General features: G+C 37.6%; 3 protein-coding genes and 1 long non-coding RNA gene across 4 annotated transcripts in view; 1 reads left to right on the top strand and 3 right to left on the bottom strand.

Moving 5' to 3' along the window:
- Positions 1-4536: 4536 nt before the first annotated feature.
- On the bottom strand, positions 4537-206419 carry LOC100888627. The gene is made up of 123 exons (XM_030997330.1): positions 206140-206419; positions 184114-184368; positions 181793-182974; positions 179253-181058; positions 178273-178407; positions 177678-177800; positions 176939-177067; positions 175731-175850; positions 174901-175020; positions 174273-174410; positions 173443-173688; positions 172492-172629; positions 170915-171040; positions 170328-170450; positions 169544-169659; positions 168442-168676; positions 167279-167410; positions 166215-166343; positions 165424-165551; positions 164638-164881; positions 164268-164346; positions 162982-163124; positions 158636-158761; positions 158133-158252; positions 156016-157263; positions 155024-155158; positions 154429-154551; positions 153013-153141; positions 151803-151922; positions 149494-149613; positions 148796-148933; positions 147959-148204; positions 137966-138103; positions 136429-136554; positions 135842-135964; positions 135058-135173; positions 133951-134185; positions 132788-132919; positions 131724-131852; positions 130933-131060; positions 130147-130390; positions 129777-129855; positions 128090-128232; positions 123745-123870; positions 123242-123361; positions 117470-117604; positions 116876-116998; positions 116137-116265; positions 114982-115107; positions 114478-114597; positions 111127-113608; positions 106925-107601; positions 105937-106071; positions 105342-105464; positions 104616-104744; positions 102839-102964; positions 102336-102455; positions 100216-101466; positions 99256-99390; positions 98661-98783; positions 97937-98065; positions 96781-96906; positions 96274-96393; positions 95705-95824; positions 95097-95216; positions 91789-91926; positions 90963-91208; positions 90025-90162; positions 88448-88573; positions 87861-87983; positions 87077-87192; positions 85974-86208; positions 84811-84942; positions 83747-83875; positions 82956-83083; positions 82170-82413; positions 81800-81878; positions 80514-80656; positions 73545-74795; positions 72557-72691; positions 71962-72084; positions 71238-71366; positions 70104-70229; positions 69632-69751; positions 69062-69181; positions 68231-68350; positions 67532-67669; positions 66699-66944; positions 64983-65120; positions 64363-64488; positions 63777-63899; positions 62993-63108; positions 61885-62119; positions 60722-60853; positions 59657-59785; positions 58866-58993; positions 58080-58323; positions 57710-57788; positions 56267-56409; positions 53705-54955; positions 52745-52879; positions 52150-52272; positions 51411-51539; positions 32270-32395; positions 31767-31886; positions 23566-23685; positions 22728-22847; positions 22040-22177; positions 21317-21562; positions 20366-20503; positions 18793-18918; positions 18205-18327; positions 17421-17536; positions 16318-16552; positions 11578-11709; positions 10527-10655; positions 9751-9878; positions 8964-9207; positions 8594-8672; positions 7148-7290; positions 5926-6293; positions 5311-5430; positions 4537-4799 (listed from the first exon to the last, which is right to left on the bottom strand). The coding sequence occupies exons 1-123, from the start codon at positions 206225-206227 to the stop codon at positions 4731-4733; spliced, it is 27564 nt and encodes a 9187-aa protein (XP_030853190.1). The 5' UTR covers positions 206228-206419; the 3' UTR covers positions 4537-4730.
- Positions 32807-33975, top strand: LOC115929126. The gene is made up of 2 exons (XR_004066318.1): positions 32807-33114; positions 33540-33975. It is a non-coding gene; the product is annotated as an uncharacterized LOC115929126 (long non-coding RNA).
- Positions 139983-141758, bottom strand: LOC115929125. The gene is made up of 2 exons (XM_030997350.1): positions 141227-141758; positions 139983-140974 (listed from the first exon to the last, which is right to left on the bottom strand). The coding sequence occupies exons 1-2, from the start codon at positions 141461-141463 to the stop codon at positions 140783-140785; spliced, it is 429 nt and encodes a 142-aa protein (XP_030853210.1). The 5' UTR covers positions 141464-141758; the 3' UTR covers positions 139983-140782.
- Positions 206420-229818: 23399 nt separating the features above from the next.
- LOC575757 (heme-binding protein 2) overlaps positions 229819-229918 on the bottom strand; it is a 4517-nt gene continuing 4417 nt past the window's right edge. The window contains exon 5 of the mRNA XM_776134.5: positions 229819-229918. This exon is cut by the window's right edge and continues 854 nt beyond it. The gene's annotated coding sequence lies outside the window, so the exon portion shown is untranslated.

The following is a 229918-nucleotide window of genomic DNA, read 5'->3' as shown; positions in this document are numbered from 1 at the left end:
ACCAATGTTTACTTATAATAGTAGACCATGACTGCAATGGTCTATAGTCATGATAGTAATTCCATACTGCTCAATAAGTACCAAGTCAACCAGGTTTCAATTCAAAGATACAGTAACATGTTTATTTTGTCAATCCAATGTTTCTACAGATATGTTGTTATGAAACTTAAAACGTTTATACAAAAGTTGTTTTAACTACAAGTCTTGTTTTCTAATACTAACTCTTGTTTTCTAATACTAACTCTTGTTAACTATAAACACTAACTCCTGTTACCTATTAAACTCTGTTACTTGGAAATGAAAGAAAATGTTCATTCCAGACAAATTTCAGGTTTGCGTTGTTAGATTTTGACATTGTGTTCATTAAAACTACACTATAAAAATAATGAAGTTGCACAAGTGCACATTTCTTTTTATACAGGCAGTACTGTCACATTATTTTTGTAGTGTAGATAAACCAAGCTAAAACTCATTTTTGGTCTGGTTTATAAAATGTTAGCTTATCAAATTTCCTATTCACAATAGCTTGGTTACACCTCATTTGTTGTAGTTGAATTCAAGAAACTTTTGGCCGGGTATTGTACGACCACCTGATGATGGACCACACAATTCAGCCTTGCCCATAACACACTAATTATAATTGGTCCGAAACTATTCAAGCAAAGCAAACCAAAAAAGAAGTTAACTCTTCATTACCTGAGAATTTATGAAATGAGAGCATTAATTATAGAGAGTAATATGCATGATCAAAGTGTACTCAATGCTTTGCTTACTTAGTCGTGGTCACTACTATGAATAAAACTTGATGGGGAAATTGTCCAGAAACAGTCAATAAGTCAACATACCAACATAATACAAAGTATAGAACTTTCCAGCTATCAAACACATTGTATGCATTTTTAAGACCATGTATACTTGACTGGCAAGCATCTCTCATTTCATATTTTAACTATGACATTGACAACACCTGAACAATTTCCCGATCAATTCATTCAATAGTGAACCTGTTGCATGCTATAAACTACATAAATCCAAGTCAAGACCTTCCAGAGTGGATGTCGTTACTGTGAGTTCAGCCAATAGGCGATCGTCGGAGGACTACATACATTAATCAGATGAAAAAACATGGATGGAATACACAGCTTAGAGGACTGCATTTGTATACAATACAGGATTCCGGCATTCTAGCATGAAGTTGGCCAGGTATACATGTAAGGCTTTTGGAATGAAAGCACCATAAACTGTCTAGCACACTCACATAAATAATATCCTGATAGAAAATGCAAAAAAACACAAAATTATTTTTTCGACTTCAGACTCATTTCGCTTGATCGCATATATGTGCTGCATAAAAAATCAGACACATTTGAAATAACATGTGCATTAAACTTTGACCTTATTCTGTTGTCACCGCAGGATCAATGGGATGATGTGAACACATTATGTGTCGGGTACGCCAGTCCCGACTTCTTATTCAGGGAGTACTTTATAATTATTACACAGTATAAATAATAATGTTTAGTATACTACTATATAAAATAGAATAATCGGGTATAAATAATCATATAAAATAACTGTCTAGCACACACACACTATATATGTGGTGTGATCAAGCAAAATCAGTCTGAAGTCGGTCATATTCAATTTTCAGTTTCTTATTGGATTGTAACAAGCATTTGCAAAGCTACATTTTGCAGAAAATCCCATTGAAATTGAACAACCAGTTCAAAAGATATCAGCAAATAAAGAGTTTCCAAAACAAAAGGAAACAAAAGGAAATACTTCCTTTGTTTGGCTATATCTCAAAATCAATATTTCAGACTTCCGACTGATTTTGCTTGATCACATCACATAAGCATACATATGTATAGGCATATAGGCAATTTCAATGGGATCAACCGGACATGGTGGCTCAATGGTTAGAGCGTCCGCCTCATGAACGGGAGGTCGTGGGTTCGATCCCCGGCCGAGTCATACCAAAGACTTATAACAATGGAACCTTCTGCCTTCTAGCTAGGCGCTCAGCATATTAGATTGGAGAAGGGTAATAGTAACATGTTATGTTATGCAGGGCCCGCTGGGAGAGCAGTTTTATAACTGAAGTGGCTACCCTGGGTAAATAAAACGTTATTATTATTATTATTATTATTATTATAAGCACCAATATAGTTACAAACAGCCAACTCTGAACATGCTAAATGCATTCATGAGGTTTACAGGAACTGACCACAAGGTTGAACTTTTACTTTTGTAGTGCAGTACATACATCATCTAGCTAGTACTGGTAGGACCAGGTATGACTCTGACCAAGTTTGGTCGAGATGTAAAAAACAAAAAACAATATCACAATTTTATTTTTAATAATTATGAAAGTCTAAAAGACGATTTAATAAAATAAAAATTGTACCCTCCACGCAAGTTCCAAAGATGTTTAAATTTGTGGAGGCCTACGCCGCTACGGCCTACGCAGATACGGCCTACTAGAAATAAATATGAACACCAATTATATTAATTGGGGGGGGGGGATGGAAGTTTTACTATAAAAAAAAAAAAAATGACCCACCTGATGGGTAAAAAATAAAATTGACCTACCTGAGTAAAAAAAAGAAAAATATGCCCAGCTGATGAGGACAATTACAACAGAACATTGTTGTAATGTCAATGAACCTAGTAAAATAGCCCTGTTGTTACTGTTGACTTGTTGTTGTTGTGAATTAGAACACAGTATAGTAATTCCACTGGATTATTATTATGAATGAATAATAATCAATATTACTACAGTCAACAATGTCAATTTAATTGGTTTGATCAGAGAAGATGCTTCTCTGGTTTGATACATACTCTATACTACTGTACTAAACTACACTACAGCCTACAGGTAAACAAAACATCAACAATATACACACAAAAAAGCTTGCGATATTGTTGTGTACAATTAAAATAATACATCATCCAATGTTTATTATTATTTTACCATGATGGATTGATGAAGATGTTTACAACAAACAATACACGACTAACACAAACCATCACAAACGTACACAGTATACAGTGCATATCCGCAGAATTCGTAAGGCTTCGACTCGAGCGCACGGCACTGCTGTGGCGTAATACCTTTGTGGAATACGTCAACATTGAAATCTCGCGAAAATATAGGCTAAGTTTAATGCACAGATTTCGTTAATAATCAATCGTAAAACAGGGTCGGAGTAGTACCGTCTCAAAATGATCGGAAAACTCTGAACTTTCTATTTTTTTTCAACTCACCTCGCAAAAACTTGGGGCCAAAACTTGGCACGATCTGCGCTGCGCATGCTGGGTACAATACCGACAGCTCGTAGGCTACTAGTCTCGTTTCCAGACTTGAGGCTGGCCTTTCAGGCACGTATACTGCGAATACTCACAAAACTAGTTATGTGTAGGAGACTAGTAGACTACTCGAAAACGATCTCGTGAAATCTCGAAATCAGTTTCGCTGGAGAAAAGTTCGGTGACCTCAGGACGATCACTCTGCGAGTGCATGAGTGACCGGAATAAAAATTAAATAGTTGTTTTGAAACGCACGATTTCGACATGATTTCGACATATTTTCGACGCGACCGGTAGTGGCTTCGATGTCACATCACCTGAACAAACAAGGCGACCGATTGGATTCGATGTCACATCACCAGAAAAAACAAATTACTCGTCAAAGCTTCACACATTTCATCAATTTGTATAGTAAAGCTTCACCCAATGAAGAAAAACGAACGTTAGGACTTCACTACAACAACAAATAGGTCAGGGTCAGGCTTAGGCGTCGAGTCGACGTCGATATTTGGCGACCTCTGAGGAGGGTGGGTCCAGGCCACAGAGTGACCCTTGCATAAGTTTGAAGTTTTTACATCTCCAGTGGTTCTTGAGATATGATAACAATCTCAATGTATGGAATTTCATAAGTTGACCTCTATGACCCTTGACCTTTGACCTACGTGCTCCAAAATGTAATCAGATTGTTTTCCTATAGTGATACACACTATCACTAAGTTTGAAGTTTAAATCTCCAGTGGTTCTTGAGATATCATGATAACAATCTCAATGTATGGAATTTCATAAGTTGACCTCTGTGACCGTTGACCTTTGACATACGTGCTCCAAAATCTAATCAGATCGTCTTCCTATGGTGATACTTACTATCCTTAAGTTTGAAGTTTAAATCTCAAATGGTTCTTGAGATATCGCGCTAACAAACTCAATACAAGGAATTTCATAAGTTGACCTCTGTGACCTGTGACCTTTGACCTACGTACTCCAAAATCTAATCAGATCGTCTTCCTATGGTGATAAATACTATTCCCGAGTCTTAAGTTTAAATCTTAAATGGTTCTTGAGATATTGTGATAACGGTCAAACGGGACGGACGTACGGACGTACCAACGGACAACCCGAAAACATGATGCCTCCGGCACCACCTTCGGTGGCGGAGGCATAAAAATTGATACATTATTCATTTGACTTACATTTTAAATATTCTCTGTATACTTTCTTGACGTCCCCCATGATCCTCTTTTTCTTATGTTAGTTGAGAGCTAAGTTGATGAGATAACCACCTGTCAGTGACCTGGCTGGGTGGTGTAATCTCTTCTGACCCAGCAGTATTGACGGTCTTTAATAAGTACTTATGAGAATATCTAAAAGTAAACACATGAATCATTTGCATTAGAGTTTTATGTGTGGCTTTCTCGAAGACCCTATGGAACTTGAGCTCTTGGTATCTGGAACCTTCTGGTTGGACTGATAATGTCTCCTGATTCGCTAGCCTGTAGAGTGACAGAAAGCAGAGGTCAGAGGTCATTGCTTGGGTCAAAGGTCATTGTTTGAGTCAAATGGTATTTTACATTCCTCATTGAAAGAGAAAGCATATAAATTGTTTTATTCACAGAAATGTTGAAATGGGAAAGGATAATGTATATATATATATATATATGAAAGAAACAATTTTACTTGCAAATAGATATAATTGCATAATACTAATGTGTATGACATGAAATAGAAGAAGAATCATGAACCATCTAGTTTCTAAACAATTTGTACAAGTATGTAAATGAACTTTCAAAATATTGATTGCTGGACTGGACATAAATTATCTTCAATGGGCATGAACGGTACAATGTAGGTACTTATTTCTGTTTTGGGGAAGCCATTTGTAGTCTCAAACTTTAATTTCTTGGGAGGGATTTGCTGCCCAAATATAGTTAGGGAAATTAAGAAAAATAGATCTACATGAACACCCATTTTCCTCATAAACAGTACATGCTTGTGAGTACTTACAGTTGATAAGAATTCTGCTTCTCGACCGGACGCCACATAGGGCCGCACAAATTCAGACTGTTGGGGCGGCCTGTGACCAGACCTGCCAGCAATATCCGTAATCTGGGATCGCATCCGTTCCTGTTGTTTGCAAGAAGTATAACAATAAAAAGAATTTAATTTGATGAATTTGATTTTTGAATTTACACTTATCCATGTACATATACAAAACAAGAAATAAGCAAGTACAAGACAATGTTTAAAGTAACATGGATGCCACAAACAGAAAAAGATTAACTAAACACTTTGTACATACATTACAACATGATGGTTTCTTTTACAATCCTTATGAATTTACAATTTTACAGACATGAAGTGACATTTTTCAGACCTTGGCAGATATAAAATGGAAAGCAGTGAATTTGATCAAAGCCAAGTCCAGTTGCAACTTTTAAGCAAAAGAGCCTTGCACATTTTCAATATCAAAACAAATTAAACAATGTTATTCTACTGGTTATAGGATCAAGCTACATCTACCGGTATGTTAAATTGCAGCTATAAAGCAAAAAATCCTTAAAAATATTGAATTTCAAAATAAGCCAAGTTCTGCTGATTTCAATCAAAGTCTGAACTCACATTGAGGTAGGGGGATTGTGTGATGACTTCTGCCAATTGCTGCATGTGACGATCCTCCTCCGTGATATCGCTTGTCCTGTCGCTGGAGTCAGTCTCTGAATCAAAGAGATAGGATGGCAGCCTGTACTGCTCGGAGCCATCATTGTGGCGGAAGTCAGAGCGTCCGGTACGTTGAGCACGAGGAACATTGTACAGGACACGTTGACGATCATCGGCAATGTCGTAGGACTGGGGCTTGGAGTAGAGCAACATATTGCGCTGGCGGTGGCGGATGACGGCGCAGAAGCAAACGATGAATAGGAACACGACAACGATGAAACCCAGGATGCCAAAGACGATGCCGATGATTTGAGCATCAGAAAGGCCAGCTATCAAATTTAACAAAGAGTAGCAGAATGAACTCGAGCGACAACTACTAATGAAAGCAGGACAATGAGTATTGATTAACCTAGGGGTTAATTGTTAGGCATGACCTCCATTGGGCTTGTTTTGGAGTTCCAGCAGGACATTTTACAGACACAAATTCACCACATTCATTGGAATCCTATATAATATAATGAAGCATATTTCAGGGATTTAGATCCTGGTAAGAATTTCTGATTTAGTCATGATTCTGATTCAAAACATCTGATGGAGTCTTGGGACCATCAAAATTACCAAGGTGAATGCTAAGCTCAGACTGGAGTCTCTGGAACATGCATGGTATATCAAGTTAAGAGCCACTGATCTAAGATGTTGCTTTATAGCACCATGAGATAAATCCTACTGTGAATAAAATAATGTGACTGATAAGTCCAATGTAAATCAAAGTGTATGGGGTTTTGATTTCATATCATTCAAATATTGAAGTTAAAGGACAAAAATAAAGACAAAAAATGCATAAACGGTTCCTATCAAGATTGGTTGGTTGGTTGGTTGGTTGGTTGGTAAGTTGGTTTGTTTCACCTGACCAAAAACAAAGCATGTGTATGCTTGTAAGTAAATGTCCAGGGGGTTAACAGCTTTAAGTTCTCTTTGAGGGACTTGGTAATAAAGATTAATGCCTAACCAAAGGGCACTAACGCATCAACTGGGCTTTGAACTCAGGACCTCCCAGTTACAAGACCACTGCTCTACCATTGAGCCATCGTGTCTCCTTTGAATAAATCCAGTAGTGTGTCATTCTTAATTCCTCTAATCCCCCCCACAAGCTCAATGATTATGCGCTCCCCTCATAACTTACTTGTCTGGGATGATGTTGTGGTGTTGGTCATCTCAGTGATGTTTTCCGTTGCCATGGTACTCCCCTCCAGAGTAGTAGCTATAGTAGGAGGCAGAGTGCTAGGAGCAATCTCACAAGTATCTCCCTCATAACCACTAGGGCACCTTCATGAACAAAGCATTATACAAGGTTTTAGTCATGATTGTGTGACCTGTAGTATCACTTGTGCATGAAACACATATCTATAATTGTTGTTTAGATGCAAGTAGGCAGTAGCTGAATGTAGTATAGGATCATGAAGTGCCCTTATAGCTCTCAGCAAACAATATTCAATGAGTCTTTAATCAGTATATCACCTGCATCATCTGCTCAGAGCCAGAAAGGCATCCTAGCATTAACTCTACAGTTGAGCATGTATGTCAATGAACATGTATCAATTGGGAATCAGTGCCCTACTGACCCTTAGTTGATAATATGATTCTGATGAAGTTTTTTTCTGAACTATCTGGACATCAGAGAAGCTGCTAAACTATGTGTAGCTCATTAGTCTTTGGATCATAAGCACAAGGACAATAAGTCTGTATGGCTACTTGGTTTAAAGCAACACTGCACTACTTGTAGCTACTTGCGCCCTCTATATAACAAATAATGCCTAATCGGTGACCATCGGTACCCCGTGATCTATGTACTTGGTTTAAAGGTAATACAAAGTTTTGGGAAATTTTGAAAATTGGCTGGATAGTGATTCTTTACAATTTTGAAATATTTGGATTCCCCTGTGGATGTATTATGAGCACTAGAAAATTCAGCCCCTAAAACAATTTTCAAATAGCGCCTACGCGGCCATACAATGGTAGCTGCGACCATGAAAATCTCAGAATATGTAGTTGTGAAATATAATTTCCAAACGGGAATAGCTAATCGGTCGATTTTAGTCAAGAAACATTGTTTTATAGGTTGGTTGGTTGGTTCTTCGTTTAGATGGCGCTCTTCAATCTCAAAGATTATTTGCGCCAGTCAATTTCGTGTATAGCTTTGGCGTGGGCTTCGGAAATCAAGCCCACGAGCGACTTTCTTTGGTGAAATGAAATTAATAGTGATATGGTTTTATATTAAAAAAAAAAAAAAAAAAAAAAAAAAAAAAAAAAGCTGCAATATTAAAATTGCATAAAATGCACATAAAAGGCGAGATGGGAGTTAGTTGCATTATAGCTTTATTAATATCTTGACCTTGAGAGGGAGCTATACAACATAACGAGATTATGATTTACAATTTCATAACTTTAGACTCGATTTCAACCGCGACAATGATCACTGAACATTTGAACCAAATTCATGACCCCATACCAAAACTTTGTCTTATACCTTTAAGTCCACTGTGCACTTTAAAATCTGAATACAAGTAGGGCGAGATGGGTAAACACATGTAACTTTATATGAAAAGAATAAAAATGAGCTTATACTCACTGGCAGACTTTCAATCCATTCTGCAAAGAACATATTCCTCCATTGAAACAGAAAGTGATTGTGCACTCTTGGGTAATTTCTGAAAAAGTCAAACAATATCATCAAATTACAGTATTTCTTTGACAAGAATAACGGATGCACTTCCAGGTTTTCAAAACAATTGGCTTTGTCTGATTTTAACTTTAGGTTAAATACAGGTATGTATGAAAGCCAAACAATGCAATTGAATTCTAATGTTTCCTAACTGAGTAAAATTCAAATATTTCTGCCTGAAGTATTGAATTAAATACCAACTATTTACATGTACACTGTAAATGCAGTACTGGTAGTACAATACTCGGAAGAATTTAACAGTGAAATGTCTACTTACTGGTGAATTCCACAGAGTTAATATCTACATTGATATTCCCTTGAGAGGCAATGCCTGTAGTAAGAATGACACCAGTCTCAAGGGTGTTCACAACGAGAGCTGTGAGGGAGCTCTTTGAAGTATTGACCGACTGGGTGAAGGAAACATAGTATGTCGCCACCACACTGCCGTTGGTGAAACCAGACACCGTGCAAGACTGGAAGAAGTCTTGCAGGTTTGGCTCCAGTAGGAAGAGATATCGTATCTGAAATGGTTACATAAAAACACATTCTTTTATCTCTCTTTTTTTTCTATACCATGCACATGAACATCTATTTATCCACAAACCTCTATACGGCAAGCCAAAATTTAAGATACATGCCAGCAATGGGTGATTTAGTTCTTAAACAGCATTGGTAAACTAACAGTGAGGTATAAACATAAACAAATTGCCACAAATTGCCACAAATTATTTTTTACTATCGAATATCCAAAAAGAGCCATCATAAAAATGAGAGAAAAAAAGAGAGTACTTCTGACACTATCATGCAAGATTATTTACATGCATACAAAGAGCAATCTGAATATTAATCCACTACTGAATTTCCTCATTGCCACAGGCTTAATACAGGAGTCTCCTGGTTCAAGTAAGTAACAGGTTAAACATACTTTCCTGCAAGATTTATTTGTACAAAAACAATTGGAAAACAAAACCACAAAAATGTATATTAATGAGCTGACTAACTCGAAAGATACATTGCAGAAATCATCAAATGATACACTGTACATATTCTGTACATAAACTTACCGCATTGCTGACTAAGAAAGCTAGACTCGAGTAAGCCTGGCTAGAGGAGTCAGTGAGGTCTGAAGTGAAAATAGCTGGGAGACCGCTGATAAAATTGACAGTGAGCTGGCCACGGTATACTTCATATACTGTGTTGGGAATAAAAGAGGTTGATAGACTTAATATCTACCTTAGATAAGTAATTCTGCAAAGGTATATGGTCATTTGGTCCAATGTCATTTGGTGTGTTTGTTTTACCCGACTGCTAAGAAAGCATGGGTGTGCTTGTCAGTAAGCAACCAGGGGACCAACGGCGTTAAGTCCTCTCCGAGGGACTGAGTAATGAGGATTAATGCCTTACCAAAGGGCACTAGCACATCGACTTGGTTTCGAACAAGGGGATATCCAAGTTATGCAACCACTGCTACATGTATCTACCACTGAGCAATCACGCCTCCTTTGTCCCACCCAACTTCTATAAATCACCGAGATCATTAATCTCCATATCTTATTTTCCCTTTGCCAACCAGTCAGTTACTCTAATTTGGGCTGTTAACTTTTAGTCTAAACTTCTTTAAGGTGTGCTTCAGTTACCATGGAACTGAATTTTAGACAAAATATGCACTCAACAAATCGTAGCAGCTTATTGCTCATTACATCTTCTGATAGACTATTTGGAAATTTTACAGGGGTGGTAGTTTTGTGAGCAAAATTATAATGCACCTGTTTCACACAGACTGTATTTTGACTACCTGGGACTACAGATAAGATCAGCCTACAAACTACTAGAGACTTACATGTGCATACTCCATCGTTAGCAATGTAACCTCTATCTATCATGCAGTCACAAGAATAGCTTCCGGCAGTGTTAACACACCTCTCTCCTTCATTTGTGCATGACGTGTCATTCAGGCATTCATTGATGTCTGTGTAGAAGAAAGTAATGTTGATAAATACAATACATCTCAAACAGATGTGGATATGATCAGAAAAGCAGAAAAATATCATAAGGAAAATTGAAGCAGGAAAGTTTATTGGATTACCAAACATTGGGGAAGAAAGTAACTTCAAATTATTTTAAGACTAAATAGTCATATTGCAGTTTCTCAAGTGTGGGCATATAGAGGGCATGGGAGTGTTATGCCCATTATCTCAGTGTTATGTAGTGATCACCAAGTTGCCTACTTCTTGACGACTATATACCCACGCATGAACAACTTTTAAACATATGACACATCTTTATGCCTAAAAAATGTATAGATTATTAAAGAAGACCTTGACTGCCAAGTGATTACTGTAATACCCAAAGTCAGGTTTTTATTTATCTTATCTTTACTTTTCCTCAGAGTATGCCATCCATCATCTTTCATATGAATATAAACAAGTTTTGCCCAAAACTGAGTAATTCTTTCTTTGCAAATGAAGGTCTTAGCTACTTAAAAAGCTAAAACTTGAATTTCTCTTTTCAAGAATATTGATAAAATGTGAACACTGATATGAAGGAACAATGTTTTCACTGAAAATCTTTTCATCAAAATAAAATAAAAATTGATTAAAAATCTGTCTCTAGCAATTAAATTTGAGATACATGTTCTTAAACTTGGTGTCATTTTAAAAGTTAACATCTCATGTACATGCTCCACAATGTACTGCCATATAGTATACCAGGGCCCTGACTGATAGAGACTTGCCATTGATCTGTTTGGATCTCTAGTCCTCAATCAATTGCAAGTTTACAATCTCCCATATCTTAAGTAAACTATGGCACTGTTGCGATTGATTTGAATCAATCATAACTCGTGAGTAGTTTGCCCCTGGTGTATTAAAAATCAATTGTTCATCCAGTACCTGTACAGGTTGTGAATCCATCTCCCATGAATCCATCTTGACATTGACAAGTATAGTTTCCAGAGGTACCAAGGAAGATACAGTCTGAGTTTGTTGTGCAGTTGTCTGTCTCCTCCACACATGGATTAATCACTGTATTCAAGAAAAGAAGAAAGAAAAAAAGTCTTCAAATTTATCAGGTTTCATCAAATCTTTTAGAATCCATAACTTTCTGAAGTCACCAAATCTGTCAGAATCCATCATTTTCAGAAGTCACAAAATATCTGTGAAAATCCATCACTTAGAAAAGCCTTCAACTTTGTACAAATTCATCAATATTTCACTCTTGTAATTTATTAATGGATAATGGGGACAACAGACCATGTAGCATTGTACAATTTTTAAGATGAATCATATTTCCCCATAAATTTCATTCTTCTTATTCAACCAAGCCTCAATTTGCCTACACATACACACATACATACATACATACATACATACATACATACATGTGTACATGTGTACTTCTTTGATGCTGATGAAAATACATCTATAACATGTTGCATCTGCTCTGGTGTATGAGAAACAAGAGCACTGTCATCTGCAAAGAGGAGTTCCCTCACGAGAATCTGTGTAGACTTCGTCTTAGCTTTGAAGTGTGCGACATTGAATAGGTCGGCGTCTTGACGTGATTGTATGTAAACGCCTTCCTCAAAGTCCGCAAAGGCCTCCTCCAGCATCGCCGAGAGAAAGATGGAGAACAGCGTAGGGGCCAACACACATCCTTGTTTTACACCGTTACTTACAGGGAAGCTATGGGATGTTTCGCCTGCTTCCTTGACTTTAGCCATCATACCCGTATGTAAGGACTCTACCATTCCGGTGAACTTCTCGGGACATCCGTACTTTCGTAGTAGTTCCCAAAGACCTGTCCTACCAACAGTGTCAAAGGCTTTCGTGAAATCGACAAAAACCACATAGAGGGATCGGTTGTGCTCAATGCACTTCTCCTGTAGTTGTCTGAGGCAGAAGATCATATCTACTGTGCTGCGGTTGTTCCTAAATCCGCATTGCGTCTCCGGCAATATATCTGGTGCTATGTGGGCATTCAATCTGTTCAGAAGGATCCTGGCAAAAACTTTCCCTGCTATTGACAATAGCGATATTCCTCTGTAGTTTCCACATTGAGTTCTATCTCCTTTTTTGAAGATGGCGACAATATTAGCATCCTTCCATTCCTGAGGTACGGAGCCTTCTGCCCATGCTTGTTGTATCAGCATTAGTAAACTGTTGGTTAGTGTGGCTCCTCCGTGCTTCCATATCTCGCTTGGTATCCCATCCACTCCGGGTGCCTTGCCATCACCCAAGGAGGCAATTGCCAGGTTTAGCTCTTTTCGTGTTGGAATATCATCGAGTGCAGTAACTACAGGTCGCTGGTTGATCCTATCACGCGCTGCAGGCTCGATATCTCCTGGCTGGTTGAGTAGTGTCTCAAAATGCTGCGACCATCGTTCAAGCACCCTTTTGTTGTCTGAAAAGGTTGTGTTACCGTCCAGGGACTTGAGATGAACTGTACTCCTAGTCTGGGGGCCCCAGACTTCTTTCAGTCCAGTGTAGAAGGACTTCATGTCATTATTGTCTGCGGAGCGCTGCAGGTCCTCTGCCTTTTTCTCCCACCAGGTGGTTTTCATTTTCCGTGTGTACCTCTGCAAGTGTCTGCAGGCTTCCTTGTACGCGGTGGTGGTTGACCTGGTGCTTCTAGTCTGTAATACACGTTGGTGTGTTTCATTCCTTTTCTTCATGAGTATCAGAAGCTCGGAGTCTTCTGGGTCAAACCAGTCCTGGTGTTTTCGCTCTGGTTTACCGAGGGTGTTGCTCGCTGTGTCATATACTACTTTGCTGAGTGATGCCCAGGTCTGATCAACTGTCATTCCCTCTTGCACTCCCCAAGTCGCCAGAGCTTTCTCCATATCTTGCACTAGCTTTAGCCGTTGTGTGTTGACGTGTAGCCGGTCTGTGTTCAGCTTTGCAAGTTTAGTAGCTCCTTGCTTCCTACGCTTTGAACGTAAAGCAAATGCAATCTTTGATCTTAGTAGCTGGTGATCGGTCAAGCAGTTAGCTCCACGCATAGTTCTTGTGCTGTGAACATCCATTCTGTCTCGTTGTCTTGTTATGATGTAATCAATCAGGTGCCAATGCTTAGAGCGAGGGTGCATCCAGGTGGTTTTGTGTTCTTCCCTCTGCTTGAACACGGTGTTTGTCAGTAGGAGTTCGAACTCAGAGCACAGCGCTAGAAGTAGCTCACCATTGGTGTTGCATTTACCGATTCCGTGCCTGCCTAACACCGACTGCCATTTCTCATAGTCTCGTCCTACCCGGGCATTGAAGTCTCCCATCAATATCAGCTTGTCAGTCCGGGGGGTGTCCCGCAACGTTCGTCTAAGCTGATTGTAGAAGTTCTCCTTTGTTTCATCCGGACTCGTCATGGTTGGTGCGTATACACTGATGAGAGTAGCATTTCCCTTCTTCATCAGTGGTACTGTCATTGTCATAATTCTATCATTCACCGCTTTAGGCATTTCTGTGAGCTTCGCTCAGATCTCTTTTCTGATGGCGAATCCCACTCCAGCCTCTCGTCGTACCCCGTCCGGCTTGCCGCTCCAGAAGAATGTGTAGCCCATGTCATCGAGCCTACCTGACTCGGAGAAACGTGTTTCACTCAAAGCAGCAATGTCAATTTTGTACTTCTCCAGCTCCATGGCTACAAGGGCAGTCCTTCTCTCTGGCCTGCCAGTTCCTTCCCGATCGAGGAGTGTCCTGACATTCCACTGTCCAAACGTCATTGTAGTAATTCCGCTGGTGTCATCTTTTTGTTGTTGTTGTTTGCTTCCTAGCATACTTGGCACTGTCGACGGAAGTCCTGATCTAACAGCGCGGTCCTTGTTAACCCGGAAGACGACCGAACCGGTATGAAGTTTCATACTGTTGCGCATAATGAAGGCTGCTTGCAAAGGTGGATAAGTACCGGTAGCTCTTGCAAGTTACTACCGGCACTCTCTCGGGGAACTGGTGGCAGTTTCACACCGGCGAGGACAAACCAGGACGGGTGTGAACCACTAGACCCTGCAGTGACTGGTCGAAGGATGTCGGGAGTTCCGTATCGTCAATCGCGCCCTCAATGCTGTCACGGTGGCATGGTTTTCTGTTAGGGTTTGCTCCCTTAGCCTTAGTTAGATTCTAAAGAGAACCTGAACCACAGGGCAGTGGTTACAACTAAGCATGGCAAAAACCAATTAACAATTATTAAAAGAATGAGGCGATTACAATTACTCTTATGAGTAAAGACTGAAGTACTATTCCAACCAGGTACAGACCACCGAGAGGAGGAGGAGATCCTAGTGGATGGGACAGCCCTAAACCAGGTAGATGACTTCACTTATCTCGGCAGCACTATATCCAAAGACGGACGCATCGACTCTGAGCTGGTGAAAAGAATGTCAAAGGCCAGCAGTGCCTTTGGAAGACTGCGAACCAGGCTATGGAACAACCATCATGTCTCAACAAGAGTGAAGTGCAAAATCTACAGGGCTATCGTCCTATCCACTCTCTTATACGGTGCGGAAAGCTGGACTCTCTACAAAAGTCAAGTAAAGAAACTTCACGCGTTCATGATGAGACACCTTCGAGCAATCATGAGAATCAGTTGGAAGGACAAGGTGACCAACAAAGAGGTACTAGAGCGAGCAAACCTTCCTTCTATGGAGGACCTGCTCATCAGGAAGAACCTACGATGGACAGGCCATGTCATCAGGATGCCCTCTGAGAGGTTACCAAAGCAAGTACTATTCTCGCAACTACCCGCTGGCGAAAGAGGGATTGGTCGTCCACGGCTTCGCTACAAGGGCACGATCAAGAGGAACCTTAAGCGGAGGCAAATTGAAACCAAGACTTGGACAACTGCTGCAGGCCAGCGAGCTGTATGGAGAACAGCTGTAAAGTGAAAATGAAGGCGGTCATTGTCGCTTCGCGACAGACAGCTACTACTACTACATGTGCAGTATTTAAATGAATTAACTTAAGAAAAGAGAGTATGTGAAATACACCAACTAAGATTTGTATCTGTGTAAAAAAAATGATATAACTTCATTGAAATAATTTCCATTTCAAAGTTCAATGGTAATGTTCAAAAGTACTGTCAATTTATTGACCTAATAATGCTTATCTCTATAAATTGACCAAAAGTTACCATCATGATTTCCAAGGAGGAAAAAATAGAGTTTTCATATAATATCTGGGGGGTGTTTCACAAAGATCCTAAGTTGAACTTAACTCTAAGTTGGACTTAAAAATTATGGAGAGCCATTTGTAGCCTTAAAATAAAATATATTCAAAAGCGAAAATTCAAGTATTTTAGACTTTTTATAAATTCCACATCAAGAACATGAAATCTCCTAGATAATGGAAAATATGAATGAACAAAATCAACTTTTCATGCCTTTTAAAATAACTTTTACAAAATATTTTTAAAGATGCTAATGGCTTTCCATAAATGTTAAGTCCAACTTAGAGATAAGTTCAACTTGGGATCTTTGTGAAACACCCCCCTGGATGTATTGTTAAAGTTTCATAGATTAATTTACTACGGTAATGTTGCTCAACATCAAAATCCTGATTACTCCAAAAGTCTATTGTTTGCAAAAATGGCCTTTGCAGCCTGAAAAAAAATCCGGTACCAAATAACAAATTCTGTTATGGACTAACCTGGCTGTCCAACAAACACAGTACTCCTGATAATGACATTATCTGGCAGGATAATATCATCTCTCCCTTGAAGCCCTGCCAGGAAAGCCACTAGAATCTCATCTTTCGTGGTCGTAGATGTCGCAAGGAAGTCCAGGATGAACTCGACCTCAACTCCCAATGTCTGGAGACGAGAGGTAGAGACGGAGACAGCCGTGTAGTTGGTCAGACCGGCGCTTTGGAGGAGGGTGTCCACCTAGAGGACAAAGTATTTTCAGAGGAAATTAGTGACAGTCAGGATCATTACAGAAACAAACATTGTATTACAGGACAGGAAACATCTGTTGAGGGCAGGAAGAACATCTACTAGTACTCTGAGGTAAAGGATGTAAGTTAATACCCTTCTGGCTCTCATCAGGGACCCGTTTCACAAAGCCTTGTTTCAATGACAAATGACAAAAATCAGTGACAAATCTGTTGATAACCAATCAGAAGCAAGGATTTCAGTAGCTCATAACAAAAACTGTCATTTGTCACTGATGTAAAGTTTTGTGAAACGCCTCCCAGGAGATATACAATTTACATGAATGGAGAGTATTAACATTTGTCTTACAAGAAGGATAATCAAAACACAAAATCAGTGTGCTATTCACCTTGTGGATTCCAAATGACTATATCCAAGAAAATTGTAGACATTTCACTATATTTTTATCTTCCTTCCTTTTTTGAAACAAGACATTTTAGTCAGAAAAGTGAGATGAAAAAAAATTGACGAAAAAAATGGGGGGGGGGAGGGGAATTAGGGAGAAAAAAAAGATGGGGGGGGGAGAATTGAGAGAAAAAAATTATCAAAAAAACTTTTCGAGAAAATAAAATTAGAGAAAAACAAATTTCTCAAAAAAAAAACATTTTGAGGGAGAAAAAAAAATTCAAGGGAGAAAAGAAAATAGATCCTCGCAATCGATATCATGTGACGAGCTCTGAAACAATCACATCTCGATATCTGTCTAAGCTATCTAATATCTATATATAATATCACCCCCCCCCCTCCCCTGCCAGTCAATATCTGTATAATATTACATCTTTGTTAATGATCAGACTTAAAAACATATAATTATACTCACATCTATTTCAAGCTGGGGTATGTACAAAGCAAAATCATTGTAAACAAAGTACTGTCCGAGCACCTCCAATCCAGCAATATCAGTGAAGGTCGCAGAGAGAAGCATTGACATGGCAGCTGTGATCAAAATATACATAATATATAATAGGGAAAGTTCTCATCAAAAGGATTCCATTAGTTGTCTATGAGGTGAACCGATCGGTGGTTTGTTTTGACAGATGAATAGTTAGATGGATTGATGGATGGATAAACCAAAGATAGAAGATGGATGAAGAAAGGACTAAATTAATTGATGAAGCGGATAAATAGATTGGTGAGCAGATTGGTGAACAGATAGGTGGAACATGGATGGATGGATTGGGGGTAAAATGGAAGAAATGAATTACCACACTTAAACGAGCAGTAAAGTATGACATCGTTTTAAACACAATTTACTAAAAGGCAGTCAATGTACATTTGCATCATATTCCATCATAATTTGTAATAGGCTCTTGTATCTAGCACGAATGTTTAACAATTACAATCCTCTTTCACTATGTTGGTTATCACAATTGTCCTGTCTAAGAATCAGATACATGCATGAGTACAGTTCAAATGAATGCAGTACAGTACATGTATATAAAGCTCTCATAGATAGAAAATAAAACTTATTTGGTCATATGACCAAATTTAATCATTCCTATTTCAGGATGTGTTATATTCATGATTTGTGGGGGAATAGAAATACTAATAGGAAATAAATACTAATCAAAAACTTTTTGAATGATATCTATGCATATACTTACGCAAGCATTGAGAGTTGACGACATAGTAACCTGTCCTGCAGACGCACTGGTATGATCCAGGTAGGTTCTCACATCGGGTGTTCACCTGGCTATCACAAGGGTCATCAAGACATTCATTAACATCTATCAAAGAAATGAAAATAAGGAATGAATAAATACAGTAATGAATCACTGAGGAAGTATTATTCTTTGATTGGTCTCGTAGCATTATCATAATCAAGAATACTTGATGTTCTGAAACACTTTTGGCACCTGCATGTAAACAAGTGGCCTTCTGTAAAAAATATTGCTTCAAAAGTATGATTCTTTCAACTTTGAGGATTCTCTAGGTTCATTCTGAGTTGAGCATTGTGTTGCTGTACCTTTAGTAAGGGAGGTATTAAATGTGTTTGAAATCATGTTAAACAAAACTTTGTACTTATGTATTCAAGATGACTATACATAGCAGATATATATAATCTGAAGGCTCTCTCAAAGATTCATCTGTTCTTCATATACCCTGTTTCAATGAAAATAAGTTCTCATCACTCAAATCATATGTTCATAATTCAGCCTAATGGGGAAGTAGAGAGCAATACCAATGTATACCTTGGCATTGTCCACTGCTGAGTGCATAGCCATCAGCACAGCTACATGTGAAGGCTCCGTAGGTGTTAAAACAATCTTCCATCACTGCATCACAAGTACTGATACCTAGTGAACACTCATCAAGATCTGATGTACAATATTAAAGAACAAAAAATAATTGTGATGATGCTGATGGTTATTGCTGATTTGAAACAAAACATAAAGCTTTGTGATATAAAGCTGTTGTCTATTATTTATGTACTTCAACGTGGTCTTTTATGGAAAGACATTTCTCATAGCTTCTGCATCTCTTGTACAATAGCTAGGAACCCTTAAATAATCTTTGATATACACAAACTTTCATAGACAAGCGAAAGACCAGTGCAAATTGACAACACTTCAGACAATCAGAGAATTAATCACTTTTTGGTTCACAGAAGCCTTTTCTGGATTTTCTCAGTAAAAAGCAATAATTTGTTTTCTTCTTCTTCAGAGCTCTTGATAGTTTCTAGACCAGGGGCCTGTTTCATAAAACTTTTTATCTATAACAAATGCTAAATTTCTATGACAAATTTGCTCTCAGCCAATCAGATGCCATGATTTCAGTAGCCTATAACAGTAGCTTGTAACTTGTTATTGATATCAAGTCTTATGAAACAGGGCCCAGAACCATGTACTCTCCATTCTAGTGCTGTGACTAAACTACCATGTTCAGTTTGGTTGGTATATTTTATAGTATTAATGACTGCTTTGAGAGAAATAGTTGTTTTATTACGCTCAAGGGAAGGTTAGAATTGTGCTATTCCCCGAGGCTTGCCGAGGGGAATAGCCCAATTGTAACCTTCCCGAGAGCGTATGAAAACAACTATTTCTCGAATATTAAAGCAGTCATTAATACTTTTATATGCCGAAAAAAAATAGACTAAAAAATGACAAATTAAAAATATTTATCATTTTTGTCGAAGACGGGATTCGAACTCTTGCGTACAACAAGAGGTGTACCGAAAACCAACGCTTAGACCACTCGGCTATGGCCCGCCGTTAACATGCTTGGCAGTTTTCTCCAATATATACATTAAAATGGATTGAAACCGGCTTCGCGTGTGATGAATGCTTCGCAAAAGCTCCATATACGGACTCTTCTTTTACTTTTGCAATGCATATTGGCACGAACTTAGATCAAGATCTATCGGCAGATGTTGTTTTTTTGTTTTTGGAAGTTTATTTTCGTCTTCATGTCAACAATGCAAGATAAAATTGTCGGTAAGATCGATCGAGATTCAATTGTATTGAAATTACCGACCAATCCTTCGCACACATACGGCATCCTCCATCGCTCAAACCATTTTTTAACATGTAAACCTATGGGGTAACCATGGAGGCTGACCAACTATTTTTAATAACCATGGTTATTAAAAATATTGAAATGTTTTAAGCATGGTTACCGAGAATTTTACAGGAACAGTTGAAGTTTATGAATGCAATTCGACCAATCAGATGGCTGGATTTCTTAAGTGAGGTATATAATATCTTTTGTTGCCTGTTATACATGAATTCATTTTTATTTTCCTTGAATTGTTATTGAAATACACACCATTACATGATCTGCCTCTGGCTCCTTCAGGGGAGATGAATCCAGTCTGACAGGTACAGATGTAGCTTCCTATGGTGTCTGTGCAGGTAGCCAGGGGATGACAGTCATTCAGGGTATCCTCTACACATTCATCAACATCTGGAAGGCAACAAGAGATATCATTACTGTGTTAAACACATGGCTACAAAGGCCTCACTATCTCCAGTGGAACTTTTATTCATCCGGAAACCGAAAGAATGACTTTTTGTTTTGTCACCCTTTGCCAATGAGAATGGGATCTACGGTACTGAGATGATGCAGCAGTCAAAGGATCAATTGTTGTCCATCTTGCACAGGGTAAAAATGTCTAACAAGCGTTCATTTCAGATATGTTAAATCTATAAGGCCCTTTCTGGGGAGAAGATAATGCAACATTACAAATACATATTTGATAAGGTAAAGGATTGCAATAATTGTAAAATGATGATTAGATATCAGGGGTTCTGTGAGAGTTTGGGATCTTGAAAATAAGGTAGGGAGAAAAAACAGGTTATAATTCATTATCAGGAGTACAGTTCAAGCTCGAAACAATAAAAACCAAGGTTCTGTCTGACTGTATTAAAAGGATGAAATTGATATTATTCTAAAATATGTATGTCAAAAGATAAAAGGAAATATTTATTTGTTTTTTATTTACTCATTTATTTCTGGTAAAGGTTTGTGACTGATTCGGGGACTTAATTGCTATTAATTTGGATCATAAGCAACTCTTTTCAACATATTGGCTGGCTGGAATGCTCCCCAGGGAGTGGAGATTATGCATACACTGTGTGCGGGCATGCACTGTATCCAATGACCGGGGTAATAGTATATTTATAAAGCGCTTAGAGACATTTGTATTAAGCGCTATATAAAAGCTAAATATTATTATTATTATTTAGTTGAGAGACTAGTTCTGGGATTTGTACTTACTCGTGCATGCAGTTCCATTAGATGTGAATCCATCATTACATGTGCAGGTGTAGCTACCAACCATGTTGTTACAGCTGGCGTTCTCATCACAGATGATACGATTCTCATCACACTCGTTGATATCATTGCACTGGATGCGACCATCACCACGGTAACCAGCATCACATGTGCACATGTAGGACCCGTTCATGTTAGTACACTGGGAGTTGGTGACGCATGCATCTGGTGTGTTACACTCGTTGATATCTGAAAGTGGAGAAATTTGATGCAAAATATAAAGACAAACCCAGGTCAATAAAGAGACAGTACTTTTTAACACAACCATTTAACTTTGAAACAGTGCATGCAGCAAATTAAGCGGGCCTTGTGTAACGTCTATGGGAAGAAATAAGTACCCAGTAGTAAATTTTCAATCCATGGTCATTAGTTGTTGGTGATGTTGGATTATCTAAACACATAAAGCCCGTCTGATTTCCAGATTTGGTATTATTTAAATTAATCAAGGTACATGTATTAGAGGTATGTATATGCAAGCTCCACAGCTAAATTATAGCTCTGTCTCTTTGCAACAGATCTCATGCATTTTTGTATGCCGAACACATCTTAATGTATCACTACACTGAGCTATGTACGCTACTTAACAGACAATAATGCTGTGTACAATAATCAACTATCACTGCAACTTCTGATAAATCAGTGGTCTCACAACTTCCATTCACTCACCTTCACACTGGAGTCCGTTGCCTTGGTAACCAGCTAAGCAGGAGCAGTTATAACTCCCAGGGAGATCTATACAAGCAGCATTGGAGTCACACTCATGACGACGAGTGTCATTCTGAGACAGGGTGCACTCGTTGATGTCTGGGTAGAAAGAAATTAGAGAATTAAATAATTACTGTAATCTTATTCTAATGTACACAAGGAAAACTAGTGATAGATATCAGTTTAAAGTTACAAGAAATTGTGGCCTTTGTATTGAAATTTGTAGAAGAATAATCAGAAAATGATTGAAAAGATTAAACATTGTTTGTACAAGTATGTTTATTGAATATTAACTGTGACAAAAATATTTAATTTCAATATATACATGTAAATAAAGCTACATTTACAAGTAATGTGAACAAGAAATGTGAGAAAATATCTTATCAGCCATCCTAAAACAAATTCTCTGAAACAGCTGTGACCCCATGACGGCTTGTTTGATTTGTTTTCCATGTAATGATTGAGTAATGAAATACCCAATTATCTAACAAATTCATTTAAATTCTATGGAGGATTGCATCAAAGGGTATAGAGGCACTGAACAAGATCTGCAGCTCTGGATGTAATACTGAATGCCAGATGGGGCCTTGGGGGGGGGGGGGGGGGGGGGTATGAGGAGTAAATAGTCTGAACCATATTCCTAACTTACTGATACAGCTGGTTCCAGTAGGGTCATATCCACTGGGGCATTCACAGATGAAACTTCCAGAGGTGTCAACACAGACCGCTGGTGATATGCAGGTGGTGTCGTTTACACATTCATCGATGTCTGTTAGGGAAATAAGTTTGATCCAAGTAAATCACAATTGCATGCCCCTTTTCAGGATAACAAAAGTAATGAGCAAATATATAAAATATCAGGAAGTTAACTTAAACAACAAAATAAGATTATTCCTGACGACGGATAGTCAACCTGTTCGATACGTCAAGCCACTCCTACCACCCATCCTCTCCAAGCGCTATAGTTCTCCTTAGAACTATAAGCTAAGAAAGATAACCAACAGGCTTTTTCAAGACTACACCAATAGTCCTTTTCAGGACTACACACCCTCAAGAAAGATTACCAAAAGTCCTTTTTAGGACTCCTCAATCCTCCCTCTCTCTCTCACATGGTGCATCCGGAAGCCTGCTAAAAAATAAGATTACTTGCACAATGAAAAAAATGCTTTGAAAATAAATCATACTGAGTGCAACGACATAATAAAGTAACATATGCAATAGTATGAGTATATTTACAGTGATACATCCAATTCAATTTAACATAATAGTGGTCCTATTCAACCAAAAGAAACGATTTTCATCTTTAATCAAATAAGATACATAGTAATGTAAAGGAAGTTTGATAACACTTTTATTACACTATCACCTATGACGTACAGATAATGATGGTAGCCTACATAAGACAATGATTCTGATGCCAAAAGTATGTTTATTTATGCATGACAAAAATTGTCACTGAATTAATTCCTTAAAAATGAAATACTCACTTTCACAGAATGTTCCATTTCCGGTGTAACCATTCAAACAAGAACAGTTATAGGGTCCCTCTGTATTGACACACTGTGCAAACTCATGACAATCATTCCCATTTGAACACTCATCAACATCTGAAAGAGAAGAACAGTTAATAGCTTACATGAATCAACTACAGATCAAGGTATGGAAGTGAAGAAAAGAAGATTCATTACATTATGCACTACACATGATGAGCTAAGGAAAGAATTGTATAGGTTTTTACAACAATTAAATAGATTCTTTAAAAAAAACTGCCCCAAAATCTGACGTTAATAACAATGTTGTACCTTTTTGTTATTTTAAAACACAATTCATCTGAAAAAGAATTATTCAGAAAATAGGATAATGAACCTTTGAACATGGCGTGATTTTATAGAACAGATTTCCAGCCAGAAAATCACATTTTGGGTCTTTCCAGGACAACTTTGAAAAATCAAGAATTTTCAAGGATTTCCAAGGACCCAAGGAATGCTGTTAATGCTAGTTTTGTTCTTCATAGATAATTATCAGATCATAATGGGTAAGTAAATGACTTGAATTCCATATCAAACTCACCAAGACAGGTGATCCCATCTCCATCATAACCACTCACACAACTACACATGTAGCTGCCCAAAGAATTGATACACTCGGCATTTGTTCCACATAAACTGCTGTCAGCACACTCATCGATGTCTAAAAGGAAACAAAAACATGTATAAGTTCTCCCATAATTATTAAAGAATAATGAGGAAAATTTCTTCTTAATTGGTTAGTCAAGTAAAACACCTATAAACATTTCTAAAAACATCTTGAATGCTCAAGCACAGTGTAATAAAAAAGCGTTTCACTGGATTGTGAATTTCTTTATTTATTAGGAAAACAAGGAGTATATAAAAATAGAAAAAAGGACAGAGTGAATAACAAACAAACTCAAATTTTTTGAAAGAAGGATATGTTCAGAGATTGAGCAAAATAGTTTGAAACTATCCTAAAAAGAAAAATCTTCTATTATTGTATTGAGGAAACTGCACAACAAAATACTCTTGCAATAAATAATAGAAATAAAACACATGTATGTTACCTTGACAAATTGATCCATTTTGTACGAATCCGGTCATGCATTGACACATGAAACCTCCCACTGTATTAATGCATATCTGAGATGCTGTATCACATGTGTTACTTCCATCTTGGCATTCATTGATATCTGATTAAAAAAGAAAGGAATTTAAACAAAAAAATATAATTAAATAAATAACGTGTACCTCACAATGTTTAGGCACAACCATACACTTATGAGAATCCCTTACAGAAGATTTTTCAATTGCATTCTTAAAAAGAAATATTGCTTGTGAACTTAATCATTCAGTATTTCATAAACATACGACAATAACATTTACTTCATGGGACTGATTTTTACCTAATTTTCAATGATAAAAATCAGTAAGAAAAGGTAAAATTTAGTGTGAATTTTTATACAAAATGCAGTCAAGAAATAAAGGAATATCAACGTGCATGCAGGTAGGAAATCTATTCTGTTTGATGACTCAAACTTTAAAGGTACACACTTCTGTTTATCTTCAAAATCTTTAACTCAGAGCTTATATCAACCCATTGATTCCTGATTTCTTTTCTTCCCATAGGCATTAGTACAGGGCCCCATTTCACAAAACTTGTCATCAGTGAAAAAATGACAGTTTTGTTATAAGCTAGTGAAATCCTTTCATCTGATTGGTTATCAGCAGATTTGTCATTGAATTTAGTCATTTGTCATTGGAAAAAGGCTTTGTGAAGCGGGTCCCAGGAGTCATCCTGTTCCTGCTCAGTGTTATATGCTCTGGCTCAAAACTTTATGAACCAGAGCAATATAACACAGTTTCCTATAGGAAATCTATTCATTCAGATGGTGATATCTCAGCCAATACTTAACCTTTTTAACTGGTTTTCGACATTTGGACATTATTTATTATGCTCTTTCGGAAAATGAAAAAATTGAGAAATTCTAAGAATAGATTTTTATGATGTCACAGCTTCGGTACTTCATGGAAATGGATTAAGGGTATGATACAGAACCTCAATGATGTACGTGACATGAATGTACAAGGTATACAAAAAACTGTATTCTTTATTACGCATCTCTTTACGCATAGTTCTTACGAATGTATGCCTGTCATAGTTTACAAGGTCAAAGGTCAATGATTTGCAAATCTTACCATTGCATGTGCGGCCATCAGTCATAAGGGAATACCCCTCAAAACAAGAGCAGTTGTACCCTCCGATGGTATTGGAACAGTCCTGATTGCACATGTTGCTGTATTCTACATCAGTGCACTCATCAATATCTAGAAAGGAAGGAGAATGGTAATTTAGTTGAATTGAGATTTTAAAGGGAATTGGCTCAATTAGTAAAGTGTCTTCATGTCAATCCACAGATCATGATTAGAAATCAGGGGGATATTTCACAAAACTTGTCATCAGTGATAAATGACAGCTTTGTTATAAGCTACTGAAATGCTTGATTCTGATTGGTTATCAGCAGATTTGTCACTGACTTCTGTCATTTTTCATTGAAAAAAGGCTTTGTGAAACACCTCCCAGCTTGGATTGATGACTCCGAGCTAGTGTTGTCTGTGAAATGAGCCCTCTCCCTGATTCATACATGTAGATGCACACTAGGAAACAATGTAAAACAATGTGATTGATGTCTCTCATACACGATGTCAAAAAGAGATCTCAAGTGTAGGAAAGTAATCCTGATGCACGTTCAGAACCCACTGCACTCCTCGCCAAGAGTAGAGTGACCCATGTATAGGGCTTCACCTGTACATCCCCATCAGTTATACTGGGGGGAGGGACCCAAGGGTCAAGGGTCAGAGTGATTAAGTTCAATTATCTCTATCCAAGGCACAGGCAATACAAAGTAACGAATAGTAATAACAGAATAGTGCTTACCTATACAAGATGTGATGTCGGAGCTGTTGAATTTGTAGCCATTGTAGCAAACACACATCTCCATTCCATTGAGATTAACACAGTCTGCATTGCTACATACAGTACTTATGCAGCTTGTTTCCGCTGAAAATGAAACGGGAGACCAATCTTATTATACATTATCACCTAATTAGCCTGAAAGACGGGTGACTGAGCTTGAAGAGGGGTCATGAGAAGGAGCACCCCTGAAAACAAGATTTTTCTAGAATTAAATATTGTAAAAACAAGGATAAATGAACTGCACATCCTTACTTGGTTGGCAATCATTCATTTTCTATCGAAATTGTTGGAGTGCTATTATTTATTTTGTCTGCTGGATATTCTGTGTTCCAGTCCATTTTCTTCTTCTATTCTGTTAGAATTAAGTTTGTGTCATTAACATAAATCAAGATTATTATGATGCCTGACTGGTTCAAAGTAATGTGACTAGTAATCCATTGTGATTCTTTGTGCAACATATGGCCAGAAGTTTAGCGAACTCTTTGGTACTTGTATCAATATGATTTTTAATCGAGAATGAAATAAATGCGAATTGAATTGAATTGAATTGACTTACGGACACAGTTGCCTTGCAGGTCAGCGATGAAGCCTTCATAGCAGTAGCAACTGAAACCATCTGGGTTCTGAGCTGGGGTGGTATTGTTACACCCCTGGGGGCAATCACTAATACCAAGGGCACACTCATCCTCATCTCGTATAAACACATAGAAAAGATGATAATTAAATGCAAGAGATTTAACCTGTTAACTACTGAATTGTCTCAGTCCCATAAGCTTATTACACAAAACAACTAGTTCCATAAGCTATGGGCTAAAATTACAACATCTTGAAACAATTCAGAACCTTAACCACCATCAAGGTTTTGGAGCAGGGGTGGTGTTGTTACCCTCCTGGAAGCAACTAATGATACCAATGCACACTCATTTTCATCTGGTATAAACGCAAAGTTAGATAACTGAAAAAAGTATATTCATTTCAAATGGAAAATTTTCTTGATACTACTTAATATGACAAAACATCTAGATTCTTAAAATATATCAAAGACAACATGGATATATAAAAAGCATTGAATCCCACATTATTTTTTTGTTAATCTAGAGAAGATGTTGACTTATTCTTAATTCTCTGTAAATCAATACTAATGCCCATAAACACTGATTATGAATACTTTGTATTGTTGTTAACATCAATATTATAATTATCATAATTTTTATCAATTCATAATTACTTCAAAGTGTTCAATATTTTTTTGTTTTTATTCTACTGAATGTGATATTGATATCTTTAGCAGATGCTAACTTACTCTCAAACCAATTGAACCTCAAGTCAACAATATACACACTCAAAAACAACCCAACTGATTACTTCAATTTTGTCAATCATGCCATACTTTTCTATAAATGGGAAACAAATACTCCTATCTAAAGTAGATATCAACTTTTGACCTGTACTGATCATGATTTCTTTACAAATTTCTGCTCTTATATATAAGAGTACAAAATCGCTATGTTTGCGAGATTGTTGTTTCCCCTCCGTAGTCATACCATTGGTAATGATATCTGATGTTGGTAGAGCGGTAGATGTCATATCTGAGGTTATTCCCTCAGTCCTCTCCTCCTCAGTAGTCAGACGATTAGTAGTGATATCTGATGTTGACGACAGAGTTGATGTAAAATCTGAGGTGAAATCTTCTGTTGTTCCTGATTCAGATGTCTCCTCCTCATTAGATAGACCATTGGTTGTGATATCTGATGTTGGTAGAGCAGTAGATGTAACATCTGAGGTGAATTCTTCTGTTGTTCCCGAGTTAGTTGTCTCCTCCTCAGTAGTTAGACTATTGGTGGTGATATCTGATGTTGACGGCCCAGTTGATGTAACATCTGAAGTGAATCTTTCAGTTGTTCCCGATTCAGTTGTGTGCTTCTCAGTAGTTAGACCATTAGTGGTGATATATGATGTTGACGGCCCAGTTGAGGGAATGTCTGTGGTGATATCTGATGTTAAGGAAGCAGTAGATGTAACATCTGAGGTGAATCTCTCAGTTGTTTGTGATTCAGTTGTTTCCCCCTCAGTAGTCAGAACATTGGTGGTGATATCTGAAATTGACGGCCCAGTTGATGTAACATCTGAAGTGAATCTTTCAGTTGTTCCCGATTCAGTTGTGTGCTTCTCAGTAGTTAGACCATTGGTGGTGATATATGATGTTGACGGCCCAGTTGAGGGAATGTCTGTGGTGATATCTGATGTTAAGGAAGCAGTAGATGTAACATCTGAGGTGAATCTCTCAGTTGTTTGTGATTCAGTTGTGTGCTTCTCAGTAGTTAGACCATTGGTGGTGATATCTGAAGTTGACGGCCCAGTAGATGTAACATCTGAAGTGAATCCTTCAGTTGTTCCCGATTCAGTTGTGTGCTTCTCAGTAGTCAGAACATTGGTGGTGATATATGATGTTGACGGCCCAGTTGAGGGAATGTCTGTGGTGATATCTGATGTTAAGGAAGCAGTAGATGTAACATCTGAGGTGAATCTCTCAGTTGTTTGTGATTCAGTTGTTTCCCCCTCAGTAGTCAGAACATTGGTGGTGATATCTGAAATTGACGGCCCAGTTGATGTAACATCTGAAGTGAATCTTTCAGTTGTTCCCGATTCAGTTGTGTGCTTCTCAGTAGTTAGACCATTGGTGGTGATATATGATGTTGACGGCCCAGTTGAGGGAATGTCTGTGGTGATATCTGATGTTAAGGAAGCAGTAGATGTAACATCTGAGGTGAATCTCTCAGTTGTTTGTGATTCAGTTGTGTGCTTCTCAGTAGTTAGACTATTGGTGGTGATATCTGATGTTGACGGCCCAGTTGATGTAACATCTGAAGTGAATCTTTCAGTTGTTCCCGATTCAGTTGTGTGCTTCTCAGTAGTTAGACCATTGGTGGTGATATATGATGTTGACGGCCCAGTTGAGGGAATGTCTGTGGTGATATCTGATGTTAAGGAAGCAGTAGATGTAACATCTGAGGTGAATCTCTCAGTTGTTTGTGATTCAGTTGTTTCCCCCTCAGTAGTCAGAACATTGGTGGTGATATCTGAAGTTGACGGCCCAGTAGATGTAACATCTGAAGTGAATCCTTCAGTTGCTCCTGATTCAATTGTTTCCCCCTCAGTAGTCAGAACATTGGTGGTGATATCTGAAGTTGACGGCCCAGTAGATGTAACATCTGAAGTGAATCCTTCAGTTGTTCCTGATTCAGTTGTCTCCTCCTCATTAGATAGACCATTGGTTGTGATATCTGATGTTGGTAGAGCAGTAGATGTAACATCTGAGGTGAATTCTTCTGTTGTTCCCGAGTTAGTTGTCTCCGCCTCAGTAGTTAGACTATTGGTGGTGATATCTGATGTTGACGGCCCAGTTGATGTAACATCTGAAGTGAATCTTTCAGTTGTTCCCGATTCAGTTGTGTGCTTCTCAGTAGTTAGACCATTGGTGGTGATATATGATGTTGACGGCCCAGTTGAGGGAATGTCTGTGGTGATATCTGATGTTAAGGAAGCAGTAGATGTAACATCTGAGGTGAATCTCTCAGTTGTTTGTGATTCAGTTGTTTCCCCCTCAGTAGTCAGAACATTGGTGGTGATATCTGAAGTTGACGGCCCAGTAGATGTAACATCTGAAGTGAATCCTTCAGTTGTTCCTGATTCAGTTGTCTCCTCCTCGGTAGTCAGACCATTGGTGGTGATCACTGATGTTGGTAAAGCAGTAGATGTTACATCTGAGGTGAATCCTTCAGTTGTTCCTGCTTTAGTTGATTCCTCCTCAGTAGTCCTTGTCCCTGGCTCTGTTGATTCTGCACCAGTTCTCAAACCTGAGGTTGTGAATCCTGAAGTAGTAGGAGATTGTGATGTTACATCAGAAGTCGATATCTCTGTCGTATCTGCACCAGTACTCATTTCCATAGAAGACTGAGTGGTTGTTGCAGTTGCTGAGATACCTCCTGTACCAACTGTTGTGGTTGAACCTTGAACACTTGTGGTAGTATCCTCAGTAAATTGGACAGTTGATTCAGGGTCAGTTACAGAATTCTCAGAAGTTACATCAATCGTGGTAGACGAAAGAATAACAGTCCCAGTTGAGAGCTCTGTGGAAGTACTCATCTGTGAGGTATATTCCCCAGGGGTTGATGTTACAAATGGTAAGTTATTGGTGGTTTGAATTTGTGAGGTGACTGACTTATCTGTAGTCAAGACCTGACTTGCCATAGAAAATGTAGAAGTTTCTAGAGGAACAGCTGTAGTTACACTGCTTAATGATGAGCCAGCACCATCTGAAGTGTAGAGATCTCGAATAGAACAGAATGAAAAGGGCAAAACAACATTACAATTTGTTGCAAGATTCATTATGCAAACATGACAAAAGTATTAATCTATCAATGGGTAAGCTAGAATGTAATAAGAAAGTGGGGATCAATTGAAAAACTAATCTTGAATAAGCAATATAAGTACTGAAATGAAAATGTTGTGGTCGAGTGCATATGTCACCGGACTGCGGATCACAAGGTCTGTGGTTCGAGTCCCGCCGCGGCACTAATGTCCTTTGGCAAGACATTAATCTACATTTGCCACACTCAGACCAGGTGTGGTAAATAGGTACCGAGTAGAAATATTCCTTGACATGCACTGTGCGCTGATAACAGGTGACGGAGCTAAAGCTAGGGTAATAATTTCCAGAGCACTTTGGAAGTGCATAGGGACGTGATAATGTGATATGTTCTATACAAGAAAGGAATGTTATTATTATTATCTTTATTTTCTCTAGATACAAATGGATCACCTTTTTATGACTGAAGTAATAAAGGAATCATCCATTAAAATGTGTACATTTGAGAAATATGATTTCTTTATCAAATCACCACTGGTGTTTGTTAGAGGGGTGGAAACATAAAATCAAAGCCATACTAAATAATAGTTTATTGTTATAAGTGTCTACTATTGATTTTGACTGCTACCTCAATAATAACAGCTACTTTATAAAACAGGTTTCCAGCCATAAAATCACATTTGGGTTTTTCCAGGACAACTTTGAAAAATCAAGAATTTCCAAGGATTTCCAAGGACCCAAGGAATCCTGTTCATGTTAGTTTTGTTCTTCATAGATTATTATCATATCATAATGAGAAAGTAAATGACTTGAATTCCATATCAAACTCACCAAGACAGGTGATCCCATCTCCATCATAACCACTCACACAACTACACATGTAGCTGCCAAAAGAATTGATACACATTGCATTTGTTCCACATAAACTGCTGTCAGCACACTCATCGATGTCTAAAAGGAAACAAAAACATGTAGAAGTTATTAAGTTCTCCCATAATTATTAAAGAATAATGAGGAAAATTTCTTCTTAATTGGTTAGTCAAGTAAAACACCTATAAACATTTCTAAAAACATCTTGAATGCTCAAGCACAGTGTAATAAAAAAGCGTTTCACTGGATGGTGAATTTCTTTATTTATTAGGAAAACAAGGAGTATATAAAAATAGAAAAAAGACAAACAAACTCAAATTTTTTGAAAGAAGGATATGTGCAGAGATTGAGCAAAATAGTTTAAAACTATCCTAAAAAGAAAAATCTTCTATTATTGTATTGAGGAAACTGCACAACAAAATACTCTTGCAATAAATAATAGAAATAAAACACATGTATGTTACCTTGACAAATTGATCCATTTTGTACGAATCCGGTCATGCATTGACACATGAAACCTCCCACTGTATTAATGCATATCTGAGATGCTGTATCACATGTGTTACTTCCATCTTGGCATTCATTGATATCTGATTCAAAAAGAAAGGAGTAAAACAAAATGACATACAATTAAATAAATAATATGTACCTCACAATGTTTAGGCACAACCATACACTTACGAGAATCCCTTACAGAAGATTATGCAATTGCATTCTAAAAAAGAAATATTGCTATGAACTAAATAATTCAGTATCTCATCAACATACTGTACGCTAATGGCATTTACATCATGAGACTCAATGACACCTAGGTTTCAATGATAAAAGGTAATAAGAAAATATAAAATTTAGTGTGATATGTACAATTTTTCTACAAAATGCATGTCTGGTCAAGAAATAAAGGAACATATGCAAAGTATATGCAGGTAGGTGTTAGGATTCAACCTTTCCCCTCAATGCTACCCGCTTAATTGTTATGTAGATTACAGCATTGGGTTGAATGCATTGCGTAGTTAGGCTCCACTGCACTCTACATACATTGTAGCTCAAACAGGTGATGCATAGCTATAGTGGGTGGGTTGCCTTACGTTGCAGTGTAGTGTCACTATCTGCACACAAGTCATACAGGCAGGACCTATGGGTTGGAGGTGGATGAAAGTTGTTTCATAGGACCTATGGGTTGGAGGTAAATGAAAGTTGTTTCATAGCATTTTGCGCTGCAAGTCCAATTTCCATAGAGAGTCACGATCACCAGAACCGACATTGAGGCCTGCCCCGATTTTCTGCATTTCAGTCAACCAGTCAAACTGTAAGTTTAATCCAAGTTTAATCCATATTTGTATTCCTTTTTATAATGATACATTGGGTGTGTTCATTTGTCATTGAGACAGTCAAGGTCACAAGTGAACCTTTGCATTAGGGATGAATAATGAAGACTGCAAATCATTTCTCTAAAGTAATAATGTAACTCTTTATACATTATATTGTTCATTTCTGAATAATAACTGAAAGTACATGTTCGCAGGATTTGCACTCAGTAATTCAGGCTCTTTTGGATGTTGAAAGGATATTTGTAATGCAATGTAAATCATTATGATAGAAGCCTTTTCTGTAATGCATGTTATTGTATTGCCTGATGATGGTTATAGTCTTGTTAAAAGATATTAAGTAGATGATGAATAATTTAGTATTATTCCGTAGACTATTAATAGCCTGGGTTAATGTTAATTTTAGATGGTGTTCCGGCTAGGACGTACAGAGCAAGTCCGGTATCCAAGTTCATGCCACAATGGGTGGATCTCTACCTGTAACGACTAAGGAGAGATGAAGGTGCCATTACAGATGGAGCAACCCCTTCGTTACACGGGACAAGTTCCAGCAACAGTAACAACTATGGTTTCTTTGTTCCCATGAACAATATTTTATTATCACATCTTGAGTGATTGCATCACTAAAGTGGGTTATTTTATTTATATTTCCAGACGTACGATAAACTTACGACCATTTTCAGTGACGATACTCTGTACAAAGGTGTGATTTTGTGACAGCTTAGAATACAACCTCAGGGTTGGGTTCAATATATATTTTATATCTTTATATGCATTTCTATTGTGATAAGAAGTAATGTAATAAAGATAAGAAGAAGATGATATCCTTTGATACACTTTAACAGAATTTGAATTCGTTGTTTATTGTGTAAATTTCCCTGTGAGACGATAAGAGAGTTAACTAGATCACGAATTAAAGTCACCTGAGTTTACCCAGTTGTGACATTTTGGGGGCTCTTCCGGGAGTCGAACCCGGGACCTCTCGCAGGAATATTAGGTTTTCTTTTAGTGTTTTGAACTGATTGTATATTATAAAACATGTAAAAGGAAACCGCATACATTTTAGAGCGTTAACTATCTCATGTACATTATTGACCTTTTCACTTTTGTGTCTCATTGTTATCTTTATATGAACTAGGAATATTTTGCGATTCTGTAATACAGAACAGGAGTCGGTGGCAAGTATTCAAATCGGCAGAACGTGTTCTTGATTCTCTCTGGTAAGTGACAATTTAGCAATTTGCGCATTTAGAGCGAATTTGGGAAGGGGTTAGTTACCCAGATAGGTTCACCACCTATCAATACCATAGTCCCGCTTTATTGTTAGGTTGGGTTATCAGTATGGAGGTCATTGATGAAAAGTTGATTAACTTAGGTAAGGAACTAGGTTTAGTTGGTGAGACCTTGTTGGAGTTCATTAAAGAAAGAGAACAACAGGCACGTGATGAAAGAGCAGCTGTAAGGGAAGATAAGAAACAAGAATTTGCTTTGAAGCAACTAGAGGGGAATATTTTAGATAAACAGATATCCTTAGAACAGGCCAAAAGGGGAAATGAATCTCAGTCAGGAGATACCAGTCGCGAACACCATAGTTTGACAAGAATCCCAAAGTTACCTCACTTTGATGAAAGTAGAGACAACATGGATGCGTATTTAGAGCGTTTCGAGAGATACGCTAGTAGTCAGAGATGGCAAACAGATTGTTGGGCCATTAATTTAGGTGCACTTCTACAGAAAGGCGTTGGAAGTCTACAGTAGGTTGGCACCAGATGAAGCTGAGAATTACTCCAAGCTTAAGGACGCCCTCCTTCGCAGATACCAGATGTCAGCAGATGACTTCCGGAAGAAGTTCTACAAAGCAACGCCAGAGACGGGAGAGTATGCTGGTCAATTTGTTGCTAGGTTAGAACACTACTTCGAAAGATGGTTGGATCTTACGGAGACAGACAAATCTTATCAAGGGTTGAAAGATTTGATTATTAGACAGCAGTTTCTTGAACAGATGAGTCCAGGGCTTGCTATCTATTTGAGAGAGCGTACGCTCAAGACTACTAGGGAGATGACTGACGCTGCTCAGATTTATATCTCAGCACATGGTGGTCATTTCAAGGGTCCAAGACAGGACAACAAAGTAATGACATCCAACAGGTCAGAGAAAAAGAGTGAAGCTTTTCACAGAGAAAAGCCCTTTCACAGTGAGAAGCCCACCAATCGGAAGGCGATTGGGCCGTGTTATTTGTGTGACCAAATGGGTCATCTTGCAAGAAATTGTACAGTAACTTCTAAGTCAAAACCTCAAAAGGTTGGAAGTTTTGTAGCTATGGGATTAAAATCCCATAATCCTAAGAAGTCATCAGGTAAGGACAAGTCTCAAACAAATCATGAAAAAGTTGATGAGGTGAACAGACTCTTATCTTTTGAATGTCCAACATGTTCTTCTTCCCAAGATTCAGGGGTTGACAAAGATACAACACAGGTCGAGAGTGTTGGGATGTTTGTCACGATGTCTGCCGCCGGGATGGAGCGGACTAGACCGTCAAGGAAACAGAGGAGGAAGAAAGTACTGGAAATGTGTGCGGCTTGTACAGGTAAGTTGCGTGCACTCATGCCAGTTAAGGATGGAATTGTTAATTCTCAAACAGTTTCAGTTCTTAGAGACACAGGTTGTTCTTGTGTAGTGATTCGTAGGAGCCTAGCCGCCAAGGATCAGATGACAGGAAAACACAGGCAGTGTATTCTCATCGATGGCAGTGTGCGTTGGTATCCTACTGCTAAGGTACATGTTGACAGTCCTTTTTATGTAGGCTGTGTTGTAGCTTTGTGTATGAAATCACCAGTGTTTGATGTGATTCTAGGGAACATCCAAAATGTTCTCCCACCCAATGCTCCGAATCTGAACTGGGGGTCGTCTACTTCAGGCCATGATGATCAAGGTAAGAATTTATCTGAGGTAGGGATGGCAGTTGAGACGAGATCCCAGGTTAAGGTTAGTAAACGGAAACAGACTCCACTGAAGGTAATGTCTCCTATCCCAGAAGTTTCTCCTGATGATATTAGGAAAGCGCAGTTAGCAGACCCTACGCTGAAGAAGGCGAGAGAGCTCGCGGAGTCTGAAGTTAAACGGCAAAAATAAAGACAAAAAATGCATAAACGGTTCCTATCAAGATTGATTGGTTGGTTGGTTGGTAAGTTGGTTTGTTTCACCTGACCAAAAACAAAGCATGTGTATGCTTGTAAGTAAATGTCCAGGAGGTTAACAGCTTTAAGTTCTCTTTGAGGGACTTGGTAATAAAGATTAATGCCTAACCAAAGGGCACTAACGCATCAACTGGGCTTTGAACTCAGGACCTCCCAGTTACAAGACCACTGCTCTACCATTGAGCCATCGTGTCTCCTTTGAATAAATCCAGTAGTGTGTCATTCTTAATTCCTCTAATCCCCCCACAAGCTCAATGATTATGCGCTCCCCTCATAACTTACTTGTCTGGGATGATGTTGTGGTGTTGGTCATCTCAGTGATGTTTTCCGTTGCCATGGTACTCCCCTCCAGAGTAGTAGCTATAGTAGGAGGCCGAGTGCTAGGAGCCCTCTCACAAGTATCTCCCTCATAACCACTAGGGCACCTTCATGAACAAAGCATTATACAAGGTTTTAGTCATGATTGTGTGACCTGTAGTATCACTTGTGCATGAAACACATATCTATAATTGTTGTTTAGATGCAAGTAGGCAGTAGCTGAATGTAGTATAGGATCATGAAGTGCCCTTATAGCTCTCAGCAAACAATATTCAATGAGTCTTTAATCAGTATATCACCTGCATCATCTGCTCAGAGCCAGAAAGGCATCCTAGCATTAACTCTACAGTTGAGCATGTATGTCAACAAACATGTATCAATTGGGAATCAGTGCCCTACTGACCCTTAGTTGATAATATGATTCTGGTGAAGTTTTTTTCTGAACTATCTGGACATCAGAGAAGCTGCTAAACTATGTGTAGCTCATTAGTCTTTGGTTCATAAGCACAAGGACAATAAGTCTGTGGGATCTATGTACTTGGTTTAAAGGTAATACAAAGTTTTGGGAAATTTTGAAAATTAGCTGGATAGTGATTCTAAGCACTAGAAAATTCAGCCCCTAAAACAATTTTCAAATACACCAGTTTACAGTTGTGTGCGCCATTTTAAACAAAGCCAATGACCTAGAGGTCATGTATTTATGCGTAAATTAAGATTGCGCCCATGCAAATTTTGATGATATCACTGCCTACGCGCTGCGTTGTGCGCGCACATCATTATTTGCATGGGCGCAATCTTAATTTACGCATAAATACCAGAGGTCAGAGGTTATTGGCCCTGAATTCAGGGCCAATGACCCGAGGTCAACTGTCTGCGCATGCGCACTGATACAACTGTAAACTGGTGTATAGCGCCTATGGCCATACAATGGTAGCTGCGACCATGAAAATCCAAACGGGAATAGCTAATCGGTCGATTTTAGTCAAGAAACATTGTTTTATAGCTTTATTAATATCTTGACCTTGAGAGGGAGCTATACAACATAACGAGATTATTATTTACAATTTCATAACTTTAGACTCGATTTCAACCGCGACAATGATCACTGAACATTTGAACCAAATTCATGACCCCATACCAAAACTTTGTATTATACCTTTAAGTCCACTGTGCACTTTAAAATCTGAATACAAGTAGGGAGATGGGTAAACACATGTAACTTTATATGAAAAGAATAAAAATGAGCTTATACTCACTGGCAGACTTTCAATCCATTCTGCAAAGAACATATTCCTCCATTGAAACAGAAAGTGTTTGTGCACTCTTGGGTAATTTCTGAAAAAGTCAAACAATATCATCAAATTACAGTATTTCTTTGACAAGAATAACGGATGCACTTCCAGGTTTTCAAAACAATTGGCTTTGTCTGATTTTAACTTTAGGTTAAATACAGGTATGTATGAAAGCCAAACAATGCAATTGAATTCTAATGTTTCCTAACTGAGTAAAATTCAAATATTTCTGCCTGAAGTATTGAATTAAATACCAACTATTTACATGTACACTGTAAATGCAGTACCGGTAGTACAATACTCGGAAGAATTTAACAGTGAAATGTCTACTTACTGGTGAATTCCACAGAGTTAATATCTACATTGATATTCCCTTGAGAGGCAATGCCTGTAGTAAGAATGACACCAGTCTCAAGGGTGTTCACAAGGAGAGCTGTGAGGGAGCTGCTTGAAATATTGACCGACTGGGTGAAGGAAACATAGTATGTCGCCACCACACTGCCGTTGGTGAAACCAGACACCGTGCAAGACTGGAAGAAGTCTTGCAGGTTTGGCTCCAGTAGGAAGAGATATCGTATCTGAAATGGTTACATAAAAACACATTCTTTTATCTCTCTTTTTTTTCTATACCATGCACATGAACATCTATTTATCCACAAACCTCTATACGGCAAGCCAAAATTTAAGATACATGCCAGCAATGGGTGATTTAGTTCTTAAACAGCATTGGTAAACTAACAGTGAGGTATAAACATAAACAAATTGCCACAAAGTAATCTAATTATTTTTTACTATCGAATATCCAAAAAGAGCCGTCATAAAAATGAGAGAAAAAAAGAGAGTACTTCTGACACTATCATGCAAGATTATTTACATGCATACAAAGAGCAATCTGAATATTAATCCACTACTGAATTTCCTCATTGCCACAGGCTTAATACAGGAGTCTCCTGGTTCAAGTAAGTAACAGGTTAAACATACTTTCCTGCAAGATTTATTTGTACAAAAACAATTGGAAAACAAAACCACAAAAATGTATATTAATGAGCTGACTAACTCGAAAGATACATTGCAGAAATCATCAAATGATACACTGTACATATTCTGTACATAAACTTACCGCATTGCTGACTAAGAAAGCTAGACTCGAGTAAGCCTGGCTAGAGGAGTCAGTGAGGTCTGAAGTGAAAATAGCTGGGAGACCGCTGATAAAATTGACAGTGAGCTGGCCACGGTATACTTCATATACTGTGTTGGGAATAAAAGAGGTTGATAGACTTAATATCTACCTTAGATAAGTAATTCTGCAAAGGTAAATGGTCATTTGGTCCAATGTCATTTGGTGTGTTTGTTTTACCAGACTGCTAAGAAAGCATGGGTGTGCTTGTCAGTAAGCAACCAGGGGACCAACGGCGTTAAGTCCTCTCCGAGGGACTGAGTAATGAGGATTAATGCCTTACCAAAGGGCACTAGCACATCGACTTGGTTTCGAACAAGGGGACATCCAAGTTATGCAACCACTGCTACATGTATCTACCACTGAGCTATCACGCCTCCTTTGTCCCACCCAACTTCTATAAATCATTGTTTACTTGTCTTCACTGAGATCATCAATCTCCATATCTTATTTTCCCTTTGCCAACCAGTCAGTTTCTAATTTGGGCTGTTAACTTTTAGTCTAAACTTCTTTAAGGTGTGCTTCAGTTACCATGGAACTGAATTTTAGACAAAATATGCACTCAACAAATCGTAGCAGCTTATTGCTCATTACATCTTCTGATAGACTATTTGGAAATTTTACAGGGGTGGTAGTTTTGTGAGCAAAATTATAATGCACCTGTTTCACACAGACTGTATTTTGACTACCTGGGACTACAGACAGGATCAGCCTACAAACTACTAGAGACTTACATGTGCATACTCCATCATTAGCAATGTAACCTCTATCTATCATGCAGTCACAAGAATAGCTTCCGGCAGTGTTAACACACCTCTCTCCTTCATTTGTGCATGACGTGTCATTCAGGCATTCATTGATGTCTGTGTAGAAGAAAGTAATGTTGATAAATACGATACATCTCAAACAGATGTGGATATGATCAGAAAAGCAGAAAAATAACATAAGGAAAATTGAAGCAGGAAAGTTTATTGGATTACCAAACATCGGGGAAGAAAGTACTGTAACTTCAAATTATTTTAATAGTCATATTACAGTTACTCAAGTGTGGGCATATAGAAGGCGGCACACGGACGTACGCACAGGAGTGTTATACCCATTATCTCAGTGTTATGTAGTGATCGGCAAGTTGTCTACTTCTTGGACGACTATATACCCACGCATGAACATCTTTCAAATATATGACATCTTTTTGCCTAAAAAATGATTGGATTATTAAAGAAGACCTTGACTGCCAAGTGATTACTGTAATACCCAAAGTCAGGTTTTTATTTATCTTATTTTTACTTTTCCTCAGAGTATGCCATCCATCATCTTTCATATGAATATAAACAAGTTTTGCCCAAAACTGAGTAATTCTTTCTTTGCAAATGAAGGTCTTAGCTACTTAAAAAGCTAAAACTTGAATTTCTCCTTCAAGAATATTGATAAAATGTGAACACTGATATGAAGGAACAATGTTTTCATTGAAACTCTTTTCATTAAAATAAAATAAAAATTGATTAAAAATCTGTCTCTAGCAATGAAATTCGAGATATATATTCTTAAACTTGGTGTCATTTTAAAAGTTAACATCTCATGTACATGCTCCACAATGTACTGCCATATAGTATACCAGGGCTCTGACTCATAGAGACTTGCCATTGATCTGTTTGGATCTCTAGTCCTCAATCAATTGCAAGTTTACAATCTCCCATATCTTAAGTAAACTATGGCACTGTTGCGATTGATTTGAATCAATCATAACTCGTGAGTAGTTTGCCCCTGGTGTATTAAAAATCAATTGTTCATCCAGTACCTGTACAGGTTGTGAATCCATCTCCCATGAATCCATCTTGACATTGACAAGTATAGTTTCCAGAGGTACCAAGGAAGATACAGTCTGAGTTTGTTGTGCAGTTGTCTGTCTCCTCCACACATGGATTAATCACTGTATTCAAGAAAAGAAGAAAGAAAAAAAGTCTTCAAATTTATCAGGTTTCATCAAATCTTTTAGAATCCATAACTTTCTGAAGTCACCAAATCTGTCAGAATCCATCATTTTCAGAAGTCACAAAATATCTGTGAAAATCCATCACTTAGAAAAGCCTTCAACTTTGTACAAATTCATCAATATTTCACTCTTGTAATTTATTAATGGATAATGGGGACAACAGACCATGTAGCATTGTACAATTTTTAAGATGAATCATATTTCCCCATAAATTTCATTCTTCTTATTCAACCAAGCCTCAATTTGCCTACACATACATGTGCAGTATTTAAATGAATTAACTTAAGAAAAGAGAGTATGTGAAATACACCAACTAAGATTTGTATCTGTGTAAAAAAAATGATATAACTTCATTGAAATAATTTCCATTTCAAAGTTCAATGGTAATGTTCAAAAGTACTGTCAATTTATTGACCTAATAATGCTTATCTCTATAAATTGACCAAAAGTTACCATCATGATTTCCAAGGAGGAAAAAATAGAGTTTTCATATAATATCTGGGGGGTGTTTCACAAAGATCCTAAGTTGAACTTAACTCTAAGTTGGACTTAAAAATTATGGAGAGCCATTTGTAGCCTTAAAATAAAATATATTCAAAAGCGAAAATTCAAGTATTTTAGACTTTTTATAAATTCCACATCAAGAACATGAAATCTCCTAGATAATGGAAAATATGAATGAACAAAATCAACTTTTCATGCCTTTTAAAATAACTTTTACAAAATATTTTTAAAGATGCTAATGGCTTTCCATAAATGTTAAGTCCAACTTAGAGATAAGTTCAACTTGGGATCTTTGTGAAACACCCCCCTGGATGTATTGTTAAAGTTTCATAGATTAATTTACTACGGTAATGTTGCTCAACATCAAAATCCTGATTACTCCAAAAGTCTATTGTTTGCAAAAATGGCCTTTGCAGCCTGAAAAAAAATCCGGTACCAAATAACAAATTCTGTTATGGACTAACCTGGCTGTCCAACAAACGCAGTACTCCTGATAATGACATTATCTGGCAGGATAATATCATCTCTCCCTTGAAGCCCTGCCAGGAAAGCCACTAGAATCTCATCTTTCGTGGTCGTAGATGTCGCAAGGAAGTCCAGGATGAACTCGACCTCAACTCCCAATGTCTGGAGACGAGAGGTGGAGACGGAGACAGCCGTGTAGTTGGTCAGACCGGCGCTTTGGAGGAGGGTGTCCACCTAGAGGACAAAGTATTTTCAGAGGAAATTAGTGACAGTCAGGATCATTACAGAAACAAACATTGTATTACAGGACAGGAAACATCTGTTGAGGGCAGGAAGAACATCTACTAGTACTCTGAGGTAAAGGATGTAAGTTAATACCCTTCTGGCTCTCATCAGGGACCCGTTTCACAAAGCCTTGTTTCAATGACAAATGACAAAAATCAGTGACAAATCTGTTGATAACCAATCAGAAGCAAGGATTTCAGTAGCTCATAACAAAAACTGTCATTTGTCACTGATGTAAAGTTTTGTGAAACGCCTCCCAGGAGATATACAATTTACATGAATGGAGAGTATTAACATTTGTCTTACAAGAAGGATAATCAAAACACAAAATCAGTGTGCTATTCACCTTGTGGATTCCAAATGACTATATCCAAGAAAATTGTAGACATTTCACTATATTTTTATCTTCCTTCCTTTTTTGAAACAAGACATTTTAGTCAGAAAAGTGAGATGAAAAAAAATTGACGAAAAAAATGGGGGGGGGGAGGGGAATTAGGGAGAAAAAAAAGATGGGGGGGGAGAATTGAGAGAAAAAAATTATCAAAAAAACTTTTCGAGAAAATAAAATTAGAGAAAAACAAATTTCTCAAAAAAAAAACATTTTGAGGGAGAAAAAAAAATTCAAGGGAGAAAAGAAAATAGATCCTCGCAATCGATATCATGTGACGAGCTCTGAAACAATCACATCTCGATATCTGTCTAAGCTATCTAATATCTATATATAATATCACCCCCCCCCCCCTCCCCTGCCAGTCAATATCTGTATAATATTACATCTTTGTTAATGATCAGACTTAAAAACATATAATTATACTCACATCTATTTCAAGCTGGGGTATGTACAAAGCAAAATCATTGTAAACAAAGTACTGTCCGAGCACCTCCAATCCAGCAATATCAGTGAAGGTCGCAGAGAGAAGCATTGACATGGCAGCTGTGATCAAAATATACATAATATATAATAGGGAAAGTTCTCATCAAAAGGATTCCATTAGTTGTCTATGAGGTGAACCGATCGGTGGTTTGTTTTGACAGATGAATAGTTAGATGGATTGATGGATGGATAAACCAAAGATAGAAGATGGATGAAGAAAGGACTAAATTAATTGATGAAGCGGATAAATAGATTGGTGAGCAGATTGGTGAACAGATAGGTGGAACATGGATGGATGGATTGGGGGTAAAATGGAAGAAATGAATTACCACACTTAAACGAGCAGTAAAGTATGACATCGTTTTAAACACAATTTACTAAAAGGCAGTCAATGTACATTTGCATCATATTCCATCATAATTTGTAATAGGCTCTTGTATCTAGCACGAATGTTTAACAATTACAATCCTCTTTCACTATGTTGGTTATCACAATTGTCCTGTCTAAGAATCAGATACATGCATGAGTACAGTTCAAATGAATGCAGTACAGTACATGTATATAAAGCTCTCATAGATAGAAAATAAAACTTATTTGGTCATATGACCAAATTTAATCATTCCTATTTCAGGATGTGTTATATTCATGATTTGTGGGGGAATAGAAATACTAATAGGAAATAAATACTAATCAAAAACTTTTTGAATGATATCTATGCATATACTTACGCAAGCATTGAGAGTTGACGACATAGTAACCTGTCCTGCAGACGCACTGGTATGATCCAGGTAGGTTCTCACATCGGGTGTTCACCTGGCTATCACAAGGGTCATCAAGACATTCATTAACATCTATCAAAGAAATGAAAATAAGGAATGAATAAATACAGTAATGAATCACTGAGGAAGTATTATTCTTTGATTGGTCTCGTAGCATTATCATAATCAAGAATACTTGATGTTCTGAAACACTTTGGCACCTGCATGTAAACAAGTGGCCTTCTGTAAAAAATATTGCTTCAAAAGTATGATTCTTTCAACTTTGAGGATTCTCTAGGTTCATTCTGAGTTGAGCATTGTGTTGCTGTACCTTTAGTAAGGGAGGTATTAAATGTGTTTGAAATCATGTTAAACAAAACTTTGTACTTATGTATTCAAGATGACTATACATAGCAGATATATATAATCTGAAGGCTCTCTCAAAGATTCATCTGTTCTTCATATACCCTGTTTCAATGAAAATAAGTTCTCATCACTCAAATCATATGTTCATAATTCAGCCTAATGGGGAAGTAGAGAGCAATACCAATGTATACCTTGGCATTGTCCACTGCTGAGTGCATAGCCATCAGCACAGCTACATGTGAAGGCTCCGTAGGTGTTAAAACAATCTTCCATCACTGCATCACAAGTACTGATACCTAGTGAACACTCATCAAGATCTGATGTACAATATTAAAGAACAAAAAATAATTGTGATGATGCTGATGGTTATTGCTGATTTGAAACAAAACATAAAGCTTTGTGATATAAAGCTGTTGTCTATTATTTATGTACTTCAACGTGGTCTTTTATGGAAAGACATTTCTCATAGCTTCTGCATCTCTTGTACAATAGCTAGGAACCCTTAAATAATCTTTGATATACACAAACTTTCATAGACAAGCGAAAGACCAGTGCAAATTGACAACACTTCAGACAATCAGAGAATTAATCACTTTTTGGTTCACAGAAGCCTTTTCTGGATTTTCTCAGTAAAAAGCAATAATTTGTTTTCTTCTTCTTCAGAGCTCTTGATAGTTTCTAGACCAGGGGCCTGCATGTTTCATAAAACTTTTTATCTATAACAAATGCTAAATTTCTATGACAAATTTGCTCTCAGCCAATCAGATGCCATGATTTCAGTAGCCTATAACAGTAGCTTGTAACTTGTTATTGATATCAAGTCTTATGAAACAGGGCCCAGAACCATGTACTCTCCATTCTAGTGCTGTGACTAAACTACCATGTTCAGTTTGGTTGGTATATTTTATAGTATTAATGACTGCTTTGAGAGAAATAGTTGTTTTATTACGCTCAAGGGAAGGTTAGAATTGTGCTATAGCCCAATTGTAACCTTCCCGAGAGCGTATAAAAAACAACTATTTCTCGAATATTAAAGCAGTCATTAATACTTTTATATGCCGAAAAAAAATAGACTAAAAAATGACAAATTAAAAATATTTATCATTTTTGTCGAAGACGGGATTCGAACTCTTGCGTACAACAAGAGGTGTACCGAAAACCAACACTTAGACCACTCGGCTATGGCCCGCCGTTAACATGCTTGGCAGTTTTCTCCAATATATACATTAAAATGGATTGAAACCGGCTTCGCGTGTGATGAATGCTTCGCAAAAGCTCCATATACGGACTCTTCTTTTACTTTTGCAATGCATATTGGCACGAACTTAGATCAAGATCTATCGGCAGATGTTGTTTTTTTGTTTTTGGAAGTTTATTTTCGTCTTCATGTCAACAATGCAAGATAAAATTGTCGGTAAGATCGATCGAGATTCAATTGTATTGAAATTACCGACCAATCCTTCGCACACATACGGCATCCTCCATCGCTCAAACCATTTTTTAACATGTAAACCTATGGGGTAACCATGGAGGCTGACCAACTATTTTTAATAACCATGGTTATTAAAAATATTGAAATGTTTTAAGCATGGTTACCGAGAATTTTACAGGAACAGTTGAAGTTTATGAATGCAATTCGACCAATCAGATGGCTGGATTTCTTAAGTGAGGTATATAATATCTTTTGTTGCCTGTTATACATGAATTCATTTTCATTTTCCTTGAATTGTTATTGAAATACACACCATCACATGATCTGCCTCTGGCTCCTTCAGGGGAGATGAATCCAGTCTGACAGGTACAGATGTAGCTTCCTATGGTGTCTGTGCAGGTAGCCAGGGGATGACAGTCATTCAGGGTATCCTCTACACACTCATCAACATCTGGAAGGCAACAAGAGATATCATTACTGTGTTAAACGCATGGCTACAAAGGCCTCACTATCTCCAGTGGAACTTTTATTCATCCGGAAACCGAAAGAATGACTTTTTGTTTTGTCACCCTTTGCCAATGAGAATGGGATCTACGGTACTGAGATGATGCAGCAGTCAAAGGATCAATTGTTGTCCATCTTGCAGAGGGTAAAAATGTCTAACAAGCATTCATTTCAGATATGTTAAATCTATAAGGCCCTTTCTGGGGAGAAGATAATGCAACATTACAAATACATATTTGATAAGGTAAAGGATTACAATAATTGTAAAATGACGATTATAGATATCAGGGGTTCTGTGAGAGTTTGGGATCTTGAAAATAAGGTAGGGAGAAAAAACAGGTTATAATTCATTATCAGGAGTACAGTTCAAGCTCAAGACAAGAAAAACCAAGGTTCTGTCTGACTGTATTAAAAGGATGAAATTGATATTATTCTAAAATATGTATGTCAAAAGATAAAAGGAAATATTTATTTGTTTTTTATTCACTCATTTATGTCTGGTAAAGGTTTGTGACTGATTCGGGGACTTGCTATTGATTTGGATCATAAGCAACTCTTTTCAACATTGGCTGGCTGGAATGCTCCCCAGCGAGTGGAGATTATGCATACATTGTGTGCGGGCATGCACTGTATCCAATGACCGGGGTAATAGTATATTTATAAAGCGCTTAGAGACATTTGTATTAAGCGCTATATAAAAGCTAAATTATTATTATTATTTAGTTGAGAGACTAGTTCTGGGATTTGTACTTACTCGTGCACGCAGTTCCATTAGATGTGAATCCATCATTACATGTGCAGGTGTAGCTACCAACCGTGTTGTTACAGCTGGCGTTCTCATCACAGATGATACGATTCTCATCACACTCGTTGATATCATTGCACTGGATGCGAGCATCACCACGGTAACCAGCATCACATGTGCACATGTAGGACCCGTTCATGTTAGTACACTGGGAGTTGGTGACGCATGCATCTGGTGTGTTACACTCGTTGATATCTGGAAGTGGAGAAATTTGATGCAAAATATAAAGACAAACCCAGGTCAATAAAGAGACAGTACTTTTTAACACAACCATTTAACTTTGAAACAGTGCATGCAGCAAATTAAGCGGGCCTTGTGTAACGTCTATGGGAAGAAATAAGTACCCAGTAGTAAATTTTCAATCCATGGTCATTAGTTGTTGGTGATGTTGGATTATCTAAACACATAAAGCCCGTCTGATTTCCAGATTTGGTATTATTTAAATTAATCAAGGTACATGTATTAGAGGTATGTATATGCAAGCTCCACAGCTAAATTATAGCTCTGTCTCTTTGCAACAGATCTCATGCATTTTTGTATGCCGAACACATCTTAATGTATCACTACACTGAGCTACGTACGCTACTTAATAGACAATAATGCTGTGTACAATAATCAAATATCATAGGCAGATTGTATGCCATTTTTATGCCAAACACATCTTAATGTATCACTACACTGAGCTATGTACGCTACTTAACAGACAATAATGCTGTGTACAATAATCAAATATCACTGCAACTTCTGCTACATCAGTGGTCTCACAACTTCCATTCACTCACCTTCACACTGGAGTCCGTTGCCTTGGTAACCAGCTAAGCAGGAGCAGTTATAACTCCCAGGGAGATCCACACAAGCAGCATTGGATTCACACTCATGACGGCGAGTGTCATTCTGAGACAGGGTGCACTCGTTGATGTCTGGGTAGAAAGAAATTAGAGAATTAAATAATTACTGTAATCTTATTCTAATGTACACAAGGAAAACTAGTGATAGATATACAAGTTTAAAGTTACAAGAAATTGTGGCCTTTATATTGGAATTTGTAGAAGAATAATCAGAAAATGTTTGAAAGATTAAACATCGTTTGTACAAGTATGTTTATTGAATATTAACTGTGACAAAAATATTTAATTTCAATATATACATGTAAATAAAGCTACATTTACAAGAAATGTGAACAAGAAATGTGAGAAATATCTTATCAGCCATCCTAAAACAAATTCTGTGAAACAGCTGTGACCCCATGACGGCTTATTTGATTTTTTTTCCTGTAATGATCGATTGGGTAATGAAATACCCAATTATCTAACAAATTCATTTAAATTCTATGGACAATATGCATCAAAGGGTATAGAGGCACTGAACAAGATCTGCAGCTCTGGATGTAATACTGAATGCCAGATGGGGCCTTGGGGGGGGGGGGGTATGAGGAGTAAATAGTCTGAACCATATTCCTAACTTACTGATACAGCTGGTTCCAGTAGGGTCATATCCACTGGGGCATTCACAGATGAAACTTCCAGAGGTGTCAACACAGACCGCTGGTGATATGCAGGTGGTGTCGTTCACACATTCATCGATGTCTGTTGGAAGAAAGAATTTTGATCCAAGTAAATCACATTTGCCCCTTTTCAGGATATCAAAAATAATGAGCAAATGCAAAATAAAATAAGATTACTTGCACAATGAAATCAATTCTTAATGCTTTCAAAATGGATGATACTGAGTGCAATGACATAATAAAGTGACATATGCAATAGTATGAGTATATTTACAGTAATACATCCAATTCAATTTAACATAATAGTGGTCCTATTCAAATAAAAGAAACAATTTTCATCTTTAATCAAATAAGATACATAGTAATGTAAAGGAATTTTGATAACACTTTAACAACAATTATCACCTAAATATAATAATGAGATATTAGAGGATGATTCTTTTACATTTCACTGAATTGAATTTCTTAAAGTTAAAATACTCACTTTCACAGAATGTTCCATTTCCGGTGTAACCATTGTTATTTTTTTACATTTCACTGAATTGAATTTCTTAAAGATAAAATACTCACTTTCACAGAATGTTCCATTTCCGGTGTAACCACTCAAGCAAAAACAGTTATAGGATCCCTCTGTATTGACACACTGTGCAAACTCATGACGATCATTCCCATTTGAACACTCATCAACATCTGGAAGAGAAGAACAGTTAATAGCTTACATGAATTAACTACAGATCAAGGTATGGAAGTGAAAAAAAGAATATTCGTTACATTATGCACTACACATGACGAGCTAAGGAAAGAAATGTATAGGTTTTTACAACAATTAAATAGATTCTTTAACAAAAAATGCCCCAAAATCTGATGTTAATAACAATGTTGTACCTTTTTGTTATTTTAAAACACTATTCATCTGAAGAAGAATTATGCAGAAAATAAGAATTACGCCTTGATTTTATAAAACAGGTTTCCAGCCATAAAATCACATTTGGGTTTTTCCAGGACAACTTTGAAAAATCAAGAATTTCAAAGGATTTCCAAGGACCCAAGGAATCCTGTTCATGTTAGTTTTGTTCTTCATAGATTATTATCATATCATAATGAGAAAGTAAATGACTTGAATTCCATATCAAACTCACCAAGACAGGTGATCCCATCTCCATCATAACCACTCACACAACTACACATGTAGCTGCCAAAAGAATTGATACACATTGCATTTGTTCCACATAAACTGCTGTCAGCACACTCATCGATGTCTAAAAGAAAACAAAAACATGTATAAGTTCTCCCATAATTATTAAAGAATAATGAGGAAAATTTCTTCTTAATTCGTTAGTCAAGTAAAACACCTATAAACATTTCTAAAAACATCTTGAATGCTCAAGCACAATGTAATAAAAAGCATTTCACTGGATTGTGAATTTCTTTATTTATTAGGAAAACAAGGAGTATATAAAAATAGAAAAAAGGACAGAGTGAATAACAAACAAACTCAAATTTTTTGAAAGAAGGATATGTGCAGAGATTGAGCAAAATAGTTTGAAACTATCCTAAAAAGAAAAATCTTCTATTATTGTATTGAGGAAACTGCACAACAAAATACTCTTGCAATAAATAATAGAAATAAAACACATGTATGTTACCTTGACAAATTGATCCATTTTGTACGAATCCGGTCATGCATTGACACATGAAACCTCCCACTGTATTAATGCATATCTGAGATGCTGTATCACATGTGTTACTTCCTTCTAGGCATTCATTGATATCTGATTAAAAAAAGAAAGGAGTAAAACAAAATGACATACAATTAAATAAATAATATGTACCTCACAATGTTTAGGCACAACCATACACTTACGAGAATCTCTTACAGAAGATTATGCAATTGCATTCTAAAAAAGAAATATTGCTATGAACTAAATAATTCAGTATCTCATCAACATACTGTACGCTAATGGCATTTACATCATGAGACTCAATGACACCTAGGTTTCAATGATAAAAGGTAATAAGAAAATATAAAATTTAGTGTGATATGTACAATTTTTCTACAAAATGCATGTCTGGTCAAGAAATAAAGGAACATATACAAAGTATATGCAGGTAGGAAAATCTATTCTGTTTGATGACTCAAACTTTAAAGGTACACACTTCTGTTTATCTTCAAAATCTTGAACTCAGAGCTTATATTAACCCATTGATTCCTGATTTCTTTTCTTCCCATAGGCTTTAGTACAGGGCCCCATTTCACAAAACTTGGCATCAGTGAAAAATTACAGTTTTGATTATAAGCTAGTAAAATCCTTTCATCTGATTGGTTATCAGCAGATTTGTCATTGAATTTAGTCATTTGTCATTGGAAAAAGGCTTTGTGAAGCGGGTCCCAGGAGTCATCCTGTTCCTGCTCAGTGTTATATGCTCTGGCTCAAAACTTTATGAACCAGAGCAATATAACACAGTTTCCTATAGGAAATCTATTCATTCAGATGGTGATATCTCAGCCAATACTTAACCTTTTTAACTGGTTTTCAACATTTGGACATTATTTATTATGCTCTTTCGGAAAATGAAAAAATTGAGAAATTCTAAGAATAGATTTTTATGATGTCACAGCTTCGGTACTTCATGGAAATGGAATAAGGGTATGATACAGAACCTCAATGATGTACGTGACATGAATGTACAAGGTATACAAAAAACTGTATTCTTTATTACGCATCTCTTTACGCATAATTCTTACGAATGTATGCCTGTCATAGTTTACAAGGTCAAAGGTCAATGATTTGCAAATCTTACCATTGCATGTGCGGCCATCAGTCATAAGGGAATACCCCTCAAAACAAGAGCAGTTGTACCCTCCGATGGTATTGGTACAGTCCTGATTGCACATGTTGCTGTATTCTACATCAGTGCACTCATCAATATCTAGAAAGGAAGGAGAATGGTAATTTAGTTGAATTGAGATTTTAAAGGGAATTGGCTCAATTAGTAAAGTGTCTTCATGTCAATCCACAGATCATGATTAGAAATCAGGGGGATGTTTCACAAAACTTGTCATCAGTGATAAATGACAGCTTTGTTATAAGCTACTGAAATGCTTGATTCTGATTGGTTATCAGCAGATTTGTCACTGACTTCTGTCATTTTTCATTGAAAAAAGGCTTTGTGAAACACCTCCCAGCTTGGATTGATGACTCCGAGCTAGTGTTGTCTGTGAAATGAGCCCTTTCCCTGATTCATACATGTAGATGCACACTAGGAAACAGTGAAAAACAATGTGATTGATGTCTCTCATACACGATGTCAAAAAGAGATCTCAAGTGTAGGAAAGTAATCCTGATGCACGTTCAGAACCCACTGCACTCCTCGCCAAGAGTAGAGTGACCCATGTATAGGGCTTCACCTGTACATCCCCATCAGTTATACTGGGGGGAGAGACCCAAGGGTCAAGGGTCAGAGTGATTAAGTTCAATTATCTCTATCCAAGGCACAGGCAATACAAAGTAACGAATAGTAATAACGGAATAGTGCTTACCTATACAAGATGTGATGTCGGAGCTGTTGAATTTGTAGCCATTGTAGCAAACACACATCTCCATTCCATTGAGATTAACACAGTCTGCATTGCTACATACAGTACTTATGCAGCTTGTTTCCGCTGAAAATGAAACGGGAGACCAATCTTATTATACATTATCACCTAATTAGCCTGAAAGACGGGTGACTGAGCTTGAAGAGGGGTCATGAGAAGGAGCACCCCTGAAAACAAGATTTTTCTAGAATTAAATATTGTAAAAATAAGGATAAATGAACTGCACATCCTTACTTGGTTGGCAATCATTCATTTTCTATCGAAATTGTTGGAGTGCTATTATTTATTTTGTCTGCTGGATATTCTGTGTTCCAGTCCATTTTCTTCTTCTATTCTGTTAGAATTAAGTTTGTGTCATTAACATAAATCAAGATTATTATGATGCCTGACTGGTTCAAAGTAATGTGACTAGTAATCAATTGTGATTCTTTGTGCAACATATGGCCAGAAGTTTAGCGAACTCTTTGGTACTTGTATCAATATGATTTTTAATCGAGAATGAAATAAATGCGAATTGAATTGAATTGAATTGACTTACGGACACAGTTGCCTTGCAGGTCAGCGATGAAGCCTTCATAGCAGTAGCAACTGAAACCATCTGGGTTCTGAGCTGGGGTGGTATTGTTACACCCCTGGGGGCAATCACTAATACCAAGGGCACACTCATCCTCATCTGGTATAAACACATAGAAAAGATGATAATTAAATGCAAGAGATTTAACCTGTTAACTACTGAATTGTCTCAGTCCCATAAGCTTATTACACAAAACAACTAGTTCCATAAGCTATGGGCTAAAATTACAACATCTTGAAACAATTCAGAACCTTAACCACCATCAAGGTTTTGGAGCAGGGGTGGTGTTGTTACCCTCCTGGAAGCAACTAATGACACCAATGCACACTCATTTTCATCTGGTATAAACGCAAAGTTAGATAACTGATTTTCTTGATACTACTTAATATGACAAAACATCTAGATTCTTAAAATATATCAAAGACAACATGGATATATAAAAAGCATTGAATCCCACATTATTTTTTTGTTAATCTAGAGAAGATGTTGACTTATTCTTAATTCTCTGTAAATCAATACTAATGCCCATAAACACTGATTATGAATACTTTGTATTGTTGTTAACATCAATATTATAATTATCATAATTTTTATCAATTCATAATTACTTCAAAGTGTTCAATATTTTTTTGTTTTTATTCTACTGAATGTGATATTGATATCTTTAGCAGATGCTAACTTACTCTCAAACCAATTGAACCTCAAGTCAACAATATACACACTCAAAAACAACCCCACTGATTACTTCAATTTTGTCAATCATGCCATACTTTTCTATAAATGGGAAACAAATACTCCTATCTAAAGTAGATATCAACTTTTGACCTGTACTGATCATGATTTCTTTACAAATTTCTGCTCTTATATATAAGAGTACAAAATCGCTATGTTTGCGAGATTGTTGTTTCCCCTCCGTAGTCATACCATTGGTAATGATATCTGATGTTGGTAGAGCGGTAGATGTCATATCTGAGGTTATTCCCTCAGTCCTCTCCTCCTCAGTAGTCAGACGATTAGTAGTGATATCTGATGTTGACGACAGAGTTGATGTAAAATCTGAGGTGAAATCTTCTGTTGTTCCTGATTCAGATGTCTCCTCCTCATTAGATAGACCATTGGTTGTGATATCTGATGTTGGTAGAGCAGTAGATGTAACATCTGAGGTGAATTCTTCTGTTGTTCCCGAGTTAGTTGTCTCCTCCTCAGTAGTTAGACTATTGGTGGTGATATCTGATGTTGACGGCCCAGTTGATGTAACATCTGAAGTGAATCTTTCAGTTGTTCCCGATTCAGTTGTGTGCTTCTCAGTAGTTAGACCATTGGTGGTGATATATGATGTTGACGGCCCAGTTGAGGGAATGTCTGTGGTGATATCTGATGTTAAGGAAGCAGTAGATGTAACATCTGAGGTGAATCTCTCAGTTGTTTGTGATTCAGTTGTTTCCCCCTCAGTAGTCAGAACATTGGTGGTGATATCTGAAGTTGACGGCCCAGTAGATGTAACATCTGAAGTGAATCCTTCAGTTGTTCCTGATTCAGTTGTCTCCTCCTCGGTAGTCAGACCATTGGTGGTGATATCTGATGTTGGTAAAGCAGTAGATGTTACATCTGAGGTGAATCCTTCAGTTGTTCCTGCTTTAGTTGATTCCTCCTCAGTAGTCCTTGTCCCTGGCTCTGTTGATTCTGCACCAGTTCTCAAACCTGAGGTTGTGAATCCTGAAGTAGTAGGAGATTGTGATGTTACATCAGAAGTCGATATCTCTGTCGTATCTGCACCAGTACTCATTTCCATAGAAGACTGAGTGGTTGTTGCAGTTGCTGAGATACCTCCTGTACCAACTGTTGTGGTTGAACCTTGAACACTTGTGGTAGTATCCTCAGTAAATTGGACAGTTGATTCAGGGTCAGTTACAGAATTCTCAGAAGTTACATCAATCGTGGTAGACGAAAGAATAACAGTCCCAGTTGAGAGCTCTGTGGAAGTACTCATCTGTGAGGTATATTCCCCAGGGGTTGATGTTACAAGTGGTAAGTTATTGGTGGTTTGAATTTGTGAGGTGACTGACTTATCTGTAGTCAAGACCTGACTTGCCATAGAAAATGTAGAAGTTTCTAGAGGAACAGCTGTAGTTACACTGCTTAATGATGAGCCAGCACCATCTGAAGTGTAGAGATCTCGAATAGAACAGAATGAAAAGGGCAAAACAACATTACAATTTGTTGCAAGATTCATTATGCAAACATGACAAAAGTATTAATCTATCAATGGGTAAGCTAGAATGTAATAAGAAAGTGGGGATCAATTGAAAAACTAATCTTGAATAAGCAATATAAGTACTGAAATGAAAATGTTGTGGTCGAGTGCATATGTCACCGGACTGCGGATCACAAGGTCTGTGGTTCGAGTCCCGCCGCGGCACTAATGTCCTTTGGCAAGACATTAATCTACATTTGCCACACTCAGACCAGGTGTGGTAAATAGGTACCGAGTAGAAATATTCCTTGACATGCACTGTGCGCTGATAACAGGTGACGGAGCTAAAGCTAGGGTAATAATTTCCAGAGCACTTTGGAAGTGCATAGGGACGTGATAATGTGATATGTTCTATACAAGAAAGGAATGTTATTATTATTATCAAATTTAACAAAGAGTAGCAGAATGAACTCGAGCGACAACTACTAATGAAAGCAGGACAATGAGTATTGATTAACCTAGAGGTTAATTGTTAGGCATGACCTCCATTGGGCTTGTTTTGGAGTTCCAGCAGGACATTTTACAGACACAAATTCACCACATTCATTGGAATCCTATATAATATAATGAAGCATATTTCAGGGATTTAGATCCTGGTAAGAATTTCTGATTTAGTCATGATTCTGATTCAAAACATCTGATGGAGTCTTGGGACCATCAAAATTACCAAGGTGAATGCTAAGCTCAGACTGGAGTCTCTGGAACATGCATGGTATATCAAGTTAAGAGCCACTGCTCTAAGATGTTGCTTTATAGCACCATGAGATAAATCCTACTGTGAATAAAATAATGTGACTGATAAGTCCAATGTAAATCAACAGCGTATGGGGTTTTGATTTCAAATCATTCAAATATTGAAGTTAAAGGGCAAAAATAAAGACAAAAAATGCATAAACGGTTCCTATCAAGATTGGTTGGTTGGTTGGTTGGTTGGTTGGTAAGTTGGTTTGTTTCACCTGACCAAAAACAAAGCATGTGTATGCTTGTAAGTAAATGTCCAGGGGGTTAACAGCTTTAAGTTCTCTTTGAGGGACTTGGTAATAAAGATTAATGCCTAACCAAAGGGCACTAACGCATCAACTGGGCTTTGAACTCAGGACCTCCCAGTTACAAGACCACTGCTCTACCATTGAGCCATCGTGTTTCCTTTGAATAAATCCAGTAGTGTGTCATTCTTAATTCCTCTAATCCCCCCACAAGCTCAATGATTATGCGCTCCCCTCATAACTTACTTGTCTGGGATGATGTTGTGGTGTTGGTCATCTCAGTGATGTTTTCCGTTGCCATGGTACTCCCCTCCAGAGTAGTAGCTATAGTAGGAGGCAGAGTGCTAGGAGCAATCTCACAAGTATCTCCCTCATAACCACTAGGGCACCTTCATGGAACAAACATTATACAAGGTTTTAGTCATGATGGTGTGACCTGTAGTATCACTTGTGCATGAAACACATATCTATAATTGTTGTTTAGATGCAAGTAGGCAGTAGCTGAATGTTGTAAGATATGATGAAGTGCCCTTATGGCTCTCAGCAAACAATATTCAATGAGTCTTTAATCAGTTTATCACCTGCATTCTGTTCAGCGCCAGAAAGGCATCCTAGCATTAACTCTACAGTTGAGCATGTATGTCAACGAACATGTGTCAATTGGGAATCAGTGCCCTACTGACCCTTAGTTGATAATATGATTCTGGTGAAGTTTTTTTCTGAACTATCTGGACATCAGAGAAGCTGCTAAACTATGTGTAGCTCATTAGTCTTTGGATCATAAGCACAAGGACAATAAGTCTGTATGGCTACTTGGTTTAAAGCAACACTGCACTACTTGTAGCTACTTGCGCCCTCTATATAACAAATAATGCCTAATCGGTGACCATTGGTTCCCCGTGATCTATGTACTTGGTTTAAAGGTAATACAAAGTTTTGGGAAATTTTGAAAATTGGCTGGATAGTGATTCTTTACAATTTTGAAATATTTGGATTCCCCTGTGGATGTATTATGAGCACTAGAAAATTCAGCCCCTAAAACAATTTTCAAATAGCGCCTACGGCCATACAATGGTAGCTGCGACCATGAAAATCTCAGAATATGTAGTTGTGAAATATAATTTCCAAACGGGAATAGCTAATCGGTCGATTTTAGTCAAGAAACATTGTTTTATAGGTTGGTTGGTTGGTTCTTCGTTTAGATGGCGCTCTTCAATCTCAAAGATTATTTGCGCCAGTCAATTTCGTGTATAGCTTTGGCGTGGGCTTCGGAAATCAAGCCCACGAGCGACTTTCTTTGGTGAAATGAAATTAATAGTGATATGGTTTTATATTAAAAAAAAAAAAAAAAAAAAAAAAAAAAAAAAAAAAAGCTGCAATATTAAAATTGCATAAAATGCACATAAAAGGCGAGATGGGAGTTAGTTGCATTATAGCTTTATTAATATCTTGACCTTGAGAGGGAGCTATACAACATAACGAGATTATGATTTACAATTTCATAACTTTAGACTCGATTTCAACCGCGACAATGATCACTGAACATTTGAACCAAATTCATGACCCCATACCAAAACTTTGTCTTATACCTTTAAGTCCACTGTGCACTTTAAAATCTGAATACAAGTAGGGAGATGGGTAAACACATGTAACTTTATATGAAAAGAATAAAAATGAGCTTATACTCACTGGCAGACTTTCAATCCATTCTGCAAAGAACATATTCCTCCATTGAAACAGAAAGTGATTGTGCACTCTTGGGTAATTTCTGAAAAAGTCAAACAATATCATCAAATTACAGTATTTCTTTGACAAGAATAACGGATGCACTTCCAGGTTTTCAAAACAATTGGCTTTGTCTGATTTTAACTTTAGGTTAAATACAGGTATGTATGAAAGCCAAACAATGCAATTGAATTCTAATGTTTCCTAACTGAGTAAAATTCAAATATTTCTGCCTGAAGTATTGAATTAAATACCAACTATTTACATGTACACTGTAAATGCAGTACCGGTAGTACAATACTCGGAAGAATTTAACAGTGAAATGTCTACTTACTGGTGAATTCCACAGAGTTAATATCTACATTGATATTCCCTTGAGAGGCAATGCCTGTAGTAAGAATGACACCAGTCTCAAGGGTGTTCACAAGGAGAGCTGTGAGGGAGCTGCTTGAAATATTGACCGACTGGGTGAAGGAAACATAGTATGTCGCCACCACACTGCCGTTGGTGAAACCAGACACCGTGCAAGACTGGAAGAAGTCTTGCAGGTTTGGCTCCAGTAGGAAGAGATATCGTATCTGAAATGGTTACATAAAAACACATTCTTTTATCTCTCTTTTTTTTCTATACCATGCACATGAACATCTATTTATCCACAAACCTCTATACGGCAAGCCAAAATTTAAGATACATGCCAGCAATGGGTGATTTAGTTCTTAAACAGCATTGGTAAACTAACAGTGAGGTATAAACATAAACAAATTGCCACAAAGTAATCTAATTATTTTTTACTATCGAATATCCAAAAAGAGCCGTCATAAAAATGAGAGAAAAAAAGAGAGTACTTCTGACACTATCATGCAAGATTATTTACATGCATACAAAGAGCAATCTGAATATTAATCCACTACTGAATTTCCTCATTGCCACAGGCTTAATACAGGAGTCTCCTGGTTCAAGTAAGTAACAGGTTAAACATACTTTCCTGCAAGATTTATTTGTACAAAAACAATTGGAAAACAAAACCACAAAAATGTATATTAATGAGCTGACTAACTCGAAAGATACATTGCAGAAATCATCAAATGATACACTGTACATATTCTGTACATAAACTTACCGCATTGCTGACTAAGAAAGCTAGACTCGAGTAAGCCTGGCTAGAGGAGTCAGTGAGGTCTGAAGTGAAAATAGCTGGGAGACCGCTGATAAAATTGACAGTGAGCTGGCCACGGTATACTTCATATACTGTGTTGGGAATAAAAGAGGTTGATAGACTTAATATCTACCTTAGATAAGTAATTCTGCAAAGGTAAATGGTCATTTGGTCCAATGTCATTTGGTGTGTTTGTTTTACCCGACTGCTAAGAAAGCATGGGTGTGCTTGTCAGTAAGCAACCAGGGGACCAACGGCGTTAAGTCCTCTCCGAGGGACTGAGTAATGAGGATTAATGCCTTACCAAAGGGCACTAGCACATCGACTTGGTTTCGAACAAGGGGACATCCAAGTTATGCAACCACTGCTACATGTATCTACCACTGAGCTATCACGCCTCCTTTGTCCCACCCAACTTCTATAAATCATTGTTTACTTGTCTTCACTGAGATCATCAATCTCCATATCTTATTTTCCCTTTGCAAACCAGTCAGTTTCTAATTTGGGCTGTTAACTTTTAGTCTAAACTTCTTTAAGGTGTGCTTCAGTTACCATGGAACTGAATTTTAGACAAAATATGCACTCAACAAATCGTAGCAGCTTATTGCTCATTACATCTTCTGATAGACTATTTGGAAATTTTACAGGGGTGGTAGTTTTGTGAGCAAAATTATAATGCACCTGTTTCACACAGACTGTATTTTGACTACCTGGGACTACAGACAAGATCAGCCTACAAACTACTAGAGACTTACATGTGCATACTCCATCATTAGCAATGTAACCTCTATCTATCATGCAGTCACAAGAATAGCTTCCGGCAGTGTTAACACACCTCTCTCCTTCATTTGTGCATGACGTGTCATTCAGGCATTCATTGATGTCTGTGTAGAAGAAAGTAATGTTGATAAATACGATACATCTCAAACAGATGTGGATATGATCAGAAAAGCAGAAAAATAACATAAGGAAAATTGAAGCAGGAAAGTTTATTGGATTACCAAACATCGGGGAAGAAAGTACTGTAACTTCAAATTATTTTAATAGTCATATTACAGTTACTCAAGTGTGGGCATATAGAAGGCGGCACACGGACGTACGCACAGGAGTGTTATACCCATTATCTCAGTGTTATGTAGTGATCGGCAAGTTGTCTACTTCTTGGACGACTATATACCCACGCATGAACATCTTTCAAATATATGACATCTTTTTGCCTAAAAAATGATTGGATTATTAAAGAAGACCTTGACTGCCAAGTGATTACTGTAATACCCAAAGTCAGGTTTTTATTTATCTTATCTTTACTTTTCCTCAGAGTATGCCATCCATCATCTTTCATATGAATATAAACAAGTTTTGCCCAAAACTGAGTAATTCTTTCTTTGCAAATGAAGGTCTTAGCTACTTAAAAAGCTAAAACTTGAATTTCTCTTTTCAAGAATATTGATAAAATGTGAACACTGATATGAAGGAACAATGTTTTCACTGAAAATCTTTTCATCAAAATAAAATAAAAATTGATTAAAAATCTGTCTCTAGCAATTAAATTTGAGATACATGTTCTTAAACTTGGTGTCATTTTAAAAGTTAACATCTCATGTACATGCTCCACAATGTACTGCCATATAGTATACCAGGGCCCTGACTGATAGAGACTTGCCATTGATCTGTTTGGATCTCTAGTCCTCAATCAATTGCAAGTTTACAATCTCCCATATCTTAAGTAAACTATGGCACTGTTGCGATTGATTTGAATCAATCATAACTCGTGAGTAGTTTGCCCCTGGTGTATTAAAAATCAATTGTTCATCCAGTACCTGTACAGGTTGTGAATCCATCTCCCATGAATCCATCTTGACATTGACAAGTATAGTTTCCAGAGGTACCAAGGAAGATACAGTCTGAGTTTGTTGTGCAGTTGTCTGTCTCCTCCACACATGGATTAATCACTGTATTCAAGAAAAGAAGAAAGAAAAAAAGTCTTCAAATTTATCAGGTTTCATCAAATCTTTTAGAATCCATAACTTTCTGAAGTCACCAAATCTGTCAGAATCCATCATTTTCAGAAGTCACAAAATATCTGTGAAAATCCATCACTTAGAAAAGCCTTCAACTTTGTACAAATTCATCAATATTTCACTCTTGTAATTTATTAATGGATAATGGGGACAACAGACCATGTAGCATTGTACAATTTTTAAGATGAATCATATTTCCCCATAAATTTCATTCTTCTTATTCAACCAAGCCTCAATTTGCCTACACATACATGTGCAGTATTTAAATGAATTAACTTAAGAAAAGAGAGTATGTGAAATACACCAACTAAGATTTGTATCTGTGTAAAAAAAATGATATAACTTCATTGAAATAATTTCCATTTCAAAGTTCAATGGTAATGTTCAAAAGTACTGTCAATTTATTGACCTAATAATGCTTATCTCTATAAATTGACCAAAAGTTACCATCATGATTTCCAAGGAGGAAAAAATAGAGTTTTCATATAATATCTGGGGGGTGTTTCACAAAGATCCTAAGTTGAACTTAACTCTAAGTTGGACTTAAAAATTATGGAGAGCCATTTGTAGCCTTAAAATAAAATATATTCAAAAGCGAAAATTCAAGTATTTTAGACTTTTTATAAATTCCACATCAAGAACATGAAATCTCCTAGATAATGGAAAATATGAATGAACAAAATCAACTTTTCATGCCTTTTAAAATAACTTTTACAAAATATTTTTAAAGATGCTAATGGCTTTCCATAAATGTTAAGTCCAACTTAGAGATAAGTTCAACTTGGGATCTTTGTGAAACACCCCCCTGGATGTATTGTTAAAGTTTCATAGATTAATTTACTACGGTAATGTTGCTCAACATCAAAATCCTGATTACTCCAAAAGTCTATTGTTTGCAAAAATGGCCTTTGCAGCCTGAAAAAAAATCCGGTACCAAATAACAAATTCTGTTATGGACTAACCTGGCTGTCCAACAAACACAGTACTCCTGATAATGACATTATCTGGCAGGATAATATCATCTCTCCCTTGAAGCCCTGCCAGGAAAGCCACTAGAATCTCATCTTTCGTGGTCGTAGATGTCGCAAGGAAGTCCAGGATGAACTCGACCTCAACTCCCAATGTCTGGAGACGAGAGGTGGAGACGGAGACAGCCGTGTAGTTGGTCAGACCGGCGCTTTGGAGGAGGGTGTCCACCTAGAGGACAAAGTATTTTCAGAGGAAATTAGTGACAGTCAGGATCATTACAGAAACAAACATTGTATTACAGGACAGGAAACATCTGTTGAGGGCAGGAAGAACATCTACTAGTACTCTGAGGTAAAGGATGTAAGTTAATACCCTTCTGGCTCTCATCAGGGACCCGTTTCACAAAGCCTTGTTTCAATGACAAATGACAAAAATCAGTGACAAATCTGTTGATAACCAATCAGAAGCAAGGATTTCAGTAGCTCATAACAAAAACTGTCATTTGTCACTGATGTAAAGTTTTGTGAAACGCCTCCCAGGAGATATACAATTTACATGAATGGAGAGTATTAACATTTGTCTTACAAGAAGGATAATCAAAACACAAAATCAGTGTGCTATTCACCTTGTGGATTCCAAATGACTATATCCAAGAAAATTGTAGACATTTCACTATATTTTTATCTTCCTTCCTTTTTTGAAACAAGACATTTTAGTCAGAAAAGTGAGATGAAAAAAAATTGACGAAAAAAATGGGGGGGGGGAGGGGAATTAGGGAGAAAAAAAAGATGGGGGGGGGGGAGAATTGAGAGAAAAAAATTATCAAAAAAACTTTTCGAGAAAATAAAATTAGAGAAAAACAAATTTCTCAAAAAAAAAACATTTTGAGGGAGAAAAAAAAATTCAAGGGAGAAAAGAAAATAGATCCTCGCAATCGATATCATGTGACGAGCTCTGAACCAATCACATCTCGATATCTGTCTAAGCTATCTAATATCTATATATAATATCACCCCCCCCCCCCCTCCCCTGCCAGTCAATATCTGTATAATATTACATCTTTGTTAATGATCAGACTTAAAAACATATAATTATACTCACATCTATTTCAAGCTGGGGTATGTACAAAGCAAAATCATTGTAAACAAAGTACTGTCCGAGCACCTCCAATCCAGCAATATCAGTGAAGGTCGCAGAGAGAAGCATTGACATGGCAGCTGTGATCAAAATATACATAATATATAATAGGGAAAGTTCTCATCAAAAGGATTCCATTAGTTGTCTATGAGGTGAACCGATCGGTGGTTTTTTTTGACAGATGAATAGTTAGATGGATTGATGGATGGATAAACCAAAGATAGAAGATGGATGAAGAAAGGACTAAATTAATTGATGAAGCGGATAAATAGATTGGTGAGCAGATTGGTGAACAGATATGTGGAACATGGATGGATGGATTGGGGGTAAAATGGAAGAAATGAATTACCACACTTAAACGAGCAGTAAAGTATGACATCGTTTTAAACACAATTTACTAAAAGGCAGTCAATGTACATTTGCATCATATTCCATCATAATTTGTAATAGGCTCTTGTATCTAGCACGAATGTTTAACAATTACAATCCTCTTTCACTATGTTGGTTATCACAATTGTCCTGTCTAAGAATCAGATACATGCATGAGTACAGTTCAAATGAATGCAGTACAGTACATGTATATAAAGCTCTCATAGATAGAAAATAAAACTTATTTGGTCATATGACCAAATTTAATCATTCCTATTTCAGGATGTGTTATATTCATGATTTGTGGGGGAATAGAAATACTAATAGGAAATAAATACTAATCAAAAACTTTTTGAATGATATCTATGCATATACTTACGCAAGCATTGAGAGTTGACGACATAGTAACCTGTCCTGCAGACGCACTGGTATGATCCAGGTAGGTTCTCACATCGGGTGTTCACCTGGCTATCACAAGGGTCATCAAGACATTCATTAACATCTATCAAAGAAATGAAAATAAGGAATGAATAAATACAGTAATGAATCACTGAGGAAGTATTATTCTTTGATTGGTCTCGTAGCATTATCATAATCAAGAATACTTGATGTTCTGAAACACTTTGGCACCTGCATGTAAACAAGTGGCCTTCTGTAAAAAATATTGCTTCAAAAGTATGATTCTTTCAACTTTGAGGATTCTCTAGGTTCATTCTGAGTTGAGCATTGTGTTGCTGTACCTTAGTAAGGGAGGTATTAAATGTGTTTGAAATCATGTTAAACAAAACTTTGTACTTATGTATTCAAGATGACTATACATAGCACACAAATGTAATCTGAAGGCTCTTTCAAAGATTCATCTGTTCTTCATATACCCTGTTTCAATGAAAATAAGTTCTCATCACTCAAACCATATGTTCATAATTCAGTTTAATGGGGAAGTAGACAGCAATACCAATGTATACCTTGGCATTGTCCACTGCTGAGTCCATAGCCATCAGCACAGCTGCACGTGAAGGCTCCGTAGGTGTTAAAACAATCTTCCATCACTGCATCACAAGTACTGATACCTAGTGAACACTCATCAAGATCTGATGTAAAAGGATAAGAACAAAAAATAATTGTGATGATGCTGATGGTTATTGCTGATTTAAAACAAAACATAAAGCTTTGTGATATAGAGCTGTTTTCTATTATTTATGTACTTCAATGTTGTCTTTTACGGACAGACATTTCTCATAGCTTCTGCATCTCCTGTCCAATAAGAACCCTTAAATAATCTTTGATATAAACAAACTTTCATAGACAAGCGAAAGACCAGTGCAAATTGACAACACTTCAGACAATCAGAGAATTAATTACTTTTTGGTTCACAGAAGCCTTCTCTGGATTTTCTCAGTAAAAAGCAATAATTGTGCTTTCTTCTTCAGAGCTCTTGATAGCTTCTAGACCAGAACCATGCACTCTCCATTCTAGTGCTGTGACTAAACTACCATGTTCAGTTTGGTTGGTATATTTTATCTTTTGTTGCCTGTTATACATGAATTCATTTTTATTTTCCTTGAATTGTTATTGAAATACACACCATTACATGATCTGCCTCTGGCTCCTTCAGGGGAGATGAGTCCAGTCTGACAGGTACAGATGTAGCTTCCTATGGTGTCTGTGCAGGTAGCCAGGGGATGACAGTCATTCAGGGTATCCTCTACACACTCATCAACATCTGGAAGGCAACATGAGATATCATTACTGTGTTAAACGCATGGCTAGAAAGGCCTCAATATCTCCAGTGGAACTTTCATTCATCCGGAAACCGAAAGAATGACTTTTTGTTTTGTCACCCATTGCCAATGAGAACGGGATCTACTGAGATAATGCAGCAGTCAAAGGATCAATTGTTGTCCATCTTGCAGAGGGTAAAAATGTCTAACAAGCATTCATTTCAGATATGTTAAATCTATAAGGCCCTTTCTGGGGAGAAGATAATGCAACATTACAAATACATATTTGATAAGGTAAAGGATTACAATAATTGTAAAATGACGATTAGATATCAGGGGTTCTGTGAGAGTTTGGGATCTTGAAAATAAGGTAGGGAGAAAAAACAGGTTATAATTCATTATCAGGAGTACAGTTCAAGCTCAAGACAAGAAAAACCAAGGTTCTGTCTGACTGTATTAACCCTATTTAGCCCGGGGGGGGGCTTGAGAAGCCCCCCCCCTCGACATTTTTCGCGATAATTTTTTAACGCAAGAAAATCTTGCACTGAAATTTTGTGACTTTTTTCTTTCGAGTCTTGCGCAACTTTTGAAAGAAATTTTTCGAAAATCGGACCTACCATTACAAAGTCAGGTGTCCTTTTGTCTTCGCATGTCAGCCCGAAAATCGCTCATTTTTGTGATTTGTGTACAAAACATATGGAAATCTCATTTTTCAAATAAAGAGGTAAAACATTGGTTATTTGGTCTTGTTTAGATTTTAGGTGTTTATTTTGGGTCAAAATAGTTGAATTATAGTTGGAAATGAAATAAAACAACAAAAACAATAAAATACATAAGTTAAAAAAACAAAGAAATTACATAAGAAATTATCAAAACAATAGATAACATAAGGAATAACCCTGGTTTTTCAAATTTTTGTGTTGTATTATTATTCCAAATGGTCTAACAAATATATGTAGTGAGAAAGAATGCTTAAATATGAATAATGTCTGATTTAGAGGCAAAAATGTGAATTTAATGACCTTATTTGCATAAATTACCATAAATATGCAAATGAGTGAATTTTTCAAAAAAATTGAAATTACCATAGTATTCTATACACTTCACTTGACATGTATGCAAATTTTCGCGGCGATCGGGCGTTTCACGGCCGAGATCATAGGGGGGGGCCTGAGAAGCCCCCCCCCCCCGGGCTATGCAGTTTCAAAATAGCCCGGGCTAAATAGGGTTAAAAGGATGAAATTGATATTATTCTAAAATATGTATGTCAAAAGATAAAAGGAAATATTTATTTGTTTTTTATTCACTCATTTATGTCTGGTAAAGGTTTGTGACTGATCATGATTCGGGGACTTGCTATTGATTTGGATCATAAGCAACTCTTTTCAACATTGGCTGGCTGGAATGCTCCCCAGGGAGTGGAGATTATGCATACATTGTGTGCGGGCATGCACTGTATCCAATGACCGGGGTAATAGTATATTTATAAAGCGCTTAGAGACATTTGTATTAAGCGCTATATAAAAGCTAAATTATTATTATTATTTAGTTGAGAGACTAGTTCTGGGATTTGTACTTACTCGTGCACCCAGTTCCATTAGACGTGAATCCATCATTACATGTGCAGGTGTAGCTACCAACCATGTTGTTACAGCTGGCGTTCTCATCACAGATGATACGATTCTCATCACACTCGTTGATATCATTGCACTGGATGCGACCATCACCACGGTAACCAGCATCACATGTGCACATGTAGGACCCGTTCATGTTAGTACACTGGGAGTTGGTGACGCATGCATCTGGTGTGTTACACTCGTTGATATCTGAAAGTGGAGAAATTTGATGCAAAATATAAAGACAAACCCAGGTCAATAAAGAGACAGTACTTTTTAACACAACCATTTAACTTTGAAACAGTGCATGCAGCAAATTAAGCGGGCCTTGTGTAACGTCTATGGGAAGAAATAAGTACCCAGTAGTAAATTTTCAATCCATGGTCATTAGTTGTTGGTGATGTTGGATTATCTAAACACATAAAGCCCGTCTGATTTCCAGATTTGGTATTATTTAAATTAATCAAGGTACATGTATTAGAGGTATGTATATGCAAGCTCCACAGCTAAATTATAGCTCTGTCTCTTTGCAACAGATCTCATGCATTTTTGTATGCCGAACACATCTTAATGTATCACTACACTGAGCTACGTACGCTACTTAATAGACAATAATGCTGTGTACAATAATCAAATATCATAGGTAGATTGTATGCCATTTTTATGCCAAACACATCTTAATGTATCACTACACTGAGCTATGTACGCTACTTAACAGACAATAATGCTGTGTACAATAATCAAATATCACCGCAACTTCTGCTACATCAGTGGTCTCACAACTTCCATTCACTCACCTTCACACTGGAGTCCGTTGCCTTGGTAACCAGCTAAGCAGGAGCAGTTATAACTCCCAGGGAGATCTATACAAGCAGCATTGGTATCACACTCATGACGACGAGTGTCATTCTGAGACAGGGTGCACTCGTTGATGTCTGGGTAGAAAGAAATTAGAGAATTAAATAATTACTGTAATCTTATTCTAATGTACACAAGGAAAACTAGTGATAGATATACAAGTTTAAAGTTACAAGAAATTGTGGCCTTTATATTGAAATTTGTAGAAGAATAATCAGAAAATGTTTGAAAAGATTAAACATTGTTTGTACAAGTATGTTTCTTGAATATTAACTGTGACAAAAATATTTAATTTCAATATATACATGTAAATAAAGCTACATTTACAAGAAATGTGAACAAGAAATGTGAACAAGAAATTTGAGAAAATATCTTATCAGCCATCCTAAAACAAATTCTCTGAAACAGCTGTGACCCTATGACAGCTTGTTTGATTTGTTTTCCATGTAATGATTGAGTAATGAAATATACCCAATTATCTAACAAATTCATTTAAATTCTATGGACAATATGCATCAAAGGGTATAGAGGCACTGAACAAGATCTGCAGCTCTGGATGTAATACTGAATGCCAGATGGGGCCTTGGGGGGGGGGGGGGTATGAGGAGTAAATAGTCTGAACCATATTCCTAACTTACTGATACAGCTGGTTCCAGTAGGGTCATATCCACTGGGGCATTCACAGATGAAACTTCCAGAGGTGTCAACACAGACCGCTGGTGATATGCAGGTGGTGTCATTTACACATTCATCGATGTCTGTTGGGGAAATAAGTTTGATAGAAGTAAATCACAATTGCCCCTTTTCAGGATAACAAAATTAATGAGCAAATATTTAAAATATCAGGAAGTTAACTTGAACAACAAAATAAGATTATTCCTGACGACGGATAGTCAACCTGTTCGAAACGTCAAGCCACTCCTACCACCCATCCTCTCCAAGCGCTATAGTTCTCCTTAGAACTATAAGCTAAGAAAGATAACCAACAGGCTTTTTCAAGACTACACCAACAGTCCTTTTCAGGATTACACACCCTCAAGAAAGATTACCAAAAGTCCTTTTTAGGACTCCTCAATCCTCCCTCTCTCTCTCTCACATGGTGCATCCGGAAGCCTGCTAAAAAATAAGATTACTTGCACAATGAAAAAAATGCTTTGAAAATAAATCATACTGAGTGCAACGACATAATAAAGTAACATATGCAATAGTATGAGTATATTTACAGTGATACATCTAATTTCATTTAACATAATAGTGGTCCTATTCAACCAAAAGAAACGATTTTCATCTTTAATCAGATAAGATACATAGTAATGTAAAGGAATTTTGATAACACTTTTATTACACTATCACCTATGACGTACAGATAATGATGGTACATAAGACAATGATTCTAATGCCAAAAGTATGTTTATTTATGCATGACAAAAATTGTCACTGAATTAATTCCTTAAAAATGAAATACTCACTTTCACAGAATGTTCCATTTCCGGTGTAACCATTCAAACAAGAACAGTTATAGGATCCCTCTGTATTGACACACTGTGCAAACTCATGACAATCATTCCCATTTGAACACTCATCAACATCTGGAAGAGAAGAACAGTTAATAGCTTACATGAATCAACTACAGATCAAGGTATGGAAGTGAAGAAAAGAAGATTCATTACATTATGCACTACACATGACGAGCTAAGGAAAGAAATGTATAGGTTTTTACAACAAGTAAATAGATTCTTTGACAAGAAATGCTCAAAAATCAGTCCTTAATAACAATGTTGTACCTTTTTGTTATTTTAAAACACTCTTTATCTGAATAAGAATTATGCAGAAAATAAGAATTACGCCTTGATTTTATAGAACAGGTTTCCAGCCAGAAAATCACATTTTGGGTCTTTCCAGGACAACTTTGAAAAATCAAGAATTTTCAAGGATTTCCAAGGACCCAAGGAATCCTGTTCATGTTAGTTTTGTTTTTCATAGATTATTATCATATCATAATGGGAAAGTATATGACTTGAATTCTATATCAAACTCACCAAGACAGGTAATCCCATCTCCATCATAACCACTCACACAACTACACATGTAGCTGCCAAAAGAATCGATACACATCGCATTGGTTCCACATATACTGTTGTCAGCACACTCATCGATGTCTGAAAGAGAACAGAAACATGTAGAAATTAATAAAGTTCTCCCATAATTAGTGAATAATGACGAGAATTTGTTCTGAATTGGTAAGTCAAGTAAAACACCTAAAACCATCTTGTATGCTCAAGCCCAATATAATAAAAAGTATTTCACCAGATCATGAATTCATTTATTTATTAGTAAAGAGTCTAAGAAAAAGTATATCAAAATAGAAAAAAAAGGTCAGAAATTAAAGTGAATGAAAAACAAACTCAAAGATTATGAAAAAAGCATTTGTGCAGAGAGTGAGAAAAATATTTAAAAAATACTTTAAAAAGAAGATCTGCACAATAAAATACAAAATTACATGTACATTACCTTGACAAATTGATCCATTTTGTACGAATCCGGTCATGCATTGACACATGAAACCTCCCACTGTATTAATGCATATCTGAGATGCTGTATCACATGTGTTACTTCCATCTTGGCATTCATTGATATCTGATTCAAAAAGAAAGGAATTTAAACAAAAAAATATAATTAAATAAATAATGTGTACCTCACAATGTTTAGGCACAACCATACACTTATGAGAATCCCTTACAGAAGATTTTTCAATTGCATTCTTAAAAAGAAATATTGCTTGTGAACTTAATCATTCAGTATTTCATAAACATACGACAATAACATTTACTTCATGGGACTTATTTTTACCTAATTTTCAATGATAAAAATCAGTAAGAAAAGGTAAAATTTAGTGTGAATTTTTATACAAAATGCAGTCAAGAAATAAAGGAATATCAACGTGCATGCAGGTAGGAAATCTATTCTGTTTGATATGACTCAAACTTTAAAGGTACACACTTCTGTTTATCTTCAAAATCTTTAACTCAGAGCTTATATCAACCCATTGATTCCTGATTTCTTTTCTTCCCATAGGCATTAGTACAGGGCCCCATTTCACAAAACTTGGCATCAGTGAAAAAATGACAGTTTTGTTATAAGCTAGTGAAATCCTTTCATCTGATTGGTTATCAGCAGATTTGTCATTGAATTTAGTCATTTGTCATTGGAAAAAGGCTTTGTGGAGCGGGTCCCAGGAGTCATCCTGTTCCTGCTCAGTGTTATATGCTCTGGCTCAAAACTTTATGAACCAGAGCAATATAACACAGTTTCCTATAGGAAATCTATTCATTCAGATGGTGATATCTCAGCCAATACTTAACCTTTTTAACTGGTTTTCCACATTTGGACATTATTTATTATGCTCTTTCGGAAAATGAAAAAATTGAGAAATTCTAAGAATAGATTTTTATGATGTCACAGCTTCGGTACTTCATGGAAATGGATTAAGGGTATGATACAGAACCTCAATGATGTACGTGACATGAATGTACAAGGTATACAAAAAACTGTATTCTTTATTACGCATCTCTTTACGCATAGTTCTTACGAATGTATGCCTGTCATAGTTTACAAGGTCAAAGGTCAATGATTTGCAAATCTTACCATTGCATGTGCGGCCATCAGTCATAAGGGAATACCCCTCAAAACAAGAGCAGTTGTACCCTCCGATGGTATTGGAACAGTCCTGATTGCACATGTTGCTGTATTCTACATCAGTGCACTCATCAATATCTAGAAAGGAAGGAGAATGGTAATTTAGTTGAATTGAGATTTTAAAGGGAATTGGCTCAATTAGTAAAGTGTCTTCATGTCAATCCACAGATCATGATTAGAAATCAGGGGGATATTTCACAAAACTTGTCATCAGTGATAAATGACAGCTTTGTTATAAGCTACTGAAATGCTTGATTCTGATTGGTTATCAGCAGATTTGTCACTGACTTCTGTCATTTTTCATTGAAAAAAGGCTTTGTGAAACACCTCCCAGCTTGGATTGATGACTCCGAGCTAGTGTTGTCTGTGAAATGAGCCCTCTCCCTGATTCATACATGTAGATGCACACTAGGAAACAGTGAAAAACAATGTGATTGATGTCTCTCATACACGATGTCAAAAAGTAAACTAATCCTGATGCACGTTCAGAAACCACTGCACTCCTCGCCAAGAGTAGAGTGACCCATGTATAGTGGTTCACCTGTACATCCCCATCAGTTATACTGGGGGGAGGGACCCAAGGGTCAAGGGTCAGAGTGATTAAGTTCACTTATCTCTATCCAAGACACAGGCAATACAAAGTAACGAATAGTAATAACGGAATAGTGCTTACCTATACAAGATGTGATGTCGGAGCTGTTGAATTTGTAGCCATTGTAGCAAACACACATCTCCATTCCATTGAGATTAACACAGTCTGCATTGCTACATACAGTACTTATGCAGCTTGTTTCCGCTGAAAATGAAACGGGAGACCAATCTTATTATACATTATTACCTAATTAGCCTGAAAGACGGGTGACTGAGCTTGAAGAGGGGTCATGAGAAGGAGCACCCCTGAAAACAAGATTTTTCTAGAATTAAATATTGTAAAAATAAGGATAAATGAACTGCACATCCTTACTTGGTTGGCAATCATTCATTTTCTATCGAAATTGTTGGAGTGCTATTATTTATTTTGTCTGCTGGATATTCTGTGTTCCAGTCCATTTTCTTCTTCTATTCTGTTAGAATTAAGTTTGTGTCATTAACATAAATCAAGATTATTATGATGCCTGACTGGTTCAAAGTAATGTGACTAGTAATCAATTGTGATTCTTTGTGCAACATATGGCCAGAAGTTTAGCGAACTCTTTGGTACTTGTATCAATATGATTTTTAATCGAGAATGAAATAAATGTGAATTGAATTGAATTGAATTGACTTACGGACACAGTTGCCTTGCAGGTCAGCGATGAAGCCTTCATAGCAGTAGCAACTGAAACCATCTGGGTTCTGAGCTGGGGTGGTATTGTTACACCCCTGGGGGCAACCACTGATACCAAGTGCACACTCATCCTCATCTGGTATAAACACATAGAAAAGATGATAATTAAATGCAAGAGACTTAACCTGTTAACTACTGAATTGTCTCAGTCCCATAAGCTTATTACACAAAACAACTAGTTCCATAAGCTATGGGCTAAAATTACAACATCTTGAAACAATTCAGAACCTTAACCACCATCAAGGTTTTGGAGCAGGGGTGGTGTTGTTACCCTCCTGGAAGCAACTAATGATACCAATGCACACTCATTTTCATCTGGTATAAACGCAAAGTTAGATAACTGAAAAAAGTATATTCATTTCAAATGGAAAATTTTCTTGATACTACTTAATATGACAAAACATCTAGATTCTTAAAATATATCAAAGACAACATGGATATATAAAAAGCATTGAATCCCACATTATTTTTTTGTTAATCTAGAGAAGATGTTGACTTATTCTTAATTCTCTGTAAATCAATACTAATGCCCATAAACACTGATTATGAATACTTTGTATTGTTGTTAACATCAATATTATAATTATCATAATTTTTATCAATTCATAATTACTTCAAAGTGTTCAATATTTTTTTGTTTTTATTCTACTGAATGTGATATTGATATCTTTAGCAGATGCTAACTTACTCTCAAACCAATTGAACCTCAAGTCAACAATATACACACTCAAAAACAACCCCACTGATTACTTCAATTTTGTCAATCATGCCATACTTTTCTATAAATGGGAAACAAATACTCCTATCTAAAGTAGATATCAACTTTTGACCTGTACTGATCATGATTTCTTTACAAATTTCTGCTCTTATATATAAGAGTACAAAATCGCTATGTTTGCGAGATTGTTGTTTCCCCTTCGTAGTCATACCATTGGTAATGATATCTGATGTTGGTAGAGCGGTAGATGTCATATCTGAGGTTATTCCCTCAGTCCTCTCCTCCTCAGTAGTCAGACGATTAGTAGTGATATCTGATGTTGACGACAGAGTTGATGTAAAATCTGAGGTGAAATCTTCTGTTGTTCCTGATTCAGATGTCTCCTCCTCATTAGATAGACCATTGGTTGTGATATCTGATGTTGGTAGAGCAGTAGATGTAACATCTGAGGTGAATTCTTCTGTTGTTCCCGAGTTAGTTGTCTCCTCCTCAGTAGTTAGACTATTGGTGGTGATATCTGATGTTGACGGCCCAGTTGATGTAACATCTGAAGTGAATCTTTCAGTTGTTCCCGATTCAGTTGTGTGCTTCTCAGTAGTTAGACCATTGGTGGTGATATATGATGTTGACGGCCCAGTTGAGGGAATGTCTGTGGTGATATCTGATGTTAAGGAAGCAGTAGATGTAACATCTGAGGTGAATCTCTCAGTTGTTTGTGATTCAGTTGTTTCCCCCTCAGTAGTCAGAACATTGGTGGTGATATCTGAAGTTGACGGCCCAGTAGATGTAACATCTGAAGTGAATCCTTCAGTTGTTCCTGATTCAGTTGTCTCCTCCTCGGTAGTCAGACCATTGGTGGTGATATCTGATGTTGGTAAAGCAGTAGATGTTACATCTGAGGTGAATCCTTCAGTTGTTCCTGCTTTAGTTGATTCCTCCTCAGTAGTCCTTGTCCCTGGCTTTGTTGATTCTGCACCAGTTCTCAAACCTGAGGTTGTGAATCCTGAAGTAGTAGGAGATTGTGATGTTACATCAGAAGTCGATATCTCTGTCGTATCTGCACCAGTACTCATTTCCATAGAAGACTGAGTGGTTGTTGCAGTTGCTGAGATACCTCCTGTACCAACTGTTGTGGTTGAACCTTGAACACTTGTGGTAGTATCCTCAGTAAATTGGACAGTTGATTCAGGGTCAGTTACAGAATTCTCAGAAGTTACATCAATCGTGGTAGACGAAAGAATAACAGTCCCAGTTGAGAGCTCTGTGGAAGTACTCATCTGTGAGGTATATTCCCCAGGGGTTGATGTTACAAATGGTAAGTTATTGGTGGTTTGAATTTGTGAGGTCACTGACTTATCTGTAGTCAAGACCTGACTTGCCATAGAAAATGTAGAAGTTTCTAGAGGAACAGCTGTAGTTACACTGCTTAATGATGAGCCAGCACCATCTGAAGTGTAGAGATCTCGAATAGAACAGAATGAAAAGGGCAAAACAACATTACAATTTGTTGCAAGATTCATTATGCAAACATGACAAAAGTATTAATCTATCAATGGGTAAGCTAGAATGTAATAAGAAAGTGGGGATCAATTGAAAAACTAATCTTGAATAAGCAATATAAGTACTGAAATGAAAATGTTGTGGTCGAGTGCATATGTCACCGGACTGCGGATCACAAGGTCTGTGGTTCGAGTCCCGCCGCGGCACTAATGTCCTTTGGCAAGACATTAATCTACATTTGCCACACTCAGACCAGGTGTGGTAAATAGGTACCGAGTAGAAATATTCCTTGACATGCACTGTGCGCTGATAACAGGTGACGGAGCTAAAGCTAGGGTAATAATTTCCAGAGCACTTTGGAAGTGCATAGGGACGTGATAATGTGATATGTTCTATACAAGAAAGGAATGTTATTATTATTATCTTTATTTTCTCTAGATACAAATGGATCACCTTTTTATGACTGAAGTAATAAAGCAATCATCCATTAAAATGTGTACATTTGAGAAATATGATTTCTTTATCAAATCACCACTGGTGTTTGTTAGAGGGGTGGAAACATAAAATCAAAGCCATACTAAATAATAGTTTATTGTTATAAGTGTCTACTATTGATTTTGACTGCTACCTCAATAATAACAGCTACTTTATAAAACAGGTTTCCAGCCATAAAATCACATTTGGGTTTTTCCAGGACAACTTTGAAAAATCAAGAATTTCCAAGAATTTCCAAGGACCCAAGGAATCCTGTTCATGTTAGTTTTGTTCTTCATAGATTATTATCATATCATAATGAGAAAGTAAATGACTTGAATTCCATATCAAACTCACCAAGACAGGTGATCCCATCTCCATCATAACCACTCACACAACTACACATGTAGCTGCCAAAAGAATTGATACACATTGCATTTGTTCCACATAAACTGCTGTCAGCACACTCATCGATGTCTAAAAGGAAACAAAAACATGTAGAAGTTATTAAGTTCTCCCATAATTATTAAAGAATAATGAGGAAAATTTCTTCTTAATTGGTTAGTCAAGTAAAACACCTATAAACATTTCTAAAAACATCTTGAATGCTCAAGCACAGTGTAATAAAAAAGCGTTTCACTGGATTGTGAATTTCTTTATTTATTAGGAAAACAAGGAGTATATAAAAATAGAAAAAAGACAAACAAACTCAAATTTTTTGAAAGAAGGATATGTGCAGAGATTGAGCAAAATAGTTTGAAACTATCCTAAAAAGAAAAATCTTCTATTATTGTATTGAGGAAACTGCACAACAAAATACTCTTGCAATAAATAATAGAAATAAAACACATGTATGTTACCTTGACAAATTGATCCATTTTGTACGAATCCGGTCATGCATTGACACATGAAACCTCCCACTGTATTAATGCATATCTGAGATGCTGTATCACATGTGTTACTTTCATCTTGGCATTCATTGATATCTGATTCAAAAAGAAAGGAGTAAAACAAAATGACATACAATTAAATAAATAATATGTACCTCACAATGTTTAGGCACAACCATACACTTACGAGAATCCCTTACAGAAGATTATGCAATTGCATTCTAAAAAAGAAATATTGCTATGAACTAAATAATTCAGTATCTCATCAACATACTGTACGCTAATGGCATTTACATCATGAGACTCAATGACACCTAGGTTTCAATGATAAAAGGTAATAAGAAAATATAAAATTTAGTGTGATATGTACAATTTTTCTACAAAATGCATGTCTGGTCAAGAAATAAAGGAACATATGCAAAGTATATGCAGGTAGGTGTTAGGATTCAACCTTTCCCCTCAATGCTACCCGCTTAATTGTTATGTAGATTACAGCATTGGGTTGAATGCATTGCGTAGTTAGGCTCCACTGCACTCTACATACATTGTAGCTCAAACAGGTGATGCATAGCTATAGTGGGTGGGTTGCCTTACGTTGCAGTGTAGTGTCACTATCTGCACACAAGTCATACAGGCAGGACCTATGGGTTGGAGGTGGATGAAAGTTGTTTCATAGGACCTATGGGTTGGAGGTAAATGAAAGTTGTTTCATAGCATTTTGCGCTGCAAGTCCAATTTCCATAGAGAGTCACGATCACCAGAACCGACATTGAGGCCTGCCCCGATTTTCTGCATTTCAGTCAACCAGTCAAACTGTAAGTTTAATCCAAGTTTAATCCATATTTGTATTCCTTTTTATAATGATACATTGGGTGTGTTCATTTGTCATTGAGACAGTCAAGGTCACAAGTGAACCTTTGCATTAGGGATGAATAATGAAGACTGCAAATCATTTCTCTAAAGTAATAATGTAACTCTTTATACATTATATTGTTCATTTCTGAATAATAACTGAAAGTACATGTTCGCAGGATTTGCACTCAGTAATTCAGGCTCTTTTGGATGTTGAAAGGATATTTGTAATGCAATGTAAATCATTATGATAGAAGCCTTTTCTGTAATGCATGTTATTGTATTGCCTGATGATGGTTATAGTCTTGTTAAAAGATATTAAGTAGATGATGAATAATTTAGTATTATTCCGTAGACTATTAATAGCCTGGGTTAATGTTAATTTTAGATGGTGTTCCGGCTAGGACGTACAGAGCAAGTCCGGTATCCAAGTTCATGCCACAATGGGTGGATCTCTACCTGTAACGACTAAGGAGAGATGAAGGTGCCATTACAGATGGAGCAACCCCTTCGTTACACGGGACAAGTTCCAGCAACAGTAACAACTATGGTTTCTTTGTTCCCATGAACAATATTTTATTATCACATCTTGAGTGATTGCATCACTAAAGTGGGTTATTTTATTTATATTTCCAGACGTACGATAAACTTACGACCATTTTCAGTGACGATACTCTGTACAAAGGTGTGATTTTGTGACAGCTTAGAATACAACCTCAGGGTTGGGTTCAATATATATTTTATATCTTTATATGCATTTCTATTGTGATAAGAAGTAATGTAATAAAGATAAGAAGAAGATGATATCCTTTGATACACTTTAACAGAATTTGAATTCGTTGTTTATTGTGTAAATTTCCCTGTGAGACGATAAGAGAGTTAACTAGATCACGAATTAAAGTCACCTGAGTTTACCCAGTTGTGACATTTTGGGGGCTCTTCCGGGAGTCGAACCCGGGACCTCTCGCAGGAATATTAGGTTTTCTTTTAGTGTTTTGAACTGATTGTATATTATAAAACATGTAAAAGGAAACCGCATACATTTTAGAGCGTTAACTATCTCATGTACATTATTGACCTTTTCACTTTTGTGTCTCATTGTTATCTTTATATGAACTAGGAATATTTTGCGATTCTGTAATACAGAACAGGAGTCGGTGGCAAGTATTCAAATCGGCAGAACGTGTTCTTGATTCTCTCTGGTAAGTGACAATTTAGCAATTTGCGCATTTAGAGCGAATTTGGGAAGGGGTTAGTTACCCAGATAGGTTCACCACCTATCAATACCATAGTCCCGCTTTATTGTTAGGTTGGGTTATCAGTATGGAGGTCATTGATGAAAAGTTGATTAACTTAGGTAAGGAACTAGGTTTAGTTGGTGAGACCTTGTTGGAGTTCATTAAAGAAAGAGAACAACAGGCACGTGATGAAAGAGCAGCTGTAAGGGAAGATAAGAAACAAGAATTTGCTTTGAAGCAACTAGAGGGGAATATTTTAGATAAACAGATATCCTTAGAACAGGCCAAAAGGGGAAATGAATCTCAGTCAGGAGATACCAGTCGCGAACACCATAGTTTGACAAGAATCCCAAAGTTACCTCACTTTGATGAAAGTAGAGACAACATGGATGCGTATTTAGAGCGTTTCGAGAGATACGCTAGTAGTCAGAGATGGCAAACAGATTGTTGGGCCATTAATTTAGGTGCACTTCTACAGGGAAAGGCGTTGGAAGTCTACAGTAGGTTGGCACCAGATGAAGCTGAGAATTACTCCAAGCTTAAGGACGCCCTCCTTCGCAGATACCAGATGTCAGCAGATGACTTCCGGAAGAAGTTCTACAAAGCAACGCCAGAGACGGGAGAGTATGCTGGTCAATTTGTTGCTAGGTTAGAACACTACTTCGAAAGATGGTTGGATCTTACGGAGACAGACAAATCTTATCAAGGGTTGAAAGATTTGATTATTAGACAGCAGTTTCTTGAACAGATGAGTCCAGGGCTTGCTATCTATTTGAGAGAGCGTACGCTCAAGACTACTAGGGAGATGACTGACGCTGCTCAGATTTATATCTCAGCACATGGTGGTCATTTCAAGGGTCCAAGACAGGACAACAAAGTAATGACATCCAACAGGTCAGAGAAAAAGAGTGAAGCTTTTCACAGAGAAAAGCCCTTTCACAGTGAGAAGCCCACCAATCGGAAGGCGATTGGGCCGTGTTATTTGTGTGACCAAATGGGTCATCTTGCAAGAAATTGTACAGTAACTTCTAAGTCAAAACCTCAAAAGGTTGGAAGTTTTGTAGCTATGGGATTAAAATCCCATAATCCTAAGAAGTCATCAGGTAAGGACAAGTCTCAAACAAATCATGAAAAAGTTGATGAGGTGAACAGACTCTTATCTTTTGAATGTCCAACATGTTCTTCTTCCCAAGATTCAGGGGTTGACAAAGATACAACACAGGTCGAGAGTGTTGGGATGTTTGTCACGATGTCTGCCGCCGGGATGGAGCGGACTAGACCGTCAAGGAAACAGAGGAGGAAGAAAGTACTGGAAATGTGTGCGGCTTGTACAGGTAAGTTGCGTGCACTCATGCCAGTTAAGGATGGAATTGTTAATTCTCAAACAGTTTCAGTTCTTAGAGACACAGGTTGTTCTTGTGTAGTGATTCGTAGGAGCCTAGCCGCCAAGGATCAGATGACAGGAAAACACAGGCAGTGTATTCTCATCGATGGCAGTGTGCGTTGGTATCCTACTGCTAAGGTACATGTTGACAGTCCTTTTTATGTAGGCTGTGTTGTAGCTTTGTGTATGAAATCACCAGTGTTTGATGTGATTCTAGGGAACATCCAAAATGTTCTCCCACCCAATGCTCCGAATCTGAACTGGGGGTCGTCTACTTCAGGCCATGATGATCAAGGTAAGAATTTATCTGAGGTAGGGATGGCAGTTGAGACGAGATCCCAGGTTAAGGTTAGTAAACGGAAACAGACTCCACTGAAGGTAATGTCTCCTATCCCAGAAGTTTCTCCTGATGATATTAGGAAAGCGCAGTTAGCAGACCCTACGCTGAAGAAGGCGAGAGAGCTCGCGGAGTCTGAAGTTAAACGGCAAAAATAAAGACAAAAAATGCATAAACGGTTCCTATCAAGATTGATTGGTTGGTTGGTTGGTAAGTTGGTTTGTTTCACCTGACCAAAAACAAAGCATGTGTATGCTTGTAAGTAAATGTCCAGGAGGTTAACAGCTTTAAGTTCTCTTTGAGGGACTTGGTAATAAAGATTAATGCCTAACCAAAGGGCACTAACGCATCAACTGGGCTTTGAACTCAGGACCTCCCAGTTACAAGACCACTGCTCTACCATTGAGCCATCGTGTCTCCTTTGAATAAATCCAGTAGTGTGTCATTCTTAATTCCTCTAATCCCCCCACAAGCTCAATGATTATGCGCTCCCCTCATAACTTACTTGTCTGGGATGATGTTGTGGTGTTGGTCATCTCAGTGATGTTTTCCGTTGCCATGGTACTCCCCTCCAGAGTAGTAGCTATAGTAGGAGGCCGAGTGCTAGGAGCCCTCTCACAAGTATCTCCCTCATAACCACTAGGGCACCTTCATGAACAAAGCATTATACAAGGTTTTAGTCATGATTGTGTGACCTGTAGTATCACTTGTGCATGAAACACATATCTATAATTGTTGTTTAGATGCAAGTAGGCAGTAGCTGAATGTAGTATAGGATCATGAAGTGCCCTTATAGCTCTCAGCAAACAATATTCAATGAGCCTTTAATCAGTATATCACCTGCATCATCTGCTCAGAGCCAGAAAGGCATCCTAGCATTAACTCTACAGTTGAGCATGTATGTCAACAAACATGTATCAATTGGGAATCAGTGCCCTACTGACCCTTAGTTGATAATATGATTCTGGTGAAGTTTTTTTCTGAACTATCTGGACATCAGAGAAGCTGCTAAACTATGTGTAGCTCATTAGTCTTTGGTTCATAAGCACAAGGACAATAAGTCTGTGGGATCTATGTACTTGGTTTAAAGGTAATACAAAGTTTTGGGAAATTTTGAAAATTAGCTGGATAGTGATTCTAAGCACTAGAAAATTCAGCCCCTAAAACAATTTTCAAATACACCAGTTTACAGTTGTGTGCGCCATTTTAAACAAAGCCAATGACCTAGAGGTCATGTATTTATGCGTAAATTAAGATTGCGCCCATGCAAATTTTGATGATATCACTGCCTACGCGCTGCGTTGTGCGCGCACATCATTATTTGCATGGGCGCAATCTTAATTTACGCATAAATACCAGAGGTCAGAGGTTATTGGCCCTGAATTCAGGGCCAATGACCCGAGGTCAACTGTCTGCGCATGCGCACTGATACAACTGTAAACTGGTGTATAGCGCCTATGGCCATACAATGGTAGCTGCGACCATGAAAATCCAAACGGGAATAGCTAATCGGTCGATTTTAGTCAAGAAACATTGTTTTATAGCTTTATTAATATCTTGACCTTGAGAGGGAGCTATACAACATAACGAGATTATTATTTACAATTTCATAACTTTAGACTCAACCGCGACAACGATCACTGAACATTTGAACCAAATTCATGACCCCATACCAAAACTTTGTATTATACCTTTAAGTCCACTGTGCACTTTAAAATCTGAATACAAGTAGGGAGATGGGTAAACACATGTAACTTTATATGAAAAGAATAAAAATGAGCTTATACTCACTGGCAGACTTTCAATCCATTCTGCAAAGAACATGTTCCTCCATTGAAACAGAAAGTGTTTGTGCACTCTTGGGTAATTTCTGAAAAAGTCAAACAATATCATCAAATTACAGTATTTCTTTGACAAGAATAACGGATGCACTTCCAGGTTTTCAAAACAATTGGCTTTGTCTGATTTTAACTTTAGGTTAAATACAGGTATGTATGAAAGCCAAACAATGCAATTGAATTCTAATGTTTCCTAACTGAGTAAAATTCAAATATTTCTGCCTGAAGTATTGAATTAAATACCAACTATTTACATGTACACTGTAAATGCAGTACCGGTAGTACAATACTCGGAAGAATTTAACAGTGAAATGTCTACTTACTGGTGAATTCCACAGAGTTAATATCTACATTGATATTCCCTTGAGAGGCAATGCCTGTAGTAAGAATGACACCAGTCTCAAGGGTGTTCACAAGGAGAGCTGTGAGGGAGCTGCTTGAAATATTGACCGACTGGGTGAAGGAAACATAGTATGTCGCCACCACACTGCCGTTGGTGAAACCAGACACCGTGCAAGACTGGAAGAAGTCTTGCAGGTTTGGCTCCAGTAGGAAGAGATATCGTATCTGAAATGGTTACATAAAAACACATTCTTTTATCTCTCTTTTTTTTCTATACCATGCACATGAACATCTATTTATCCACAAACCTCTATACGGCAAGCCAAAATTTAAGATACATGCCAGCAATGGGTGATTTAGTTCTTAAACAGCATTGGTAAACTAACAGTGAGGTATAAACATAAACAAATTGCCACAAAGTAATCTAATTATTTTTTACTATCGAATATCCAAAAAGAGCCGTCATAAAAATGAGAGAAAAAAAGAGAGTACTTCTGACACTATCATGCAAGATTATTTACATGCATACAAAGAGCAATCTGAATATTAATCCACTACTGAATTTCCTCATTGCCACAGGCTTAATACAGGAGTCTCCTGGTTCAAGTAAGTAACAGGTTAAACATACTTTCCTGCAAGATTTATTTGTACAAAAACAATTGGAAAACAAAACCACAAAAATGTATATTAATGAGCTGACTAACTCGAAAGATACATTGCAGAAATCATCAAATGATACACTGTACATATTCTGTACATAAACTTACCGCATTGCTGACTAAGAAAGCTAGACTCGAGTAAGCCTGGCTAGAGGAGTCAGTGAGGTCTGAAGTGAAAATAGCTGGGAGACCGCTGATAAAATTGACAGTGAGCTGGCCACGGTATACTTCATATACTGTGTTGGGAATAAAAGAGGTTGATAGACTTAATATCTACCTTAGATAAGTAATTCTGCAAAGGTAAATGGTCATTTGGTGCAATGTCATTTGGTGTGTTTGTTTTACCAGACTGCTAAGAAAGCATGGGTGTGCTTGTCAGTAAGCAACCAGGGGACCAACGGCGTTAAGTCCTCTCCGAGGGACTGAGTAATGAGGATTAATGCCTTACCAAAGGGCACTAGCACATCGACTTGGTTTCGAACAAGGGGACATCCAAGTTATGCAACCACTGCTACATGTATCTACCACTGAGCTATCACGCCTCCTTTGTCCCACCCAACTTCTATAAATCATTGTTTACTTGTCTTCACTGAGATCATCAATCTCCATATCTTATTTTCCCTTTGCCAACCAGTCAGTTTCTAATTTGGGCTGTTAACTTTTAGTCTAAACTTCTTTAAGGTGTGCTTCAGTTACCATGGAACTGAATTTTAGACAAAATATGCACTCAACAAATCGTAGCAGCTTATTGCTCATTACATCTTCTGATAGACTATTTGGAAATTTTACAGGGGTGGTAGTTTTGTGAGCAAAATTATAATGCACCTGTTTCACACAGACTGTATTTTGACTACCTGGGACTACAGACAGGATCAGCCTACAAACTACTAGAGACTTACATGTGCATACTCCATCATTAGCAATGTAACCTCTATCTATCATGCAGTCACAAGAATAGCTTCCGGCAGTGTTAACACACCTCTCTCCTTCATTTGTGCATGACGTGTCATTCAGGCATTCATTGATGTCTGTGTAGAAGAAAGTAATGTTGATAAATACGATACATCTCAAACAGATGTGGATATGATCAGAAAAGCAGAAAAATAACATAAGGAAAATTGAAGCAGGAAAGTTTATTGGATTACCAAACATCGGGGAAGAAAGTACTGTAACTTCAAATTATTTTAATAGTCATATTACAGTTACTCAAGTGTGGGCATATAGAAGGCGGCACACGGACGTACGCACAGGAGTGTTATACCCATTATCTCAGTGTTATGTAGTGATCGGCAAGTTGTCTACTTCTTGGACGACTATATACCCACGCATGAACATCTTTCAAATATATGACATCTTTTTGCCTAAAAAATGATTGGATTATTAAAGAAGACCTTGACTGCCAAGTGATTACTGTAATACCCAAAGTCAGGTTTTTATTTATCTTATTTTTACTTTTCCTCAGAGTATGCCATCCATCATCTTTCATATGAATATAAACAAGTTTTGCCCAAAACTGAGTAATTCTTTCTTTGCAAATGAAGGTCTTAGCTACTTAAAAAGCTAAAACTTGAATTTCTCCTTCAAGAATATTGATAAAATGTGAACACTGATATGAAGGAACAATGTTTTCATTGAAACTCTTTTCATTAAAATAAAATAAAAATTGATTAAAAATCTGTCTCTAGCAATGAAATTCGAGATATATATTCTTAAACTTGGTGTCATTTTAAAAGTTAACATCTCATGTACATGCTCCACAATGTACTGCCATATAGTATACCAGGGCTCTGACTCATAGAGACTTGCCATTGATCTGTTTGGATCTCTAGTCCTCAATCAATTGCAAGTTTACAATCTCCCATATCTTAAGTAAACTATGGCACTGTTGCGATTGATTTGAATCAATCATAACTCGTGAGTAGTTTGCCCCTGGTGTATTAAAAATCAATTGTTCATCCAGTACCTGTACAGGTTGTGAATCCATCTCCCATGAATCCATCTTGACATTGACAAGTATAGTTTCCAGAGGTACCAAGGAAGATACAGTCTGAGTTTGTTGTGCAGTTGTCTGTCTCCTCCACACATGGATTAATCACTGTATTCAAGAAAAGAAGAAAGAAAAAAAGTCTTCAAATTTATCAGGTTTCATCAAATCTTTTAGAATCCATAACTTTCTGAAGTCACCAAATCTGTCAGAATCCATCATTTTCAGAAGTCACAAAATATCTGTGAAAATCCATCACTTAGAAAAGCCTTCAACTTTGTACAAATTCATCAATATTTCACTCTTGTAATTTATTAATGGATAATGGGGACAACAGACCATGTAGCATTGTACAATTTTTAAGATGAATCATATTTCCCCATAAATTTCATTCTTCTTATTCAACCAAGCCTCAATTTGCCTACACATACATGTGCAGTATTTAAATGAATTAACTTAAGAAAAGAGAGTATGTGAAATACACCAACTAAGATTTGTATCTGTGTAAAAAAAATGATATAACTTCATTGAAATAATTTCCATTTCAAAGTTCAATGGTAATGTTCAAAAGTACTGTCAATTTATTGACCTAATAATGCTTATCTCTATAAATTGACCAAAAGTTACCATCATGATTTCCAAGGAGGAAAAAATAGAGTTTTCATATAATATCTGGGGGGTGTTTCACAAAGATCCTAAGTTGAACTTAACTCTAAGTTGGACTTAAAAATTATGGAGAGCCATTTGTAGCCTTAAAATAAAATATATTCAAAAGCGAAAATTCAAGTATTTTAGACTTTTTATAAATTCCACATCAAGAACATGAAATCTCCTAGATAATGGAAAATATGAATGAACAAAATCAACTTTTCATGCCTTTTAAAATAACTTTTACAAAATATTTTTAAAGATGCTAATGGCTTTCCATAAATGTTAAGTCCAACTTAGAGATAAGTTCAACTTGGGATCTTTGTGAAACACCCCCCTGGATGTATTGTTAAAGTTTCATAGATTAATTTACTACGGTAATGTTGCTCAACATCAAAATCCTGATTACTCCAAAAGTCTATTGTTTGCAAAAATGGCCTTTGCAGCCTGAAAAAAAATCCGGTACCAAATAACAAATTCTGTTATGGACTAACCTGGCTGTCCAACAAACGCAGTACTCCTGATAATGACATTATCTGGCAGGATAATATCATCTCTCCCTTGAAGCCCTGCCAGGAAAGCCACTAGAATCTCATCTTTCGTGGTCGTAGATGTCGCAAGGAAGTCCAGGATGAACTCGACCTCAACTCCCAATGTCTGGAGACGAGAGGTGGAGACGGAGACAGCCGTGTAGTTGGTCAGACCGGCGCTTTGGAGGAGGGTGTCCACCTAGAGGACAAAGTATTTTCAGAGGAAATTAGTGACAGTCAGGATCATTACAGAAACAAACATTGTATTACAGGACAGGAAACATCTGTTGAGGGCAGGAAGAACATCTACTAGTACTCTGAGGTAAAGGATGTAAGTTAATACCCTTCTGGCTCTCATCAGGGACCCGTTTCACAAAGCCTTGTTTCAATGACAAATGACAAAAATCAGTGACAAATCTGTTGATAACCAATCAGAAGCAAGGATTTCAGTAGCTCATAACAAAAACTGTCATTTGTCACTGATGTAAAGTTTTGTGAAACGCCTCCCAGGAGATATACAATTTACATGAATGGAGAGTATTAACATTTGTCTTACAAGAAGGATAATCAAAACACAAAATCAGTGTGCTATTCACCTTGTGGATTCCAAATGACTATATCCAAGAAAATTGTAGACATTTCACTATATTTTTATCTTCCTTCCTTTTTTGAAACAAGACATTTTAGTCAGAAAAGTGAGATGAAAAAAAATTGACGAAAAAAATGGGGGGGGGGGAGGGGAATTAGGGAGAAAAAAAAGATGGGGGGGGAGAATTGAGAGAAAAAAATTATCAAAAAAACTTTTCGAGAAAATAAAATTAGAGAAAAACAAATTTCTCAAAAAAAAAACATTTTGAGGGAGAAAAAAAAATTCAAGGGAGAAAAGAAAATAGATCCTCGCAATCGATATCATGTGACGAGCTCTGAAACAATCACATCTCGATATCTGTCTAAGCTATCTAATATCTATATATAATATCACCCCCCCCCCTCCCCTGCCAGTCAATATCTGTATAATATTACATCTTTGTTAATGATCAGACTTAAAAACATATAATTATACTCACATCTATTTCAAGCTGGGGTATGTACAAAGCAAAATCATTGTAAACAAAGTACTGTCCGAGCACCTCCAATCCAGCAATATCAGTGAAGGTCGCAGAGAGAAGCATTGACATGGCAGCTGTGATCAAAATATACATAATATATAATAGGGAAAGTTCTCATCAAAAGGATTCCATTAGTTGTCTATGAGGTGAACCGATCGGTGGTTTGTTTTGACAGATGAATAGTTAGATGGATTGATGGATGGATAAACCAAAGATAGAAGATGGATGAAGAAAGGACTAAATTAATTGATGAAGCGGATAAATAGATTGGTGAGCAGATTGGTGAACAGATAGGTGGAACATGGATGGATGGATTGGGGGTAAAATGGAAGAAATGAATTACCACACTTAAACGAGCAGTAAAGTATGACATCGTTTTAAACACAATTTACTAAAAGGCAGTCAATGTACATTTGCATCATATTCCATCATAATTTGTAATAGGCTCTTGTATCTAGCACGAATGTTTAACAATTACAATCCTCTTTCACTATGTTGGTTATCACAATTGTCCTGTCTAAGAATCAGATACATGCATGAGTACAGTTCAAATGAATGCAGTACAGTACATGTATATAAAGCTCTCATAGATAGAAAATAAAACTTATTTGGTCATATGACCAAATTTAATCATTCCTATTTCAGGATGTGTTATATTCATGATTTGTGGGGGAATAGAAATACTAATAGGAAATAAATACTAATCAAAAACTTTTTGAATGATATCTATGCATATACTTACGCAAGCATTGAGAGTTGACGACATAGTAACCTGTCCTGCAGACGCACTGGTATGATCCAGGTAGGTTCTCACATCGGGTGTTCACCTGGCTATCACAAGGGTCATCAAGACATTCATTAACATCTATCAAAGAAATGAAAATAAGGAATGAATAAATACAGTAATGAATCACTGAGGAAGTATTATTCTTTGATTGGTCTCGTAGCATTATCATAATCAAGAATACTTGATGTTCTGAAACACTTTGGCACCTGCATGTAAACAAGTGGCCTTCTGTAAAAAATATTGCTTCAAAAGTATGATTCTTTCAACTTTGAGGATTCTCTAGGTTCATTCTGAGTTGAGCATTGTGTTGCTGTACCTTTAGTAAGGGAGGTATTAAATGTGTTTGAAATCATGTTAAACAAAACTTTGTACTTATGTATTCAAGATGACTATACATAGCAGATATATATAATCTGAAGGCTCTCTCAAAGATTCATCTGTTCTTCATATACCCTGTTTCAATGAAAATAAGTTCTCATCACTCAAATCATATGTTCATAATTCAGCCTAATGGGGAAGTAGAGAGCAATACCAATGTATACCTTGGCATTGTCCACTGCTGAGTGCATAGCCATCAGCACAGCTACATGTGAAGGCTCCGTAGGTGTTAAAACAATCTTCCATCACTGCATCACAAGTACTGATACCTAGTGAACACTCATCAAGATCTGATGTACAATATTAAAGAACAAAAAATAATTGTGATGATGCTGATGGTTATTGCTGATTTGAAACAAAACATAAAGCTTTGTGATATAAAGCTGTTGTCTATTATTTATGTACTTCAACGTGGTCTTTTATGGAAAGACATTTCTCATAGCTTCTGCATCTCTTGTACAATAGCTAGGAACCCTTAAATAATCTTTGATATACACAAACTTTCATAGACAAGCGAAAGACCAGTGCAAATTGACAACACTTCAGACAATCAGAGAATTAATCACTTTTTGGTTCACAGAAGCCTTTTCTGGATTTTCTCAGTAAAAAGCAATAATTTGTTTTCTTCTTCTTCAGAGCTCTTGATAGTTTCTAGACCAGGGGCCTGCATGTTTCATAAAACTTTTTATCTATAACAAATGCTAAATTTCTATGACAAATTTGCTCTCAGTCAATCAGATGCCATGATTTCAGTAGCCTATAACAGTAGCTTGTAACTTGTTATTGATATCAAGTCTTATGAAACAGGGCCCAGAACCATGTACTCTCCATTCTAGTGCTGTGACTAAACTACCATGTTCAGTTTGGTTGGTATATTTTATAGTATTAATGACTGCTTTGAGAGAAATAGTTGTTTTATTACGCTCAAGGGAAGGTTAGAATTGTGCTATTCCCCGAGGCTTGCCGAGGGGAATAGCCCAATTGTAACCTTCCCGAGAGCGTATGAAAACAACTATTTCTCGAATATTAAAGCAGTCATTAATACTTTTATATGCCGAAAAAAAATAGACTAAAAAATGACAAATTAAAAATATTTATCATTTTTGTCGAAGACGGGATTCGAACTCTTGCGTACAACAAGAGGTGTACCGAAAACCAACACTTAGACCACTCGGCTATGGCCCGCCGTTAACATGCTTGGCAGTTTTCTCCAATATATACATTAAAATGGATTGAAACCGGCTTCGCGTGTGATGAATGCTTCGCAAAAGCTCCATATACGGACTCTTCTTTTACTTTTGCAATGCATATTGGCATGAACTTAGATCAAGATCTATCGGCAGATGTTGTTTTTTTGTTTTTGGAAGTTTATTTTCGTCTTCATGTCAACAATGCAAGATAAAATTGTCGGTAAGATCGATCGAGATTCAATTGTATTGAAATTACCGACCAATCCTTCGCACACATACGGCATCCTCCATCGCTCAAACCATTTTTTAACATGTAAACCTATGGGGTAACCATGGAGGCTGACCAACTATTTTTAATAACCATGGTTATTAAAAATATTGAAATGTTTTAAGCATGGTTACCGAGAATTTTACAGGAACAGTTGAAGTTTATGAATGCAATTCGACCAATCAGATGGCTGGATTTCTTAAGTGAGGTATATAATATCTTTTGTTGCCTGTTATACATGAATTCATTTTTATTTTCCTTGAATTGTTATTGAAATACACACCATTACATGATCTGCCTCTAGCTCCTTCAGGGGAGATGAGTCCAGTCTGACAGGTACAGATGTAGCTTCCTATGGTGTCTGTGCAGGTAGCCAGGGGATGACAGTCATTCAGGGTATCCTCTACACATTCATCAACATCTGGAAGGCAACATGAGATATCATTACTGTGTTAAACGCATGGCTAGAAAGGCCTCAATATCTCCAGTGGAACTTTCATTCATCCGGAAACCGAAAGAATGACTTTTTGTTTTGTCACCCATTGCCAATGAGAACGGGATCTACTGAGATAATGCAGCAGTCAAAGGATCAATTGTTGTCCATCTTGCAGAGGGTAAAAATGTCTAACAAGCATTCATTTCAGATATGTTAAATCTATAAGGCCCTTTCTGGGGAGAAGATAATGCAACATTACAAATACATATTTGATAAGGTAAAGGATTACAATAATTGTAAAATGACGATTAGATATCAGGGGTTCTGTGAGAGTTTGGGATCTTGAAAATAAGGTAGGGAGAAAAAACAGGTTATAATTCATTATCAGGAGTACAGTTCAAGCTCAAGACAAGAAAAACCAAGGTTCTGTCTGACTGTATTAAAAGGATGAAATTGATATTATTCTAAAATATGTATGTCAAAAGATAAAAGGAAATATTTATTTGTTTTTTATTCACTCATTTATGTCTGGTAAAGGTTTGTGACTGATTCGGGGACTTGCTATTGATTTGGATCATAAGCAACTCTTTTCAACATTGGCTGGCTGGAATGCTCCCCAGGGAGTGGAGATTATGCATACATTGTGTGCGAGCATGCACTGTATCCAATGACCGGGATAATAGTATATTTGTAAAGCGCTTAGAGACATTTGTATTAAGCGCTATATAAAAGCTAAATTATTATTATTATTTAGTTGAGAGACTAGTTCTGGGATTTGTACTTACTCGTGCACCCAGTTCCATTAGACGTGAATCCATCATTACATGTGCAGGTGTAGCTACCAACCATGTTGTTACAGCTGGCGTTCTCATCACAGATGATACGATTCTCATCACACTCGTTGATATCATTGCACTGGATGCGACCATCACCACGGTAACCAGCATCACATGTGCACATGTAGGACCCGTTCATGTTAGTACACTGGGAGTTGGTGACGCATGCATCTGGTGTGTTACACTCGTTGATATCTGGAAGTGGAGAAATTTGATGCAAAATATAAAGACAAACCCAGGTCAATAAAGAGACAGTACTTTTTAACACAACCATTTAACTTTGAAACAGTGCATGCAGCAAATTAAGCGGGCCTTGTGTAACGTCTATGGGAAGAATTAAGTAGTAAATTTTCAATCCATGGTCATTAGTTGTTGGTGATGTTGGATTATCTAAACACATAAAGCACGTCTGATTTCCAGATTTGGTATTATTTAAATTAATCAAGGTACATGTATTAGAGGTATGTATATGCAAGCTCCACAGCTAAATTATAGCTCTGTCTCTTTGCAACAGATCTCATGCATTTTTGTATGCCGAACACATCTTAATGTATCACTACACTGAGCTACGTACGCTACTTAATAGACAATAATGCTGTGTACAATAATCAAATATCATAGGCAGATTGTATGCCATTTTTATGCCAAACACATCTTAATGTATCACTACACTGAGCTATGTACGCTACTTAACAGACAATAATGCTGTGTACAATAATCAAATATCACCGCAACTTCTGATAAATCAGTGGTCTCACAACTTCCATTCACTCACCTTCACACTGGAGTCCGTTGCCTTGGTAACCAGCTAAGCAGGAGCAGTTATAACTCCCAGGGAGATCTATACAAGCAGCATTGGTATCACACTCATGACGACGAGTGTCATTCTGAGACAGGGTGCACTCGTTGATGTCTGGGTAGAAAGAAATTAGAGAATTAAATAATTACTGTAATCTTATTCTAATGTACACAAGGAAAACTAGTGATAGATATACAAGTTTAAAGTTACAAGAAATTGTGGCCTTTATATTGGAATTTGTAGAAGAATAATCAGAAAATGTTTGAAAAGATTAAACATCGTTTGTACAAGTATGTTTATTGAATATTAACTGTGACAAAAATATTTAATTTCGATATATACATGTAAATAAAGCTACATTTACAAGAAATGTGAACAAGAAATGTGAGAAATATCTTATCAGCCATCCTAAAACAAATTCTGTGAAACAGCTGTGACCCCTGTTGTGTTTGTAAGACTGTGCTAACAGTCAACGTCGAGGGCTCAATCCCCTTTATGTACACATGATGACAATATGATCGGACATCTTGGAATAGATTAAATCATCTCAACTACTAAATTCATTGTATCTAGTTTTATGTCTCTGAGTTCCTAAATACAACATCTGGCGACGAGGATGGGATATCATGTCACTGCAGATGGTCTGACGCCTACACTCGACAACGTTGCTATCCGAACACTCCCAGCCCCAACGAATGTGAAGGAGCTAGCCTCATTCTTGGGAACAACGAACTTCTACCGCAAATTTGTGCCACAATACGCAGAAATCGCAGAACCTCTGCAGAAGCTTCTCCGGAAGGACGCGCTTTGGGAATGGCACAACGCACAAGAGACCGCATTCAACACGCTCAAAGGAAGAATCGCAGAGCCGCCAGTTCTCGCTCACTTCACTCCAAGTGCTGAAACGTACGTGACTACAGACGCGTCAGCGTTCGCCATCGGAGCAGTGTTATCGCAAACGATCGACGGCAGTGTACGTCCGGTCGCATTCGCATCTCGAGCGTTGTCGGACACAGAGCGAAAGTATTCTACAGGAGAACGCGAAGCTCTCGCATGCATCTATGCCTGCGAACACTGGCATATGTACCTCTACGGTCGCAAGTTCACACTTCATACTGACCATCAAGCCTTAACAACCTTGTTGAGCACTTCAGGATCTGGACACCGCCCACTCCGCATCTACAGATGGTCAGATCGACTGCACCAATATGATTTCAAGGTCGAATATCTCGCGGGTTCACGCAACCGAGTAGCAGATATGCTTAGCCGCACACCGAACGCGAATAGCAATCGCGATAGCCATGCAAGAAGCGACATCGAAGACGACGTCGAAGACTACGTTCTTATGGTGATCTCTCACGTGACCGCAAAGCTTGTGACGCGTGAGCAGCTGAAAACAGAGTCAGCCGCAGATGCAACTCTACAGAAGGTCTGTCATTATCTCCAAACAGCATGGCCTAGAGAGATTTCCGAAGACCTCGTTCCATATCATCGTGTTCGCAATGAGCTAGCTATCTTCGACGACACGTGTATCGCCCGTGGCACCCGAGCGGTAATCCCGAAATCGCTTCAACATCGTGTGTTACAAACCGCACATGAAAGTCATCCAGGTGTGGTGAAGATGAAGCAACGATGTCGCGAAGCAATCTGGTGGCCAGCGATCGATCGACGCGTAGAAGATCTCGTCAGATCTTGTGAAGCGTGTACTCTCAGCGAGAAAACTCAACCGCGGCCAGCACCACTGCAGCCGACCCCATGGCCGAAGAAGCCATGGCAGCAACTTCAAGTCGACATCTTTGGGGAAGTCCAAGCCGCTCCCCAAAGTCAGCGATTTTTGTTAGTTGTACACGACCTCCATAGCAAGTGGCCTGAGATAGCAGCAACAAGCTCAGTCACTACGACATCAGTCATTAGCATCTTGGAGAAGATGTTTACCAAGTGGGGTCTTCCAGAATCTATCACCACGGACAATGGACCACAGTTCACGTCTGAACAGTTCGAAGAATTCCTAGCCGTTAATGGAATTCAACATCGCCTCACAACTCGCTACAACCCTCAAAGCAATGGCGGCGTAGAGCGTTTCAACCGGGTAATCAAGGAGAGCTTGAAAGCGAATCTCGCAGATGGAATGACCTTCGATAAGGCCATCCAGACCCTACTACGCACGTATCGCTCAACACCTCATTCGCTAACCGGAAAGACTCCAGCAGAGTTGATGTTGGGACGGAACCTCCGTATGCCATTCAACATCCTGAAACCACCGGTTTCAGAGCCTGCAAGCACACAGGCTGAAGCGAGAGAGATTGAGAGGAAACAGCAAAGCATGAAAGCGTACACTGACAAACGCAGACGAGCAATCACACCGAAATTCGCTATCGGTGACTGGGTTCGTGTAAAGCGTCCAAATCGCAAGCACAAGCTAGCTTCGGGGGTATCGAAACCCAAACAGATCGTGAAGAAGCTCGGCTCGAATGCATTTGTACTAGATGACGGAACGCGATGGAACACCAGACGCCTTATCGCGAGCAAGCCAGGCAACATGAATGAAAGCGATTGGGAAGACACCTTTCCATTCCCTACAAGCACTGAAGATCAAGAGCAACAGCGAGCAGAACCGCGAACTGTTCGTCGTTCTCAGCGTCTAAGGAGACGACCTGGATATCTACGAGATTACAGATCTTAAATCCTTAGAGCCGACAAGTATTGAGCATAGAAATTAAAAAACTGGAACATTTAAGTTTTGGACTCATATGAAACAATTGCTCAATATAGGTTAATAAAATTTCAGGCTTGTTGTTAATAAACAAGTTTTATTTTCTGGACTCATAAACTTTTGAACTCATATCTGGACTTAGTTATATAACATTATTCATCTCTTTAAAAGAGGGAAATATGTTGTGTTTGTAAGACTGTGCTAACAGTCAACGTCGAGGGCTCAATCCCCTTTATGTACACATGATGACAATATTATGATCGGACATCTTGGAATAGATTAAATCATCTCAACTACTAAATTCATTGTATCTAGTTTTATGTCTCTGAGTTCCTAAATACAACAACCCCATGACGGCTTATTTGATTTTTTTTCCTGTAATGATCGATTGGGTAATGAAATACCCAATTATCTAACAAATTCATTTAAATTCTATGGACAATATGCATCAAAGGGTATAGAGGCACTGAACAAGATCTGCAGCTCTGGATGTAATACTGAATGCCAGATGGGGCCTTGGGGGGGGGGGGGGTATGAGGAGTAAATAGTCTGAACCATATTCCTAACTTACTGATACAGCTGGTTCCAGTAGGGTCATATCCACTGGGGCATTCACAGATGAAACTTCCAGAGGTGTCAACACAGACCGCTGGTGATATGCAGGTGGTGTCGTTCACACATTCATCGATGTCTGTTGGAAGAAAGAATTTTGATCCAAGTAAATCACATTTGCCCCTTTTCAGGATATCAAAAATAATGAGCAAATGCAAAATAAAATAAGATTACTTGCACAATGAAATCAATTCTTAATGCTTTCAAAATGGATGATACTGAGTGCAATGACATAATAAAGTGACATATGCAATAGTATGAGTATATTTACAGTAATACATCCAATTCAATTTAACATAAGAGTGGTCCTATTCAAATAAAAGAAACAATTTTCATCTTTAATCAAATAAGATACATAGTAATGTAAAGGAATTTTGATAACACTTTAACAACAATTATCACCTAAATATAATAATGAGATATTAGAGGATGATTCTTTTACATTTCACTGAATTGAATTTCTTAAAGTTAAAATACTCACTTTCACAGAATGTTCCATTTCCGGTGTAACCATTGTTATTTTTTTACATTTCACTGAATTGAATTTCTTAAAGATAAAATACTCACTTTCACAGAATGTTCCATTTCCGGTGTAACCACTCAAGCAAAAACAGTTATAGGATCCCTCTGTATTGACACACTGTGCAAACTCATGACAATCATTCCCATTTGAACACTCATCAACATCTGGAAGAGAAGAACAGTTAATAGCTTACATGAATTAACTACAGATCAAGGTATGGAAGTGAAAAAAAGAATATTCGTTACATTATGCACTACACATGACGAGCTAAGGAAAGAAATGTATAGGTTTTTACAACAATTAAATAGATTCTTTAACAAAAAATGCCCCAAAATCTGATGTTAATAACAATGTTGTACCTTTTTGTTATTTTAAAACACTATTCATCTGAAGAAGAATTATGCAGAAAATAAGAATTACGCCTTGATTTTATAAAACAGGTTTCCAGCCATAAAATCACATTTGGGTTTTTCCAGGACAACTTTGAAAAATCAAGAATTTCCAAGGATTTCCAAGGACCCAAGGAATCCTGTTCATGTTAGTTTTGTTCTTCATAGATTATTATCATATCATAATGAGAAAGTAAATGACTTGAATTCCATATCAAACTCACCAAGACAGGTGATCCCATCTCCATCATAACCACTCACACAACTACACATGTAGCTGCCAAAAGAATTGATACACATTGCATTTGTTCCACATAAACTGCTGTCAGCACACTCATCGATGTCTAAAAGAAAACAAAAACATGTATAAGTTCTCCCATAATTATTAAAGAATAATGAGGAAAATTTCTTCTTAATTCGTTAGTCAAGTAAAACACCTATAAACATTTCTAAAAACATCTTGAATGCTCAAGCACAATGTAATAAAAAGCATTTCACTGGATTGTGAATTTCTTTATTTATTAGGAAAACAAGGAGTATATAAAAATAGAAAAAAGGACAGAGTGAATAACAAACAAACTCAAATTTTTTGAAAGAAGGATATGTGCAGAGATTGAGCAAAATAGTTTGAAACTATCCTAAAAAGAAAAATCTTCTATTATTGTATTGAGGAAACTGCACAACAAAATACTCTTGCAATAAATAATAGAAATAAAACACATGTATGTTACCTTGACAAATTGATCCATTTTGTACGAATCCGGTCATGCATTGACACATGAAACCTCCCACTGTATTAATGCATATCTGAGATGCTGTATCACATGTGTTACTTCCTTCTAGGCATTCATTGATATCTGATTAAAAAAAGAAAGGAGTAAAACAAAATGACATACAATTAAATAAATAATATGTACCTCACAATGTTTAGGCACAACCATACACTTACGAGAATCTCTTACAGAAGATTATGCAATTGCATTCTAAAAAAGAAATATTGCTATGAACTAAATAATTCAGTATCTCATCAACATACTGTACGCTAATGGCATTTACATCATGAGACTCAATGACACCTAGGTTTCAATGATAAAAGGTAATAAGAAAATATAAAATTTAGTGTGATATGTACAATTTTTCTACAAAATGCATGTCTGGTCAAGAAATAAAGGAACATATACAAAGTATATGCAGGTAGGAAAATCTATTCTGTTTGATGACTCAAACTTTAAAGGTACACACTTCTGTTTATCTTCAAAATCTTGAACTCAGAGCTTATATTAACCCATTGATTCCTGATTTCTTTTCTTCCCATAGGCTTTAGTACAGGGCCCCATTTCACAAAACTTGGCATCAGTGAAAAATTACAGTTTTGATTATAAGCTAGTAAAATCCTTTCATCTGATTGGTTATCAGCAGATTTGTCATTGAATTTAGTCATTTGTCATTGGAAAAAGGCTTTGTGAAGCGGGTCCCAGGAGTCATCCTGTTCCTGCTCAGTGTTATATGCTCTGGCTCAAAACTTTATGAACCAGAGCAATATAACACAGTTTCCTATAGGAAATCTATTCATTCAGATGGTGATATCTCAGCCAATACTTAACCTTTTTAACTGGTTTTCAACATTTGGACATTATTTATTATGCTCTTTCGGAAAATGAAAAAATTGAGAAATTCTAAGAATAGATTTTTATGATGTCACAGCTTCGGTACTTCATGGAAATGGAATAAGGGTATGATACAGAACCTCAATGATGTACGTGACATGAATGTACAAGGTATACAAAAAACTGTATTCTTTATTACGCATCTCTTTACGCATAATTCTTACGAATGTATGCCTGTCATAGTTTACAAGGTCAAAGGTCAATGATTTGCAAATCTTACCATTGCATGTGCGGCCATCAGTCATAAGGGAATACCCCTCAAAACAAGAGCAGTTGTACCCTCCGATGGTATTGGTACAGTCCTGATTGCACATGTTGCTGTATTCTACATCAGTGCACTCATCAATATCTAGAAAAGAAGGAGAATGGTAATTTAGTTGAATTGAGATTTTAAAGGGAATTGGCTCAATTAGTAAAGTGTCTTCATGTCAATCCACAGATCATGATTAGAAATCAGGGGGATGTTTCACAAAACTTGTCATCAGTGATAAATGACAGCTTTGTTATAAGCTACTGAAATGCTTGATTCTGATTGGTTATCAGCAGATTTGTCACTGACTTCTGTCATTTTTCATTGAAAAAAGGCTTTGTGAAACACCTCCCAGCTTGGATTGATGACTCCGAGCTAGTGTTGTCTGTGAAATGAGCCCTCTCCCTGATTCATACATGTAGATGCACACTAGGAAACAATGTAAAACAATGTGATTGATGTCTCTCATACACGATGTCAAAAAGTAAACTAATCCTGATGCACGTTCAGAACCCACTGCACTCCTCGCCAAGAGTAGAGTGACCCATGTATAGTGGTTCACCTGTACATCCCCATCAGTTATACTGGGGGGAGGGACCCAAGGGTCAAGGGTCAGAGTGATTAAGTTCAATTATCTCTATCCAAGACACAGGCAATACAAAGTAACGAATAGTAATAACAGAATAGTGCTTACCTATACAAGATGTGATGTCGGAGCTGTTGAATTTGTAGCCATTGTAGCAAACACACATCTCCATTCCATTGAGATTAACACAGTCTGCATTGCTACATACAGTACTTATGCAGCTTGTTTCCGCTGAAAATGAAACGGGAGACCAATCTTATTATACATTATCACCTAATTAGCCTGAAAGACGGGTGACTGAGCTTGAAGAGGGGTCATGAGAAGGAGCACCCCTGAAAACAAGATTTTTCTAGAATTAAATATTGTAAAAACAAGGATAAATGAACTGCACATCCTTACTTGGTTGGCAATCATTCATTTTCTATCGAAATTGTTGGAGTGCTATTATTTATTTTGTCTGCTGGATATTCTGTGTTCCAGTCCATTTTCTTCTTCTATTCTGTTAGAATTAAGTTTGTGTCATTAACATAAATCAAGATTATTATGATGCCTGACTGGTTCAAAGTAATGTGACTAGTAATCAATTGTGATTCTTTGTGCAACATATGGCCAGAAGTTTAGCGAACTCTTTGGTACTTGTATCAATATGATTTTTAATCGAGAATGAAATAAATGCGAATTGAATTGAATTGAATTGACTTACGGACACAGTTGCCTTGCAGGTCAGCGATGAAGCCTTCATAGCAGTAGCAACTGAAACCATCTGGGTTCTGAGCAGGGGTGGTATTGTTACACCCCTGGGGGCAACCACTAATACCAAGGGCACACTCATCCTCATCTAGTATGAACACATAGAAAAGATGATAATTAAATGCAAGAGATTTAAGCTGTTAACTACTGAATTGTCTCAGTCCCATAAGCTTATTACACAAAACAACTAGTTCCATAAGCTATGGGCTAAAATTACAACATCTTGAAACAATTCAGAACCTTAACCACCATCAAGGTTTTGGAGCAGGGGTGGTGTTGTTACCCTCCTGGAAGCAACTAATGACACCAATGCACACTCATTTTCATCTGGTATAAACGCAAAGTTAGATAACTGATTTTCTTGATACTACTTAATATGACAAAACATCTAGATTCTTAAAATATATCAAAGACAACATGGATATATAAAAAGCATTGAATCCCACATTATTTTTTTGTTAATCTAGAGAAGATGTTGACTTATTCTTAATTCTCTGTAAATCAATACTAATGCCCATAAACACTGATTATGAATACTTTGTATTGTTGTTAACATCAATATTATAATTATCATAATTTTTATCAATTCATAATTACTTCAAAGTGTTCAATATTTTTTTGTTTTTATTCTACTGAATGTGATATTGATATCTTTAGCAGATGCTAACTTACTCTCAAACCAATTGAACCTCAAGTCAACAATATACACACTCAAAAACAACCCCACTGATTACTTCAATTTTGTCAATCATGCCATACTTTTCTATAAATGGGAAACAAATACTCCTATCTAAAGTAGATATCAACTTTTGACCTGTACTGATCATGATTTCTTTACAAATTTCTGCTCTTATATATAAGAGTACAAAATCGCTATGTTTGCGAGATTGTTGTTTCCCCTTCGTAGTCATACCATTGGTAATGATATCTGATGTTGGTAGAGCGGTAGATGTCATATCTGAGGTTATTCCCTCAGTCCTCTCCTCCTCAGTAGTCAGACGATTAGTAGTGATATCTGATGTTGACGACAGAGTTGATGTAAAATCTGAGGTGAAATCTTCTGTTGTTCCTGATTCAGATGTCTCCTCCTCATTAGATAGACCATTGGTTGTGATATCTGATGTTGGTAGAGCAGTAGATGTAACATCTGAGGTGAATTCTTCTGTTGTTCCCGAGTTAGTTGTCTCCTCCTCAGTAGTTAGACTATTGGTGGTGATATCTGATGTTGACGGCCCAGTTGATGTAACATCTGAAGTGAATCTTTCAGTTGTTCCCGATTCAGTTGTGTGCTTCTCAGTAGTTAGACCATTGGTGGTGATATATGATGTTGACGGCCCAGTTGAGGGAATGTCTGTGGTGATATCTGATGTTAAGGAAGCAGTAGATGTAACATCTGAGGTGAATCTCTCAGTTGTTTGTGATTCAGTTGTTTCCCCCTCAGTAGTCAGAACATTGGTGGTGATATCTGAAGTTGACGGCCCAGTAGATGTAACATCTGAAGTGAATCCTTCAGTTGTTCCTGATTCAGTTGTCTCCTCCTCGGTAGTCAGACCATTGGTGGTGATATCTGATGTTGGTAAAGCAGTAGATGTTACATCTGAGGTGAATCCTTCAGTTGTTCCTGCTTTAGTTGATTCCTCCTCAGTAGTCCTTGTCCCTGGCTCTGTTGATTCTGCACCAGTTCTCAAACCTGAGGTTGTGAATCCTGAAGTAGTAGGAGATCGTGATGTTACATCAGAAGTCGATATCTCTGTCGTATCTGCACCAGTACTCATTTCCATAGAAGACTGAGTGGTTGTTGCAGTTGCTGAGATACCTCCTGTACCAACTGTTGTGGTTGAACCTTGAACACTTGTGGTAGTATCCTCAGTAAATTGGACAGTTGATTCAGGGTCAGTTACAGAATTCTCAGAAGTTACATCAATCGTGGTAGACGAAAGAATAACAGTCCCAGTTGAGAGCTCTGTGGAAGTACTCATCTGTGAGGTATATTCCCCAGGGGTTGATGTTACAAGTGGTAAGTTATTGGTGGTTTGAATTTGTGAGGTGACTGACTTATCTGTAGTCAAGACCTGACTTGCCATAGAAAATGTAGAAGTTTCTAGAGGAACAGCTGTAGTTACACTGCTTAATGATGAGCCAGCACCATCTGAAGTGTAGAGATCTCGAATAGAACAGAATGAAAAGGGCAAAACAACATTACAATTTGTTGCAAGATTCATTATGCAAACATGACAAAAGTATTAATCTATCAATGGGTAAGCTAGAATGTAATAAGAAAGTGGGGATCAATTGAAAAACTAATCTTGAATAAGCAATATAAGTACTGAAATGAAAATGTTGTGGTCGAGTGCATATGTCACCGGACTGCGGATCACAAGGTCTGTGGTTCGAGTCCCGCCGCGGCACTAATGTCCTTTGGCAAGACATTAATCTACATTTGCCACACTCAGACCAGGTGTGGTAAATAGGTACCGAGTACAAATATTCCTTGACATGCACTGTGCGCTGATAACAGGTGACGGAGCTAAAGCTAGGGTAATAATTTCCAGAGCACTTTGGAAGTGCATAGGGACGTGATAATGTGATATGTTCTATACAAGAAAGGAATGTTATTATTATTATCTTTATTTTCTCTAGATACAAATGGATCACCTTTTTATGACTGAAGTAATAAAGGAATCATCCATTAAAATGTGTACATTTGAGAAATATGATTTCTTTATCAAATCACCACTGGTGTTTGTTAGAGGGGTGGAAACATAAAATCAAAGCCATACTAAATAATAGTTTATTGTTATAAGTGTCTACTATTGATTTTGACTGCTACCTCAATAATAACAGCTACTTTATAAAACAGGTTTCCAGCCATAAAATCACATTTGGGTTTTTCCAGGACAACTTTGAAAAATCAAGAATTTCCAAGGATTTCCAAGGACCCAAGGAATCCTGTTCATGTTAGTTTTGTTCTTCATAGATTATTATCATATCATAATGAGAAAGTAAATGACTTGAATTCCATATCAAACTCACCAAGACAGGTGATCCCATCTCCATCATAACCACTCACACAACTACACATGTAGCTGCCAAAAGAATTGATACACATTGCATTTGTTCCACATAAACTGCTGTCAGCACACTCATCGATGTCTAAAAGGAAACAAAAACATGTAGAAGTTATTAAGTTCTCCCATAATTATTAAAGAATAATGAGGAAAATTTCTTCTTAATTGGTTAGTCAAGTAAAACACCTATAAACATTTCTAAAAACATCTTGAATGCTCAAGCACAGTGTAATAAAAAAGCGTTTCACTGGATTGTGAATTTCTTTATTTATTAGGAAAACAAGGAGTATATAAAAATAGAAAAAAGACAAACAAACTCAAATTTTTTGAAAGAAGGATATGTGCAGAGATTGAGCAAAATAGTTTGAAACTATCCTAAAAAGAAAAATCTTCTATTATTGTATTGAGGAAACTGCACAACAAAATACTCTTGCAATAAATAATAGAAATAAAACACATGTATGTTACCTTGACAAATTGATCCATTTTGTACGAATCCGGTCATGCATTGACACATGAAACCTCCCACTGTATTAATGCATATCTGAGATGCTGTATCACATGTGTTACTTCCATCTTGGCATTCATTGATATCTGATTCAAAAAAGAAAGGAGTAAAACAAAATGACATACAATTAAATAAATAATATGTACCTCACAATGTTTAGGCACAACCATACACTTACGAGAATCTCTTACAGAAGATTATGCAATTGCATTCTAAAAAAGAAATATTGCTATGAACTAAATAATTCAGTATCTCATCAACATACTGTACGCTAATGGCATTTACATCATGAGACTCAATGACACCTAGGTTTCAATGATAAAAGGTAATAAGAAAATATAAAATTTAGTGTGATATGTACAATTTTTCTACAAAATGCATGTCTGGTCAAGAAATAAAGGAACATATACAAAGTATATGCAGGTAGGAAAATCTATTCTGTTTGATGACTCAAACTTTAAAGGTACACACTTCTGTTTATCTTCAAAATCTTGAACTCAGAGCTTATATCAACCCATTGATTCCTGATTTCTTTTCTTCCCATAGGCTTTAGTACAGGGCCCCATTTCACAAAACTTGGCATCAGTGAAAAATTACAGTTTTGATTATAAGCTAGTAAAATCCTTTCATCTGATTGGTTATCAGCAGATTTGTCATTGAATTTAGTCATTTGTCATTGGAAAAAGGCTTTGTGAAGCGGGTCCCAGGAGTCATCCTGTTCCTGCTCAGTGTTATATGCTCTGGCTCAAAACTTTATGAACCAGAGCAATATAACACAGTTTCCTATAGGAAATCTATTCATTCAGATGGTGATATCTCAGCCAATACTTAACCTTTTTAACTGGTTTTCCACATTTGGACATTATTTATTATGCTCTTTCGGAAAATGAAAAAATTGAGAAATTCTAAGAATAGATTTTTATGATGTCACAGCTTCGGTACTTCATGGAAATGGATTAAGGGTATGATACAGACAGGGGCGTACGCAGGATTTTTTCAAGGGGGGGGTTTTAAAATATTTTGCTCCCGAAAATTTGAAAATCGCGCCGGCCGAAAAGTCGCTCAGTGGGGGGGGGGGGGGGGGGGGGGGGGGGGGGGGGGGGTAAGCGGACACTTTTTTTTTTTTTTTTTGGAGGCCCCAAAAAAATCGCAACGACTCAGCCGGCAGAAAAGTCGCTCAGTGGGGGGGGGGGGGGGGGGGGGGGGGGGGGGGGTAAGCGGACACTTTTTTTTTTTTTTTTTTTGGAGGCCCCAAAAAAATCGCAACGACTCAGCCGGCAGAAAAGTCGCTCAGTGGGGGGGGGGGGGGGGGTAAGCGGACACTTTTTTTTTTTTTTTTTTTGGTCTCAAAATTTCAAAATTTGACATTTTTTTACGTATGGGGGGGGTAAGGTCACCTTATTTAGGTTAGCCGTGGGTATAATTTTTTTTTTTTTTTTTTTTTTTTTTTTTAAAAAAAAAAAAAAAAAAAAAAAAAGCCAAAGGGGGGGGTTTTAGGTTTTTTTAGGGGGGTTTACATACATTAAAATACCAAAGGGGGGGGGGGGGGTTTGAACCCCCAAAACACCCCCCCTGCGTACGCCCCTGGATACAGAACCTCAATGATGTACGTGACATGAATGTACAAGGTATACAAAAAACTGTATTCTTTATTACGCATCTCTTTACGCATAATTCTTACGAATGTATGCCTGTCATAGTTTACAAGGTCAAAGGTCAATGATTTGCAAATCTTACCATTGCATGTGCGGCCATCAGTCATAAGGGAATACCCCTCAAAACAAGAGCAGTTGTACCCTCCGATGGTATTGGTACAGTCCTGATTGCACATGTTGCTGTATTCTACATCAGTGCACTCATCAATATCTAGAAAGGAAGGAGAATGGTAATTTAGTTGAATTGAGATTTTAAAGGGAATTGGCTCAATTAGTAAAGTGTCTTCATGTCAATCCACAGATCATGATTAGAAATCAGGGGGGTGTTTCACAAAACTTGTCATCAGTAATAAATGACAGCTTTGTTATAAGCTACTGAAATGCTTGATTCTGATTGGTTATCAACAGATTTGTCACTGACTTCTGTCATTTTTCATTGAAAAAAGGCTTTGTGAAACACCCCCCAGCTTGGATTGATGACTCCGAGCTAGTGTTGTCTGTGAAATGAGCCCTTTCCCTGATTCATACATGTAGATGCACACTAGGAAACAATGTAAAACAATGTGATTGATGTCTCTCATACACGATGTCAAAAAGTAAAGTAATCCTGATGCACGTTCAGAACCCACTGCACTCCTCGCCAAGAGTAGAGTGACCCATGTATAGGGCTTCACCTGTACATCCCCATCAGTTATACTGGGGGGGGGGGGACCCAAGGGTCAAGGGTCAGAGTGATTAAGTTCAATTATCTCTATCCAAGACACAGGCAATACAAAGTAACGATTAGTAATAACGGAATAGTGCTTACCTATACAAGATGTGATGTCGGAGCTGTTGAATTTGTAGCCATTGTAGCAAACACACATCTCCATTCCATTGAGATTAACACAGTCTGCATTGCTACATACAGTACTTATGCAGCTTGTTTCCGCTGAAAATGAAACGGGAGACCAATCTTATTATACATTATCACCTAATTAGCCTGAAAGACAGGTGACTGAGCTTGAAGAGGGGTCATGAGAAGGAGCACCCCTGAAAACAAGATTTTTCTAGAATTAAATATTGTAAAAACAAGGATAAATGAACTGCACATCCTTACTTGGTTGGCAATCATTCATTTTCTATCGAAATTGTTGGAGTGCTATTATTTATTTTGTCTGCTGGATATTCTGTGTTCCAGTCCATTTTCTTCTTCTATTCTGTTAGAATTAAGTTTGTGTCATTAACATAAATCAAGATTATTATGATGCCTGACTGGTTCAAAGTAATGTGACTAGTAATCAATTGTGATTCTTTGTGCAACATATGGCCAGAAGTTTAGCGAACTCTTTGGTACTTGTATCAATATGATTTTTAATCGAGAATGAAATAAATGCGAATTGAATTGAATTGAATTGACTTACGGACACAGTTGCCTTGCAGGTCAGCGATGAAGCCTTCATAGCAGTAGCAACTGAAACCATCTGGGTTCTGAGCTGGGGTGGTATTGTTACACCCCTGGGGGCAACCACTAATACCAAGGGCACACTCATCCTCATCTCGTATAAACACATAGAAAAGATGATAATTAAATGCAAGAGATTTAACCTGTTAACTACTGAATTGTCTCAGTCCCATAAGCTTATTACACAAAACAACTAGTTCCATAAGCTATGGGCTAAAATTACAACATCTTGAAACAATTCAGAACCTTAACCACCATCAAGGTTTTGGAGCAGGGGTGGTGTTGTTACCCTCCTGGAAGCAACTAATGATACCAATGCACACTCATTTTCATCTGGTATAAACGCAAAGTTAGATAACTGAAAAAAGTATATTCATTTCAAATGGAAAATTTTCTTGATACTACTTAATATGACAAAACATCTAGATTCTTAAAATATATCAAAGACAACATGAATATATAAAAAGCATTGAATCCCACATTATTTTTTTGTTAATCTAGAGAAGATGTTGACTTATTCTTAATTCTCTGTAAATCAATACTAATGCCCATAAACACTGATTATGAATACTTTGTATTGTTGTTAACATCAATATTATAATTATCATAATTTTTATCAATTCATAATTACTTCAAAGTGTTCAATATTTTTTTGTTTTTATTCTACTGAATGTGATATTGATATCTTTAGCAGATGCTAACTTACTCTCAAACCAATTGAACCTCAAGTCAACAATATACACACTCAAAAACAACCCCACTGATTACTTCAATTTTGTCAATCATGCCATACTTTTCTATAAATGGGAAACAAATACTCCTATCTAAAGTAGATATCAACTTTTGACCTGTACTGATCATGATTTCTTTACAAATTTCTGCTCTTATATATAAGAGTACAAAATCGCTATGTTTGCGAGATTGTTGTTTCCCCTTCGTAGTCATACCATTGGTAATGATATCTGATGTTGGTAGAGCGGTAGATGTCATATCTGAGGTTATTCCCTCAGTCCTCTCCTCCTCAGTAGTCAGACGATTAGTAGTGATATCTGATGTTGACGACAGAGTTGATGTAAAATCTGAGGTGAAATCTTCTGTTGTTCCTGATTCAGATGTCTCCTCCTCATTAGATAGACCATTGGTTGTGATATCTGATGTTGGTAGAGCAGTAGATGTAACATCTGAGGTGAATTCTTCTGTTGTTCCCGAGTTAGTTGTCTCCGCCTCAGTAGTTAGACTATTGGTGGTGATATCTGATGTTGACGGCCCAGTTGATGTAACATCTGAAGTGAATCTTTCTGTTGTTCCCGATTCAGTTGTGTGCTTCTCAGTAGTTAGACCATTAGTGGTGATATATGATGTTGACGGCCCAGTTGAGGGAATGTCTGTGGTGATATCTGATGTTAAGGAAGCAGTAGATGTAACATCTGAGGTGAATCTCTCAGTTGTTTGTGATTCAGTTGTGTGCTTCTCAGTAGTTAGACCATTGGTGGTGATATCTGAAGTTGACGGCCCAGTAGATGTAACATCTGAAGTGAATCCTTCAGTTGTTCCCGATTCAGTTGTGTGCTTCTCAGTAGTTAGACCATTGGTGGTGATATATGATGTTGACGGCCCAGTTGATGTAACATCTGAAGTGAATCCTTCAGTTGTTCCCGATTCAGTTGTGTGCTTCTCAGTAGTTAGACCATTGGTGGTGATATCTGATGTTGACGGCCCAGTTGATGTAACATCTGAAGTGAATCCTTCAGTTGTTCCCGATTCAGTTGTGTGCTTCTCAGTAGTTTCTTATCAGAAACCTCAATGATAGCTCTACAATAATTGGGGTCTCGGAGACTTGGTTTTCGAGTGAGAGTGATGTTAATTTATATTCTATTTCTGGATATAGTTTGGTGTCTAATCACAGACGTGATAAAAGAGGCGGTGGTGTTGCTTTATACATTCCAGTTGGTATGGATTTCCAAGTAAGGCATGACTTAAATGTGATGACTGATCAGTTGGAGTCTATTTTTGTAGAGTGTTTTATTCCAGGCAAAAAGAATGTTATCTTTGGAGTTATATACAGACCTCCCCAGAGTAATATAGATCTTACTGTGAATGAATTGCAGAGTATATTGTTGAACCCACTATTTGTCAATAAGTCAATATTTTTAATGGGAGATTATAATATAAACCTTCTTCAATGTGATGAAAATGACCATTATAATGCTTTTTTGAATATGATGTTGTCATTTTCTTTAATGCCATTAATTACAAAACCCACAAGGGTAACTGATAGTTCATCTACCCTTATTGATAACATATTTTGTAATTTGCAACCTTTTCCACCTTCAGGTATTATAATATCAGATCTTTCAGATCATTTCCCTATCTTCACTAGAGTGAATTTTCGTAATACTGCTCATAAACATGAATGTAAATATATTCGTAAAAACAATCCTACTAACATTGAGAAGTTTCGAGAAGCACTAACGGCCACTGACTGGAGTGCAGTTTTACTTGAAAAGGATGTTAATATTTCATTCAACAATTTCTTTAATAAGTTTTTGCTACTCTATGATAAAATTGTTCCGATTTCCAAATGTAATACTAGAAATCGTAAGAAAATTCCACGCATGCCATGGGTCAGTGCTTCCTTGTTGAAGTCTATCAATAAGAAGAATAAGTTGTATTATTCTTATAAAGTTAGTGGAAGAGAATCATCACGTAAACGATATGTTGATTATAAAAACACCCTTACTTCAGTCTTGCGTGCAGCAAAGAAAACATATTATTTTGCTCAGTTTCAAGCAACTTCAAACGATATCAAAGGAACTTGGAAAGTGATAAGAAATGTGTTCAAGTCAAAGAAAAAAAATTCTGATGTAAAGAATTTTGAAATTGATGGTCGTTTAGTGGAAGATAAGAATATTATTGTGGAAAAATTCAATGATTATTTTTGCAGTATTGGTCCTAATCTGTCACGGGCGGTCCCTTCCTGTCAAAAATCTTTTAACGATTTCCTGAAAGAATCTAACAAGAAAAGCTTATTCCTTTTCCCATTAGTTAGGGAAGAGTTGCTTACTATTGTGAATTCGCTTAAGGCTGGGAAAAGTCCTGGTTACGATGGTGTCAATAATGACATAATTAAACAGGTTATCTTAGCGATTATTCAACCCCTTATTCATGTTTTTAATTCATCAATGTTAAATGGAATAGTCCCCGAAAACATGAAAATTGCAAAAGTCGTACCCGTTTTTAAAAAGGGTGATCCTCAATCTTTTTCAAATTACCGTCCTATTTCACTTCTAACCTCCTTCTCAAAGATCCTTGAGAAAGTGATTTATGTTAGAACTTTAGAATTTTTCAACAAAAGTAAAATATTCTCAAATTTTCAGTTTGGGTTCCGAGAGAAACATACTACCTCTCATGCCTTGCTGCACTTTATAGATAAGATTTCACAAGCAATAGACAAAAAGATGCACACAATCGGTATATTCCTTGATTATTCCAAGGCATTTGATACTACAGATCATGAAATTTTGCTAGGGAAATTATCGCATTATGGTGTCAGGGGCACAGCTCTGGACTGGTTTAAGAGCTACTTAGCTGACAGGAAACAATTTGTTTCTTTAAACGGTTTTGATTCAGGGTTACAGAATGTCACATGCGGCGTTCCTCAGGGATCTCTCCTTGGTCCGCTCTTGTTTATTGTATATATTAATGACTTTCATTTCTCATCTGATATTTTGTCATTCATTTTATTTGCTGATGATTCCAGCTTGTACTATTCACACAAAAATTCACAAACTCTGTTAGAAACGGTTAATTTCGAACTAAGTAAAGTTACTTTGTGGATTCAAGCAAATAAATTGTCTTTAAATCTGCAAAAGACAAATTATATGTTTTTTAGTAATACAATCAAAGTGCTTCCAGGAGATGTATCATTTAATAATGTATTGATAGATAGGGTATCATCAACAAAATTCCTTGGTTTGCACATTGATGAGCAAATGAGTTGGAAAATTCATGTAAATCATCTCTATAAGACATTGTCAAGAAACAGTGGCGTAATTCATAAATTGAAATCAATTTTACCTAAAGGCATCCTTTTATTAATGTACTCAACATTAATCCTCCCCTATCTTAATTATGGTGTTCTTGCTTGGGGTAACTCTCTTGAAACTAACCTTGAAAAGTTATATTTGATTCAAAAGAGGGTCTTAAGAATTATTTGTAACGTTAGCTTTCGTACGCACACTAATCCGCTTTTTTATACGCATAGAATTTTAAAGGTGCAAGATATTTATCACCTTCAACTGGGTTCTTTAATGTACAACTTCGATTCTGGTGTCCTTCCACAGGCTCTAGTCAGCATTTTTAAGAAAAATAGTCAAGTTCATGACCATTCTACACGAAATGCCTCTGCGTTTCACTTACCCCAAGTAAGGACAAAGTTAACTTTTAATACTTTGGTTTTTACTGGACCTAAATTTTGGAACTCTCTAGGCTCTAGCGTTAAGCAATCTGTTAGTATCTCTTCATTTAAGTGTAAACTTAAGGTTTATCTTCTCGATAAATACTGTGACTCATAGAGTAGTTCATTTTTGTAGTTATTATGGTGCCAAGATATATTATGTATTACTATAAATGTAAATTTTCTTCTTGATATTAATATGTGTCTAACTGAATATTTTCAGATTGTCAACCTCTTATTCCCTCCCCCTGTTGTCTTGTGCCCGTTGTGTGCTGTGCCTATTGTCGATGTGCTGTATTCTTCTATTATTTCTCATATTTTCTCTTTACTCCCGTCTTGTCTAGTCTAGTCTCTCTTTTTGTTGTTGTTGTTGTTGTGTGTGTACACTTCTTGTTTTGTTATACCCCCTTTTCCCTATTGTATTCTTAGGTAGTCACAAATATCTATTCATCATGTTTTATCCGGCTCAGAGGGGACCCTAATAATTACAAGCTCTGCTTTTACCAGGGTCTCCTCGTCTTTCTTTTAGTTAGCTATGTTTTTTATCATTATCATAATTTGTTATTTTGCTTTGTAAATGTGTTATGATCCAATGTTATGCTCTGTATGTCATTTGAAAGAAAGAAGAATAAAATCTTATCTTATCTTATCTTACCATTGGTGGTGATATATGATGTTGACGGCCCAGTAGATGTAACATCTGAAGTGAATCCTTCAGTTGTTCCCGATTCAGTTGTGTGCTTCTCAGTAGTTAGACCATTGGTGGTGATATCTGATGTTGACGGCCCAGTTGATGTAACATCTGAAGTGAATCTTTCAGTTGTTCCCGATTCAGTTGTGTGCTTCTCAGTAGTTAGACCATTGGTGGTGATATATGATGTTGACGGCCCAGTTGATGTAACATCTGAAGTGAATCCTTCAGTTGTTCCCGATTCAGTTGTGTGCTTCTCAGTAGTTAGACCATTGGTGGTGATATATGATGTTGACGGCCCAGTAGATGTAACATCTGAAGTGAATCCTTCAGTTGTTCCCGATTCAGTTGTGTGCTTCTCAGTAGTTAGACCATTGGTGGTGATATCTGATGTTGACGGCCCAGTTGATGTAACATCTGAAGTGAATCTTTCAGTTGTTCCCGATTCAGTTGTGTGCTTCTCAGTAGTTAGACCATTGGTGGTGATATATGATGTTGACGGCCCAGTTGATGTAACATCTGAAGTGAATCTTTCAGTTGTTCCCGATTCAGTTGTGTGCTTCTCAGTAGTTAGACCATTGGTGGTGATATATGATGTTGACGGCCCAGTTGAGGGAATGTCTGTGGTGATATCTGATGTTAAGGAAGCAGTAGATGTAACATCTGAGGTGAATCTCTCAGTTGTTTGTGATTCAGTTGTGTGCTTCTCAGTAGTTAGACCATTGGTGGTGATATCTGAAGTTGACGGCCCAGTAGATGTAACATCTGAAGTGAATCCTTCAGTTGTTCCCGATTCAGTTGTGTGCTTCTCAGTAGTCAGAACATTGGTGGTGATATATGATGTTGACGGCCCAGTTGAGGGAATGTCTGTGGTGATATCTGATGTTAAGGAAGCAGTAGATGTAACATCTGAGGTGAATCTCTCAGTTGTTTGTGATTCAGTTGTTTCCCCCTCAGTAGTCAGAACATTGGTGGTGATATCTGAAATTGACGGCCCAGTTGATGTAACATCTGAAGTGAATCTTTCAGTTGTTCCCGATTCAGTTGTGTGCTTCTCAGTAGTTAGACCATTGGTGGTGATATATGATGTTGACGGCCCAGTTGAGGGAATGTCTGTGGTGATATCTGATGTTAAGGAAGCAGTAGATGTAACATCTGAGGTGAATCTCTCAGTTGTTTGTGATTCAGTTGTTTCCCCCTCAGTAGTCAGAACATTGGTGGTGATATCTGAAGTTGACGGCCCAGTAGATGTAACATCTGAAGTGAATCCTTCAGTTGTTCCTGATTCAATTGTTTCCCCCTCAGTAGTCAGAACATTGGTGGTGATATCTGAAGTTGACGGCCCAGTAGATGTAACATCTGAAGTGAATCCTTCAGTTGATCCTGATTCAGTTGTCTCCTCCTCATTAGATAGACCATTGGTTGTGATATCTGATGTTGGTAGAGCAGTAGATGTAACATCTGAGGTGAATTCTTCTGTTGTTCCCGAGTTAGTTGTCTCCGCCTCAGTAGTTAGACTATTGGTGGTGATATCTGATGTTGACGGCCCAGTTGATGTAACATCTGAAGTGAATCTTTCAGTTGTTCCCGATTCAGTTGTGTGCTTCTCAGTAGTTAGACCATTGGTGGTGATATACATGTATGATGTTGACGGCCCAGTTGAGGGAATGTCTGTGGTGATATCTGATGTTAAGGAAGCAGTAGATGTAACATCTGAGGTGAATCTCTCAGTTGTTTGTGATTCAGTTGTTTCCCCCTCAGTAGTCAGAACATTGGTGGTGATATCTGAAGTTGACGGCCCAGTAGATGTAACATCTGAAGTGAATCCTTCAGTTGTTCCTGATTCAGTTGTCTCCTCCTCGGTAGTCAGACCATTGGTGGTGATCACTGATGTTGGTAAAGCAGTAGATGTTACATCTGAGGTGAATCCTTCAGTTGTTCCTGCTTTAGTTGATTCCTCCTCAGTAGTCCTTGTCCCTGGCTCTGTTGATTCTGCACCAGTTCTCAAACCTGAGGTTGTGAATCCTGAAGTAGTAGGAGATTGTGATGTTACATCAGAAGTCGATATCTCTGTCGTATCTGCACCAGTACTCATTTCCATAGAAGACTGAGTGGTTGTTGCAGTTGCTGAGATACCTCCTGTACCAACTGTTGTGGTTGAACCTTGAACACTTGTGGTAGTATCCTCAGTAAATTGGACAGTTGATTCAGGGTCAGTTACAGAATTCTCAGAAGTTACATCAATCGTGGTAGACGAAAGAATAACAGTCCCAGTTGAGAGCTCTGTGGAAGTACTCATCTGTGAGGTATATTCCCCAGGGGTTGATGTTACAAATGGTAAGTTATTGGTGGTTTGAATTTGTGAGGTGACTGACTTATCTGTAGTCAAGACCTGACTTGCCATAGAAAATGTAGAAGTTTCTAGAGGAACAGCTGTAGTTACACTGCTTAATGATGAGCCAGCACCATCTGAAGTGTAGAGATCTCAAATAGAACAGAATGAAAAGGGCAAAACAACATTACAATTTGTTGCAAGATTCATTATGCAAACATGACAAAAGTATTAATCCATCAATGGGTAAGCTAGAATGTAATAAGAAAGTGGGGATCAATTGAAAAACTAATCTTGAATAAGCAATATAAGTACTGAAATGAAAATGTTGTGGTCGAGTGCATATGTCACCGGACTGCGGATCACAAGGTCTGTGGTTCGAGTCCCGCCGCGGCACTAATGTCCTTTGGCAAGACATTAATCTACATTTGCCACACTCAGACCAGGTGTGGTAAATAGGTACCGAGTAGAAATATTCCTTGACATGCACTGTGCGCTGATAACAGGTGACGGAGCTAAAGCTAGGGTAATAATTTCCAGAGCACTTTGGAAGTGCATAGGGACGTGATAATGTGATATGTTCTATACAAGAAAGGAATGTTATTATTATTATCTTTATTTTCTCTAGATACAAATGGATCACCTTTTTATGACTGAAGTAATAAAGGAATCATCCATTAAAATGTGTACATTTGAGAAATATGATTTCTTTATCAAATCACCACAGGTGTTTGTTAGAGGGGTGGAAACATAAAATCAAAGCCATACTAAATAATAGTTTATTGTTATAAGTGTCTACTATTGATTTTGACTGCTACCTCAATAATAACAGCTACTTTATAAAACAGGTTTCCAGCCATAAAATCACATTTGGGTTTCTCCAGGACAACTTTGAAAAATCAAGAATTTCCAAGGATTTCCAAGGACCCAAGGAATCCTGTTCATGTTAGTTTTGTTCTTCATAGATTATTATCATATCATAATGAGAAAGTAAATGACTTGAATTCCATATCAAACTCACCAAGACAGGTGATCCCATCTCCATCATAACCACTCACACAACTACACATGTAGCTGCCAAAAGAATTGATACACATTGCATTTGTTCCACATAAACTGCTGTCAGCACACTCATCGATGTCTAAAAGGAAACAAAAACATGTAGAAGTTATTAAGTTCTCCCATAATTATTAAAGAATAATGAGGAAAATTTCTTCTTAATTGGTTAGTCAAGTAAAACACCTATAAACATTTCTAAAAACATCTTGAATGCTCAAGCACAGTGTAATAAAAAAGCGTTTCACTGGATTGTGAATTTCTTTATTTATTAGGAAAACAAGGAGTATATAAAAATAGAAAAAAGACAAACAAACTCAAATTTTTTGAAAGAAGGATATGTGCAGAGATTGAGCAAAATAGTTTGAAACTATCCTAAAAAGAAAAATCTTCTATTATTGTATTGAGGAAACTGCACAACAAAATACTCTTGCAAATAAATAATAGAAATAAAACACATGTATGTTACCTTGACAAATTGATCCATTTTGTACGAATCCGGTCATGCATTGACACATGAAACCTCCCACTGTATTAATGCATATCTGAGATGCTGTATCACATGTGTTACTTTCATCTAGGCATTCATTGATATCTGATTCAAAAAGAAAGGAGTAAAACAAAATGACATACAATTAAATAAATAATATGTACCTCACAATGTTTAGGCACAACCATACACTTACGAGAATCTCTTACAGAAGATTATGCAATTGCATTCTAAAAAAGAAATATTGCTATGAACTAAATAATTCAGTATCTCATCAACATACTGTACGCTAATGGCATTTACATCACGAGACTCAATGACACCTAGGTTTCAATGATAAAAGGTAATAAGAAAATATAAAATTTAGTGTGATATGTACAATTTTTCTACAAAATGCATGTCTGGTCAAGAAATAAAGGAACATATACAAAGTATATGCAGGTAGGAAAATCTATTCTGTTTGATGACTCAAACTTTAAAGGTACACACTTCTGTTTATCTTCAAAATCTTGAACTCAGAGCTTATATTAACCCATTGATTCCTGATTTCTTTTCTTCCCGTAGGCTTTAGTACAGGGCCCCATTTCACAAAACTTGGCATCAGTGAAAAATTACAGTTTTGATTATAAGCTAGTAAAATCCTTTCATCTGATTGGTTATCAGCAGATTTGTCATTGAATTTAGTCATTTGTCATTGGAAAAAGGCTTTGTGAAGCGGGTCCCAGGAGTCATCCTGTTCCTGCTCAGTGTTATATGCTCTGGCTCAAAACTTTATGAACCAGAGCAATATAACACAGTTTCCTATAGGAAATCTATTCATTCAGATGGTGATATCTCAGCCAATACTTAACCTTTTTAACTGGTTTTCCACATTTGGACATTATTTATTATGCTCTTTCGGAAAATGAAAAAATTGAGAAATTCTAAGAATAGATGTTTATGATGTCACAGCTTCGGTACTTCATGGAAATGGATTAAGGGTATGATACAGAACCTCAATGATGTACGTGACATGAATGTACAAGGTATACAAAAAACTGTATTCTTTATTACGCATCTCTTTACGCATAATTCTTACGAATGTATGCCTGTCATAGTTTACAAGGTCAAAGGTCAATGATTTGCAAATCTTACCATTGCATGTGCGGCCATCAGTCATAAGGGAATACCCCTCAAAACAAGAGCAGTTGTACCCTCCGATGGTATTGGTACAGTCCTGATTGCACATGTTGCTGTATTCTACATCAGTGCACTCATCAATATCTAGAAAGGAAGGAGAATGGTAATTTAGTTGAATTGAGATTTTAAAGGGAATTGGCTCAATTAGTAAAGTGTCTTCATGTCAATCCACAGATCATGATTAGAAATCAGGGGGATATTTCACAAAACTTGTCATCAGTGATAAATGACAGCTTTGTTATAAGCTACTGAAATGCTTGATTCTGATTGGTTATCAGCAGATTTGTCACTGACTTCTGTCATTTTTCATTGAAAAAAGGCTTTGTGAAACACCTCCCAGCTTGGATTGATGACTCCGAGCTAGTGTTGTCTGTGAAATGAGCCCTCTCCCTGATTCATACATGTAGATGCACACTAGGAAACAGTGAAAAACAATGTGATTGATGTTCCTCATACACAATGTCAAAAAGAGATCTCAAGTGTAGGAAAGTAATCCTGATGCACGTTCAGAACCCACTGCACTCCTCGCCAAGAGTAGAGTGACCCATGTATAGGGCTTCACCTGTACATCCCGATCAGTTATACTGGGGGGAGGGACCCAAGGGTCAAGGGTCAGAGTGATTGAGTTCAATTATCTCTATCCAAGACACAGGCAATACAAAGTAACGAATAGTAATAACAGAATAGTGCTTACCTATACAAGATGTGATGTCGGAGCTGTTGAATTTGTAGCCATTGTAGCAAACACACATCTCCATTCCATTGAGATTAACACAGTCTGCATTGCTACATACAGTACTTATGCAGCTTGTTTCCGCTGAAAATGAAACGGGAGACCAATCTTATTATACATTATCACCTAATTAGCCTGAAAGACGGGTGACTGAGCTTGAAGAGGGGTCATGAGAAGGAGCACCCCTGAAAACAAGATTTTTCTAGAATTAAATATTGTAAAAATAAGGATAAATGAACTGCACATCCTTACTTGGTTGGCAATCATTCATTTTCTATCGAAATTGTTGGAGTGCTATTATTTATTTTGTCTGCTGGATATTCTGTGTTCCAGTCCATTTTCTTCTTCTATTCTGTTAGAATTAAGTTTGTGTCATTAACATAAATCAAGATTATTATGATGCCTGACTGGTTCAAAGTAATGTGACTAGTAATCAATTGTGATTCTTTGTGCAACATATGGCCAGAAGTTTAGCGAACTCTTTGGTACTTGTATCAATATGATTTTAATCGAGAATGAAATAAATGCGAATTGAATTGAATTGAATTGACTTACGGACACAGTTGCCTTGCAGGTCAGCGATGAAGCCTTCATAGCAGTAGCAACTGAAACCATCTGGGTTCTGAGCTGGGGTGGTATTGTTACACCCCTGGGGGCAACCACTAATACCAAGGGCACACTCATCCTCATCTCGTATAAACACATAGAAAAGATGATAATTAAATGCAAGAGATTTAACCTGTTAACTACTGAATTGTCTCAGTCCCATAAGCTTATTACACAAAACAACTAGTTCCATAAGCTATGGGCTAAAATTACAACATCTTGAAACAATTCAGAACCTTAACCACCATCAAGGTTTTGGAGCAGGGGTGGTGTTGTTACCCTCCTGGAAGCAACTAATGATACCAATGCACACTCATTTTCATCTGGTATAAACGCAAAGTTAGATAACTGAAAAAAGTATATTCATTTCAAATGGAAAATTTTCTTGATACTACTTAATATGACAAAACATCTAGATTCTTAAAATATATCAAAGACAACATGGATATATAAAAAGCATTGAATCCCACATTATTTTTTTGTTAATCTAGAGAAGATGTTGACTTATTCTTAATTCTCTGTAAATCAATACTAATGCCCATAAACACTGATTATGAATACTTTGTATTGTTGTTAACATCAATATTATAATTATCATAATTTTTATCAATTCATAATTACTTCAAAGTGTTCAATATTTTTTTGTTTTTATTCTACTGAATGTGATATTGATATCTTTAGCAGATGCTAACTTACTCTCAAACCAATTGAACCTCAAGTCAACAATATACACACTCAAAAACAACCCCACTGATTACTTCAATTTTGTCAATCATGCCATACTTTTCTATAAATGGGAAACAAATACTCCTATCTAAAGTAGATATCAACTTTTGACCTGTACTGATCATGATTTCTTTACAAATTTCTGCTCTTATATATAAGAGTACAAAATCGCTATGTTTGCGAGATTGTTGTTACCCCTTCGTAGTCATACCATTGGTAATGATATCTGATGTTGGTAGAGCGGTAGATGTCATATCTGAGGTTATTCCCTCAGTCCTCTCCTCCTCAGTAGTCAGACGATTAGTAGTGATATCTGATGTTGACGACAGAGTTGATGTAAAATCTGAGGTGAAATCTTCTGTTGTTCCTGATTCAGATGTCTCCTCCTCATTAGATAGACCATTGGTTGTGATATCTGATGTTGGTAGAGCAGTAGATGTAACATCTGAGGTGAATTCTTCTGTTGTTCCCGAGTTAGTTGTCTCCGCCTCAGTAGTTAGACTATTGGTGGTGATATCTGATGTTGACGGCCCAGTTGATGTAACATCTGAAGTGAATCTTTCTGTTGTTCCCGATTCAGTTGTGTGCTTCTCAGTAGTTAGACCATTAGTGGTGATATATGATGTTGACGGCCCAGTTGAGGGAATGTCTGTGGTGATATCTGATGTTAAGGAAGCAGTAGATGTAACATCTGAGGTGAATCTCTCAGTTGTTTGTGATTCAGTTGTGTGCTTCTCAGTAGTTAGACCATTGGTGGTGATATCTGAAGTTGACGGCCCAGTAGATGTAACATCTGAAGTGAATCCTTCAGTTGTTCCCGATTCAGTTGTGTGCTTCTCAGTAGTTAGACCATTGGTGGTGATATATGATGTTGACGGCCCAGTTGATGTAACATCTGAAGTGAATCCTTCAGTTGTTCCCGATTCAGTTGTGTGCTTCTCAGTAGTTAGACCATTGGTGGTGATATCTGATGTTGACGGCCCAGTTGATGTAACATCTGAAGTGAATCCTTCAGTTGTTCCCGATTCAGTTGTGTGCTTCTCAGTAGTTAGACCATTGGTGGTGATATATGATGTTGACGGCCCAGTAGATGTAACATCTGAAGTGAATCCTTCAGTTGTTCCCGATTCAGTTGTGTGCTTCTCAGTAGTTAGACCATTGGTGGTGATATCTGATGTTGACGGCCCAGTTGATGTAACATCTGAAGTGAATCTTTCAGTTGTTCCCGATTCAGTTGTGTGCTTCTCAGTAGTTAGACCATTGGTGGTGATATATGATGTTGACGGCCCAGTTGATGTAACATCTGAAGTGAATCCTTCAGTTGTTCCCGATTCAGTTGTGTGCTTCTCAGTAGTTAGACCATTGGTGGTGATATATGATGTTGACGGCCCAGTAGATGTAACATCTGAAGTGAATCCTTCAGTTGTTCCCGATTCAGTTGTGTGCTTCTCAGTAGTTAGACCATTGGTGGTGATATATGATGTTGACGGCCCAGTTGATGTAACATCTGAAGTGAATCCTTCAGTTGTTCCCGATTCAGTTGTGTGCTTCTCAGTAGTTAGACCATTGGTGGTGATATATGATGTTGACGGCCCAGTAGATGTAACATCTGAAGTGAATCCTTCAGTTGTTCCCGATTCAGTTGTGTGCTTCTCAGTAGTTAGACCATTGGTGGTGATATATGATGTTGACGGCCCAGTTGATGTAACATCTGAAGTGAATCCTTCAGTTGTTCCCGATTCAGTTGTGTGCTTCTCAGTAGTTAGACCATTGGTGGTGATATATGATGTTGACGGCCCAGTAGATGTAACATCTGAAGTGAATCCTTCAGTTGTTCCCGATTCAGTTGTGTGCTTCTCAGTAGTTAGACCATTGGTGGTGATATCTGATGTTGACGGCCCAGTTGATGTAACATCTGAAGTGAATCTTTCAGTTGTTCCCGATTCAGTTGTGTGCTTCTCAGTAGTTAGACCATTGGTGGTGATATATGATGTTGACGGCCCAGTTGAGGGAATGTCTGTGGTGATATCTGATGTTAAGGAAGCAGTAGATGTAACATCTGAGGTGAATCTCTCAGTTGTTTGTGATTCAGTTGTTTCCCCCTCAGTAGTCAGAACATTGGTGGTGATATCTGAAATTGACGGCCCAGTTGATGTAACATCTGAAGTGAATCTTTCAGTTGTTCCCGATTCAGTTGTGTGCTTCTCAGTAGTTAGACCATTGGTGGTGATATATGATGTTGACGGCCCAGTTGAGGGAATGTCTGTGGTGATATCTGATGTTAAGGAAGCAGTAGATGTAACATCTGAGGTGAATCTCTCAGTTGTTTGTGATTCAGTTGTGTGCTTCTCAGTAGTTAGACCATTGGTGGTGATATCTGAAGTTGACGGCCCAGTAGATGTAACATCTGAAGTGAATCCTTCAGTTGTTCCCGATTCAGTTGTGTGCTTCTCAGTAGTCAGAACATTGGTGGTGATATATGATGTTGACGGCCCAGTTGAGGGAATGTCTGTGGTGATATCTGATGTTAAGGAAGCAGTAGATGTAACATCTGAGGTGAATCTCTCAGTTGTTTGTGATTCAGTTGTTTCCCCCTCAGTAGTCAGAACATTGGTGGTGATATCTGAAATTGACGGCCCAGTTGATGTAACATCTGAAGTGAATCTTTCAGTTGTTCCCGATTCAGTTGTGTGCTTCTCAGTAGTTAGACCATTGGTGGTGATATATGATGTTGACGGCCCAGTTGAGGGAATGTCTGTGGTGATATCTGATGTTAAGGAAGCAGTAGATGTAACATCTGAGGTGAATCTCTCAGTTGTTTGTGATTCAGTTGTTTCCCCCTCAGTAGTCAGAACATTGGTGGTGATATCTGAAGTTGACGGCCCAGTAGATGTAACATCTGAAGTGAATCCTTCAGTTGTTCCTGATTCAATTGTTTCCCCCTCAGTAGTCAGAACATTGGTGGTGATATCTGAAGTTGACGGCCCAGTAGATGTAACATCTGAAGTGAATCCTTCAGTTGTTCCTGATTCAGTTGTCTCCTCCTCATTAGATAGACCATTGGTTGTGATATCTGATGTTGGTAGAGCAGTAGATGTAACATCTGAGGTGAATTCTTCTGTTGTTCCCGAGTTAGTTGTCTCCGCCTCAGTAGTTAGACTATTGGTGGTGATATCTGATGTTGACGGCCCAGTTGATGTAACATCTGAAGTGAATCTTTCAGTTGTTCCCGATTCAGTTGTGTGCTTCTCAGTAGTTAGACCATTGGTGGTGATATACATGTATGATGTTGACGGCCCAGTTGAGGGAATGTCTGTGGTGATATCTGATGTTAAGGAAGCAGTAGATGTAACATCTGAGGTGAATCTCTCAGTTGTTTGTGATTCAGTTGTTTCCCCCTCAGTAGTCAGAACATTGGTGGTGATATCTGAAGTTGACGGCCCAGTAGATGTAACATCTGAAGTGAATCCTTCAGTTGTTCCTGATTCAGTTGTCTCCTCCTTGGTAGTCAGACCATTGGTGGTGATCACTGATGTTGGTAAAGCAGTAGATGTTACATCTGAGGTGAATCCTTCAGTTGTTCCTGCTTTAGTTGATTCCTCCTCAGTAGTCCTTGTCCCTGGCTCTGTTGATTCTGCACCAGTTCTCAAACCTGAGGTTGTGAATCCTGAAGTAGTAGGAGATTGTGATGTTACATCAGAAGTCGATATCTCTGTCGTATCTGCACCAGTACTCATTTCCATAGAAGACTGAGTGGTTGTTGCAGTTGCTGAGATACCTCCTGTACCAACTGTTGTGGTTGAACCTTGAACACTTGTGGTAGTATCCTCAGTAAATTGGACAGTTGATTCAGGGTCAGTTACAGAATTCTCAGAAGTTACATCAATCGTGGTAGACGAAAGAATAACAGTCCCAGTTGAGAGCTCTGTGGAAGTACTCATCTGTGAGGTATATTCCCCAGGGTTTGATGTTACAAATGGTAAGTTATTGGTGGTTTGAATTTGTGAGGTGACTGACTTATCTGTAGTCAAGACCTGACTTGCCATAGAAAATGTAGAAGTTTCTAGAGGAACAGCTGTAGTTACACTGCTTAATGATGAGCCAGCACCATCTGAAGTGTAGAGATCTCGAATAGAACAGAATGAAAAGGGCAAAACAACATTACAATTTGTTGCAAGATTCATTATGCAAACATGACAAAAGTATTAATCTATCAATGGGTAAGCTAGAATGTAATAAGAAAGTGGGGATCAATTGAAAAACTAATCTTGAATAAGCAATATAAGTACTGAAATGAAAATGTTGTGGTCGAGTGCATATGTCACCGGACTGCGGATCACAAGGTCTGTGGTTCGAGTCCCGCCGCGGCACTAATGTCCTTTGGCAAGACATTAATCTACATTTGCCACACTCAGACCAGGTGTGGTAAATAGGTACCGAGTAGAAATATTCCTTGACATGCACTGTGCGCTGATAACAGGTGACGGAGCTAAAGCTAGGGTAATAATTTCCAGAGCACTTTGGAAGTGCATAGGGACGTGATAATGTGATATGTTCTATACAAGAAAGGAATGTTATTATTATTATCTTTATTTTCTCTAGATACAAATGGATCACCTTTTTATGACTGAAGTAATAAAGGAATCATCCATTAAAATGTGTACATTTGAGAAATATGATTTCTTTATCAAATCACCACTGGTGTTTGTTAGAGGGGTGGAAACATAAAATCAAAGCCATACTAAATAATAGTTTATTGTTATAAGTGTCTACTATTGATTTTGACTGCTACCTCAATAATAACAGCTACTTTATAAAACAGGTTTCCAGCCATAAAATCACATTTGGGTTTTTCCAGGACAACTTTGAAAAATCAAGAATTTCCAAGGATTTCCAAGGACCCAAGGAATCCTGTTCATGTTAGTTTTGTTCTTCATAGATTATTATCATATCATAATGAGAAAGTAAATGACTTGAATTCCATATCAAACTCACCAAGACAGGTGATCCCATCTCCATCATAACCACTCACACAACTACACATGTAGCTGCCAAAAGAATTGATACACATTGCATTTGTTCCACATAAACTGCTGTCAGCACACTCATCGATGTCTAAAAGGAAACAAAAACATGTAGAAGTTATTAAGTTCTCCCATAATTATTAAAGAATAATGAGGAAAATTTCTTCTTAATTGGTTAGTCAAGTAAAACACCTATAAACATTTCTAAAAACATCTTGAATGCTCAAGCACAGTGTAATAAAAAAGCGTTTCACTGGATGGTGAATTTCTTTATTTATTAGGAAAACAAGGAGTATATAAAAATAGAAAAAAGACAAACAAACTCAAATTTTTTGAAAGAAGGATATGTGCAGAGATTGAGCAAAATAGTTTGAAACTATCCTAAAAAGAAAAATCTTCTATTATTGTATTGAGGAAACTGCACAACAAAATACTCTTGCAATAAATAATAGAAATAAAACACATGTATGTTACCTTGACAAATTGATCCATTTTGTACGAATCCGGTCATGCATTGACACATGAAACCTCCCACTGTATTAATGCATATCTGAGATGCTGTATCACATGTGTTACTTCCATCTTGGCATTCATTGATATCTGATTCAAAAAGAAAGGAGTAAAACAAAATGACATACAATTAAATAAATAATATGTACCTCACAATGTTTAGGCACAACCATACACTTACGAGAATCCCTTACAGAAGATTATGCAATTGCATTCTAAAAAAGAAATATTGCTATGAACTAAATAATTCAGTATCTCATCAACATACTGTACGCTAATGGCATTTACATCATGAGACTCAATGACACCTAGGTTTCAATGATAAAAGGTAATAAGAAAATATAAAATTTAGTGTGATATGTACAATTTTTCTACAAAATGCATGTCTGGTCAAGAAATAAAGGAACATATGCAAAGTATATGCAGGTAGGTGTTAGGATTCAACCTTTCCCCTCAATGCTACCCGCTTAATTGTTATGTAGATTACAGCATTGGGTTGAATGCATTGCGTAGTTAGGCTCCACTGCACTCTACATACATTGTAGCTCAAACAGGTGATGCATAGCTATAGTGGGTGGGTTGCCTTACGTTGCAGTGTAGTGTCACTATCTGCACACAAGTCATACAGGCAGGACCTATGGGTTGGAGGTGGATGAAAGTTGTTTCATAGGACCTATGGGTTGGAGGTAAATGAAAGTTGTTTCATAGCATTTTGTGCTGCAAGTCCAATTTCCATAGAGAGTCACGATCACCAGAACCGACATTGAGGCCTGCCCCGATTTTCTGCATTTCAGTCAACCAGTCAAACTGTAAGTTTAATCCAAGTTTAATCCATATTTGTATTCCTTTTTATAATGATACATTGGGTGTGTTCATTTGTCATTGAGAAGTCAAGGTCACAAGTGAACCTTTGCATTAGGGATGAATAATGAAGACTGCAAATCATTTCTCTAAAGTAATAATGTAACTCTTTATACATTATATTGTTCATTTCTGAATAATAACTGAAAGTACATGTTCGCAGGATTTGCACTCAGTAATTCAGGCTCTTTTGGATGTTGAAAGGATATTTGTAATGCAATGTAAATCATTATGATAGAAGCCTTTTCTGTAATGCATGTTATTGTATTGCCTGATGATGGTTATAGTCTTGTTAAAAGATATTAAGTAGATGATGAATAATTTAGTATTATTCCGTAGACTATTAATAGCCTGGGTTAATGTTAATTTTAGATGGTGTTCCGGCTAGGACGTACAGAGCAAGTCCGGTATCCAAGTTCATGCCACAATGGGTGGATCTCTACCTGTAACGACTAAGGAGAGATGAAGGTGCCATTACAGATGGAGCAACCCCTTCGTTACACGGGACAAGTTCCAGCAACAGTAACAACTATGGTTTCTTTGTTCCCATGAACAATATTTTATTATCACATCTTGAGTGATTGCATCACTAAAGTGGGTTATTTTATTTATATTTCCAGACGTACGATAAACTTACGACCATTTTCAGTGACGATACTCTGTACAAAGGTGTGATTTTGTGACAGCTTAGAATACAACCTCAGGGTTGGGTTCAATATATATTTTATATCTTTATATGCATTTCTATTGTGATAAGAAGTAATGTAATAAAGATAAGAAGAAGATGATATCCTTTGATACACTTTAACAGAATTTGAATTCGTTGTTTATTGTGTAAATTTCCCTGTGAGACGATAAGAGAGTTAACTAGATCACGAATTAAAGTCACCTGAGTTTACCCAGTTGTGACATTTTGGGGGCTCTTCCGGGAGTCGAACCCGGGACCTCTCGCAGGAATATTAGGTTTTCTTTTAGTGTTTTGAACTGATTGTATATTATAAAACATGTAAAAGGAAACCGCATACATTTTAGAGCGTTAACTATCTCATGTACATTATTGACCTTTTCACTTTTGTGTCTCATTGTTATCTTTATATGAACTAGGAATATTTTGCGATTCTGTAATACAGAACAGGAGTCGGTGGCAAGTATTCAAATCGGCAGAACGTGTTCTTGATTCTCTCTGGTAAGTGACAATTTAGCAATTTGCGCATTTAGAGCGAATTTGGGAAGGGGTTAGTTACCCAGATAGGTTCACCACCTATCAATACCATAGTCCCGCTTTATTGTTAGGTTGGGTTATCAGTATGGAGGTCATTGATGAAAAGTTGATTAACTTAGGTAAGGAACTAGGTTTAGTTGGTGAGACCTTGTTGGAGTTCATTAAAGAAAGAGAACAACAGGCACGTGATGAAAGAGCAGCTGTAAGGGAAGATAAGAAACAAGAATTTGCTTTGAAGCAACTAGAGGGGAATATTTTAGATAAACAGATATCCTTAGAACAGGCCAAAAGGGGAAATGAATCTCAGTCAGGAGATACCAGTCGCGAACACCATAGTTTGACAAGAATCCCAAAGTTACCTCACTTTGATGAAAGTAGAGACAACATGGATGCGTATTTAGAGCGTTTCGAGAGATACGCTAGTAGTCAGAGATGGCAAACAGATTGTTGGGCCATTAATTTAGGTGCACTTCTACAGGGAAAGGCGTTGGAAGTCTACAGTAGGTTGGCACCAGATGAAGCTGAGAATTACTCCAAGCTTAAGGACGCCCTCCTTCGCAGATACCAGATGTCAGCAGATGACTTCCGGAAGAAGTTCTACAAAGCAACGCCAGAGACGGGAGAGTATGCTGGTCAATTTGTTGCTAGGTTAGAACACTACTTCGAAAGATGGTTGGATCTTACGGAGACAGACAAATCTTATCAAGGGTTGAAAGATTTGATTATTAGACAGCAGTTTCTTGAACAGATGAGTCCAGGGCTTGCTATCTATTTGAGAGAGCGTACGCTCAAGACTACTAGGGAGATGACTGACGCTGCTCTGATTTATATCTCAGCACATGGTGGTCATTTCAAGGGTCCAAGACAGGACAACAAAGTAATGACATCCAACAGGTCAGAGAAAAAGTGTGAAGCTTTTCACAGAGAAAAGCCCTTTCACAGTGAGAAGCCCACCAATCGGAAGGCGATTGGGCCGTGTTATTTGTGTGACCAAATGGGTCATCTTGCAAGAAATTGTACAGTAACTTCTAAGTCAAAACCTCAAAAGGTTGGAAGTTTTGTAGCTATGGGATTAAAATCCCATAATCCTAAGAAGTCATCAGGTAAGGACAAGTCTCAAACAAATCATGAAAAAGTTGATGAGGTGAACAGACTCTTATCTTTTGAATGTCCAACATGTTCTTCTTCCCAAGATTCAGGGGTTGACAAAGATACAACACAGGTCGAGAGTGTTGGGATGTTTGTCACGATGTCTGCCGCCGGGATGGAGCGGACTAGACCGTCAAGGAAACAGAGGAGGAAGAAAGTACTGGAAATGTGTGCGGCTTGTACAGGTAAGTTGCGTGCACTCATGCCAGTTAAGGATGGAATTGTTAATTCTCAAACAGTTTCAGTTCTTAGAGACACAGGTTGTTCTTGTGTAGTGATTCGTAGGAGCCTAGCCGCCAAGGATCAGATGACAGGAAAACACAGGCAGTGTATTCTCATCGATGGCAGTGTGCGTTGGTATCCTACTGCTAAGGTACATGTTGACAGTCCTTTTTATGTAGGCTGTGTTGTAGCTTTGTGTATGAAATCACCAGTGTTTGATGTGATTCTAGGGAACATCCAAAATGTTCTCCCACCCAATGCTCCGAATCTGAACTGGGGGTCGTCTACTTCAGGCCATGATGATCAAGGTAAGAATTTATCTGAGGTAGGGATGGCAGTTGAGACGAGATCCCAGGTTAAGGTTAGTAAACGGAAACAGACTCCACTGAAGGTAATGTCTCCTATCCCAGAAGTTTCTCCTGATGATATTAGGAAAGCGCAGTTAGCAGACCCTACGCTGAAGAAGGCGAGAGAGCTCGCGGAGTCTGAAGTTAAACGGCAAAAATAAAGACAAAAAATGCATAAACGGTTCCTATCAAGATTGATTGGTTGGTTGGTTGGTAAGTTGGTTTGTTTCACCTGACCAAAAACAAAGCATGTGTATGCTTGTAAGTAAATGTCCAGGAGGTTAACAGCTTTAAGTTCTCTTTGAGGGACTTGGTAATAAAGATTAATGCCTAACCAAAGGGCACTAACGCATCAACTGGGCTTTGAACTCAGGACCTCCCAGTTACAAGACCACTGCTCTACCATTGAGCCATCGTGTCTCCTTTGAATAAATCCAGTAGTGTGTCATTCTTAATTCCTCTAATCCCCCCACAAGCTCAATGATTATGCACTCCCCTCATAACTTACTTGTCTGGGATGATGTTGTGGTGTTGGTCATCTCAGTGATGTTTTCCGTTGCCATGGTACTCCCCTCCAGAGTAGTAGCTATAGTAGGAGGCCGAGTGCTAGGAGCCCTCTCACAAGTATCTCCCTCATAACCACTAGGGCACCTTCATGAACAAAGCATTATACAAGGTTTTAGTCATGATTGTGTGACCTGTAGTATCACTTGTGCATGAAACACATATCTATAATTGTTGTTTAGATGCAAGTAGGCAGTAGCTGAATGTAGTATAGGATCATGAAGTGCCCTTATAGCTCTCAGCAAACAATATTCAATGAGCCTTTAATCAGTATATCACCTGCATCATCTGCTCAGAGCCAGAAAGGCATCCTAGCATTAACTCTACAGTTGAGCATGTATGTCAACAAACATGTATCAATTGGGAATCAGTGCCCTACTGACCCTTAGTTGATAATATGATTCTGGTGAAGTTTTTTTCTGAACTATCTGGACATCAGAGAAGCTGCTAAACTATGTGTAGCTCATTAGTCTTTGGTTCATAAGCACAAGGACAATAAGTCTGTGGGATCTATGTACTTGGTTTAAAGGTAATACAAAGTTTTGGGAAATTTTGAAAATTAGCTGGATAGTGATTCTAAGCACTAGAAAATTCAGCCCCTAAAACAATTTTCAAATACACCAGTTTACAGTTGTGTGCGCCATTTTAAACAAAGCCAATGACCTAGAGGTCATGTATTTATGCGTAAATTAAGATTGCGCCCATGCAAATTTTGATGATATCACTGCCTACGCGCTGCGTTGTGCGCGCACATCATTATTTGCATGGGCGCAATCTTAATTTACGCATAAATACCAGAGGTCAGAGGTTATTGGCCCTGAATTCAGGGCCAATGACCCGAGGTCAACTGTCTGCGCATGCGCACTGATACAACTGTAAACTGGTGTATAGCGCCTATGGCCATACAATGGTAGCTGCGACCATGAAAATCCAAACGGGAATAGCTAATCGGTCGATTTTAGTCAAGAAACATTGTTTTATAGCTTTATTAATATCTTGACCTTGAGAGGGAGCTATACAACATAACGAGATTATTATTTACAATTTCATAACTTTAGACTCAACCGCGACAACGATCACTGAACATTTGAACCAAATTCATGACCCCATACCAAAACTTTGTATTATACCTTTAAGTCCACTGTGCACTTTAAAATCTGAATACAAGTAGGGAGATGGGTAAACACATGTAGGGCAATTCCACGGTAACGGAAGGACACTCAGACAAGATTTTTGAACTTCAGGTTCATACTAAAAGAAATGTTTTATTAGTATGTATTAAACTATGGGGAACAAAATGTGTTTCAGTCAAGTGGAAAGCTTCATCAACTTCACAAAGTTTGGATAAACACTAATTAACTGGAAAAACCATGTCCATTTTTATGTCCTTCCGTTACCGAGATAATTAATATGCACATTCTTAAACTACTTAACTATAATGACAATTTTTTGGGGGAGAATTAAAGGCACTTGTATAGGTATTATATCTGTACTGTTTCACATCTTATACTAATAAAACAGTTCTTTTAGTATGAACCTGAAGTTCAAAAATCTTGTCTGAGTGTCCTTCCGTTACCGTGGAATTGCCCTGTAACTTTATATGAAAAGAATAAAAATGAGCTTATACTCACTGGCAGACTTTCAATCCATTCTGCAAAGAACATGTTCCTCCATTGAAACAGAAAGTGTTTGTGCACTCTTGGGTAATTTCTGAAAAAGTCAAACAATATCATCAAATTACAGTATTTCTTTGACAAGAATAACGGATGCACTTCCAGGTTTTCAAAACAATTGGCTTTGTCTGATTTTAACTTTAGGTTAAATACAGGTATGTATGAAAGCCAAACAATGCAATTGAATTCTAATGTTTCCTAACTGAGTAAAATTCAAATATTTCTGCCTGAAGTATTGAATTAAATACCAACTATTTACATGTACACTGTAAATGCAGTACCGGTAGTACAATACTCGGAAGAATTTAACAGTGAAATGTCTACTTACTGGTGAATTCCACAGAGTTAATATCTACATTGATATTCCCTTGAGAGGCAATGCCTGTAGTAAGAATGACACCAGTCTCAAGGGTGTTCACAAGGAGAGCTGTGAGGGAGCTGCTTGAAATATTGACCGACTGGGTGAAGGAAACATAGTATGTCGCCACCACACTGCCGTTGGTGAAACCAGACACCGTGCAAGACTGGAAGAAGTCTTGCAGGTTTGGCTCCAGTAGGAAGAGATATCGTATCTGAAATGGTTACATAAAAACACATTCTTTTATCTCTCTTTTTTTTCTATACCATGCACATGAACATCTATTTATCCACAAACCTCTATACGGCAAGCCAAAATTTAAGATACATGCCAGCAATGGGTGATTTAGTTCTTAAACAGCATTGGTAAACTAACAGTGAGGTATAAACATAAACAAATTGCCACAAAGTAATCTAATTATTTTTTACTATCGAATATCCAAAAAGAGCCGTCATAAAAATGAGAGAAAAAAAGAGAGTACTTCTGACACTATCATGCAAGATTATTTACATGCATACAAAGAGCAATCTGAATATTAATCCACTACTGAATTTCCTCATTGCCACAGGCTTAATACAGGAGTCTCCTGGTTCAAGTAAGTAACAGGTTAAACATACTTTCCTGCAAGATTTATTTGTACAAAAACAATTGGAAAACAAAACCACAAAAATGTATATTAATGAGCTGACTAACTCGAAAGATACATTGCAGAAATCATCAAATGATACACTGTACATATTCTGTACATAAACTTACCGCATTGCTGACTAAGAAAGCTAGACTCGAGTAAGCCTGGCTAGAGGAGTCAGTGAGGTCTGAAGTGAAAATAGCTGGGAGACCGCTGATAAAATTGACAGTGAGCTGGCCACGGTATACTTCATATACTGTGTTGGGAATAAAAGAGGTTGATAGACTTAATATCTACCTTAGATAAGTAATTCTGCAAAGGTAAATGGTCATTTGGTCCAATGTCATTTGGTGTGTTTGTTTTACCAGACTGCTAAGAAAGCATGGGTGTGCTTGTCAGTAAGCAACCAGGGGACCAACGGCGTTAAGTCCTCTCCGAGGGACTGAGTAATGAGGATTAATGCCTTACCAAAGGGCACTAGCACATCGACTTGGTTTCGAACAAGGGGACATCCAAGTTATGCAACCACTGCTACATGTATCTACCACTGAGCTATCACGCCTCCTTTGTCCCACCCAACTTCTATAAATCATTGTTTACTTGTCTTCACTGAGATCATCAATCTCCATATCTTATTTTCCCTTTGCCAACCAGTCAGTTTCTAATTTGGGCTGTTAACTTTTAGTCTAAACTTCTTTAAGGTGTGCTTCAGTTACCATGGAACTGAATTTTAGACAAAATATGCACTCAACAAATCGTAGCAGCTTATTGCTCATTACATCTTCTGATAGACTATTTGGAAATTTTACAGGGGTGGTAGTTTTGTGAGCAAAATTATAATGCACCTGTTTCACACAGACTGTATTTTGACTACCTGGGACTACAGACAGGATCAGCCTACAAACTACTAGAGACTTACATGTGCATACTCCATCATTAGCAATGTAACCTCTATCTATCATGCAGTCACAAGAATAGCTTCCGGCAGTGTTAACACACCTCTCTCCTTCATTTGTGCATGACGTGTCATTCAGGCATTCATTGATGTCTGTGTAGAAGAAAGTAATGTTGATAAATACGATACATCTCAAACAGATGTGGATATGATCAGAAAAGCAGAAAAATAACATAAGGAAAATTGAAGCAGGAAAGTTTATTGGATTACCAAACATCGGGGAAGAAAGTACTGTAACTTCAAATTATTTTAATAGTCATATTACAGTTACTCAAGTGTGGGCATATAGAAGGCGGCACACGGACGTACGCACAGGAGTGTTATACCCATTATCTCAGTGTTATGTAGTGATCGGCAAGTTGTCTACTTCTTGGACGACTATATACCCACGCATGAACATCTTTCAAATATATGACATCTTTTTGCCTAAAAAATGATTGGATTATTAAAGAAGACCTTGACTGCCAAGTGATTACTGTAATACCCAAAGTCAGGTTTTTATTTATCTTATTTTTACTTTTCCTCAGAGTATGCCATCCATCATCTTTCATATGAATATAAACAAGTTTTGCCCAAAACTGAGTAATTCTTTCTTTGCAAATGAAGGTCTTAGCTACTTAAAAAGCTAAAACTTGAATTTCTCCTTCAAGAATATTGATAAAATGTGAACACTGATATGAAGGAACAATGTTTTCATTGAAACTCTTTTCATTAAAATAAAATAAAAATTGATTAAAAATCTGTCTCTAGCAATGAAATTCGAGATATATATTCTTAAACTTGGTGTCATTTTAAAAGTTAACATCTCATGTACATGCTCCACAATGTACTGCCATATAGTATACCAGGGCTCTGACTCATAGAGACTTGCCATTGATCTGTTTGGATCTCTAGTCCTCAATCAATTGCAAGTTTACAATCTCCCATATCTTAAGTAAACTATGGCACTGTTGCGATTGATTTGAATCAATCATAACTCGTGAGTAGTTTGCCCCTGGTGTATTAAAAATCAATTGTTCATCCAGTACCTGTACAGGTTGTGAATCCATCTCCCATGAATCCATCTTGACATTGACAAGTATAGTTTCCAGAGGTACCAAGGAAGATACAGTCTGAGTTTGTTGTGCAGTTGTCTGTCTCCTCCACACATGGATTAATCACTGTATTCAAGAAAAGAAGAAAGAAAAAAAGTCTTCAAATTTATCAGGTTTCATCAAATCTTTTAGAATCCATAACTTTCTGAAGTCACCAAATCTGTCAGAATCCATCATTTTCAGAAGTCACAAAATATCTGTGAAAATCCATCACTTAGAAAAGCCTTCAACTTTGTACAAATTCATCAATATTTCACTCTTGTAATTTATTAATGGATAATGGGGACAACAGACCATGTAGCATTGTACAATTTTTAAGATGAATCATATTTCCCCATAAATTTCATTCTTCTTATTCAACCAAGCCTCAATTTGCCTACACATACATGTGCAGTATTTAAATGAATTAACTTAAGAAAAGAGAGTATGTGAAATACACCAACTAAGATTTGTATCTGTGTAAAAAAAATGATATAACTTCATTGAAATAATTTCCATTTCAAAGTTCAATGGTAATGTTCAAAAGTACTGTCAATTTATTGACCTAATAATGCTTATCTCTATAAATTGACCAAAAGTTACCATCATGATTTCCAAGGAGGAAAAAATAGAGTTTTCATATAATATCTGGGGGGTGTTTCACAAAGATCCTAAGTTGAACTTAACTCTAAGTTGGACTTAAAAATTATGGAGAGCCATTTGTAGCCTTAAAATAAAATATATTCAAAAGCGAAAATTCAAGTATTTTAGACTTTTTATAAATTCCACATCAAGAACATGAAATCTCCTAGATAATGGAAAATATGAATGAACAAAATCAACTTTTCATGCCTTTTAAAATAACTTTTACAAAATATTTTTAAAGATGCTAATGGCTTTCCATAAATGTTAAGTCCAACTTAGAGATAAGTTCAACTTGGGATCTTTGTGAAACACCCCCCTGGATGTATTGTTAAAGTTTCATAGATTAATTTACTACGGTAATGTTGCTCAACATCAAAATCCTGATTACTCCAAAAGTCTATTGTTTGCAAAAATGGCCTTTGCAGCCTGAAAAAAAATCCGGTACCAAATAACAAATTCTGTTATGGACTAACCTGGCTGTCCAACAAACGCAGTACTCCTGATAATGACATTATCTGGCAGGATAATATCATCTCTCCCTTGAAGCCCTGCCAGGAAAGCCACTAGAATCTCATCTTTCGTGGTCGTAGATGTCGCAAGGAAGTCCAGGATGAACTCGACCTCAACTCCCAATGTCTGGAGACGAGAGGTGGAGACGGAGACAGCCGTGTAGTTGGTCAGACCGGCGCTTTGGAGGAGGGTGTCCACCTAGAGGACAAAGTATTTTCAGAGGAAATTAGTGACAGTCAGGATCATTACAGAAACAAACATTGTATTACAGGACAGGAAACATCTGTTGAGGGCAGGAAGAACATCTACTAGTACTCTGAGGTAAAGGATGTAAGTTAATACCCTTCTGGCTCTCATCAGGGACCCGTTTCACAAAGCCTTGTTTCAATGACAAATGACAAAAATCAGTGACAAATCTGTTGATAACCAATCAGAAGCAAGGATTTCAGTAGCTCATAACAAAAACTGTCATTTGTCACTGATGTAAAGTTTTGTGAAACGCCTCCCAGGAGATATACAATTTACATGAATGGAGAGTATTAACATTTGTCTTACAAGAAGGATAATCAAAACACAAAATCAGTGTGCTATTCACCTTGTGGATTCCAAATGACTATATCCAAGAAAATTGTAGACATTTCACTATATTTTTATCTTCCTTCCTTTTTTGAAACAAGACATTTTAGTCAGAAAAGTGAGATGAAAAAAAATTGACGAAAAAAATGGGGGGGGGGGGGGGAGGGGAATTAGGGAGAAAAAAAAGATGGGGGGGGAGAATTGAGAGAAAAAAATTATCAAAAAAACTTTTCGAGAAAATAAAATTAGAGAAAAACAAATTTCTCAAAAAAAAAACATTTTGAGGGAGAAAAAAAAATTCAAGGGAGAAAAGAAAATAGATCCTCGCAATCGATATCATGTGACGAGCTCTGAAACAATCACATCTCGATATCTGTCTAAGCTATCTAATATCTATATATAATATCACCCCCCCCCCTCCCCTGCCAGTCAATATCTGTATAATATTACATCTTTGTTAATGATCAGACTTAAAAACATATAATTATACTCACATCTATTTCAAGCTGGGGTATGTACAAAGCAAAATCATTGTAAACAAAGTACTGTCCGAGCACCTCCAATCCAGCAATATCAGTGAAGGTCGCAGAGAGAAGCATTGACATGGCAGCTGTGATCAAAATATACATAATATATAATAGGGAAAGTTCTCATCAAAAGGATTCCATTAGTTGTCTATGAGGTGAACCGATCGGTGGTTTGTTTTGACAGATGAATAGTTAGATGGATTGATGGATGGATAAACCAAAGATAGAAGATGGATGAAGAAAGGACTAAATTAATTGATGAAGCGGATAAATAGATTGGTGAGCAGATTGGTGAACAGATAGGTGGAACATGGATGGATGGATTGGGGGTAAAATGGAAGAAATGAATTACCACACTTAAACGAGCAGTAAAGTATGACATCGTTTTAAACACAATTTACTAAAAGGCAGTCAATGTACATTTGCATCATATTCCATCATAATTTGTAATAGGCTCTTGTATCTAGCACGAATGTTTAACAATTACAATCCTCTTTCACTATGTTGGTTATCACAATTGTCCTGTCTAAGAATCAGATACATGCATGAGTACAGTTCAAATGAATGCAGTACAGTACATGTATATAAAGCTCTCATAGATAGAAAATAAAACTTATTTGGTCATATGACCAAATTTAATCATTCCTATTTCAGGATGTGTTATATTCATGATTTGTGGGGGAATAGAAATACTAATAGGAAATAAATACTAATCAAAAACTTTTTGAATGATATCTATGCATATACTTACGCAAGCATTGAGAGTTGACGACATAGTAACCTGTCCTGCAGACGCACTGGTATGATCCAGGTAGGTTCTCACATCGGGTGTTCACCTGGCTATCACAAGGGTCATCAAGACATTCATTAACATCTATCAAAGAAATGAAAATAAGGAATGAATAAATACAGTAATGAATCACTGAGGAAGTATTATTCTTTGATTGGTCTCGTAGCATTATCATAATCAAGAATACTTGATGTTCTGAAACACTTTGGCACCTGCATGTAAACAAGTGGCCTTCTGTAAAAAATATTGCTTCAAAAGTATGATTCTTTCAACTTTGAGGATTCTCTAGGTTCATTCTGAGTTGAGCATTGTGTTGCTGTACCTTTAGTAAGGGAGGTATTAAATGTGTTTGAAATCATGTTAAACAAAACTTTGTACTTATGTATTCAAGATGACTATACATAGCAGATATATATAATCTGAAGGCTCTCTCAAAGATTCATCTGTTCTTCATATACCCTGTTTCAATGAAAATAAGTTCTCATCACTCAAATCATATGTTCATAATTCAGCCTAATGGGGAAGTAGAGAGCAATACCAATGTATACCTTGGCATTGTCCACTGCTGAGTGCATAGCCATCAGCACAGCTACATGTGAAGGCTCCGTAGGTGTTAAAACAATCTTCCATCACTGCATCACAAGTACTGATACCTAGTGAACACTCATCAAGATCTGATGTACAATATTAAAGAACAAAAAATAATTGTGATGATGCTGATGGTTATTGCTGATTTGAAACAAAACATAAAGCTTTGTGATATAAAGCTGTTGTCTATTATTTATGTACTTCAACGTGGTCTTTTATGGAAAGACATTTCTCATAGCTTCTGCATCTCTTGTACAATAGCTAGGAACCCTTAAATAATCTTTGATATACACAAACTTTCATAGACAAGCGAAAGACCAGTGCAAATTGACAACACTTCAGACAATCAGAGAATTAATCACTTTTTGGTTCACAGAAGCCTTTTCTGGATTTTCTCAGTAAAAAGCAATAATTTGTTTTCTTCTTCTTCAGAGCTCTTGATAGTTTCTAGACCAGGGGCCTGCATGTTTCATAAAACTTTTTATCTATAACAAATGCTAAATTTCTATGACAAATTTGCTCTCAGCCAATCAGATGCCATGATTTCAGTAGCCTATAATAGTAGCTTGTAACTTGTTATTGATATCAAGTCTTATGAAACAGGGCCCAGAACCATGTACTCTCCATTCTAGTGCTGTGACTAAACTACCATGTTCAGTTTGGTTGGTATATTTTATAGTATTAATGACTGCTTTGAGAGAAATAGTTGTTTTATTACGCTCAAGGGAATAGCCCAATTGTAACCTTCCCGAGAGCGTATGAAAACAACTATTTCTCGAATATTAAAGCAGTCATTAATACTTTTATATGCCGAAAAAAAATAGACTAAAAAATGACAAATTAAAAATATTTATCATTTTTGTCGAAGACGGGATTCGAACTCTTGCGTACAACAAGAGGTGTACCGAAAACCAACGCTTAGACCACTCGGCTATGGCCCGCCGTTAACATGCTTGGCAGTTTTCTCCAATATATACATTAAAATGGATTGAAACCGGCTTCGCGTGTGATGAATGCTTCGCAAAAGCTCCATATACGGACTCTTCTTTTACTTTTGCAATGCATATTGGCACGAACTTAGATCAAGATCTATCGGCAGATGTTGTTTTTTTGTTTTTGGAAGTTTATTTTCGTCTTCATGTCAACAATGCAAGATAAAATTGTCGGTAAGATCGATCGAGATTCAATTGTATTGAAATTACCGACCAATCCTTCGCACACATACGGCATCCTCCATCGCTCAAACCATTTTTTAACATGTAAACCTATGGGGTAACCATGGAGGCTGACCAACTATTTTTAATAACCATGGTTATCAAAAATATTGAAATGTTTTAAGCATGGTTACCGAGAATTTTACAGGAACAGTTGAAGTTTATGAATGCAATTCGACCAATCAGATGGCTGGATTTCTTAAGTGAGGTATATAATATCTTTTGTTGCCTGTTATACATGAATTCATTTTTATTTTCCTTGAATTGTTATTGAAATACACACCATTACATGATCTGCCTCTGGCTCCTTCAGGGGAGATGAGTCCAGTCTGACAGGTACAGATGTAGCTTCCTATGGTGTCTGTGCAGGTAGCCAGGGGATGACAGTCATTCAGGGTATCCTCTACACATTCATCAACATCTGGAAGGCAACAAGAGATATCATTACTGTGTTAAACGCATGGCTACAAAGGCCTCACTATCTCCAGTGGAACTTTTATTCATCCGGAAACCGAAAGAATGACTTTTTGTTTTGTCACCCTTTGCCAATGAGAATGGGATCTACGGTACTGAGATGATGCAGCAGTCAAAGGATCAATTGTTGTCCATCTTGCACAGGGTAAAAATGTCTAACAAGCGTTCATTTCAGATATGTTAAATCTATAAGGCCCTTTCTGGGGAGAAGATAATGCAACATTACAAATACATATTTGATAAGGTAAAGGATTGCAATAATTGTAAAATGATGATTAGATATCAGGGGTTCTGTGAGAGTTTGGGATCTTGAAAATAAGGTAGGGAGAAAAAACAGGTTATAATTCATTATCAGGAGTACAGTTCAAGCTCGAAACAATAAAAACCAAGGTTCTGTCTGACTGTATTAAAAGGATGAAATTGATATTATTCTAAAATATGTATGTCAAAAGATAAAAGGAAATATTTATTTGTTTTTTATTTACTCATTTATTTCTGGTAAAGGTTTGTGACTGATTCGGGGACTTAATTGCTATTGCTTTGGATCATAAGCAACTCTTTTCAACATATTGGCTGGCTGGAATGCTCCCCAGGGAGTGGAGATTATGCATACATTGTGTGCGGGCATGCACTGTATCCAATGACCGGGGTAATAGTATATTTATAAAGCGCTTAGAGACATTTGTATTAAGCGCTATATACCCTTACAAAAAAAATCTCTATGGTACACCATACAAACACCATAGCAAATCTACCATAGATTACCATACAAACACCATAGCAAATCTACCATAGATCTACCATTCATTTACCATAGAACTAATTAAAATAATTGGGACAAATTTATTCATTTATTCAAATTAGGCCACACCTACATATTCTACCATAGAGCCACCATTCATATACCATAGAGCCACCATAGAGTCATCATTCATCTACCATAGAACCACCATTCATCTACCACAGAGCCACCATTCATCTACCACAGAGCCACCATTCATCTACCACAGAGCCATCATTCATCTACCATAGAGCCACCATTCATCTACCATAAAGCCACCATTCATCTACCATAATGCCACCATTCATCTACCATAGAGCCACCATTCATCGACCATAGAGCCACCATTCATCTACCATAGAGCCACCATTCATCTACCATAGAGCCACCATTCATCTACCATAGAGCCACCATTCATCTACCATAAAGCCACCATTCATCTACCATAGAGCCACCATTCATCTACCATAGAGCCACCATTCATCGACCATAGAGCCACCATTCATCTACCATAGAGCCACCATTCATCTACCATAGAGCCACCATTCATCTACCATAGAGCCACCATTCATCTACCATAGAGCCACCATTCATCTACCGTAGAGTCACCACTCATCTACCATAGAGTCACCACTCATCTACCATAGAGCCACCATTCATCTACCATAGAGCCACCATTCATCTACCATAGAGCCACCATTCATCTACCATAGAGCCACCATTCATCTACCATAGAGCCATCATTTATCTACCATAGAGCCACCATTCATCTACCATAGAGCCACCATTCATCTACCATAGAGCCACCATTCATCTACCATTCACTACCATTCAAAATACGCAACAAAATGTTACGCTTAATTGTAGCATTTTGAAATGGTATATTCAGAATGGTAGTTTGGATCTTGATCTATGGTTAGCAGAATGGTGGCTGTAGTGCGTTCTATAGTACACTGAATGGTGACTATAATATATTGAATTTTTGAGAAATGTAAACTTAAATGTTAACTTACAATACACACATGATGCTTATTAAAAAAATGAATTGAATGAAAGTGGCAGGATGTATTTGGTTTATATCAAAAGTTGTATGCATGTACATATGCTAAAAACTAAAATAAAAGGCAAGTAAAAAATATATCACATAAACATGTACACTACAAACTAAAATGAAAGGCAAGTTCGTAATGGCAACACATATTACTTGGACTTATTCTACTAAGATGTAATAAATACCCACATATATATCACCCTAGTTCCTCTAAATAATCGGCAAGTTAAAAAGAAACAACTAAAATGTCATATACAGTGTGTACGTAAACATGACTAAAATGAAAGGCAAGTTAAAAATATATAAACATGTACAATAACAACTAAGGCACTGAGTTGCAGCACAGGATTGTTCTAAAACATTGTATAAACATGTACAATAAAAACTCAAATGAAAGGCAAGTTCATAATTGCAACACATATTACTTGGACTTATTCTACTAAGGTGTGATAAATACCCACATATATATCACCCTAGTTCCTCTAAATAACTAAAATGTCATATATAGTGTGTATGTAAACATGACTAAAATGAAAGGCAAGTTAAAATATATATAAACATGTACAATAAAAACTAAGGCACTGAGTTGCAATGTTCTAAAACATTGTATAAACATGTACAATGAAGTTCAAGTCAAAGAGGTTGTATGTGAGTTCGAAGAGGAGCAGAAAATACAAGCCTTGCTGCTCATTTTTGGAGTCTCTGAAGGCGATTAAGGTCCCTCTGGCTGAGAACACTGAAGACCCAACCCTTTCTATACTCAAACTGTTTACATGATCTTGATAGGCCCTCTGTCAAACAATCTCCCCTGTATCGATCGGTATCACTACCCCCACCCCATGATTCGATGTGTAACCTCGTCTATGCCATGTTCCATCGTAGGGCACTGCCACGTCTACATGATCATTTTCCCTGATGGTCAGATCCTTGTCCATGGCCCTTTGACGTAGGCATGCTGCCACCTTCTTCTTCTGATCCTTACTGGTCTGCAAAAAATAAAAAGAGTTTGTAATAAATAACAAGTAAATTTCAAGTTCCCTCAGGCCCCTTACTTATTAGACCCTATTACAAATATTTAGATTTGATTAATTTTCATCCCTTGATTTGACAAGAAGGGATATTGATGTACATGTATTATACTGTCTATCGACCATAACTAAGAAATAAAAATATGTTTGCATTAAATGTACGTACAGCTAAGATAATGTAATGAAGAAAACACAAGGCTGGTGACTAACCTCTTGGGATAAGGAAGATAAAGTGGCTATGTGCCTGTTGTAGCTAGGGGCTTCGACTAGTGGGGCTGCTCCGAGGATGGTCAGCAAGTCGCACAAGCTATCCCGTGCCAAACCAACCTCCGTTGCTGTCAGAGTAGCTCTGCGGTTTATTTCTGCAGACTTCCCACGTCCTTCGCATTCATTTTCTGATGAAGAGAATGTCCTCTCCTTCTTGCAAATGAAGCAACCAAGGACCATGGCGCAGTTCAACCCATTCCTCTTTGACAAATTCTCCAGAGGAATGAGATGCCCTGTAAAAGATATCCAAAACACTTTATGGAACAGGGAAAATATTTTGAAAAGCACAATCCCCAAATAATAACAAAGTGCTAGTTATGACATACATGTAGTATATTACACAAATACACATTTTCACAGATTTCACGACAATTCCGATGCCCCCACTTCGATTCACCATAGAGTAAAGGAGGGGTTTTTCGGCCACTTAAGACAAAATCCTATTTTTTGGACTCTTTACTTCCTATTTATTATCATTTCTTGTTCAAATCATGAAGCAAATACTATTATTATTTAAACAAAGAAAGAACCCCAGAAAAAAAATCATGAATTGCCATGACAACATTCATTTCAATTTTCACTGTTTCGGAGGTAGTTTTCGGCCTAGCGAGGCAGTTTTCGGCCGCATGTACAAAGTCAATAGGAAGCAAGCAAGCGCGCCATGCGTTTCCCCACTGATCTATAGCACTAGCGGCCGGAGCAGGTATCCCAAGCCGGAGCTTCCCGTGCCGAAAACTACCTCTGTGGTGATCAGAAATTGGAATCTGAATTAGACAGAGATATCGTGTGTGCGCTGCGGTATCCGGCTGCATTGATTAAATACATGCGATGAGATACTTTTGAGCTTGCGACTCACACAAAATCGGACTCTAAATCTGAAAAATACTTGAAATAAAGCTCATTTTATGGTACCCATATTCCTTACACGGGTAAGATACTTAATTTTTCAGATTCGGGGAGCGGGACCGCCGATTACATCGTTAAAATGTGATATTTTAGGATATATTTTCCATTGCAAATGTGGTTCTTCAGTGACTCTGGCATGGTATGGTATGTGTGGGATATATGATATGCTGTTATGCGATGGATTTTAAAGGGATTTTACCATGCATCCAACGGATCGGCCGAAAACTGGTGATGGTCGATTACCCCCTCCTTTACTCTATTCTTAATCATTTGATTTGGCTTTTTGAGCCATTCACCCCTTGAGCATGCAATACAATCTCAAAGTAACAGTTTGCAAACTAAAAATATTGTTTGATAGTAAGTACATACCTCCCAGACACACGTGAGCCTTTCTTTTGCAAAGCAGCTGCAAGTTGTGGGCCACTAATGACGCGGATTTTCACATGTGGGACCAGGGCCAAAAATAGGTCTGTCCAAACACTTATTCAGGGAAAGCTTCCTCGATCTCTGAATTAGCTGTTAGTTCTTCTGGCACCTCTCCAGCATTCATGTTACTCTTCTGTAATATCTGGTATTGATCTCCTTTGAACACCTTCCTCTTCCTCACATATTTTGGAGTTTTGCGAATCATTTTCAGAGAGTAGAAATTGGAGACCAACGGCTAGAAGAGTTATTCAAATCTTGGGCACAAGGTGGCAGCAAACAGCCCTTGTTATCTACTTTCTGCTGATATACATTACTTGTTACAATTTGGTTTAGAATTTTTTATTTAATGATTTCTTTAATTGATTGAGACTAATTGAGTGCAAACAGAGGCAGTGGAGCGACTTCCAAAGTGGGGGGGGGGGGGGGGGGGGGGGGGGGGGGCACCAACAAAAAGGGCACTTTCTGGAGAAAATAAATAGGGCACCTACAAAGGGAAATCTCAAAGCGAAAATATATATTTAAAAAAAAAAATTTGTATATACCCCCTATATTGTGATTAGATTATCAGGGATGATTTTAATATTTGTTTTATCTTTATAAATAAGATTTGTGAGGTGGCAGTGCGAAAAATTACATCAATTATAAAGAAGAAAAACCCAATCCTGATGGGTTTATTACATTATCATAACAGAAGACTGAAAAGACCTTTGATAAGTACCATAATTATAACATCTAGAAATGCGGGTGTGCTTTGGGTGATATTCCACTTAGTAGCTGGAAATTACGGGCACGTGATGAGAGGAAAAAGGGACACTTATCGAAAAGGGTGACACTTATTAGAAAAAAAAGGAGCACATGTCAAATTACAACGGGTAATTATCAGAAGGTGAAAATGGGGCACGTACGTATTATTGTTAAAGGGTAATTATCTGAGGTGAAAAGAAAAGGGACACTTATGAGAATGAAAAAGGGGCACTAATAATAAGGGGAAATGTTCATTTGTTGTACGAAAAGGGGCACCGATCAGTTTTTAATAGGGGCATTTAATACGAGGGGAAGGGGGGGGGGATTTATGAGAAGGGGAAAGTGCAGGCTATTATTAAAAAGAAAAGAGGCACATGTCAAGATAAACGGGGCACTTATGAGAGATGAAAAGGGGGTAATTATGGGAAGGGGATGGGGCACTTAAAAGAAGGAAAAAGAGCATTTATTAGGAAGGGAAGGGGGCATTTATGATAAAGGGAAGGGGCTCTCTTTTAAATGGGGCAAAATAAAAGGGGCAGTCATTGAAGATGAAAAGAGCACTTATCAGGAGGAAAAGGGACACTTGTCAAAATAAAACGAGTACCTCTCAGAATTTAATAGGGTCATTTACTAGAGATGGAACGGGACTATGAGAATGAAGAGGGACTTAAGAATGAAAAGTAACTGTTTTCATAGATGAAAAGGGGGCATTTATGATAAAGGGAAGGGGCTCTCTTTTAAATGGGGGCACTTGTTAGAAAGGAAAGGGGGCACATGTGAAAATATAAGGTGCGCTTATCCGAGTTAAACAAGGGGTAGTTATTAAAAGGGGAAAGGCCCCTCTCAGATTTGAATAGGGAAATTATCAGAGGTGAATGGGGCACTTATCAAAAGTGAAAAGGGGCACTTCTCGTATCTGAAAAGGGGCACTTATTAGAGATGGAAAAAGGGCACTTATGAGAATGGAAAATGGACACTTATTGCAAAGGAAAACCGGAACTTATCGAAGGAAAAGGGGCACTTTTTAAAGTAAAGGGGCCCTTTTTATGTAAAAAGTGCCACGTTAGAGCCACCATGGAGTCACTAACCACTAGAAATATATCATAAAGTCATCATCCACCATAGAGCTACTGCTAAAATATCTTACACCACAGGGATATACCATTCAACGGAAATATTATATAATATACTCTACCATATATCATACCATAGAAATACTATACACCATACCCCGGCCCCCCCCCCCCCCACTCAGTGTTATTTAGGGTACGCATATGCTCGTTCCCTCTTTTTGAAAGCACCCCCTATCTGAGGACTGCCAACATTTTCGAACCCCCCTTTCGCGGGCTTTTCGCGGGCTTTTCCTGCCTTGGAGACCCCCCTAAATCAGGAAAAATGCTCAATGTACCCCCCTAAATTCGGAATAATTTCTCAGGAGTCCAAAGAGATGAGAGAAAAAAAGAAAAAAACACCCCCTTTTTAAAGAGATCTCCGGGTGAAAAGTAAAATACACCCCTTTTTTTACAATTCTCGGGCTGGACTTTGTCGCACGAAAAGTACCCCTTTACCGGACATTTTGGCAACACGCATGCGGTCATTCCGACCCCTGAGTTGGGGGGCCGGGCACCATACAGCCACCATAGAGCTACCATAGATCTACCATTCACTTTAGAGCCACCATAGAGTCACTAACCACCATTAATATACCATAAAGTCATCATCCACCATAGAGCTACCACTGAAATATCCTCCACCATAGGGATACCATTCAACAGAAATACCATAGAAATATATTCTACCATATAACATACCGTAGAAATACCATACACCATACAGCCACCATAGAGTTACCATAGATCTACCATTCACTTTAGAGCCACCATAGAGTCACATAACCACCATAGATATACCATAAAGTCATCATCCACCATAGAGCTACCACTGAAATATCCTCCACCATAGGGATACCATTCAACAGAAATACCATAGAAATATAGTCTACCATATAATATATCATAGAAATACCATACACCATACAGCCACCATAGAGCTACCATAGATCTACCATTCACTTTAGAGCCACCATAGAGTCACATAACCACCATAGATATACCATAAAGTCATCATCCACCATAGAGCTACCACTGAAATATCCTCCACCATAGGGATACCATTCAACAGAAATACCATAGAAATATATTCTACCATATAACATACCGTAGAAATACCATACACCATACAGCCACCATAGAGCTACCATAGATCTACCATTCACTTTAGAGCCACCATAGAGTCACATAACCACCATAGATATACCATAAAGTCATCATCCACCATAGAGCTACCACTGAAATATCCTCCACCATAGGGATACCATCCCATAGGAAAGTGAAAAGTATGCCGCAGACCTGCCGCAGACCTGCCGCAGATCTGCCGCAGACCTGCCGCAGACTTTTAGTCTGCGGCAAAGAGTATGCCGAAGTATGCGGCAGAAAGAAATTTTGCTGCAGACTTGCCGCATACCAGTATGCCACAGGAACAGTCTGCGGCAGATCTGCGGCAGGATGAAATGTTGCTGCAGACTTGCCGCATACTAGTATGCCACAGGAACAGTCTGCGGCAGATCTGCGGCAGGATGAAACTTTGCTCCAGACTTGCCGCATACTAGTATGCCACAGGAACAGTCTGCGGCAGATCTGCGGCAGGATGAAATTTTGCTGCAGACTTGCCGCATACTAGTATGCCACAGGAACAGTCTGCGGCAGATCTGCGGCAGGGTGAATCTTTGCTCCAGACTTGCCGCATACTAGTATGCCACAGGAACAGTCTGCGGCAGATCTGCGGCAGGATGAAATTTTGCTGCAGACTTGCTGCATACTAGTATGCCACAGGAACAGTCTGCGGCAGATCTGCGGCAGGATGAAACTTTGCTCCATACTTGTATGCCACAGGAACAGTCTGCGGCAGATCTGCGGCAGGGCGAAACTTTGCTCCAGACTTGCCGCATACCAGTACGCCACAGGAACAGTCTGCGGCAGGTCTGCCACAGGAAATCCCATTAAAGTCTAATAGGGCCAATTGAAACCAATCATCTCATGCATATTCATTATTACTTTACACGTGTGACAGAAAAATACATTTATCATGATTTGTTAAGCAAATTAAGACAATGCACATCATTTTTGTGATTTCTATTTTCCTTTTGCCATTATTAACCAATAGATTATTTTGTCTGATCATGTTACAATTACATTCACGTTTAAGCAATAGATATATTGATTACTAACCAAGAAACTATGATTACTAACCAAGAAACAATATACATATTTAGTATATATATGTGTACGAGCCTGTGTCACTTTAAATGTTACTCTTGAATACACTTCAAATGATCAATGTGATGAAGTTAATACAATTGAGAATAGAATATACCTAATTGGTAATATCGATATATATTAGTATTACCTAATTGGTAATATCGATATTGCCAATATCGATTATGAAGTATCAATCAGTTTATCACTGGTTCTTCTACATGCTGACACTTTATTGCCACGTACTGGATATGAAAGAGTATGCGGCAGGTCTGCAGCAGGTCTATATGCCTGCCGCATACTCCTGCGGCAGACTTGCCGCAGACTTGCTGCAGACCTGCCGCATACTCTTTCAGTATGATGAAGAGTCTGCGGCAGACCTGCCGCAGACTTGCTGCAGACTCTTCATCATACTCTTTCAGTATGATGAAGAGTCTGCGGCAGGTCTGCAGCAAGTCTGCGGCAGACCTGCCGCAGACTCTTCATCATACTGAAAGAGTATGCGGCAGGTCTGCAGCAAGTCTGCGGCAGACTCTTCATCATACTGAAAGAGTATGCGGCAAGTCTGCGGCAGACCTGCCGCAGACTCTTCATCATACTGAAAGAGTATGCGGCAAGTCTGCGGCAGACCTGCCGCAGACTCTTCATCATACTGAAAGAGTATGCGGCAGGTCTGCAGCAAGTCTGCGGCAAAACTAATTTGCATGTGAAAAAGATGACTGTCTGCGGCAGGTCTGCTGCAGATCTGCGGCAAGTCTGCCGCAGGAGTATGCGGCAGGCTCATTTCTTTCCTATGGGATTCAACAGAAATACCATAGAAATATATTCTACCATATAACATACCGTAGAAATACCATACACCATACAGCCACCATAGAGCTACCATAAATCTACCATTCACTTTAGAGCCACCATAGAGTCACATAACCACCATAGATATACCATAAAGTCATCATCCACCATAGAGCTACCACTGAAATATCCTCCACCATAGGGATACCATTCAACAGAAATACCATAGAAATATAGTCTACCATATAATATATCATAGAAATACCATACACCATAGGACGGCATCAATGATATACCATTGACCATAGAACTCCACCATTCAGCAATTGTGTGGTATACCATAGAAATATATTCTACCATATAATATATCATAGAAATACCATTCACCATAGAGCCGTACCATAGGAATATCATAGATTTTTTTTGTAAGGGTAAAAGCTAAATATTATTATTATTATTTAGTTGAGAGACTAGTTCTGGGATTTGTACTTACTCGTGCACCCAGTTCCATTAGATGTGAATCCATCATTACATGTGCAGGTGTAGCTACCAACCATGTTGTTACAGCTGGCGTTCTCATCACAGATGATACGATTCTCATCACACTCGTTGATATCATTGCACCGGATGCGAGCATCACCACGGTAACCAGCATCACATGTGCACATGTAGGACCCGTTCATGTTAGTACACTGGGAGTTGGTGACGCATGCATCTGGTGTGTTACACTCGTTGATATCTGGAAGTGGAGAAATTTGATGCAAAATATAAAGACAAACCCAGGTCAATAAAGAGACAGTACTTTTTAACACAACCATTTAACTTTGAAACAGTGCATGCAGCAAATTAAGCGGGCCTTGTGTAACGTCTATGGGAAGAAATAAGTACCCAGTAGTAAATTTTCAATCCATGGTCATTAGTTGTTGGTGATGTTGGATTATCTAAACACATAAAGCCCGTCTGATTTCCAGATTTGGTATTATTTAAATTAATCAAGGTACATGTATTAGAGGTATGTATATGCAAGCTCGATCCACAGCTAAATTATAGCTCTGTCTCTTTGCAACAGATCTCATGCATTTTTGTATGCCGAACACATCTTAATGTATCACTACACTGAGCTACGTACGCTACTTAATAGACAATAATGCTGTGTACAATAATCAAATATCATAGGTAGATTGTATGCCATTTTTATGCCAAACACATCTTAATGTATCACTACACTGAGCTATGTACGCTACTTAACAGACAATAATGCTGTGTACAATAATCAAATATCACCGCAACTTCTGATAAATCAGTGGTCTCACAACTTCCATTCACTCACCTTCACACTGGAGTCCGTTGCCTTGGTAACCAGCTAAGCAGGAGCAGTTATAACTCCCAGGGAGATCCACACAAGCAGCATTGGTATCACACTCATGACGACGAGTGTCATTCTGAGACAGGGTGCACTCGTTGATGTCTGGGTAGAAAGAAATTAGAGAATTAAATAATTACTGTAATCTTATTCTAATGTACACAAGGAAAACTAGTGATAGATATCAGTTTAAAGTTACAAGAAATTGTGGCCTTTGTATTGAAATTTGTAGAAGAATAATCAGAAAATGATTGAAAAGATTAAACATTGTTTGTACAAGTATGTTTATTGAATATTAACTGTGACAAAAATATTTAATTTCAATATATACATGTAAATAAAGCTACATTTACAAGAAATGTGAACAAGAAATGTGAACAAGAAATTTGAGAAAATATCTTGTCAGCCATCCTAAAACAAATTCTGTGAAACAGCTGTGACCCCATGACGGCTTGTTTGATTTGTTTTCCCTGTAATGATTGAGTAATGAAATACCCAATTATCTAACAAATTCATTTAAATTCTATGGACAATATGCATCAAAGGGTATAGAGGCACTGAACAAGATCTGCAGCTCTGGATGTAATACTGAATGCCAGATGGGGCCTTGGGGGGGGGGGGGGGGGTATGAGGAGTAAATAGTCTGAACCATATTCCTAACTTACTGATACAGCTGGTTCCAGTAGGGTCATATCCACTGGGGCATTCACAGATGAAACTTCCAGAGGTGTCAACACAGACCGCTGGTGATATGCAGGTGGTGTCGTTTACACATTCATCGATGTCTGTTGGGGAAATAAGTTTGATCCAAGTAAATCACAATTGCCCCTTTTCAGGATAACAAAAGTAATGAGCAAATATATAAAATATCAGGAAGTTAACTTAAACAACAAAATAAGATTATTCCTGACGACGGATAGTCAACCTGTTCGAAACGTCAAGCCACTCCTACCACCCATCCTCTCCAAGCGCTTTAGTTCTCCTTAGAACTATAAGCTAAGAAAGATAACCAACAGGCTTTTTCAAGACTATACACCAACAGTCCTTTTCAGGACTACACACCCTCAAGAAAGATTACCAAAAGTCCTTTTTAGGACTCCTCAATCCTCCCTCTCTCTCACATGGTGCATCCAGAAGCCTGCTAAAAAATAAGATTACTTGCACAATGAAAAAAATGCTTTGAAAATAAATCATACTGAGTGCAACGACATAATAAAGTAACATATGCAATAGTATGAGTATATTTACAGTGATACATCTAATTTCATTTAACATAATAGTGGTCCTATTCAACCAAAAGAAACGATTTTCATCTTTAATCAAATAAGATACATAGTAATGTAAAGGAATTTTGATAACACTTTTATTACACCATCACCAAGAGTTGCTTACTATTGTGAATTCGCTTAAGGCTGGGAAAAGTCCTGGTTACGATGGTGTCAATAATGACATAATTAAACAGGTTATCATAGCGATTATTCAACCCCTTATTCATGTTTTTAATTCATCAATGTTAAATGGAATAGTCCCCGAAAACATGAAAATTGCAAAAGTCGTACCCGTTTTTAAAAAGGGTGATCCTCAATCTTTTTCAAATTACCGTCCTATTTCACTTCTAACCTCCTTCTCAAAGATCCTTGAGAAAGTGATTTATGTTAGAACTTTAGAATTTTTCAACAAAAGTAAAATATTCTCAAATTTTCAGTTTGGGTTCCGAGAGAAACATACTACCTCTCATGCCTGGAAAATTCATGTAAATCATCTCTATAAGACATTGTCAAGAAACAGTGGCGTAATTCATAAATTGAAATCAATTTTACCTAAAGGCATCCTTTTATTAATGTACTCAACATTAATCCTCCCCTATCTTAATTATGGTGTTCTTGCTTGGGGTAACTCTCTTAAAACTAACCTTGAAAAGTTATATTTGATTCAAAAGAGGGTCTTAAGAATTATTTGTAACGTTAGCTTTCGTACGCACACTAATCCGCTTTTTTATACGCATAGAATTTTAAAGGTGCAAGATATTTATCACCTTCAACTGGGTTCTTTAATGTACAACTTCGATTCTGGTGTCCTTCCACAGGCTCTAGTCAGCATTTTAAAGAAAAATAGTCAAGTTCATGACCATGCTACACGAAATGCCTCTGCGTTTCACCTACCCCAAGTAAGGACAAAGTTAACTTTTAATACCTTGGTTTTTACTGGACCTAAATTTTGGAACTCTCTAGGCTCTAGCGTTAAGCAATCTGTTAGTCTCTCTTCATTTAAGTGTAAACTTAAGGTTTATCTTCTCGATAAATACTGTGACTCATAGAGTAGTTCATTTTTGTAGTTATTATGGTGCCAAGATATATTATGTATTACTATAAATGTAAATTTTCTTCTTGATATTAATATGTGTCTAACTGAATATTTTCAGATTGTCAACCTCTTATTCCCTCCCCCTGTTGTCTTGTGCCCGTTGTGTGCTGTGCCTATTGTCGATGTGCTGTATTCTTCTATTATTTCTCATATTTTCTCTTTTCTCCCGTCTTGTCTAGTCTAGTCTCTCTTTTTGTTGTTGTTGTTGTGTGTGTGTACACTTCTTGTTTTGTTATACCCCCTTTTCCCTATTGTATTCTTAGGTAGTCACAAATATCTATTCATCATGTTTTATCCGGCTCAGAGGGGACCCTAATAATTACAAGCTCTGCTTTTACCAGGGTCTCCTCGTCTTTCTTTTAGTTAGCTATGTTTTTTATCATTATCATAATTTGTTATTTTGCTTTGTAAATGTGTTATGATCCAATGTTATGCTCTGTATGTCACTTGAAAGAAAGACGAATAAAATCTTATCTTATCTTATCTTATCTACCTATGACGTACAGATAATGATGGTACATAAGACAATGATTCTGATGCCAAAAGTATGTTTTTTTTATGCATGACAAAAATTGTCACTGAATTAATTCCTTAAAAATGAAATACTCACTTTCACAGAATGTTCCATTTCCGGTGTAACCATTCAAACAAGAACAGTTATAGGATCCCTCTGTATTGACACACTGTGCAAACTCATGACAATCATTCCCATTTGAACACTCATCAACATCTGAAAGAGAAGAACAGTTAATAGCTTACATGAATCAACTACAGATCAAGGTATGGAAGTGAAGAAAAGAAGATTCATTACATTATGCACTACACATGACGAGGTAAGGAAAGAAATGTATAGGTTTTTACAACAATTAAATAGATTCTTTAACAAAAACTGCCCCAAAATCTGACGTTAATAACAATATAACAAATATTGCTATGAACTAAATAATTCAGTATCTCATCAACATACTGTACGCTAATGGCATTTACATCATGAGACTCAATGACACCTAGGTTTCAATGATAAAAGGTAATAGGAAAATATAAAATTTAGTGTGATATGTACAATTTTTCTACAAAATGCATGTCTGGTCAAGAAATAAAGGAACATATACAAAGTATATGCAGGTAGGAAAATCTATTCTGTTTGATGACTCAAACTTTAAAGGTACACACTTCTGTTTATCTTCAAAATCTTGAACTCAGAGCTTATATTAACCCATTGATTCCTGATTTCTTTTCTTCCCATAGGCTTTAGTACAGGGCCCCATTTCACAAAACTTGGCATCAGTGAAAAATTACAGTTTTGATTATAAGCTAGTAAAATCCTTTCATCTGATTGGTTATCAGCAGATTTGTCATTGAATTTAGTCATTTGTCATTGGAAAAAGGCTTTGTGAAGCGGGTCCCAGGAGTCATCCTGTTCCTGCTCAGTGTTATATGCTCTGGCTCAAAACTTTATGAACCAGAGCAATATAACACTGAGTTTCCTATAGGAAATCTATTCATTCAGATGGTGATATCTCAGCCAATACTTAACCTTTTTAACTGGTTTTCCACATTTGGACATTATTTATTATGCTCTTTCGGAAAATGAAAAAATTGAGAAATTCTAAGAATAGATTTTTATGATGTCACAGCTTCGTTACTTCATGGAAATGGATTAAGGGTATGATACAGAACCTCAATGATGTACGTGACATGAATGTACAAGGTATACAAAAAACTGTATTCTTTATTACGCATCTCTTTACGCATAGTTCTTACGAATGTATGCCTGTCATAGTTTACAAGGTCAAAGGTCAATGATTTGCAAATCTTACCATTGCATGTGCGGCCATCAGTCATAAGGGAATACCCCTCAAAACAAGAGCAGTTGTACCCTCCGATGGTATTGGTACAGTCCTGATTGCACATGTTGCTGTATTCTACATCAGTGCACTCATCAATATCTAGAAAGGAAGGAGAATGGTAATTTAGTTGAATTGAGATTTTAAAGGGAATTGGCTCAATTAGTAAAGTGTCTTCATGTCAATCCACAGATCATGATTAGAAATCAGGGGGGTGTTTCACAAAACTTGTCATCAGTAATAAATGACAGCTTTGTTATAAGCTACTGAAATGCTTGATTCTGATTGGTTATCAGCAGATTTGTCACTGACTTCTGTCATTTTTCATTGAAAAAAGGCTTTGTGAAACACCTCCCAGCTTGGATTGATGACTCCGAGCTAGTGTTGTCTGTGAAATGAGCCCTCTCCCTGATTCATACATGTAGATGCACACTAGGAAACAGTGAAAAACAATGTGATTGATGTCTCTCATACACGATGTCAAAAAGTAAACTAATCCTGATGCACGTTCAGAACCCACTGCACTCCTCGCCAAGAGTAGAGTGACCCATGTCGTCGCCGTTTTCACGAACCGGCACAAGCCACCGAAATCCCTTCAAAATGTAGTTTTTATTTTTTTTGCATTTTTAGCATAAGTTATCAACAATCTTTCATCTCACCAAATTTCAGCATCCAAAACGCTTTAGTTTTTGAGATATCCATGGTTACACAAATGACAAAAACGACACACGAGCCAAAAAGCACGATTCATATTTTCACGAACCGGCACGCGCCGTTATAAGTCAATGGGCTGTGCCGGTTCGTGAAAATATCTTTGCGCTTACAAGACCTAGACGACGCGACACAGGCGGTTGTGCCGGTTCGTGAAAATAAAATACGCGCTAAGACAGCGCGAGCGCTTTTGTCTTGCGCGTAAAGTTACATAGGAAAAACGACACAGTGGCTTGTGCCGGTTCGTGAAAATATTTTTGCTACGTAAACAGCAAAATAATATTTTCACGAACCGGCACGAGAGTCCAAAGCTTCGTAATATTAATAGTAATTGTCATTATGCTTAACAAATGGAATGTATAGAAAATACAGAATATTTTCCTTTCATTGATATGTATTTTGTGATATAAAATTTGACATAAGGCATGTTTCTGGCGAATTCAAAACGGGCTAAACGTAAAACGCGTTTTTCTCAGAATGTACTTATTTCGTTGCGCGTTGGGCTGTGCCGGTTCGTGAAAACGGCGACGATGTATAGGGCTTCATCTGTACATCCCCATCAGTTATACTGGGGGGAGGGACCCAAGGGTCAAGGGTCAGAGTGATTGAGTTCAATTATCTCTATCCAAGGCACAGGCAATACAAAGTAACGAATAGTAATAACGGAATAGTGCTTACCTATACAAGATGTGATGTCGGAGCTGTTGAATTTGTAGCCATTGTAGCAAACACACATCTCCATTCCATTGAGATTAACACAGTCTGCATTGCTACATACAGTACTTATGCAGCTTGTTTCCGCTGAAAATGAAACGGGAGACCAATCTTATTATACATTATCACCTAATTAGCCTGAAAGACGGGTGACTGAGCTTGAAGAGGGGTCATGAGAAGGAGCACCCCTGAAAACAAGATTTTTCTAGAATTAAATATTGTAAAAATAAGGATAAATGAACTGCACATCCTTACTTGGTTGGCAATCATTCATTTTCTATCGAAATTGTTGGAGTGCTATTATTTATTTTGTCTGCTGGATATTCTGTGTTCCAGTCCATTTTCTTCTTCTATTCTGTTAGAATTAAGTTTGTGTCATTAACATAAATCAAGATTATTATGATGCCTGACTGGTTCAAAGTAATGTGACTAGTAATCAATTGTGATTCTTTGTGCAACATATGGCCAGAAGTTTAGCGAACTCTTTGGTACTTGTATCAATATGATTTTTAATCGAGAATGAAATAAATGCGAATTGAATTGAATTGAATTGACTTACGGACACAGTTGCCTTGCAGGTCAGCGATGAAGCCTTCATAGCAGTAGCAACTGAAACCATCTGGGTTCTGAGCTGGGGTGGTATTGTTACACCCCTGGGGGCACCCACTGATACCAAGGGCACACTGATCCTCATCTGGAATAAAAACATAGAAAAGATGATAATTAAATGCAAGAGATTTAACCTGTTAACTATTGAATTGTCTCAGTCCCATAAGCTTATTACACAAAACAACTAGTTCCATAAGCTATGGGCTAAAATTACAACATCTTGAAACAATTAATTCAGAACCTTAACCACCATCAAGGTTTTGGAGCAGGGGTGGTGTTGTTACCCTCCTGGAAGCAACTAATGATACCAATGCACACTCATTTTCATCTGGTATAAACGCAAAGTTAGATAACTGAAAAAAGTATATTCATTTCAAATGGAAAATTTTCTTGATACTACTTAATATGACAAAACATCTAGATTCTTAAAATATATCAAAGACAACATGGATATATAAAAAGCATTGAATCCCACATTATTTTTTTGTTAATCTAGAGAAGATGTTGACTTATTCTTAATTCTCTGTAAATCAATACTAATGCCCATAAACACTGATTATGAATACTTTGTATTGTTGTTAACATCAATATCATAATTATCATAATTTTTATCAATTCATAATTACTTCAAAGTGTTCAATATTTTTTTGTTTTTATTCTACTGAATGTGATATTGATATCTTTAGCAGATGCTAACTTACTCTCAAACCAATTGAACCTCAAGTCAACAATATACACACTCAAAAACAACCCCACTGATTACTTCAATTTTGTCAATCATGCCATACTTTTCTATAAATGGGAAACAAATACTCCTATCTAAAGTAGATATCAACTTTTGACCTGTACTGATCATGATTTCTTTACAAATTTCTGCTCTTATATATAAGAGTACAAAATCGCTATGTTTGCGAGATTGTTGTTTCCCCTCCGTAGTCATACCATTGGTAATGATATCTGATGTTGGTAGAGCGGTAGATGTCATATCTGAGGTTATTCCCTCAGTCCTCTCCTCCTCAGTAGTCAGACGATTAGTAGTGATATCTGATGTTGACGACAGAGTTGATGTAAAATCTGAGGTGAAATCTTCTGTTGTTCCTGATTCAGATGTCTCCTCCTCATTAGATAGACCATTGGTTGTGATATCTGATGTTGGTAGAGCAGTAGATGTAACATCTGAGGTGAATTCTTCTGTTGTTCCCGAGTTAGCTGTCTCCTCCTCAGTAGTTAGACTATTGGTGGTGATATCTGATGTTGACGGCCCAGTTGATGTAACATCTGAAGTGAATCTTTCAGTTGTTCCCGATTCAGTTGTGTGCTTCTCAGTAGTTAGACCATTGGTGGTGATATATGATGACGGCCCAGTTGAGGGAATGTCTGTGGTGATATCTGATGTTAAGGAAGCAGTAGATGTAACATCTGAGGTGAATCTCTCAGTTGTTTGTGATTCAGTTGTTTCCCCCTCAGTAGTCAGAACATTGGTGGTGATATCTGAAGTTGACGGCCCAGTAGATGTAACATCTGAAGTGAATCCTTCAGTTGTTCCTGATTCAGTTGTCTCCTCCTCGGTAGTCAGACCATTGGTGGTGATATCTGATGTTGGTAAAGCAGTAGATGTTACATCTGAGGTGAATCCTTCAGTTGTTCCTGCTTTAGTTGATTCCTCCTCAGTAGTCCTTGTCCCTGGCTCTGTTGATTCTGCACCAGTTCTCAAACCTGAGGTTGTGAATCCTGAAGTAGTAGGAGATTGTGATGTTACATCAGAAGTCGATATCTCTGTCGTATCTGCACCAGTACTCATTTCCATAGAAGACTGAGTGGTTGTTGCAGTTGCTGAGATACCTCCTGTACCAACTGTTGTGGTTGAACCTTGAACACTTGTGGTAGTATCCTCAGTAAATTGGACAGTTGATTCAGGGTCAGTTACAGAATTCTCAGAAGTTACATCAATCGTGGTAGACGAAAGAATAACAGTCCCAGTTGAGAGCTCTGTGGAAGTACTCATCTGTGAGGTATATTCCCCAGGGGTTGATGTTACAAATGGTAAGTTATAGGTGGTTTGAATTTGTGAGGTGACTGACTTATCTGTAGTCAAGACCTGACTTGCCATAGAAAATGTAGAAGTTTCTAGAGGAACAGCTGTAGTTACACTGCTTAATGATGAGCCAGCACCATCTGAAGTGTAGAGATCTCGAATAGAACAGAATGAAAAGGGCAAAACAACATTACAATTTGTTGCAAGATTCATTATGCAAACATGACAAAAGTATTAATCTATCAATGGGTAAGCTAGAATGTAATAAGAAAGTGGGGATCAATTGAAAAACTAATCTTGAATAAGCAATATAAGTACTGAAATGAAAATGTTGTGGTCGAGTGCATATGTCACCGGACTGCGGATCACAAGGTCTGTGGTTCGAGTCCTGCCGCGGCACTAATGTCCTTTGGCAAGACATTAATCTACATTTGCCACACTCAGACCAGGTGTGGTAAATAGGTACCGAGTAGAAATATTCCTTGACATGCACTGTGCGCTGATAACAGGTGACGGAGCTAAAGCTAGGGTAATAATTTCCAGAGCACTTTGGAAGTGCATAGGGACGTGATAATGTGATATGTTCTATACAAGAAAGGAATGTTATTATTATTATCTTTATTTTCTCTAGATACAAATGGATCACCTTTTTATGACTGAAGTAATAAAGGAATCATCCATTAAAATGTGTACATTTGAGAAATATGATTTCTTTATCAAATCACCACTGGTGTTTGTTAGAGGGGTGGAAACATAAAATCAAAGCCATACTAAATAATAGTTTATTGTTATAAGTGTCTACTATTGATTTTGACTGCTACCTCAATAATAACAGCTACTAAATAAAACAGGTTTCCAGCCATAAAATCACATTTGGGTTTTTCCAGGACAACTTTGAAAAATCAAGAATTTCCAAGGATTTCCAAGGACCCAAGGAATCCTGTTCATGTTAGTTTTGTTTTTCATAGATTATTATCATATCATAATGAGAAAGTAAATGACTTGAATTCCATATCAAACTCACCAAGACAGGTGATCCCATCTCCATCATAACCACTCACACAACTACACATGTAGCTGCCAAAAGAATTGATACACATTGCATTTGTTCCACATAAACTGCTGTCAGCACACTCATCGATGTCTAAAAGGAAACAAAAACATGTAGAAGTTATTAAGTTCTCCCATAATTATTAAAGAATAATGAGGAAAATTTCTTCTTAATTGGTTAGTCAAGTAAAACACCTATAAACATTTCTAAAAACATCTTGAATGCTCAAGCACAGTGTAATAAAAAAGCGTTTCACTGGATTGTGAATTTCTTTATTTATTAGGAAAACAAGGAGTATATAAAAATAGAAAAAAGACAAACAAACTCAAATTTTTTGAAAGAAGGATATGTGCAGAGATTGAGCAAAATAGTTTGAAACTATCCTAAAAAGAAAAATCTTCTATTATTGTATTGAGGAAACTGCACAACAAAATACTCTTGCAATAAATAATAGAAATAAAACACATGTATGTTACCTTGACAAATTGATCCATTTTGTACGAATCCGGTCATGCATTGACACATGAAACCTCCCACTGTATTAATGCATATCTGAGATGCTGTATCACATGTGTTACTTCCATCTTGGCATTCATTGATATCTGATTCAAAAAGAAAGGAGTAAAACAAAATGACATACAATTAAATAAATAATATGTACCTCACAATGTTTAGGCACAACCATACACTTACGAGAATCCCTTACAGAAGATTATGCAATTGCATTCTAAAAAAGAAATATTGCTATGAACTAAATAATTCAGTATCTCATCAACATACTGTACGCTAATGGCATTTACATCATGAGACTCAATGACACCTAGGTTTCAATGATAAAAGGTAATAAGAAAATATAAAATTTAGTGTGATATGTACAATTTTTCTACAAAATGCATGTCTGGTCAAGAAATAAAGGAACATATGCAAAGTATATGCAGGTAGGTGTTAGGATTCAACCTTTCCCCTCAATGCTACCCGCTTAATTGTTATGTAGATTACAGCATTGGGTTGAATGCATTGCGTAGTTAGGCTCCACTGCACTCTACATACATTGTAGCTCAAACAGGTGATGCATAGCTATAGTGGGTGGGTTGCCTTACGTTGCAGTGTAGTGTCACTATCTGCACACAAGTCATACAGGCAGGACCTATGGGTTGGAGGTGGATGAAAGTTGTTTCATAGGACCTATGGGTTGGAGGTAAATGAAAGTTGTTTCATAGCATTTTGCGCTGCAAGTCCAATTTCCATAGAGAGTCACGATCACCAGAACCGACATTGAGGCCTGCCCCGATTTTCTGCATTTCAGTCAACCAGTCAAACTGTAAGTTTAATCCAAGTTTAATCCATATTTGTATTCCTTTTTATAATGATACATTGGGTGTGTTCATTTGTCATTGAGACAGTCAAGGTCACAAGTGAACCTTTGCATTAGGGATGAATAATGAAGACTGCAAATCATTTCTCTAAAGTAATAATGTAACTCTTTATACATTATATTGTTCATTTCTGAATAATAACTGAAAGTACATGTTCGCAGGATTTGCACTCAGTAATTCAGGCTCTTTTGGATGTTGAAAGGATATTTGTAATGCAATGTAAATCATTATGATAGAAGCCTTTTCTGTAATGCATTTTATTGTATTGCCTGATGATGGTTATAGTCTTGTTAAAAGATATTAAGTAGATGATGAATAATTTAGTATTATTCCGTAGACTATTAATAGCCTGGGTTAATGTTAATTTTAGATGGTGTTCCGGCTAGGACGTACAGAGCAAGTCCGGTATCCAAGTTCATGCCACAATGGGTGGATCTCTACCTGTAACGACTAAGGAGAGATGAAGGTGCCATTACAGATGGAGCAACCCCTTCGTTACACGGGACAAGTTCCAGCAACAGTAACAACTATGGTTTCTTTGTTCCCATGAACAATATTTTATTATCACATCTTGAGTGATTGCATCACTAAAGTGGGTTATTTTATTTATATTTCCAGACGTACGATAAACTTACGACCATTTTCAGTGACGATACTCTGTACAAAGGTGTGATTTTGTGACAGCTTAGAATACAACCTCAGGGTTGGGTTCAATATATATTTTATATCTTTATATGCATTTCTATTGTGATAAGAAGTAATGTAATAAAGATAAGAAGAAGATGATATCCTTTGATACACTTTAACAGAATTTGAATTCGTTGTTTATTGTGTAAATTTCCCTGTGAGACGATAAGAGAGTTAACTAGATCACGAATTAAAGTCACCTGAGTTTACCCAGTTGTGACATTTTGGGGGCTCTTCCGGGAGTCGAACCCGGGACCTCTCGCAGGAATATTAGGTTTTCTTTTAGTGTTTTGAACTGATTGTATATTATAAAACATGTAAAAGGAAACCGCATACATTTTAGAGCGTTAACTATCTCATGTACATTATTGACCTTTTCACTTTTGTGTCTCATTGTTATCTTTATATGAACTAGGAATATTTTGCGATTCTGTAATACAGAACAGGAGTCGGTGGCAAGTATTCAAATCGGCAGAACGTGTTCTTGATTCTCTCTGGTAAGTGACAATTTAGCAATTTGCGCATTTAGAGCGAATTTGGGAAGGGGTTAGTTACCCAGATAGGTTCACCACCTATCAATACCATAGTCCCGCTTTATTGTTAGGTTGGGTTATCAGTATGGAGGTCATTGATGAAAAGTTGATTAACTTAGGTAAGGAACTAGGTTTAGTTGGTGAGACCTTGTTGGAGTTCATTAAAGAAAGAGAACAACAGGCACGTGATGAAAGAGCAGCTGTAAGGGAAGATAAGAAACAAGAATTTGCTTTGAAGCAACTAGAGGGGAATATTTTAGATAAACAGATATCCTTAGAACAGGCCAAAAGGGGAAATGAATCTCAGTCAGGAGATACCAGTCGCGAACACCATAGTTTGACAAGAATCCCAAAGTTACCTCACTTTGATGAAAGTAGAGACAACATGGATGCGTATTTAGAGCGTTTCGAGAGATACGCTAGTAGTCAGAGATGGCAAACAGATTGTTGGGCCATTAATTTAGGTGCACTTCTACAGGGAAAGGCGTTGGAAGTCTACAGTAGGTTGGCACCAGATGAAGCTGAGAATTACTCCAAGCTTAAGGACGCCCTCCTTCGCAGATACCAGATGTCAGCAGATGACTTCCGGAAGAAGTTCTACAAAGCAACGCCAGAGACGGGAGAGTATGCTGGTCAATTTGTTGCTAGGTTAGAACACTACTTCGAAAGATGGTTGGATCTTACGGAGACAGACAAATCTTATCAAGGGTTGAAAGATTTGATTATTAGACAGCAGTTTCTTGAACAGATGAGTCCAGGGCTTGCTATCTATTTGAGAGAGCGTACGCTCAAGACTACTAGGGAGATGACTGACGCTGCTCAGATTTATATCTCAGCACATGGTGGTCATTTCAAGGGTCCAAGACAGGACAACAAAGTAATGACATCCAACAGGTCAGAGAAAAAGAGTGAAGCTTTTCACAGAGAAAAGCCCTTTCACAGTGAGAAGCCCACCAATCGGAAGGCGATTGGGCCGTGTTATTTGTGTGACCAAATGGGTCATCTTGCAAGAAATTGTACAGTAACTTCTAAGTCAAAACCTCAAAAGGTTGGAAGTTTTGTAGCTATGGGATTAAAATCCCATAATCCTAAGAAGTCATCAGGTAAGGACAAGTCTCAAACAAATCATGAAAAAGTTGATGAGGTGAACAGACTCTTATCTTTTGAATGTCCAACATGTTCTTCTTCCCAAGATTCAGGGGTTGACAAAGATACAACACAGGTCGAGAGTGTTGGGATGTTTGTCACGATGTCTGCCGCCGGGATGGAGCGGACTAGACCGTCAAGGAAACAGAGGAGGAAGAAAGTACTGGAAATGTGTGCGGCTTGTACAGGTAAGTTGCGTGCACTCATGCCAGTTAAGGATGGAATTGTTAATTCTCAAACAGTTTCAGTTCTTAGAGACACAGGTTGTTCTTGTGTAGTGATTCGTAGGAGCCTAGCCGCCAAGGATCAGATGACAGGAAAACACAGGCAGTGTATTCTCATCGATGGCAGTGTGCGTTGGTATCCTACTGCTAAGGTACATGTTGACAGTCCTTTTTATGTAGGCTGTGTTGTAGCTTTGTGTATGAAATCACCAGTGTTTGATGTGATTCTAGGGAACATCCAAAATGTTCTCCCACCCAATGCTCCGAATCTGAACTGGGGGTCGTCTACTTCAGGCCATGATGATCAAGGTAAGAATTTATCTGAGGTAGGGATGGCAGTTGAGACGAGATCCCAGGTTAAGGTTAGTAAACGGAAACAGACTCCACTGAAGGTAATGTCTCCTATCCCAGAAGTTTCTCCTGATGATATTAGGAAAGCGCAGTTAGCAGACCCTACGCTGAAGAAGGCGAGAGAGCTCGCGGAGTCTGAAGTTAAACGGCAAAAATAAAGACAAAAAATGCATAAACGGTTCCTATCAAGATTGATTGGTTGGTTGGTTGGTAAGTTGGTTTGTTTCACCTGACCAAAAACAAAGCATGTGTATGCTTGTAAGTAAATGTCCAGGAGGTTAACAGCTTTAAGTTCTCTTTGAGGGACTTGGTAATAAAGATTAATGCCTAACCAAAGGGCACTAACGCATCAACTGGGCTTTGAACTCAGGACCTCCCAGTTACAAGACCACTGCTCTACCATTGAGCCATCGTGTCTCCTTTGAATAAATCCAGTAGTGTGTCATTCTTAATTCCTCTAATCCCCCCACAAGCTCAATGATTATGCGCTCCCCTCATAACTTACTTGTCTGGGATGATGTTGTGGTGTTGGTCATCTCAGTGATGTTTTCCGTTGCCATGGTACTCCCCTCCAGAGTAGTAGCTATAGTAGGAGGCCGAGTGCTAGGAGCCCTCTCACAAGTATCTCCCTCATAACCACTAGGGCACCTTCATGAACAAAGCATTATACAAGGTTTTAGTCATGATTGTGTGACCTGTAGTATCACTTGTGCATGAAACACATATCTATAATTGTTGTTTAGATGCAAGTAGGCAGTAGCTGAATGTAGTATAGGATCATGAAGTGCCCTTATAGCTCTCAGCAAACAATATTCAATGAGCCTTTAATCAGTATATCACCTGCATCATCTGCTCAGAGCCAGAAAGGCATCCTAGCATTAACTCTACAGTTGAGCATGTATGTCAACAAACATGTATCAATTGGGAATCAGTGCCCTACTGACCCTTAGTTGATAATATGATTCTGGTGAAGTTTTTTTCTGAACTATCTGGACATCAGAGAAGCTGCTAAACTATGTGTAGCTCATTAGTCTTTGGTTCATAAGCACAAGGACAATAAGTCTGTGGGATCTATGTACTTGGTTTAAAGGTAATACAAAGTTTTGGGAAATTTTGAAAATTAGCTGGATAGTGATTCTAAGCACTAGAAAATTCAGCCCCTAAAACAATTTTCAAATACACCAGTTTACAGTTGTGTGCGCCATTTTAAACAAAGCCAATGACCTAGAGGTCATGTATTTATGCGTAAATTAAGATTGCGCCCATGCAAATTTTGATGATATCACTGCCTACGCGCTGCGTTGTGCGCGCACATCATTATTTGCATGGGCGCAATCTTAATTTACGCATAAATACCAGAGGTCAGAGGTTATTGGCCCTGAATTCAGGGCCAATGACCCGAGGTCAACTGTCTGCGCATGCGCACTGATACAACTGTAAACTGGTGTATAGCGCCTATGGCCATACAATGGTAGCTGCGACCATGAAAATCCAAACGGGAATAGCTAATCGGTCGATTTTAGTCAAGAAACATTGTTTTATAGCTTTATTAATATCTTGACCTTGAGAGGGAGCTATACAACATAACGAGATTATTATTTACAATTTCATAACTTTAGACTCAACCGCGACAACGATCACTGAACATTTGAACCAAATTCATGACCCCATACCAAAACTTTGTATTATACCTTTAAGTCCACTGTGCACTTTAAAATCTGAATACAAGTAGGGAGATGGGTAAACACATGTAACTTTATATGAAAAGAATAAAAATGAGCTTATACTCACTGGCAGACTTTCAATCCATTCTGCAAAGAACATGTTCCTCCATTGAAACAGAAAGTGTTTGTGCACTCTTGGGTAATTTCTGAAAAAGTCAAACAATATCATCAAATTACAGTATTTCTTTGACAAGAATAACGGATGCACTTCCAGGTTTTCAAAACAATTGGCTTTGTCTGATTTTAACTTTAGGTTAAATACAGGTATGTATGAAAGCCAAACAATGCAATTGAATTCTAATGTTTCCTAACTGAGTAAAATTCAAATATTTCTGCCTGAAGTATTGAATTAAATACCAACTATTTACATGTACACTGTAAATGCAGTACCGGTAGTACAATACTCGGAAGAATTTAACAGTGAAATGTCTACTTACTGGTGAATTCCACAGAGTTAATATCTACATTGATATTCCCTTGAGAGGCAATGCCTGTAGTAAGAATGACACCAGTCTCAAGGGTGTTCACAAGGAGAGCTGTGAGGGAGCTGCTTGAAATATTGACCGACTGGGTGAAGGAAACATAGTATGTCGCCACCACACTGCCGTTGGTGAAACCAGACACCGTGCAAGACTGGAAGAAGTCTTGCAGGTTTGGCTCCAGTAGGAAGAGATATCGTATCTGAAATGGTTACATAAAAACACATTCTTTTATCTCTCTTTTTTTTCTATACCATGCACATGAACATCTATTTATCCACAAACCTCTATACGGCAAGCCAAAATTTAAGATACATGCCAGCAATGGGTGATTTAGTTCTTAAACAGCATTGGTAAACTAACAGTGAGGTATAAACATAAACAAATTGCCACAAAGTAATCTAATTATTTTTTACTATCGAATATCCAAAAAGAGCCGTCATAAAAATGAGAGAAAAAAAGAGAGTACTTCTGACACTATCATGCAAGATTATTTACATGCATACAAAGAGCAATCTGAATATTAATCCACTACTGAATTTCCTCATTGCCACAGGCTTAATACAGGAGTCTCCTGGTTCAAGTAAGTAACAGGTTAAACATACTTTCCTGCAAGATTTATTTGTACAAAAACAATTGGAAAACAAAACCACAAAAATGTATATTAATGAGCTGACTAACTCGAAAGATACATTGCAGAAATCATCAAATGATACACTGTACATATTCTGTACATAAACTTACCGCATTGCTGACTAAGAAAGCTAGACTCGAGTAAGCCTGGCTAGAGGAGTCAGTGAGGTCTGAAGTGAAAATAGCTGGGAGACCGCTGATAAAATTGACAGTGAGCTGGCCACGGTATACTTCATATACTGTGTTGGGAATAAAAGAGGTTGATAGACTTAATATCTACCTTAGATAAGTAATTCTGCAAAGGTAAATGGTCATTTGGTCCAATGTCATTTGGTGTGTTTGTTTTACCAGACTGCTAAGAAAGCATGGGTGTGCTTGTCAGTAAGCAACCAGGGGACCAACGGCGTTAAGTCCTCTCCGAGGGACTGAGTAATGAGGATTAATGCCTTACCAAAGGGCACTAGCACATCGACTTGGTTTCGAACAAGGGGACATCCAAGTTATGCAACCACTGCTACATGTATCTACCACTGAGCTATCACGCCTCCTTTGTCCCACCCAACTTCTATAAATCATTGTTTACTTGTCTTCACTGAGATCATCAATCTCCATATCTTATTTTCCCTTTGCCAACCAGTCAGTTTCTAATTTGGGCTGTTAACTTTTAGTCTAAACTTCTTTAAGGTGTGCTTCAGTTACCATGGAACTGAATTTTAGACAAAATATGCACTCAACAAATCGTAGCAGCTTATTGCTCATTACATCTTCTGATAGACTATTTGGAAATTTTACAGGGGTGGTAGTTTTGTGAGCAAAATTATAATGCACCTGTTTCACACAGACTGTATTTTGACTACCTGGGACTACAGACAAGATCAGCCTACAAACTACTAGAGACTTACATGTGCATACTCCATCATTAGCAATGTAACCTCTATCTATCATGCAGTCACAAGAATAGCTTCCGGCAGTGTTAACACACCTCTCTCCTTCATTTGTGCATGACGTGTCATTCAGGCATTCATTGATGTCTGTGTAGAAGAAAGTAATGTTGATAAATACGATACATCTCAAACAGATGTGGATATGATCAGAAAAGCAGAAAAATAACATAAGGAAAATTGAAGCAGGAAAGTTTATTGGATTACCAAACATCGGGGAAGAAAGTACTGTAACTTCAAATTATTTTAATAGTCATATTACAGTTACTCAAGTGTGGGCATATAGAAGGCGGCACACGGACGTACGCACAGGAGTGTTATACCCATTATCTCAGTGTTATGTAGTGATCGGCAAGTTGTCTACTTCTTGGACGACTATATACCCACGCATGAACATCTTTCAAATATATGACATCTTTTTGCCTAAAAAATGATTGGATTATTAAAGAAGACCTTGACTGCCAAGTGATTACTGTAATACCCAAAGTCAGGTTTTTATTTATCTTATTTTTACTTTTCCTCAGAGTATGCCATCCATCATCTTTCATATGAATATAAACAAGTTTTGCCCAAAACTGAGTAATTCTTTCTTTGCAAATGAAGGTCTTAGCTACTTAAAAAGCTAAAACTTGAATTTCTCCTTCAAGAATATTGATAAAATGTGAACACTGATATGAAGGAACAATGTTTTCATTGAAACTCTTTTCATTAAAATAAAATAAAAATTGATTAAAAATCTGTCTCTAGCAATGAAATTCGAGATATATATTCTTAAACTTGGTGTCATTTTAAAAGTTAACATCTCATGTACATGCTCCACAATGTACTGCCATATAGTATACCAGGGCTCTGACTCATAGAGACTTGCCATTGATCTGTTTGGATCTCTAGTCCTCAATCAATTGCAAGTTTACAATCTCCCATATCTTAAGTAAACTATGGCACTGTTGCGATTGATTTGAATCAATCATAACTCGTGAGTAGTTTGCCCCTGGTGTATTAAAAATCAATTGTTCATCCAGTACCTGTACAGGTTGTGAATCCATCTCCCATGAATCCATCTTGACATTGACAAGTATAGTTTCCAGAGGTACCAAGGAAGATACAGTCTGAGTTTGTTGTGCAGTTGTCTGTCTCCTCCACACATGGATTAATCACTGTATTCAAGAAAAGAAGAAAGAAAAAAAGTCTTCAAATTTATCAGGTTTCATCAAATCTTTTAGAATCCATAACTTTCTGAAGTCACCAAATCTGTCAGAATCCATCATTTTCAGAAGTCACAAAATATCTGTGAAAATCCATCACTTAGAAAAGCCTTCAACTTTGTACAAATTCATCAATATTTCACTCTTGTAATTTATTAATGGATAATGGGGACAACAGACCATGTAGCATTGTACAATTTTTAAGATGAATCATATTTCCCCATAAATTTCATTCTTCTTATTCAACCAAGCCTCAATTTGCCTACACATACATGTGCAGTATTTAAATGAATTAACTTAAGAAAAGAGAGTATGTGAAATACACCAACTAAGATTTGTATCTGTGTAAAAAAAATGATATAACTTCATTGAAATAATTTCCATTTCAAAGTTCAATGGTAATGTTCAAAAGTACTGTCAATTTATTGACCTAATAATGCTTATCTCTATAAATTGACCAAAAGTTACCATCATGATTTCCAAGGAGGAAAAAATAGAGTTTTCATATAATATCTGGGGGGTGTTTCACAAAGATCCTAAGTTGAACTTAACTCTAAGTTGGACTTAAAAATTATGGAGAGCCATTTGTAGCCTTAAAATAAAATATATTCAAAAGCGAAAATTCAAGTATTTTAGACTTTTTATAAATTCCACATCAAGAACATGAAATCTCCTAGATAATGGAAAATATGAATGAACAAAATCAACTTTTCATGCCTTTTAAAATAACTTTTACAAAATATTTTTAAAGATGCTAATGGCTTTCCATAAATGTTAAGTCCAACTTAGAGATAAGTTCAACTTGGGATCTTTGTGAAACACCCCCCTGGATGTATTGTTAAAGTTTCATAGATTAATTTACTACGGTAATGTTGCTCAACATCAAAATCCTGATTACTCCAAAAGTCTATTGTTTGCAAAAATGGCCTTTGCAGCCTGAAAAAAAATCCGGTACCAAATAACAAATTCTGTTATGGACTAACCTGGCTGTCCAACAAACGCAGTACTCCTGATAATGACATTATCTGGCAGGATAATATCATCTCTCCCTTGAAGCCCTGCCAGGAAAGCCACTAGAATCTCATCTTTCGTGGTCGTAGATGTCGCAAGGAAGTCCAGGATGAACTCGACCTCAACTCCCAATGTCTGGAGACGAGAGGTGGAGACGGAGACAGCCGTGTAGTTGGTCAGACCGGCGCTTTGGAGGAGGGTGTCCACCTAGAGGACAAAGTATTTTCAGAGGAAATTAGTGACAGTCAGGATCATTACAGAAACAAACATTGTATTACAGGACAGGAAACATCTGTTGAGGGCAGGAAGAACATCTACTAGTACTCTGAGGTAAAGGATGTAAGTTAATACCCTTCTGGCTCTCATCAGGGACCCGTTTCACAAAGCCTTGTTTCAATGACAAATGACAAAAATCAGTGACAAATCTGTTGATAACCAATCAGAAGCAAGGATTTCAGTAGCTCATAACAAAAACTGTCATTTGTCACTGATGTAAAGTTTTGTGAAACGCCTCCCAGGAGATATACAATTTACATGAATGGAGAGTATTAACATTTGTCTTACAAGAAGGATAATCAAAACACAAAATCAGTGTGCTATTCACCTTGTGGATTCCAAATGACTATATCCAAGAAAATTGTAGACATTTCACTATATTTTTATCTTCCTTCCTTTTTTGAAACAAGACATTTTAGTCAGAAAAGTGAGATGAAAAAAAATTGACGAAAAAAATGGGGGGGGGAGGGGAATTAGGGAGAAAAAAAAGATGGGGGGGGAGAATTGAGAGAAAAAAAATTATCAAAAAAACTTTTCGAGAAAATAAAATTAGAGAAAAACAAATTTCTCAAAAAAAAAACATTTTGAGGGAGAAAAAAAAATTCAAGGGAGAAAAGAAAATAGATCCTCGCAATCGATATCATGTGACGAGCTCTGAAACAATCACATCTCGATATCTGTCTAAGCTATCTAATATCTATATATAATATCACCCCCCCCCCTCCCCTGCCAGTCAATATCTGTATAATATTACATCTTTGTTAATGATCAGACTTAAAAACATATAATTATACTCACATCTATTTCAAGCTGGGGTATGTACAAAGCAAAATCATTGTAAACAAAGTACTGTCCGAGCACCTCCAATCCAGCAATATCAGTGAAGGTCGCAGAGAGAAGCATTGACATGGCAGCTGTGATCAAAATATACATAATATATAATAGGGAAAGTTCTCATCAAAAGGATTCCATTAGTTGTCTATGAGGTGAACCGATCGGTGGTTTGTTTTGACAGATGAATAGTTAGATGGATTGATGGATGGATAAACCAAAGATAGAAGATGGATGAAGAAAGGACTAAATTAATTGATGAAGCGGATAAATAGATTGGTGAGCAGATTGGTGAACAGATAGGTGGAACATGGATGGATGGATTGGGGGTAAAATGGAAGAAATGAATTACCACACTTAAACGAGCAGTAAAGTATGACATCGTTTTAAACACAATTTACTAAAAGGCAGTCAATGTACATTTGCATCATATTCCATCATAATTTGTAATAGGCTCTTGTATCTAGCACGAATGTTTAACAATTACAATCCTCTTTCACTATGTTGGTTATCACAATTGTCCTGTCTAAGAATCAGATACATGCATGAGTACAGTTCAAATGAATGCAGTACAGTACATGTATATAAAGCTCTCATAGATAGAAAATAAAACTTATTTGGTCATATGACCAAATTTAATCATTCCTATTTCAGGATGTGTTATATTCATGATTTGTGGGGGAATAGAAATACTAATAGGAAATAAATACTAATCAAAAACTTTTTGAATGATATCTATGCATATACTTACGCAAGCATTGAGAGTTGACGACATAGTAACCTGTCCTGCAGACGCACTGGTATGATCCAGGTAGGTTCTCACATCGGGTGTTCACCTGGCTATCACAAGGGTCATCAAGACATTCATTAACATCTATCAAAGAAATGAAAATAAGGAATGAATAAATACAGTAATGAATCACTGAGGAAGTATTATTCTTTGATTGGTCTCGTAGCATTATCATAATCAAGAATACTTGATGTTCTGAAACACTTTGGCACCTGCATGTAAACAAGTGGCCTTCTGTAAAAAATATTGCTTCAAAAGTATGATTCTTTCAACTTTGAGGATTCTCTAGGTTCATTCTGAGTTGAGCATTGTGTTGCTGTACCTTTAGTAAGGGAGGTATTAAATGTGTTTGAAATCATGTTAAACAAAACTTTGTACTTATGTATTCAAGATGACTATACATAGCAGATATATATAATCTGAAGGCTCTCTCAAAGATTCATCTGTTCTTCATATACCCTGTTTCAATGAAAATAAGTTCTCATCACTCAAATCATATGTTCATAATTCAGCCTAATGGGGAAGTAGAGAGCAATACCAATGTATACCTTGGCATTGTCCACTGCTGAGTGCATAGCCATCAGCACAGCTACATGTGAAGGCTCCGTAGGTGTTAAAACAATCTTCCATCACTGCATCACAAGTACTGATACCTAGTGAACACTCATCAAGATCTGATGTACAATATTAAAGAACAAAAAATAATTGTGATGATGCTGATGGTTATTGCTGATTTGAAACAAAACATAAAGCTTTGTGATATAAAGCTGTTGTCTATTATTTATGTACTTCAACGTGGTCTTTTATGGAAAGACATTTCTCATAGCTTCTGCATCTCTTGTACAATAGCTAGGAACCCTTAAATAATCTTTGATATACACAAACTTTCATAGACAAGCGAAAGACCAGTGCAAATTGACAACACTTCAGACAATCAGAGAATTAATCACTTTTTGGTTCACAGAAGCCTTTTCTGGATTTTCTCAGTAAAAAGCAATAATTTGTTTTCTTCTTCTTCAGAGCTCTTGATAGTTTCTAGACCAGGGGCCTGCATGTTTCATAAAACTTTTTATCTATAACAAATGCTAAATTTCTATGACAAATTTGCTCTCAGCCAATCAGATGCCATGATTTCAGTAGCCTATAACAGTAGCTTGTAACTTGTTATTGATATCAAGTCTTATGAAACAGGGCCCAGAACCATGTACTCTCCATTCTAGTGCTGTGACTAAACTACCATGTTCAGTTTGGTTGGTATATTTTATAGTATTAATGACTGCTTTGAGAGAAATAGTTGTTTTATTACGCTCAAGGGAAGGTTAGAATTGTGCTATTCCCCGAGGCTTGCCGAGGGGAATAGCCCAATTGTAACCTTCCCGAGAGCGTATGAAAACAACTATTTCTCGAATATTAAAGCAGTCATTAATACTTTTATATGCCGAAAAAAAATAGACTAAAAAATGACAAATTAAAAATATTTATCATTTTTGTCGAAGACGGGATTCGAACTCTTGCGTACAACAAGAGGTGTACCGAAAACCAACACTTAGACCACTCGGCTATGGCCCGCCGTTAACATGCTTGGCAGTTTTCTCCAATACATACATTAAAATGGATTGAAACCGGCTTCGCGTGTGATGAATGCTTCGCAAAAGCTCCATATACGGACTCTTCTTTTACTTTTGCAATGCATATTGGCACGAACTTAGATCAAGATCTATCGGCAGATGTTGTTTTTTTGTTTTTGGAAGTTTATTTTCGTCTTCATGTCAACAATGCAAGATAAAATTGTCGGTAAGATCGATCGAGATTCAATTGTATTGAAATTACCGACCAATCCTTCGCACACATACGGCATCCTCCATCGCTCAAACCATTTTTTAACATGTAAACCTATGGGGTAACCATGGAGGCTGACCAACTATTTTTAATAACCATGGTTATTAAAAATATTGAAATGTTTTAAGCATGGTTACCGAGAATTTTACAGGAACAGTTGAAGTTTATGAATGCAATTCGACCAATCAGATGGCTGGATTTCTTAAGTGAGGTATATAATATCTTTTGTTGCCTGTTATACATGAATTCATTTTTATTTTCCTTGAATTGTTATTGAAATACACACCATTACATGATCTGCCTCTGGCTCCTTCAGGGGAGATGAGTCCAGTCTGACAGGTACAGATGTAGCTACCTATGGTGTCTGTGCAGGTAGCCAGGGGATGACAGTCATTCAGGGTATCCTCTACACATTCATCAACATCTGGAAGGCAACAAGAGATATCATTACTGTGTTAAACGCATGGCTACAAAGGCCTCACTATCTCCAGTGGAACTTTTATTCATCCGGAAACCGAAAGAATGACTTTTTGTTTTGTCACCCTTTGCCAATGAGAATGGGATCTACGGTACTGAGATGATGCAGCAGTCAAAGGATCAATTGTTGTCCCATGATCTTGCACAGGGTAAAAATGTCTAACAAGCGTTCATTTCAGATATGTTAAATCTATAAGGCCCTTTCTGGGGAGAAGATAATGCAACATTACAAATACATATTTGATAAGGTAAAGGATTGCAATAATTGTAAAATGATGATTAGATATCAGGGGTTCTGTGAGAGTTTGGGATCTTGAAAATAAGGTAGGGAGAAAAAACAGGTTATAATTCATTATCAGGAGTACAGTTCAAGCTCGAAACAATAAAAACCAAGGTTCTGTCTGACTGTATTAAAAGGATGAAATTGATATTATTCTAAAATATGTATGTCAAAAGATAAAAGGAAATATTTATTTGTTTTTTATTTACTCATTTATTTCTGGTAAAGGTTTGTGACTGATTCGGGGACTTGCTATTGATTTGGATCATAAGCAACTCTTTTCAACATATTGGCTGGCTGGAATGCTCCCCAGGGAGTGGAGATTATGCATACATTGTGTGCGGGCATGCACTGTATCCAATGACCGGGGTAATAGTATATTTATAAAGCGCTTAGAGACATTTGTATTAAGCGCTATATAAAAGCTAAATATTATTATTATTATTTAGTTGAGAGACTAGTTCTGGGATTTGTACTTACTCGTGCACGCAGTTCCATTAGATGTGAATCCATCATTACATGTGCAGGTGTAGCTACCAACCGTGTTGTTACAGCTGGCGTTCTCATCACAGATGATACGATTCTCATCACACTCGTTGATATCATTGCACTGGATGCGAGCATCACCACGGTAACCAGCATCACATCTGCACATGTAGGACCCGTTCATGTTAGTACACTGGGAGTTGGTGACGCATGCATCTGGTGTGTTACACTCGTTGATATCTGGAAGTGGAGAAATTTGATGCAAAATATAAAGACAAACCCAGGTCAATAAAGAGACAGTACTTTTTAACACAACCATTTAACTTTGAAACAGTGCATGCAGCAAATTAAGCGGGCCTTGTGTAACGTCTATGGGAAGAATTAAGTAGTAAATTTTCAATCCATGGTCATTAGTTGTTGGTGATGTTGGATTATCTAAACACATAAAGCACGTCTGATTTCCAGATTTGGTATTATTTAAATTAATCAAGGTACATGTATTAGAGGTATGTATATGCAAGCTCGATCCACAGCTAAATTATAGCTCTGTCTCTTTGCAACAGATCTCATGCATTTTTGTATGCCGAACACATCTTAATGTATCACTACACTGAGCTACGTACGCTACTTAATAGACAATAATGCTGTGTACAATAATCAAATATCATAGGTAGATTGTATGCCATTTTTATGCCAAACACATCTTAATGTATCACTACACTGAGCTATGTACGCTACTTAACAGACAATAATGCTGTGTACAATAATCAAATATCACCGCAACTTCTGATAAATCAGTGGTCTCACAACTTCCATTCACTCACCTTCACACTGGAGTCCGTTGCCTTGGTAACCAGCTAAGCAGGAGCAGTTATAACTCCCAGGGAGATCTATACAAGCAGCATTGGTATCACACTCATGACGACGAGTGTCATTCTGAGACAGGGTGCACTCGTTGATGTCTGGGTAGAAAGAAATTAGAGAATTAAATAATTACTGTAATCTTATTCTAATGTACACAAGGAAAACTAGTGATAGATATACAAGTTTAAAGTTACAAGAAATTGTGGCCTTTATATTGGAATTTGTAGAAGAATAATCAGAAAATGTTTGAAAAGATTAAACATCGTTTGTACAAGTATGTTTATTGAATATTAACTGTGACAAAAATATTTAATTTCAATATATACATGTAAATAAAGCTACATTTACAAGAAATGTGAACAAGAAATGTGAGAAATATCTTATCAGCCATCCTAAAACAAATTCTGTGAAACAGCTGTGACCCCATGACGGCTTCTTTGATTTGTTTTCCATGTAATGATTGAGTAATGAAATACCCAATTATCTAACAAATTCATTTCAATTCTATGGACAATATGCATCAAAGGGTATAGAGGGGGGGGGGGGGGGTATGAGGAGTAAATAGTCTGAACCATATTCCTAACTTACTGATACAGCTGGTTCCATTAGGGTCATATCCACTGGGGCATTCACAGATGAAACTTCCAGAGGTGTCAACACAGACCGCTGGTGATATGCAGGTGGTGTCGTTTACACATTCATCGATGTCTGTTGGGGAAATAAGTTTGATCCAAGTAAATCACAATTGCCCCTTTTCGGGATAACAAAAGTAATGAGCAAATATATAAAATATCAGGAAGTTAACTTAAACAACAAAGTAAGATTATTCCTGACGACGGATAGTCAACCTGTTCAAAACGTCAAGCCACTCCTACCACCCATCCTCTCCAAGCGCTATAGTTCTCCTTAGAACTATAAGCTAAGAAAGATAACCAACAGGCTTTTTCAAGACTATACACCAACAGTCCTTTTCAGGACTACACACCCTCAAGAAAGATTACCAAAAGTCCTTTTTAGGACTCCTCAATCCTCCCTCTCTCTCACATGGTGCATCCAGAAGCCTGCTAAAAAATAAGATTACTTGCACAATGAAAAAAATGCTTTGAAAATAAATCATACTGAGTGCAACGACATAATAAAGTAACATATGCAATAGTATGAGTATATTTACAGTGATACATCTAATTTCATTTAACATAATAGTGGTCCTATTCAACCAAAAGAAACGATTTTCATCTTTTATTAAATAAGATACATAGTAATGTAAAGGAATTTTGATAACACTTTTATTACACTATCACCTATGACGTACAGATAATGATGGTACATAAGACAATGATTCTGATGCCAAAAGTATGTTTTTTTTATGCATGACAAAAATTGTCACTGAATTAATTCCTTAAAAATGAAATACTCACTTTCACAGAATGTTCCATTTCCAGTGTAACCATTCAAACAAGAACAGTTATAGGATCCCTCTGTATTGACACACTGTGCAAACTCATGACAATCATTCCCATTTGAACACTCATCAACATCTGAAAGAGAAGAACAGTTAATAGCTTACATGAATCAACTACAGATCAAGGTATGGAAGTGAAGAAAAGAAGATTCATTACATTATGCACTACACATGACGAGCTAAGGAAAGAAATGTATAGGTTTTTACAACAATTAAATAGATTCTTTAACAAAAACTGCCCCAAAATCTGACGTTAATAACAATATAACAAATATTGCTATGAACTAAATAATTCAGTATCTCATCAACATACTGTACGCTAATGGCATTTACATCATGAGACTCAATGACACCTAGGTTTCAATGATAAAAGGTAATAAGAAAATATAAGATTTAGTGTGATATGTACAATTTTTCTACAAAATGCATGTCTGGTCAAGAAATAAAGGAACATATACAAAGTATATGCAGGTAGGAAAATCTATTCTGTTTGATGACTCAAACTTTAAAGGTACACACTTCTGTTTATCTTCAAAATCTTGAACTCAGAGCTTATATTAACCCATTGATTCCTGATTTCTTTTCTTCCCATAGGCTTTAGTACAGGGCCCCATTTCACAAAACTTGGCATCAGTGAAAAATTACAGTTTTGATTATAAGCTAGTAAAATCCTTTCATCTGATTGGTTATCAGCAGATTTGTCATTGAATTTAGTCATTTGTCATTGGAAAAAGGCTTTGTGAAGCGGGTCCCAGGAGTCATCCTGTTCCTGCTCAGTGTTATATGCTCTGGCTCAAAACTTTATGAACCAGAGCAATATAACACAGTTTCCTATAGGAAATCTATTCATTCAGATGGTGATATCTCAGCCAATACTTAACCTTTTTAACTGGTTTTCCACATTTGGACATTATTTATTATGCTCTTTCGGAAAATGAAAAAATTGAGAAATTCTAAGAATAGATTTTTATGATGTCACAGCTTCGTTACTTCATGGAAATGGATTAAGGGTATGATACAGAACCTCAATGATGTACGTGACATGAATGTACAAGGTATACAAAAAACTGTATTCTTTATTACGCATCTCTTTACGCATAGTTCTTACGAATGTATGCCTGTCATAGTTTACAAGGTCAAAGGTCAATGATTTGCAAATCTTACCATTGCATGTGCGGCCATCAGTCATAAGGGAATACCCCTCAAAACAAGAGCAGTTGTACCCTCCGATGGTATTGGAACAGTCCTGATTGCACATGTTGCTGTATTCTACATCAGTGCACTCATCAATATCTAGAAAGGAAGGAGAATGGTAATTTAGTTGAATTGAGATTTTAAAGGGAATTGGCTCAATTAGTAAAGTGTCTTCATGTCAATCCACAGATCATGATTAGAAATCAGGGGGATATTTCACAAAACTTGTCATCAGTGATAAATGACAGCTTTGTTATAAGCTACTGAAATGCTTGATTCTGATTGGTTATCAGCAGATTTGTCACTGACTTTTGTCATTTTTCATTGAAAAACGGCTTTGTGAAACACCCCCAGCTTGGATTGATGACTCCGAGCTAGTGTTGTCTGTGAAATGAGCCCTTTCCCTGATTCATACATGTAGATGCACACTAGGAAACAATGTAAAACAATGTGATTGATGTCTCTCATACACGATGTCAAAAAGAGATCTCAAGTGTAGGAAAGTAATCCTGATGCACGTTCAGAACCCACTGCACTCCTCGCCAAGAGTAGAGTGACCCATGTATAGGGCTTCACCTGTACATCCCCATCAGTTATACTGGGGGGGAGGGACCCAAGGGTCAAGGGTCAGAGTGATTGAGTTCAATTATCTCTATCCAAGGCACAGGCAATACAAAGTAACGAATAGTAATAACAGAATAGTGCTTACCTATACAAGATGTGATGTCGGAGCTGTTGAATTTGTAGCCATTGTAGCAAACACACATCTCCATTCCATTGAGATTAACACAGTCTGCATTGCTACATACAGTACTTATGCAGCTTGTTTCCGCTGAAAATGAAACGGGAGACCAATCTTATTATACATTATCACCTAATTAGCCTGAAAGACGGGTGACTGAGCTTGAAGAGGGGTCATGAGAAGGAGCACCCCTGAAAACAAGATTTTTCTAGAATTAAATATTGTAAAAATAAGGATAAATGAACTGCACATCCTTACTTGGTTGGCAATCATTCATTTTCTATCGAAATTGTTGGAGTGCTATTATTTATTTTGTCTGCTGGATATTCTGTGTTCCAGTCCATTTTCTTCTTCTATTCTGTTAGAATTAAGTTTGTGTCATTAACATAAATCAAGATTATTATGATGCCTGACTGGTTCAAAGTAATGTGACTAGTAATCAATTGTGATTCTTTGTGCAACATATGGCCAGAAGTTTAGCGAACTCTTTGGTACTTGTATCAATATGATTTTTAATCGAGAATGAAATAAATGCGAATTGAATTGAATTGAATTGACTTACGGACACAGTTGCCTTGCAGGTCAGCGATGAAGCCTTCATAGCAGTAGCAACTGAAACCATCTGGGTTCTGAGCAGGGGTGGTATTGTTACACCCCTGGGGGCAACCACTGATACCAAGTGCACACTCATCCTCATCTGGTATAAACACAAAGAAAAGATGATAATTAAATGCAAGAGATTTAACCTGTTAACTACTGAATTGTCTCAGTCCCATAAGCTTATTACACAAAACAACTAGTTCCATAAGCTATGGGCTAAAATTACAACATCTTGAAACAATTCAGAACCTTAACCACCATCAAGGTTTTGGAGCAGGGGTGGTGTTGTTACCCTCCTGGAAGCAACTAATGATACCAATGCACACTCATTTTCATCTGGTATAAACGCAAAGTTAGATAACTGAAAAAAGTATATTCATTTCAAATGGAAAATTTTCTTGATACTACTTAATATGACAAAACATCTAGATTCTTAAAATATATCAAAGACAACACAAAAAGCATTGAATCCCACATTATTTTTTTGTTAATCTAGAGAAGATGTTGACTTATTCTTAATTCTCTGTAAATCAATACTAATGCCCATAAACACTGATTATGAATACTTTGTATTGTTGTTAACATCAATATTATAATTATCATAATTTTTATCAATTCATAATTACTTCAAAGTGTTCAATATTTTTTTGTTTTTATTCTACTGAATGTGATATTGATATCTTTAGCAGATGCTAACTTACTCTCAAACCAATTGAACCTCAAGTCAACAATATACACACTCAAAAACAACCCCACTGATTACTTCAATTTTGTCAATCATGCCATACTTTTCTATAAATGGGAAACAAATACTCCTATCTAAAGTAGATATCAACTTTTGACCTGTACTGATCATGATTTCTTTACAAATTTCTGCTCTTATATATAAGAGTACAAAATCGCTATGTTTGCGAGATTGTTGTTTCCCCTTCGTAGTCATACCATTGGTAATGATATCTGATGTTGGTAGAGCAGTAGATGTCATATCTGAGGTTATTCCCTCAGTCCTCTCCTCCTCAGTAGTCAGACGATTAGTAGTGATATCTGATGTTGACGACAGAGTTGATGTAAAATCTGAGGTGAAATCTTCTGTTGTTCCTGATTCAGATGTCTCCTCCTCATTAGATAGACCATTGGTTGTGATATCTGATGTTGGTAGAGCAGTAGATGTAACATCTGAGGTGAATTCTTCTGTTGTTCCCGAGTTAGTTGTCTCCTCCTCAGTAGTTAGACTATTGGTGGTGATATCTGATGTTGACGGCCCAGTTGATGTAACATCTGAAGTGAATCTTTCAGTTGTTCCCGATTCAGTTGTGTGCTTCTCAGTAGTTAGACCATTGGTGGTGATATATGATGTTGACAGCCCAGTTGAGGGAATGTCTGTGGTGATATCTGATGTTAAGGAAGCAGTAGATGTAACATCTGAGGTGAATCTCTCAGTTGTTTGTGATTCAGTTGTTTCCCCCTCAGTAGTCAGAACATTGGTGGTGATATCTGAAGTTGACGGCCCAGTAGATGTAACATCTGAAGTGAATCCTTCAGTTGTTCCTGATTCAATTGTTTCCCCCTCAGTAGTCAGAACATTGGTGGTGATATCTGAAGTTGACGGCCCAGTAGATGTAACATCTGAAGTGAATCCTTCAGTTGTTCCTGATTCAGTTGTCTCCTCCTCATTAGATAGACCATTGGTTGTGATATCTGATGTTGGTAGAGCAGTAGATGTAACATCTGAGGTGAATTCTTCTGTTGTTCCCGAGTTAGTTGTCTCCTCCTCAGTAGTTAGACTATTGGTGGTGATATCTGATGTTGACGGCCCAGTTGATGTAACATCTGAAGTGAATCTTTCAGTTGTTCCCGATTCAGTTGTGTGCTTCTCAGTAGTTAGACCATTGGTGGTGATATATGATGTTGACGGCCCAGTTGAGGGAATGTCTGTGGTGATATCTGATGTTAAGGAAGCAGTAGATGTAACATCTGAGGTGAATTTCTCAGTTGTTTGTGATTCAGTTGTTTCCCCCTCAGTAGTCAGAACATTGGTGGTGATATCTGAAGTTGACGGCCCAGTAGATGTAACATCTGAAGTGAATCCTTCAGTTGTTCCTGATTCATCAGTTGTCTCCTCCTCGGTAGTCAGACCATTGGTGGTGATATCTGATGTTGGTAAAGCAGTAGATGTTACATCTGAGGTGAATCCTTCAGTTGTTCCTGCTTTAGTTGATTCCTCCTCAGTAGTCCTTGTCCCTGGCTCTGTTGATTCTGCACCAGTTCTCAAACCTGAGGTTGTGAATCCTGAAGTAGTAGGAGATTGTGATGTTACATCAGAAGTCGATATCTCTGTCGTATCTGCACCAGTACTCATTTCCATAGAAGACTGAGTGGTTGTTGCAGTTGCTGAGATACCTCCTGTACCAACTGTTGTGGTTGAACCTTGAACACTTGTGGTAGTATCCTCAGTAAATTGGACAGTTGATTCAGGGTCAGTTACAGAATTCTCAGAAGTTACATCAATCGTGGTAGACGAAAGAATAACAGTCCCAGTTGAGAGCTCTGTGGAAGTACTCATCTGTGAGGTATATTCCCCAGGGGTTGATGTTACAAATGGTAAGTTATTGGTGGTTTGAATTTGTGAGGTCACTGACTTATCTGTAGTCAAGACCTGACTTGCCATAGAAAATGTAGAAGTTTCTAGAGGAACAGCTGTAGTTACACTGCTTAATGATGAGCCAGCACCATCTGAAGTGTAGAGATCTCAAATAGAACAGAATGAAAAGGGCAAAACAACATTACAATTTGTTGCAAGATTCATTATGCAAACATGACAAAAGTATTAATCTATCAATGGGTAAGCTAGAATGTAATAAGAAAGTGGGGATCAATTGAAAAACTAATCTTGAATAAGCAATATAAGTACTGAAATGAAAATGTTGTGGTCGAGTGCATATGTCACCGGACTGCGGATCACAAGGTCTGTGGTTCGAGTCCCGCCGCGGCACTAATGTCCTTTGGCAAGACATTAATCTACATTTGCCACACTCAGACCAGGTGTGGTAAATAGGTACCGAGTAGAAATATTCCTTGACATGCACTGTGCGCTGATAACAGGTGACGGAGCTAAAGCTAGGGTAATAATTTCCAGAGCACTTTGGAAGTGCATAGGGACGTGATAATGTGATATGTTCTATACAAGAAAGGAATGTTATTATTATTATCTTTATTTTCTCTAGATACAAATGGATCACCTTTTTATGACTGAAGTAATAAAGGAATCATCCATTAAAATGTGTACATTTGAGAAATATGATTTCTTTATCAAATCACCACTGGTGTTTGTTAGAGGGGTGGAAACATAAAATCAAAGCCATACTAAATAATAGTTTATTGTTATAAGTGTCTACTATTGATTTTGACTGCTACCTCAATAATAACAGCTACTTTGTAAAGAGAGACTTGAAAGCACTACCTTGTGATAAGTTTGACTTTACCTTGGGTAGTGGCTCCAGAGGAAGCAATTTCAACATTGGTAGTAACAGCCTGGACAGTTGTCTCTTCAGCTCCAGTAGTTGTCACTACATTCACGGCTGATGTTGATGTTGACTCTGGCATGGTCTGTGTGGTCTCAGCTGCAGTCCCTGTTGGACTTGAAGGTTCATTTGTTTGTGTTAGGATTTGTTGGCTAGTTTGACTCGGTGCGATACTTTCTGTCACGGATGCCTGATCAGGTGTGCTTTCTGCCAGACTTGTTGCATCTGAAAAGACAGTTTCGGTTGTCACTCTTGTTGTTTCAGGCAAAGACCTTGCTTCAGTTGTACCCATATTTAAAGTTGTAAGTTTAGAAGAAATGTCAGCTTGACTTGTAGCATCTAAACTGACAGCTTCTGTAGACACACTTGTTGTCTCTGGCAAAGTAGCTATTTCACTTGTGCTCATATCTGAAGAAATCCCAACTGTAGACTGCACTTGTATTGTTGAAGAATCAAATGTTGTTTCTAAATCCCCAGATATTGCATTGGTTGTTCCAGGAAGAGTTGTTGCTTCCTCTGTAAAAGAACCTGTCAGTTCATCTGAACTGCTTTCTTGACTTGCTTCAGTCGCAGGCACAGTACTTCCTGTAGTATCGGTAGTGCTTATATCTGATGTTGAGATAAGTGTTGTGTCAATTTGAACTGAGGTTTCTACAAATGTTGTGTCTGCATCTTCAGATATTACACTTGTTGCTACTGACAATGTTGTTGCTTCAACTGTGGATGTAAAATCTGTGGTTTCCTCACTACTTGTTCCCATCTGGCTGGTAAGAACCAATGTTGTAGCTTCATTTTCAGTCGTCTCTGAATCAGTCTGCATTGATAAAAGTTCACTTGTTCCCCCATTTCTGGTGGCTTCAAATATTGCACTAATAGAGACATTGGTAGATACAGACGATACTACTTGGGCTGTTGTCTCTGCAGTTGTTGAGTGACCCTCTGTAGTGTCTATTTGGACAGTGGTTTCAGCTGCCGTTATTTCAGAGACTGAACTGTCACTTGAGCTAGTTCTTTCTGTTGTATCAATACTTATGGTACTTTCAACATATGTTGTTGCTTCCTCGAAAGTTGTGGACTCTACAGTAGTTTCTGCCACACTTTGCTGGAGTTTTCTTCCTACACGATAAACCTCATCTGAACATTCTGGAATTAAGCAACAGAAAGGAGCAGAAATATTAAAGGCCAAAAGATTTGATAACTTTTCCAACGATATAATCAATACAATTGAATACATGAACAAAGAAACGTATTAAACAGAATATTTGTTTCTGGCTAACTTGTGATACATGTTAAAGGGATTTGGTAACTTTGTCTCAGATTCTGAGACAAAATCCTGGATTTAGCTCATGATGTAAAGTAATTGTAAACCTTAAGGTCAGTCAAGAACCCCTTAACTTTTATAAGCCGATCTCCTGTCTTATATAAATCAAGATATTAATGATTGGAAATCGAAATCAAATTTTGCGTTTTCATAATGGTTTTGAGTACAAAGATATCATATTTGCAGGTGCACAAATATTTATATATTTCCAGGCATGTTTACAGAGCATGGTACCATCACTATTTCATAAGAGGTTAGTCTATTTATCATTTGAAAGAAAACTGATGTTTGTTCAAACAGTTTGTTAATCGTCTTAACCTGTCACAATAAAATATCAAACTCAAACACGTCTTGCACTGTTAAACAGAATATTTTTGTTCAATTATGTCCCATGAATCAGAAATCTAACACTTTGCAGACCATGTGCATATATATTCCTTGACAAATTTGCAGAGCATGATTCACTTCTTTTCTTTGTTCATAAAACAATCATTGAAAAAGAGAATAACAAATTTACTTACTGTATGCAATCTAAAACTGCTTTAACTCAGCAGTCTTATTAGATAATGTTTCTTGGTTAATGTTATAATGCATTTTGTATGATTATCTGAGCTGTCTCTCAAGGATTTGCCACCAATTTTGCGCTATAAGCACTAAACTATTGACAAAATGACTTGTGGATTACCTTCCAATACGCCAAATAATTCTTAATGCATACCTTGAACAAGAGCAGTTATATTTTAAATTATTGCAGAACGAGTCCTCTTTTATAATCTGAAAATTCTGTAATCTGACAATTTGAAATTCAAAGTATGAGAATCACATTTTACCCCATAGAATCCTGCATGTAGAAATATACATGCACCGGGTCTGAGACATGTTGGGCTTAAGTCTATGGGAAATGCATGTTACACCATATAAAATGAAGAGATAGATTATCTAGTACAACTGTACTACCAACCTGTGCTAACTACAACATATACTGAAGTCTCCTTTCCTCTGCTATCTCTTGATATGATGATAATGTGATATAGAGAGCCCTCTTGTAAGCCGCCAAGGACAGTGTGACCTTTTCCGTTCGCTGTCGTCTTGAAGGTTATTACGTTGTCCTCCACATTTGTGCAGGACAGTTGGACATGGACTTGGGGCGGAAGAGAGTGCCATCTCACATCTATTGCAGTAGTGTTTAGGGCTTGTGCTGTGAGCCATAGACCGTCTGCAGATTTGAACCAAAATAAAATGATGAATTAAGTTATGCTTCACTTTGAACCATTGAACAATAAAAAAAATAATAATGAAACCAATCTGACCTTGCTTTATTGATATAAGCAAGATTTCATGTGCAGTTCCTACAGCTTTCCATTTCATTGGGATACAACAGAGAGATTACATGAATATTCATGTACTCTTCATGTAAGACTTGGAGATGAAAGCAATGTGTGTTTAATGTATCCAAAGGATTTTGTTAAAGCACTTATCAATACAATTACGAGCAAAATGAATTTGTTCATAATTATTATTATTATTATTTTTTTGTTGTAACTGATAAATTTCTGAAGTCTAATGTTGGCATATTTACAATACAAAACAAAAAAATATGCAACAAGTTTATAAAAATGTCTTTAACATAATAATACTTCAACAATTTTTGTTTGTTTAAGTAGATGAATTTGTTAATGAAAAAGGTAATGAATTACAAGTACCAACAGTGCACGAATATGAGTATGCTCTTCAGTATGAAGCAAATCAGAAATGTGTTTTTAACGGCCTAAAGGATATTGAGGAATCAAACTTCAAGCAACTTCACATTCTGAACCATTTTTAATTTTACTAGGTTCTAGAAAGACAAGCGAGCTTAAAGGCATCGTTTAACAATGTCAAATCTGAGATGCACGGCCCTACATGGTATCGGTGTATGTGATATGGTGTTATATTTCTGATTTGCTTCATTTAATATTGAATTTAATTTTCATTTAATTTTGATGTTTTTTCATGTTTAAATTTGTATTACCTGAATTTACAATCTATGACATCTAAGCTATGTCGGAATTGTGTATCATTATTGTTGTTTGTAGTTAATTATTTTCATGTATCAGGCACAAATGTTCATTTCTATTCCACCCTTTTCCTTCTTTTCTAAGCGCATTGGGACTTTTTTTGTGTTAGTGATATGCGCTATACAAATAACGTTCATTATTATTATTATATTGAAGCCCTAGAAATATTGAGCTTCAAAATGATCAAGTTTCAAGAAGTGCCTCAAAAACATAAAAATCTCTGAGTGACCAGTTTTCCCATACTCGTTTTCCCCAATATACTGTAGTATTATGAAAACCATTAGGAAAACGCAAAATTTGGTTTTGATTTCCATCATAAATATCTTGATAATCAGACAGGCGATCAGCTTGTATGGTCCTGGGGTTCCTGACTGACCTAAAGGTTTACAGTTATTATTGCAGCATGAGCTAAATCCAGGATTTTGTTTCAGAATCTGAGACAAAGTTACTGGATCCCTTTAATATAAAGCCTACATAAGTACATGCTCAGGAGGGGGGGGGGGGGGTCTGGACACTAAACAAAAGTAGAGCTAAAAAGGCTCGCCGTGGGTATCTGGACACTTAACAAACATGAAGACTTTTATTGCACCTTCTGCTCTAACCGAATATTCATCAAATAGCATGAACAATCATGAATGTTTGTCTCTTAGAATATTGTCTAACATAAGTCTAAGATTAAGAAGATTTAAGAAATATTGCTTGTAAACTTCTTCAAATTGCTGCTGTAAATCAACTGTCTGCATACACAACCTAGATCTGAACGATGCAGGGCCCTACTGGGCATAAACGCATCGGTTGAGAGAGGGTGCGGGGGTACTTAGAAGGCTCTATCAATGGCCTTCCTGAATGTGCTGGTTGATGTGGAGTTTATGATATTGTTCTTCAAATTGTTCCACTCAACAGGCGCGGATCCAGGATTTCTTAGGGGGGGGGGCCCAAATTTGAAATTATGCGAGCCAAATATTGGTACGTAATGGTGACCAACAGTGACGTAAGGGGGGGGGGTCGGTGCAGGGAGTGGCGAGTTTCCCCCTCCCTCCTCCGTGAAACGCGGAAGCTTTGACGTTTCATTAAATTATTGGAGAAAGGAGACGATTCGTTGTACCGTTCTCGAGAAATAATCCTCGTCGGAATTTAGTTTTTCCCTCCCGCGCGAGGCGCGGAAAATTTTACGATTTATTAAATTATTAGAGAAAGAAGATAATTCGTTGTAGAGTTCTCGACTCTTAATCCTCGTCTGAATTCAGGTTCCCCCCTCCCGCGCGAAGCGCGGAAGTTTTTAAGTTTCCTTAAATCATTAGAGAAAGAAGACGATTCGTTATACCGTTTTCGTAAATAATTCTCGTCTGAATTTAGTTTTTCCCCTCCCGCGCGAAGCGCGGAAAATTTTACGACTTATTAAATTGTTAGAGAAAGAAGACGATTCGTTGTACCGTTTTCGAAAATAATCCTCGTCTGAATTTAGATTCCCCCCCCCCCTCCCGCGCGAAGCGCAGAAGCTTTTACGTTTCATTAAATCATTAGAGAAACAAGACGATTCGTTGTACCGTTATCGACTCTTAATCCTTGTCTTAATTCAGCCCCCTCCCCCTCCAGTGCGAAGCGCGGAAGCTTTGACGTTTCATTAAACTACTAAAGAAAGATGACGATTCGTTGTACCGTTCTCGACTCTTAATCCTCGTCTGAATTCAGGTTCCCCCTCCCGCGCGAAGCGCGGAAGCTTTTAATTTCCATTAAATCATGAGAGAAAGAAGACGATTCGTTGTACCGTTCTCGAGAAATAATCCTCGTCGGAATTTAGTTCCACTTTCATCCCGCGCGAAGCGCGGAAGCTTTTTCGTTTCATTAAATCATTAAAGATTCGTATTACCGTTCTCGCCTCTGAATCCTCGTCTGAATTCAGGTTCCCCCTCCCGCGCGAAGCGCGGAAGCTTTTAATTGCCATTAAATCATGAGAGAAAGAAGACGATTCGTTGTACCGTTCTCGAGAAACAATCCTCATCGGAATTTAGTTCCCCTTTCATCCCGCGCAAAGCGCGGTAGCTTTTTCGTTTCATTAAATCATTAAAGATTCGTATTACCGTTCTCGCCTCTGAAACCTCGTCTGAATTCAGGTTCCCCCCCTCCCGCGCGAAGCGCGGAAGCTTTGACGTTTCATAAGATTATGAGAGAAAGAAGACGATTGGCTGTACCGTTCTCGATTCTTAATCCTTGTCTTAATTCAACCCCCCTCTCCCCTCCTGCGTGAAGCTTTGACGTTTCATTAAATTATTAGAGAAAGAAGACGATGCGTTGTACCGTTCTCTATACTCTTAATCCTTGTCTGAATTTCAAAGATGTTCTTTGTCTGCTCCTTTTTCTTCATACGTCCTCTTCCGATTTGGGGGAACGCCCCCCCCCCCCCCCTGGCTACGCGCCTGCGGTCAGACAAACACATTTTGATACCTTGTCCGACCCCGCAAGCTCAGGGGTTTAAGGCAATAAATTACGGTCAGATAAGCATTCAGGGGCCCGCCTTAGTGCCCCTGGTGGGGTCGAGGCGGCGGAGCCGGCCCCGGAAGCTCAGGGGTTTTAGGCGTTTAATTAAGGTCAGATGAGCATATTTTTTGTTATACCTTATAATTTTGTGACACTGACAGGTCACTTTTTGGCGTGGGGTCCAGGGGGTGGAGCCCCCAAAAATCAGGGGTTTTAGGCATTAAATTACCGTCAGATGAGCATCTAAGGGCCTCCCATAGGGCCCTAGGTGGAATCCAGGGGGCAGAGCCCCCGGAAGCTTAGGGGTTTTAGGCATTTAATCACGGTCAGCTGAGCATATTTTGATGCCTCATTATTTGTTAACACTGGCAGTTAACTATTCTTTCTTTCTTGCTCTCATTCTATTTTATTTCTCTTTAATACACTTTTTCAAAACAAGTGGGGAGGGGGGGGGAGCTCAGAGCTTTCGATCCCCACCGTACCTCGGGCCCTGACATGTAGAAATCTCAAGAATCATATTTCTTGCCCGGCTGTAAATTTAGGAATTTGTCATTTTCCAACAAACACATACAAACGTATAATTTACTAAAAAGTGAGGAAAAATCTCGGAAATTATGTAATTTCAGCATTATTTGTAATCCACCGTTGTGGAATTAGAAATGAAACCAAGCCCCCCCCCCCTATCAGTACGCCAGTATCTCCTCTTTTACTTTTTTCTTTCCCTTTCCTTCCTTCTCTCTTATTTTTTTGATTGGGGGGGGGGGGGGGGTCAACAGCCTGGGCAAGGCAAGGCCCTTTCGGTCCCCCGATCTCCTTCTTTCCCCTTTTCTTTTCTTCTTCCTCTTCTTTCTTTCCCTTTCTCTCCTCTTTCCTTTCCCTTCTTTTCCTTTCTTCTCTCTTTTTTTTTTTTTTTTTTTTTTGGGGGGGGGGCCAAGGCCCGCTCGGCCCCCCCCCCTGGATCCGCGCCTGCCACTCAATGATGGTAGATGGAAAGTATGAGTTCTTGTAATGCTCAGTTTGTGCTCTGATGGGGCTTAGCACTTGCTGTTGTTTGTCACTTGTCTGTCTACATGTATGTTATTTGCGGTATAACAGTTTTCAAATTGTTTTGCACGGATACATCGTTTTTATTTTATTGGTTGAGCAAAGTTTTGAATCAGATCCCTGACCATGCGGTGCCAGGTAAAAATGTCAGAGAAAAAAATGTCAGAGGTAAAAATGTCAGAGGAAAAAATGTCAGAGGTAAAAATGTCAGAGGTAAAAATGTCAGAGGTAAAAATGTCAGAGGTAAAAATGTCAGAGGAAAAAATATCAGAGGTAAAAATGTCAGAGGAAAAAATGTCAGAGGAAAAAATGTCAGAGGTAAAAATGTCAGAGGTAAAAATGTCAGAGGTAAAAATGTCAGAGGAAAAAATGTCAGAGGTAAAAATGTCAGAGGTACAAGCAAAACAAATGAGTGCCGTCATAATATCTCAGCACTTTTATCACTCAGAATGTCGAGACGTACAGCTACTGCATGGGCTAGTCTATTATATTCCTTTCTAAATGGATGTGTTGTATATCGTACATGTCCTGAGGATAATATAATGTGGAAAATAGATTTTGAAATTTATTTTTTTGTGGAAGCAATCAGAGAAGGTTAATCATCTAGCATAAACATGTAAGTATTGGTGTGTAGTGCAAGGTTTTGGAGTCATCAAAATGATAAAAAATTTGGCCCAGTCTTGGTAAAGTAACAAGCACTGTACACAGAAAGATATTGATATGGGACTACACAAACATATGGCATACAAATCGGGCAGGCATACAAAGATGTTACTTGTTATATCTGGGATATGAAGTCATTTGAAATAGATTTTCAGGGAATAACTTTTTTCTTTGATGTTCTATCACACTTGCATTGAACGCTCACAAATAATTTTTTTTACCTTTCCCCAGAACTCAACCTTCTCTTTAATTGATGTAACATGGGCGGCTTTCTGCTTTGTATCGGAGTAACAAAGCTGCTTATTGATTTTCTCCCAGACTATTTTATACCGCAATAGTAATCGACAATATTTTATTGCAACGCGCGCACTTCGGGAATGTGATGGTGCGGTTAGCATTGATAACATGGCTTTCTGCTTGTTTCAGAGTATCAAAATACCAAGCCCTCAAGAAAGTGGAATTGTCGGAAATATGCATTTATTGGAAATTACATATAATAGTAGACATTGCCACGCAGTTAAAATGTCCAACAATCTTCAAATATGAAGGAGAAGTAGGAGGGGGAAGGTTCATAGATATCTGATCCTATTTTGGGGGCTGTACTGACTTTTCTTTTTATTTAATGATTACACCATGGAGCGACAACTCAGCCTATAAAACATGGCCAAACTTCTCAATTTTAGAAATCTTTTTCCCCGAAGTTTGCTCAGTGTACCAGTACCATTTGCTTATACAAAAACATAATATACCAGTATATAAATATTGAATAAGGCAGACTAATGGGACATGGATGGTGTACTCCGAGTTTCACGCCTTGCAAGGGTAACCCGACACATGCTCCGCCGACGATTGCTCCGCCGACATTTACTCCGCAGAACGCGACAATTGCTCCGCGACATTTGCTCCGCGACATTTGCTCCGACGTCAAATGCTCCGCCGACAGTTGCTCCGCCGACAGTTGCTCCGCCGACAATTGCTCCGCCGACAGATGCTCCGCCGACAATTGCTCCGCCGACAATTGCTCCGCCGACAATTGCTCCGCCGTCAATTGCTCCGCAAAACGCGACAATTGCTCCGCCGACATTTGCTCCGCCGACATTTGCTCCGCCTGAAGCGACACTTGCTCCGCCGACATTTGCTCCGCCGACAATTGCTCCGCCGACAATTGCTCCGCCTGAAGCGACAATTGCTCCGCCGACATTTGCTCCGCCTGAAGCGACAATTGCTCCGCCGACATTTGCTCCGCCGACAATTGCTCCGCCGACAATTGCTCCACCTGAAGCGACAATTGCTCCGCCGACAATTGCTCAGCCTGAAGCGACAATTGCTCCGCCGACATTTGCTCCGACGACATTTGCTCCGCCCAAAAAGTGTCCCATAAACTACAAATGCTACTAGTACTACGACAAATGCTTCGCCGACAATATTTTCTTTACACCTATTTTTTTCGTTTCTTTTTTTCTTCTTCATTTTCTGAATGCATTTCTTGAAATAATGTAGATGAAATGAAATGAATGAATGTTGATGAAGTGGGAGGAAAAAGGAGTTACCTAAAAGTCATTTCGAATATACTGAAATAACTTTCCATCTATCACTGTACGTCCCATATAATGTATACTAAACACTCATTACATGTCGTGGGAAGTTTAAAAAAAAAAGTAGAGCAGCAAGCCACATTCCCCAATACGCGCATACCTCCTAGTTAATTTCAAGTAGCTCATCAATATGTAATACCTGAAATTACCTCGATCAATGCATCTTACTAGGACATTATACAATGTAATAGGTCATCATGGAAGTTTAGAAAATAAGTAAGGGGGATTTACCAAGTGTTGATCTTTTTAAGAGTTTTATAAAGAAACAAAAAGATATTGAATATTTCTCAGCGAAAAAAAAGGAACAAGCTTGTTTCGCATTTTAAGAAATGGCGATTTGACTTATGATACTCATGTTGATTTAACTTTTATTCCTGTGCCCCCTCACTCCCCTTTATGCACTGGAGTTCAAACTATGATTTATATGTGTACAGTGTATTTTTTTTTACTATAATGTTTTTTTTTATAACTTTCTTGTCCTTTCATTATTGTTAGTTGTTCTTATACATATTGTTTTTTTTTGTTTGTCTAATTATTACCAATGACTTGTAAATATGTAATTTTTATATGATTGAAAATTTAATAAACACACAAATATAAAAAAAAAAGTTTAGAAAATAAGGGCACTTATATACGTAAGGAAGAGAACCCATTCCGACGGGAAAATGAGATGGCAGCCTTTCTGCTTATTCACATTTATTCAAATCATTTTGTTGCAGTTTGATGTTAGTTCTTCATGATAAGCCAATTGCTCTTCTTCCGGTGGCTTCGTGAGTCCCTTAAATTATTTAGTGAAAACAAAGTACTCGAATGAAACGGAGTGTTTTGCACACTAACATATATATATTAAAGCTACATACACTTAACTAAAGGAAAGAAACCTTTAGAAAATGGACTGGATATTATTGAAAATATTATTCTAAACAAGAATGTACTACATGATTGTATTACTTTACGTTTCAATTTCACGAGAGAAATAGAACTCGAGAGGGGGAGCAGAGAAGAAGTGATGGAAATGAAAGAAGACTAATAGCACGAGAGGAAAGAAAAGAGCAAAGAAGACAAGAAAACGGTGTAAACAGGAAAAGGATGAGCATGGGAGAGAGAGAAAGAGAGAGAGAGAGAGAGAGATAGCCTTGAGCTTTGGATCAGCTAATGAGTAATACATGAAACAGATTTTGAGCGGAGTAATTATCTTTCGCCGGAGAACTTGCGTAAGGAGCTATAATTTTATTTTTTATTTTTTTAAATCAAACATTATGGGGAATAGCAAAAAACGGTTGTCTTTTTTGCTCTTTTCTTTCCTCTCATGTTATTAGTCTTCTTTCATTGAGGTAATTTCAGGTCTTACATATTGATGAGCTGTTTGAAATTAACTAGGAGGTATGCGCGTATTGGGGAATGTGGCTTGCTGCTCTACTTTAAAAAAAAAACTTCCCATGACATGTAATGAGTGTTTAGTGTACATTATGTGGGACGTACAGTGATAGATGGAAAGTTATTTCAGTATATTCGAAATGACTTTTAGGCAACTGCTTTTTCCTCCCACATTATCAACATTCATTCATTTCATTTCATTTACATAATGTCATGAAATGCATTCAAAAAAAGAAGAAAAAAAGAAAGAAACAAAAACAACCCGTGAAAAAAAAAAATTGTCGGCGAAGCATTTGTCGTAGTACTAGTAGCATTTGTATTTAATGGGACACTTTTTGGACGGAGCAAATGTCGTCGGAGCAAATGTCACCGGAGCAAGTGTCGCTTCATGCGGAGCAAATGTCGTCGGAGCAATTGTCGGCGGAGCAAATGTCACCGGAGCAATTGTCGCTTCAGGCGGAGCAATTGTCGGCGGAGCAATTGTCGACGGAGCAATTGTCGGCGGAGCAATTGTCGGCGGAGCAAATGTCGGCGGAGCAAGTGTCGCTTCAGGCGGAGCAAATGTCGGCGGAGCAAATGTCGGCGGAGCAATTGTCGCGTTTTGCGGAGCAATTGACGGCGGAGCAATTGTCGGCGGAGCAATTGTCGGAGGAGCAATTGTCGGCGGAGCATCTGTCGGCGGAGCAATTGTCGGCGGAGCAACTGTCGGCGGAGCAACTGTCGGCGGAGCACCTGTCGGCGGAGCATTTGACGTCGGAGCAAATGTCGCGGAGCAAATGTCGCGGAGCAATTGTCGCGTTTTGCGGAGTAAATGTCGGCGGAGCAATCGTCGGCGGAGCATGTGTCATGGAACCCTTGCAAGCGGTCATCAGACAACTGATAGCATTCTTCAAAGTACATGATTCCTCTACAACCAGGGCTCAAATTAATTTTTTGTCCACGGGGGCTGTTCCCCCCAAAAAAGAGCCCCCGTGAGCCTTCTCACGGGGGCTCTTTTAGTACTGACGGGGGCTCTCTGTTATACAAATATCCATTGAATTGGTACCTATGATACTCCTCAATTATTTGCTATTTCATCATTATCATTTCAATCAGCATTTTCCCTCTTACAAATTTACAAGCTACATAGCTGTTACTGGCCTGTGTATATAATATATACGCATACAACACTGATCTTTATGATGTCTTTAACGTGACATATCTTCTTCTCCCCTTGCAAACGAGAAAGAAAACAAGGTCATTAAAAGGGATTAAGCGACAAATAATGATTGTGATTCAAATTGATGCGAATATTTGTTTGAATAAGCACTGCTATTCACCCGAATCTTCTTTGTAAAAACATCTTTTACAAATCTCAGCCATGCTTACTGAGTTGAGACGTTCCATTCAATGTAAAATACTCATTACAGAATACACTTCTCCTAATCTGAAAGTAATCTTACAACACAGTGGCAGATTTGCATGGCTTAGATTTGTAAAAGTCGTTTTTACAAAGAAGATTCTGGTGAAAAGCATTGTTTATTCAAAAAAATCCTTGCATCAATTTGAATCACAATGATTATTTGTCGCATGATCCTTTTATTAAATAAGTTTTTTTTTTTTTTAATGATTACACCATGGAGCGACAACTCAGCCTATAAAACATGGTCAAACTTCTTGATTTTAGAAATCTTTTTCCCCAGAAGTTTGCTCAGTGTACCAGTACCATTTGCTTATACAAAAACATAATATACCGGTATATAAATATTGAATAAGGCAGACTAATGGGACATGGATGGTGTACTCCGACTTTCACGCATTGCCAGCGGTCATCAGACAACTGATAGCATTCTTCAAAGTACAAGATTCCTCTACAAAGACTACAACCTTGGTATACGCTCAAAATAAGACTTAACTAATACAATACAATAAGACAGCGGTGAAATAACGACTGCAGAATATCCCTCGCTGTTCTTTTTCGATAAGCCTGATATATAAGCCGGGTGTAAACATAACAAACTTGTCATATGCTTTTGTTTTTATTTTATACCTCTAACATTTTTACCTCTGACATTTTTTCCTCTGACATTTTTACCTCTGACATTTTTTCCTCTGACATTTTTACCTCTGACATTTTTACCTCTGACATTTTTACCTCTGACATTTTTACCTCTGACATTTTTACCTCTGACATTTTTTCCTCTGACATTTTTACCTCTGACATTTTTACCTCTGACATTTTACCTCTGACATTTTTACCTCTGACATTTTAAACTCTGACATTTTTACCTCTGACATTTTTTCTTCTGACATTTTTACCTCTGACATTTTAAACTCTGACATTTTTAAGAGGACATATATATATATAGAGGAAGAGGGAGAGGGAGAGGAGGAAGAGGAAGAGGAGGAAGAGGAAGAGGAAGAGGAGGAAGAGGAAGAAGAGGAAGAAGAAGAGGAAGAAGAGGAGGAGGAGGAGGAGGAGGAGGAGGAGGAGGAGGAGGAGGAGGACACAGGTCTGGGTATACTATTCATAGATAGATTATATCTACAAATAAAGCTCTTTGTTGTTCAGTTCAATGTCCACAGGTTGAAGTTCTGTGCTTACTTTACGTAATTTCAAACATTTGAGTGGACACATGCTTCAAATTCAAAGAGACTTGTAAGTAATTCCATCAGGCTAGACAGAACAAAACAGATACTGACCTCATAATGTTGTTCAATTTCAACACGTGGAGTTTTCATTCATATAATCATGAATTGCTTTGTGATACTTAGGTCTAGACTCTAGTCTTGGCCAGGCAGACAGTTCTGGTTAAATCTGCTGCATGCTGCTCGATGTTATGGTTTGACGTCATAGGAGTAGGGAAACCCCCGGCTGCGCCTCCGGCCCTGCCCACTTCAACCACGCCCACCCTGCCCTGTCATGACACCGAAAGAACAGGCCTATCTACTCGGTATATCCTCGATGGCATATACGTGCGATAACTATATTTATTTTCTCTCATAAATTTGAAGCTATTGATCCATTACCCGAGGAGATTTAATCATAATATTTGGTAGGAATGTATAAGCTTTATCGCCGATTCCGAAAATATCAGCCTATTTATAAATTGTTCCTACTCGAGGTATTTTTTTCACTTTTTGCCATTGTATTTGCAAAAACTTATCACTATGGTCACGTTTGGTCTGGAGTTTTTTTTCTCCATATCCTTATTAATCTCAAATAAAAATATGCGCAGTAGACTTCTATATCAGAACAATAAATGTCACTGAATGAATCAACACAGCTAGGACGGCTTTGACCCAAATTGACCATTCACGCGTAACAAAGTCGAAATTTCAGCGCGAGAGAAGGTATTTCTAATCGAGCAGAATGTATGATGGGCAAGATTTAATGCATTGATCCTATGTAAAAGTATAATATTGATTCTATAAATGACATTTGGTCATTTGGGTCACTTTTGGCCCAAACTGACCATTTGTTTTATCATCAGGATCATTGGGAATCTGTACGTCCTGAGAATCACTCATAACCACTTGTTCATAACTAATATGGGTTTGACACCAAAATTCTATGTAGAAATGTAATATGTTAATGATTATTTACATGATTGTTTATATATCTGGAGAGAATTATAAACAAAAATGCATTTCACTATCGATTTCGAATGTCGACGAATGGTTAATGAGAAAGTAAACATTTAGGTCATCTCCAGTTAACAAAATGTTCGTTAGGATCGTCATAATACAGCTCTGACACCATTTGACATGAATCCATAAACAACATTATGTACATAATGATGCCTTTATTTTTGTTATTTTTGCTGGTTCTTCACATTGAACAGATGGATACACATTAAACACCTAAACAAGTCAGGCGATAGCTGGACTTACCTTAAACTAGTCGGACAGGCTAGTTAATTAGACTGCTGGACTAGCATAAGGCTGTATTCCAAATTAGTCGGGCCTAGCTGCTGCACTATGCTGGACTAATTTTGTATTAGTCCTGCACGCTTGACTATAGTGTGATTTGTCGAGCTGGACTATACTATAGTTTAATGGGGGACTAGCTTTTACGATTGGTCCACCTCCTTGATGAACTAAAATGAAAAGCAAACATGTGATGTGCAACCAGGAATATCCCTGGTGCAACCAAATGGCCCGACGTATGTGGATTATTATTATCGGGCTAGGCAAATTAAGTTTCACATCTAAATTCTTCCTCATAAATGGATTTTTGAAATCTCTCATGAACTCGGTAAGACAATCCGAGTCGTTTATTATCCCATTGCGACTTAGCGTGCGTGCTGTGTATATTCACTAATGCACTCCCAAATATTAATTATTTATTTTATATGATTAAACATGAAATTCAAAATGTTAGGCCTACCATGATATTTCTATGTACTGTCTCTATTCAGGATACAAATAATATCAACATCCCTCACGGCATCTATACTCTGGTTCTCTATTCCCTCTCTCTTTCTCTCTCTTTCTCTCTCTTTCTCATTGTCTCCGTCTATCTGTCCCTCTTTCTCTCTGCATGCCTTCTCTCTTTCTTTCTGTCTTTCTCCCTCTCTCCATATGCCTGTCTCCGTGTCTCTCTTGCTCTTCCACCAACAAATCCCTTCCTCTCTCTTTCGAATTCCCTCTCGTCATCTCCCTCCCATTTTCATGCTCTCCCATCTTCAACCTTGGTCTTTTATTCTTCGTATATATACTTATCATTCATTATCATGTCTTATGTTATTTAACCTTTTCTTCTTTCTAATACCCGTGGCCTTCTTCCTCCTCTTCTTCTTCTTCTTCTTCTTCTTCTTCTTCTTCTTCTTCTTCTTCTTCTTCTTCTTCTTCTTTCCTTTTTCTTTGTAGTGCAGCATATACTTAGTAGTACAGCATATTGGGTGTGTCTATTTCTTCATCTTCTCGTGGGTCTTCCTCTTCTTGGAGGCCATTTTCTTCTTTCTTTCTTTTTTTCTCAGTTCAATTGCATGTCCATTCATGAATGAAAACTTTGATATTATAATTAGTATTACCTTTCAGATGAATCGAGCTTCATCGTTGTCATGTTTAATTTTTTATTAATGGCATAGTGACGTCGTTACTATGGAGGCCATTTTCTTTCATAAATTTGTCCCTCTTTTTTTTTTTTTTTTTTGCGTTTTAGCTTTACATAATTGGCCTCGAATGGCGGAAGTTGTTTTGTAATAATATTGATCCACATCACTATATTCCTGTACATTAGTAATGACTTGCGCTTTCCCAACACTACATTCATCGGTTAAGCCCCAGTCCCATATAAAGCCGGACCAGCACGGACGAGCACGGACCACTCCGGACCATCCCGGACCATGGTCTGGGGTGATCCGGGATGGTCCGGGATGTTTTGTTCAAAAAAGTGTGATGCTTTTAAAGCTACAGTCCCATATACGTCCCGGACCGTCCCGGACCATCCCGGACCCCATCTGGGGTGATCCGGGATTCGGTCCGTGTTGACATCGTGTTGGCACCGGGGTGGTCCTGGATGGTCCTGGATGGTCCTGGGCGGTCAATAACTCACTCCCGGACTGCCACGGATCAACACGGACCGCCCCGGCGCCACTACGGATGACCCCGGACCCAGCACGGTGGCTACACGGATCACCCCGGATCAAACTATTGTCCCGGACCGTCCCGGACCACCCCGGCAGTTTTTGACCGTCAAAAACATCCGGGGTCGACTCCCGGACCGCCCAGGACCATCCAGGACCATCCAGGACCATCCAGGACCATCCAGGACCATCCCGGTGCCAACACGGTGTCAACACGGACCGAATCCCGGATCACCCCGGATGGGGTCCGGGATGGTCCGGGACGGTCCGGGACGTATATGGGACTGTAGCTTTAATGATCACCTACTTTTCCTAATCATAGTATAATTAAATTAGGTTTTCAGCAATTATACTTATAGCGGTGTTCATGCAATGGCTCATTAAATGGATAATGTTGATAGTATGTCGTGCACGATTCATTGTACTTCTGGCCGCCATTCCGTTAATTCTTTCTCATCTCGTTTCTATTTGCTACCAATGCTGAGAAATAATGATTTCATTTTGGCAGGTTTGCAGCTTAGTGAAAAAAATTCCCCTTTTAAAGGTATATCATGTTTGTTTGTTTTCGGGAGGGGTAGCTATTATTAAAACAAATGAATCATACTATTTGTGAATGATAGTGGATTCCGTTAAAAGGATTAAAAATCCAATACTTTGACGGTTATAGTTTATACAATATTTCGATTTACACTGTTTGACTAAATATGTAATAGAATAAATCTCAGGACATAATGTCGGTAACCAGAGTACATTGATGAGCTCTCTCTATCGCTAGGTGTTTTTTGAGGGTGTATTTTCGGTCTTTACATTTCCAGTGTTCATTAGAGGAAGCCATTAGAAGCTCCTCAAATATGCAGGCATGAACCCATAAACAAACAAAACAAACTTTCGCCTGGAAAAAGTTCCTCATTGCTAACCTTCTTCCAGCCGCACAGCATTATTTGGTTTCAAAACATAATGCACAACCATTACACTGAGTGATTTCAAGTTGGGTGTTTATGGCTGGTGTTAGTATTTCAAGTTGGGTGTTTATGGCTGGTGTTAGTACAACTAACACCAGTCATGAACATAAAAAGAGCTGAGAGAGGAACTGTAATTTGTAGTTTATGGCTGGTGTTAGTACAACTAACACCAGCCATAAACACCCAACTTGAAATCAATCATTGACCTCTGAATATAGTCGTCAACTTCCGGTAGCTAGTGTTATCAATAAACGAGTTCGTAATTGCACACTGCGCATGCGCCAAAATCGGGAACGAATTTTTCCAAAGGTCACATGAATATAAAGGCCCGAATACACAAAGGAGGTTTGGCGAAACAAACCTTGGTCTGAGCTCAAACCTTGCTTTGTGAATTCGGGCCAAAAAGAGCTGAGAGAGGAACTGTAATTATTTTGTTTGTGTGCTGGCCTTTCCGTTGTGAATGATCACATCTGACACATCAGTCACCGAAAATTATTTCTGAATGTCGGAAATGGTTCTTTATAGTAAACTTTACTTGGAATCTGATCATCGGTACAGTATTATCGGCATTATTGTGATCCAAGTCCTGCAGGGACTGGGATCCACGGACACTTTTTACTCTGAAAAAAACATTTCCTAACTTCCAAAATTGTATCCACCAAAGCGCGCGTCTAATGGACTATTACTTCATTTAGTCAAGCCAATTTATCAAGTAGGCCTATTAAATTCCTTCACTATTTAAACAAAATGATCTATAAAGGGTGCTTTCGTAAATAGATCATCAACAGAAACACAATTCTAGGCACCGAACTTTTCGAAGCGTGACCAGGTTAAAAGAATGCTTAAATGGGGGCATTGGTGTATGTAGAAAAGCAGGATTAAGATCCCACGCAACGCTTCGAAATGTAAAAGAAGAATAAGACAATAAAGTTGAGATTCGACCTTGATGTCTACACGTTGCTTAATGTATTTCGTGTAGGTATTTTCTTCCATCTCAGAGTGATTATAGACGTTATTTTTTAAGGATAATACAGTTTAAGCTTTCCGGGTTTTTGAAGATACTGCTTCAAAACAAGTCGACCAAGCTGTTTATTTCTTTATTGATGGTCTGTTTCTACTGTTAATCTATTTTCACTGCCAACCCTCGAAAACGAATTTGTTATGCATTTCACAGAGGAAAGTTTGCATAGAACTATATATATATCTCTATATATGTCTGTATACATATATATACGAAATATTTATTGGGCTTATTTTGCTTTCCGATAGATCCGTACAATATGGCACAGCTTGAGGGGTCTGGCAGAGACCCTGCCGGGGGTTCCGGGGCGGAGCCCCAGGATGCTCTCGGGTTTATTTGACTCTCAAAAGTTGGTGTCTCTAAGAGAGAAAGAGAGGTTATTTCTTAATCGAAAATAACGAAAGGTGTCTCGAAATAAAATAGCTCTTTCATATCATTTTAGAAATAAACTCTAATCCATCCCTTGATATTTAAATTGCACTGCTCCTACCAGTGGCGGATCCAGGGGGGGGGGGGGGGGGGGGTCCGGGCCCCCCCCCCCCCCCTTGAGAAAAAAAATCATGTAAATTCACGTGATTTTTACCTTTTTAGGGGGTTGGCCCACTACCCCCCCCCCCCCATAATACATAAATAAATTGAATTAAATTGAATTTGAATTGTATCAAATAATTATCACGAGCATATTTCAATTTAAATAACCATAAAGAATCCCACTTAATAGTAAAATTTGTCTGTAAGGTTTTGTTCCAGAAGTCTACCGCCCTAGATGGTTTTTGCATTAATTGTATGAGTTCCGTATATATTTTTTTCACAGTAATAGAGTGTATTGAAAATTCAAAACTATTCAAATTCAAATTAGAGTATATAACTGATTTACGTTTGTAATCGTTGAAATCATAAACTTGTTCGCATATTTTTTATGATTCGCCTCCATCTTTGTTGTATTGCGGTTCTTATTTTGGCATATTCACTCAGCCATCTACCATCATAATAGATAAGTTTATCTTTCAGTTCTTTGACTGTCAAAAATCTATTTCCTATCACTATATCTCCTAAAAATAATATACCCGATTTTATCCAATTTTTATACAACAATGCTTTTCCTTTAAATTTGATATTACAATTTAACCTTATCATTTCTTTTGTAACACTTCCATAGGTGTGGTGTATATCTTTTACATAATTAACTTGCTTTACAGTAAACCATGTAAAAAGTAAGTCACAATAACAATCAGGAATTTTCCATCTATAAGAAGTCCCATATTTTGGTAAACATTTACAGTTCATAATAATATCAATCCCTCCCAGTTTTCCAATCCAATAGTCAAAAATAATTATCCACTTCCCTTTCTTTTCTTGGAGTTCTTTAAAAATTAAGAAGCATAACAACCATTTTATTCGTAAAGACATAAATTGCGTACACATGTCAACCATATTCATGCCTCCATTTTGAAGAGTATTTATCATGTTTTCCTTTTTCACTTTTGCTCTATTACCCCATAAAAAATTATAAAATAATTTTTCATACGCTTTTATCCATTCCATAGGGCATGATAAAACTTGAGCTGTATAAATCAATTTTGAAATAGCAAGGCTTTTTAAGATAATTACTTTCCCTTTAAATGTCAAGTTCCTCCGTTTCCAAGAATTTAAAAGCTGTTGTATTTTAATGAATCTCTCTTGATACCAATTCATATTCACACTCAAAGATTTATTCTTACTGAAGTATATACCCAGAGATTTAACAAAAGTATCACACCAACTTATATTTTTTTGCCCAACCATATAGCTTTAGTTTTATTCGTATTTAAATGTATTCCTGATACCCTTTCAAAATGTTCAATCACATTTATTACCTTCCTTCCAGATTTAACGTCTTGTACAAAAATTGTCATATCATCAGCCAGTTGAGCTACATTTAATTTCTGTTTTTTTGTCTTCCAATAGTAATACCTTTAATATTTACATTCTGTCTTATTTTGGTGCTTAAAACTTCGACACTCAGGATAAAAAGTAGGGCAGACAGGGGACAACCTTGCCTTATGCCTCTAGATGGTTTAATATTTAATAAACCATCCATGGGTGTCGATCCTTACGTAATACCTATTCATCAGGGGGTATGAATGAATAGATCACCCCCCCCCCCTGAAGAATAGGTATCAATTACAGATCGACACCCATGAAACCATCCATTTACTATAACTGATAAGCTTGGATTTGAATATAACAATCCAATCCATTGACGTAAGGATTGCCTAAAACCATATAACTGCAAACACTTGTCAATGTATATCCATTTCAACGAGTCGAAAGCTTTTCTAAAATCTGTGAAAATAATTGCCCCATCTTTAGCCGTTAAATGATGGTAGTCAACCACGTAATGAACTAGTCTAGCATTAAAAATACCGCTTCTACCCTTTAAATAGCCTACTTGATCTTCATTAATAATATCTGCTAACACATTTTGTAATCTTTTGGTCAAAACCATCGCTAATATCTTGTAGTCTATATTTAAAAGAGTTATTGGTCTCCAATTTTCAAGTTCCTGTTTATCTCCACCTTTAAACAATAAAGTAATAACGCCTTTCCTTTGTGAATAAATGTCCTTTCTCAAAAGACTCGTTCAAACTATGAAGAACCAGGGGCGGGTTCCTAGAAACCGTCATAAGTCTAACTTCTTGACTATCCCATTGAAACGCGTGTTAATTCTATAACACACGTTTCAATGGGATAGTTAGACTTATGACGGTTTCTAGGAACCCGCTCCAGATCGTTTACTTCTGACAAAAATTCTTTATAAAATTCTACGCTTAAATCGTCGAACCCTGGTGCTTTATTATCGCTTCAGTAATCTCTTTTATTGTAACGAGCCCTTCGCATGCATCTGCTTCGCGTCTATTTAGACGTGGTATTTCTACTTCTGTCATGTATGAATCTATTAATTCTTCATTACACCATTTGACCTATAGAATCTTGAAGAAAAAAAATTCTCAATAAACTTTAAGATTTTGTCCTTGTCGTACTCCAACTTTCCCCCAATCCTTAAACAAGAGATTGATCGTTTTGCACCGTTTCTTGTTTCTAAGCCTAAAAAATATAATATTTGGAATTACTTTCCCCTTCTTCAAACATAGTTACCCTTGCTCTAACTCTAGCACCATCACATAAATATTTGTGATACGCATTTAACTTCATTTTTACACTAGTCAACTCTTCGTCTCGTTCTTTTCTTCCGTTGCATACTTGATCGTGCAATCTTTCAAATGTCTTTTCTAACTCAAATAAGACTTTCCTTTCGTTTAATTTCATTTTTTTTGCAAACATAATAGTATAATCACGAATCTGTAATTTACACATGTCCCACACAAACTGCGAACTAGTGTCAGACTCTGTCCTATGTTCAAATGTCACGTTCCGGATAACATTTCTAACACCAATTTTATATTCCTCATTCTTTAACAAGGAGTTGTTAAACTTCCAATACGATGATCCTCTGGAGACGCCAGATATCATAATCTCTATGGTAATAGCACCTGTTTAGGGCCCCTGTTGTTTACAATATATATTAACGATTTGGTTTTCAGTATAAAGTCAGGAAAAGTTGTCATGTTTGCTGACGACGCAACTCTGTATGTTAGTGGTAGTAATCTAGAATCGGTTGAAAGTTAACTAATGCTACAATGAATGAAGTTTACAAGTGGACATCTAAGAATAGATTGGTACTAAATGATAAAAAAACGAATGTGATGCTTCTTGGTTCTCGACAACGATTGAATATCTTGCAGGATAAAAATATCTGTTATAATTAATGGTACCTTATTAGAATATCTGAATATAAGTGTCTGGGGGTGTCGATTGATGATACTCTGACATTCAAATCTCATGTTACTTCTATTGCAAAAGTCATGAAACAAAAACTTGGCTTAATTAGAAGAAATAAGTATATATTTAATATTGATCAACTTGGGATGGTGCTATCCCACTTACACATGTATACACCATGCATACTATTGACTTGTTAAACAGTTCTTTTAGAGTAGGCCAGGCTAGTATTCGAAAAACTGTTTCCTATGAGGTTTCCCAAGTATATCCACTCACAATATATGCTGCGCGCTTGCGTAGCGTGTTTAATATTTTGTAGTTTGATTCGGATGAAGATGACCAGATGGTTGAACAATATAATGCATGGGGGAGAACAAATCCCCAGTATAGTATAGCCATTAGGAGCCAGAGCATATAACACTGAGTTCCTATAGGAAATATATTCATTCAGATGGTCATATCTCAGCCAATACCTAAGATATTCACTTGGTTTTCGACATTTAGACATTATTTTTGATGTTCTTTCGGAAAAAGAAAAAAAAAATCCATTGGGCGAAGCCCTCAGAAGCTCAGGGGTTTTATACATCAAATTATCGTCGGATGAGCACAAAAAAATTGAGAAATTCTAAAAATAGATTTGTTGATGACGTCACACTTCACCCCTCTACCTGAGCCCATTCCATGTAAGAGAGCATCCAACATATAATCCATGTTATCCTTCACAGATAATCCATGAAATACTATCCTGCAGTAGCTTCACATGTCACATAACAAAATAAGATGGTTATGCCACAATGAATTCCAGGAAATCACCAGAAAATGGGATTTAAAGAACGTACACTCAGCACTGACATCACATATCGTGCTTAAAAGGGGGGCATTGATGTATGTAGACAAAAGAGGATTAAGATCCCATGCAACACTTCGACCTGTATGTCTAGACGTTGAGTAAGCCTAAAAAGTCCGGGCTATGAGGTCTTAGTACGGCCGGGGGGGGGGGGGCATTATGACCCCCTTAAGATCTCGGCCGTGAAGCGGTCGATCTCCGCGAAAAATTTGCACGCATGTCAAGTGAAGTGTATAGAATAGTATAATTTCTTATGTATTTCATTGTTTTTTTCTCACTTATGTATTTTATTGTTTTTGTTGTTTTATTTATTTCATTTCTTACTACAATTCAACTATTTTGACTTCCAAAACAACCACCTTAACTTTAAACAAGACCCAATAACCAATTTTTAGGAAAAATAACATTTCCATATTTTTGTACAAAAATCACAAAAATGAGCGATTTTCGGGCTGACATGCACGTGATTTTGTAACTGTAGGTCCGATTTTCAAAAAAAAAAAAAATTAAAGATACGCAAGACTCTAAAGAAAAAATTTAATGAGCGGCGGGGCGCCATCCATATGCGTTCCAGAGCAGTCGGAAAAATCGTGGAGGGGGGGGGGGGCATAATGGTTGTCCACGCAACAGGGATCTTACCAGTACACAGAGAAATATTGACAATATGCGTCAATGGCACAATAATGTAGTCTATAGCATCATTAATTACACCTGCTGGAATTTGATCCAGGCCAGTAGCCTTATTTCTTGCAATTTTATTCATATGTTTCTTAACATCTTGACAGGTAATCGGTTTAAAACTGAAAGTGGTTGGTACTTTGGTCAGATATTGCTCTAAATCATCACCAAAGGTAAACTTTTGTTTACGATTTGCTGCCATGTCAATAAAATTATTATTTAAGCGTGTAGCAATTTGCTTAAATCCAAAAATATCTTCAAAAGTGCCCCTTTTCTGTTTTATATGAGCCCCTCCCCTTATCTAAGTACCCCTTTCAAATTGAAATCCAACTACCACATACATCTGTGAATATCGATGTATACACCCCTCTTTCTTTCTTTTTTTCCCCTTCTTTTTTCACTCTCTCTTTTTTCCCTTTTACCAATACTGTTTCCTCCATGTTTTTGAATTATTATGTATCCATTGAGGGTAGTCATGCTACAAGCTTTGCTTACTTTGTCAACCCTCCTGCTTGATGTTTTCGATTAGTCACAGCCAGCCTTAGTTTGTTATATTCTTTAGTCATGTGTAAAATTTGCAATGTTTGTTTGTTATATATTTGTAAAAGTGCTAAAGAAAAAGAAAATCTATCATAAATAAACAAATCAAATCAAATCAAATCTAAGTCTGAGCTTAATAATCTTGAATGTACATAATCTTCTTTATTTCAAAGTTAAATGATATTCTGCGACGGAGCGGAGCAACCAAGAAAGAATATTTATCATTTTAGTAATGTAACTTTGCATCATTATTATAGCGCTTATAAGCCTAAAAGTACGAGCGGACAATATGCAATATGAGACGACATAGAAAAATAATCTCTCTTTCCTCACCTGAAAACTGTTCTGTTGCTTTGCTGAGACATATTGCCAGCAACGTTGAGAGAAATCCGAGAAATAAATGCATTGCTAACCATGTCATTCCGCTACAGATGTCGGAAGCATAACTTATCCATATATATATATTTCAACGGGACGTTAAAATGATGACACGGCTCTGCGTGGTGTGTATATTACATGCCGTCTTGATCAATGCAATAGCCTTCTTTATGGCCTTCCGGACTCGCACATTGCAAGACTCCAGAGAATCCAAAACTCTGCTGCCAGGCTTGTAACACGCAGTCCGGCAGCCAAATCCAGATTATTGGCCTAACCTTGTTTTAGGGTCTATAGTTTTTTTTTCAATGGATTTTGATTGCCTAGACCTTCTATTTCAAGAATCCGATTGCTGACACTCTGTCAGCCTTGAGCAATTTTAGATATATGACGTCATACAAAATGGCCGCCAAAGTACATGATTTTCCTTTAAAAATGAATAATAAATATATAATAAGGATTTTTTTCTACAATTTTGGGCAGCCAAATGTTTGTATCTCTCCAGGACATCACCAAAAAAATGTTTTGTGATGTTGTATGGCCATAGATGAGCAGCTTATTTGCATATTTTGAAATAGCGCCCTCTATAAACATATTAATTTGAATAAAATATGTGTGCCAGCCAAATGCCGATTTCTTAAATCTATGTCACGTTGAAATCATATCAAATGCTTTTTGGGGGCAACAATTGCAGTTGTGCTGCATTCATCTTTCATCTTGTTTGGCCCAAAATATTTCTGTAGTTTTTTGTTTACAGTAACAAAGGTGCTTTAAATTATGTTTAAATACTTTCAGAATAATGTTCTGGCAATGTGACTTTGACATTGATCAAACTCACAGCATAGAAAAAACTTCTTAAAATGAAATGCATTCAAATTAGAATTGTGACACGAACAACCAGATATATTTCATGATAGTGCCTTTCAACATGAAATGGACAACTGGGGGAAAGTAGGCCCCCATCGTGGACCTGGTGTCCCCCATTGCCTACACACATTTCTGATCAGACACCATTCATAATGTGCGCTGCAACACCCATTCACAACACACAATGGCCATAAGTTTTCTGTGATGGTTGGCACACCTCATAAACTTCCTTTTAAAACTAATTTTTAAGAGCCACCCCTAAATATATGCATATCACACAACATTCAGTGAAGATTGTCAATTTTGCAAATTTTCTCGGAGAGAGAACGCATTGTAGTCTTCGAAATGAATAGGATGAATGCAGTAGTGTTGTTAAAGGCCACATATGGCGCTATAGCAATATTGGAGCCAATACGGACAGACAGTGATGTGTTCAAGCTTGGTGGGCTCCAATTCCCTACGGTCTCCAATTCCCTACATCTGCCCTACATATGTCAAGAAACAAAAAATGGCTATGAAAGAATTCATTTTTCATCAAATCGGTGAGAAGTGGTTTACGGCACACATTATTATTCCATTGATAGGCTTTATTTAGACCAGCATTGCTCCAATGTCAGTGAATGTGGATAAAGCAGTTGACATCTGTACTAGACAGATGCATGAGTTTCAAAAGAAAGTATCTGGTGGATTCTATGACACAATTTCCAAGAAAGTTCAAACCATGGCAGCCATGAAGAAGTCAATAAATGTTGGGGTACGAAAGTCTATGAAAAGTTGATCTACTCCAGAGTAGTAGGACTGCAGGCAAGTTCAAGAGAGGTCAATGTCAAGGACATTTTGTCATAAGAGCTTTCACCAGTCCCAACAGCACTCTTTGATGATTCTGGAAACGAGCACTCCCATGTCAAAGGCGGACTTATAGAATTTGACAAAAGTTGAGATGTCAGCCAGGCATGAGACACTGGAACAACCTTGTACAGTCATTGATGGTTGTGCTATACTGTGGATGAAAATCTGATGATGTTTGCTTAGTGTTTGACAGATCCAAGAGTATCTAGAGGTCATAACGGGTCGAGAGTCTTCCAACTGAGTCCCGCGTCACTGCTGCCCTCCAAGAAACTATGTCTCACTGTTCGTCGTCGTCGTCGTTGTCATATAGATCATGGCTCATTCTTGTGACCCGTTTGATGAGACCTTTCGATCGGCATCTGTCTCCTGCAATCCGGTAGAGTGTATTTAGTATTTAGAGGGTCGTCACTCCATCTGAGCTTGAGTCTTCCGTCGTTACGTGTTCCTTCAAAGGTACCTTGAATGATAACTTGTCAAGGTTGTCTCCTGATCTTCTGCTAACGTGACCAAACAATTGTAGCTTGTACTTGTCAATCCTGGTAGCAAGTGGCGGTTGATCTCCGATGATGGACATTAATTGTGTCCATTGGTGATGTAATCTCTTCATGATATCCCGAGTAGCTTCCTCCAACACCACCTTTCAAAGGCAGATATTGCTCCCCTGTCTGCCTTTCCTAATGCCCATGTCTCGCAGCCATAGAGAGTTCCTACTTGGAAAAACAATGCCTTCATTACACGGATCTTAGTGGCCAAGGTGAGGTTCCTGCCCTTCCAGATATTTGACAGTGTTGAGGCCGATGTTTTAGCCATGGTCAGTTGTCTCTTGATATCTACCGAGCTTCCACCCTCCTTGACAATCATTGACCCAAGAACATTATATAAACTTGTCCACTTGATCAACTTGTTCTCCATCAACCACCATGCTCTGTTCCAGGGGGGGGGGGGCTAAAGTATTTACGATCAAGAAGAGAGGAGCGCAAATTGGCGTGGGGTCCAGGGCCCCCGGAAGCTGTGGGGTTGTAAGCTGCTAATGTCAGATGAGCATCCATGCAGGGGCCTGCCTTAGGGCCCTAGGTGGGGTTCAAGGGGCACAGCACCCGGAAGCTCAGGGGTTTTAGGCATTTAATAACTGTCAGATGAGCATATTTTGATACCTCATTTCACCTAGGGTCACTTTCTTTCTTTCTTTCTAGTTCTCTTTAATATACTTTATACAAAAAGTGAGGGGGGCTCGAGTCCCCTGAGCCCCGCCGTTCCGTGGACCCTGACATGTAGGCTTTTAAATAAGCATATTTTTTTTGCTTGACTGTGAATTTAGGTATTTTTCATTTGCCAACATATGCTTAACAAATTATAATTTACTAAAAAGTGAGAAAAAAACCCAGGAAAATCATGTCATTTCAGCAACATTTGTAAATCACTGGTATCGAATATGAAGAAAAAAACAGTTTGAATTTTATTTGGGGGGTCAACTGTCCCTGAGCCCCCCTCCCTCCCCCATCACTACCCAGGGAGTGTTGTATTGTCGGCGTATCTTAGGTTGATGACCGTTCGTCCACCAACAGAAACTTGACCATAAAAAGCCTCATGATGAATTCAGCATAGATGTTGAAAAGTTATGGTGATATGATGCAGCCTTGACGGACAACTTGACCAATAGTGAACCTTTCGGTGTAGCCATTCTCTGTTCTTACTGTTGCTTCTTGGTCTTGGTAGAGCGACTGGATGAGTTGAATATGTGCTGGAAAGCCCATCTAGCTCATAATCTTCCATAGGCGTTTATGTTGTACGCAGTCAAAAGCTTTGGAATGATCAATAAAGCTAGGGAGAGAAGTTGTTGAAATTCTCTGCTTTTCCCCATCGAATTTTTGAGATTGCCAATTTGGTTTCTTGTCCCTCTTTCTTTTCTGAAGCCTGTTTGTTTCTAATTCTTTCAGCAATTCAGTGAAGAAGAATCTTACTGGCATGCGGAGTAATAGAAATAGTGCGGGTGTTGGCACATTCATTTTTAACACCTTTCTTTGGGAGTGGGAGAAAAACAGCTCTATTCCAGTCTTGTGGCCATATTCTCTGTCTCCATATTTTGTTACACAGCTTATGCATGACCTTTACGCCCTCCTCTCCACTCTCGTTGAAAAGCTTCGCAGGGAATTTTCAATAATAGGTGCTTTCCCAGGTCTCAGATGATTTCTTTCTTCCTTCGCCTCATTTTGTAAGATGTCAGGTTCAAGCATGGGCTCGTCCTCGACGCTTACTCCTTCATGAGTATCAAGTTCTTCAGTTTCATTTGCAGTATACGGTTTTACACAATATTACTTCTTCCACCTTGCCTTTATATCTTCATCCTCTGTTAAAATGTTCCCATTTTCATCCTTCAAGACATATAGGTTTGGGTCTAGGTGTATTGGTCAGTGACTTGATGTGTTTAAACATGTCTCTAGTGTTGCTAACTTCACTATCTTTTCATGACAACAAACTACAGTTGATCGACATCATATATGCGCGAGTCTGCAGGATGATTGGGTGTTCAGAAATAGGCAAAATCACAAGCTGGTCATAACCGTCAAGATGAGGTTCCTGTTGAAGTGATTACAGGCAGTGATGTCATGCCAAGGAAAGGGTCTGTCCACAACATAATTATCAAGAAGCAGGCAACATCATAGTACAGCAAGCGATTCGAATTGCTGCTAATGAGAAGAGGTATGTTAGGGTCCTAGTGGATGACACAGACGTCTACGTACTACTTTTGCATCATTATCTACATGACAGACTTATAAAACGCCAATGACCATGGAGATACCCATCACAGATCGAACTGTTACTGATGTTCCTGCCACTGTAGACAAGTTAGGAGATATCATTCAATCGATGTTGGCAGGACATGCATTGACGGGATGCGACACTCTTGGGGCATACTTTGGCATTGGATAGGGTACAATGCTGAAAGTGATGAAGCAGAAGATTCGACTCCCTTAGGACTCAGTTGGCAATATTGATGCAGCATGGTCATATGTCATCACTCAACCTACTCAATGCTTTGCTTCATGTTATGGACAATCAACAACCAGCTCAATGTCAGAGGCTCGTATCAACGTGTGGCTATCAAGGGTCCGAAGACTAGGAGCTACAAATACTCCGAACCTTGCCTCACTACCTCAAACTACTGAAGCGTTTGTAGAAAATGTTAAGAGAGCTCATTTGCAAACATGTATGTGGAAGCACGCCTTACAGTCACGACCTCACCTCGAACACATTTGTTTTTAATATTTTTGCAGAATTAAGTGTTAAATGACACCCTCTTCCGTCCTGTATCGTATTGGTAGTTCGTAATTTTTAGGTTCATATAAAAGAATCTAGTACCTTAGAATACAAATCTAGTTTCTTAACGCTGTTACTGAAAACGGGTAGTTATCACCATATGCCACCTCATATCTATGGGACAGAGTCAGAGAGCATAAAATTCAATCGTGTTTTCTTCGAGTATTAAATTACAAAATAAAAATAAATGTGCAGCACTATTTTTACACACTGTATCCAGTGCATCTGACTCATGACATATGATAATCTCATGTTAAAAATTGGTATTTGGCCATCATTTTGAACTATGCAAGTTAATGTGAACTATGCAAGTTAATGTGTCTATAGAGGGCGCCATTCCGAATTATGCAAATTTACATATCATTTGTGATCATACAACATCGCAATTTTTATTTAGTGATGATTCTAGACAAAAATCAAGATATTTGACTGCCATTTATTGTAGTAAAATGCTGTTAACACTTTTTATATCATGAATTTTGGTTAAAAAGGGGATTTTGGCGGCCATTTTGTATGACGTCACATATCTCAAATTGCTCAATGCTGACAGAGTGTCAGCAATCGGATTCTTCAAATTGATGGTCTAAGGAACTATAATCCAAAAAAAAAAAACTATAGACCCTAAAACAAGGTATATCGAGATGGCTGCCGGACTATTGCATTGGTTGCCGGTGAGGTACCGCATTATGTACAAAATCTTAGTTTTAACTTATAAATGCATTCATGAATTGGCACCAATTTATCTGCAAGAATTAATCGAGGAATACAAACCCTCACGCAGTTTACGGTCATCTTCACAATTAAACCTCGTATCTACTTCTGTGTCAACTCTTTCTTATGGTAATCGCTCCTTTCGCAAAGCTTCTGCTGAACTTTGGAACAGATTACCTTTAAATGTAAAAAACTGTCAAACTGTTAACCTATTCAAAACTAGTCTCAAGACACATTTATTCAAAATTGCGTTTGATGATTAATTAACTCTGTTCACTTTGACGTGTATTCCATATGTATTGTAATTTGTATGTCTATTTGCATTTTTAGTTTTGTATAAGATGTAATTGTATATCATTCTATTTTGTGTGTATAGCGCTTAGAGACTTCGGTGGTAAGCGCTTTATAAGTAACGTTTTTATTATTATTATTATTATTATTATATCTCTCAAAATGGTCAGTAATACCAGAGGGTATGGTGTGCGTGGCGTAACATTAATTGATCAAGTAATTGTGTTGTATGATATAAATTTATTCCTCATTAATATTTGATTTCATTAACGAATGAAATTTCAGCAAAAATAAAACATACAACAAACAGCAGGTCTTCTATATACCCAGTTACGAGTATCAGCTATTCATGGGGCCCTGATAAGGTTTGCCGGGAGCAAACTCTATGTAAAACCGATGGATTCAATTTTAATTATCGAGAAGCCACCTTGCCGACTGAGATGGATGGTACTTTACCAGGCGATGATGTTCAAATAATTCCAAAACAGGTTAAGTCTGCAGAACGTTTATAAATCTCGGAAAAACAGTAAATTGGTTGTAATCAACTTTCCACCGGCTTGATGAGGAAATTTGGGCGACGTTTTCGACCCGCTTGTGAAGATGGAACTCGTCAAAGTGAAACGAAGATAATGCAATGATGCAATGATACTTAACAATGAAGCTTATAAACAAGTGACATTAGAACCTCTATGAGAAAAAAATATGTGTGAACAATCAAAACTTCGTGAAATGCCAGAAATGGCAGAGAAAATGACATTCTTTTTTGTTTTCCTACTTATATCTCTGTGAGTTCATACAATGTCACTTGATGCATGGACCTGTAATAGGTTTTTGATACCTTATTTTGTGACACTGGCAGGAAACAAATTGGTGTTGGGTCCAGGGGGCGGAGCCCTCAGAAGCTCGGAGACTCAGGGGTGTTAGGCAATAGATTGCGGTCAGATGAGCAACCAGGGGCCCGCCTCAGGGCCATTGGTTGGGTAAGGGGGCAGAGCCCCGGAAGCTCAGGGCTTCAGGCATTTATTTTACGTCAGATGAGTATAATTATACCTTATTTGCGACACTGGAAGGTAACTTATTGGCGTGGGGTCCAGGGGGCCGATACCCCAGAAGCTCAAGGGCAGCGCTCAAAATAAACGGGGGCGGTGGGCGATTCGCTCCCGTGAGCTACATTATCGCCCCCGTCAGGTTGCTCACGGGGGCGATTGCAAAATTAAAAATCGCCCCCGTGGAATTATAAAATAAAGATTATCTTTTCTGTTATAACTTTAACACAATATTGAGTTTCAATTTTCAAACCTTAAACCAATGAAATAGAACTTAGATTAGCGTGCAAGATTTCCCGTTCTACGAGTAGGCCTATTATTAGGGACTTTTAGATTGAGTGGTCGAGAACACGACTGATCATGCGTGTCAACGTACTCAACTGCTCATGTTGACTACAATTAGAAATCTTTTAGATTGCACTCGACGATATACATGCATGTAGGAAGTAACACTATAAATATGACTGACAAAGAAAGAGGACAAAATATACAGTTCCTCATTCTACCCTCAACAATTGCTGTAGAACATCCCTTCACTGCTATTATGTAAAAATGTGTAGAACAGGTGAATATGCATGTGACACCTGTTCTACACATTTTTACATAAAAGCAGGGAATGGATGTTCCTTTGTTTACCTGAGGAACTGCATATTTTATGCGCACGCGGCATATACTTAGTACCGTACTAGATTTAGAAAAATCAAGGTTGACGCATTCTCAATCGCCGACCGAGACGATGTGACGCATGCGCAGTGCCTTAAAATGACGTCACACGTTGCAGTCAAAGCTGTCGACGTGCAAATCTAAAAGTCCCTATTACCGATTCAGCTCGGAGTGCAGTGCCGCCGTCAGCAGTGGTTATAGGCCTACTGCGCATTTAGTAACGGTACGTGTGCACGCTGCCGCGCCATGTCTGCTGGAGCTGGAGGCGATCGCGAAAGGACAGACCCTGGCCCCCCACTCAGTGTTATTTAGGGTACGCATTATGCTTGTTCCCTCTTTTTGAAAGCACCCCCTATCTGAGGACTGCCAACATTTCCGAACCCCCCTTTCGCGGGCTTTTCGCGGGCTTTTCCTGCCTTGGAAACCCCCTTATTCATGAAAAATGCTCAACGTACCCACCTAAATTCGGAATAATTTCTCAGGAGTCCAAAGAGATGAGAGAAAAAAAAGAAAAAACACCCCCTTTTTAAAGAAATCTCCGGGTGAAAAGTTAAAACACCCCTTTTTTTTTTACAATTCTCGGGCCGGACTTTGTCGCACGAAAAGTACCCCTTTACCGGACATTTTGGTAACACGCATAACCCCCTCCTCCCCCCCCCCCCCCGGCCCCCTTGGGCTGCCAAGTGAAAATGTGATGTGCATAGAAAAACGTAGATGCCAGGAAAACAATACGGGGGTTAAAAATAGCAACAACAACAAAAATCGCCTCGCCGCTATATGCGGCTCGTGGACGATGCTTGGCATGTAAGTAAAAGCCAGGAAAACATCACTTACGGGGGTCCAAAATCAGGGGCGAACCAGCCGGCGGCAAGAGGGGGGGGGGGGGGGGGGCCAAATCTTGAGAAAATATTTAGTGGCGAATCAGCCACCCGGCGATCGGCGAATGAGCGGGGGGGGGGGGCTGGATAAATGCACATATATTTGTTTAGGGGGGTCCAGTTTTTTGGGAACATAATTATTTGCGCCGACTCAGCCGGCCGGTGAATATTAAAGCGGGAGGGGGATGCTGGACAGGAGGACCACTAATCTATTATATTTTTTAAGGGGGGGGGGGAGGTGAAGCGCCGTTTTAGCATGACTTTCTTTTTAACTCTTACTTTCACCTTTACCTTCACCTTTACTTCTAAAAACAGTCTCAATCCAACTGGCTCACAAACTGATGTAAATTGGGCCCACACCTGTAAGTACTTCGGAACTCAAGATAAATTATTTAGCTGCCTTCCTAAAACAGGTTTAAAAATATGTCACATTAATATAAATTCAATTGTACCAAAGTTATCTGAACTTAAAATTGTACTTCAAAATAATCCTTTCCATGTTGTTGCTGTCTCTGAAACCAAATGCGATGCTACCATATCTGATTCTGAATTAGACATTGAAAATTACAATTTTTTCCGCAAAGACCGCAACCGGCATGGAGGGGGTGTGGCTCTGTATGTGAAAGATGACGTAAGTTGCCAGTATGAAAATAATATTACTTGCGACGATATTGAAGCTCTGTGGGTAAAATTATCGCCAAAACATTCAGAAACACTTCTTATATGTGTTATCTACAGACCTCCAAATTCGTCGTCAAGTTACATTGATTTATTGAACGGAATGATAAGTCAAGCTGTCACTAATACAGATGTGGAAATTATATTACTTGGAGACTTAAATTGTGATATGTGTCCAAATAACATAGACTCTTTATCACGATCTCTCGAAGAGATGATGTCTGGTTTTCTTTTCGATCAACTGATTGATGTTCCAACACGAGTGACGACAACGTCGCAAACTATTATTGATCTTATATCTTCCACTGACGTAGAAAATCACTCCTTGAATGGAGTGCTAAAAACATCATTTAGTGATCATTATATGATTTTCACCGTTTACGGAGATGCTGATATTACTCAAAAAGAAAATATCATAGAATGGAGAGATTTTAAGGGTTTTGAGTTTGCAGAATTCAATTTTTACTTTCCCAAGTGCATTTTGAAGAAGTATATCAGTGTAAGGATGTAAACTGTGCATGGGATATATGGTACAATCCGATAATGAAAATTGTAAATATGTGTGCACCATACAAAAGAAAACGTCTAAGAAATAATCCATGTCCTTGGGTGACAGGTGACGTCATTAAATTGATGAACACGAGGGACTACCTTCGTGATAAAGCAATACAGCTCTCGTCATCAGATTTTTGGAAACAATATAAAAAATGCAGAAATCTTATCACACGTGAACTCAAAAATCTTAAAAAATCATACATTACTTCATTATTGAACGACAAATCAGGAAACGCAAATGCGTTATGGGATGTTATGCGACGTCTTACTAAGAAAAGTCAGTCTAAAAATATAATATTGAATGTAAACGATGTTGAAATATCAGACTTGAAGGAGGTTGTTGAATATTTTAATACCTATTTTGTTGACTCCGTTTCTGAACTCACTAAAGATTTTGAGCTCGAGACCGAAACTATCAAGAGATGTGAATCACTTGAAGAAAATCTTGAAATACAAACAAACGGTGATTTACTTTACTTTTCAAATATCTCGATAGATTTCGTCATCAAACAGATAAAATCATATACTTGCAAAAAAGCAACTGGGTATGATGAACTTTCCGTTAAAATACTGAAATATAATATCTGTGATATGTAATGGAAAGTTTAGTATATATACTCAATCTGTCTTTGCATTCTTCAGTATACCCTGATGCTTGGAAGATAGCCCGAGTCCAACCGATTCCCAAAGGAGGGGATACAACCATAATGAAAAACTACAGACCCGTGTCTATATTGCCGATTTTATCTAAAATAATTGAAAGGGCAGTTTATTTAAATATCTTTGAATATCTGTCTCAGCATAATCTATTTTATAAGAACCAATTTGGATTTCGTCCTAAGCACTCATGTGAAACAGCCCTATTGTGCATGGTTAACCAGTGGTCAGACAATGTAGACAAAGGGTATTTGAATGGTGTAGCTTTTATAGATCTCCGACGTGCATTCGATACAGTCAACCACTCTCTCCTCTTAAATAGATCACATCAATATGGTTGCTCCCCGCATGTAATTAAATGGTTTTAATCATACTTGAAAAATCGCCAACAATTTGTCTCATTAGGAAAAGAAAAATCAACATTTAGAAATATAACAATGGGAGTTCCACAAGGGTCTATCCTGGCCCCGCTCCTTTTTACTCTATTTGTTAATGACCTCCCATGTTCCATCTCAAATGGCATTGTTTATATGTATGCGGATGATACTACTATTTCTGTATGTGGAAAAACTAAGCAAGAGGTAGAACTCAAACTGACAAAAGCTCTTGGTGAACTGAATTCTTGGCTGAATGAAAATAAGTTGATTTTGAATAGTGATAAAACCAAAACGATGCTGTTAGGATCAAAGCAAAAGCTTAGATCATTAGATAACAGTATGCTGTCGATTGAATTAAATAGATGCCAATTGGAAAGTGTATATACATATAAATGTTTTGGAGTTATAATTGATAACAGTCTCGGTTTCTCTGACTCGCTTCGCTCGTCAGAATTTAGAGACTCCAACAGCGCGAGGGCATCGACAAGAGGCTAGGCAGGGACAAATGATCGGAGTTTCTTAAGCTGCGGCAAGTAATCACATGGCGCGGTTGTGGCAGAAGATGGCGGTGTCTTAAACATAGGAAATAAAGCAAATATGTTAAGAAAAAATTTTGAATGAAGGAAAAAGATTCAGTATTGATCATTGACCATAATCTGTAGTTAACTACTCAACTCTGCAATATAAACACGGAAAATGAATTTCGATCTAATTCAAATATTTGGAACCCGAACAGCAAGTGGCAAATGGAGCATGAATTCAAAAATATTAAATAATTCATACCAAACATATCATCATCAATTATCATCAATACTGTATTGCATTTTGAAATGTACATTTAGGGTTTTGTGGAAAAGACTCACCAGGTATACATCCACGGAAGACGAAGGTTATTTCATGCATTATACAGTACTTGTAAATATGATAAAATGTCTTTTTATAATTCTTTATACATGCCCTGGTTATCATGTTTATTCAGCAAACGTAGCGAGTAAATGCCACATGTGACATACAAAATGCTCGACATACATGTACTACATGAATCATGAAGTTTTTCAATGGGGAAAATGACCAATATAATCATCATCGTTACTATTTTGTTCATCACTGTTTTTATATTTTAATATCTTGTGAGTAGAGTATCAGAACCAAATCAGTTTACACAATCTCTTTCTAGGGTATTTCAATAAAGTTTAGTACACGGTCTCAAACGCTACAAAGTTTACCAATGCTAAAAGGTTGTCTTCCCCCAGGCAAACACGTAATCTCTGACTAAACAATTACCAGCTGAACAATGTATGATAAACATGGAAATTTCAATTTGTCTAAACAATTTAATTTCTCATCAAACAGATAAAATTCAAAACAGCAACATTATATTGTATGATTATAGGATAGTTTGAAGTACCAAATACAATTATGATGAGAATGACTATAGAAGTAACACATTAAAAAAAAAAAAAATTAAAACAAAATTAAAACAAAATTAAATGTGAACTAGAAACATTGTGTTTTGACAGAAAAACCAATTATGGAAATGTTTATGTTCTAATGAAGGCATCAACCCCTGTGAATACAAACATTTAAAGAAATTAGATAAACAAATTCTTCAATACAGAGATACGATATGAGGATTCATGGAACTGGAATCGAAAACTCTAATATGCATTACTGATTGAGGTAGGTATACCTGATAAAAGCTGTTCTGAGCTATACATTTGAAGATTAAAGATTTATGTTTGCAGGAGTTCATTACAATACTGTAACAGAAAACTGACACCTGTACGACCATTCACTTCATTGTTTCAGAAATCATGGACAATGTTACCCGTTTGCTTTAAAGGTATTACAAAGTTTTGGGAATTTTTGAAAATTGGGTGGATAGTGATTCTTGACAATTTATATTTGGATGCCTTTGTGGATGTATTATAAGGACTGGAAAAATTAACCCCTAAAACGCTTCTGCTTTCGAGAAAAATTGAATATTAAAATTTACCGGTGCTCCCGGAAAAATTAACCCCTAAAACACTTCTGCTTTCGAGAAAAATTGAATATAAAAATTTACTGATGCTCCCGTAAATTTATATAAATTTCAAATAGGGCCTACGGCCGTACAATGGTAGCTGCGACCATGAAAATCTCAAAATATGTAGTTGTGATTTATGATTTATGAACGGGAATAGTTAATCGGTCGATTTTGTTCAAGAAACATCGTTTTATAGCTCAATTAATTTCTTGACCTTGGGAGGGAGCTACACAACAAAAAGAGTTTATTATTTACAATTTCATAACTTTAGACTCGATTTCAACCGCGACAACGATCACTGAATATTATAGGATCGCATATGCTTACAATTATGTTCATTTAAACCAAATTCATGACCCCATACCTAGCCTTTGTATTACCTTTAAATCAATTCATTGATTTTATAATCAATCCATTTCATTGCGATTACTACACACAATTACAATTATGAGTGGAGTTTGCTTTATTTATGATATTCAAAATGTTTAAAATCAAACAGTATAAAAGAGAGATTGAGGTATTGAAACATTGAAGCATTGCCAAAACGATCAATGTAATTGATTCTAGTTTCTCAAGCATGCTCTTCAACACAAGTTCTTCAAGTTTCTTCACACGTATGTCATCCAAGCGATAGTGGGTAAGGGCACATATTTTTTTTTTTTTGGCGGGGTCCAGTTTTGGGGGAAAATTTTGGCGTCGACTCAGCCGGCCGGTGAATAAGTGGGGGGATTCTGGAGAGGAGGATCACTATTTTATTTTATTTATTTATTTTTATTTATTTATTTTTTTTTTTTTTTGGGGGGAGGGGGGGGGAGAGAGGTTTAAACGCCATTTTTACATGACTTTCTTACTAACTCACACTTTCATCATTATGCAATGGCTCAGGGTATGTGTAATGTTTTGAAATCATTTCTTAGCGTCTCAACCCTAAACAAATAGCGAAACTATTTTTGAGGAAAAGCATTATATTGAACTAAATAAAGAGTAATAATTCTATATTGGCTAATACTAATACTGATACGGGCTAAAGACAATGTGGTATCGGCACAGTAAGATCGGGTATTTTAATAGAGGTATTCCAAAATGACATTCTGATAATCAACATTTTCTTCTGTATTCATAATTATGTATATACGCATAATACAACTGATCTCTATGATTTCTGAACGTGACATAGCTTCTTCTCCCCCTGCAAACAAAAAAGAAAACAAGGTTATTTAATAAAAGGATCATGCGACATATAATCATTGTGATTCAAATTGTGCAAAGATTTTTTTTGAAAAAGCAATGCTTTTCACTAGAATCTTCTTTGTAAAAACCAACTTTTACAAATCTCAGCCATGCAATTCTGCCAATGTTCTGTAAGATCACTCTCAGATTAGGAGATTCTTTAATACGTATTTTAAATTGAATGGAACGTCTCAACTCAGTAAGCATGGCTGAGATTTGTACAAGTTGTTTTTACAAAGAAGATTCTGGTGAACAGCAGTGCTTATTCAAACAAATATTTGCATCAATTTGAATCACAATCATTATTTGTCGCTTAATCCCTTTTAATGACCTTGTTTTATTTCTCGTGTGCAAGAGGAGAAGAAGCTATGTCACGTTAAAACATCATAAAGATCAGTGTTTTGAGTGTATATATCATATACACGGGCCCCACGGAACGTTTATCAAAGTGGGGGGGGGGGGCTAAAGTATTTACGATCAGATAGGGGGTAGCGAACATAGCGAGCGGAGCGTGAATTGGTGTTGGGATTTTAGGCATTTAATTACGGTCAGAGAAGCACACATATTTTGATGCCGCATGTGTGTCACCGGCAGGTCACAATATTTTTGTTGAATGACGTAAATCACGGTCTGAAGCAATATTTATTTCAAATGAGACACTTGCTAAAGACTAACAAATTTAATGTTGACCATTTATTTTCATAAGTACATTTTATAGGTGAAAAAAAAAATCTGTTTAAAGTATAATACTAGCGAGTACCGTATTATCTCTTCCTCTCACATATGGCAGATTTGTTGTGTAGAGCAATATAAACACGTTTAAAAAAAAAAAATTAAAGGTAAAATTTACGTTACTATCCTATTTTTACCGGTTTGATGAGAGGCTGGGGGGGGGGGGCGGGCCGGTAGAATCGGCCCATCGATCCGCGCCTGATGCCAAGTCACAACTCCAGCTCTGTGTTCAGTGAATCATCAAGGACCCATCTAACCAGCATGTCGGTCCCTGTATCCAATCTAATTTTGTAGAATGAAAGAAATAATTACAAGTTATTTTCTTTCATTTTTTTTGCAAGCAGAGGTAAGGAAATGAATCCAATATTATCTTTCGTACATCAAATTATTAACGAGGCATAACTGACCCCAGACAGAAGTTTTCAATTGCCCCTATTACCCCAAAATAGAATTTTCCAATTGCCCCTACCAAACAACAACCACCCCAATGCACACAGATCATGAAACTATTCTCACCTGGATTTGTTTCTGGCCTGTGGCATTCTTGAAAAGTAGATGTACTTTCCCAGTGCTTCCTTCATATAAGTGCAAATTGTATAATAATATAATAATAATATCGAATATTTAGGAGCGCTAAAAACAACAAGTACCATAGCGCTTACAAATACAAATACATGTAAAGAGGACAAGAAAGTACGGTACAGGAAGTATATCACATAGATCATTGGGGGAAAGGTGAGTTTTGAGGGATCTTTTGAAGGTGGCAAGACAGGTTATTTTCCTTATGGAAAGAGGGATGCTGTTCCATGTCTTTGATGCAGCTACTGCAAAGCGTTTTTCAACTGCTGAGAGTCTAGATTTGGGAATTTTAAGTTTACATGTGTCGGTTGCTGAACGAAGACTACGAGTTGGCGTATATATTTGGAGGGTGTTATTAAGATATTCAGGTGCCAGATGATTGAGTATTTTAAAAGCATACAAACAGAATTTAAACAGAACACGTTGGTGGAGAGGTAACCAGTGGAGCTCCTTAAGTAAAGGTGAAGTATGAGTTCTTGACCCAAGGCCAAAAATTAATCTAGCGGCACGATTCTGGACAGTTTCAAGTTTCCTTCTATCTTTAGCAGATAAAACAGTATAAAGACTATTGCAGTAATCCAATCTAGAAAGAATAAGAGCTCGGACAGCATGGCGACATGTCTTTAAATCAATAAATCTGCGAATCCTCCATAAATTGCGGAGATGAAAATTACTATTACGGTCTACTTGTTTACATGAGAGGTCAATTTGAACATATTATCGATGCATACACCAAGATCTGCAATTTTAGGAGAGAGAGAATAAATTGAATATTTACTTTAAGCTGTACATCTGATATATATTGCAGATGGTGAGCAGAAGAACAGAAGGACATGAATTCAGTTTTGTTATTATTAAGTTGGAGATAGTTCGACGACTTCCAAGTGCTGATCTCTGCAATGCACAGTGAGATTTGGTGAAGTGTTTCGTTAATGTTTTCCAAAGAGCGTGGATCAAAAGAAGTAAATAACTGAATATCATCAGCATAGCAAATATACTGTAAACCATATTTATTAATAATATCAGATATTGGGGTGATATATAAACTAAAAAGGATCGGTCCGAGAACTGACCCTTGAGGAACTCCAAAATCAGATACCCATGGGTCAGATAATTCCCCAGCTATATTTACCCTGGATGACCAACCAGTTAGGTATGATTTCATCCAACTAAGAACTACACCGGATATATGAAAACGAGACTCTAAACGATTAAGTAGTATCACATGATCGACCGTATCAAAAGCTGCACTAAGGTCTAAAAAGACTAAGAAAACTGACCTTCGTTGATCAAAAAATGTTAAAACGTCATTCTGTAGCTTCAAAAGAGCTGTTTCAGTGCTGAAATTGGACCTGTAAGCTGATTGCATTGGATCATATAAGGTGTTAACGTTTAAGTGGTCTGTGAGTTGAATAGCTACTACCTTTTCTATCAGTTTGGCAACATGTGAAAGATTACTAACAGGCCTGTAGTTACGTAAAGTATCCTTATCTAAGTTGAGTTTCTTGATGATAGGTACAACTACAGCCTCGTGAGCAGCTTCTGGGAAAATACCAGATGCTAAAGAACTGTTTACAATAGAAGTTAAGGCAGGAACATTACAATTGATAAGTTTCTTCAAAAGCCAAGTAGGTTGAGCATCTAACATAGAAGTAGCATTAGACATATGGATTATAATGCGTTTGATATTATCTTCGCTGACATTTTCAAACTCATTCCAATCATTCTCATAAACAGTATTGCACATCGTACAGCCTTCACTACTTCGTGGAGGTGTGCCTGTGACATTGTTGTGAATATCACTTATTTTATTGACAAAGAACAAAGCAAAACGGTTTGCTAAGTCAGTAGGATTGTCATACATAGGGAGAACTTTTACATTCTTGTGGAGCAGATTATTAACCGTTTGAAAAACAGTTTTGGCACTAGCTTTACAGAGTAATTCCATTATGTATTTTTCTTGGTCTTAACAATGATCTCATTAACATGCCTGTTATAGGCTTAAAAGCTGTGTGATCTGTCTCAGAAGAGCTTTTGATCCATTTCCGTTCAGCCCGTCTTCTTTCACGGCGTGCAACAAGGATCTCTTCATTGAACCAAGGATTACGAACCCTAGTGTAGCGAAGAATTGATTTCTGTGGGGCAAACTCGTCGACACAGGTTGCCACGGCTGTGGTAGGCAGCAAGAAGTGAATTGACATCTCCAGTCATAGAAAGCGGGTTGTTGACTCTAACAACCAGTGCTTCTTTGAAGCCTTCGACGTCCACACCCACAACAAAAAGTGAGTCACCCTTACTCAAATTGATGAGTCACTGGTTTGTCCGTACAGTGAAACACTTGAAGGATCGTGTGAGTCACTATGACTCGATACAAATGAGTCTTAGATAAATAAGACTCATTTGTATCGAGTCATAGTGACTCACACGATCCTTCAAGTGTTTCGCTGTACGGACAAACCAGTGACTCATCAATTTGAGTAAGGGTGACTTACTTTTTGTTGTGGGTGCATCATGACATAGACCCCCCTACTCCCTAGGCCTATCACACACATACCATACCATGCCAGAGTCACTGTCCACATTTGCAATGGAAAATATATCCTAAAATATCACATTTTAGCGATGTAATCGGTGGTCCCGCTACCCGAATCTGAAAAATCTACTTTGTACGCACTAAATTAAGCCTTAACTTGAGATTTATTTGTCACCCATACTGTCACGAAACAATCTTGAATTGATTCGTTTTACATCAAATAACAAGGATCTAGGAGTTTCGTTGTATAAAACAATGATGCAAGATCATGCATGTTTTCATTCGACACGGCTTCGTGCGATACAGTAGAATCTATACACTATGAACATGACTGACAATGAGAGCGGACAAAATATACAGTTCCTCAGGTAAACAAAGGAACATCCCTTCACAGCTATTATGTAAAAAGGCGAATATGCATGTGACACCTGTTCTACACATTTTTACATAATAGCAGTGAAGGGATGTTCCTTTGTCTACCTGAGGAACTGTATATTTTGTCCGCTCTCATTGTCAGTCATTTTCATAGTGATAGTTAAGTTACACACAGCCTCATCAACTCGAGTGCGGATATCGTAAAATGAACGCATGCATCATTTGTATAATAAGCCCACGAATCCAGTCATAAAAAGCATCGTTTAAAACCATATGAATAATTATGCGTACCAATTTTTCACTAGCTGCAGTCAAAACTCTTCTGAATCCAAGATATAAGATGGCGACGTCGCGTCGTCGATCGGGAATTCAAATATGGCTCGAGAATGCGCATTTTGGATGACGTAACGAAAGCATGCGCGCGCATGCATACAGCCTCACTTTCAAGTTGACTCACTTTTTTCTTCTAAAATGCTCTTATGTCGATCTTGACTCATTTTTTACGACCATGTGAGTCAGTCGAAGCATTTTGCAAATGCGTCAGCTCATGATTGACACACTGGTGAAATATAAATGAGTCAATAGAGACTCATTGGTTGTTACTAATGAGTCAATTTACACCTGACTCACGAAAATTATGCTTAAATGTGTCAAATGACTCACTTTTTGTTGTGGGTGCATCTCTTTGAAGTTCCGAAAAATCTGCTTTACTTTGCACATCACTGGCTTGGGACACTTCAGTACAATTAAAGCGTATACAGTGATGATCAGACATAAGGTTGCGGTGTATGACATTGTCCTCTATGACGCAGTCATGGATAGAATTAATGTCTGTAGAGGATTGTCCCTGTAGATTACCCTCATTCCTGGTCATGACAAGGTCCAAAGTGTGACCCATGTTATGGGTAGCATCATGGACGTGTTGAGACAGGTTTGCTGATTCTATGACGGAAAGGAACTGGGCTACCTCAGACTTTGAAGGCATATCGACAAGTTAAAGTCTCCTAGGAGAAGAACTCGTCCAGATAGCCGTGATATCTCAGCGGTAAGATCATCAAGTTCTTGAAGAAAGTCTGCAGTACGAAACCGATTTCGTGAAGAAGGTGGGGATCGATAAACTACCAGGAAATGAATCGAACCTGCATTACTAACAACGTGTGCGAGTTCAAAAGTGGAGAAAGTCACAGATTCACAAACCTTCAGATGTAGTTGAAGTGGAGACTTGAAAATGACTGCAATGCCTCCATGATGATCGGTCGGCCTTGGAACATTCATAAACGTGTACCCAGGTGGAGAGCATTCGGCGATGACGACTGGATCTTCTGCTCTAAGCCACGTCTCAGTTATAAACATCAATATCATGTTCAGAAATGTAATCATGGAGTAGGAAGGTCTTATTACATATAGAGTGAGCATTCCACAAACACATCTTTAAACAAGACCCATATATCTTTTCGGTATTGGTATTAATAACAATTAAGTTATCGTGATTGATTCCTCTAACACAAGTTTTGTCGTTTAGACCAAACTGAGAAACAAGCACATGGATTTTATGTTGTTTTTTCGGCCTCCCCGTTTACACCTATGGGCTCTCTTTCTGAGTTTGGGGTTACGACTTATTCCTAGGCTACTGATTTTTCTCATAACATCAGGATGAAGGAAATGCCATTGTTGGTTAATGGGCAAAGCATTTAATTGCAAAAGATCAAGTCTAGTGTAAGATTTATCATTTACATTATGAACTAAAGTTCTTCCAGCTGGGAGTGTTTGTCTATACTCCTCAGATGTAACGGGTCCAGGATTGGGACTGACATCACCCGACATAAGTAGTTGTAATCTAAAAGTTGCATCAGTATTGGAATAATACAAGATACACGATCCAATGACTTTCACCTTAGATGGTGACATTAGACTACCATTTCTATACTTTACCACTACATGGCAATTTGCAACATATGTACTGGTCAATGCAGCAATCAGAACAAAGGTGACATATCTGGCTATCTCCATTGTTATACTAGAGCTCATTCATGAATATCAAAAAAAAACAATGACATGGATAGGGGACTTTGAATAGTCAACTACACTGTACAGCAACATACACAGGTCACACAGTATGGCAGCATGTAAAAACTCACCTACAGTTTTTGTAAAGTGTGAAGCACGGGTAAAAATACAAATTCTGAAAACATTACAAATCTATATCACTCAGCAGTTGTCTAGCAGCTTCCATGCCATATACAGATACATATATTACAAAATTATTGGCTAACAGTAACATAGAACACAAGTAACTTAAAGTAAGAGAGAGAGGTAGAGAGAGTCGCCTGTCAAGCGCGCACCTCCATTACCTCCATTACCTGTATCTATACTGCATCTGAAATTAAGTGAAAGCAAAAACATCATCATAATTTCATTACCACTGAAGTGTAGGTAGTGAGACATGTACATCATCTGGTATGGTCCTTGCTTGGAAAATTCTTTAAAATACGAAGTGGAGTTGGGCAACATTTGCTGGTATCAAGAACAATTGTTTAAAATAATTTGCGTATAGGGTGAGGGACCAAGGGTACTAAAGTGCTGCCTTTATTATAATAGACACAGAGTACAGATAATGAGAGAAAATAAGCTAACATGTGGACATTGTTCCCCAAAAGGTAGACTACTCATGATTACTTTAGTCTCAAAACAAAAGTATTCCTTTTTTCGGATGGTGCCATCTATTCATTTTTAGGGCAGGACCGTATCTAATTTTCAATTTTTAATTAAATGTTCATTCATGTCCTTCTTTGCTTGAAAGGCAAATCATTGAATTCTCTAACAGTTAATCAGGAGGGGCTATATCCCAGGTCATCTCAGCTGAGCATGATGATAATTTTCATAACTCCCTTTGCCCTTGGCCATGTTGATGTTGGCCTTGGGCTTGGAGCCCTGAAGTTTCTTAAACCCCAGGCACGCATTACAAGAAAGGTTTCAGTCTGGTCTAGATCCTGATCTACTCACCTCTAGATTCTAGATTAATGAGTAGTCGCTGACATAAATTGATAATTTTGAAATGATGATCTAGAGTAACTAGAGTTCTAGACTCTAAATCAAATTTACAATTAGCTAAATAGTAAATTAATGAAAAAATAAAAGTAAAACTTTAGAGGTCTAGGCCTAGAGTCTACTTTACTCTCTAACTTAAAAATTTAGTCTATTTTTAACTTAAGCAGATATAAAAAGAACCTTATAACATTAATATTTGGTATGAAGTTAAATAAGAAAGACTCTCCACTTAAGTTATACAGTCAGGAAGGGGGAAACTGAATTCAGACCAGGATTAAAAGTTGTAAACGGTACAACGAATCGTCTACTTTCTCTAATGATTTAAGGAAACGTCTAAGCTGTAATAAATTTGCTAAAGGTAGAGATGTTACAACTAAAATGAAACATTTGCAAGCCTATGCCTATGCACGCACACCATGCGTGCTCTGATTGACTGTATGCAAATGAGTTCATACTGAAAGTTCATATCACCAAAACGAGAAAAAAGATATCAATTCGTATTCGGGCAGCTCGCTGCCCCCCCCCCCCCCCCTCCCCCTCCCCCATTAAGCGCGAAGCGCGGAGAAAGCTTTGACATTTCATTAAATTATTAGAGAAAGAAGACGATTCGTTGTACCATTCTCGACTCTTAATCCTTGTCTGAATTCAGTTTCCTCCCGCCCGCGCAAAGCGCAGAAGCTTTGACCTTTCATTAATTATTAGAGAAAGAAGACGATTCGTTGTACCGTTCTCGACTCTTTATCCTTGTCTGAATTGAGTTCCCCCCCCCCCCGCGAAGCGCGGAAGCTTTGACGTTTCATTAAATTATTAGAGAAAGAAGACGATTCGTTGTACTGTTCTCGACTCTTAATCCTTGTCTGAATTGAGTTCCCCCCCCCCCCCCCTCCCGCGCGAAGCGCGGAAGCTTTGACGTTTCATTAAATTATTAGGGAAAGAAGACGATTCTTTGGGGCCATTGTCGACTAGTCTTAATCCTTGTCTGAATTCAGTTTTTCCCCGCCCGCGCATAGCGCGTAAGCTTTGACGCTTCTTAAATTATTAGAGAAAGAAAATGAAACAATCATGATTGTAATTGCACACAATTAGGTTAGCAGAAATTGAAAGGGGAAAAAAAAGATCTATCACACCAACCATGGATAAGTCATGGTGGAGCGTCATATCATAGTTTTGTTTTATCGGTCGAGGGCCGGGGCGTAGCGATCAAGCGAGATTTTGCAATGTTGAATGCTGAAATTATGCATTCTAGAAAATCCCTAAGCCCAATATGTACGTTCTTTCCGCTATATTCCTTTTTAGCTATATTTCTAATTTTCCAGGGGACGTGTCCCCCTATCGGGCCCAGGATCGCCGCCCCTGTCCAGGATTACTAACAACATGCATTGAGTTCAAATACAAGCACAAGCGAGTTGGTATGAGCTGAATCCAAATGAAGGGCAAAATAAGAGTTGTGAAGCGGGCCCTACCGTTAATTTAAAATTTGACTGTTGAGTCTATAGCTTCTATTTAAAAGACATCCAAAATGTTGTGCCCTTTTCACTAAAGAGTGATGACCTTTGTAGCGCAGGGGCTGTTTTTAACGTTTAACTTTGAATCCGCGGCTCGAGATTTTATGTGGCCAGCCCGGCCCCCTCTATTCAATAAAGTTTCCCAAGCCTTCTGGAATGACCCCAAATCTCCCGATTACAGTTTTTCCCTTATTCGTCGTTACTGTCACTTAGCGCCATTTCCTTGTCTTTCCCCCCTTTTCACCCGACTTTTCTCTCTCTTTCGCCCCCTTCTCTTTCTCTCTCTTTCCTTCCCCTTCTCTGTCTCTCTCTCTCTCTCTCTCTCTCTCTCTCTCTCTGTCTTTAATATATCCACCCTCTATCCCCTTCTTGTCCTTACTCCTTCAGGTCCAGCTATTTATTATAGATTTCCTAATTCTTTCTCTCCCTCAAGCCTTTCACTCCACTCACACACGCACACCCAACCCTCTTTCCCCATTTGTTTTCTTTTTCTCGTGCCTCATCAGTGCACTATAGTAGCCACCTCTCAATAGAAAGGACATCAGTCTCTAAAGTGCTCATCTATTTTCTTTCCCTGTTGGTGACCTTTATATAATTAGTTTTTTTCCATTCATGCTGAAGCTCAGCAAAGAAACATTGCTTTGTTGGCATCTTTATGTTAGCAAGTTCATAATAACCAAATACACACAACATAAAATACTAACCGGCTAACATCACAATATCAATTACAAAAAGATTTATTACAAGGCACATTGATGTCGTAATTCCAACTGAAAATATCCATTAAATACAAGCAAAAAAGATACCGGTAAATGAATG

The sequence above is a fragment of the Strongylocentrotus purpuratus genome, unplaced genomic scaffold (genome assembly GCF_000002235.5).
Source record: "Strongylocentrotus purpuratus isolate Spur 01 unplaced genomic scaffold, Spur_5.0 spur5_scaffold_4, whole genome shotgun sequence".
Taxonomy (NCBI): Eukaryota; Metazoa; Echinodermata; class Echinoidea; order Camarodonta; family Strongylocentrotidae; genus Strongylocentrotus; species Strongylocentrotus purpuratus.
The sequence above is the reverse complement of the archived record's forward strand: the minus strand, read 5'-3'. Positions and strand labels throughout refer to the sequence as shown.

Excerpts from the sequence above, each read along its gene's own strand:
- LOC100888627 (XM_030997330.1), bottom strand. The coding sequence starts at position 206,227 with ATGACATGGTTAGCAATGCATTTATTTCTCGGATTTCTCTCAACGTTG. Across the intron at positions 96,394-96,780 it reads AAATGGATCAATTTGTCAAG|ACATCGATGAGTGTGCTGAC; the intron begins GTAACATACATG and ends GTTTTCTTTTAG. Across the intron at positions 57,789-58,079 it reads TAACTCTGTGGAATTCACCA|AAATTACCCAAGAGTGCACA; the intron begins GTAAGTAGACAT and ends TGACTTTTTCAG.
- LOC115929125 (XM_030997350.1), bottom strand. The coding sequence starts at position 141,463 with ATGGTCCTTGGTTGCTTCATTTGCAAGAAGGAGAGGACATTCTCTTCA. Across the intron at positions 140,975-141,226 it reads TATCTTCCTTATCCCAAGAG|ACCAGTAAGGATCAGAAGAA; the intron begins GTTAGTCACCAG and ends TATTTTTTGCAG.